Source organism: Globicephala melas, chromosome 20 (assembly GCF_963455315.2).
Source record: "Globicephala melas chromosome 20, mGloMel1.2, whole genome shotgun sequence".
Classification (NCBI taxonomy): Eukaryota; Metazoa; Chordata; class Mammalia; order Artiodactyla; family Delphinidae; genus Globicephala; species Globicephala melas.
The window spans coordinates 30134730-30417213 of NC_083333.1; the positions used below are offsets into that span (position 1 = coordinate 30134730).

The 282484-nt window shown below is 53.9% G+C and overlaps 3 protein-coding genes and 2 long non-coding RNA genes across 10 annotated transcripts; 3 read left to right on the forward strand and 2 right to left on the reverse strand.

Moving 5' to 3' along the window:
• Nucleotides 1-31791: 31791 nt before the first annotated feature.
• LOC115842688 (uncharacterized) lies at nucleotides 31792-58378 on the forward strand. Its single transcript, XR_009560415.2, has 5 exons — nucleotides 31792-31924; nucleotides 53346-53583; nucleotides 55412-55682; nucleotides 56640-56756; nucleotides 56935-58378. It is a non-coding gene; the product is annotated as an uncharacterized lncRNA (long non-coding RNA).
• Nucleotides 58379-62411: 4033 nt separating this feature from the next.
• SOCS3 (suppressor of cytokine signaling 3) lies at nucleotides 62412-64883 on the reverse strand. The gene is made up of 2 exons (XM_030837861.2): nucleotides 64746-64883; nucleotides 62412-64190 (listed from the first exon to the last, which is right to left on the reverse strand). The coding sequence occupies exon 2, from the start codon at nucleotides 64100-64102 to the stop codon at nucleotides 63389-63391; it is 714 nt and encodes a 237-aa protein (XP_030693721.1). The 5' UTR covers nucleotides 64103-64190; nucleotides 64746-64883; the 3' UTR covers nucleotides 62412-63388.
• A 6724-nt stretch (nucleotides 64884-71607) lies between these two features.
• Nucleotides 71608-73683, forward strand: LOC132594254 (uncharacterized). Its single transcript, XR_009560452.1, has 4 exons — nucleotides 71608-71756; nucleotides 72193-72378; nucleotides 72837-72954; nucleotides 73417-73683. It is a non-coding gene; the product is annotated as an uncharacterized lncRNA (long non-coding RNA).
• Nucleotides 73684-77252: 3569 nt separating this feature from the next.
• Nucleotides 77253-121779, forward strand: PGS1 (phosphatidylglycerophosphate synthase 1). 6 transcript variants are annotated; one of them, XR_004035431.2, is made up of 11 exons: nucleotides 77253-77407; nucleotides 86065-86254; nucleotides 89115-89192; nucleotides 91263-91362; nucleotides 92161-92350; nucleotides 93389-93567; nucleotides 95560-96081; nucleotides 106227-106375; nucleotides 110803-110931; nucleotides 121168-121307; nucleotides 121504-121779. XR_004035431.2 is itself a non-coding variant. In XM_030837863.2 (10 exons), exons 1-9 carry the CDS (start codon nucleotides 77259-77261, stop codon nucleotides 110920-110922), a joined length of 1677 nt encoding a protein of 558 aa, XP_030693723.1. In that variant the 5' UTR covers nucleotides 77253-77258; the 3' UTR covers nucleotides 110923-110931; nucleotides 121168-121779. The 6 variants fall into 6 exon arrangements, 5 of the variants coding, with proteins under 5 accessions (XP_030693723.1, XP_030693722.1, XP_030693726.1 ...); XM_030837863.2 differs by having other exon boundaries at nucleotides 121168-121779; XM_030837862.2 differs by lacking the exons at nucleotides 121168-121307; nucleotides 121504-121779 and adding an exon at nucleotides 115633-116273.
• DNAH17 (dynein axonemal heavy chain 17) lies at nucleotides 115229-231879 on the reverse strand. The gene is made up of 81 exons (XM_060291146.1): nucleotides 231827-231879; nucleotides 225284-225646; nucleotides 223915-224108; nucleotides 222971-223163; nucleotides 222691-222790; nucleotides 222330-222415; nucleotides 222001-222126; nucleotides 221094-221246; nucleotides 220881-220970; nucleotides 219069-219236; nucleotides 218553-218669; nucleotides 211916-212181; nucleotides 210976-211171; nucleotides 208555-208701; nucleotides 203647-203755; nucleotides 203225-203328; nucleotides 201228-201368; nucleotides 198550-198693; nucleotides 196517-196699; nucleotides 193678-193932; nucleotides 191977-192146; nucleotides 191226-191448; nucleotides 189484-189600; nucleotides 189302-189388; nucleotides 187767-187919; nucleotides 184423-184671; nucleotides 182630-182752; nucleotides 181377-181724; nucleotides 181185-181276; nucleotides 180662-180788; nucleotides 179766-179918; nucleotides 178298-178423; nucleotides 178047-178154; nucleotides 177205-177336; nucleotides 176706-176866; nucleotides 175949-176105; nucleotides 174758-174862; nucleotides 172786-172943; nucleotides 172183-172321; nucleotides 171798-172025; nucleotides 171272-171409; nucleotides 170280-170412; nucleotides 168624-168751; nucleotides 167762-167910; nucleotides 163543-163825; nucleotides 163269-163442; nucleotides 162833-163040; nucleotides 162232-162397; nucleotides 159707-159809; nucleotides 158858-159005; nucleotides 158394-158446; nucleotides 157139-157300; nucleotides 156523-156687; nucleotides 156231-156422; nucleotides 150770-151036; nucleotides 149901-150062; nucleotides 147547-147780; nucleotides 146210-146374; nucleotides 144512-144607; nucleotides 144151-144368; nucleotides 141572-141779; nucleotides 141236-141351; nucleotides 140266-140458; nucleotides 139742-139977; nucleotides 138998-139120; nucleotides 137311-137515; nucleotides 136555-136719; nucleotides 135789-135929; nucleotides 135444-135614; nucleotides 133747-133869; nucleotides 132979-133172; nucleotides 129882-130030; nucleotides 128976-129103; nucleotides 126918-127145; nucleotides 123745-123936; nucleotides 119891-120070; nucleotides 119341-119526; nucleotides 118062-118244; nucleotides 117526-117669; nucleotides 116809-117034; nucleotides 115229-115725 (listed from the first exon to the last, which is right to left on the reverse strand). The coding sequence occupies exons 2-81, from the start codon at nucleotides 225626-225628 to the stop codon at nucleotides 115478-115480; spliced, it is 13356 nt and encodes a 4451-aa protein (XP_060147129.1). The 5' UTR covers nucleotides 225629-225646; nucleotides 231827-231879; the 3' UTR covers nucleotides 115229-115477.
• Nucleotides 231880-282484: the final 50605 nt, after the last annotated feature.

The following is a 282484-nucleotide window of genomic DNA, read 5'->3' on the forward strand; positions in this document are numbered from 1 at the left end:
AGGATGGGACTTCAGCAACTCCAGGAAGTTGGAGTGGAGAAGGGAAGCTAGCTCCCCACCGTTGCCGCCTTGGAGGAGTCTTGCTGGGGCGCCAGGACTGCTCCCGGTGGAACCCCAAGGTCCCCGCTGGGCTGCAGCCGCCCAAGGGTGCCTTCCGCTGCAGTCGGTGGGGCAGCAGACCTACCTAGCCTGGCCTGCAGTTGCTGGCGGATTCGCTCTCCCCTCTCCCTCCTCTGCCCCTCCTCCCAGCACAGACCTCTCTCCTAGAGGCAGAGAGGGCTCAGCTCAAGTCCAGCAGCCCCACTGCCCACACCTGGCAGCCCCCCAAGGGAGGCTGCATGCCCGGAGCCTGGCTTTGTGTACGTAGGTCTGCTCTGATGGGCTGTTGGGCAAAAGAAGTCACTGACTGCTTGGGGTCTTGCCTTCCTCCCCTGAGAAGTGAGGGTAATGATCTGGGCTGCTTGCAAGTTTGAGGAAGAAGAGGGGTTCCATCCTGCTGAGCCCCAGGGATAAAGCCTGCCTTGTCTCTATGGGGGAGGGGCCCCTGGGGACCCCTGAGGCTGTGTGGGCCCAGGGGGCTCAGCTCTGTGGCCCAGCCTGCTTCTACTTTCAGAGCTGTGAGTGGGCGATGCTCTAATTATTCTGTCTGTAGCCCAGGATGAATAATTGAGAGGTCTTTGAAGAGAATTAATTAGCCCGTTTATTGACTGTAAATGCTTCGCTGCAGATGACGAAGGGAAGGCCCCCGACTGTGCCTGCGCCGGCCCACAGCTAGATGTGGAGTTTGCACTCTGGGTTCCCTCAGCACCACCAGGGTTCATACTTTGCCTTCGCCCAGAGAAGGGTACAGGCTGCGAGCCCCTACTCGCTGGCCCCTCGCTGCAAGGTTCTGCCCCTCCGCCCCAGCTCTGCTTCATTTATCTTCCAAGAGGCAAGCAGGGACCTCCCTTCCCCCAAGGAGTGGGGACAGGGCATGTTCCAACGTTGGGAGCACTTGCCCAGCACGCTGGACTCCTGTCCTGGGGCCAGGCTCTGCACACGGTCCCATGTCCCTCGGGGCAGAGGCACCCCACTGCAGGGGACCTGTGGGCTGGCTCTGGGCTCCATGGGTCTCTCTCCACTGAGTCCAGCACGCCCACTGTGCCCCCAGCCCCTGTGTGGGCCTAGGGGGTGACAGGAAAATAGGCAGCGATCCAGCCCTCCAGGCTGTGGTGGTGGGATCAGACATGTAAACATCCGGGCATCTGTGGGACCAAGGAGGGCGGGACGCTGTCAGCCTGGAGACGGCTGGCTCGCTAGGTGGGTGCTAGCAGTTCATAATAACAGCGACTATCTCTATAGCCTTTACTCCACGCCAGGCCCTGTCCTAAGCACATTACGAGGACTAACTCCCTTACCCTTCAGTGCAGACCCCATGAAGGTAGGGGCGTGGACTTGTTCCCTGATGGGTCTGCAGAGCTCAGGGCAGAACCTAGCACAGATGAGGGTTTGTTGAATGAATGAGTGAATGAATGAATGTGAGTAAACGGAGTGACAAAGCTGGGCTCACACCCCCTTTTGTCTGGCTCGAGGACCCGTGCTCTGCTGCACCTGTGATCCCCAGGGGAGGTGGGGGCCCTGAGCACTGCTCAGGGTAGGGGGGTGTCAGCCCCTGCCTCTGTGGCCGCTGGACCACAGTGAATGGGAGAGCAGGCACCTGCAGGCACGGGGAGACCTGCCTTAGAAACCCCAGCCATGCAGCCGTGGGGCACACGGGCTGGGGAGGGGAGATGCAGCTGGGGAGCTGTTTGGAGACCAGAGTGCTTGGTCCAGATGAGCATGGCGGGGGCTGGGCCGAGACCACCGCAATGGGGATGGAGAAGCCATGACAGCTCTGATCTGTGGGGAGGAGGAAAGGGGGGATGGAACTGACTGACTCATAGGCCTGGAGATGAGGGGACAGAGGGTTGGAGATGACCCCAGGGGACACCTCAAATGAGGATGTGTGTCTGCGAGTGGGGGGAGAGCTCAGGAAGCACAGTGAAGGGGCTCTCACTTGGGCAGCCCTCAGGGAACTGGATGTCCCCGGCCAGATATCCCCTGTCATCTTTCCATACCCCACCACCCCCCGCCTGCTCTGTGACCGGAAGGCTGCCCTATGGTCCACGCCAGTGGATTCCCTCTTCCTCTGCCTCCTGTTGTGTTTAACAAGCGGGAGATGTGGGCGGAGATGGGGTGCATTGAGCACAGCTCAGGGGGTGTGTGCGCCCTCCCAGCTCCTGTCGTCGGCAGCCCTCCCCATGCACTCAGCTCTCCTTCCAGAGCTGCTGTCAGCATTGCTGTTTGTGTGCTTTTCTTGAGCATCTGCTATGTGCCAGGGGTTTCCGTACATCCTAGCAGTTCTACGAGTGAGGTTGTCGAACAACTGACTTTCATATCACACCTGACTTAGACAATGACCCCAAGTCACAAGTGAGTGAATGTCGGAGCGGAGGCTTGAGCCCACGTCTGTGAGACCCCCCCCACCCCCCACCCCCCGCAGTGACATCTATTGCTTCCCCTGCCTTCTCTTCCTCACCGCCGGGAACCCCCCTCCCTGCCCTCAGCAGGGTTATGGTGGGAGCTCATGGGCACCTCACCTAAGGGGTTCTTCAGCTGAGGAAGAGAAGCAGGTCTCCCTCAAGGTGGCTGAAGCCTGGGAAGCTGGTGCATGTGGATGCACAGGGCCCAGGAGGTGAGGAGGAGCGGGTGTGATGAAGTCTGCGTCCCAGGAAGGAGCAGAGGCAGAGCTGAGAGCCCAAGCCTGCCTCCAGCCCCTCCTTGCACTCCCGCTGGTGGTGGACATTTGTCCTCTTGGTTGTTTGGTGTCCAGACAGCCTTCCCAGGGCCTATGGTAGGGTCAGACAGCATGCAGTGAGGGTCCAGCAGTGCTATTCTATGCAGGCTGTTCAGTGCTAACCAATACACCCATAAGCTACTTTTCTGATTGTCTTAACCAGAGAGCACCTGTCTGTCAGATGCAGTACAGACTAGTGACTTCTCTTGTGTTCCATGAGAAACTCCGTGTATCAGTCAGCTACTGCCATAATTAGGCCCTATAACAAACAGCCCCACATTCTCAGTGGCATTGCACAGTAAGCATTGATTTTTTGCTGTCATGTCTGTGAGCTTGCTGGGTTTCAGCAGATCCAGGCTTGGCTCCGGGCTGTGGGTTGGGTCCAGATTTGCTCCACATGTTTCTTGTCCTCCTTAGACCAGCAAGAGCCCCTAAGTGTGTTCTTTCTGGGACTGTCTCAGCCATGCAAGAGAGCAGGTTCCTTGTGCAAGCGCATTTCAAGTCTGCTCAGTGCATATCACTGCCATCCCATTGGTCAACGCAAGTCACGTGGCTCTCTGGTCTGAAGGTTTGTGTCCCCCGAAAATTCAGATGTTGAAATCCTAACCCTCAAATATGATGGTATTAGGAGGTGGAGCCTTTGGTAGGTGGTGAGGGCTCCAGTCTCATGAATGGGATCAGTGTTTTTATAAAAGAGACCCCACAGACCTCCCCAGCCCCTTGCCCCACGTGAGCACACAGTGAGAAGGTGCCGACTGTGAACCAGGAAGAGGGTTCTCACCAGAGCCTGACCATGCTGCCCCTTGATTTTGGATCTCCAGCCTCCCAAACTGAGAAATTTCTGTTGCTTATGAGCCACCCAGTTTATGGTACTTTATACAAGCTAAGACAGATGGCTATGCCCAACGTCAAGGACATGGATGCCTAACTCTGCTAGAAGGGAGTGAAGAGGCAGGATTGATAACTTAATTCCCTCGTTTTTATTTTTAATTTTATTATGAAAATAGTTTTGGGGACTTCCCTGGTGGCACAGTGGTTAAGAATCCGCCTGCCAATGCAGGGGACACGGGTTTGATCCCTGGTCCGGGAAGATCCCACATGCCACGGAGCAACTAAGCCTGTGCACCACAACTACTGAGCCTACATCTAGAGCTGGCGAGCCCCAACTGCTGAGCCCATGTGCCGCAACTACTGAGCCCAAGTGCTGCAACTACTGAAGCCCGCGTGCCTAGAGCCCGTGCTCTGCAACAAGAGAAGCCACCACAATAAGCATGCGCACTGCAACGAAGAGTAGCCCTCACTCTCCACAACTAGAGAAGGCCCGCGCGCACCAACGGAGACCCAATACAGCCAAAAATAAATAAAATAAATAAATTATAGAAAACAAAAGTAGGCAGAGGGGTATAGCACATCCCCGTAGAACATCACCCAGATTCCGTAACTGTAAATATCTTCTTATATTTGTCTGATCTGCTTATTTTTTCTTGGTAAGATGTTTTTAAACTTTTAAAAAATTGAGGTAAAGTATGCATAACCTGAAATTTACCATTTTAACCATTTTTAAGTGTGCAGTTGAGTGGCATTAGGGATATTCACATTGCTGTGCAGTCATCACCACCATCCATCTCCAGAACGCTTTCATCGTCCTAAACTGAAACTCCATCCCCATTAGACACTAACCCCCCATTCTCTCCTCCCCCAGGCCCATGCAACCACTATTCTGCTTTCTATCTCTATGTATTTGACTATTCTAGGTACCTCATCTAGGAGAAATTACATAATATTTGTCCTTTTGTGACTGGTTTATTTTACATAGCATAATGTTTTCAAGGTCCATGCATGTCGTAGTGTGTGTCAGAATTTCCTTCCTTTTTAAGGCTGAATAATATTCCATTGTCTGGATGGACCATATTTTGTTTATCCATTCTTCTATTGATGGACACTTGGGTTGCTTCTACCTTTTGACTATTTTGAATAATGCTGCTGTGAACATGGGTGTACAAGTATCTGTTTGAGATGCTGCTTTCAATTCTTTGGGGTGTATACACAGAAGTGGAATTGCGGGATCATATAATAATTCTATGTTTAACTTTTTGAGGAACTGCCATACCGTTTTCCACAGTGGCTGCACCATTTTACATTCCTTTTAGCAATGCACAAGGGTTCCAATTCTTTTTCCTTTCTTTTTTCCTTCCTTTTCTCTTTTCTTTCTTTCTTTCTGTCTTTCTTTCCTTCTTTCTCTCCCTCTCTTTCCTTCTTTCTTTCCTCCTTCCTTCCTTTCTTTCATTCTTTCTTCATCATAGCCATCTAACTGGGTATGAAGTAGTGTCTAATAGTGGTTTTGGTTTGTGTTTCAATCTCCTTTTGACTTGAGCTCTCTTTTGAGGTGGGTTTCTGTTTCTTGTAACTGATACTAGTTAGGGTGGGTTTAGCAGCAAGTGCTGTGTGGTTCTGCCTAACGTGTGCTAAGAGCTTACAGCAAGCCAGGCTCTTCACTCCCGAGCACCGTCCCATTTCAACCCCCCAACAACCCAGTGTGGGGGGATGCTTTGACGCACAGTGTAGGGTGAGGCTAGGGTGGGTAGATGACTTGCCCAGAGGCACATAGCTAGGGTTCAAAGGCAGGTCTACACCTGAGCCGTGACCTTAGGCCCTTGCCAGGGTAGGGTGGGTGTTGTCAGGTCACTGCCAGGGGAGGCCTGCCTGTTCCCTTGGCCCAAGACTCCCTTGGCCCTTGAGAACTGGTGTCAGGGTTCTGGGCAGCACCGGGGTGCAGGAGAGACTGGGAGGAGAGAAGGCACTGAGACTCCTTCCTTCTCTCCCAAGATGAGGCATTTGGAGGCTGATAGCATCTTGGGAAGAGGAGCTCATTGCCCAAAAGGGCTGCTGTGGCATCTAACAATATGGACTTCCTTCCTTCTGGGAAGCGGGGTTGAGAAGGAAGCTGCCCACCCCCTACTCACCAATAAGCTGACTGTGTTCAGTTAAAATGCTAGATTTCAGTTAAAACCCTGCTCCTTGGCCTGGTCCCCAGGGCCTTGGCCTGTTATCGAGCTCCTTGTGGAACGGGTTTGCTGGGTGGATCTCATGGGCAGAAGTGACGCGGAGAGCCTGCCTGCTGGGGGCTCAGAGGCAGGCAGGCCAGGCAGGGCCTCCCACCTGCTCAGTGCCCACGGCCCCACCCACCCTTCAGCAGGGGTTTTCTGCTCCCCGCGTGGCCCAGAAGCCTGGGCCTCAGTGCCTGGTGTCCTGTAAACCAAGTGGTGGTGGTGGAGGAGGCCTCCTTCGAGAGGGGCAGAGCCAGCTGGCGTGGATGCCCACCCCGAGCCTCAGGCCCGCAGGGGATCGCCTGCAGCGGAACCAGGAGAGGGGCCAGGCTGGGGCAGCGGGCACAGCCAGGCCTGTGGGAGGGGTGGAGGGGCCTCTGAGGAAGGGACTTCCCAGCAGGCAGCTCTGCTGAGACCCCAGGAGGCCCTCCTCGATTCCGGTAATGACAGAACGCGGGGTAGGGCGCCAGCTTCTGCCCGCCCAGGGCCGCCCCCTCCCCTCGCCCGTCGCCCCCCTGCTCCCCTCACAGCCAAGCTCCTCTCCTCCCCCTCCTGTTGCGCTTGAATCCCAGGCTAACCCCTCCCTGGAAGATGACAGGTACAGCAGGACCATTCTCGTGACAGCTGGGAAGAGAAGCAGGGGCCAGTGAGGGATCCTGCCCAGCTTGGTACAGCCTGCTGAGGGGGCGGGGGGGCCCCTGCCCCCCTTTCGCAACCTCACCACCAGCCCAGATGCCGTCCCAGCCAGGCCTGAAGTGAGCGCCTGCCAGCCCGCAGCCCCACGCGGCCCAGCTCCACGAATGCTGCTCCCTGCCTGCCCTGAGGGGGCAGGTGGCCCTAGGGAGGCCTCCGTCCAAGGGTCTGCCGGGCATGGAAGGGAGAGGTCATCTCCCAGGCTGGTGGACAGGGCCCTTCACCAGAGCTCCCTGTGACCCTCCCCTGGGAGACCTGGCCTCTCACCGCCACTCTGCGGGGGCGTGGCAGAGGGGACGTGGCAGAGGGGGCGTGGCAGGGGACGTGGCGGAGGTTGCAGTGCTGCCCACTGTGCTGACACTCCCTCCCGTCCCCCCTCCCTCATCTGTGCTCCCTGGGATCTGGGGCTCACCCTCAGAGGTGTGTGCTGCTTGCCCCTGCCCACTCCATGCCCCCTCCCCGCCACTCAGGTGCAGGGAGCCGGGAGTGGCCTTGGGGGAGACTTTTGGGCAGGTTCCCAGGGCCTACAGGGCAGGGCGGCCTCTCCTTTCCCAGAAAGAGGAAGGAAGGCGCAGCATCTGGGGACAAAGCCTCCATCCCCACCCTCTCTGTGGCCAGAAGCTTCACCCTGTGACCTGGCCTCTGGGAGAGGGGCCAGCTCTGGGGGTGGAGTCGGTCCCCTAGGAACCCCCAGGGAGGACATCTGCCCTCTGTGCTTCAGGGGCCAGCCCTGTGGGGTGCCGGGGCCAGTCTCCTTTGTGCCCACCTTCCCAGGCCCAGCGTGAGCAGGAGTGGGCGTCTGGACTCTCCCAGTTCTCCAGGGCCCTGCATTGGTCCTCTGCCCTCTGGCTGGCATGGCAAGCCTTGCCCAGCCCCAGGGAGCAGGTTGCCCTGAGGCCCCTCACCTTGGCCCCCTGCCCCTTCCCACCTAGGGACGCACAAAAGGCCCTTTCTCTGACTGCACCAGACTTCAGGCTTCAGCAGTGGTGGAGAGAGATCTTTAAACTCCCACCAAGGGTAGTGTTTATGCAAAGCATATGCAAAGCACATGAGGAGGGGGCCCTGCCTCCACCAGGGACCCCACTCCGGGTGAGAAGAGCCACTCAAGCCGGTGCCTGCAGCTGCTGGCCTGTCCCCACCAGCAGCTGTGGCAGCAGAGATGCGGGGGCACCTACGGTGTGCAGGGTCTCCGGGCGGGCGGGGCCGGGGCCATGAGGAGGGAGGTGCAGTGGCGGCTTTCAGAGGATTTAATCCCAGTGGGGAGACAAGGAGCAGACAGAGGGACACAGCACCAGCAGGTGATGGGCCGGCAAGTGGTGGTTCCGCCTCCGTGATGAAGAATGATGCCCAGAGATGGCCAGTGTGAAGCAGGCTGTTCCCTCTGTCCTTCCTTCCTTCATCTCTTCTGGAACCATCTGCTTGGTGCCTGTTATGTGCCAGGTGCTGTTCTAGGGGCTGGGACAGCACAGCAGACAGAAGCGCCCGCCTGGTGAGCTGGTGCTCTAGCTGGAGCCCTACTCACTGCCCGGAAGTAAGGATTCCAGTGTGTTTAAAGCCCACTGAGACCAAGAGCACCCGCTTGGCCACCTCTGAGCACTTGCAGCTGTGAATGTTCCCTGGCATCCCAGCATTTCTGCACATTAAGAATTCACTTATTGGGGAGCGGAGGTTCATCGTTGTTCTTTAGTCTCACCAAAAGTTGCCAAATTTAGTAAAATGAAACAACAGGAGACCAGGTGCCTAGTTAAATGTGAATTTCAGATAAACAACAGACATTTTGTAGGATAAGTGTATCCCACACAATATGTGGGATATACTAACAGTTATTCATTGTTTATCTGAAATTCACATTTAACTGAGCATCTTGTCTTTTTTTTTTTTTTTTTTTTTTTGCGGTACGCGGGCCTCTCACTGCTGTGGCCTCTCCCGTTGTGGAGCACAGGCTCCGGACGCGCAGGCTCAGCGTCCATGGCTCACAGGCCCAGCCGCTCCGCGGCATGTGGGATCTTCCCGGACCGGGGCATGAACCCGTGTCCCTTTCATCGGCAGGCGGACTCTCAACCACTGCGCCACCAGGGAAGCACCAAACATCTTGTCTTTTATCTGGCAACCATAGTCCCATCCACCCCATAAGATTTCTTGCATGGAAGCTGCATTTCTATCATTCCACCTTTCCTGGAGCTGAAATGACTTCTTTTTGCCTTTTATAGCTTCATGATAGCAGCAGTAAAAAAATTCTTGTCAGCAGGATGATTGAAAATTTGACTGCAAAGGGAATCATTTGTTGTATTTGTGTCAGAGGCATAAAATGGATTCCCAGTCACACCACTGCAGTTTTTCAATATTCCCTCAGTGTTGCTGCTTTATAGTTACCTGCCCAGAACACTTTATGCTCACCAGTATGAGGTTCCTTTGCAGCCAGAATGGAATTATTGGTTAGTGTTTGAGGCCCAACAATAACATTTATTCCCCCAAATTTTGCTGCAGTGGGTTCTTGGTATTTTACAATTATTATTGCAGTAAAGTTTATATTCTACAGAATTATGACAATATTCAGCTACTAATGGGGTTACTGTTCATTTGTGTTTTAAAGCCATGGAAATGAAATTTACTCCCAACAATACAGCTGCCATTTTATGTCCCCAAAACTGGCCGTAAATAATAAACATAATAAAAGGATGCCTGTAAAACGCATAAAACATCCTTCTCAGAAAAAGTGGTCTCTCTGTGTCTCCCCTGATTCAACGGAGCCCGGCCTAGCAGTCAGGGACCCCTGGGCAGACTTCAAAAGGATGAAGCAACTTCTTTGCCAGCCTCCTGGAGAGCCTCCATGGCCTGTGAAATGGGACCAAACACACTGACTTAGAAGGGCTGGTCACCGGGCATGCAGTGGCCTCCGTTTGGATGATCCCTGTGTTGGTTTCCTGGGGCTACCAAAACAAACTACCACAAGTCGGGTGGCTTTTATCAATGGAAATCGATTCTGCATGGTTTTGGAGGCCAGAAGCCTGAAATCGAGGTGTCAGGAGGGCCTTGCTCCCTCCCAAGGCTCAAGGGGAGCATTCCTCCTCATCTCTTCCAGCTTCTGGTGCCACCGGCGTTGCTTAGCTTGTGGCCACGTCCCTCTCATCTCTGCCTCTGTGGTCTCAGGTCTCTCTGTGTCTCTGCATCTGTCTCCTGTCTCTTATAAGGATACTTGTCATTGTGGTCTCTTCTTTATGGCTTTGGATGTAGAATATCTTCTTTGGTAGGTTCCAGTCTTTTTTACTGTTGGTTGTTCAGCAGTTATTTGTGATTTTGGTGTGCTCGGGAGAGGAGGTGGGCTCAAGGTCCTTCCACTCGGCCATCTCGTCCCTCCTCTCAGGACGCTTGTCCTTGGATTTAGGGTGGACCCTAATCCAGATGACCTCATTCAGATCCTTAACTTAATTGCATCCTCAAAGACCCTTTTTCCAAATGAGATCACATTCATAGCTTCTTGGTGGCCATATTTTTTGGGGGGGGGTCCATTTAAGTAACATTATTATTATTATTGCCAGTTGGGAGGTAAGATGGAAAAGTTGAGAAGCAGCAGCCCCATGGATGGAATCAAGTAGGAGGTGACCCTGGGGACCATGTGGTCCATCCACACAGTGGAGTATTATTTGGCTTTGAAAGGATGGAAATTCTGACACAGTCTGCAACGTGGATGCACCTTGAGGCCACTGTGCTCAGGGAAATCAACCAGTCACAGAAGGACAAGTGCTGTGTGACTCCACTTACATGAGGCATCTAAAGCAGTCACATTCATAGTGACAGAAAGTAAAATGGGTACCACGGGCTGAGGGAGGGGGGATGGAGAGTTAGCGTTAAATGGGGATAGAGATTTCATGTGGGAAATTGCAGAAGTTCTGGAAATGGATGGTGGTGATGGTTACACAACAATGCGAACGCACTTAATGCTACTGAGTTAAAACACTTAAAATGGTTAAAATGGCAACCTTTATGGTATGTGTGTTTTACCACAATTTTCTTTTTTTTTTTGTGGTACGCGGGCCTCTCACTGCTGTGGCCTCTCCCGTTGCGGAGCACAGGCTCCGGACGCGCAGGCTCAGCGGCCATGGCTCACGGGCCCAGCCGCTCCGCGGCATGTGGGATCCTCCCGGACCGGGGCACGAACCCGTGTCCCCTGCATCGGCAGGCGGACTCTCAACCACTGCGCCACCAGGGAAGCCCTTACCACAATTTCTTTAAAAGAAGAAAAAAGGAAGCTTCATGAGAGCACATGGGCTTTCACGGTCCCATCTGGCTGTGCAGAAGCCGGTCTCGGAGGCGAGGAAGGCTGTCTGGACACGTGGCTATTCCGTAGTAAAGGCAGGAGCTGCAGGTCCCCAGCCTGGTCTGTGTCCATCAGCACCTTTGGAGCAGGCTGGTGACAGGGTGCCTCCTCTCCCGAGTGGGACCAGAGGCCCAGAGAGTGTGGGAGTGGCTGAGGTCACCAGAGCCTGGGTTAGTTCCCTCCTAAACCATTAGCCCTGGGGTCCCTCCTGAGTCCTCAGAGTGCAGCCGCACCTCCTGCCCTAGAATCTGGGGTGTTTGTTACACAGGCAGCTTCCGGGGCTCACCCCAGAACCCCCAGCTCAGAATCACAGGCCTGGCAGGCAATTTGACGGTGCCACAGAGAACCCCGGTGATTTCCAGACTTGATCTCAGAATTACCTGCGCTGCTTGTCAACATATGGGTTCTCCGGCTTCTTTCCTGCTGAGTCCGAATCAGCAGGTTGGGGAAAGGTGCCTTGGAATCTTTTGTCAGGAATGGCCGAGGCACTCGTGTGATACAAGGATGGCAAAGGCCACCAGCCACTCGTTTTCTTTCATTGGTCCGTGTTATGCCCACTCTGCGTGGTGTCAACTCACCCCTCCCGCCCGCTCTCTTCCTGCACCCCCAGCCTCCTTACATTTCAGCAAAGCCCAACTGCCTAGAGTGCCAAACATTCCTCAGCTTCTTGCCTCCAGGGGCTGCAGTGCTTTTCCCGCCCTTCTTCTCTCCTTTTGTGGGATGTCAGGGGCTGTGGGGCGCCTTCCCCGCTGTGCCCATCCCTCTGATGCTCTGGATCTGGTGTGAGCCTGGCGTGGCACTCAGCACCTGCCAGTGACCTGTTCTGCTCCCCACGGCCTGGGACTTTCTGGAGGTCTCCGACCTTGTCGTTCTGCTCTGAGATTTGAGCCCCCGGCTGGGGCTGCTCCTGGCAAGTGCTGGGTTCCCACTGCGCAGATGAACGAGTGCACCGAAGGCAGGTGTCCCTGCCGGACTGGGCGGTGGGAGGGAGCTGGGGCCCCTCGGGATTCCGCTTCAGCCTGGGGTCAAAGCACATTTCCTGCTGCCTACTGCTGCGGGTCTGGCGTCAGGCCCAAGCGAGCAGCTGCTGTTTCTGGGGCCGCTAGAGGGAGACCTTCTCGGCCCAGCTTTGTGCTCCACCAAAGCCACTGGGTGCAGCCGCCCGGCACAGCCGCGGTGAGAGCGGCGGGCTAAAGGCGGTGAGTGTGTGCAGGAGAATGTGTGTGTGTGTGTGTGTGTGTGTGTGTGTGTGTGTGTGTGTGTGTGTGTGTGTGTGTGTGTGTGTGTGTGTGTGTGTGTGTGTGTGTGTGTGTGTGTGTGTGTGTGTGTGTTCCTACCTGGGCGATGGGCAGTGGTCTGGCTTCCTGCAGGTGGAAGTCTGTTTACTAGATGGTGGCTGAGACTTACTTAGAAGCTGGGGGGTATTGTGGGAGCTGGCACCGGGGAGGAAGTTCAGCAGATAAGAACCACAGTGGGTCCAGTGGAGGACACGTACTGGGAGCCTTTGCTGTGTCCACTGCTGTTGCTGCGCATTCTGTGTATATATGAGAAATAACCCTATGGAGGGTAGGGGCTATTGATACAAGATCCATTTTACAGATGAAGAAACTGAGGCCCAGAGAGCCTGAATAACTTGCCAGAGCTGTGGTAAGGCCAGCGCTGGGATTTGAACCCAGGGAGGGGGAGTCAGGGCTTGGGCCCCAAAATTCTGGGGAGGGGAGCACAGGCCTGAGACAACTCTTTGTTGCATGCCCCTGAGTCTCTTCCCCTCCAAGCCTCACTTCCTCCTCTGTAAGATGGAGCTAATGACAGCTACCTGGGGTGGGAGGGGCATTCTTTAGAGGCTTAACTGAGACGTGAGATGGGAAGGGAGGCAGACTCCAGGGCTCTTGTTAGGACCCTTGGCGTGTGGCCTCAGGGCCTTGGTATGTATGCAGTGTGCCCCTAAGGTGCCCGTTGTAATGTCCTAGCTCCCCCACCATGGACTTTTCTCCTCTTCTTCCCTCTGGGTGTGCCCGAAGGACCCTGTGCCGGGCTTAATGCTCTGCTTTCACCATCTTGAAATTCTCAATACTTTCTGACCCCAGGGCCCTGCATTTTTGCTCTACACTGGACCCTGCACATGTGGCAGCTGGGCCAGCTCTCCTGTCTCTGTCACTGCCCCATCCCTGCGTCATCGGGTACAGCAGGCAAGGAGCCACCTCCATATGAAAAGTGTGCAAAGAACGGCAGAGGTGGCCCTCCCCAGGCCGCAGGACCTCCCCTCCCCAGGGGGCAGCCCTTCTTTCTCGGCCTCACACTCACTCAGCCTCCGGGTCAGTTGCTCCCCCTAAACCGTGGCTGAAGGCGGAAGACCTCTGGGTCCCCCAGTTGCAGTGGTACCATCTCTTAGCCCACACCGGTTCACCCTGGGTTTTTAGCAGGGATCTCGGCCTCCACCATCTGTTAAGCTTTCTGGGCCTCCCCGGCAACCCCCTCTTCACTCTGGTGGGAGCCCCGAGGCCAACGTCTGGCGCCTTAGGCTAAGCACTGCACCATTTGGAAAGAGAAATTCTCATGCTTCCAAGCGGAAGCCTGTGTCCGGCTCCCCTCATACTGTCCACTCGCCTCCAGACCTGCATCTCTGAGCACCTACAGCATCCGCGTCCGGCAGCCCGAGTGGGCACGCGGGGCCTTGCAGCTGGCCGCTTTCATTCTTCACCCCTGGTTCTTGGGCTGGGCCCCTGCCCTTGGCCCAGCCTGACCAGCCAGGGTGAATGGCCTTTGGGGCAGGCAGTATTCTGGGAACAGGCGGTGTCCTGGCCAGGAGAGCAGCCAGAGCTGGAGGCTCTCCAAGGTCTACCCGGAGCCCCCGAGGCCTCCCCAGGTGCCGTGGGTACTCGCCTGTTACAGACCAGCCGAGGAGGGCTTGAGGTCACTGGGTAGGAGGGAATGGGGACCAGTCCCTTCCACCTGGCCTCCCACCCACAGCAGCCTGGTCCAGCTGTGTCCCTCACACCTGCCCCACCCTTCTCTGATTCGAGAATTCATCTCCGGGTTTGCCAAGTTGGCCGAGACGGACTTCAAAGGAATGTCGGGGCCACAGCTCCCAAGATCAGCCCTGGTCAGCCCACCTCATCTCAGGTGACTTCTGCCCTCTCCACTTAGGCCCCACACCATTGGTTGGTGGTCCGAGCAATCGCCTCCCGTGGGTCTCACCCTCCTGCTTCATTCTCCACCTTTGGCTTGGCTCCTCCCAGGGAAGAGCAGGCTTCAGCTGCTGTTCAGAAGGAACTCTCTCTTTGTCACTGGGACCCTCTACTCTTAATCTGCCTTCCTTCCTTCCTTCCCTTCCTCCCTCCTTTCCTCCCTTTGTTCCTTCCATCCTTCCTTTCTTTCATTTTATTCACTCAACAATCATCTATTAAACATCTATCATATGGACACCGTGTGCTGCTACATGTGTCCTCTGGGCGTTTATAATCATAGAAGTTTTAGGATCCACCCAACCCCCTCTTAGAGTGGACATTTGTTGCTTTCCTCCCCACCATCCACTTTCCCCACTGACCCAGCTCCACCCACAGGGGTGAGCCTTGATTGGTTTAAGCCAGTTTAATGATATCTCAGTCCCTTGGTCACGGTAATTCAGGACATAGGTCCCACCTCAGGGCAGATGTGGCCCCATAAGATGTGAATCCCTGCTTTAGCTGGCAGTAGCTAAGCGTGTTCATCTTCTGTTGGATTTGGACCCAGAGGCGCAGGCCCTGCGGCTGCTTAAAGGCATCTTTCCACCATGCAGGAGAGCCTGGGAGGACAGAGCGGCTTCCCAGGAAGCACGGACCCTTTCACAGCTGCCCCTCTGATGGAGGCCCCTTCCCGGGACCCCGGATGACTCAGGTACGTGAGCCAATCACTGCCCCTCGAGGTCTAGGCTGGGTGGAACTTGTTTTTTGTGTCCTTGCGATCCACGGCATCCTAGCAGGCAGTTCCCTGTATTCCCAGGAGGAGTCAGTCCCTCCTGGAGTGCCCCCCCGCCACGGGGAGCCTGCTGCTGGGCGAGGCAGCCAGCCCACTTGATTTCTGGAACATTCTGACTCAAGAGAATACTAATACTGACCCTAGATCTGCCATTTTGCTTTCCTGACCTTTCTACCCTTAGTCTTGGATCAGTTATTCCCCAACTCAATGTGCACCTAGTCCTGAGCCCTGGAATTCTCTGCCATCTCTGCCCAGGAGCACACACTGGAAACCCTTGCTTCAGCCCACGCCCTTCGGGGTCTCTCCAGAATCCCTCTGCCAGAGGGTCTTCAAGTCCACACCGGCTTTCCCTGCTTGACCTCAGGGCAATCTCATAGGGGCAAGACGGACACAGGTCATGATGTGTCGAGGGAGGGCACGAGAGGTCCTCCAAGGGAGGCTCCAAGGGCTGGAGGCTTTCAAGGGGCCAGTGAGGGACCATAATGAGTGCAGGAGGCAGATGGGGCATAAACTACAAAGAGGACTCCCCTCGAGGGCGAGGCACAGCTGGGGACATGGGAACGCTGGACACTGGACTCTGCGAAGCCCCCGGGACACGTAGACACCAGGTGGCGAAGTGTGTGCCAGTCTCGGCTATCAGCCTGTGCCCCAGCTGACGTCCCCTGCGTGTGACCACAGGACGAGGCCTCACTCCTTAAATCGGGAGAATATCTCAGAAATAAGGCCAGTCGTGGGTTTGGCCAGGTTGCCAGGCCAACGCCCCAAACACACAATCTTAGGGGTCAGCTGCCTGGATGGTGACGCTGGCCCTGGGCTGAGTTTGTGAGAACCCCCGGGGAGCACTGCAGTGGGGACACTACCCATACATTGTACTTTGTACCGTTTAAAAGAGAATGCTGCTTCCTGCGTCTGTCTTCCCTTTTGTGGTGTTTGAAGTGGTGAGGGGATGGGACTTCCTTGGTGGTCCAGTGGTTAAGACTAGTTGCTTTCACTGCCGGGGGCCTGGGTTCGATCCCTGGTTGGGGAACTAAGATTCTGCAAGCTGTGCGGCGTGGCCAAAAAAAAAAAAAAAGAAAAGGTGAGGGGATTCTGTGTGAGTAGAAATATATGTGTATTTATTATCGTGACTATATATTATATCATATATGTGGGTCTCCGACCCCAGCTCTTGGCGCAATGCACCTAAAGCCCTGGTAATTTCCTAAGTGCTAAGGGCACGCGGATTATCTTTCGTACTAATATTTGGTCCTCGACCCCGGTTCCTGACGCAGAGCTCCTAAATCTCTTGGAATTTCCGGGGCGATAGTCACCCAGGCGACTCTGGGTGGGGACTGGTCACCAGAAAGACCAGGCCACGTTAGAAGCTGGGAACGTGCAGCCCATCCCCCATCCTCCTGGAAGGGAAGAGGGCCTGGGAATGGGGTTATTGATCCATCACGGCTTCGTGAGGAAGCCTCCAGAAAAAGCCCCAAAGGGCAGGGCTTGGGGACCTTCTGGGTTGTGACCACCCCAATGGGGACGGAAGCGCCTGTGCTTGGGACCCTTGCAGACCTCACCCTGTGTATCTCTCTGTTGGCTGCTGATCTGTGTCCTTTCATGTCCTTTATTATATAATAGACTGGTAAGTGTTAGTGTTTCCCTGAGTTCTGTGAGCTGTTCTAATGAGTAATCGAGGAGGAGGTCGTGGGAAGTTACACAGAAGCTGTGGGTAACCCAGAGACCTACCACTTGTGATTGGTATCTAAAGTGGGGGGCAGTCTCGTGGGACTGAGCCCTCAACCTGTGGGATCTCCAGGTAAACAGTGTCAGAATTGAGTTAAATTCAGTAGGATGGCCAGCTGGTGTCACCGAGAATTGCTCGGCGCGGGAGGAAAAAACCCTGGGAGAGTGTGTGGGTCTGAGGGGAGGGTGGGACCAGCAGTGTCAGATGCTGCTGCAGACGCTAGGGGACCAGGATGGGGTGAGGGGTGGCTCTTTGGTGACCTTGACAAGTGCGGTGAGGACACAAGCAAGCCTGAGTGGGCTGAGGAGAGGCTGTGTGTGGATGGGGGAGGGACACAGATGCCAATTTCGGGGAGTTTTTTTTGTCGAGGGGGTAGGGAGAAGAGCGCTGCGTGGGGTCCTGGGAGGGATTATGAGACGGGAGATGGCCCAGTATGTCCGGTCTGGGGTGGGCGGTGGGAGGTAGAGGGAAGACTGCTGGGGAGGTGACAGTGAGAGGGGAGGAGGGATGGTCCCCGGCAGGAGAGAGAGGACCTGCACTGGGGGGGGTCCTGCTCACGTGCAAGGTGGCCCAGCTGGCGAGGCTGGGTGGCCTGGGGATGGATGCAGTTATGTTCATCTGTGAACGAAGAGGGCAGGGAGGTGTAAGAAGATGGGACAGGTCCCTGCCGGTGTGAAATAGGAACTGCCTTGGGAAAGGGCATGGGATTCCTGGGGGTCTACAGCCCCCAGATCTCTGCCCATATATGTACAGAAAGCCCCACTCAGGTGCTTGCAGCGGAGGAACTGGGGACATGCTCGGGTCTAAGCCTGGACCCCTACCTCTTCTCCTGGATACAGTCCAGGTGGACACACGCTTGCTTAGCTATGGACGATGACGGTCCCTGAGTTTCTATGAAGATTCTACAAAGGGGGTTAGAGGACTGCCCTCCAGGGAGAGCTGGGGCTCGGGGACCTTGGACCTGCTTGTCTGGCAAATGCACTGTTCCACTCAGATGGAATATTCTTTGGGGAGGCCTGGTGGACATTTGGGAGAGGTGCTGAAGTTCCCTGAGCCATCCCTAGCCTCCGCCTGGCTAGTAAGAGAGCAAAAGACCAGTCGCAATTGGAAGGAGACCACCGCACTGCATACAGTTGTCAAAGGACCCAGATTATATATATAAAGAATATATAGGGGCTTCCCTGGTGGCGCAGTGGTTGAGAGTCCACCTGCCGATGTAGGGGACACGGGTTCGAGCCCCGGTCCGGGAAGATCCCACGTGCCGCAGAGCGGCTGGGCCCGTGAGCCATGGCTGCTGAGCCTGCGCGAGCAAAAAAAAAAAAAAAGAATATATAAAGCACATCGGTTAGACAGAGGGTACAAGGGTACAAAAGGAAAATGGGCAAAAGATTCGAAGAGGCACTTGGCAAAGAGGATGCCCACGTGGCAAATGGCTAGTAAACCAAAAGAAGTCTCACAAATTAAATCCACAGTGGACTACCATTGCCCACCCTGCAGAATGGCTACAGCGAAAAGGACAGGAGGCCCCTCGCACTGGTGAAGACCTAGAGCACATGGAACTCTCATTCTTTCTGATGGGAGCTACACTGACGTAACCACTTTGGAAACTGCTCCTAGAGCTGAACCTATTCATAGCCCATGACCCAGCGATTCCATTCCCAGGTGTGCGCTCAGATATGGACCAGAATGTTCATTGCGACACTACCTGTAATACCTCAAAGTGGAAATGACCCAAACGTCCACAGGAGAAGGATGGATAAATAAATGTTGACTCAGCCACCCAGCAATGGGAACAAACAAGGGCCTGCGTTATCAGCATGGGTGGATCTCTCCAACATGATGGTAGCGCAGGAAGCCAGGAAGAAAAGAGCTCACACTGTATGATTCCATCAACATAAAAAGTCCAAAAAAAGGAGAAAAGGATGCAGCATTAGGAGTCCAGGGAGTGGTTGTGAATACCTTGGGAAGGTTACTAGGGGGCTTCTGGGGTGCTGGTGATACTCGGTTGACCCGGGTGCTGGTTATAGGCGTGTTAAGTTGAAAAACTGACCCACCTGCACCCTTGGGATTTCTGCATTTTCTGTATATATGTGGTATTTCAGTTAAAAAAAAAAAAAAAGATTAAAAACCAAAAAGCAGCCTGCTTCACTCTACTGGGTGTGGAGCTTGGGTTGCTGGTCCAGTGTTGACATAGAACTAGCCTAGCACAGTCCTGGCATCCGTCAGTATCCAGCCACTGGTGCCACTGCTCTAACCACATTCTCCTCACCCCCGTCCCATAGTCTTCCAGGCAACTCCACGCTGCCAGTTATCCGGCCCCGACAGTGCCTTTGTCGCTGACCCCTGTCTTCCTCTTACATCCCACATTCAATCCAGGAGTGAGGCCAGCTCTGCCTTCAGGGTAGATCCGGAAGCCAGACCCTCCTCACGCTCTCTGGTCCTGGTCCCTCTGCTTCTCAGCTGCAGAGACACCTGGTCCTCCTTCCTCACTCCCCTTGGGGTTTCCTCCGGACAGCAGGAGAGGTGATCTTTCTAAAACACAAATCTGGACTTCCCTGGAGGTCCACTGCAGGGGGCGCCGGTTGGATCCCTGGTCGGGGAACTAAGATCCCGCATGCTGCACAGTGCGGCCAAAGAAAAATTAAAAACTAAACCACAAATCTGATCGTACACTTGGTTCTTCTGTTATTTGTCTCCAAAGTTGGCAGGTTACATGGGGGAAATAACCCAAGCTCCTTCCCAGGGCTCCCCAGGCCCTGCGGGATTCGGCCTCTTCTCTCCCCTGCCTCCTTGGACTCCAGCCTCACGAGTGCGTTCCCAGCTCAAGATGCTCCATTTCTTCTGCTTGCGCGCTCCTCTTCCAGACCCCGCAAGGCTCCACTCCACCATCCAGCCCCTCTGTGAGTGTGAGCCCCACTCTCTCAGCCCCAGTGAAACCCTGCACCTTCCCTTGCCGCTGCTTTGCCTGGGGGTCCACCAGGGGCCCAGCCTGTGTCTCTCACACCCCCGCTCCCTTGCCCCTCCTCTGGGCACTTCTTGAGTCCACGGTCGCCAGAGCACTCCAACTTCTCCCTCCTCCAGCTCAGCCCAAGAAGGTGAATCCCTGGCCCCCTGGTTGGCCGGGTTGGGGGCCTCCATCAGGACTGGGGTGAGGCACAAGTCACTTCTTTCCCCAAATGGGCCTGCGTTTAAAAATGATTTACTTTTTCCAAAAATAAGAAGTCAGGGACTTCCCTGGTGGCTCAGTGGTTAAGAATCTGCCTGCCAATGCAGGGGACACGGGTTTGATCCCTGGTCCAGGAAGATCCCATATGCCGTGGAGCAACTAAGCCCTTGAGCCATAACTACTGAGCCCGTGTGCCACAACAACTGAAGCCCACACGCCTAGAGCCCGTGCTCCACAGCAAGAGAAGCCACCGCAGTGAGAAGCCTGCCCACTGCAACGAAGAGTAGCCCCCGCTCGCCGCAACTAGAGAAAGCCTGTGCGCAGCGACGAAGACCCAACGCAGCCAAAATATAAATAAATTAATTTTTTTTAAAAGTCAACCAGGTGGTTTTATTTATTTATTTTATTTATTTATTTTTGTCTGGGTTGGGTCTTCATTGCTGCACACGGGCTTTCTCTAGCTGCGGCGAGCGGGGGGTTCTCTTCGTTGTGGTGCACGGGCTTCTCATTGCGGTGGCTTCTCTTGCTGCAGAGCACGGGCTCTAGGCATGTGGGCTTCAGTAGTTGTGGCTCGCGGGCTCAGTAGTTGTGGCATGCAGGCTCTAGAGCACAGGCTCAGTAGTTGTGGTGCACGGGCTTAGTTGCTCTGCGGCATGTGGGATCTTCTCAGACCAGGGCTCGAACCTGTGTCCCCTGCATTGGCAGATGGATTCTGAACTACTGCACCACCAGGGAAGCCCAACCAGATGGTTTTAATATTAGTTTTTCTGCTTCTCTGTGTGTTCTAATTTTCTACAAGGATCATCAGTTACATACATAATTTAAAATAAAGCATCATTTCAAAGTCCATTCTCTTTGATTCAATATTTGCACTTCTGGGAAAACAGCTCAAAGAAATAATCGTACATAAACAAAAAGACTTGTACAGGAAGAACAAGATTCAGATTCAAGGCTCCCCTTGAAGACCCTTCCTCACACACCCTCCCACACACCCTCCTCCAGAGGGAAGACTGAGGCCCCAGAGCAGGGGGTCTGCGCTGCAGCATCCGCCGTCTTGGGAACTGAACTGAAAGCGGTGGGCATGGCTGGTTTACACTGACACCAGCTGCCGTCCTTTTATGTGTTTGCCAGACACTGCGCTCAACGCCCTTCATGGTTTAATGAGTGCTTCCCACGGTTCTGCAAGGACAGCCACTCTTAGTGTCCCCCTATTTCGGGTGAGGAGTGTGAAACGCAGCACACACAGGTAACCTGCCGTGAAGGGCCGGAGCTGGCACTCGGAGCAGGCTGAGTCCCCCAGTGTGGCTTGTCCAACCAGTCCTCACGCCGCTGGGTACCACCAAGCAGCCCTACCCCCTTCCTCCGCATTAACAGAGTCCTGGCGCCAGGGATGAACAGTGATGGGGCCTAGCCAGTCATACCAGCCCCCTCTTCTTTTGCCAGTGATGGGTCCAGGGTGACCCTGAGACCCAGGCCTGCCGAAGAAATGTAAGGGGAGTGTCTCTGTAGGCTTCTGAGAAGTTCAAGGAGAAATACGTTTTGCTTGCACCACATTTCCTCTTACTCAGTGCACTGTCATTGCATGAGGGTGTGATGCTCGGAGCTGTGGCAACCATGTTGTGCCCCTGAGAAGCAGCATCTTCAGCACTAGAGTAACTAAAAGTCTGGATTTGATTTCTCAGGTTGCAAGACTTTCAGCACTAAAACTGGCAAAGTCTTAGGCAACAGGATGATTGGTCACCCTAAACTGGTGACATGGAAGGACAGAAAGAACTTGGGCCCTTACCAATATCCTTGAGCTGTTAACCAACCCTGGAACTTTAACCTCTGGATTTTCTTGTTATATAAACAATGACTGTTGTAAAAGAGGCTACAAGGATGTATTGTATAACACGGGGAATATAGCCAATATTTTATAATAAATGTAAATGGAGTATAACCTTTAAAATTGTATTAAAAAAAGATAAAAATATTTTTAAAGAAAACAAACAAAACCCCCACAGTGATTGTCTTTATGACTTAAATCTGTTTTGTTACTTGTGGCTGAAATCACAGGCCTGAGCGTTGCACACCTTCCATCCTTTTATGCTGTCCCATGCACTGTGCCCCCTGACCCCATGTCTGCCATCCATCGCTCTGCATTCACCCTGTCAGGCCTCCTTCTAGTGCCACCTCCTTCCTGAAGGCTTCCTGAGCTTCTCCTCAACCAGCTGCAAACTCCCTCACCTTTGCTTGGAGGCATTTTGCTTTACTCCTTTTTTCTGACATTTCTTGCTCTCTGCCTGCATCGCAGCTAACTGGGCGCTCACTGTTTCTCTTTTTACTTTTGCTCCCTCTGCCTTCCCTTCCCACACAAACTACAAGCCCCTGGGAGAGGGACACAGACAGAATGACTTTCTCAATCTTCCCTCCATTGCAGTCTCAGCACACCACACGAGAGTGGACCAAACATGGTCTTGGTTTAACGATCCAGGGATCCAGGCTGGAGTGTCTTCTCTGGGCCTGCAAGTGAGGCCAGGCCTGACCTGCCTGGTTTCATTCCTGGGCCAGGGGGTCACTGCACCCTCAGCCCATTTCCAGGCCCCAGGGCCACCCTGCAGCTCGAGAATGGGCCAGTCCTCTCCGCCCTGTGGCTGACTCAGCTCCTTATCACCTGTCCAGCCCCGGGCCCTCTTCCTGCAGGGTACTGTTTCTTCCCTCTAGAGACTCCAGCGTTTCTCCTCTGGCTGCTCCCAGCAGCCCCGTGGCCCTGGCAAACGTGTCCCTCCCTGTCCTTTGTTTTCCAGACTCTGACTTTCTCAAAGCCGCACCCCGACTTTGCCCAGCCCTGCATCAGGAGGTGTGCAGGTAGGAGCCCCTCCCCAGGTCACTTCATGGACAGCTGTTCAGGTTGTGATTCAGACCCTGCTGCCAGGAAGACAGAGTGGCGCTGTTGGGAACAGCCCCGGGCCTTGTCCTGCCCGTTTGTAGTGACCGCAGGCCACTCCCATCCCCTCTCACCTGAATCCTATTTAAGGTCCTCTAATTAGATGGGGGTGGGGGTGCGTGTTTGGGCCAACGCCCCCCCGTGCAGTGCAGCAGCTTCACGATGGGCCGAGAGAAGGACTGGGGTCAGCAGACTCATGTCAGGCTGGGCACGGGGTCCTGAGCCGGGTGGGGGATGAGACAGCCAAGCAGACCTTTCTGGGGTACTTGCTCCTCCTCTAGGGAATTGGTGCTGGAAGGGGAGGTGGCCTGGGCTTGGAGGCGATGCTGCTGGGCCATGGTGGGACGGGAGCCAGTGGGCTTCCAGGAAGGAAAGCTAAAGATACCCCCTTCCCGGCATGGCTGGAACGCTGAGAGGACAGGGATCCAGTTCCTGTCCTGTTGTCACCGGGGGACAGGGGGTGGTGACCAGGAGGGCGCTGCAGCAGCTGTGCTGGGCCGGGCGCAGCTGGGAGCTGGCGCCCAGGACCGGGCATCCATTGGCTGAGCCTCTGGGCTGGTGGGCGAGGTCAGGGCAGGGCCAGCGTGTTACTGGAAGCCCGGCAGCTCTGTCTGTCTTTCTGCCAAGCTGCCCACTGCATTCTTTGGCCTCCTGTTTCTAGGCGGTCTCTGTACAGGTCTTGGCCCTGGCCTGCCTTGAGCCTGGTACCATGGTGCCCATGTTTGGGGTCACTCGATCTCTTATTTGGGGCAGTAGTTGAGATGGGCAGGATGGTATGGGGGAAGCTGGGCTCCTGTGGGGCAAGGATCCCCTTTCCCCTGTGCTGTTCTGAAAGCTCAAGGGACCTGGGGGAGGGGACCTCTGTGTGTGCGCTGCATTGAAACCAGGGATCAGAGGCCTACGTCTGTCTGAGTATCCCAGGGTGTGTAGGTGAGTGTGAAGGGCGTGGGCGTGGCCTGTCTCCTCTGTGGGGACGCCCCGGGGGGTGCAGTGTGCCCCGTCTTCCCAGAGGTCAGCCTTCGTATATTACACTCGGGATCTGCGTCCGTCGAGGGGAGGGGCGGTTGACGTCCGGCTGCCTAGTCCGCTACCGGTCGGCCCCGATGGACAGCTGCCCTCGGAGTTTGTTCCAGAACATCTTCAGGACTCCCGGATTGTGGGATCCTGTGTCCCAGGGTGTTGGCGTCCTCCTCCCGCTGCCCTGGGACCGTGAAGTCAGGGAGGAGCAAAGGTTTGGACACGGCAGCCAGTTTCGTGCGGTCTGGTTGTTGCGGCATGGACACCGAGATCGATGCCTGGGGTTTTTTTGTTTTCGTTTAATATTTTTTATTGTGGTAAAATATACATAACGTAAGATTTGCCATTTTAACCACTTTTACGTGTCCAGGAGCATAAAGCACATTCATGTTGTTGTGCCGCCATCACCACCATCCATCTCCAGAGCCCTTTCTTCTTGCGCAGCTGAAACTCTACCCATCGACACTACGTCCCCGTCCTCCCTCCCCACGGGCCCCCGGCAACCTCCAGTCTACCTTCTGTCTCTGTGGAGTTGATTATTCTAAATACCCCGTATTAAGTAGAATCCTACAGTAGTTGTCCTTTTGTTGGCTTACTTCACTGATCATAATGTCTTCAAGGTCATCCATGTCGTCGCATGAATCAGAATTTCCTTCCTCTTTTAAGATTCCACTGGACTAAGGGTGCCCCGTGTGGATGGGGTACGTTTTGTTTATCTATTCGTGCGTCTGTGGGTGCTCGGGTTGCTCCCACCTTTTGGCTCCTGTGGGACGCCTGGATGTTAATCCTGGCACCAAGTGGCGGTGGGGACCTGGGCACATGACAGGACGCCTCTGGACGTTCCATCCATGACATGGGATCTGTACCAGTTCCAGCCTCTTAGTTCTCATGGTGGATGAGGTCATACACGGGAAGCAGTGAGCAAAGTCCTCCAGAGGTCAGCCTTCATACTAGATTCGGAACCTGCAACTCTGTGGGGAGGGAGTGAAGTGGCAACTTTACCTCTCACGGCCGGTCCACAGGGAGTGGGAATAACCCTGCCCATGGGACTGTGGTGAGGATGCATGGGTGGCACTCGGTGGGGCTCGGTGGGACTCAGCCCGGGCAGTGAGCCCAGAGGGTGTGGCAGAAGTGGCCCTCCTGGGCTCTGTAGGGGACACCTCAGCTTTTCCTCACTTCTGCGCCCTCTCCTATATCATTCCTCAGGGCTCCCCAGCCAGCCTTCAGGAATCCTCTTGTGGGGCACCTTAGGTCTACCTGACCTACGTGACCAGGAGATTATCCTGTTCTCTGCCCTGGGATTCCAGGCCCACAAGCTTTCTTCCCTGCTCAAATCTGGCCTCAGTGCTCCTGCTGGGCCCTCTCCTTGAAGTAGGCAGATCTTTTCCAGGACCTTGAGCCCAGGGCCTTCTAGTGGGCAGAGGAGATCTGAACATCCAGCTGGCTGTAAGTGTGCTGGCCGCCCTCCTCCTTCCACCAGGGGCCTCCCTGCTGCAGCCAGGTTGGGCTGGCCCCAAAGAAGACAGCAGGATGGCTCCAGGAAGACTGTGCAGCCAGAGATGTGAGCCTGAACTCCCCAGATCAATGCGGGGAAGGCTGGCCAGCAGTGTCAGAGCCTGGGTCTCGGATTGCCTTGGGCAGGGCTTCCAACCCTCTCCCAGCCTCAGCCCCACACCCCCTTCCAGGCACTGACCTCCCCAGACCATTTCCTTCCCTCTTTCCTCCCTTGAGTCCCAGCTCCATCCAGGGAGGGGGCCCTGGGTGCAGGAGCCTTGATCCGACCACCTGAGGACATCAGGGCGGAGTCTTCCCCAGTCTCCACCCCACTCGCCTAGGGACCTCTGAGCCTCAGTTTCCTCACTGGATCATGCGGCTGGAGGGCACCCAGCATGGGAGTCATTCAGGGTTAAATGGGAGAGCGCTGTAGAGGGCCACCCACGGCAGCAGGCAATAGATGTTAACCCTCTCTCCCCTCCCCAGTTCCCCTGTCTCTACACGGAGGGAGAGATAAGCTGACCTGCACGGAGAGTGGTGAGACAGAAGCTCAGAGAAGGGAGTTACCAGCCAGGACCACGCAGCAAAGAGGGGTGGCCCGGATGGGGTACCCCCCCTTGCCCCTCCCCTGGCAGGGCTCCAGTTCCCTGGCGGGGTCCACGTCCCTATTCGGAGAAGCAAGACTGGGAGCTGTGATTTTCTTCCCTGAATCAGCTCATTCCCTGAACTGCTTCAGGAAGGAGCCGGGGGTGGCCTCACACTTTAGGGCATTGGGATGTGCTCTAGCTTTTCAAGTGCCTGGGTCTTCCTCCCATAGCCCTCTCCAAGCCCCCACCAGCCCCTGTCCCTACTGCCATCCCTCGTATGGTGGCCAGTCTCCAAGATGGCCCCAGTGATACCGTTTCCTGGTATTCACACCCCCAGTAGCCACTCCCACACTGAGTCAGGCCAATCTATGTGACCGATAGAATACAACAAAGTGGAAGCGTGTGATTTCCAGAGCAAGGTTGTAAAGCGTAGCCTCTTCTTTTGGCTCACTTGCTCTTGGGGAAGCCAGTCACCATTCCATGAGGATGCTCAAACTACCCCATGGAGAAGCTCCCGGGAAGAAGAACTGAGGCTCTAGCTCCAGGCTGTAAGATGGTGTCTTAAATAATATACGGTAATCGCAGGAGCGAGATCCTATCCCCTTTACCGTATTCTGTTGGTGGGAAGCTAGTCCTGGGTTTTGCGCACACTCACAAAGAGGAGACTATACACAAATGTGATGCTCTGGGGTCACCTTAGCGTGTGTCCACAGATGCTGTTGGGGGTTTTCTCCTGCCAGAGTCTTGCTGGCTCTGGAGAGGGAGAGGGTGTCTGCCTCCCAACACAGGTGTTCTGATTTCAGGCCAGTATGGCTGGTTTCTCAATAATGAGGCTTTTCTCCCTGGTGAGATGGCATGGTCTCATTTGTGTCATGCTTATTCTTTTGATTAACGCAGCTCTAACCCAACTCCTACAAAGTAATAACTCTCGTATCATATAACAACCGAGCTTACTATGTGCCTAATTAGGTAACTTAATTCATTATCTTATATAAGTATCACAACAACCATACGAGCATGTATTATTTTGTCATTGACTGTATGTCCTGAGGCACAGAATATACGCGAAATGCCCAGGGTCATTTAACTAACAGCTATTAGGACTGTGTGAAGCCAACTTACACTGGCTTAAGCAGTTAGAAGGGGGTTGTGTTATTGGTTCCCACGAGAAACATGCACAGGATGAGAGCTGGGCTTCAGGCACCACTGGATCCAGATTCGCCAGTGGTGTCACCTAAACCCTGTCTCTCTCCATCTCTCCATTCTGCTGGCTTCACTCACGGGCAGGCTCTCACTAGCGGTGACAAAAATGGCTGCAGCAGCTCTGGGTAAAGTCCAGACTGGCCGTGGGGCTGCTTGGGTCTTGTCCCCATGCTGGGACCAGCAAGGGTGTGCATGTTCTGACGGGGCCATCCTGGGTCACTCCCCACTCCAGGGGATGGGGGAGGTCAGCTCCATCAATGAGCCGCAAAGACCAAGAATGGTGGAGAAATGCCTACTGGGGGCCTTTTACCGAAAGAAGGGGAAGGGGCGCTGGGCAGACAAAGGCAGTGGATGGCCAGTCTGGGGACAGAACTGGGTTCCAAGCCAGTTCCGCCTGACTCCAGGGTCATATGCTGTCAGTTCCTGAGCCTCCCATGCCACCTCCATGACTGGGAGTAGGGATGAGGTGCCAGGTGTGGCTGGGATGCTGCCCCAGGGAGCCGGGTCTCAGTAGGGGGAGGGGACTGCCAGGTGCCACAGGGGGAGGGGCCATGAGGAGCCTTTGCAGAAGCGTGGGACATGGGCGGGGCACTGCTTTCTCTCTGCTGGGGGGAATACGGCAGGTCACTACGAACACAGAGCCGGCAGGTGGCTGTTACTAGCTTTCCCATGACCACCGGTTACCATTTTGGGTGCATTTGGGATGATTTGTACTCAGTGTTTTAATCCTCACAGCAGCCCTAGGAGGACAGGAAATGTCACCATCCCCACTGAACAGGAAGAAGGCTGAGGCTCTGGGAGGTGGAATCAGCCCTCACGGTCCCACTGGTCCCAGATTCATGCTGCCTCATCCCCTCACTCAGAGGAGAGACCGAGGCCCAGGAAGGGGTCGATCGCAGAGCTTTCTCCCTGCGTCCTGGGCACCTCGCCTCACCTTGGGTCTCCTTTGTTTGTTTAGTTGACATTGTATTTTGAATAGGTCATCTATTCGTATGGTTCACAATTCGGATGTGAAAAGGGTTGGCTGAATAATGTCCACACCGAATCCCAGACACCTGTGACTATGTCACCTTAGTGAGCAAAAGGGACTTTGCAGGTGTGATTAAGTTTAAGGACCTTGGGGGCTTCCCTGGTGGCGCAGTGGTTAAGAATCCGCCTGCCAACGCAGGGGACACGGGTTCGAGCCCTGGGCTGGGAAGATCCCACATGCCGCGGAGCACCTAAGCCCGTGCGCCACAACTACTGAGCCTGCACTCTAGAGCCCATGAGCCACAGCCACTGAAGCCCATGTGCCTACAGCCCGTGCTCCGCAACAAGAGAAGCCACCGCAACGAGAAGCCCGCGCACTGCAACAAAGAGTAGCCCCCGCTCACCGCAACTAGAGAGAGCCCGAGCGCAGCAACAAAGACCCAGCGCAGCCAAAAATAAATAAGTAGATTTTTTTTTCCTTTTTTTTTGCGGTACGCAGGCCTCTCACTGCTGTGGCCTCTCCCGTTGTGGAGCACAGGCTCCGGACGCGCAGGCTCAGCGGCCGTGGCTCATGGGCCCAGCCGCTCCGCGGCATGTGGGATCTTCCTGGACCGGGGCACGAACCCGTGTCCCCTGCATCGGCAGGCGGACTCTCAACCACTGTGCCACCAGGGAAGCCCAATAGATTTATTTTTTTAAAAAAAGTTTAAGGACCTTGGGATGGAAGGTGATCCTGGATCATCTGGGTGGATGTAAATGTAATCACAAGGGTCCTTATAAGTGAGAGGCACGAGGTCAGGGAGAGATGAGAAGACGCCGTCTAATGGCTTTGAAGATGGTGAAGGAGTGTCTTAGCTCGGGCTGCCATCATAAAGACTGCCCACCCTCATGACTTCATGTAACCCTGATCACTTCCCAAAGACCCCACCTCCAGATACCATCACATTGGAGGTTAGGGCTTCAACATATGAATTTTTGGGGGGACACAAACATTGAGTCTATAACAAAGGGGCCGTGAGCCAAGAAATATAGGCAGCCTCTAAAAGCCGGAAAATGCAAGGAAACAGGTTCTCCCCTAGGGCCTCTAGGAGGAGCACAGCCCTATGGACTCAGCTTAGACTTCTGGCCTCCAGAACTGTAAGATAACAAATTTACATTGTTTGAAGCCGCTAATTTGTTACAGCAGACATAAGAAACGAATGCATCCCGCCCCCATTCCCCCGCCACCTACTGCCCCTCCCAGAAGCAAACAGTTGGTTTTGAATGTTTCATGCACACACACACACACACACACACACACACACACACTTCCTTCCCCCACAAACCGTAGAATACTCTACACCCTCCTCAGGGCAAGCCTGTCCTCCGGGTCACTGATTTGGATACAGCCTCCTCCTCCCACAAATACTTAGTGCAGGCCAGGCACTGTGCCAGGCCAGGGTTGGGAGACACCCGACACACTGCCCTCGAGGGGAGGGTGAGGCACCAAACACAGCCGGCAAGGGCTGGGGGAGGGGAGGGTGAGAGTAACGCCTCCTACCTGCTGCTCAGAATCCACATCTGGCCAGGGACTTGGGGCTGGGGGATGCCGAGCCGTGCACAGGGTCATGCATGGGGTCCTTGCGGTGGTGACACGGTGGTGACACTACTCAGCATCTCGACTGGTGGCAGACACAGGTGATAGGATTATATCAACCAGACCCACACCCAAGGTGGACAAATTGCATGAAGGCCAGTGTGCTGGGTGTGATATTATACGGAGCTTTGAAAAGTGTTACCATTGGCGGAACTGAGCAAAGAGATCTTTCTGTTACTGCTTACAACTGCCTGCGAGTCTACATTGATCTCAATACAAATTTCCATTCAAAGAATTTATTTTTGGTGCCAAACTTGGGCTTAGGGGCTTCTCCCCTGTGCTCCTGGCCGCCCAGGCTCGAAAGGGGAGCTCCCCCCCCCAGTCGGAGCTCCTTCATGGAATCTCCAGGTTTAGCCTGTGTCTCACCCACCAGGGGCACTCAGCAAAGGTGGGGTGAGGGACTGAATGACTGCATGAATGGATGAATGAATGAATGCATGCGTGAATCTGAATGAATGCATGAATGGATGCACTCCAGGCAGGATGAAGAAGACAGGAAGGCTTAGGGCAGGAGGGTAACCCTGCTTGGACCTTGGAGCAGGACAGCGCCTCGAAAAGCCTGCCCACATGCCTGGCCTGAGACCAGGGTCCCCTTCAAAGGAACCCTGCCTGCAACTAACATCAAGGGACTCAAGTCCTCAGTCTGCCACTTCCAGACACCCTGAGGTGAATTCACAGCAACACTTCTTACTATGCCATCGCAAACACCCCCAAACCTCCCCAGCCCCAGGCTCCTGATCCTGCTGAGGATACCGGGGGTCTCCCCTCCACACTGCCATCCCTGTGAAGCAGGACCCTGAGCCTGGTGGGGGCTAAGGCGGTTGGGGGCTCAGATCCAGGTTTCCTCCCAGATCTAGGCCTCTTTCCCCATCCAGGTGAGCAGAGAGCCACCTGGGGGGGGGGGGGAAGGGGGAGGGGGGACCCTGTGCAGGGCTGAGCAGCCTTAGGGATCTTACTCTGACTTTGCTGCCTGGCCCCATGAGAACCCCACTTTCTGTCTTGTGGGAAACCAGGGGCTGACACAGGTGGCCTGGTAAGAGCAGGAGCCCCGCCCCCTGCCCCTTGCTCCTTCGTGCTTGAAGTCCCAAAGTTAGCCCGGGGGGGGGGGGGCGGGGGGAAAGGCCCTGCAGCCCCCTCCTCTGTTCCCCTGTCAGACCTCCCCAGCAGCGTGGGTGCCATCCCTGCGCCTTCCCAAAGGTCTTCCACCCCACCTTCCTCCTCTCCCTCCTTCTCTCCCGCTCCCCACCAGCCTCTCAAATCAGGAGTGGGGGCCGGTGAGCTGAGCTGAAGCCCGTCTCGGGCACTTCCCACAGCCCGAGCTGAGCTGATCCGAGGGCACCTGGGCCTCCTTGCCCCGCACCCCGTCATTCCTAGCCTTCCAGAACCGCGAGCCTCCGCGTTAGGAAGGCAACTCGGAGGCCCCCAACCCTTGACTAGAGCAATCCCTGCTCGCCTTCTTTTAAGGAGTTTTTTTCCAAGGGAATAATTTGCTGATCACTCGAACCCCTTAAAAAAAGCGAGGGGGGGGGAGAGAATAGTTCTAGTGCAGGGGGAGGAGCCGGCTGGTTCAACTGCAGGTCAGCGGACCTGGCCCGCGAGGCCTGCGCTCGGATTTGTTCTGTAGCAATAAAAGCGGCGATTTCTGAGGGCTCGGCCGGCACGGTCCTGGGCCCTTGCACCGCTGATGCTCACACGGCTCTGGGGTGGGGCTGACTGACACTCTCATTTTAAAGACAGGCAAGGAGGCGAGAAGACCTGCCCACCAAGAAAGGAGTATGGGAGGCACCCTTGCAGCTGCGCGCGGCGGGAGGCGAGCCGGGCGCGCATTGATCGCTGGTGTAGACGTAGTCTCTCTGCGCACCCGCGCCCGGCCGGCTGTCGGGAACTCGAGCCGGCTCCGCGCGTGCTTCCTGGAAACGTGCTCGCTGGCGAGGAGCTGCTCGGTGACTGCAGCCCTGGGCCGCCTCGCCCGAGGGCCGGGCTGGGCACCGCGGCGCCCGCGGGCTGCCACCCCCGCAGGGCCGCCCGGGGCGTGGGTCAGCCCCGGTGGATCCGGCGCGCCGCCGGGCGGGCGGGAGGGAGGCGGAGGGGGACCCGCCGGGGAAGCCGTGGGGCGGTATCTCAGCTGCTGAGAGGCGAGCCCGCCTCCTTTCCGGGTAAACTTGCGGCCGCGCCGAGGGGGGTGGTGCCGCGCCGGCAGGGGGCGGGGCCGGCCGTAGCCGCGTCCCGCGATGTTGCAGGTGGGCCCGGGCCCCGTGATGGGCCGGCTGGGCCGGTCTCCCGACGCAGTAAGAACCCCCTACCCGCTGCCTCCCAACCAGAACCGCTTGGCACACCTTCAGGCACAGAACGTTTATTGGCCACCTACTATGCGTGAGTCCCCGGGTGCAGCCGACGGGGGTGGGGGGCTGTTTCTCCCCTTCAGGAAAATGTTCCAGTTCGTGGATTTATCTGTAAAGCATAGGCACCCTATTACTGGGTTTATATATCATGTGCCCACAAAAGTTGAACGTTTCACAGGGTGAGATAAAGAGTAGAAATAGAGGTTGTTTCTTTCCATATGCCAATGGCTTGTCTTGCACATGCCCCGCCTTCCGAGACCTGGGCTTATTCTAGTGGCTGCATCTGCGCTGGACCTGGAGTTGGAGAAAACACCCCCACTCTCACCCTGATCCTCCCATTGGGATCTATAGCATCCTGCCCCACCAGGCCCAAGGCTGAGGTGTCTTTGGGGCTCTGGATCCCACTTCAGTGGAGGGTAGCAGATGACAGGCTGGTATACTGGGAGGTGCTCTGAGGTCTGGGTTCAAATCTTGCATCTGCTGCTTCCTGGCTTAGTGACCTCGGGCCTCCCTAAGCCTCAGTGCCCTCTTCTGTAAACCTGAGGGGGCAGCATCTCCCCCCTGCCTAGCAGAATGCCTGGGTTGCAGGCTGCCCCCTGACTTGGCTCTGCTGCCAGATGGACACCCCTGAGCCACCCTGAATGGCAAGGCAGCTAGAAGCACATCCCAAGGGGCCAGACAAGGATATGTAGATTCAGACTGAAGGAATTTATTGTGTGTCTAGCTTAGGGTATGGTTCTGGTGAAGGGTAACTCTTAGTAAAAACCTGTGTCACCAAACTGAAGGGCTTCAGGGGAGAGGAAGGATTCAAGGAGGAGTTGATGAGAGAGAAGAACGAGGAACCAAAGAGTCAGTCAGTCAGTCAACAAACATGAACTGAGCGTCGGCTCTGTGCTGGGCACTGTTCTGGGCAGTGGACAGTCAGGGTGCTCACTCAGCAGCCTGGGATCCCTAGAAACCCACGGTGTCCCCACCAGGGAGCATCGGAGCCACCTTCAGGCCAGGGCTGAGGGGCCCCCAGGAGCTGGGGGGAAGCCAGGCCCAGAGCTGAGGTGTGGTCCCCCTGGGCGGAGAGTGACTCAGGCCCCGCCCAGCCTCCCCACCGCCTGGGTTTGGTTTGTTTAAGAACAAATTAGTCACGGAGCAGGCAGCTTTCCCGAAAATAAAATGAGAATCCCCAGGAAACAGGGAAAATTGAAGGCAGGCGGGTGAGTCAGCACGTGCTGCCCCCAGGGCTCCACTTTCCAAAAGGCTGCGCCCTCTTCCTCTGCCCCCTCCGCCCCTCCCTGTCCCCCCTCCGGGGACACTGACTTTAACCTCCCGTCTCAGCACGTTCTCTGCCACCACGAGGCTCCCCCTTGTTTTTCTCCTTCTCCCTTACTTTCCTCTTGTCCTCTCCCGACTCTCCCCTCCTGTTCTGCTGCCTCGCCTCCCTCGCCGAGGCTGTGGCCCCACGCATGCGCACTCACGCATTGATCGCCTTCCATCCTTCGGCTCCCGTTTGCATCGTTCGTACGTTCATAAGTTCCATTCGTGTTTACAGAGCACCTGCCAGGTCCGGGTGTCGTGGGCGGGAGGGAAGACGAGCAGAGAAAGAGAGAAAGCCTCCCCCGCCCCCAAGCTTGTGGGGAAAGGAGACTCCTGCTCGCAGACCTGAGAGGATGTTACGGGACACTCCATCCTCCCCCCCCCACCCCCGCTCCTCCAGTCACTCGCTCCGCTGGGACTGACAGAGCTGGGCCCCCAACCAATTGCTTGAGGACTTCATTCCGAGCTCTCTGTCCCTGCCTCCCTCCCCATCAGAGTACAGGGCCACAGGCTGAGTGGGTGTCTGGGGAGGCCCAACCAAGCCGGGCAGGAGACCGTGGGGGGGGGGCCTTTCTCGCCCACTCTTCCTCCTTGTGCCCAGAGCCCGGATGATGACGAGCTGGGCTGTGTTTTGAATCTGAGGGATGGGATCTCATGGCCACCTGTTCCCTGTCCCCCCATCCTGAGCCTCCTGTGGGAGGAGGAGGCCAGGCCTCAGCTTTGGGCAGGACTCTGTGGCATGCCCCCTCCAACCCAAACCTCTGGGGGCAGCAGGGAAGGTTCCAGGCTGAGGAAGGGGGTGGCATAGGGGAGCCAGGCCCCTGTGCACTTGGCCTCTCAGGACAGTGCCAGCCTGCTGTGGCCTGGGGTCCGTCTGGTCAGAGCAGGTGAGACCCCTCCGTTAAGACAAGTCCCTGAGGGGCCAGGGGCCCTGTGGCTCCCCACATGGCCAGGGCCCTTCGATTCAGTCTCCTCCCACCCCCCTCCCCACCTCCCAGATGGAATTGGTGCGGGACCCCTGGGGCCACCGTCTTCCCAGACCCCTCTCACTAGCCCCTCAGGAGCAGGGAGTCGGCCGGGCACGGGCTTGGGTCACGGGGCTGGGCCGGGGTCTCCTGGCTCTCTGGTCACTGTCCAATCTCTGTCAGCCGCTCTCGATGAATAATTTAGTTGTTCGAATTACAGTAAAGAGCTATTCAGCTTCCCTTCCCAAATCGTTAAGAGCTGATACAAGATGCCTCTGCTCCTTCTAAGGAAAGTCCCTTTGCCAGTGAAGCTGAGCCTTGTGGGCAGGGATCTCCCCCTCCCCCCAGTCATTCACCAGTATTGGACAGGGACAGGGGATTGGCTTTTGTTTTTTGTCATCTCAGCTGCAAAAAATGGATTGTAGCCTAAGATGCCAGTTCCTGGGAGCAGGAGAGTGCCACTGTCCTGAGGGGTGAGGCGGGTGCTGTTTTGGAAAGAGCCTTGGGGAGCTAACGTTGACCCCAAGTCACAAGTGCAGGCCCCTGGAGGGGATTCGAGATGCAAGGAGCATTGCAGGAGCCTGGGAGGAAGGAGCATGGGGCGTGAAACCAACTGGATGGTGCAAGAGTGTGTGTGTGTGTGCACGTGCGCGCGTGCATGTGCAGGCACACGTGAACGTGTGCACGTGTCTATGTGTGTATGTTGCACCCATGACCGTGCATTGCATGTGCACAGGTGGGCGCGTGTGCACTCCTGTGCACACCGTGCGTGCGTTATGTACGCGTGTGTGCGTGCACCTGTGTGGGTGTATGCACGTTCTTGGAGGGCGAGCGTGCAGCTGGAACTGGATGGGGGCTGGCAGCACTGGGGCGGCTCTCGGGCGTTTCCAGAGCTGGGAGAGTTGGGTGGGGAATCTGGGTGGGGCTGGGCTCCAGCGACCCAGTCAGGTGACTTGCAGGCAGGCAGGGGAGGGGCTTTAGGAAGTTCGGCGAGAGGGAGGGAGGAGTGGGAAAGGGCCAGGGCGGGGACCTTGGCTGGGAGGTGCTGTTAAGAGTGAGGCAACATCTAGGGAGTTGAGTGTTCCGGTTCCCCGGCCAAGGATGGCGGGAGGTGGGGCTCCCCCGGGTGATGGAGCCCACTGGGTACGGCGCAGAGGAGAGGGCGGGAGACCTGGCCTGGAGCCTCGGCCCTGCCGATGGAGGCCTCCCAGCGCCTGGGGAGGGCTTGCTGCCCGGGACGGGTCTGTGGGGGGGGGGGGGCGAGGCCAGGAGGGCTGAGGTCGCAGGTTCCGCTCCTTGCAGCTGTGCTGCTGAGGAGGCCGGAGGAGAAGGGAGCCTCTGAAGTCAGGCCCGGAGGCAGGCTCAGCCCGAGCAGCAGGAATCCCTGCCTCCAGCCAGCTCTCCCCGTCTAACCAGAGGACTCTGCTCTCCTGCAGCCCTGTCGCAGGGATGGACCTGCATTTCCCACGACTCACCCCCACCCCAGTCCCTTTGCCTGCAGCAAAGACGACTGAGACTACTGAGGGTCAGGGCTTGATAGAGTCACTCTAACTGGTCCCAGATACTCAGGGGAGGAGGTGGCCTGGGGTCTAGTCCTCAGGCAGCTACCCAGGGGCCCCACCTCTGGAAGGGAGCTCAGAGACAAATGTACAAAGGTGGCTTCTTGAGGAGGCCTGACCCCTGCCACCCCTGGTTTGCAGGTCTGTGTGGGGTGAGGGGAGACCCCAGGAGGAATCCATCTCTCCCGCGCACTCCAATGAAAGGCCAGCTCCCAACGCCACGCAGAGGAGAAGCACCTCCACCCAACCTCGTGGGCTTGTACCACTCTTCCCGCCTAAGCCCAATCTTGCAGCCCCCAAGTGCATTGGGGTGGCAGAAGGCAGCACTCTCCCCCAGCTAGATGGTTTGCCCCATAGATACCCAGGGTACCCTGAGAGTCCCCCATGGTCCCAGCCTCCTAAGGGGATCCTTGAACATTCATGCCCTTCTGCCCTCATCCGAAGGCCATGTGACCTCGGCATCCCCTGGCCAGATGTGGGCCCACACCAGGCCCCTGGGACAGCCCTCCATCTGCTGTGTCAGCATCCCTCCAGCTCTGGCTGAGCAGGAGTGGAGAGAGGTAGAGGGAATACCCCCCGGGCCTTACTGGGCCCCCCTGGAATAAGAACAGCAGCTTCTGATACCCTCCCCATCCCTCCCTCCCTGAGCCCTGAGCCCTGAGCCCAGTCTTGGCCTCCTGAGAGAGGAAGGCATAGTCGAGCTCCACAGAAGGAGAGCGTTCTCCCAGTTTCCTTGGGAAGGATAGGGAATGTTCTGATTCCCAAGCCTTCCCATGGCCCCGTGGGCAGCGCCTTGCTTCCTGGCGATAGGACTAGGGAGCTCTCTCCCCCTCCCTCTTCCCCCCCCCACCCCTCCCCAGCAGGCTGGTGCAGGTTGGCACCTGGCTGGTGGCAGCTGAGCAGAGCCTACCCACCCTCAGCTCTTGTCCTCTCCTGGGTGGGATACGGTGGGTGGGTCATCTCTGTGGCCTCCCTCCTCCTACTGCCAACCTGCAATCGCTCCACTCCATCCCCAGTGGGCTTCTCCCGGGGCCCAGAAAGTTCTTCTCTCTCTCACCCCCTGGCCTTTGAACATGTTTTCCCCGAGGCCAGGGGTCAGCAAACTTTTTCTGAAAAGGGCCAGGTGGTCCTTATTTGCGTCTCTGCCATTGTAGCGTGAAAAGCAGACACAGAGAATTAACAAACCAATGCGTGTGGCTGTGTTCGAATGAAACTGTACTGGACATTGAAATTTGAATTTCATATAATTTTCACATGTCATGAAATAGTATTCTTTTGGTTTGTTTTTCAACTGTTTAAAAATGTAGAAACATTCTTTGTTCATGGGCTGAACCAAAACAGGTAGCAAGTTGGATTTGGCCTGTGGGCTAGAGTTTGCTGCCCCCCTGTTCTAGGCTGCCCCCTTGGCTAAATCCTCCTCAGGCCACAGCTCACACATCCCTTCCCTGACCAGGTGGGAACATCCGGTTGGACATACCCACAATGCCTTGCGCTACTTCTTTCCTAATAGACAGCCCAGCACTGAGCCTGGCACACAGTAGGTGCTCAACGAGTGTTTGACAATTAAGTGTGCTTCCTACATATTGTCTCTTTTGATCTTCACAACATCTGAGTGAGGCATAGCTATTATCTCCATTTTTTTTTTATTATCTCCATTTTATAGACAAGGTAACTGAAGCCCAGAGAGGTTAAGTAACCTGTCAAGGGTCACCCAGCTAGCTGGGACAGAGGAGGAATTGAGCCTGCAGACTGCTTCCTGGGTGGCCGGGCAGCAGGGGCCTGGTCCTGGGCCTCTTGTCCTGAAGCTAGGCTTCTAGAAGGTGTGGCCAGGCTTCTCGAGACATCAGGGAGCCCAGCCTGCCTTTCACCTTTGGCACCAGGCTTGCTCGGCAGCTGGGGGAGGCTCCGAACAGCCTCTGTCCTCCCAGAGGCCCCTGTCCTTCCGTATGGTGGCATTCTTTGTGACTTGATTCTGGGCTTCCTTCTCAGGGCTAGACCCAGGAACAACGGATCCCATTCCGTAGTCACCCGTCGCCCCTCCTCAGCCTCCCATCTGAGCCACCTGTGCGTAACACAGCCTGCAACAGCTGTCCTCCCCTCCCCACCAGCTGTGGACACGTCCCCACTGGCCAAGGCCTCTACTCGGCCTCCAGCCCAGTCCTTATTGCCAAGTGTTAATCTCCCCATGTATCAAAGGGGGATGATTACCATGACACCTTCCAGTCCCATCGTCAGCCTGGGAATTGGGGCGCATTCCTGGGCGGGCCAGGCTGGATAAACATGTGGTCCAGCTGTGGCCTGCCTTCCCATCATGGGACATCACGGGAGGTTTCTGAGGTTGAGGGCAGGAAGGTACGGGCCCCTCCTTTGGACTGGCAGGCCCTGACCCCAGGACCACTGCAGCTCAGCTCTCCCTTCTAGCTCTTTCCCACAGAACCTTCTGGCCTCAGGGATTCCCGTCACCTCGGCCAGAGTTCATCAGACATTCCCCCATCCGCCCCCTCCCCTCTCCCCTGGAGAGAGGCAAGGAGGAGAGGGGCTGGAGGAGGAGAAGGCTGGGATTCCGGTGATGGGGGTGTAGTGAGGCAGCCGGGTCTTGGGAGAGGTCAGCTTGCTGGTAGCCACAGTGTAGATCCCGCAGTGGACATCGCGGCTTTGGGGGCAGTGAGATGACAAGGGGAGTGAGTGCAGAAGAAGGGGCTGGGGAGCCAGGCAGAGGAATTCTGAGGAACCAGATCCCTTAGGAGAAGCCCGAAGCTCTCTTCCCATTCTCCCCCCTCCTTCCCCGTAACTACAGCCTGAAATGCCCAGGGTCTCCAGCCAGAGAGAGAGAGGACATGGCTATGCTGGGCCCCCCGGGGGCCTCACTCTACTGCCAAAGCAGTCCTCTGCTCTCAGCTGTGCTGGAAACCATCTGCCAACGGCCATCAGGAAGATGGGGATGTGGTTCCTAGGCCGGGGCAGGAGCAAGGTTGAAGACCTAGGGAGGAAGGAAGGTGGGGGAAGAGAGAGAGAGAGAGGGAAGGAGGGAGGGAGGGAGAGAAAGATGGCGAGAGAGGGGATGGAAGAAAATAAAGAGGGATGAAAGGAGCGAGGAAGGAAGGAGAGAAGGAGGGGGGCCGTGAGTAGCCTCCCCACTTTGTGGTGGTCCCTGGGAGGCCGCTGGGCTGAGAGGCCCCTGGGCGTGTACGTGCTCATTTAGTTGCTCTTCCGCGGTATTTATCCCACGTGTGCTTATTTATCTTCTGGCCGGGGCCCTAGGTCCAGCTGGGATTGGCAGCCCCCAGGCCGCAGGCCTGGTTGCCATGGCAACGCCTCTTTGTTAGGCACCAGCATCTGAAAATGTCAGACTGTTTCCAGCGGGTCAGATCTGGTTCCCTCCCTTCTTTCGCCTTCTCCTTTTTCAATTCCAGTTGCCTCTGCCCAAGTTGCAAACTTCCTCTGTCTCCATGGGGATGGAGGAGGGCTGTCTCTCTTTTTCCGTCCCAAACATCTGTCTCTATAAACAGTTGTGCAGGGCACCTCCTCCTTCTGGGCCCAGGCTTTGGGGAGGAAGTGTTTTGTTTATCTGGAGGGGGTCGGTTTCCTTGCTCCTTCAGGCTGGCCGCTGTGGGATGGCTGCAGCCCTGGACTCTGGGAGCCCCGGGCGGGCGGCCAGTGCCCGCTGCTCCTCTGGGCCAGCACTTGGTGGGAAGGGTGGCTACTCTGCACAGTTGTCTGGTAGACCTTGGTTCTGCTTTGCTAGCTGGGCTGCCTTAGACAGGTTACTTAACCTCTCTGAGCCTCTGTTTCCTCCTCTGTAAAGTGGGGAAGCTAATAGCGCCTCCCTAACAGATCTGTGCAGTGGGTAACGGTGTCACAAAGTGTCAGGTGCAATCACTGGAGCTCTCTCTAGAAGGCCCTTGTATTTCATGGTCCAGGGAATTCTTCCTGTAAGTTACTACTATTATCAGCCCCAGTCAGGAAAATGTTGAGAGGTTCATTGGTGCAGGGTTGGAATTCCACCCAGATGCAAGCGTCTGAAACCCAGGTCCTCCGTTTGCAGACTGAAGAGCTTGGATCAAGTGACCTCCTCCCCAGCTTGAAATTTTGATTTCTTTCAGGGAAGAGGGTGGGGAGAACTAAGAAATTAGTGGGGTTTTGCCGAGATCCAGGGACCGGAATGCACGATGTATGGGTGAGGAGTCAGGGACAGGGACTCCGATGACTCAGACCCGCTTTCTGCAGCTGGTAGAGATGCGAGCTGGGCCTCAGGAAAGAACGCAGCACTGGCCCAGGCCCAGCCCCGGCTCGGCCACCTCAGAGAGCCTGTCCTGGCCCCACGTGGCCTAAAGTGCCGGCATCGCTCCCGTGGGTCTCAGCAGCCTGACTCCCAGCTCCAAGCCCCGTGCTTTTTCTTGCATCTGCAGTCCCAGCGTGGTGCACAGAATGAGATCAATTACACTCCTTCTAGATGATCAGAGGAGAGACCTCATAAACAACCAGTCAATGGCTGAGTGACAGCCCGGGCTTCAAAGCAGGAAGAGCTGGGTTTGAATCCAGATTCCTTAATTGCTGGTGGACCTTGGGCAAGTTAACCTTGCTGAGACTCTGTCATCTCATGTGTAAAATGGGTAGCAGAACAGTACCCACTGAGGGGGATGCTGACGAAGGGCTCGGGCAGCAGTAAGGCTGGGATGCTGGTGGCAGGGGTCGCCGGTGGGGGGTGGGGTGGGAGAGCCGTGACCAAGAACCCATCCCTGGAAGGCGGGAGGCAGGAGCACTTGAGAGCCGAGCTGCAACCCCCCGTGCAAGCTCCACCGTCCCATCTGTAGAAAACACAGATTGAAAGATAAAATTATGAAGAATTTCAAGGTGACTGCAGAGCACTAAACCCCAAGCATGGGGCTCTCTTCCGAGTGCAAGGTCCTGTGTGACAGCCTGCCCCTGAGAACGTAATGTGACTGATTGCTGTCTCCTGGGATGTCTTCCAAGAGACTGAATAAAATGGACCGGAGCACAGACGCCGGGAGGAAGGGGGAATTTATACACGGCTTCACCCTCCAGCCAGTTGACGTCCCAGACTTCACGGATGCCGAGTGGTCCTTCAGCACTCCAGGCGGGGCAGGAGGGAAGAGCTCGGGGTGCTGGCCCCCCGCCAGGTGTGGCTAGGTGGAGACCCCCACCAGGGCTGACCCTGTAGGCCAGGAGCATCTGAGAAGGCACATAAAAAGCATCTGATGCAAAGTCCCTTTCCTGACATTGATGTTGATTCTGTAAGACATGCCCTTGTTTTTAGGACACACACGCCGAAGTGTTTCAGGGGAAAGAGGCATCATGTCTGCAGCTTACTCTCAAATGGCCTAGGGGAGAAATGGGGAGAGAGGGGGAAAGAAAATGGTAACACAAACGTGGTATAATGTTAACATTTGGGATATTTGGGTGAAGCGTATACGGTAATTTTTTGTAGTATTTTTGAAACTTTTCTGTAAGCCTGAAGTTATTTCAAAACAAAAAGTTGGGCTTTTCTGTTTTGTTTTGTTTTGAAGGGCATGATACAATTATTACTGCCGGGGGTTGGGGGGTGTGGAAATACCAGCAGGGAGCTAGTCCTGCCGGCTGCGGGTCGGTGCTACGCGGAGGACCCCAGGTTCTGCAGGAGGCACCTCGGCTGTGGGACAGGGCAGCAGTGTCACCACAGTGCCAGCCCCCCCTGCCCGCACCGCTCCTGCTACCATCGGGCTCCAGCTTTCCGGCCTTGTGGCCAGTCTTCCTCTTTGGGGGGCCAGTGACTCAGCCATGGCTTCCATGTGGCAGGAAGTGGGCACAGTGACTCATGGATGGCTCTGACCCCTCCCACCTGGAGGCTGGGATAGCAGCTGATGTCCCAGGTCAGACATGGCCCCCAATGAGGGGGGTCTGCACCCCACAGTGATGTGCCCAGGAAGTACCACTCTAGAGGCCGGGCCTGGAGCACCCCGCCAGCCAGGCCCCCTGGGGGCTGGCTGAACTTGCCCTCTGCCAGCTCTGCCCACAGCCTATGACGTTTCATGGCCATCTGTGGGCATATGGGCAATGCTGGACACTCCTTAAGGATTCCCCACTGTCTGCAAAGCTGGCAGCCGCTGCCGCAGTCAGTCCCCGACCCTGCCAGATGCCCCAGCCAGGTGCCTTCACCAGGGACCTTGTTAGCACCCAGAAGTCATACAGACACCCAGGTGCCCAGGTCTCCGGGGCCCAGGCCCTTCCAGCCTGTGAAGGCTCAAGCTCTATGGCATTTCCCGCTTGCCTTGGAGACCGGTGCTGGGAAACTGTGTACTCTCTGATCAGTGGGTTCAAAACCAGCACCTGGACTAGTTAGTGAACAAAGGTTGCTCAGGGCCCAGGCTGTGTCTTCCCTCCAAGACACCCTGACCATTCCAGCTTTTCTTCTCACTTAGGGCTGGGATTACTCACTTCAAAATTAAGGCGTGACCACGTTTATGAGGGTGGTCATAAAAGTGACCCAGTGCTTGCACATCTGCTGTCTCATGTATCCTCATAACACAGAGGGAGACTGAGGCTCAGAGACGTTAAGGAACTTCTGGAGGCCACACAGCAGCACCAAGTCTGGGTTTGAACTGGCGTCTTCCTGACTCCAGAGTCCACCCTGCCTTTATCACTCCTTGAGGTGGGCTGTGCATTCTCCTTGACTCTTCGTGGGCTTTCCTGTGTCCACACTTTGTCTGCCAGCTCCAGGGTGGATCAAGAAGGGTGGCTGGGAGGAGGGCTTCCTTATTTTCTGAAGCCTCCCAGCACTCCGCACTCCCTGACACATCGAGTGCTCGGGCATGGCTTCAGGCAGACTGAGTGTCTGATGGAGGGTGACAGGCCCAGCACCAGTCCTTGGCCCCAAACCCCACCCACAGCGACCCTGCACCTGTTCCTCTTACCCCGCTTGGTGGGTGAAAGATCCCTTCCGGGGCTGCCTGGTGCCGGTGCCCACCTCCAGGCCAGTCTCTCGCTGGCTTCTCTGCAGCCTCCTAGCCGCTCACTTCCCGGATCTGTTCCCCTGTTCCCGACTGTCCCTCTCCTGTGTGTTCACCTTTGCTTCTCTTTCTCTCCTTTGATTTCCCACTCTGTTCCGTCTTTCCTTCCTTCCCTTTTTTTTTCTGTTTTTTTTTTTGTTGTTGGTTTCTTCTTTTTTTTTTTTTTTTTTGCGGTACGCGGGCCTCTCACTGTTGTGGCCTGTCCCGCTGCGGAACACAGGCTCCGGACGCGCAGGCTGAGCGGCCATGGCTCACGGGCCCAGCCGCTCCGCGGCATGTGGGATCTTCCCAGACCGGGGCACGAACCCGCGTCCCCTGCATCGGCAGGCAGACTCTCAACCACTGGCCCACCAGGGAAGTCCTATGCTTTTTGTTTTGTTTTTAGTAATTCTGTCTACCTGCTACAACCTAACTATGCTATCTTCAAGGCTAACTTTTTCAATGTCTTCCATAAGGCGATCACAGAAAGCCGAATGTTCTAATGGAATCAAGGTATTCTATATCCATAGCAATTTTCTTTTTGGCCGAGCTGCACGGCTTGCGGAATCTTAGTTCCCCGACCAGGGATCGAACACGGGCCCCCTGCAGTGGAAGCGTGGAGTCCTAACCACTGAATTGCCAGGGAACAGGGAATTCCCTATCCATAGTATTTCTATGATCTGACAGTCCTGTCAAAGAAGAAAGGACTTATTTGGCCTGAGTTGCTAATAGTAAGTTACAATTTTTTTTTTATCCTTGAAAAAAGGGTAGTCAGTATTCATTTTATTATCATTTCCAGATAGATGAAAAAGAATTGTAAAGCATTCCAAATCTCTCAAACATTTCGGTATATATTTCTACAAGTTTCTAAAAACGTCTAGACGTATGTATGCCAAAAAATTCATAAAAATGCCATCATACCTAAATACTCTTTTATCTGCTTCTTTAACTTACTAATGTTTTGTGAATATCTTCACATATGAATAAGTGTACAGCTAAACTATTTTGATTGGCTGTGTAGTATTCCGTTATCAGGACACCTATTCAACAGACCCTACATTACTGGATTCCAATTTTTTTGCCTTTATAAACCTTGCTACATAAACCTGTTATGAACATGTCTTGTTCCTTCCCTGAAACAAGTTCAGGTCTTATACTCTGCCTTTTCTAAGTATCCTCTGAATCCCCACAGTGTTTATCTATACTTCTCATGTGAACCTATTTCCCTTACAAAAATTATACACCGTCTTCTCCCTGCTTGTAGCCGCTAAGATCCTTTAGGGAACAGTCCACCCCAATTTAATGCCTAACACAGTAGCTTGTACTTAGACACACTCCGTAAATATTTGTTGACTAAGGGCATGAATAAACGAATTTATTTAATGATTCATTCTAGAGTTTTGCTGGTGATTAACATCATACTCGCTGGTTTCTAGTTCCCGAAGTCTGGTTTCTGCCCCAGTGGGGCCTGGTTTGCCCATCTTCTGGTCCCTCGCCCAATCTCAGGGATGAGAGAAAGTGCAGCCAGGGTTGTGAGCTCCCCCCTCCCATCCCCACGGTCCCAGGATGGCGATGGCCTTGCCCTGGGCTGACACGAGTTGATTCAGAGCCTCCCTGCCCACTCTCACGGTCGGTCTCCTCTCCTCTCTCGGACTTCAGGTCCCTATTAGCCTCCCCCGGCCCTCCTTTCTTTCTGAATTTGATTGAGAAGCAGGTAAGCTTGGAGCAGGTCCGCATGGCCTTGGGAGGCCATCTGGGGAAGGGGTGAGGTTGTGGCTGCCTTGCGTGGCTCCCTCGTGAGAAAGATACCCAAGCCTCTGCTCTTTAGGGCTTGGGTGAGACTGACAGAGTTTGGGGGTGGGCCAGTACACGGTAGGTGCTCAATCAAGGCAGTTTTCTCTCTCCTCTTCCTTTAATGGACACAGTTCAGTCTTCTCCCCTAAGGACTGGGTCTGCCCCTGAGGGATCACTGTTGGTGAAGAGCCCTCCCTCCTTCCCTTCCTCCCTTCTCTCCTCATCTTTTTGAAATATGACCTCAATTCCCTAGAAGTGTGTTTTTTTTTGGCCTCGCCATGCGGCTAGTTCCCCGACCAGGGATTGAACCCCGGGCCCCAGCGGTGAAAAGCTCCAAGTCCCTAATCACTGGACCTCCAGGCAAGTCCCTAGAAGTGTTTTCTTTCGTACCCCAGCCACCAGCACTCTTTTCTCATAGAGCTCACTTGCGATTAGATCGTCTGATCTGTGGATTTTTTTTCCTACTTCATGATTTTCCTTGACCCATTTTCACTCCTAGGGCCTATAGCTTTTTTTGGGCCAGAGTTTCCCTGAACTTTTTGGAAAAACGTCCCCTAACGTCTAGGGAACCCATCTGACAAATCCCAGTGTCTCTCCCCTTAGCTGTCATTAACCCATAGGAAATCACCTGCAAGTGACCCCCCCACAATGAAATTCCTTTCCTGGGGACTTCCCTGGTGGTCCAGAGGTTGAGACTCCACTCTCCCAATGCAGGGGGCCCGAGTTTGATCCCTGGTCAGGGAACTAGATCCCGCCTGCATGGCGTAACTAAGGATCCTTCATGCTGCAATGAAGATCCTGCATGCCGCAGCTGAGACCCGGCGCAGCCAAATAAATATTAAAAAAAAAAAAAAAGAAAGAAAGAAGGAGAATTCCTTTCCTGGAGCTCAAACGTCAGCCTCTTGACTGGAATAAGGACCATCATCATCCCCACCGCCACTGTGATCCGTCAACTCAGCCCAAGATTAACTGTTGATGCTATGTCTGGCTCTATAAGGGGTTGCCTTTCTAAATAATGGCTAAGAAAGGCAACGTGATCCAATATAACAAAATCTACTGGGCACCGACTATGTGACTATGAACCGGGGATTGGGGAGAGAAAAGATAGATGAGAATTGGCCTTGCCCTCAAAGAGCTTAGAATCTAATGACTAAGAACTTAGGTTTGGAATTGGAGAGCTTACAACCTAAAATGAAGGAGCAAAAAGATGAATTGGGTAAAATCAGGATAGTTTTGTGTTTTTCTTAAAGAATTTTAAAGCGGTGTTGCTTTCCCGTTTCTTCATCAGGGGTAAGTAATTTCCAGTCATCCCATCCATTAAACAAATATGTATTAAGAAAGCAAAACACAGGCCAAGAGCCTGCTGTGTGCATGGCTGGATGCACAATGAGGCCGTCCTCAGGAGACTTGAGCTCTGCTCCGTGAGAAAAGCATAAAACGGAGGAGGGGACACCAAGGTCAGAGGGCAAGTGCCCAACCCTTGCCAGTGAGAGTCATCTTGAGTTCCACTTGAGGGGCTCAGAGTTGGGTCATCGAGGGTGGAAAGTTCTGGAAAAACCCTAATACCCCTGTTGCAACATTCTAGGAAAAATGGTCCGTCTACTGAATAAGGGTGAATCAGCCGGGGAAGGTTTGGGGCTATCAGCGCTGTCCCACGGCCACTTGTCCCCAGTCTTTGGTTCCCCAGTGAAGTTCCAGCTACCCTCTGGGGGCCGAGGGGAGGAGACGGTGAGCTCTGATCGGGAATTTCAATGAGACATATGCAAATGACCAGTGGGCTCTTCAGAGGAAGTTCTGAGAGGAGAGGGCTATGGGCAGCTCAGCGCCCATAACCCGCAAAGCAGAAGTGAGAGCCGTGCGATTTCCCAGTCCTCTCTCCCCGTCTCACCCAGCCCTGCCCCCGTGGTGTGGGCCTCCTTCCCTCTCAGAAATGAGACCTGTGACTTCTCCCCAGTTACCCAAGTCTGAGGAAATGTTTGTCTTGAAAGGAAACTAGACTTGTAAGCCTCTTCTCAGCCCCAGAATTGAGGAATAGATTTGGGGCACCCAGTGGGGCTGAGCAGGTGAAAGGAGGGGCAAAGGAGTAACCCCCCTCCCCCTCCCCCACCTTGAGCACCTACCAAGTATCAGGCCAGGGATCCAGGGCCCTCTGCAGGGTGTCCGCACCCTCACTGGCAGTGAGTGGCTGGTGGGACCAGGACCTGACCTTGCCAGCCAAGTTCCCACACACTCTGGCCCCAGGGCCACTGCCCCCCCGGACAGTAAGCCCCCTCAAGACTGGGCAAATGCTATTTTTCAGGAAACTAGGACACCACTGGGAGTATTTCCGCTGCAGCTCTGGCCTTTGACACAGATGCACATCTGGAAAACGCGGCCTTCCTTCCCCACGGAGTTTTGAACGAGCAGTTCTGGATTCCCAGTAACTTCCACTTGTAATTAATTGTCAATTGATTACCCGTTCACTTACACGTGTCAGTGTGAGGGCGCTAGCCTCTCTGTCAGGAAGTCAACTGTCTATTGACGAGTGAGTCAAAGCATCCGGTGGGTTACTTATTCATGAGCCAGGGTGCCCATGTAGCTGGGTTTCCCTCACCTGTTCCAGCTTGCCCTGAAAGATGGAAGTAAAGGGCCCTGGGGAGAAAGTGCTTTCCTGACTCTTCCTGGGCCCATATTTGAACCACACTTTCTTCTCTCTCTCTCTCTCTCTCTCTCTCTCTGTCTCACACACGATTTCCATCCTAGGTCTGGTGGCTTTTGGCCTGACCTTTTACCCATATCCCACAGTGTTAACCCCGGCCAACCCAAGGTGTAAACACGAGATGGCAGCATAAAGCACTGGCAGTAAACTGTAGACCATATTCCTTTTCTTTTTTTTCAAGATGACTTTTATTTTACTTTATTTTCTGGCCACGCCACGCAGCATGTGGGATCTTAGTTCCCCGACCAGAGACTGAACCCGTGCCCCCTGCGTTGCAAGCGTGGAGTCTTAACCACTGGACCTCCAGGGAAGTCCTGTAGACCGTATTTCTTCTTCTGGGGAGTGAGGTGAGAGGAATTGGGGCGTGGTGATGTTTTATTTTTTATTAACATACAATTGATTTTTTATTTATTTTCATTGAGTTTAAGTATACATTTGGTACACGTGTTTTACTCACAGGTATTAGTGTGATAATTTGAAGGAAAAGCTGCGGGGCATAAACTGCAGGGGGAAAAAGTCTGGGGCTAAAAGTGGGTCATCTGAGGACCCAGAAGCTAAGGCTCGAGGGGCAGAGGACATTCTGTGGGCCAGCTGGGCCTGGGCACTGGCCTCATTACTGAAGCAAGCCACTTAATCTCTTTAAACCTCCAATGCTTCATCTGAACACCAGGAGGACCGCTGTGTGGACCGCTGTGTGGATTCCCCCTCCCTTCTCCTAACGTGGTGCACACGGTGCTGGTGGGATGAAGACCACCTGGGGCTGGTTAGAAATGCAGCATCTCAGGGCCTCCGCATTTTGACAAGATCCAAGTGGCTTCTGCTGACAAAGTTTGATTAGTGCTTTGCTAAACATGACATATTTAAAACATCTAAAAAATTTAAAAAATAATAAAGCACCTAGCAGAGAATTTGGCAATGTTAGTTTCCCTCCTCTTCCCTTCCCTGAGTGTGCTCAGATGAGATTTAGGTTAGGTTAGATAATGAATGTGACTTGCAGTCTGATGGTGTCGCATATATTTTGTCTCCTTATAACCATGGTGTGGGATAGGCCACAAGTATTCTTATCTTGGTTCACAGATGGAAGAGCGTGGCCCTGATGAGTCCAGCAATGGGTCCTAAGGTTACAGAGTAGACCCAAGGGGACCAGGGCCACATGTGCAGATGCTCAAAGCTTCACCCACCAAGCCCAGGCTACCCATGGAAGTGGCCACTCCCTCTGGTGGGGGAAGGGATCCAGGGGCCAGCTGGAGCATATGCTCATCAGATGGGTTAGCTGGATAGGATGTAAAAAGATCCCAAGGGGCTGGAGTTTGGTGTCCTCAATGTGACAGTTTAACAACTTTCATTTAATGACCATTTGGGGGGCACCCATCCTTGTGCTGGGCACTGGGAATTCAACACTGAACCATATGGTCACGTGGGGTGATGGGCGGGAGTCAGGAAGGGAAGGCAAATGGGACACAGGGGGACACTGGCTGTGCCCAGGCAAGCACAGGGTGCTGGGAAGACCACCCCAGACCGAGAGATGGGAGCAGAGGGGCGGAGAGGCTCAGGCGCCAGCACCTGCGTGGTGGGCACTGGATGAGGGAGCACCGTGGCCACAAGGCTCTGGACATTCTCTCAGTGACCTGGCACCAGAGAATGTTCCCGGCCTAGGGAAGGACCTGGGTCTGGCCAAAATAGAGGAGGGAACTGGGCGCGGCCTGGGAGGAAGGTGGGGCGGTGGGGAGGGAGGGGAGCCCTGCCCCAGCGTGCCCTCTGTCCCGGGCGCGCACCCTGCCGGGAAGCCCTGGGGCCGCAGCTGCTCGGGCTGCCCGGCCCAGAATAGCCTCCCTTCCGGGCAGGGCTGCCCCGGCCCGCGGCGCCAGCGCCCGAAATAGGGCTCGGCCTGGAGGCCCGGGGGCGGCAGGCGGTGGGCGCGAGGGACCGCCCCAGCTCGGGGACGCGCCGGGGAACGGGCACCAGGGTGCGCGGCAGGGATCGGGGACCGGGGGCCGGGATGCCGGGCGCGGGCCAGCCGCTGGGTGGCGGGGCGGGGCGCTGACCTCACAGTCCGCGAGGAAGCCCGTCGTCGGGGGCCGGCCGCGCTGATGGAAGGGCTGAGGAATCCGCAGCTGGCGGCGCGATGGGGCATGTGCGTGTGTGTACACTTCCCCTTTAAACGTGGCCCGGAGAGTAGCGGTTGCCATGGGCACGCACCGGGAAGGGGGGTGGGGTGGGTGAAACCGAGGCGCGCCCGGACCGAGATCCCGGTCCGGTCTTGGTCCGGGTCCTGGCGCGGGGCCCTGCCCGGGCAGGGGAGTCGGGAGATCCCGCCGGCGGGGGAAGGGTGGCAAGGACCCGCCTCCAGGGACACCCCAATCCGAGCCCGCCCCCCGCCCCCGCGGTGTCCCAGTCAGATGCAGTCTTGGACCAGGGTGACCTGAGGAGGCTCTGTGCCTGCCCTGCCCACCAAGAGGTGCGCCTCGCGGGGCGAGGTGGGGGACTAGCACAGGCTGCCCGCTGTTACCCTCCTTGGGCCCTGAGGCTGAGAGTTTAAAACGTGCCTGACCTCACTCTTTGCCCATGCAGCCACCACCCCTCACCGACCTCCACCCGCCCGCTAACCTCCTCAACCTCTCCCAGCCTCAGTTTCCTTATCTATTAACCAGCGATTAGTCATATCTACCATACAGGGTGGTTGTGATTAAAATAGAATAATTATGTAATGTGCCCTGTGCACTGTAGATGGGGTCCTCTTTCCCTTCTCCCGCCCTCCCTCCTCAATCAGGCCTGGGATCAGTTAGGTCCTCCTTGTCAACATCCCGTCCCCCAGGCCTGGAGCTTCGCGGGGATCAACACCCTTGCCAGGGCTCTCCCCACCTCCTTTCCCCTCAGGGTTACCTTGGAACCCTCCTTATACAAAAGGATGGTTCGACTTGCTGTCGGAACCTGCAGGAATCCCAGGCTGAGGTCCAGGAATATTAACAGAGGGCCCAGCCTGGCTGAAGTGAGTCAGCCTCTCCCGAACATTACTTGCTGCTTCGGCTGCCCTTTGCAGATTGGACCGGTTGGTTGCCAGGACTAAGTGGCCCCTGGAAATCGCTGGAAAAACCAGCACGTCCTGGGGGGGGGGGGGCGTTAAGAGCCAACCCCGGCATACCAGGCCGGTAAGGGGCTCCTGATACCCCTTTGTCTCCTCTCTGGGAACCGAGGCTCGGGGCCGGGGAGCAGTGGTACCCCCTGTAAGGAAGGGCGGGCCTGGCTTACTGTAACTGCCTGGCTAAAAGCCTGATTGTCCTGTGGTTGGGCAGGCCAGCCAGAGAGGGGCCCTGGTGTAGGGAGAGCTCATGCAGTGTGTGAAGTGGAGATAGGCATGACTGCTTTCCCAAGGAGAGTTACTAAACCAGGTGGGGCTGCCAAGAGGGCGCCATTTCTCCCCCCAAGCAGGTCAGGCCACTAGTTAAATGCCAGATTATTTGCAATAAATAGTTGGTCCACGGCTCAGCCCCTTCCCAGGGGCATCAGAGCAGCCAGTGTTGACCCAGCACTCACTATGTCCTGGGCAACGTGGGTGTTCGCTCACTGATCTATGACAACAACCCTGGGAAGTGGGGACCGTTATTATCCCCATTGTAACAAATGGGGAGCAGATTCAGAGACCTGCCCTGGTCTCCTAACTTTGAGGAGGCGAACTGAACCGGGATGAAAACCCAGGCTCTTAATCCCCAGTCCGTCTGGCCTCCTGGGTGTGGGAACCAGTGTGGCCCGGAAGAGTAGTGGATGGCCCAGCGGACTGCCCAGGTGTCTGAACCCCTCCCCCCAGGCACGCTGTCTGCTGGGTACTCAGCTGACTTCCTGGCCCTGGAAGAGCAGCTGCGGGTATGCTGGGGTAGGGCGGTCCCCTTCCTGTAGTTCAGGTACAAGCATAACCCCATGCCTTCTTGGCATCCTCCCTCCCTCCTTTCCCAGGCTCTAGATGTCAGACAGAACTGGACGCCCCAGAAAGCCTCTCAGGGCCAGAGATTCGTCCGGAGTCTCCAGCTGTAGGTGAGGGGCCGAGGGGGCGGAGAGAAGGGGCTGCAGGCCCCGGTTGAGGGGAGGACCTGAGAACTCTCCTTTCAGCTCTAACAGACCGCCTGGAGCTTCCTTCATCATGCTTCCTCTCTGATGATGATGACGATGCAGGGATGAAAGATGCAGATGAAAGTCCCTTAACTTCATATCCCCAGCTCTCCGTAACCTGGTCGTCTGGAACATCTGAGGGGTGTAGGCTGCCGCGCTCCTGTGTCCACTTCACCATCAGATAACCCAGGGCTTTGCAAAGAGCTGGCCGTTGGACATCCCCTGGACTCTTCCCTAGGTGACATTGCCAAGGAACGGTGGCACTGGCAGATTTCCCACGCCCGGCCCCGAGGCTTCACCTTCCCCTGTCTTTTGCACATGGAAGCTCAGAATAAGCTTTCTAGAGGATGCTCTTTCTTGTGTATAGCGTCACCTGAGGTTGCTAATACTGAAGCTCTTCACCAGAGAAACGTAGGAAGCATCCCTGCAGCTAAAAGAGGCAATGTCTGTAGAGGACCAGGCCATGCCAAGCAGGCTACAGACGCATGCTCCCTCCTCCCCAGGAGGCACTGCCCTCGGCTGTGCAGACTGCCTCTCAGGCCTGCCCTCGGCCAGGCCATCTGCTGGGCCCATCCCTGGGCGCCTCTGAAGCCTGTCCTTTGCTCAGGGTGTCTTGGATGGAGTATAAAGTGGCCTTCCTCCTGTTCCTCTGCCCAAGAGCAAAGAAAGACACATTTGCTAGGCTCTTCCCGGAAAACGCAAGGAAAGAAAAAAAAATGTTCTTCATTTTAGATCCTGCAGGACCAACCAGCAGTACAGGGTTGAATAGTATACCCCAAATTCATGTCCATGTGGAGTCTGTGCATGTGCCCTTATTTGGAAATAGGGTCTTTGCAGATGTAGTTAAAGATGAAGTCATACTAGATTTGTTTGGGCCCTAATCCAATGACTGGATACAAGAAGAGGGAGAGTTAGACATAGGCACACGGGGAAGACAGCCATGTGAAGACGGAGGCGAAAACTGGAGTGATGTGTCTATAAGCCAAGGAACACTAAGGATTGCTGGTGATCACCAAATGCTGGGGAGAGGCAGGGAAGGATCCTCCCCTAGAGACTTCAGGGGGCACATGGCCCTTGCTCATATCTTGATTTGGGACTTCTGTCCTCCAGGACGGTGAGAAAATCTGTTTCTGTTGTTTTAAACCCCCTAGTTTGTGGACCTTTCTTATAGCAGCCCCAGGAAACTCATACGAGCACCAAATGTCAAACAGAGGGCAGTTGTGGAAAACAAGAAGGAAATGCAGCAGGCACAGAAAGGAAAGGCTTGGATGAAACCAAGGAGGAGACAGGAAGGAACACTTCCTAAGCATCCTCCTCCCACCCGGGACAGGAAATGGTGGCCAAGCCTTGCCGGGCTCCACTTTCCTCATAGCGGGGGTGTGGGGGGTTGGATGGGGGTGAATGTGGGAGGTCATTTTGAATCTTGCTGGTCCCAGGGAGACCCTGCTAATAATACTAAACCTGTGACATGGTCTTGTCCCTACCTCATGACAATCCATGAAGTGGGTTTTGTTGAGATCCCTGTGTATAGATTAAGAACCACGGCTAGACTGTTAAGTACCCGCCTAAGGTCATTTGCCAGGAAGCAGTGATCTGGGACACACACCCAGCTTTCCTGCCACACAGTGGCGCTCTGCCCTCTGCCGGTCCGGGGCTCCTGTGCCCATGTCCGGTGTCTCGGAAGGGTTGGCACCTGCTGGCCATGGGCAGGGATGCTGCAGCCCAACTGCCTGGGTTTGGACCCAGCTCTGCTCCTGGTTAGCTGTGTGACCTTAGGCACGTCACGTTACATCCCTGTTCTGTAGTTCCCTCCACTATAAAAACGGGGACAATAATAGGAACTAACTCATGGAGTTGCTGGAGAATTAAATGCGTTCCTACCGTCCACGTGCTTAGAATAGTGCTTGACGCGTCAGAAGCAGGCCACGAAAGTATGTGAAATAAATAAAATATGTGGGTGAAGGTTCTTTCCCTGCAGGGTCGGGGCCAACAAGAGGGCCTATGGGATGGTGAACCTTTCTTTATTCTTACTCCACAGGCCAGGGGGAGACCAAGGCCAACAGCATTCTCAGGCAGTCCTTGTCTGTTTCCCACTGAACCCTCCAGAGACCAGCAGGGAGGGCCGCTGAGACCAGACAGCAGAGTCCTGGGCAGGCTGACTCAGTTGCTCGAATCCTCCCTCCAAGGCCAAGAACACCTGTGATCCTGGATCAGGACAGCTTTCTCCTCCCAGAGGAAAGCTCGGACCCCTGCCACCACCTCGCCACTGAATCCTGGTCAGTGTTCTGCCAGTTAACTGTGTTGCTCACAGTGGGAAGCTAGACTGGGGTGATTCATCATCACGCATCACCCCATGGAAAGCTCATCTACAGCGCACGTCGGAGGGACGGTACTGGGCGTTGCGTTTACAGACGGAGCTCAAAATGTGCTGAGCGGCCTGTGCACGCAGCAACGTGCCCAACCCGGGCACATCCAGAAAGTCCTCCAGGCATCTCTGGCCATTTCTCCATCTTTTTCCCAGGGGCCTGCAGCCTCTACCGGTCTTCTGGCCCTTTTAATTGCTTCCTCTCCAGATGTCTCTCCTACCAGTGACAGAGTCCGGCCTGATGGTCCCAGGGCCTTATATATTCTGCCAGGGTTGAGGCCCCTCCCCTACCCCACTCAGGATGGACCAGCTCAGTCCTTACCCTGGTGTGGGCACAAGGTCTCTTGTTGCAGCTGGGCCCCTTGGCTGACCTTCTCAGCTCCTTCTCTAAGGCTGGAGAGGCCTGGCAGGATGCCTGCAGGCTCCTCCCCTCCACTCCAGGGCTCTGGCCAGAGCCTGGTCAGGGTCCTTGCTGAGTTTCCAGCCAACCCCTGGAGTGATGGCCTGAGGAGTCCAGTGGGGAAACCCCAGTGTGTAGGGCAGTATTCCATTGACTGTCCCCACCCCCTGATTGGGCGATGCCGGCTGGTCTCTGAATAGCTTCTGGGTGGCCTTCCCGCCAGACCCCCTTGCCTACTTTCACCAGGTGCCAAGGAACACTGAAAAGGGCAGCGAATGGCTAGGGGACCACGCTCAAAAGCCAGCCTGCCTCCCTCCCAAGCTGGCTCCTTTCCCTTCAGCCTCCTTTTCATAGAATTGTATTACAGAAGGGGATATAGAGGTCATCTCATCCCTCCCCTGGCTTCCAGAAGGAATAGTTTAGAGTGATATTGGGGTTCTCTGAGGCTTTACGCAAAACTCTGCACATTGGGTTGGCCAGAGGTCTCACTGGAGTTTCCTTGGCAATTCTGTGTCCATTGGGAACACGAGCCCTGAACGTCTGAGGCTCCCAGACGCTGGGAGATGGGATGACCCTGGCGTTCCCTGCAACCACTCAAAGTCTCTATGGATGGAATGGCAGCCCCAGGACTGTCCCCCAGGGCTGACTGGTCTCTGATGAGAGCCAGGTGTGGATCCAGCTGCCATTTGGGTCCCTTGGGGAGCTTTCACAGTAGCTGCTAAGTGGAGGTCCTGGATGGTGGGGACTCACACACACAGGTGCAGGTAGTGGTGGAAAGGGCAGGCGATCAGTGTTCTAAGTCTGCTCCTTCCACTAACCGTCTGTGTGACTTGAGGCACGCCTAAATCTCTTGACACCTTAGTTTGCTCATCTGGAAAACGCAACATATTTCATTTGAGCTGCCTCACTTACCTCTGAGTTATATAAGGAGGGAAGAGCGAGATAATATATTAGGATGTGTTCTGAAAAAAACAAAAGTGCTATTCATGCCAACACAATGTATTAAAAATAAAAGATGCCGGGGCTTCCCTGGTGGTGCAGTGGTTGAGAGTCCGCCTGCCGATGCAGGGGACACGGGTTCGTGCCCCGGTCTGGGAAGAGCCCACATGCCGCGGAGTGGCTGGGCCCGTGAGCCATGGCCGCTGGGCCTGCGCGTCCGGAGCCTGTGCTCCGCAACGGGAGAGGCCACAACAGTGAGAGGCCCGCGTACCGCCAAAAAAAAAAAAAAAAAGAAAAGATGCCTATTTGCTTCCCGAAGTAAAAGTTGTAAACCATTTAAATCATATTTTAACGACTCCAGAAACCCCTTTACTTAAAGACATTTCTTTCTTTTGTACAGTCAGGGGTCAAGCATTTGGTGGGCTTCCACTGGGCGCCACCGACTCTGCTGGATTTTGTGATGAATGTAAAAAGCTGGAAGATCCAGTGCCTGGTGCAGAGTAGGCATTCAATAAGTTATCATCGAAGGAATGAATAAGAGAGTTCTTCCTTCAGAGAGTTCATAGTCCAGCCTGGAGGAAACTGGCAACCACCAATGAGAGGCAGAATTGGAAGAGGGAGAAGGGCTGTCTGGGCTGGTGGGATAACCCCAATGTGAAATGGGCTCACAGGTGAGCACAGGTGTGAAGCCTATGGTGGGCAGGTAAGGAGACCACCTTTATGGGAGGAAGTAAGTCTCCCAGTGTGGTGTGGAGTGGGTGGGCGAGTTGAAGACAATGAGCTTTCCTCTAGGGTGAGAGTCTGAATGTATTGGAAGCGGCTTAGAGGAAAGTGCCGCGGGAACCAGTGTGCATCCTACGGGGAAGGGCTGTGTGCGTGACGTGAGGATGAAACCAGTATGTTTAGAAGATGAGCCTGGCATGGAAGTGCCTGATGGGGACACACGGGAACCAGTGTGCATCCTACGGGGAAGGGCTGTGTGCGTGACGTGAGGATGAAACCAGTATGTTTAGAAGATGAGCCTGGCATGGAAGTGCCTGATGGGGACGCACGGGAACCAGTGCGCATCCTACGGGGAAGGGCTGTGTGCGTGACGTGAGGATGAAACCAGTATGTTTAGAAGATGAGCCTGGCATGGAAGTGCCTGATGGGGACGCACGGGAACCAGTGTGCATCCTACGGGGAAGGGCTGTGTGCGTGACGTGAGGATGAAACCAGTATGTTTAGAAGATGAGCCTGGCATGGAAGTGCCTGATGGGGACGCACGGGAACCAGTGTGCATCCTACGGGGAAGGGCTGTGTGCGTGACGTGAGGATGAAACCAGTATGTTTAGAAGATGAGCCTGGCATGGGAGTGCCTGATGGGGACGCACCAAACTTCTTGAAGTTCCCCAAGCCTTCTCTTCCCTTTCTTGGCCATCTCCCTGTTTCTGACCCGTATGCCCCGCTGTCCCACGCCTGCCAAGGGAACACCTGCTGTTTCCCATCACCAGAGTCGCCTCTTCTGGGAAACCACCGTAGGTCATTTCCTCCTGGGGCCCTCCAGATGTACCCTGTATACCATTTTATTTTTATACTCATTCCTTTTTAGGATACTTATTGGTTTTCACGTCTGGTTCCCCTTTCAGACTGTAAGTCTCTTGAAGTCTGAATGTCTCCTGGTTGGCAATGATCTCTCCAGCATTGGTCACTGTGCCCAGAACAGGGCTCCCACCTGCATTGATGTCACCTGGGGCACTGGGCAGGTAAGCATCAGGTACTAATAATGCACCCTAAAGCTCAGAAACGCTGCAGCCCCCATCACACAGCTTCGTGGGATCCCCACCCACAAAGATCACACTGTGAATAGCGCCCCCTGTGGTTGTGTACACATCACATCAGCCTCCTGTTTTTTGTTTTTTGTTTTTTTTTGCGGTATGCAAGCCTCTCACTGTTGTGGGTAGGCTCTCCCATTGCGGAGCACAGGCTCTGGACGCGCAGGCTCAGCGGCCATGGCTCACGGGCCCAGCCGCTCCGAACCACGTGGGATCTTCCCGGACCGGGGCACGAACCCGTGTCCCCTGCATCCTCAGTCGGACTGTCAACCACTGCGCCACCAGGGAAGCCCCCCTCGTGGGTTTTACGTTTCATGTCTATACCTTCATCATCCTATACATTATGGATACCAAATAGCATTTTCTGTATGAAAAGAAGATTTGGGGGAGGTGAGGTGAAAGAGAGGAAACATTTTATTGTGTAATGTAAATAACGAACTTGCATCGTTTGTTTCTTCTTTTAAGTCTAGGTTTTCCACCTTTCTCTAAGGCTGGGCCTGATTATTACAACGAATAGCAGCTGTGATCGTATTTACGAGGAGAGCGCGCAGTTTTAGTATTCAGAGCCCTGGCTTCAGATGAGAGCCGGGGGCCTCTGATTCTCTCTGCAATGCAGCCTTCCAGGCCACTGCTGTTGCTTAAGGCTGTGCTGCAATCCGGAGCACTCAGGAGTGGGAAGTCCAGAGTTCTCCCCACTTCTGGGAACAGCCCTCCATCCCCCTCCCCGCGCCAGCTTCCACAGGCAGTCCTCATGACAGTGGGTCAGGCTAACCCAGGGTTTCACAAATGCCTGGCCTGTTCCCAGCACAGCACAGCTGGGAGGGCTCAGCACTGGGGGAAGGAGCACCGTCCTCCTCCCCCTGCCATCCTCAGGCTGGGGCCCAGGGGCTGGAGCCCAGCAGAGGGAAGGGCTGCACTTGTCTGCACTTGCCCCAGTGCGGGCAGTGATCCTGGGCCTTCCCTCCCTGCTAATTTCCCAGCTCTGGCTTAGTCAAGTTTCAAGGAGGATATTCCCTTTCCCGGGAAGTGAGGAGGATCCAGGCTTGTCTTCCCCAAAGGAAGCGAGTGGTCTCAGAGTCACCTGAGGAGGTGTTGCGTATTGAGATTCCCCACTCTCCTTGATTCAGCTTCTGATTCAGAAAAGCTGAGCTTGGAGTCCGGGAATCTGCAATTTCATCCACTCCCTGGGGACTAGCCGCAGGTGGTTCTTTGGCTTTCATGAGCCTTGGGAGGGAGGCAGCTCTGGGAGGTGAGAAGGGTTGAGCCAAAAAAAGCCCTGTTTTCTCAGGTAGGACCTCCGGCTCTCTCTAATGAGCTCCATGACCCTGGAATAACTGCCCTTGCAATCCAAGTCTCACTTTCACTATCACTGAAATGGATGTGTGACCCGAGGGAAGGGTGATCAAATGTCCTGGACATTCAGGGCTACTAACCCAGGACAAGCTGGTCACCGTACCTGAGGATGAGACAGGACTGTGGATGTTCGAGGTACTGGAAATGTGACTTAAAGATGAGTCTTTGCGGCACAAATATCAGACTGTTTATTTTATTTACATTTTAACTAGTGTCTGTCACTTCCACTAAATCTCTGGAGAGCAGGAGTAGCAGGGCCTTGTCTTGTTCACACTCAATCCCCTGACACACAGGATGTGTTAATGGGTACTCGCTGAGTGAATGAATGAATGAGTGAATGAGTGACTGACAGGCAGGGGCTGGGGGGCTCCAAGGACAGTGGTCTGGGGGGGAGGGGCTGCCGGCCTGGAGGGGGATCTCGGCTCCCCTGGGAAAACTTGATCCACTCATGGCCGACAAAGAGTCAGGGTTTTCTGAGCAGCCTCCCCTCGGAGGGGTCAGTGACCCCCAGGGACGAAGGACTGCCTCCCTCCCTCCCTCCCTCTCTCCTTCCAGGAGCCCCGGGCGCGCCGGTCCATCCTCTCTCCTCCCTCTCCCGCCCCCCACCCCAGGGAGGTGCGCCTGGCAGCCTCCCGGCCGAATTTCCTGGCACTGGTCTGAGAATAAACAGCACTCTGCGCCTGTAATTCCGTTGCCACGGCGACCGCTCCGCGGGCGGCGGGGGCGTGTCGGGGGCGTGTCGGGGGCGTGGGCTGTCCTCCGCGCTCACTCGGCTGGGCAGCTGCGGCGGCGGCGGCGGCGGCGGCGGCGGCGCGGGCCCGGGAGATGCCACCCGCCAGGCTCCGCGCGTACATTCTTCGCATAGCTCCGTCAGGGCTCCCGCGGTGTCCGGGAGGTGACTCTTCCTGGCAGAGGCAGGCCTCCAGAACGACGCGCCCGCCTGCCCGCTCGCCCGGTGGCCGCCGGATCCGGAGGGGGCGGGACGCGGCGCGGGAAGGTGCGCCCGGGACCGGGTTCTTCCCACCTCGGCCTCGGTCTTCCCGGTCCGCCCCTGTGCACATTGTCCCCCACCCCGCAGGCTTCTGTCTCTGCTTAGACTCCCTCTGTGGCTATCTGACTCTGCCCTCTCTCTCTCTCTCTGCCTGGTACTCCGGCGGTGCCCCCTCCCAAACATCCTTAGACTAGGACACACGTGCCCGCTTACTTTCCATCTCCAGCTCCCCTGTCTGTGGCCTCCTTCCTTCCCTCCCCCAGAGCAAGCCTCAGAGTTCCCGTTCCTGGCTCTAACTCATCAGGAGGCCTGCCCAAAGACAGCACCACCGGGGAGAGGATAAGGACCTCTTGGGGGTGGATTCCTACAGCGCTTGAAGCACGGTAATAGGGCCCACGGTCTGGGGAGCTCCATCTCCTCCCTTTCTGTTGGCCAGGGACCCCCAGCTGGGCTTAACCCCCTGTGCTTAACCCCCTTTGAGGCTCAAGCCGCAAAGAATTTTCCCTATGCCCTGCAGGATGCTTCTTAGCAAGTCTGGGAACCAGGTGCACCCCTCCTCTGGCGGCCAGGACAGAGGGTTGCCCACAAAGTCCTCTGGAGGAGCGGTGTCTGCCTCTGAAAGGACTGAGAAGTACAGAAAGACTTCTGCAACACGGGTTGCTATGAGGAGGGAAAACAGGGAGAAGTGCTGGTGAGCAGACCAGTCTGAGAGATTCTTGTCCTGATGTTGCCGTTAGCTGGCTGTGTGAAGTCCAGTAAGTTGCTTTCCTTCTCTGGGAGTCACTTTGACTTGTCTGCAAACCAGAAGGTTGGTCCGGTCTGTGGTCTGAAAATGGAGAGACCTATGGGAAGGAAGAAGGGTGGGGTGGGCAGCGAGGGAAAGGAGTCAGGGGTCTTCTGCCTCTGAGTTCCACCTCCAAGGGGTAGGGAGAGCCACTTCCCCCCTGCAGCCCCTTCCGTTAGCACCCTCTAAACTCTGGACATCCTGGCTAAACAGCTGCCTTCTGGGCCTCGGACGGGGCCTTCGTGTGCTCTGGGTTCCAAGGTTCCATCGAGGCTGTCAGGCCAGCAGATGGTGGGGTGGGGAAGAGCCTACCAAAAGTCTCCCGGGCTCTCGTCCTCCTGCGAGGCGCTGGGGAGCCAGGCCCTACTGGGTCCCCTCACCTGACCTTGTGCTCTGGGAAGGTGACCTTGCCTGGGTCTACATTCCCAGTTCCAGAGGTGGTAGTCTCTCTGGTGTGCTTCCTAACGTGCTCTGTCTACTCAGTGGTCCCATGCCTGGCCTCGCCCTTTCTCGTCACTTTAGGTTATTTTCCCCAAAAGTCCAGGAAATGGGAAAGAAAAACGACTTTGTTTATTTACTCTCAGTTGCCTTTTGGACACTGATTCCTGAGCAGCTTATCGGGGGCCAGGAAGAGGGCTGTGGCATTTGTTTCAGGCATCCGAGGCAGAGGAGGGGATGGGGCCCCTGACTTGGGGAGAACACTGATCCAGCTGTCAGGCTTGGGGCCTTGGGGGAGAAGAAGCATGGAAGGAAAATGTCACAGAGCAGCACTTTTAGTTTGCCTTTTTAGCAGAACCCTAGTGCTGAGTGTGGGGGTGGGGGTGGGGGGCGGTTACCAACCTCTTGACTTTGCAGGGGGGACCCACCTAGGGGCAACCCCGGGCATATTCTTTGTGCTTACTTAAGGGAGGCAGAGAGAGTTCCTGGGCTTTGGAAAAATCAAAGGCTCCCGGATTCCTAACCTGTGTCTTTCCCACATTCCCAAGAGGTGTGTCCTCGGGCAGGTTGCCTAACCTCCGTGAACCTGAGATGCTGGCCCCAGTCAGCCAACAAATATTTACCGAGCACCGTTCTAGGCATCAGAAGTGACCCGTCCAAGTCCCCGCTCCCATGGAGCACACAGCTGGGCCTGAGAATATGCGGTGATAACACCAGCCTCCTGGGGGTGGCTGGGAAGGTGACCACCGACCCAGGTGGTCTCTGAGTGCCCAGAGGGTGCGAGTGGCTGAAAATAGGTGAATAGATGGCTGCTCTTATTGGGAGGTATGTGGCCCCATCCACTTCTCAGGCTGGGGCTCCTACCCCTGGGGAGGGCCCCACTTAGTGCAGGGTTTGCATCGGGACTCCCCCTCCCCCCACCTCCCATGGACCCGGCTGTGCTGAGGTCACGGGTCGCCTCCAGGACCCCATAGTCTGGGCTCTCTCGGAACACCTCCCTGACGAGGAGCCCAGCGCCTCTAATAGCTTGAAGCCTCTAAAAGCTTTGACCACAGCTCAGTTCATACTCCCTGCAAGCCCTTTGAAGCGCTTCCTTCGAACTTGCTTTGCATATTCTGGTCAGATCTGAATCAGACTAGCAGGAATTACCCCTCTCGGTACAGTCTAGGTGGCTGCCTTAGCTTGTGAGTGACGTGAAGCCGAGTTTGATTCCATCACAGGGAGCGCCAGGGCAGCAAGGCGGTAGAGCCGCCGCCCTCTGATGTAGGGCGTAGGTGTGGGTGAAAGAGCAAGTAAGGCAGAAGGGGCGGGGGAGAAAGGCTCAAGTCAGGTTGTTCATTAAAAAATAGTGCTCTTTATTATAAATTACTGAAATGTCTCTGTTTTGAATATAAATATAAATGTGCAAAGTCTGACTTGGGTTGTTGGTATTTGGTAAGTTCTTCAAGCATCTCCTGTCAGCCTCGAAGGCCTGGGTGGGGGAGGGGAGGGCTGGAGGTGGAGTCTCTAAAAGACAGAGTGATCGAGGCAGATTGTAAACATTATTAAAAAACAAAAACGAAACCCAAACAAAATAACAGGAAAAAAAAACAAAAAAACACCCCAACACACAGCTGCCCCACCCAGCCCAATACCTGACACAGAAAACTTTGTGTTTAGTTTTCCCCAAAAAAGAACAGTTCCAGGTAATTCCATCCCCGCTACATTACTGTAAGTTTTCACTGATCAGTGCTATTGCAGAGCGGGAGCAGCTGGGTGGCAGGGCCTCTCGATGACTTCCTGCCTGTGCCAGTCCCCCAGGGTGAGGAGGGAGGGCTGTGCAGGGTCTGGGGAGCTGGGGAGCTTGGTGGCTCTGCTCTGGCCAGAGCCCAGGCACCACTGGCCAGCCAGTACCCACTGGGCTGGCATTCTTCCTGCGCTCAGGTGGAAGGCATGGATCTCTGCCCCCCCCCCCCATGCATCTCTGACCTCCCCCGCCGAATGGTGTGTGGCCGGTGTACGCCCCTCTGAGAATCTCTTGGCCTCTGCCTGGATTGGCTGAGTGTGTGGCTTCTTGTGTGCCAGTCCCTATCCATGGGACAGGGAGCATTTAAGGCAAATCTCCTAGCCAGATATAGTCAGGAGGCACAAAGTAGAATCCCCCATCTTCTCTGTCCAGGATCTGGGCTCAAAGGTGGCTCATCTCCTCCATCTCCTCCAGCCCCATCCCCCAGGTGCCGAAAGGTATAGCATGGGTGGGGAAAGAAGAATTGACCAGCCGTCCATCCTCTTCCAAATGCCACTCCCCCCTTAAAACAGGGGAAGGGCCCTGGGCTCTCTGGCATTAGATGCACTCTAGGACCTGTGTTTCTGGTGGCTGTCCGAAAGGGGAGGAAGAGGGGGAGCGGAAAGGTCCCCTTCAGGCCACCCCTTGCCCTTCTCCCCTGTGTCAGAGGTGGAGCAGGCAGCCACCCTCCTCACCTGGGCTGGGCGATGGGGGTGACCATTTCCTTGGCCAGCCGGTAGCCCTGGGCCCCTGAGGCGCCCTCTCTCTCATCCACCCTTTTCCAGGCCCGCGACCTGCTCAGATTTAAAGCTCTGTTTAAAACCAAATCAAAGAGCAAACAAGTTCCGTTGGAAAGTTCGAAGATTCCCCGGCAGTTCTCACCAGTTCAGCACGCCCGCAGTGTCCCCCGTTTGGAAGCGCAGGGGGGTCGAGAAAGCGGGACAGGAGAGAGAATCCACTGAGGTCGTTGCTGTGGTCCCCCTGGGCCCGCCGGCTCCTCCGGAGAAACTGGCGTGGGGGAGGGGCGCTCAGGTGGCTCTCCCCCTCTCCTCAAACACATTCCAGGTACCGCCCGCCCAGTTCTGCAGGGGGAGGACCGGAGGGAGGGGCCTGTCCGCCCCCTAGCTCACCCAGAGCTGCAGGACTCTCACGGCTGGATTCTTGTGCTTATGCCATGTGCCATGGAGGAGAGGGGACCCGGGCCCCTAGCCCCTACCCCTGCCCTTTGCTCTCTAAAGGGGGGCATCGTACTGGTCCAGGAACTCCCGAATGGGCCCAGGCAGCTGGGTGACTTTCTCATAGGAGTCCAGGTGGCCGTTAACGGTCTTCCGACAGAGATGTTGGAGAGTGGCCACGTTGGAGGAGAGGGGCCGGCTCAACACCAGAGGGATCTTCTCGCCCCCCGAGTAGATGTAATAGGCTCTCCTGGGGGGGCTCCCCGGGAGCGGCTGGGCCGACGGCTGCTCGGGCACCTCGGAGGAGGGCGAGGAGGAGGGTTCGGTTGGGGGCGAGGAGGAGGGTTCAGCTGGGGGCGAGGAGAAGGAGGGGGCGCCGGAGGGCGGCATGTAGTGATGCACCAGCTTGAGCACGCAGTCAAAGCGGGGCACTGGCTGCGTGCTCCGAGGATCGCTCTGCAGCGAGAAGCTGCCCCCCTCGCACTGGATGCGCAGGTTCTTGGTCCCCGACTGCGTCTTGACGCTGAGCGTGAAGAAGTGGCGCTGATCCGAGCTGTCGCGTATGAGGAAGGTGCCGGCGGGCTCGGCGCTGAGCAGTAGGTTCGCCTCGCCGCCCGTCACGGCGCTCCAGTAGAAGCCGCTCTCCTGCAGCTTGCGCACTGCGTTCACCACCAGCTGGTACTCGCTCTTGGAGCTGAAGGTCTTGAGGCGCAGGCTGGTGTCCAGGGGGCGGCTCATCCCGGCGGCGGGAAACTTGCTGTGGGTGACCATGGCGCACGGAGCCAGCGTGGATCTGCGCGGCGGCGGCTGCAGCTGCTCGGCGGCCTCCGCACAGCGGCCGCTACCGCATCCCGGGGAGCTGCGGGGAGGAAGGCGCGCGCCGCGTTAGTACCCGGAACCCTCCAGCGCGCCCGGCCCACCCCGGCTCCCCTCCCTCCGCCGAGCGGCCGGGACACCAGCTGCCCCGGAGGCGCTCGCCTGGGCCCTCGTTCCGACCCAGACACCCCCACGGAGCCCGCCCAGCCCCCGCCTCCAGGCAGCCCTTTCCCCAGCGCGCACTGGGAAGGCGCCGAGTGGGAAACTCGGGCGCGGAAGTTGGGTCTCCAGGAGCGTGGCCGGGGTGGGGAGCGGGAGAAGGGCCCCCGGGACGCTCTGGACGCCGCTCAGTCCGGTGGCCCCGGGCGGCAGGGACGGAGAAAGAAATCCGAGGCATGGGGGTAGGGAGGGGACACGAGAAGCCCGAGGGCCCCAGCCTGGGTATTCCGGGAACCTGGGATCTCCGGCTTCCATCCGCTCTGCCCCCTATCTCGTCCCCTCCCTGCCGGGAATGACCCGGGAAGGGGAGGGGAAACCGGGAAAAGCTCCCGGGACTAGTGAACCGACCCCCCCTCCACGCCGCGCCCCTCCTTCCTACCTGGTCCCAAACCGAAGTCTCTGGCCTTGGGGCTGCCCCTCCTACGGTCCCCAAGGCGCGGCGGCGGCGCGGTGGCCAGCGGTGGCCCGCGCTGCGCCCAGATGTTGGCGGTCGTGAAGTCCACAAAGGGCCCTCGCGCGCGCGTCCCTCGGGCTTCGCCGGGACGCCCGCCCTGCCCCCTGCGCGCCCCCGGGCTGGTCGGGCGGGGGCTAGGCGAGGGATCGCGGCGGGAGCTGGGCCGGGCGGGCGGCGTGCGGGGCCGGAGTCGCGGCGGCGGCGGCGGCGGCGACGGCGGCGCGGGGAGTCCGAGTCGGAGCCGGCGCTGAGGCCGCGCTCGCGGGTATATACGCGGCCGCGGCGCCCCGCCCCCCGATTCCTGGAACTGCGCGGCCGGCCTTCTTGTAATGTTTAGTCACTACTCGCAGCAATGAAAGGCTGTGCGCGGATGGGAGGGAGGGGCCGCGGGCGACCGAGGGCGGGCCGCGAGCAGGGCCAGAGACCCGCAGAGACGCGCGCAGAGACAAAGCGCAACGCGAGGCAGCCGGGGCGGCCGGCGGGCTAGGCGCCAGCCCCGGCGGCGCGTTCCTGGCAGCGGCCCCTCCCCCGCGCGCGCTCCGCCCCCAACTTCTCATTCACACTTTCCCCCTCCCTTCTAAGAAGGCCAGTTTCTGGCAGAGGCGGGGGCGCCGCTCCCAGAGCGCGGGCAGTTCCAGGAGACCGAGCGGGAGAGGCTCCCGGCTCCCCTTCCCTTTTCTCGGACCTCGTGGGGAGACCCCCTCGCCCTCCCGCGCCCGCCCGAGATCCCGATCGCGGCCCCAGGAGGCCCATGCCTGCCTCAGGGGAACGGGGGACACCCCAAGGCCGGGCCGCGAAACTGGGACCGGACCTGGGAGCCCTGGGGGGTGGGGACGCCCGACAGTCACCTGTGGGCATGTCCCCGAGGTGAAGCCGGAGTCCTAAGGGTGGAGGGGACGCAGCCTGAGTGGCTGCTGTCCGGCCTCAGCCCATCGGCCCACCGATAGGTTCTTTGCCGATGCAACACGGGTGCCGCCTCCCACCACCAAAAAAACACAAACGCAAACAACAACCGCTTTCGCACTTCTGGGTCTCCAAACCTGCGAGGTGAGGTGTGGGTCCGGCCAGGTGCTCTTAACGCGGCGGGACTGGCCCGAGGGCGAGCGATGGCCCCACCCCGCGCCCCGCGTCCGCTAGAGGGCGCCCTGGGGTCTGCTAGTTGGAGCGGAGTTTGGTGCTGCTCTCCCCCCCACCCCCAAGCCCTGGAACGGGAACCCGAAGGGGCGGTGGGGAGGCTGGCTCAGGAGCTGGGGCGGGAGGGACCTTCTCGGGGGACCGAGGAGAATTCACATCACAGTCTGGAGTTAGACCTGGGAATAAAAGTCTAGCAGTGGAGGATTTCCGGAAAGCAGTTTTCACTTCAGCCCGCTTCCAGATAGCCCGGGACAGCCTAGAATGTGCGCCCCCTCTGAGTGTCGGGGCCCGATCTCTCCCCGGGGGTGAGGAGAGGAGGTGATTGAGGTGAACAGCGGATCTGTTCTTGGTCACGTCGGCGTGGATGTGGGTGGTCTGAGCTAACCAGGGCCAGCTTTACAAAGGATGGAAAATTTTGCCATCTGTCCCCAAACAGGCAGTGGGGTGCTGGAGACACCTGAGAACTAGCTTAAGTGGCACTTAGATTGTCATCTCTCAGGACGCAGGGGCTGAGAGCTTTGGACGCTGCCCTTTTCCCAGATGCCATGCCACAGAATATAAGGACTCAGAAAGGAAGGGAGAGACCCTCGGGAGTTTAGAACTCGGAGACACGGCTCCTTTGCTTCTCTAGGAGCTGATAGGCACCTCACTGCGCCTCCAACTTGCCGCTGTGTCTTCGCTCTGTGCCATCACTTCTCTCCCCCACAGATGTCAGGGGACTAAGTGAGATGTGGTCAGGACACCCAGTCTCTCTGGAATTCAGCTTTGCCATCCATAAAGTAGGAATAATAATCTTTTCCCATCAGAGATCTGAGATTAAAAAGACAAGGAAAGATTCTGCACATCAAAATATGCTAGACATGGAAGTAATTCAGTGCAGTTCCCCCTTTGGATTCTGTTAGGAGAGCAGTAGTCAGGAGGAAGTCTTGTTACTCCTGCAGAGGGGGAAATTGATTTATTCAACACACTTCACAAATATTGGACTCTATGTACCAGACATTGTGCTGGGCATTGACATATAATGACGAATAAGACCTAGTCTTTGCCCTCCAGATACTTGCGGGCTAATGAAATGGATTCTCCTTCTTTGTAGAATCAGGAGTTCATTCTTTTTCTCATCCATTGCTTAGGAGGCTGCCACCATGACCATCCACTGCTGTGCTGAGCCCCGTGGAGGACAAGGAAGGCTCACAAGGAATAGCCCTTGAGTTAATGGATGAGAAACTGCTTTGTAAATTACAAGGCTCTGGGGCTTCCCTGGTGGCGCAGCGGTTGAGAGTCCGCCTGCCGATGCAGGGGACGCGGGTTCGTGCCCCGGTGCGGGAAGATCCCACGTGCCGCGGAGCTGCTGGGCCTGTGAGCCGTGGCCGCTGAGCCTGTGCGTCCGGAGCCTGTGCTCCGCAACGGGAGAGGCCACAGCAGTGAGAGGCCCGCGTACCGAAAAAAAAAAAAATTATAAGGCTCTGACACAAGTTAGATTCATTCAACCATTCCAAAAACCCTCACTGAGTGCCTACCTTTGCGAGGCATGGGGCAAAGCGCTGGGAACACAGAAGTGCTGGGTGAATCCTGCAGGGATACAGGGGAGGTGAGGGGACATGGGACCCCCAAGTGTTGAGCGTCATGAGAAAGAAGTGGTTGTAATTATGATCCTATGAGACTGTGATCATTCATTCTTGGGGGGAGAGGGGGTCAGAAGTGAGGGCGGGAGAGATAAGGAGGAAGAAACAGCCCCTGAGCTTGGGATTCCCCGGTCTGGTTGGAGGGACTCATACCTCTGAAATCGGTAAGTCCTAATATCAACAGCACAGTACCCAAGTGAGCCTGGGCTCTGCCAAGGGCCAGCAGCAAAGGCTGCATGACTGGCGGGGAGCATAGCGTGGGCCCAAGAGTGCCTGGATGATTTAAGGAGCAGAGAGGAGGGGCAGGGTCATCACGCATGCCCAGCGGCCTGAAAGAAGCTGTCCTGCTGGAGAGGGGCAGGGCTCCCTGCATACTGACTCAGGAGACTGAACTGCTGTCCAGGCTCCACAACCCAGTAGCTGTATGACTTTGGGCCGCTGACTTTCCCAGCTGTGCCTCAGTTTCCTTATTTGTAAAACAGGCTGATAATAGTACCTACTTCATCAGGTGGTTGTGAGGACTGAGCCAATGCATGCAAAATGCTTAGGATGGTGCCTTGCACATATTAAATGCTCAGTTTATGTTAGCTATAATGATTTTGAAAGGTCTTCGGGGAGAGGGAGGAGAGGAGGGCTGAGCTGCTGCAGCTTGGGCCACTAGGCGATACATATGGCTATAAATGGCTTTATGTTTTGGAGAGCTATATATCTCCTATATAAGAGATATTCCAAAAAGCTGCTTGTCTTCAAACGATTCAGCCAGTCACCAAGTTTCCCTTTGGCTTTCTAATATCTCCAGGGGGTTCCCATTGCCTTTGTGGTGAGTATTCGTCTGAGGCTCTCTGCTCCCTCTCAGCTTCATCAGCTGCCTCTGCCCCACTGACACCTCCAGCTCCAGCTACATGGAGCTCCAGGCTGTGTCCAGAACGTTCCCCAGGCCTGGGTCTCTGCATGGCTGCTTCCCTCTGGGTGGAACTACCTTCCACACCTTGGCTGATTTCTACTTTTCCTCCAAGATTTGGCGGAGATCAGTGTAAACTTCCAGGGTAGCTCCTTCTATGCTGAAACACGTGCCCTACTCATCCCCTGTTAACCTAGAGGAAAAGGACTATAGTTGATTATTTTTTTCCTATGGAAGCCTAGAAACTGGTACGTAGAAAGTGCCCAATGGCTCTTTAAATAAGGGATTGTGTCGCCTTCTGTTTTCCATCATTTTTAGATACTACTGACTGCTTTCTTCTAGAGTAGCTTTTGGTCTTTTCCTGAAGGGCTCAGGAGCGGCTGTTCAGCTGGGAAGGAGGGTATAGAAGCCCCTGTGTGGTTGGTGGAGACTATTAGGCCTGCTCATCAGAAGACAAAGGGAGTGAAGACTCAAACTTTGCTGGAAAAGTCAGGGAGGAGAGATCGAGACAATACAGGGCACACTCGCAGACTCCTTCTTCCAGGCAAGAGAGATGCCCAGACCAGGGCAGACTTGACCGAAGGCACTTTCCCTGTCTGCTGGGGATGGGTAGTGGTGAGAAACCATTATCCAGGTCTGGCCTCTCTGCCCCTCCATGCTGTTTCCCTGGTTAAGGGATTTCGGAGCCTCCTGCCTTTTCAGAATCTCTCCCTTTGCAGCATTTCTTATGAAGTCAGAATCCCATTTCCAGGCAAAGGTGCTTGGTCATAAAGATAATAAAGATATTCATTCATGATGGAGGGGAAGTACACAGCGGTTTCAGCTGCCCATGGGGCTTCACTTACTCATGGTGTGTGACAGAGGATGAACTCTTGCCCAAGCCTCTTAGATGGGAATGCTGGTGCCTGTGGGGTGGTCACAGGAAGCTCTGGCACGTCTCGGTGAACACGAGGTCCCATCCTTGCACACATGATCTCCGTATCCTCCGGGGGCCAGCCTGGGCGTGGGCACTAACGTTGCCATTGTTCTGTTTGGTGGCTGCCTTTGCAGCCAGATGGGTTAGGAGACTGGCCTCAGACCACAGGAGTTGCTCAATACCAAGCCCCAGGCCTCCCTGTGTCTCAAGACTAGTGGGCTTTCTACAGCGCAAGGAGGCACCCTGGGTTCAACTGCCCGGTGGCCTGATATTCCTTATCCCACGTTGATTCTGCTTCTACTACATGCCAGTTAGTTGGGGAAGCCTGGGGATACAATGGTGGGGAAAAGACTGGTTCCTTCCCTCTGGAGCTTCTAGGCTAATGTTGATGGTTACAGGAAATAGGCAGGAGGCAATGAGGTCTCTCCTCTCCTGCCCCCCTTTCTCTTGGACAATTTGGAGAAGATGGGGGGAGTGTCTCACCTGACCTCTTGGAGGCCCTGCCCCTCGCCCCCCAGTGAGTCTCTCCCAGGGCTGGGCTTCCTTGGGCAACTTAGCCCCTCTTAGTTGAAGCCCCTGCCCACCGGGACTGATGGCGGGAGCCGGCCCTGCTGGCCGCAGGGCAATGGCAGGGATGACCTTTCCTGTGCAGGAGGAAAGGTCCGAGGGTCGCATACCAGGCTGACCCCGACCTCTCTCTTTCCTGCTTTAGACAATCCTGAGGGGCGGGCGGGGGAGACCTGGACAATGGCCCGCAGCCGGAAGCGCCATTCCAGTTTGCAGGCCTTTGTTTCTGCCGGGAGGGGCGGCAGAGCTAATGAAAAGGTTTATGGCTCAGATGTCTGTGAGCAGTGGAGTTCCTTCTGACATTCCAGGCCCAGCTGGCCTCTGGCATTTCCCAGAAAAAGTGCCGAGGGAGGGAAAGAAAACACTTTACCAACCCACCCACTTACCCACCCTGCCTTCTCAGATTCCTCTCCCTTCTGGCACTCGGGCTGGGTCTCAGCTCAGACCCCTGCCCGGGGGGCCCCAGTCCTGCACCCACAGAGGGGGTAGGGGGTGGGAGGGTGACTCTAGGAGGGCCTGGAGAGTACCAAGTGTGTGGGGGGTATCTGGGAGGGGAGAGAAGTTTCTTCCACCGGCTCGGAGAAGAATCCACATCTGTTCCAAGTTCGGAGTCGGGGGTAGAAAAGGAGGGGCGCTAGCATCTCGCCAGTTATCTCCCCAGACCCCAAACCAACCAGCCCTGCTCTGTCCCGAGCTGGGATGGGAATAGTCTCTGTTTGCTCTGAAGCGGCTACTGTGCACGCACCCGTGCGTGCCCTTTCCTGCGCCCGGGAACAGACACCGGGGTAGCGGGCAGTTCTGGGAAGCGAGGCTGTGGTGAACCATCTGGGCTGTAATGCAAATGAAGCCTGGACCGGCGCCTGGAGCTGAAGTGGCAGTGCCCCGAGAGGGAGAGCCGGCAGGGGGGTGAGGATGGAGGCAGGCTCCTGGGCTCCAGATGCCCTTGGAGAGCCAGGATGCGTGGGAGACCAGGTGGATGCAGGGGTCCGGCTTGCCCTACAGTAGCCAGCTGGGCTGGCTGCTGGAGCACAGCGGTGGGCAGCCCTCGACCTACCAGGCTTTTGGGTCAGGTGCTGCTTACCCTCTCTCCCCGGGCGTGCACGCAGCATCTGAACTGACCTCCTGGGCCTGCACTCAGGCTCCCTGCAGTGGCAGGGTTGCCACGAAAACCTCCTGAGTCCCCCATCGAGGGGTGTGACACCCCTAGGAAGGTCCCTGGCTCCTCTGAATTTGAAGCACACATTGGCACGCACTGATTCTTGGACAAGTTCAAAGGGATGTGATGTATCCTCTCTCAGGCTCCCAAGGTCCGGAACCAGCCGGGATGGCAGAGAAGTGGCTCAGAAGGAGTGGGAGGTGGGAGTCTCCAGCAGGGACAGAGGTGAGATTCTAAGGTATGACATTGGGGGCTGGCTCTCCGAGTCCCTTGCTTTCCACCTTGCTGCACTCACCTGGCCTCACATGAGTGGAGTTCAGAGTGTCTTCACCTGGGTACGTGAACTGCCCCCCGTCCAGGATTTCATAAGACCCCGATAATTATAAACAAAATGCTGCTGGAAGTCCAGATTTCGGGGGTAAGTGGACCTACTCAGAGTCGCTTCTTGCTCCTGCAAGACTTACTTTACAAAACCATTCATTTGCTCATTCCTTTTTTTTTTTTTTTTTTGACAGTGCCCCACGACATGGGGGATCTTAGTTGCCTGACCAGGGATCGAACCCGTGTCCCAGCATTGAAAACGTGGAGTCTTAAATACTGGACTGCCAGGAAAGTCCCCATTCATTCATTTCTTTAAGAGGTAACTTTTGAGCACCTGCTATGTGTCAGAGATTGGTCTGCGTGCTTGGAATTTATCGCTCTGGGCCCTCATGGAGCTCAGGCTCTCTCCAGAAGTACAAGGTTCTCCCACAATTGATGTCATGATTAATCAATTTCGACTGTGCTAAGTACTGTGCAGGAGAAGTCACAGGGGCTGTGAGCATATTATGGGGACACCCAGTCTATAGGGGGGCACATCTGAAGGGAACCCCTGAGGAAGGGACACGTGCAGAGTGATGGGAAGCCGAGGTCTGGAGAGGTCACCGCCCCACGTCTCCCAGCTTGTAGGCGCTAGGAGCAAGCAGAGTCCGCGACAGGTGCGCCGCCAGCATCAGGGCGCCTGGGCTCTGCCACCAAGCATCTTTCCCACTGTCCACTTCTGTCTCATTTGTCACTCTCCCTCCCACCCACTAAAGGCCTTAGTCCCCAGCTTCCGAGCTCAACCTGAGGCAGCTACGCGCAGAGAAGATGGAATATTCGACTCCATTCTACTGTGGGAGGTGGGTCAGGCACAACCTCTAACTTCCGGAACTTTGGAAAGCGAAAAGATGTTTCACGAACAGGCAGGACAGCCTCATGGTTCAACATTCAAAAGGCAAAAGGTACAGATGAACTGTGACCTTCTACAGTTACCCTTCCTCCTGTGGTATCTGGGGCATTTTTTTTTTTTTTTTTTTTTACAGATCAAAAGATGCCTGTGAAGTAGTGAGCTACAGGCTGAAGGAAACCCACAGATGCAGTGGTTGACCTGTACAGAATTTAACATTTTTGAGACAACATTTAAAAATCTGGCAATTTCACATCCATATTTGAATTGGGGGCTTTTGGGGAACAATCTGGCAGGTCTGGTGGGCCCTCTAGATGGGACCTGGGCTCTCCAGCTCAGCATAGCCCACCACCCAGGATGACTGCCCTCCCCCCACTCCCCTTCCTGCCAGGAGCTGCAGGCATAGATGTGGCAACTCTACCTGGCTTCTGTCTTCCCACCTCTCTAGGCTAAGGCGTAAGGAGGATGATTGACTTTGGGGGATTTCCTTTGAGTCTCTTTCCTAACTTCCAGGAGACTGGAAATAAATCAAGCCTGAGCCTGGGAGTCCGGAGCCTCTTCTCCCACCTGCTGGGGCCTGGTCTGATTTGGCCTCATCTCAACAAGGAGACTTGTCCTGCTGGAGACTCTGGTACCAGTCCTGGGGCACACCTAGCCTCTTGCTTCAAAGCACCATGAGGGCTGGGCAGGGAGAAGCAGAGGAAGGTGGGGCAGGGTGGGGTTTTGCCAGGAAGCCCCCCCAGCAGCTCACCTCCACCACCCATGTGGCTCCTGGGGAGCCTGGGATTCCCTGGGACATAACTGGCCACGGGCCGCAGTGTCTCCCCAAGGGCTGGGCTGCTGGATCACGAGGAGGCCTGCAGCTCCTGGTTGGGGTGGTGCTGGCTGCCTGCCACACCACAAGAGGCTGAGATTCCCCTGAAGCTGAGAGCTGCATTTATTTCTCACCGGGACAGAGAAGCGAACTGGCTTGCTCTGCCCAGGAGGCATTTCCAGAAATCTGGGCTCTGACTTCTTGCTGATGAAATGCCAGATTATCCTGGGCCTCTTTGTGGCAAGAGAGCCATTGAGCAATAGGTATTTTGTTTTGCAGATGACAAGATTTTTGACACTGAAAAGTTTAAATGACAAATGCAAGAACCTTGACCGCTTCTCCACCCCTACCAGCAAGGTTGCTGGTTTGAACTCAGTGTTTGGACAAGTTGTTCTTCACAACCCGCAACTCCAACTTCCTCAGGTCCCTGGTGCCAGAAGACCTCATCTCTCCCTGTTTTAGGGCCATACAAGCCCGGTGGGGCCCATGCCAGGTCCACTGCTGCAGCCCAGGGAAAAGCCATTTTCTGAAACAGACGTTGGCAAACTATGGTGCAGGGCTGGCAGGATGCTTTTGTAAATAAAGTTTTATTGAAAATACAACCACACTCATTTCTACTGCTTGTGGCTTTTGCACCAGACTTGAGACTGAGACTGGCCCCCAACGTGTGAAATATTTACCACTGATCCCTTTAAGAAAATATTTGACAATCTCTGCTCTGGGGGAACAGACGCCTGTCTCATGCCAGGGAGGACTGGGGTCAGGTCTTAGTTTTGGGGGGGAAGAGTATCAAGGGCTGGAAAAGATCAGGGTAACAGCTCAGTGGGGAGAGCATATCCCAGGGAGAATGAAGGCAGGAAAAGGGCTGGTGGCCTGAGGGGAGACCGAGGGCTCTGTGAGCTGCCACATTTGCAAAGTGATCTGTGGCAGCAGGTCAGTAAAATCCCAGGAGGCCAAGCCACCATCGCCCCACCCTTGGCGGAAAAGCACAAGCTGGCTGGTTCCCTCCTGCAGCCGGGAGGCTTCAGAGCTCACACCTCCCGCCATGCATGCATTTATCAAACCAGCATGAATGAGTCGGCTTCTGGTGCCAGGTCCTCTTCTGGGTGCTCGTGCCTCAGTGCTCTAAGGCCTCAGATTTGGGGGCGGGGGGGGGTGGCGCAGGAAGACAAAAGACACGGCAATCAACCAATGAATAAGATTAGATCACAGTTCTTAATAGAGAGAAAATACAATCCTGTTATGGGGCCAGGCGGGCCTTTCTAGGCGAGGGAGAGCTTTAGACAGAGCTCCGAAGGATGGGGGTGGGGGGCAGTGGTGGAGGACATTGTAAGCAGACAGAACAGCTAACACAGAGATCCTAGGACAGCAATGTGTGTGGGGAGTTTGAAGGGTGGTGAAAAGGCCAGGCTGGTGAGGCGGGGCGGTGACGGAGTAGGAGAACGGAGCGGGAGGCAGGCTGTGGCCCCAAGGCTGGTTTCATGCCATCCTTAGTACCTAGGCTGCATTCCCTACAAAACAAGAGTGCGCTCCTCAGAGGCAGCCCATCAGCCCCCAGGTCAAACTAACCTAGGAGAGTTTCTCATCACCGAGGCAGGAGGTGGGCTGGCCAGCCCCTTCCTCCCTCCTTCCTGGATTTGCAATAGCCCTGTGTTTGGGAGAGACCCTCGCTCACAAAGCAAGTTCTGGAAGGAAGGGCTTTCCTCTTACACTGGCATGATTTTCGGTCCAGGGAGTGAATCACAGACAGTGAGGCACGGGCCCTTAGCTCAGGACTTCCTGGTGTTTCCTGCCTGGGAGAGCAGCCCTGCTATCAGGGGCAGCAGCCCACCACTCCCTGACGTCAACTCTCCTTTTCCTGAATGGGTTTCCTTTTCCGTTTGGGAAGACATGATCTCCGTCATCAGTCCATCGACCCTGTCATTCTCACCCTAGCACCTCCTGTTTGGGAAGAAGCAAGCAGGCTAACGAGAAGGCAGTGGGTGCAAACAGGAGGATGAGGGAGACTCAGCGGATGGGCTTCCGAGCCACCGAGGGGTTTCAGAGGACAGATGCTTTCTCGTCTGGGGTCATCAAGGTGTGACTTGAGAACTCCCAGCAGCTGTCGTCGTGTCTGCCCAGACTGCCTGTCCTCCAAGCAGCTTGGGGGTGCTCCCAGGCAGACTTTCTGGGCCACCTGTGTTAGCATGACTTACCTCCTCTGCTTATTCTCCCTAACTAGTCCAGATGAGACTTCTTGGAGGAAACAGTGCTTGTGTGCTGTCATCATGTAAAAATGTAACCGTCTAAAATATTGCTCAATCCCTGAAGACCATTATTTAAAATTTTTGCAACTCTAAATGAGTGTGTTGTAGGGCAAAGTCACAGTTGCCTCACTCTGCTTGCAGCTCGGACTGTCTCAAAGTAGCCAGGAAGGCCAGAGGCCCTCGGTGTGTGGCCTCAGAAAGGACTGGGGTCATTGTCTGCTGTTTATACTTAACGTAAATACTCCTTAGTTTAACTTACGGTCCTGTCAATATCTCTGTGTGCTACTATAGTTTACTTTAGATCAGAAATTCCCAGTGGGATGGTACTATGGCTGTTTGTCTCAATACCTCTCCCAGCAAAGCATCACATTGCGCAAAGAAGCTGCCAGCTCTTTTCAGGACGGTTAGGATGCTCCTGTGGTCCACGTGGTACTCGTTGCCCAGCATCATGGTGCAGCCATTCAGCACCTTGACCCTGCAACTACCCTGTGCCAGGCATGGTGCAAAAGTGGAACCAAGCAAGGGATAGTTTCATTCTAGTTCCTGGAAATTAGGCAATTTGATGATTCACCACTTCTCACTTGGAAGAGTTGAATCAAATTTCGCCCTGTATTTGTAAAGCTATCTGAACTTAAAGGGAAAATTAAAATCTGAAGTACTCTCTGATTGTAAACAATTTGGAAACTCTTAAATAGCACCAAATAAGCAATGTTAACATTTTGGTGTATTTAGTTTCAGTCTGTCTGTACCCACACTCTCAAATTTTTAACAAAATGGGATAAGCTCTATAGTGCTCTTTGAAATCTAGATTTTACTCTTAATTTCATTAACCATTCTTTTTTTGTGTGTGTGTTATGCGGGCCTCTCACTGTTGTGGCCTCTCCCGTTGCGGAGCACAGGCTCCGGATGCACAGGCTCGGCGGCCATGGCTCACGGGCCCAGCCGCTCCGCGGCATGTGGGATCTTCCCGGACCGGGGCACGAACCCGCGTCCCCTGCATCGGCAGGAGGACTCTCAACGACTGCTCCCCCAGGGAAGCCCGAGATGAACATTCTTGTAGGGAACGTATAATTCATTTCCTCGGGTAATTTGTTGAAAGCAGAATTCGGAATGTTTTGTATCCTGTGTGTCCATATCCTTTTAACCACACAACACCTCCCCTCACCACCATAAGTAGGATATGATTATCTCCTACAGCTTTTCCAGTTTCCAAGTCCCAGCGTCTGTGGATCCTGCCAAGGAACCACATGATACAGATGAGAGTCATCCGTTACCTTTTTAAAATCAGCTACAAAAAAGTGCTCTTGGCTGTAGGGATGAGCTCCTTCAGCCTCTTTGGCCATGGAGCCGTAGTTCCCAGGGGCGGGTTACAGCGTGTGTATGCATTTGGGCGCATGGGGAGGTTGGAGGGGTCTTTACAGCATCTAGACTGGGTGAGCTGCTCTGTGCCCTGGAGCTGCAGGCCCAGGGCTGACAAGGTGAAAGATGGTCCCGCCTGGGTCTGGTGGGGATTTTCCGTTCTCAGTGCGCCCGGGTGAGTCAACGGTCACCCACTTCTGTACATCTTAGCTAACACCTTGGAGCAGGGGCTCGGCCTGTCAGGTCCAGGCTGAACTTGGTCGTGGGGTCTGACAGGTGATGCCCCTCACTCTCCACCCCCATCCGGTATCAAGACCGAGTCAGGGGATGCTGGTGCCCGCGCCCTACTCCTCCACGGCCTGGTCCCTGCGTGCAGCACACCTGCGTCCCCCTGGCGGGAAACTGAGGCTGCTGGGTGGGTCCGCCTCCCCTCCAGGCTCCCGCGCGCCGCCCGTGTCCGCGCGCGCGGTTGTCAATAAAGTTCTCGCGCGCCGGAAGCGGAAGCGGCGAGTCTCCATGGCGGCGGCGGCTACGGCGGCGGTGGCGGCGGGGCCGGTGTTCTGGAGGCGGCTGCTGGGCCTCCTGCCTGGCCGCCCTGGGCTGGCCGCTCTCCTGGGGCGCCTGTCCGACCGACTCGGCAGGAACCGGGACCGCCGGCGCAGGAGGTGAGAGAGCGGTGGGGCTGAGGGCGTGCCCGGCCCCGACCCTCATTCCGCGCTCCCGGCGTCGCGGTGAGCTCTCCGTATCCCCGCGCGCGGGCCCGCCCGGCCCCCGCAGTCCCGCCTCGCCGCCGGCCTTCCCGGGGTGGGGGACCCCTCCCGAAGTCGGTCGGGCCGGCCCGGGGCTGAGGGGGGCGAGCCCGGCCTCCGACCTCCGGCCTCGTACGGTGAAGCGAAGGGGCTGTGTGTGCACACCCGGGGCGGGGGGATGAGTTCGTGCGTTGCTTTGGGCCCCGGGGTGTGTGTGTTGGAGAGTCTTCGCGAGAGACACTGTTTGGGTCCGGAGGGGTCTTTTCCTTAAGTAATCCTAGCTGCGAGGTGACTTGACGGGAGTGAATCAGCCCTGCTGGGATTCTGTGCCTGCAGCATTTCTCACATCCTGCCAGAGAGGGCTGTGAAGCAATCCTGAGTCAGGAACACTCAGGCCAGGGAAGAGGAACCACTTGAAACCCCTTTTACACTTTGCAAAGGGCCTGTGTTCTGGAAAAGTACTGAAGTGAGTTATGGAAATAGTGAAGTAGGCTTTGAAGCAGTTCGCTCAGGCAGTGGTCTATCGAAGTAAACATTTGCCAGGTACATGCTGACCTAAGAGGCCTGCTGCTGTTGCTAATATTAAAAAAAAAAAAAAAAAGACTTATGTGCAAGTAGTTTTCTTGTTGGAGAGACTCGAGCCTTACGCTTGTTTCTTAAGAAAAAAAATCTTGGAACTGCGTCTTTTTGCAGAGTTTGCTCCTTAGATTTTTATCTGCTACTAGGGTGAGATGTGACCTTCTGGCCTTTGGTAGAGAGATCTGTGGCCCAGTCATGTGTGCTGATTCTAGGTATGGAAAGGAACTTGCTTCTTATTGGGTTACTTTGGAAGATTTTCAGCAAAAATTCAGGTTTCACTTAGGGGAACTTTTTGTGATAGAATCAGCCCAGGACGGAACTCTTGGAAGCTTACTGATCAGAACGGCTTTAAGTTTCACATCAGTGAACCCGGTGGGAGTGGGGTGTAGAAGAGGTGGCCTCTGTTCTCTGTAATTGGTGCTTAGCAAAGACCTGTTTATTCCAGTGGGTAGTGAAGTCAGATGACTTTTACGTCCTGGTATCAAACCACTGAGAAATTTGGTTTAAAGTTTCAAAAAATGTTCTCAAGGACGAGATGTTTAGGCCATTTTGTCATTTCCCTTGTATGTATTTAAACTATACAGAAAAGTACTTCATGATTAATCACTGTTTAACATTGGAGTTGATTACTAAAGGCTGTTGGGGCAATCGCCACAAATTCTTTTAAGAAAGACATTTCTCTTGAGTGTTTTTCTGCAGGGGGGAGGGCAGTGTGGCCGTGGGGATAGTCTACATTGACTTCTTAAAAGTCTTTTTTGTAAATAGCATTAGTGGATGCAGGACTTGTGGCTCCATATTTCTTCTTGATTAAGTTGGTTAAGGCTGTGGGTCAAAAATTAAACCAGGAACTCAGTTAAATCACAGACATAGAAACACAAATGTCAGATATTTGCGTCTTTTACTCCTTGGAGGTGATGCCTATGCTAGGACGGAGGATAAATGTTTTGAGCAGTATTACTACAGTACTGTGGGGTTCTGACCCTTTCTTTGCCTTATTTGGTTTGCAGATGTTTTCTGCTTCTCTGTGGCCTGGCTGTTTGGGGTTACTCATGTCTGTATGGCCGCTCACCTCCAGTGGCTGCTGACTTTCGTTTCTTCTCTATTGTTCAGTTGCACCAACCAATTCCTCATTCCCCGAATGATGTGGTTTCTTGTAACTCTGATCATTGATTCATTGATAATAGTTCTGTGTAGCCATGAACTTATTTTAGATTTTAGCTTGCCAGTCTGACTCAACTGTTGGAGTGCCTGGTGAATCCTCGTGACTAGCAAGGGGAGTGGTGAGAGGGAACAGTTCTTTACTGCAGTGGTTTCCTTTCAGTTATAGAGACAGCCATAGTGACAGAGAACTCTATTTAAAATTACTTCTAGGGGCTTCCCTGGTGGAGCAGTAGTTAAGTATCTGCCTGCCAATTCAGGGGACACGGGTTCGAGCCCTGGTCTGGGAAGATCCCACATGCCGCGGGGCACCTAAACCCGTGTGCCACAGCTACTGAGCCTGCGCTCTAGAGCCCGTGAGCCACAACTGCTGAGCCCGTGCACCACGACTACTGAAGCCCGCGCACCTAGAGCCCATGCTGCAACAAGAGAAGCCACGGCAATGAGACTCCCGTGCACCGCAACAAAGAGTAGTCCCCCGCTCACTGCAACTAGAGAGAGCCCGCGTGCAGCAACAAAGGCCCAAAGCAGCCATAAATTAATCAATTAAAAAAAATTACTTCTAATTAGTGATTTGGAAATACTGCTGTTTTTTCTTAAGCAGGCATCTGACTCATTACCGTGGACAGCTGGATTCATTCACTCATTCAGCATGCGTGTATAGAGCACAGCTGTGCTGTGCTAGGTACCAAGGGAACATACATAGTCCCACCTTCATGGTGCTCAGACCCATAAACAGACAATAGTAAAGTAAGGTAGGAAAGGTCATGGCAGCACTAAGGCACACCTGGAAGTCACAGAAGGCTCCCGGGCGGTGATGATCTTGGAGCTGTGTTTTGGAGGCGTGTAGGAGTAGGCTAGGTGAGGAAGTGGGGAGCCAGTGTTCAAGGAAGGATAGTGAGTGATGTAGGCTGATGGTGGCAGCGGCGGTCTAGGCCTGAGGGGGTGGGGCTTGTATGAAGTCATGGACAGTGGGAAGAGAAGAGAGGGCTGGACTGGAATCAGCTCTGGTGGGGGTGTGTAGGGGGGTGCTGAGGAGGTAGCTCATGTTTCTGACTTGGGTGACTACATGGATGGTGGCATGCTTCACTAAAACAGGGAGCGAGAAGGAGGACCAAGTTTGGGGGATGACGATAAGGTGAGTTCAGGGCATGTCCATTCGTATCCAGGTGGGTCCAAGTGGAGGCGCTCACTGTTCAGGTGAAGGGCGGGTCCGGCGCTCAGGCGAGGAAGACAGAAACTTCAGGTAGTTTCTTGGAGTCATCAGACTACACAGAATTGACTTGTTATTTGGGGTATGAGACCTGGTGGAAAATGTGTCAAGAGGGCGTTAGTCCCTAACTGAGGTTGCTGCCATACAAGGAAATATTTTCTCTGTGGTCTCCTTTTTCTTTTTTTAAAAACTATTTTCAATTTGAGCTATGTGTGCAGAAAAGTCTTTATTTTTGAAACCCAAGTTCTATTTTCTTTATTTTAGGTGTGTGTATGTGTGTGTGTGTGTGTGTGTGTGTGTGTATTTGTGTGTATGTGTGTGTATGTGTGTGTGTGGGGTGGTGGTGGGGTGTCCTAACTTTCCCGAGTGTAAGAGGGAAACATAACCAGCAAACTGTTCTTTTTAGTAGGTTTCCTTACCTTGTAATGCCAGCTCAACATACTCTTATTCTACTTCTTAGTGGTTTCTACTCTGAGGGACCACCAGGTTTCCAGAAATTACTTTTTCTCTGAGTTTTCTGATGCTGGGACCCAGTCCTCCTTATTCATTAGAGTTCAGTAGCGCCAGCTCTTGTATTATAGCAGTAGAATGGGTGGGAGGGGGGATATTTAGCATCAAAGCATGATTTCCCCAAATAATTCCAATTTGATCTTGCAGAGAATTAAAATGAGATTTGCAGCTGACTGACTTGTAAATTGTAGCTTTATTAGGTTCACACTGACCTGAGTACCCTCTGAGCACCTTGCTGCTGCTGACGAAGTAGGCTGGTCGGTCAGCTGTGTGCTCATAGATAGAAACTAGCCTGGGATTGAAGCGCTCTGATAGAGAATGCCCTTGTAAACACGTGATCCGAGTAATGTAAATGAGTCGTTTTCACTGCCGGGAAGTCAGGCTGGTTGCAGCAGTTTGGATTAGTAGAACGTGTGAGTGGTTCTCGGCAGGCACTTGGCTATGCCTGATGCCTTTGGCTACGGAGGTGTGTTGTGGGTTATAAGTGTATGTTAGGTTTCTAGCCCCTCGATGTAATCGACTTTCTTTTGGACAAGCCAAGAGGAGAGTCAGCGTGTTGCCACATGCTGGCAGCCCCGGCCTCGTGCCGGCCTTGAGGGAGCAGCCATTGGTCTTCTGTGACCTACGGGAATTCACACTCATTTCCCTTACTTGGGTTTAGGTCTTGCGTTAGTCAGGAAGGGCTGCCTGCTGCTGGGGCTGCAGGAAGTTTCGTCCTTTCGTGTAGTTTTTCGAGCCTTTTTCAGGAAGTGTTATGACTTGGTCTTTTCTCATCACTTCACCTCTTTACGTTTAAATGTGTGTGACGGGGGGAGGGTGGGTTTTTCTTAAAAAGTAGTTTCTGAAAATATTGCAATCCGGAGAGCTCAGTTTCTTTTAAAACATTCTTTCTTTTTTCGTCGTTTTGTACAGATTTGGGTGGGATACAAACCACAGAGTGTGTACCACGAACCTTATAGTCCCTGGAGAGCTCGTGGACCTTTAGACCATGACCCTGAGTGCAGGACACTTAATTAGTGCCCTGGCGTGGTACAGGGGACAGAACTCTTGTGCTGTCCACGGTGGATTTGTGGTTAGTGTCGGAGATAGTCCTCCGGCATCACCGTTTTCTTCCTTCAAAGCCCTGCAGACCTTGTTTTGAAAAGACGCTAGGAGGTGGGCCTGCTTCCTTGTGTCCCAAAGGGTGGGTGACACCACTGTGGCCCCAGGGGAAGCACCTGTGTCCTCTGAAGCCGTGAGAGCTGTGCGGGGCCTGGTGGAGGTGAAGTGCAGACCCAGGTGGAACTCTCTGGCGTTGCCTTTCCTTAGTAGCGCCTCCACTGCCCCCGTGAGAGCTCGGTTGGACCTCCAGGCGCACTGTTGTGCATCCTGACGAACGGAGAACGCAAGGTGTGGCAGTATTTTTCCATGGAGCACTTGCAGCTTCAGAATGTTTGGTGGAATGGAAGACTCCTGTCTCTGCACACAAAGGAGAAATGCCTTCTCCCGTTTTCTGAAGCTTCCCTTGCACATAGCTGTGTTCGCGGCCTCTCAGCAGCCGTTCTGCTCTCGCTCTTTCGGTTTGACTGGCTACTCTGAACTCAAGTCCCGCTGCGGTCCTGTGCCTCTCATGAGTCGGGTGGGTGCATCGTCCTGTCTAGGGCAGGCTTCTGCTGTCCCTGCTTTAATGGTGGCCCCCGGACCATGGACAAGAGTGTTACTGCATGCTGTTCTTGGTCAAGGCAGTCCAGATATGGATTCCTTTTAGAGATGCTGAGAAGAAACTTCCCTCTCTTCCCCACTGCCCTCCCACTCCATACTCACTGTGTTCTCCTAGCGTCACCCCCCCCATCCTCTCACCCCATTCCCCCAGGCCCCTCTCCAGGTGGAGGGAGTGGCCCCAGGTCAGGGGTCCTCAGCACTTAGGCCCAGCCCACTCTCCAGCTCAGGGAATTTGTTTGCAAATTTCATAGGAAGCCCTAAATCACCTGGCTGAACCTTTCCCCAGAGTCAGGTGTCTGTGTGGGTGGTGGCTGGAGCCCACCCTTTGGAGAGGATGCTGTCAGTTTCACCTTCAGAATTGTGGGCCGAGGATTGTTTTGCACTGTTGTTGCCGCCTCTGCCACCCGCTGAGGGCTGTAGCAAAGTAGTTAGGCTTGCCTGAGTTCAAGTACCAGGGCGCGCCCCTGATCTGGCCTTAGCTCTGTCCTCCAAACTTCCCTGATGATCCAGAGTAAAGGAGTGAGAGGGCGGCAGAACCTTATTATCTGGCCTCCCAGCCCCTGCCACTTTCTCCTCCCTATAACTAGAAATGGGAGCTCCATGTTATCTAGAAAGAGATGATTCAGGGGAGTGCAGGCCTAGATGTGGAAAATGTGTGTGTGTTTGTTTAGTTCTCTAAATGGTGAGTGTGACAGCCCTGCTTTTTTTGTAGAGTAACCACAGCTCCCTGCCTCCTCCTGTCTCTTGGGGGTTAGGGTTTTGACCCGGGACAGCTGCCTGGAGGGGGAAGTTGCTTGTGCAGGTGGTCGGCCCCTGGAGGCTGGGATTACTGTGCAGCAGGGGCTGTGGCTGGCACGGGGAGAAGTGTTTTCTGAGAAGATTCCCAGGCGTCCATCATGGAAAGCGGGAACTCACCCCCGTGGGGATCTGGCTGAGATGCACGGAGAACGTGAGCCCCTGCGCTGTCTCCCACGGAGACTGGCTGCTTCTGCCCCGGCCCAGGTGCTGCAGTTAGATTTTGAGTGTCTGGGCTCTGGATGTGGTCTCCCCACCTTTGCCGACCTTGTGGGGCCTTTATAAAACTCTGTGCTCTTTTTCCAAGCACCTTCCTCTTTGGAATGTGAAGTTAACCACCTGAGGGTTGGGTCTCCTCTACGATGAATCCCTGAAACCTAATAGGTTTTCAGTTCTTCTCCTGTCTAACAAAAATAAACCTGTCAGTACACAGGTTAAACAGGAAGTAACATAAAAAAGCCCTCAGCAGATCTTGGACTGAGGCCCTGATCTGGACTTGGACTGAAGCTTCCCAGGAGAGCTGCCCGACAGGCCCGCAGCCTGCCCGCGGTGGCCCAAGGCCAAGCCTGTCCTGCCGAGCCCCTCTCCTGGGTGGCGGGGCCTGACCCCCGTACAGTCACTGTGTGTCTTCTCTGGACTGCCTGTTGAGCCCCTCCTGGGTTTTTCTGGCGCTGGTGGGTTTTGGCAGTTCCTGCCTCTTCCCTTTGCTCGCACCTCTCCTCGCCTGGAGCCCCCGCACTTACTGTCTGAATCCCACCGGGCGATCAAAGCCCATTTGGAGGGACGGTGTTGTGAGGCGTCCCCAGCAGCTCAGGCATCAGCAGCTCCCCTTTTTGGTCATTTGAAGCACATCTACCATATGTATATTTTGACCTTTCCTTCATTAGCCTTAGCATTTTCTTTTGTGTTCTTAGATGATTTCAGGTGTGTACGCTTGTGAGGCCACCAGGTTTGTGGGCAGTGGTGCCCAGGCCGGCCGTGCCTCCCCCGTACACCATCAGTGCTCACATGACCACTTGGATTGAGGCCCAGGTTGGCACTTGCCCTCTCCTGGGTTGCTGTGTGCCAAAGAGGTGTTTCCTCATCTTCCTTTTTGGGAGCGGCTCTGAGTCTGTTGGCTCATCTGAAGAACGCGTGGGGACTGACTGCATGGCCTGGGTTGCCGGCGACACCCTGGATACTTTTTATATGGTCTGAGCGATAAGTGCTGTGAGATTGGGAGATCAGTTGATCTTACAGCGCTGTGGGGTTTTCCTCCTCAAACAGACTGTGTTTAATTAATGAACATTAGACTTTAGCCCCACTTTGCGGCTTCTCGTTGATAGATTGTTGTGCACCTTTCCCGTTCTCATGCTTTTCCGTTGGACTGAAGGCGCTCCCTCTCCCCTCTGGAAGGTAGCCTTGAGCACAGCAGGAGCATGGCCTCCACTTTGGGGAAATCGAGGTCGCAATCCCTTGTTTACACGTCTAGGCCTTTCATTTGCTGCTTGTTACCCGGGAGCCAGAGGAGACGTGTAGCAAGCTGATGCCCGCGAGTGTGGTCCCCACCTCTGCTCGGAGGCCCATGGTGAACCCTGGCTTCCCAGGGTCCAGACCCGGTGTCTTCCACCCGCTGACTAAACTTTTCTTGGCAATGAGTTGCCGTGACAGCCCGGTGGGCTTTCTGGGAAGCACAGCTGCAGGCCATCTGGCGTGTGTGTAGGGACATTCAGGAACCCTGGGAAGATTCAGCGTTTTATCAGGAGGCAAGTGAATGAAATCATCTTCCTGGAATTTGTGGCCCTTCAGGCCTTGGGGTGTTTAAGCGTCCTTTCCCTAGAGCCCCTCTTGAGGCCGTGGTGAAGGTCACGCGCTGAAAAGGATTTTCCTGCCGCTCTTTGCTGGAAGTCAGATGAGGGGCTGGTTGGTGTGGGGCTCTGGGTGTGCACTGCCCTCCCCCGGCCCCTGCAGGTGTCTCGTCATCCGGACAAAGATGAGGCTCAGTGGGCAGGGGACTGTTTACTGCGGTCTTGGCCTCAGTGGACGGGAACCAGCCAGAGACTGGGTGTGACCTCTGAGGAGAATGTGTCCAGGGGTGAAGGGGCAGTTGTCGTCACTGCCGGCCCCTCTTGAGGTGACCTCTTCCAGTGCCAGCTTTTCTCTCTGTATCCTAGTAGTAAAGAGAAAACTTAATTTTTTCTGGGTCCTTCCTTGAACAAAAGCCCATTTATCTCATCAGTGAGACAACCGGGGGTCTGGGTTGTACTCACCAGCCTGAGACCAGACCTGCCCTTGCAAGCAGCCTTTGGCGGCTTTCTGCGGGTGGGTTCGTTGGGGCCATTAACCAGGCGATGGCTTTTCTGAGTTTACTTGTGGCTGCTCTAAATTTTGAGTTGTTTGGAATCAGCGTAAAGTTTGGGGTTTATCCATAGGCTTTGGCAATTCTTAAGTTGCTCAACTTGTAGGGGCTGAAAAATTCTTTTACAGAGTTTGACTGGGGCTTTCTTAAGATGGTCTAGGAAATCTGAGGTTCGCCCACCCCCCCACCCCGAAAAATTCTTATTTGCCCACAGGAGCTGAGAGAGACTTGTGAGGAAGTATTTGAGAAGTGTGACCCTTTGTATGTCTCTTTTTCCAGGCCACCATGGCTGTTGTTGGCGCCTCTGCTGTCTCCAGCTGTCCCCCATGTCACCTCGCCTCCTTGCTGCCTGTGTCCGGAGGGTGTGCATCGCTTCCAGTGGATCAGAAACCTGGTTCCAGAGTTCGGAGTCTCCAGCTCTCACGTCAGGGTGCTTTCTTCACCTGCAGAGTTTTTTGAGCTCATGAAGGTAAGTTGTGTCTAAGAGAGAGGGTCAGACATGGAATTAGAGGTTTGGGGGCATAAGGTTGGCCGAGTCCTGGGCTGAAGCACCTTGTGTTCTAGACACTTTTGATGGCTGCTCAGCTTATTCCTGCGGGTTCCACCTGTTAGGTTTCCGCTTCACAGATGGCTGAGTTGAGCCGTGATCAGAAGCTCTCCTGGGTGGCTGATGTCTCAGGTGGAGCAGCTCAGAGCTTGCGGGCACTGAGGGTCAGGTCCTAGGTTTTGTTTCTTGTGACAGATTGATTCCCTTCGTTCCGTGTTGGAGGTGTAGGCTAGGCGGGAGGTTAGTGAGAGCTTGGGGACCTCAGCAGGCACGTCCCCGCTGAGGACGTCTGGGAGGGAACGAACCTCATTCTGGTTAGGGCATGGCAGACTCCTGCCCCGGCAACGGCTCCAACACACAGTAGCTCCATAGAGTAGATGACAGGAAATGGAGACATAATGACCTGTGGATGGGATTTGATATGTAGGAAGTGGCCGGGAGCCTCTCAATTCAGTGGAGAGTACTTACAGGTAACTGGAAAGTCTGGATGTCTGGTTTTAGGTCTCGTGATCCTGGTTCTTTTCCGTAATTCTGTCTAAAGTTTGTACCTTCTCTCTCTTGGTAGAGATGCTAAACTTCGCATTTGGCGGGGTTCGGCTTTCAATACATTAGTCAGGTGTTCATGCCACGTCTAGTTATTTGTGGTTAAACTGCTCATTGGAATGAAGTAATTAAACGCTAATTAATTTTTAGTTACATGAATTCTGAGTTTGTATTAATTCAGTGATGTTAGAATTAAGGTATGATGCGGTCAGAAGTGTGGGACATAACAGGAAATATATGTAGATGTTCCTTTTTCTGCACAACAAACTCTAGTTCATTTGAATGCTTGCACATTTTCTCTCCTTTGCCCTGTTGTTCTGTAGATCCACTCTTAGCTTAATTTCCGGCTGGCTCATTCTGGTATGCTGTGTGTGTGTGTGTGTGTGTGTGTGCGCGTGCGTGCGCGCACGCACATACATGCATGCATGCTCTCCCCCACTTCCCTACACTGCTTGACTCTCCTGTGTGTCCTTGTTTGTGTAGAACTGATGCTGAGGCTGTTTGCTCTTTACTCCTACTTGGTTCTCTGCTTGGCTTGAAGAAACAGGTTTTTCAAAGGAGGTGGTTCTTAGTGTCCCAATCAACTCCGGGTGAAGGATGGACTGAGTCTCCACATGGGGGTCCCCTGGCCTGGAGGTGAGGCCACGCGGCGCCTGGAGGGACGCGTGAGGGGCTCAGCCCAGCAGGCCAGGAAGAAGCCGAGGCCACCGTTCCCTGCCTTCTGCACTGAGTCATGGGTGGGTTCTCCGGCAAGTTCTATGTGGAGCGGGATGTGTTTCTTCCTGGGACAGAGTGGCCCGTGTTCCCTGAGAAGAGAGTGCAGCGTGGTTTCTGCCTGGGCCCAGGCCTTCGTGACAGCTGAGCTTGTACCAGAGGACCTGGTGCCACGGCAAACAATTGCATAGACTTTTGCTGCCCGAACTTGATTGCCTCACACTTTACTTGTTTTCCTCTCTTTCCTGTCTTCATACTCACTTTCCCCACAAGCAACCATCTGAATAAATAACAAAACGAAGGAAACAGCAAACATAGGAAATTCTTTTGTTTGTTCCTTGCATATAAGCCTTTCCCAGTGGTGTGTTGGTGTGTTTATCTAGTCAAGATGCCCCTCTTCCTCTGTCGACAGTGCAGGCTGTGGGGGCCATGTGGGAAAGCCAGCATGTGTGTGTGTCCTGCCTCCCCGGTGCCCTCGCCAGCTTGCCCTGAGGGTGGTGCTGCCCTTCTTCCTGCTCTTGACCTCCTCTGGGGCCTGGCCGCGCTGGTGAGGGGTCTGGTGTACTCCCATGGCTGGATCAGGTCTCGGGAGAGGATGCTGGCTATTGGAACTGATGCATCATCTTTGAATGTTGGTGTGTTCTGTTTGTGTGTCTAGCTAGGTACCTGTCTGTCTGCATCTCAAAACTGTTGCATGCTTGGGACTTCCCTGGTGGCGCAGTGGTTAAGAATCCGCCTGCCAATGCAGGTGACACGGGTTCGAGCTCTGGTCCGGGAAGATCCCACATGCCGTGGAGCAGCTAAGCCTGTGCTCCACAACTACTGAGCCTGTGCTCTAGAGCTACTGAGCCCACGTGCCACAACTACTGAAGCCTGCATGCCTAGAGCCCGTGGTCTGTAACAAGAGAAGCCACCGCAATGAGAAGCTCGTGCACCGCAATGAAGAGTAGCCCCCGCTCACCACAACTAGAGAAAGCCCGCGTGCAGCGACGAAGACCCGACACAGCCAAAAATAAACATAAATAAATTTATTTAAAAAAAAATTACATGCTCATTATAAAACCCCAGCTGTGCAGACGGGGCTGGAGTGCAAGTTTGCCCCCGCACTCCCTCGTCTGGCTCTGCTCCTCGGACACACACACACACCCATACAGGTGTGCATGGGGTGGTGACGGGGGAGCATGGTTTACGTTCTGTTCAGTGATTTGCTTCTGTTCCTGCAGTGCACTGTGGCCATCCCCTCAGGTCAGTGTGCAAAGACCTTCATTCTTTTCGTGGCTGTGCTGTATCTTATAGCATGGCTAGATCATGCCTTACTTTCAGGCTGAGTATTTTAAATTAGGGTTGTGGGTCCTTACCTGGTAGGTTACCACACACATTTGGGGCTTGCTTTAAATATTAATTGGTGAAGTTACAGGATAGTGCAGCTTGCAGTGTTATTTGCCTCCAATATCAAAGGACTGTATCTTTCTCACTGAACTGTGAAAATGGTGATTATGAATTTTGAATTGTTTCTTCTCTTCAGGGGCAGATAAAAGTAGCCAAGAGGCGGGTCGTGATGGCGTCCCTCTACCTGGGGACAGGTCCTTTGGAACAGGAACTGGTAAGGTTTAAGCAGGGGTGGTCCTACTGGCAGTAGTGAGTCACCCTAAAACCTCGGGCTGTGTAGAGCCGTGGAGTTGGGGTAGAGCCGCCCTCCTTGGCCTGCGTCTCAGGCCAGCTTTTGTTCTTGTTGCCCCAGATTCTGGGGCACGTCAGGAGGATCAGGTAGGGGTGCAGGGAGGTGTGATCCTGGGCCTCCTGACCTCGCTGGCCCGTGTCCTCCTCACCCTGCGCAGGGGCCGTAGGCCATCTGTCTGCCAAGCCGGGGCTCCGAGAATTGTGACCCGCAGGCCAAACCTGGCCACTGCCTATTTATGTGTGGAATATGGGCTAAGGATGGTGTTCACATTTTCTTTTTTTTAAATTTATTTATTTATTTATTTATTTTTGGCTGCGTTGAGTTTTTGTTGCTGCGTGCGGGCTTTCTCTAGTTGCAGTGAGTGGGGGCTACTCTTCCTTGCGGTGCGTGGGCTTCTCATTGCGGTGGCTTCTCTCTTTTTTTAAAAATAAATTTATTTGTTTATTTTATTTTTGGCTGCGTTGGGTCTTTGTTGCTGTGCTCAGGCTTTCTCTAGTTGTGGCGAGCAGGGACTACTCTTCGTTGCGGTGCGCGGGCTTCTCATTGCAGTGGCTTCTCGTTGCGGAGCACTGGCTCTAGGCACGCGGGCTTCAGTAGTCGTGGCGTGCGGGCTCTAGAGCGCAGGCTCAGTAGTTGTGGCGCATGGGCTTAGTTGCTCTGCCCATGCGCCACAACTACTGAGCCTGTGCTCTAGAGCCCGTGAGCCATGACTACTGAAGCCCGTGCACCTAGATCTTCTGCCATGTGGGATCTTCCTGGACCAGGGCTCAAACCCGTGTCCTCTGCTTTACATTTTCAATGTTTGGCAAAAGATCAAAAGAGGAGTAGTAATTGTGTCACATGAAAAGCATGTGAAATTCAGATCTCTGTGTCCATAAATGAAGCTTTATTGGAGCATAGTGACTCTCATTAATTTTTGTTCTGTCTATGGCTGCTTTCTTGCTACAGTGGCTGAACTGAGTAACTGTGACAGGGATCATCTGACCTGCAAAGCCCAAGATATTTACTGTCTGGTCCTTTATAGAGAAGGCTTTCTGAGTCTGTGTGAGACAGAGGAGCCAGCATGGCAGGTCGAGCTGGCCGTTGCTTTCGCCCAGGGCTGGTGTCGGGTGCGGGTCTGCGGCCAGCCTGGCTCCACCTAGACTTGCTGTCATGCCGTGCTTGTCCCTTCCAACGAGACACGCGGGGCTGGGAAGGAGCAGACGTCAGCTGTTGTGCAGCGGGTGCTTCCTGTAGGACGAGCCCAGCGCAGAATCTGTAGGTTGAGCTGAAGTGGGTGTGAATGAGGTCGTTGTGTCGTCGGAGTCCCTGGATGGCTTTCTACTCTGAGGGAGTGAGATGGACCCTTGCCCACAGCAAGTGTTTCTTGGTTTGCCTTGTTCAGCAACCCCCAGGGCATAGCTGGAAGAGAACAGGGGCTGTGGTAGGGGGCAGGAGAGAGCCCACCCCTTCCCTTCCTGTGTGAGGAAAGGCTGCCCCGCTTTCAGCTGCCACCTTGGGAAGCGTGTTTGTTCTACTGGGAGAAGAATGCCACGTCCAGCCTGTGGAGAGTGGCAGTGGGCAGGTTGTGTCTTGGATTTATTTGTTCAGCAAATATTTACCGAGTGATGTCTGTGTGTGGGGCGCTGTTTGTTGTGTGCCTGTAAGGATGATCCATTGGAACGTGTGTGGGAGCTGGTGTCTTAGTGTTTTCAAGAGCAGCGAGGTCCAGACCCTTGGGCACCGCGTCCCTGACTCCCAGAGCCTTCATCCTGCCAGGCCCGGGCCGCAGACGCCATGTCTTCGGATTACGGTTACCGCAGTGGCCTCAGGTGAAGAGATTCTGCAGCGTTGGCTTCTGGGCAAGCGTGGCTGGTGTGTGCGTGTACATGCTTGTGTGTGTGTTCAAAGAGGACCGTGGGGGCATTAGCTGACAGGTTGGTTCATTTCTTTAATACATAACCATCTTTTCAGATCTTTCATTTCTGTTCTTTTGGGGTCTTTTCTTGGCAGGTGGATTGCCTGGAAAGCACTCTAGAAAAGTCACTCCAGACGAAGTTTCCTTCCGACCTCAGGGTGTCCATTCTCTTAGACTTCACGCGGGGCTCAAGAGGTAGGTCTGACGCCCTCCCTGGCCCCCTGATTCTTCCCTGTTCAGGAAGAACGAGGAATTACACCCTCACCGCCCTGTCCTTAGCCAGCAGCAAGGCTGTTTGAAGCCCTTCTGGGATGGCCCAGGACGGCCTGTCCGTCAGGATTCTGTCTGTGGCAAGTGACCGACAGTCCAAGTAAAAATGACTTTGGGAAAAAGAGAATTGTTTTGACTTCCACGTCTGACCTGATTCGGGTGGGTCGTGATTTGGGGCTTGGACCTTTAGGCTGGCTTCATTCTCTGGCTCCTTGCGGCAGCCTCTGGCAGTCCCAGGCCCATCTTGCCACATCTTGTCCACTGGAAGAGCATCTGCTTCCCTCGTGGTCAGCCTGGAGCTCCTGCATGGCCTGTCTCGGGCTCTGTGCCGGGCCTCCTGAGCGTGCTGACCGGCCCAGCCTGGGCCTGCGTGCCTTCCCAGAGCTGGGGTGGACAGAGTCATCTTCACCCAGAGCAGAAATATGAGAGCGGGGCTGGGTGGTGCCCCCGGGAGGAGATTGGGTGCAGTTACCATGAGGCGGGTAGAGGGTGCCGTGGGGCTGGAAGAGCGGATGTCCGCTACACGGGCCGCTCAGTCCTGCCCCGAGATGTGGTGGGTGTCCAGGTAGAAGCTGTCCCGGAGCCCCTCTGGCTGAAAACAGCCCCCGGCGGTCTGACTTGGACGGCTGCGCAGGCCCTTGGTAGGTGGCGCTGCACTGGCGGGCTGCATGTTTTTCCTGGTGTGACTGCCGTCCTTGCTCTCCTGCTTGCCCACGTCTTCAGGAAGGAAAAACTCTCGCACGATGCTGCTCCCACTCCTGCAGAGGTTTCCAGAACAGGTCCGAGTATCTCTCTTCCACACGCCTAACCTCCGTGGGCTCCTCCGGCTCCTCATCCCCGAGCGCTTCAACGAGACCATCGGCCTGCAGCACATCAAGGTGTACCTCTTCGACAACAGCGTCGTCCTGAGCGGGTGAGTTGGCTTCCTTCTGTCGGGGTCTCCAGGGCAGAGACCAGCAGCACGCAGAGAAGGGAAGGTCCGTCCCCGCGAGCCTTCGAGGGCCTGCTGCTACGTGTTTAGTCTGGTTGCCTGGCCCTCCCGGCGTCTTCCCGGTGTCCTGTCTGCCACGGAGGCTGGAAGCCACGAAGGGTGACTGAAAGCTGGCCGTGGTTTACTGAGCCCTTACTCTGTGTTTGCTCCTGGGTGAGCCCCTCGTGTACTGTCTCAGCTAATGCTCACTGTCACCCCACGTGGTCTTTCCCTCACTTTGTACACAAGAAGCCTGAGAGGACAAATAACTTTGTCAGGCAGGGCTGGGTGGGAATCCAGGCCCTTTGGGGGACACTGGGGCCAAGCCCGAGTGGTCCTTGGCTCTGTAAGTGTCTGCATCTCCTCTCGGTGGTCAGCTCGGTGAGGGGACAGCCTTGCGGTCACTCCTCTGTGTCACCTTAGTGTCACTCTCGCCCACCTCTCGTGAGCGGCCAGGCTCAGTAGCTGTTTGTTTTATTTTATTTTATCTATTTATTTATTTATTTTTGGCTGTGTAGGGTCTTCGTTGCTGTGCGCGGGCTTTCTCTAGTTGCGGCGAGCAGGGGCTACTCTTTGTCGCGGTGCGCGGGCTTCTCATTACAGTGGCTTCTCTCATTGCGGAGCACGGGCTCTAGGTGCACGGGCTTCAGTAGTTGTGGCACGCGGGCTCAGTAGTTGTGGCTCGTGGGCTCTAGAGCGCAGGCTCAGTAGTTGTGGTGCGCGGGCTTAGCTGCTCTGCGGCATATGGGATCCTCCCGGGCCAGGGCTGGAACCTGTGTCCCCTGCATTGGTGGCCGGATGCCTAACCACTGCGCCCCCAGGGAAGCCCCGTTCAGTAGCTGTTTGTTAATTGGCTGCTGGTGCACCTGATCCAAGTTGGTTGCTCCCCTGCTCCTGCTGGTGACCCTGAGACCGGGGTCACCAGCACTTGCTGTCGCACCCTATCGCCTGAGTCCTCACCTGCTGCTTTCCTCCCTGTAGCGCAAACCTGAGTGACTCCTACTTCACCAACCGGCAGGACCGCTACGTGTTCTTGCAGGACTGTCCTGAGATTGCGGATTTCTTCACGGAGCTGGTGGACGCGGTGGGGGACGTGTCCCTGCAGTTGCAGGGGGACGACACAGTGCAGGTGGTGGAGGGGATGGTGCATCCTTACAAAGGTAGGGTCCCGGGCTCCTCGCCCTCCTGAGCCTGGGGGTGGTGAGGGTGAGGAGGGCGCGCCTCTGGGGGCCTTGCCACGGGTTTAGGAGCCTTGGGTGGCAGAGCCTTGTTCTGCTTTTGTCTTTGGAGCCAGACAGACGTGACTCACTGGCTATCGGTCATGCTCTGCGGGTGAGGGAGCCGCCGGGGAAGGTGGGATTGTGGGCCTCGGGTCTGGGTGCCCGCGGGAGTGAGCCGGGAGCCTGCCCTGCACTTACAGGAAGCGGCCTGGTGGATGGCCACCCCCCTCAGGGCCACCTCCCGTGACTCTGGAGCACAGAGGGTCTGTGGCTCTCAGCTCCATTGAGGTCTGCGGCCTCCTGCCTGGAACGTGAAATGGGAGAGTCCTCGGTCCTGCTCACTGGAAACAGGCAAACCCTGGCATCTAGCATTCCCGGGCTATTTGCATTCCTGTGATTCTTGTGGCCGTGGCTTCCTGGTGGCCTTTAAGGAGGCCTGCTGCTGAATTTGCAACCGTGTCAGCAATGTGGGGAACGGGTTAAACCTAGCCCATGTGAGGAGAAGAGCCAGAAAGGAAGCATCTGAGTGGGGATGTCTGGTGGGAACCCTGTCCCGGGGGCCTGGGGATCTGTGCACTGTGGAGCCAGCCCGTGATCTGAGTGCCTGCCTTGCCTGCTGCCACTACGCCTGTGTGCTGTAGAGTAGTATGATAATTACTGTTATGATTTAAATTTCCACAATACAAATTCATGGAAGTCTGTGTTCTCTTGCATTATATGAGCACCTACACAGTGTTCTCAATTTTGCCCTCTGGCTCACAGAGCCTGAAATATTTACTGTCTGGCCCGTACAGGAAACACTGGCTGACCCCTGATCTAACTTAACAGGCCTGGCGTGAATATGCAGAAAAAAGGGCCCCCATTCGGGGCAGAATTGAGAGTCAGCACGCTCAGAGGGCGTGGGGGGCTGGGCACAGCCGTGTTCGGGACCAGGGCAGCTCAAGAGAAGCAGTGAGTGAGCGGCCCCCGTGGTGGCCGCCGTCAGTAAGGAGGGATCCCCGCAAGCAACATTCCTTCTCTGGGCTGTTGCCCAGCCCTGGAAGGCCTGTTCCCAGCCCAGAGCGCGAGAGCGGTGACCAGGACAGTCGTGCTGCCCGTCTCTCTCTTGTTGATCAGCCCTGCCCAAGGCTTGCTATTCTGTCAGTTTTTTCAGAGAATCAACTTTTGACAATGTTGAAGTTACCTATTTTTATATTGTTGTTTTCTTTCTGTTAATTTCTGCTTTATATAATGTGCTTCCTTGTACTGTATTTTTTGGCTTTTCCTGTTGTTTTTCCTCCTAACTTCTTGAGTTGGACGCTTTAGCTCATTAACTCTCTTATCATCTAGTGATAGAGTTTAGACTCACTTCTTTTCCCTTCATTGTGTCCATGCAGCCACTCGTCTCTGGTGTCCGTGTGAAAACAAGGCCCAGAGCCTGCCTGTTCACCTCTGACCCTTTGTGGCTCGCTCTCCTGCTCTCTGGTCATACTTAAACGTGTCTCTGTCAGACACATGTTCTTTCTGACGTGTAACATGCACACTAGTCACGTGTGTGCAGCTTATGTACGTGTTCATAGTGGGTTGGCTCCCAGAAGCCCCCTCGGGTCCCTAGCCAGGCGCGACCCCTGTGTGCCCACTATCCTGACCACTGCCGCCCTCAACTAGTCTTGCCTGTTTTTGAACTTTTCGTAAGTGGATTGGTAGAGGCCTTTTCATTTCCCCCTGAGTGCAGGCTTCTTGTGGCAAGATCCTTTTCCGGGCATTTCTGTCCACAGAGGAGCCTCACATGGGCCCAGTGTCTTGTGCTCAATCGAGACGTGTTTGGTGAAGGATCAGTTGTGGCATCTGTGCTTGCCTGTCACATGCCATGTGGTGTGTCTCCTGTGCTGAATGGGAGTCCAGAGCCTCCCTTCTCTGCTCCTGACTCCCCTTTGCCATGTCTCCCTCTAGGTGACCGGGCTGCGTATTGCAAGGCAGCCAATAAGAGGGTTATGGATGTGATCAACTCAGCCAGGACCCGCCAGCAGATGCTGCATGCCCAGACCTTCCACAGCAACTCCCTCTTAACCCAGGAAGATGCAGCCGCCGCTGGAGACCAGAGGCCAGCCCCAGACACCTGGATTTACCCATTGATCCAGATGAAGCCCTTTGAGATTCAGATAGATGAGATTGTCACTGAGACCCTGCTGACGGAGGCCGAGCGAGGCGCTAAGGTCTACCTTACCACTGGCTACTTCAACCTGACCCAGGCCTACATGGACCTGGTCTTGGGCACGCGAGCCGAGTACCAGATCCTGCTGGCCTCGCCGGAGGTGAACGGCTTCTTCGGGGCCAAGGGGGTGGCAGGTGCCATCCCGGCCGCCTACGTGCATATTGAGCGGCAGTTCTACAGTGAGGTGTGCAGCCTGGGGCAGCAGGAGCGGGTCCAGCTGCAGGAGTACTGGCGGAGGGGCTGGACGTTTCATGCCAAAGGTACGTGGCAGCCGGCTGGCCAGAGGACGGCCCCCATGCCGGACAGCCGGGGGGTGGACGAGTTGGCCCACTTGTTAGCGCCCGTGGTGCCGGTGCCTGCCTGGTAGAGCCCTGCCCCTTCCCCCGTCAGTCTCCATGACAGCCCTGCGGGCACATCACAGTCATCGCATTTATGTGCATTTCAGTTATGCAAGATCTCTCCCAAAACTTATAAACTCAGATCATTTGGGGGGCTGTTTTAAAAAATATACACATAACCTCTCCCCTCAAATAGATGAAAAGGCACGTGCTTTAGTCTTTCTGTGATCATCCGAGTTCTCCCGCATTGGCCCTGCCCTTCTTGGGGACAGAGAGGGTTCCTTAGGGATCATTTGTTTGGCGTCAAACAGCCCACTTTTTCAGTCCCTTCCTCAGCAGTCCTGTTTTTTCCCCTATGTGCCAAACCTTCGTGTTTTTTTTTTTTTTTATAGCTGAGAAAACTGAGGCTATCTACTTAGAATGTTTACATGTACCGGACTGCCTCAGGGTGGGTCAGAGTGTGAATTGCATATTGTAATGGTCTCTCTTGCACAGTTATGTGCATCTGTGGGGCAGCCCACATGTGGCACAATCCCAGGGGATAGCCACGATGTGAACAAACGGGTTTAGAACCCTGTGCCTTCTCCATGCCGAGGGCATCTGCATCTCGAGTGTGACTGCTCCTTTCTGTCCTCCGGGAGACCCCATGGCCAGCTCGGTTAGTCCTGTGTGTAAAGGAATAGTGGACAGCATGGGGACCCCAAGCCCCGACTGAAGTGCCTGGCTTTCCTGAATTCTTGCTGGTGTTTCAGAGACCCATTTTGCTCCTGCGCTAGTCCTGGGGGCTTCCGGAGAGCCTGAGCGAGGCGGGAGGGGGATGGTGTTGTCACAGCCACTCATCTATGTTGTTTAGACTTGAGGTCACTTTGAACCCTCAGGTTGGACTCTTGTTTCCTTAAACCATTGGTTTCCATCTGGAGGTATACTAGGAAATCCCCCCAGGCCACCCTAGGCCTCCTGGGTCCAGCCCTCTGGGATTGGGTGGTTTCCACTTGCTACTGTGAGGCCTGCGTGCCTGCTCAGGCAGGTGGCACTGTCTGGTGTGGGAAGTGAGCTCTGCCATTGTACCGATCCTGGATGTGTCATGGGCTAAGCCCGGCCGGTGATTAGGTGTCTCCGGGCAGGCAGGCCAGCCCACGGGGGTGTGGAAGGTATTTTAGGATTGGCTCTGTTACTTCTGAGAATAACAGTGGTGCCTGGGGTGGGGTAGTGGAGACAGAGAGCTGGATAGTGGGAGGAGCTTTGAGCTCTGAGGGGACCTGTGTGCCTGGCGAGCCGTGCAGAGGCACGTTGAGAGCGCTCGCTCCTCGTCTGCCCTGTGGCTGGGTCGGTGCGGGGGGTCCCTTGTCACTTTGGGGCCCCCAGCGTAGCCTGGCCCATCAGTTCTGAGTGTGCTATGGGTTATTTCCGTGAAGCTGCGCTGATAAACGTGCAGTGACTCCCCAGTTACCGTTGAAACAGAAACACCCAACCGGCTTTTCCAGTGTGTCTCGCCTTTTCCCGGACTGGCGTGCTCCAGCCGCTCCCTCCTGCCGCACGCCCTGTTGCGGGTGGAGCCCTGCCACCTGGCAGCTGGCTTAGTGGGGAAGGCCAGGAATCCCAGGGTGTGTGCAGTAGAGGGGGAGAGGGAGAGCACGACGGGGCACGTGGAGAGGGGCTTCCGCGCAGAAGACACCTCACCCTAACAGCAGGAGCCAAAGGTCAGATCACTTAGCGCTGAAATGAGAGGCCAGGCCCTTCCCTGCCTAGTGGCTGTGCTCGATAGTGGGGGCTCTTACGTCAGCCCCCCTTTCTGAGTCATCTCTTGATGGTCATTTCCCCCAAAGCAACCTAGGACAAGGAGCTGGCAGCGCAGGTGGCGCTGGATTTGGACTGTGGAGTGGTGGACCATCTACTGATTGCCTGCCCTGTGCAGAGGCCATGCTGGGTGCAAGCGGTGTGTCTGCGTTTGGGCCCCGGAAAATTCTTCCCCATGGCTGAGTGGCCTATACTACAGTTCCCTTCCCCGGGCTCCTGCTCCCAGAAGCCCTTGGGCGATGAGGGGGAACGGGGACACCGTGTTCCCGCTTCCAGACCCTTGCCCTCCGAGAGCGCTGTCAGCGCTGCCTGCCTCTGGGAGTCAGGCACCCCGAGGCTCTGGGCCCTGACTGTGTTGAACCTGCTGGTGGCCACGTGCGAGGCGATGCAGGAAAGCTCCGCTCGGTCCAGGCCTGTGGACGCTGGCAGGCGAGGTGGGGAGAAACAGCCTTCTCGTGGGCAACGGCCACGCCAGTCCACGGGTGCTAGTGGATAGCAGTGCAGTCTGGTGACGGGAGGCCCCGAGGGCTGGGGTGTACTCTGTTGTTTTCTGCTCACCGAATGTCGCCAGGAACGTGGAGCAGGGGTGCGTGCTCGGCTGGAGCAGCGCTGGCTCTGCCCAGTGGCCTGAGCGGAGGCCGCCTCACTGGCTACTCTGTCGATTTCCTAGCAGACTTGAATATATATCCCATTTTAGTAAGTTGAGCTGCTTCAAAGAACCAGAGGGACCTTCCACTCTTTAAAGGCATGTACTAGAGACCCCTTTGGCAATGTGGTCCCATCTGGTTAGTTTTTATTGGGAGTTTTTATCTGGTTAGTTTTATTACCCTGGGTAAGCATGATGTGGTGGACAGGTTACCAGGATGGGAGTCTCGAAGCCTGGTTCTTGGCCCAAATTTGCCTTTGGCACAAGTGGAGGGACCAGGTTCAACCTCCGTGTCAGCTGGGGCGATGGCTTTGGGTTGTACTCAGAGGGAATGGTGACATGCATGCGTTAGAGTTTCTGTGAAGTGACCGTGCGGTTCATGGGCGAGGAATAGAGTCCCAGGGGTCGTGGCAGGGACGCCATGTGTGGCGTCAGAGGGCTGGGACCCCTGGCGAGGAGAAGCATCCTCCTCACCTATAGTTTTTTTTTTTTTTTTTTGCGGTACGCGGGCCTCTCACTGTTGTGGCCTCTCCTGTTGCGGAGCACAGGCTCCGGACGCGCAGGCCCAGCGGCCATGGCTCATGGGCCCAGCCGCTCCGCGGCATGTGGAATCTTCCCGGACTGGGGCACGAACCCATGTCCCCTGCGTCGGCAGGCGGACTCTCAACCACTGCGCCACCAGGGAAGCCCTCCTCACCTATAGTTTTGTTGCTGATCTCCCCATGGCTCAGTGAAGGGCGACACTGAACCCGGAAGTCTTATTACCAGCATCTGCTTGGCCTCAGGAGGGTTTTGGGGGTGTGGGAGGGTAGGGGTCCACCTTCGACATCCGTCAGTTGGCAGCGCTTCTGATTGGTGGTTTGTCAGCTTCCTGTTGCCCGGCCTTCGTTCCTCACCTGGTGGGTGAGGTGGAACAGGGTTCTGGGAGCGGGGGAGCATTCCGACCTAATGGGGAGCACCACCAGCTCAGCTGGAGTTTAAAGACTTAGTTTTTTTAGATCAGTGTTAGGTGCACAGCAAAACTGAGAGGAAGGTACAGAGAGTTCCCGTGTTCTCCCTGCCCCCCAACACATGCACAGCCCCCCCACTACATTTATTATAATTGATGAACCCACAGAGACGCGTGATTGTCACCCTGAGTCCACGGTTTGCATCAGCGTTCGTCTTGGTGGTGTACGTTCTGTGGGTTTGGACAAATGTATAGAGCAGTTGCGCTACCCTAAAATCCCTCTGTGCTCTTTTTTTTTTTTAAAATAAATTTATTTTACTTGTTTATTTTTGGCTGTGTTGTGTCTTTGTTGCTGCGCACGAGCTTTGTCTAGTTGCGGCAAGTGGGGGCTACTCTTCGTTGCTGCGTGCGGGCTTCTCGTTGCAGTGGCTTCTCTCATTGTGGAGCACGGGCTCTAGGCGCGCGGGCTTCAGTAGTTGTGGCCCGTGGGCTCAGTAGTTGTGGCACGCAGGCTCTAGAGTGCAGGCTCAGTAGTTGTGGCGCACGGGCTTAGTTGCTCTGCGGCATGTGGGATCTTCCCGGACCAGGGCTCGAACCTGTGTCCCCTGCATTGACGGGCGGGTTCTTAACCCCTGCACCACCAGGGGACCCCCCCGCTCTGTGTTCTTGTGCTCTGCCTATCTCCCCCCAACACCCCTGGCCTCCGCCCTGGGCAATCGTAGATTTTTTTTATTGTCTCCATAGTTTTGCCGTTTCCAGAATATTATATAGTTGGAATCATACAGCCTGAAGCCTTTTCAAACAGGCCTCTTTCACTTACCATGCATTGAAGTTTCCTCCACGTCTATTCATGGCTTGATAGGTCATTTCTTTTTAGGGCTGAATGTATATCATTTTTTGGATGGACCACGGTTTATCCTCTCGCCTACTGAACAACATCTCAGTTGCTTCCAGGGGTTCCCCTTTTAAACTTGGTCCTGGTTGAGAGTAGGGTACAGGGTACCAGGAGCAGGATGGCATTGTCAGCGGTTGTGCGTGCTCTGTCTACCTTGTGCCAATGAACTAACCTCTTTAGGTCTTGGAGAGGCAGCAACTTCAGGGGAGTCTGAGTGAGTATGAAGTGTGTCAAACCTAGTTCTCGCATCTTCTTAGCTTTCTGCTCCATGGAGAGGAGGGGGCTGAGAGGTGGTGTATGCACCATCATGGGATTTCTTGCTGTGAGAGCAAGGGACACATCCATGCTGGGGGACGTGGGCTCTGCCTGCTGTTAAGATGTTGACTTTGATTTCGTGTGGATGCAATATTCCAGCATTAACAGCACGCTGTGTGTGGCGAGGGCGGGGCAGGGCCACTGGATTAAGAGATTTCTGGCTTCTGCTGACAGAGGAATCTGTTAATGATTGTGAGAATTGTCACTATTTTTACTGCCTTCCCGATAGGCCACTTGGCATGGCGCCCAAAGGTGAACTTGTAGTGAGAACCAGGGCAGCTCCACCCTGTTTGTGGGGCACACGTGAGGCAGTTCTCACCTGGGGATGGGGTTGTGCCTGGGGCGGTGCCGCTCACCTTGGACCGAGCAGGCACCAGCCTCCGGGCCTCTTGGAGTGTTTTGGTTCTGTTCTGGCTTCAGAATAGGTGATGCTTCTTCATTCATCTGAGGTTAGGACTGTGATGTCTTCTGTCCCCTCTTGTTTTTACAGGGATCTGAGAACCCTCTGAAATTTATTGCAGAATATTGTGTGGGGAGGAGAGGGAGGGGTGCATAATTTCGAATTTTTCCTGGAGAGATCCTCAAAGAAGGTCTCTAACCTGAAATGTTCATGTGCTCCTGCTGTAGAACCTCAAGGCCTTTTTATATACTTAAACATTTGTTGGAAGAGGTGGTTTTTTATGTTTTTTTTTTTTTTTTGCGGTACGCGGGCCTCTCACTGCTGTGGCCTCTCCCGTTGCAGAGCACAGGCTCCGGACGCGCAGGCTCAGCAGCCATGGCTCACGGGCCCAGCCGCTCCGCGGCATGTGGGATCTTCCCAGACCAGGGCACGAACCCATGTCCCCTGCATCGGCAGGCGGACTCCCAACCACTGCACCACCAGGGAAGCCCTGGAAGAGGTGTTTTTATCCGCATTTTACTTATTTTGTTCAAACAAGTATTTATTGAGGGCCTACTGTGTGCCAGGCAGCATTCAGGGCATTGGGGATACATCACTGGGGACTAGACCAACTCCCTGCCCTCGTGAGGTGTGGGTTACTGGGAAGCAGATAAGAAGTGGATGAATCTATCCAAATACAATGTCAGGTCGTGGAAAGGGCTTTGAAGAAGATCAGAGCAGGAGGGGGCTCCAGGTTGATGGCGGTCTGTTAGATGGGGGTCAGGGAGGGCCTCTCTGAGGAGGTGACACTGAGCAGAGACCCCCCCGGGCAGGAGAGGTCCGGGCAGAGGGAACAGAAGCGTGGAGCCCCGAGACTACACTAGGCTTGAAGGACACCCCCTGGGCCAGGGTGGTCAGAGCGGAGGATGGGCACTGAAGTTGGAAGCGGCTTGGAGGCCAGGGTGAGCCAGGGCTGCGGGCAGCCTGGGGCTCTCTGGTTTACCCTTCAGCATGATGCTGGGACTGTGAAGGACCGTCGGCGCGAGCAGAGCGGAAGCAGGTGTCTCTCTCCCTACAGAGGAGGCCAGGGCGTGGGGCAGGATGTCTCATTGCAGAGCTGGGAGGCAGTGGAAGTTGTTGGCCTCCAAGTCCAGTCATCTCTGTACCCATGGCACGCTCCCTCTGTGGTGAGACCTGCTGTCCCCGGTGCTGAAGTTCAGTGTTTCCCCCCCCACCCCCAAAGGCACTTTCTCCCCTCCTGTGCCGTCCTTGCTGCCGCAGAGTCTCTCCCTGATCCACTGGTTACGGGAATGCTGGAGGTGTTGGGCCCAAAGGTGGGGCCCTGGGATGAGGACTTGGGGCTTGATAACAGATTTATGGCTGGGCTGGGAAGTGCTGTGTTTCCCGACAGTGAGTCCCTGCCCGGCAGTCTCACCCTTTGTGTGTATTCACCCTGACATCCTGAGTGGCATTGTGTGTCTGGCGGGAGGGGAGCTCCAAAGGGCCTCTTGGGAGGCCGAGTGAGAATTTCCCAGTTGTCTTCAGGGCACAGACCAATACCTAAAAACTCCTGACTTGGTGGTCTTCAATCTAGAAGGACTGTTGTTCGTAGTGGGCCCCTGTCCTGGGCTCTCTGAGGCTGTGGGCATCATGTGGAGCTGCTGGTGGCAGCGTGTGGCATCCCCCTCTGGCTTCCCGCGCTGCGCTAACCCCCGCCCCATCACGGCACGCCAAAGGGTGGCCGTCTCGCCATTTATGGTCTTTATTTTCTTTTCGATGGAGAAAGACCGTGCAAATGAGTCTACAGGGAAAGTTGGTTGAGTGATTGCAGGCCTCACCAAAGTGGTCAGTAGGTAAAAAAGCGCTGCCTCTTTAATCCAAGCCCTCGCCTGAAGTCCACCCTGGGCCAGAGAGGAAAGAAGCTGAGGGAGGCCGAGGTGGCAGGGAAGAGAGAAAAGAAAAGAAATAGGTGTATGTCATACACAACCAACAGGGTCGATGCTGCCTCACGGAGCAGAGACGGGTTCTTGGGGAGGGTGCTGGAAAAGCCTTCAGCAGGGCTAAAAAGCTCCTTCAGGGGTCAGGAATGAAAACAGGTTGAGAAGCAGTGGTCCATACTGGGGAGCTGCGGGCCGGGCTGAGATGGGCTGCCTGCCTCTGATGGCTGACCCATAGGCTGCCTTGAGAGGGAGCGGTCTGCGGTTAGGCAGATTTTTTTTTTTTTTTTTTTTTTTTACTGTACGCGGGCTTCTCACTGCTGTGGCCTCTCCCAGCACAGGCTCCGGACGCGCAGGCTCAGTGGCCATGGCTCACGGGCCCAGCCGCTCCGTGGTATGTGGGATCTTCCCGGACCGGGGCACGAACCCGCGTCCCCTGCATCGGCAGGCGGACTCTCAACCACTGCACCACCAGGGAAGCCCTTAGGCAGATTTTACAAATAAGTACGTGTAAGACCAGGCCCTTCCCACCTTCTCTGCCAGACGCTGTGGTCTGGGAGCCTTGGAGGGACACAGGGTCATGGTGGCAAGTGATTTACACCAGCCTAATCCCACATCACCCATGTGGGTGTTGGGCCTCCTTAGTCCTGGCTCTCACCTGTCCCCTCTCTAAGTAGGCTTGGGCAAGCCAGCTGGACAGGTAGCACCAAGCAGACCCAATGTCTTTACGGGGCCAATCTTGGCATCAGAAGAGTTGGAACAGGGAATTCCCCGGTAGTCCAGTGGTTAGGACTCTGAGCTTCCACTGCAGGGGGCACGGGTTTGATCCCTGGTTGGGGAGCTAAGATCCTGCAAGCCATGTGGTGCAGCCAAAAAAAAAAATATATGAAATAATAAAATACATTGAATAAAAGAAGAGTTGGAACAGTGACAACAGGTGGAGATCTCACCCAGCCCTGGGCTTATGGAGGGCTGGGGCGGGGCGGCTGAGCCTAGTGCAGATGGAGGGCCTTTACTGCAGAGGAGGACACTCGGACCTCCCTGGGCATCTGGAGCAGAGTGCCAGGGCCAGCCTGCCCACCCGTGTGGTCTGGCCGCGTGCTAAGATGAGCCACACGGTTGCTTACATGCAGCGGCCCAGCGGAGCGGGCTACAGTCGATCGAGCGATACACACGGACAAGCCAGTGGCTTTGATGTGGCCCCTGCGTGTGTGTGTGTTGGGGGGGTGGCAGGCATATTACAGGAACAGGCAGCAGAGAGTCGTCATCTCTTACCCAAGACGTTCTTGGAAATGCTCCTGTTCTGAGTGAGAATTAGGAAATGGCCTTCTATTTTAGGAGCGTGGTGTGTGTTACATGTTGTTGATTTGCTTGTGTTGCTCCTGCGTGCCTGTGTGCCCTTTGAAAGTCTCACGTTGGCAGGGGAGAGACCCGTGGTGGTGGAAGGGTGCGAGGAGGCCAGCTCTGTGCAGGGTGGCCTGCAGAGGAGCCTGGGACTGACGTTCCCACACTGGGTGTCCTGGCCTGGGCGCTCTTGGTACAGCGTGGAGGGAAAGATAGAAGAGGCCAGATGCAAGCCTGGGCTCGCCGTAGGAGGAAGGAAGTCTGGGCAGCAGATGTCCTTGAGAGGTTAGGTTTGGGGAATAGTCTTTTTAGGAGAAGTAGTCCTGATGGGGCCTGGAACTCAGAGGGGATGGAATGGGGTGCAAAGCAGAGGACCTGCCTGCCGTGTTTCAGGTGACATGTAGGATTCTGAGAGAATCCACCACCTTCATTACAGAGATGTCGCTGTGGTGCTGTCAGAGATGGCGAGTTCCCAGGGCTGGGGGAGGGTGGCGGGCAAGGCAGGAGCCACTACCACATGGCTGCTCACACCGAGCCCTGCTTTTTCCTCTGTCTGTGGTATTAACTGGCTCATTTTCTAGCAAAAAAGGGGGAAGCAGTGTTGTCTGGGTTGGGACTGAAACGGACCGGGCCTCCCAGGTTCTCTCGTGCGCTGGCCTCTCGTGACCTCTCGTCTGTCTGGCCTAAAGCCCCGAGCCCCCAGCAGGCTCATTTCTGGTGCCCCGATGGGCTTCACAGTCAGCAGTCTGAGCGAGGGAGAGTCGAGTGGCCCTGGGGAGGCAGGGCCCAGCTCGTCTTCAGGTAGATGCAGCAGGTGGATGCAGCGTGGAGTAACCTGAGCTCTGTTTTCAGGCTGGGGCTCTATCGGCTGTCCCCCGCCCCAAAACCCTCTTAAAGGGCCCGTGCTGGGCTGCTCCTCCCCTTGCAGGGACCCTTAATAGCTCGGTCAGACCCAGGCTCCACCTTAAGAGATTTGGGACAAAATCCCATAGGAGCCCAGACATATAGAGCTCTGACTTGGGCCCACGGAGCGCTCCTCTGGGAGGAGTTGGGGGCTGGACCAGTCCCCTCGCTTCTCTGCCCTCTGCTCTTGCAAGGGTTTTGGTGGGGCCGTCCTCACGCCAGTTCTAGGAGGAAGGACAGATGCCCTCCACCCCACAGGCTGCTTACGGCCTGCTATGCCAAGTAACCCGCTCTTAAACCCAGTCCTTCGTCATGCCCGTAACCGCCCCACGTCTGCTGGCTTGGGTGAAAGCATCTCTGTTCCTGAGCCCACGGGTCAGCTGGCTTCTTTCCTGAGAAGCAGGTGTGACCTGAGCTCTGGGGGCCGCTTTCCCTCCGGGCCTGCGGAAGGACAGGGGAGGCTGGATGGTGGCCAGGACGCGGCTGAGGCAGTTCGAAGAGTGGGGATTAGAGGTCTTGCGCTCTCTGGGATGGGCTTTGGTAGCATCGCGGGGTGGGTGGGGGTGAGAACAGAGCCTGAGCACTGGCATCACCATGGTCCTTTTAAGAACCCACTTCTCGCCTTGTCGGGAAAAGAGGCCACAGCGTGCCATGTGGCAGAAAGGGGAGCTGTCCCAGTGAGTGTCCCTAGTGCCGGGCTGCCCTGCAGACGCTGCGGTCCCTGCGCCTCCTGGCAGCACCCTGGGCTGGGCAGACGTGGCCCCTGCTTAGCCCGTCCCCTCGGTGTCTTGTTCACACAAACCCCGTGGGGGGCTGCTCTCCTCTTAGGTTGGAGCGCGACTGGAGAGGCTGTGGCAGCTGCTGTGCTCACTTCCTGTCTGCACGTTTCCTTTTCCCTGCAGGCCTCTGGCTGTACCTGGCAGGGAGCAGCCTGCCCTGCCTCACGTTGATTGGCTCTCCTAATTTTGGGTACAGGTCAGTTCACCGGGACCTGGAGGCCCAGATCGCCATCGTGACGGAGAGCCGGGCCCTGCAGCAGCAGCTTCACCAGGTCGGTTGGGGTGGGTGGGACCTCCCCGGGGGTGGGGGGGGCATAGCTGGGAGCCAGGTCCCCGAGGGCTGCCTCTGCCGTCGTCTCCTGCCGGGGGCTGAGCAGAGTAGGAAAGAACCGGCGTCCTCTCGCGTGTCCTGGTGGCCGGTCCTGAGGGACACCTGCCGCGGGGCTGTCCTGCGAAGCCTGGGCCCTTCTGCCTCCAGCCCGGGGCCCGCTTTTGCCCTGCAGGGGCTCCCCCACAACTCCTTACATCCTGGAGGACATTTTCTTTGCCTGCATGGGAAGAGAACACTGTTCTCACTGGCATGTGAATATAGCGCTGGTTCCCAGCCTCTTCTGAGACTGCGGATCAACTATGAGAGGGGGTTAGGAGCCAGGGTTACACGGGACCTGGGTCCATTAGGGAAGAGCTTCAGGCGGCCTCGGTCATTTCTGATGAAGACCCTCCCCAGGAGGTGCTTCAGAGTCGGGGGAGGGAGAGGCAGGAGGCAGGGTTGCCACCCAGGCAGAAGGGGCACGCAGGGAGCCAGAGTCTCTGCACGTGGAGACAGAGAACCCGGAAAAAAGAGCCAAACCATAGAATGAACTTAGACGCCCGTGCAGACAGAGCTGGTTCGTGGGGAGCTAAGCCGCTGCGAGCGCTCTGACAGTCCCGGTCACAGATTTCTGTCTGTGCCCTTGAGTCAGCATGCACGATCCTACTGCGCTGAGAACTTGAATTCTGTTTATTTTAGTTCAGATTGTTTCACTTGGTAATGATCTGGTTGGGGATTGACCTACAGAGGAGATGGTGGAGGGACTGCTCAGAGGTGTGCCTGGCCAGGCGCAGGGGCCCCTTGTAGCATGTTTGTGGGGGCCGGTGGTGGGCGGGACGCAGTGGAAGGTCGTGGCTGCCTCGCCTCCTGCCCGTGTCAGGGGATGGCGGTTGGGCAAGGCAGGCCCCTGTTTCCAAGGTGTCTTGGAATTTCTGTGTTGTTTTTGTCACGTTCCTAGTTGTAATAGGATTTCTTTCCTTACAGTTGTGAGAGGGGAAGGCAGGCATTTTTCTCGAGAGAGCGGACCTAGAGCCTGAGAGAGAACCGAACTTGCTTTGTCTGGCTCGGTGGGCGTGTTATGTGGCCCACCGAGGACCTCCCGCTCCCCTGGGAAGAGACTTCCCGGCACGGCTCACGGGAGAGCAGCCCTTTCTTCTGAGGTGGGGCTGGAGAGTCACGGGGGACGGCACCTTGAACCCCTGCTGCTGGCTGCTGGAGACCCACGGTCAGGTTGGAGAGCCGGGGCAGGGGAGAATGCCCTTTGCTCCCTGGGATAGGAACGTGGCAGTGACTCCCAAAGGGGCAGCGGTCTCGGCCTCCTTTCGTGATGGTCTTTCTGTTTGAAGTCGAGAATAACTGAAAGTTAGTGCTTCTGTGTGAATCTTCGCGTTTGAGCACCTGCAGCAGTGCTGATGAACTTCGGAGAATGCGAGCACAGCACCTGTGTGTGTGAAACCTAGATGATCCTTTGGGGTCACAAATTTGTGACCTTGACAACAAAGCCTTTCCAGGGAAGGTGCCAGCTTCCCTCCTGAGTCATGGGAATGTAGATAACACTGCTGTAGGCCAGCCCTCAGAAGCGTGTAGACTGAGTTAAGCTTTTATTCTTGTGTTTGGGAACTACTGTTGCGAAATTGTTGGAGCCTTTGTTGATGGACGAGGAAATGGTAACTGCCTTGTTCCCCGGGATTTGCCTCCTGCAATCTGGGAATCTTGTCAGTGACTGAGTGGGGCCTTGGTGCTGGGAAGGGCTTCACGACCAGGGCTGAGAGGAAGTGGCAGCGGTCGGGCTCTGGGTGGCCAGCGGGAGAATCTGATCTGCTCAGCAGATCACAGATGCTATGGTGAGACTTCCAGCAAATGACCGAGGAGGTTCCAGTAGGGGCCGGCCGGCCTCAGAGCGGGCTGGGTTGAGAGGAACAGTGGGGTCTCCTGGACTTTTGCCTCGGTTGCTGAGAGCTGGGTTTCCTCAGACGGTAGCGAGTGGTCAGTGTGAACGTGGCCTCTGGCGAGGACCAGGTCTCTGTGGGTCTGGGCTGATTTGGGGGAGCAAGTCTCTGCCCAGGGTCCCGGTGCTGGCCGCTCTCCCCCACTTCCTGAGTAAGGGGCCTGAACCCACATCCTGGATCTGAGAAAAGCTGGGCCGCTTGTGGTCAGGAGCTGCGTTCCCAAATGACATATTTGGGATATTTTGTTTTTCTTCCCAAACCTGAATCCCAGCGGCTTTTGATGGTGGGAGGGTGACAGTTCATGCCACTGCAGTCCTTCCGTTCTTTAGAGGCACGTTGATTTCTGTGCCTTTGAAATGCAAAAATGCATTTCTGGATAACTCCACCTATTATATACTGGGACTGCAGCCACCCTCTGGAGAGGCCCACACGATGCCCGATGCTGGGACTGCCCAGCCACACAACCTTCCCCGAGCCCAGAAAGTCCCTGAAACCCCGGCTGCCTGGGTCCCTGCTCTCAGAAGCTGCCTCTGGAGTCCTCCTGGGGACCCAGGGAAGGGCCCTGTTCATGTCACACTGGGCACCAGAGTGGGGAGATATTTTTATCTGAATCCGAAGTCCCTCCCTTCACTTAGTACGTACAATAAAAACTGAAAGCTTCCTGGTTTTGTTCAGAGGACACGGTTTACCACTTGTGACCTGAGAAAGACTCCCTTGAACAGCATTGTAACCTCGACCAGCTGACTTCCTTCTCCATCCCCGTGTGGAGTCTGTGAGGAGACTTAAGTGTTTCTGGTAATTTAATTGAAATCTTGGCTGTGTATTCATTGGAAAACATAAAGCTGGAGCCGGGTCTGTGGAAACTTCTGCAAAGCAGCCCCCCGAGACCGGCTGGCTCCTCCATGAGGCCCATCCAGCCATGGTCAGCGGGCGGCCGGCAAAGTCTGCTCGGACCTGAAGCGCCAGGGACCCCGGCCCTGGGAGCACCCACTCACAAGGGAGTGAGCGCAAAAAAATGTGCCGGAAGATGTGAGGCCGGGCACGAGACGCCCCAGCCCGCGCCGCGGAGAGCTGGGGCAACTTCTGTAGTGTCCTGGAGGGCGTGGCGTCCTTCATCCCCTGTCCTCACTGGGCCAGAGGAGTTTGCCAGGGACGTGGCTTCCGTTCCTGCCCCCAGAGAAGAGAGCGTCCAGCTCCCAGCGGGATGGTGCGGCGGCATCCACTGTCCCCTTGGGGCTCCTGGTCCCGCAGTGGACAGGGTGTTTGCAAAGCCAGCGTGGGTGGATCCTCACCGTAGTGTGGGTTAAGTCAGTATTTTATAGATTAAAGGGACAGAAGGTTCGGAGAGGGATGTCACCACTCCTGGTGGTGGAAACAGAACCACATCCCCTGACTGCTGCCTTTTGCCCTTTGAAAGCTTCGATACCTTATTAAGGAAGCACAGCACTTGTAGGGTGTAATGTTTTAAAAAGAGGCAGTTTTTCCTCTCAAAGATTCTAAACACAATTTAAGATGAGGCTTCTGTCAGTGTTTTTTAACTTGTTTTTTAAATATGTAAGAATCGTTCATTGTAAGAATCGAGAAAAGTTACAAGACGCTAAACCTTTCATCCAGTGAGAGTCACTGAAATCGTTTTGATTGCTCCTTGTCTGTCTTGTTCTGTGTGCGTATGGAGACGTGTAACTTGTTTTTTTCTTCTTCACGAAAGTAGGATTATATTGTGTATGTTAACTCATGTCCAGTGTCTTTCACTTAATATATTTGTGCACATTCCCGTATTGTTAAGTAAATGTTTTTCTAGAGTATGATTATCTTATGGTGAATGCTGATTTGTCATATGGGTTTATTATATTTAATTAGCTGGTTGGTGGACATTTAGGGGGTTTCCAGGTTTTCTCTGTCATAAATGTTGCTGTGATAAATGTCAGTACACAGGGATCTTAGTGCACAGTTGTTTTCTCGGGATAAACTCTTGCAAGTGGAGCTTTATAAGGCTTTTGGTACTTGTTGCCAAATTGCTCTACAGACAGATGATCCGAGCCCCCTTTCCATTCATTCCACCAGCGCGTCCGGGAGTGCCTGTTCCCTCGGCCTTCGTCAGCAGAGGGCGATGATGCAAAACAACTTTTTGCTAGTTTGAGAGAAGAAAAAACTGTGTCTCATTTAAAGAAAATCTCATTATTTTAATTGGCACTACCTCATTTAGTGAGGGCGAACTTTTAAATATTTTTTCCACCAGCTGTATTTCTTCAACTCTAAATTGCCTGTCCCACACACGTCTTGCTTGGTCTTAAAAATTGAAGCACACTGGCTTCTTGGCTTTTCTAAGGAATGTGTACCGGGGCGACCTGCGCTGGGGCCCCCACGGAGCCCCTGGGCCGGCGGGCCGCGTCACCGGTGCTGGAGCTGACCCCAACCCCTGTCCGCCCCTCTTCCCCAGGAGCAGGCGCAGCTCTACCTGAGGTCTGGTGCGGTGTCCTCTGCCACCTTTGAGCAGCCGAGCCGGCAGGTGAAGCTGTGGGTGAAGATGGTGACTCCGCTGATTAAGAACTTCTTCTGAGGACAGCAGGTACTGACTACCAGGCCGGCCCAGTGCGGTTTCCCAGGGGGTCACTAGAGGGACAGGGGGCTCCCCCCAGCGGGGGTCCCCAGGGCCTCTCGCAGGGACTCCAGGGCCCTTCCGTCCTTTCTTGGTTACATGTCCAGGGGTGTGTGTCTGGGCTCGTGGGTGGTTGTGGAGGTTTTGGAAGCCTGGTGCTAAGTGAGGCAGCCCTCTTACCTTCTGCCACGTCCTGGGGCTGTGGTGCGGTCAGCATTGTGGGGCCCACCAATGCTCTCCCTTCCCCGGGGGCCGGAGGCGGCCCTGGGGTGAGGGCCTGGTGGCCACCGGGTACAGAGGTAGATTCTGCGCCCCCTCCTCACCGCTGAGCACGCCGTTCCGAAGGCAGTGGGAGCGGAGGGGCAGCGCTCTTGGTCGGGAGCGTCCTGGCTTGCTGCCCTGGGCCGCTGCAGCTGCCAGCATGAGAGGCCCCGGGGCTGCTGCCTCATCTCCCTGACGTTTCTGTGACGTGCGCTTGCGGAGATGAGATGCTGCCGTGGTGGCAGCTGGTAGCAGGACGTGCCCCGCCCGCCCAGGAGCCTTCCCCTGGCGGCCGGGCCTCTGGCCGTGTCCCACGGGAGGACGAGACGAGGCCTCACCTGAGCTGCCCCTTGGCTGTTCGGACGCCAGGAGGCCGGCCAGGGTGCAGCTGCCGTCGGAGGTGGGGTCTCTCCTGAGTCCCCCGTGTGTTTCAGGTCCCTTTAGACCCTGACCTCCCCGCCGTGTGGCCCCAGATGGGATCAGTCTCCTGGGTGGGATGGTCTGGGCCGGACTTTGCTGGTCCAGCCCACGCTAGGGGTTTGGGGGGATGGGAATGGTTGGGCCTTTGGCCTGTGGGGAAGGGAGAGAGGAGGCGGGAGGACAAGGATGAAGGGTTGAGCGGCCGAGCGTCGTCCGCGTTGGCACTGTGTGCGGCCCGCGTCCCCTGCGGCCTGGTACCATGGTTCTCTTTTCAGCCTCACTTTAAAAAATTTTATTTGTTTCATTTTTTTCTCAGCATTTGAATTACTTTAAATTTCATTCAAATAACATGCGAATTTAGAGAGTAAAATAATACCGAAAGGCCAACAAGATGCAGCTGCCCTTCCTTCCCCCTAGCAGCCACTTTTGACTCTTTTACCTGTGTTTCTTCTGATATCTACCCGTGTGCTCCTGCGCCGCCCCCAGTGTCTCCAGGAGGAGATTTCAGAACCTCCCTGCCCAGTCCCCAGACCTTCAGGTGCTTGAACCTTGCCCAGAGAGAAGGCCTCGCAGCCCCAGGGCATGGCAGCTCATCCTTGGGGCTGGGGGCAGCAGACGGGATTCCATCCCTGCCCACCTGCCCTGGAGGCAGCTTCACGTGTCTCCCTCCAAAGGGCTGGCGGCTCCGATGGTCGCGTTCGTCCGTGGGTCTTGGGAGGCCGTGGTTGGCCTAGCTCGCGCCACCTTGCTGTGTGCGTGGGGCGCCGGTGCGGGGATCACCTCGTCAGCCCCTCCCCTGGGCCTGGGCAGATCTGCAGGCTTTTGTGGTGGGGAGTTGGGTGGAGCAGTGGCCACACCACGCTGCCTGGGGGCAGTGGCACATCAGTTAACACTGTTTGCCTCCAAACCAGTTATTAAATTGTCCTGTGGGACAGTGAGAGGAGGGAAGCCAAAAGAATGTGCCTGTGCCGGGGCGCTGGGTTTCTGTTTGGAGAGAGGCTTTCGGTAAACAGCGTTTGCATTCCTGCAGATGCTGTGGGGCCAGAGCGAGCATTGTGCCACTGCGGGGCTTGAGCAATCTGTGGCTGCCCGCTTTGCGAGCTGCTCGCTTTGTCTCTGCTGGTTGCCTTTGGGACGGTCCTGGGCGGCCCCCCCACCCCACCCGCCGGGCGCTCGCTCCAGCCAGGGCCCCTACCCTTCCACCCACCAGGACTGCTGCGGGCGTCACGGCACCTTCAGACGCAGCATAGCTTTTGTCCCAGGCTCTGTCTCCCCAAGGCTGGATTGCAACTCCAAGCAAGGTGAATCATCTCTCGCAAAGTTCGAAGAGAATTTTGTCATCTACCCACAATGTGTAGAGTGTGGAATAAATGTTTTATTTCAGGCTCTAAAGGCAAAACTGGAAAATCTCCCCATTTTTTGGTTATTACCAGGGATTAAAATGAGTTGCCTGGTGGCCACTGGCAGTTTTATGTCCTCCAGTCAGGGTGGTGGCTCTCCTGGCCCTCCAGCCTGGACACGAAGGGCTGTAGTGACCCCTCCTGGCCGGCAGAGGTGGTTGCCCGGTGGCCAGGTTCTGGGGGCAGGACTCCTGCCTTCCAAAGGGGTGGATTCTCTAGGCCCCAGGGAGGGAGGATTTGAGGGGCATTTTTCCTTCTCCCTCTTAGCCCCACCAGGCCCCAGGATTGTTGTAAATTATTGGCCTCGGAGTTAGGGCTTCTAGGACCTCTTCTTCACCCAAGGATTGGGTGAATACTTGGAAAAAAGTTTTCACAGAACTACTTCAGCATCAAGTTGAACTTAGGAGGAGGCCAGGTGTGTGCGTGGGACGGTGGCGTGGTGCTTGCTTTACTCTGCTTTGAAGCTAGAAAACACCGAGGTGCCAGCCTGTGGGCCCCCGCTGGAGGCTGTGGGCCCTGCTAGCTGCCTTCCTGTACCCCTGGTTTCCCAGTTCATCGTCGTCTCATTTTGTCTGCACCCATTACCTGGGCCCGTCAGATGGGGGCCTGGCCCAGGGCAGCCCTGGGACCAGCACCGCGGTAGCCACCTGCTCCCCTTGGAGCAGGAGCTCACAGAATGAGGCCGGATGAGGCGGGCCACCTCTGGTCCCTTCCCTGCTGGTGCGCGCGCGCGTGTGTGCGCGCGTGCGCCTGTCGCCTGTGCCCGCTGCGGTGCTGCAGCGTGCGGCCCTGGGGCGCAGTGCCTGCGGACATGCTCACCTTTTTGGAAGTCGGGGTGTCTTGGCTGCTGAGCAGTTGTCCCTCTTCTGCTGACTTGGGCTTTGTTTGTTCTTCATTTTCTAATTCTAATTAATTCCTAGATGGTGGGTTAGGTTGTTTTGAGATTTTTCTTGTTTTGAGGTAGGCCTGTATTGCTATGAACTTCCCTCTTAGAACTGGTTTTGCTGCATCCCATAGATGTTGGAAAGTTGTATTTTTATTTTTGTTTGTCTCGAAGTATTTTCTGATTTGGGTAGCATGTTGTTTAGTCTCCGTGTGTTTGTATTTTTCCCATTTTTCTTCCTAGAATTGCTTTCTAGTTTTATACTGTTGTGGTTGGGAAAAATGCTTGATATAATTTCTGTACTCTTAAATCTGTCAAGTCTTGTTTTGTGGCCTAGCACATGATCCATCCCGAACGTTGAAAAGAATGTGTATTCTTCTGCTTTTGGATGGAATGTGCTCTAGTTATCTATTAAGTCCAACTGACCTCACGTGTCACTTGAGACTGCTGTTTCCTCACTGATTTTCTGGATGATCTGTCCATTGATCTAAAGGGGTGTTAAAGTCCCCTGCCATTAGTTGTGTTATTGTCAGTTTCTCCCTTTACATCTGTTAATATTTGCCTTATACGTTTAGGTGCTTCTATATTAGGTGCATATACGTTTAATGAGCGTTATATTGTCTTCTTGTATTGATCCTTTTATCATTATATAATGCCCTTCTTTGTCTACTATTGTAGACATTGTTTTAAAGTCTACTTTGTCTGGTGGCAGGAAGTGAGAACTGACGGTGGGGAGAGGGGAGGGAGACAAAAGACAACGAAGATGCTGCCCAGAACTAAGAGGGGACGACCATTTATTGTGACCTCCCAGGACACAGACATGTGTTTAAAGTGGTCCCTCCCGTTCCCAGCAATTTCAGAAAGTGGGAAGTTGACAGGGAAGCACTTGAGCTGTATGGAAATGGCCCCTCCGTGGAATAGTTTGCTTTTCGGAATTCTGGGGCAGGGAGGCGGCATTACCCATAATCGAGGGAGGTTTTCTTGCTTGAGAGAAGGAATAGTGCTTTAGGGGACAGTGCCTGTGGCAGTGGCCGCTCCTGTCTGTACGGGAATGGAACACCCTGGCCCTTAGTGGTGGGTGTTTGCAGGTAGCATCAGGCAAGGGTGTGGCTGCCTCCAGCTCTAACCCTACATGCCACCGGTGGGAAAAGAAAGATAAACCCAGCTGACCCTGTGGGAAGTCAGGATTTGGGGGTTTGGTTCCTGGGATGCTCCCCTGGCTGCCGGGAATTGGGGCCTCACCCCTAAGCCTGTGCCAGGCCCCTGGTGGCTGGCTCAAGTGAATCAATCAGACAAACCTGGCTAAGTGGCTTCATTGTTTTAATCCCATCCACACCCCCTCTCCCAGGCTGCCCTCCACCCTCTGGCTAGTCTCGATGTGCATGGTTATAAAGTGCCTCGATTATTTAGGAGAACAAAAAAGCAATCATCAGTTCCTGTGAAAATAAGTGATTGATCGTTGCAAGGCTGAGTTCCTAACTGTAAATGTGAAGTTGCGGTCAGGACCTGGCGCCGGGCAGCATGGGCCTCACGGCGGGACCCGGGGCTCCAGCTAGGCCTGTAGGAGCAGCGCCACGGCTGCCAGGATCCACTTTGCTGCCTTCTCTTTGGTCTTCAGGTTAAAGGTCCAGACGTAGGTGGGGCCGCGGATGCGTGTTTTGTACACGGGACACTCATAGATGTTCTTGGTCTCCATGCGGTCCACAGGGATGGCCTTGATGAAGATGACGGGCATGGCCGGCGTCAGCTCTTTCAGCCGCGCGTCGGCGATGACTCCCATCTGGGTGTCCCAGCGAGCTCCTGCAGGGACAGCACAGCCAAGGGTCAGGGTGGCCCAGGGTGAGGTGACTGGTTCCCGGTTCCCGTCTGTCGTGCTGGCAGTGGGGGAGGGGAGGGGCCTGGCTTGCACCCGCACCCCTGTAGAGATAGGCCAGGTGCCAGGGCCTGGACTGCACAGGAATTGCTGCAGGGGGGGCTGTAGGCAGAGGACGGGGTGGGGGTCGTGTGCACGGCGTGACTGCCTGTATGTCTCGCTGTGCACCTCTGAGGGACAGATCGGCCCTAAAGCGCGGGCTCCATTGTCTACGTGCGTGGTGGTTTCAGAGCCTCATGTGCCAGCCTTCTTCGTTTCAATGGCAGGAAATCATAACTCCAGCTGAAAGTGACAGACTAAACTCCCTGCTTCCCTCCCTCTGTAGCGACTGTCCTGCGTGCACCTGCACAGTACAAATATGTATATGCACACACAACTGTCCTGCCTTGAACCAGACTTACTTCTACTCACCCTATTTATTTAACGATGCTTACATTTCCTGTCTGTAATTCCAAAATAAACACGGGGAATGGTTGCTGCTCTGCTTGTCTTTGGTGATGTGGGCACGGGGGGTAAAGGGGTGACATCAGTCGCTAAGGAGGGTGGGGGAGTCGCTGGCACTCAACTCAGAGTGGGTCTGCCGGCTGGTCCTGTCTGACCTTGCCTGGTGCGGGACAGGGGTGACGTGGGCGGAACTGAATGAGTGCCAGCCTTGCCCCCCCCCCCCCCCCCCCCGCCGCTGCTGGGACCTGGCCATGTGATGGCCTCGCACTGGGCTCGGCTCAGGGGAGGGGGCCGGCCGGGCCTCCCTGCCCTTGAACCTGTGCCTTGTGGGGGTGCGGTGGTTGGACAGTAGCCCTGACAGAGGTGGGCTCCTGGACCCTCACCCCCAGAACGTATGCCTGTCCTGGGCTCCAGGGCTGAGCTCCTCATGGCCTCAAAATGGGGGCTCAGGTCTGCGGACGAGCCTGCACCGCAGCAGAGCCAAGCGGATGCCGGTGTGTGGTTGGGCTCCTCAGGCCACTGTGAGCCCACGTGCCCCTGGTGCTTCCCCTGCCAGTGCCTGTTACCTTCCATGAAGAGCCCGTACACGTAGGAGCCCTCCCGGGGGGGCGCGGTCATGTCCTCCCGGTTCTTCTTGGTCACCTCCACAGACAGACACATCTTGTCCAGTGGCCACTCGTTCTTCCTGGCCATGGACTGCATGATGGCCGTGAGGAAGGACTGCGGGTTGAAGAAGCCGGCCAGCCACACGGTGGTAGGCAGTGTGAAGTCCATCGTCCAGGCCTCGAGCTCCTGGAGGAGATGGGCGTGGGGCCGTGCTAGAGCCTCCCCGCCTCTGCGCAGAGGACGGCCGCCTGCCCGAGACGCCCGTTCACGGTCTGGACGGGGAGAGCAGGGTCCAGGAGGGGGGCTCACGATTGAGAGGATTTGGGTCTGAAAGAGGCTGCTGCTCTCTTTCTCCCCCAGGAGGTGGCTCCCGTGACAGGTGTCCCTGGAGCCTCCTGGGCTCTGCTGGGAGGCCCTCTGCATCTGTGGCCGCAGAAGCTGCTCTTGCTTCGCGCTGGCCCTTTGCTTCCTTCGGGGAGGAAGTTCCTGCGTTGTCGGGCCTGCGTGCTCGTGGTGTGGCCCAGGCCCTTCCGGCTGTGCTCTGACCAAGGCCAGGCCAGCAGGGGCCTCCAGGCCTCTGACGGGGATGCATGTCCCCCCCCCCGCCTCACTCCTCAGGCCCTGGGGGCAGGTTTGCTGAGAGTCAGGCCAGCGGCTCCCCAGAAGCCTGTCCTTACCCTGATGCGGAGCAGCAGGTCGGCGTACCAGGCCGCCAGGCCCAACCTCGAGGGGTAGGCCCGGGCCACCCACGTGTCGGGCACAGTGTCATAGAACAGAGCCGTGGACAGGTCTTCCATGTCGGTCGTGATGGTCAGTTCTCCCTGAGGGACACGCAGACAGGGGTGCTGGGGCGCTCGGCACAGATGCAGACCCGGTCAGTCCTATGCCTTGTTTCACCTGCTCTCAGGTGGGCGAGCCCCCCCCCCGCCCCCACCCTGTGTCGTGAGTTGACGTGGGTCTGTGCAGTGCCCCTGCAGATGCCCCGTGGTGGCCACACCAGGGTTTCCTGCCAGGGAACAGTCCAGATGGCGTCCATGGCCACCTGGATGCATCTGCAGATGCCCTGAGGTGCCCACTCCTCCAGACCGGGGAACTCGAGGTGCCGAGGCCCAGCGGCCTGGGGCTTGTTGGTCTTGTGGCCAAGGGAAGTCAGCCTGCGGTGGCCAGCCCGCGTCCCTAGTCACACCCCAGGTCCTGCCACCCACGTTTTTACCTTCAGCCCCAGGTTCAGCTCCTTCAGCGAGCGGCGCATTTCGTTGGTCAGGATGTTCATTCTCTCACATTCTTGGAAGGCGACAACCACGTAGGGGGTCTTCTCGGCGGCCTTGGCCATGATCTCGGCCATGTTGAAGGTCTCCGGGATCTTCTCCAGGATCTCATCCAGCACGGCCTTCACCTGGAAGCCAGCCCCCAGCCAGCCCGTGTCACTGCGCCTGCACCCCCAGCCCTCCCCCAGCGCCAGGGCCCGGGTGCTGCCCTGACGTTCAACTCTGAGCCCAGGAGCAAGGCAGGTGGAGTTGCCAGAAAAACGGGATCACGGAGGTGCAGCCCCGCGTCTGATCAGGGGAAGGTAATCTTGGCCATCCGGCTTTAGTGTTCTGGCTTCGTTGTCACGGCCGTATGGCTCTGGCCACGGGAGCATTAGGCTGCCCTAGCCTGGTGCCTTCAGACATCCCTGGATGCACTGCCTCCCTCCCCCATCAGATCACCTTGCCCTTGGTGTGGGCTGTCTGCAGGGACCGTGCGGGGCACACCCTCTCAAGGGGTGGCCCGCATGGTGGTCACAAGCACCACGGCCACCAGAGCATCTACTGATCTCTGGTTTCAGTCATTACACAAAGAAAATGTCAAGGGGCCTCAGAGCACTGAGAGTCTTCCAATCAAGAATCTGGTCTACTTACCTGGGAAGCCCAGTACTTAGCTAATTTTTAGCAGAGCTTGTCGGGAATATTTTAAGAAGTGCCAAGGTGCCGACGCCTCTTAGACGCAGAGGTAACCCTGGCAGCTGGGGGTTTATTACATGCTCTTACGTTGTCTGCGCCGTGCTGTTGCGGTGAGTGTTCATAGGATCTGTCCCCCGTGCTTACCTAAGCACATCTGGAGGGACTGGTTTAAGCGTCTAGACTGCCCTGCCTGAGCCACATGCACTGCCCTCCCAGGACTTCAGCTGCTGCCCTTGTGTTCGCGGGGCAGGGTTGAAGGGCAGGCCCTCTCGGGAGCCCAGCCAGGGAAGTGAGGAGCCGCAGGGAGGGAGGCTGCTCGGGCGAGTACGCGGAGACGCCCCGCCTCTCTCTAGCTCAGCACTTGGTGCTCCGTCTGGGCTGCAGCAGCCCGCTTGCAGGCTCCCCTACCCCTGAGTTCCTGATCCCGGGGTCTGGAGTGGGGTCCGATGAAGTTGCTAACAAGTTCCCAGGGGCTGCTGCCGGTCGTTGTGCCCCCATGTCCCAGGCCCTGCCCTTCCTCTGTTGCTGGATGGGTAGTCAGGCTCCTACCTTCTCCTCGCGAGATACCCCGGCGCCACCGGCTCCCGACCCGGTTTCTTTGGGCTGCATTTCCAGGACAGTGCGGAACAGCATCTCCGAGGTGGCCGTCAGGAAGCCAGTCTCTGCATTGGGGTGCAGGCCATACAGGCAGGGGCTTTCGGGGGGCAGGTTCTTGTCGATGTATTCGTGGTAACCCTGCAAAAGGGGGGGGGGCGGGTAAGCAGGGAGAGCTGTGTGAGCTGGAACCCGTGTCCTCCGTTTATTAAGCATCGCTTCCCAGAACGTTCTGTCCACGTCTTGCCCTCTGTACCAAACCTCATTTCCCTGACCCCCTTTTGGGGCTGCTCCCCAGGCACACAGAGGAAGTTTCCACTCTCCTCCATGGAGGCTGCCTTTGAAGCCCTCTTGCTTGGGTTGCCTGTCCGCTTGCTTATTGGTGGTCCATCTGCGACAGAGGCTCTCGCCAGGGAGCCTGCGGGACGGCACTGACCTCTGTTGCTTTGCGTCACAGAGGGAGCTCATGTTTAACGTGTTACCCGTCCCTGGAAGGAGCCCTCACCTTGTAGTCCAGGTTCGGGGGGATCTGAAAGCCCGGGGCCAGCAGGATCTCTCCCTCCAGCATCTCCGCCTGGATGTACTCCTCCAGGTACGTCCTGCAGAGCCGGCGGTCCCAGTCGTCGGTGATGTGGCCGCCGTACATGATTTCCCCAAAGAGGTAGCGGAGATCGTCCCAGGGCACCTTCGGAAGGGCGGCGGCCGTCAGGGGACCCTGTGCCCCACCCCTTCCTGGGTCTGCCAGCCCCTCCTGTCACCCCTGCCTCCACCAGGTCTGCAGGGTCACCTGCTACCCTCGGTCACCAGGCCCAAGCCTGGCCCTTCCTACCCCCTGACTCGGCCACCAGCTCCTCCTTGACCCTCTTCCTGCCGGGCTCCTCGCACGAGGGGCTTGCCGGCTTCCCCTGCCTCCACCCCACCCCCAGCCAGGACGGCCCGGCCCTGTGCCCGCCCCTCTTCTCTGCGCTCTCCCTTGACGTGACCTCCCCGACCCCAGCACCGGCACTGCCCACCCCACAGGCCCTCCCCCCAGCTCCCACACGCTCCCTCTGCCCGTGCCCCCTTTGTTCCCCACGCTTGGAAATGGAAGTGTGGAGCCACCTGTGACCTTTCCCTTCACCGCCGTCTCCAGCAAGAGCGGTAACTCTTTGTGGATGGGCTCTTGGGCACCGTAGATCTTTCTGGCCATGAGTCACGTCCAGTTCGTTGTGCCTTCAGGATCTATCGAGTGGGTCTACTTTCTGATCCCCCAAAGGGCCCTGGTTCCGATTATACTCCAGTAGCCTTGCCCACGCGTGCCCCTGAGGTCTCGGTGGCACAGCCAGCTCCAGCAAGTAGCCTCCCCGCCAGAACCTTGGCTCACGGGCCCGAGGGAACCGGACCAAACCGGGCAGTGCACACAAGTGCGCCCCCTGGCGGCCGGGTCTCTCCGTGCATCCCACCCTTGGCCACTCTCACTGCTCTCTGTTCTGCCTCTGCTTCCACGCTGTGCCCTCAGCCTGGGATGCCGCTCCTTTGGCCACCACATGGCCATGACCGTGCTCCTCCTCCAGAGCGGCTCGAGTGCGGCCCCTCCACAGAGCCAGGAACCCATTCTCCCGCCCCGGTCCCAGCACGTAGCTGCACCTCCTGCACGGCGCTGTCCAGCAGCGGGAGCTGCACGGGGCAGCCACGCACGTAACTTCAGATTTGCCAGCAGCCACTTAAGTAGAAAGATTGTTCCAACAGGCACTCAGCATAAAAACTATGAATAAGGTATTTTACGTTCTTTTTTTGTTTTAGACCAAGCTTCTGAAATCCAGAGTGTCTTTCGCTCCCCTCCGCTGGGACTTGCTGCATGTCACGTGTGGTGGCAGCTGACGCGCTGGGCAGCATAGCACACACACAAGTTTCTCCGAGGATTGTGGCTGTTTAAGGGCAAGGTGGGCATTTATGTAACTCCCACAGTGCCCTGCCTGGATGGCCGCTGTTTACCAAATGTGGGCAAGTTGAAGTTAATTGGATAAGAACTTGCTGATTTATCAAGTGTCCGATGTGCTCTCATGAACTTTGACTTAAAACATTAATATCGGGGCTTCCCAGGGGGGCGCAGTGGCTAAGAATCGCCTGCCAATGCAGGGGACACGGCTTCCAGCCCTGGTCCGGGAAGATCCCACATGCCGCGGAGCAGCTAAGCCCGCGAGCCACAACTACTGAGCCCACGTGCTGCAACTACTGAAGTCCGCACGCCTAGAGCCTGTGCTCTGCAACAAGAGGAGCCACTGCAATGAGAAGCCCGTGCACCGCAACAAAGAGTAGTCCCCGCTCACCGCATCTAGAGAAAGCCCGAGCGCAGCAACGAAGACACAACGCGGCCAAAAATAATAAATAAATAAAAAAACAAAACAAAACAAACCATTAATATCCTCTCGATCGTCATCTTGTGTCTTGCATTTTTTCTCTCTGTTTAGTTATCTTGGGTATGTGCCGAGCTGCCTTTTCTGCATTTTGCGTATTTGCTTCGGGGACAGCTTCTGTTTCTCCTGCAAAGTAGGGCTGGGTACACCCCAGTTTGCCTCTCCGGCCCCATGACCTGCCTCCTGGGATGCGGGCCAGTGGGACTAACCCCTGGGGGGTGGGTGCCGTCTGTGTGCCCACACTTGCTGGATGGAGTTCCCAGAGCGCTTGTAAGAGACACGTTGCCAGGCCTCGCCCTCAGAGTCTGAGTCGACTTCCTCAGAGTCGGGAGGATGGACTGGCTCATTGCGGGCCGAGGGCGACATCCTCACAGGAGGTTATTCAACGTTGCCTCCCCGCCGCGAGCTGGGACAAAGGGAAGGTCAGGCTGTGGAGGCCTGGGGCCCCGGCCTGATCACACACTGCTGAGCGGGACACGGGGTGTCACTCACACCTCAGCCCGCTGGTCACTGGAGCACACGGTGTGCGTTCTCGAGCAGTTTCTTACCCAGCTAGGGTTCTGTGGGTGTGTAACGAGGGAAGCGTCTGCGTAAATGTCGTTAGAAACTTCTAGCAAGACTGCTCCTCCCACTGGAATCTCCCCGGAGAGAACTGCTCTGACGAAGCTGCTGTGATGAGGAAAATCTTTCTTCACATCTTCTTGCGTTTATTTACTTGTGCGCGTGTTGTAAGATGTGCCACTGGCATTCAGCTCAGACCCTGTCATAGGCGAAGTGACCCCCGGCACCTGCCCACGGAGACCACTGTCCCCCTCCCCTGAGGAGGGCCGACTTTCTGTGTTTGGCCAGGAACTAAGCCAACAACATTCCAGGCTCAGGCTGGGGTGGTGGCCGTCCTGGGGGGTCGTCTTCCTCTGGGGTCTGGGGGCAGCTGGCCCAGGTCTCTCCTCCCAGTGCATCTGAGCTCTGTTACGATGGGTGGGACACCCTCCGCCCCTGGTCGCTCAGTCCCCAAAGCTTGGAGGGTGTGTGTGAGCCTCAGGCCTCTAGCCAGGCCCCTGGGGCGCCCACCGAGCCCCAAAGCGGCGAGTGCCTTGACCCTGGGGCGCTGGGACAGGGAGCGGGTGACACAGGGGTGTGTCCGGTCACCCTGGGCAGGTTCTCGGGAGCCTCCTGGGTAAGCGGAACGTCGAGCTCTGTCGGTGTAGGAAGGTGCCGGCCGCAGGAGCACGGAGGAGCCCTGGGCTTATGGGGTTCCCTTCTGCCTCCCCCGGGGGTCACGGAGATGGGTCCTGTGCCAGCGCCACGCTCCACGTAAGATCCCAAGAGGAGCCATGTCAGGTGGGGAGAACGGCCGGCTCTAAGTTCCCGCGGGGGTGGCCACATCTGGAGGGGGGCTTGCAGCGGGCTTCACCCCACCTGGGGCGCGAGTCTCCCCTCTGGGCCCGCAGACAGGCCCTCCCGGCCACGGGGCCGCCTCGCAGCAGCCCTCGCAACAGCCTGCACGGCACCGGACACACTGGTTTTAATTTTCAACACAAATGAAAGGGAGCGTTCCGTGTCTCCAGGGAGATTTTTTTTTGGCCTTCCCTCTGAACCTGCGTTCTGTCGGCAAGGCCTGCAGCCCAGGCAGCCCTTTGGTATCTTCTCTCGGCTCACGCTGTCTGGGGGGCTGGCCTTTCTTGGGGAGTCGCTGTTCGGGTGCAGGACTGGCAGGTCCCCAAAGATATTGACTCCCGTGGAGTTAGAAAAATTGCCAGACGGCTGAGAACTGCTGGAGGTGGTGGCCAGGGCCTGGGTGGTAACCATTATATCAGATGGCTGGGGTCACAGAGGAGTCGCACGTTTTCAGATTTTCTTTGGCCTATGAAACCTATTCAGTGTCTCTTAAACGTGAGACAGAATAATTGAAAGGAAGGCAGGGCGGGAGGACCACCCAGCTGGGCTCCAGGTGGGCCCTTACCTTGGGGTTGGCCTCCAGGTAGTTGTAGAGCACGTTGATGGAGATGGTGAGGTCCCCGTTGTTGAAGGGGTACGACCTGTTCCAGCCCTGGGCCCCAAACTTGCGCCTCTCGGCCACCACGGCGTGGAAGTAGCACAGGGCGAAGAGGATGCACTTGAACTCCATCTCCTTGGTGCACATCTCCAGTGTGTCCTGCGGGAGGGCAGGCACGCGGGTCAGGCAGGGTCCACACAGACGGCCGGGGCAGGACCAGGGCCGTCTTTGCCAGCTGCTTCGCTGGGGGTGCAGGTGGGGATGAGGGGTGGGGCCTAAGGCCATCGACTGCTCTGAGCCGGTTTCCCGAGTCTCTCCCGACCTGTAGGGTCGGGTAGAGGACGCTTTCTTGTCCTTGCTTCCTCCAGAAATGCAGCTGTATCACTCTAAGTATTGGTTACAAGTCAAATTATTGATACATCTTCCTAATAAAATATTCCCCAATATAATTCCCCCGCAATTGTCAACGTTCCTCATCATCTACACGCAAGCAGTACCCCAAACTCGCCAAAAACGATCTGTAAAGGAGGAGGGGATGCTGAGGAAAGCCTTTCTGAAAGCAGGTGGCCCCAGGGAAAGGCCAACCCAGCCCAAATTCTGAAGCCCAGTTCTCTCTGGGTTTGTGCGACTTTAACGGATTAGTCTTTGCTAAGTGGGTGCCTCTGAACACAGAGGCTTCTGGAAGTTAAGCTGGGCTCCTCTTCACCCGCTCAGCCCTATGAGTGCCTCCCAGTGGCCGGGGGCCACAGGCACAGCAGCCAGAAAGCTGGACCAGGGGACAGACGCCTATCAAATGGTCATCGTCGGGAAAAGATACACGAGGCGTAACAAGGGAGGGGCCCTGTCCTGATTCCACGGAAGCCCTGACACGGATGCCCGGCTGGGGTCCCCTCCAGCAAGCATGGGAAGGGAGGGGCACAGATGGGGGCTCCATCACCCCAACGTTCCCCCCAGATCCTTCCTCAATGCCTGTCCTAGAGACGGCGCCATCACCTGTCAGCTGTGGGCCCAGGAGACAGGCCTGGCTGGACCCTTCCAGACATCGGCCGTGAAAGGGTGCAGACTGAGACCGCCAACCAGAGGGAGGAACCCGCCAGGCCCGAGGATGAGGGAAGGCCTGGCGGGTTCCGTCTGCCTCCGGAGACTTCCCTCTGGTTGGACCGCTCATCACTGGCCTCCCGGGCCTCTGGGCTCTGTGATGTGCCCGGGGATGGTCTGGGCGCATCCCAGCCACTACTGCCTCTTCCTGTGAAACTCTGTGAAGGCAGTGGGCCCCCGAACTTGGGATGGTCCCCTCAGGAAGCAACAGCTTTCCGCATGGCTTCCCTTCCGATCTTTGCAGATGCCTTAGGTGATGCACAAAGTTAGGGAGCCCTCGAGCACCTCAGCAAGCCCCGGCCACGTGCCCGCTCGCCTGTCCTCAGCCGGGCAGCCCCACCTCGCTTCTGCCCGACAGCGACCGCGCTTCCCGCTGACTCCAAGCAGCCAGAGCATCTCCCCAAAGCCCAGCAGCCCGTCCACGTCCTCCCGGCCCCCATGTCCCCCGCCAGAGGCCCCAGCGGGCTCCATGCGCCGTGGGGAGCTGCTCCCGGGGCTCAGAGGCTCTTGCATTTTCTGTTGTCAGCTGTCTCTACCTCGACACCCACCCCCTGGCCAAGCCTGGCTCGGGAGCCACTCTGCGGCCTGGAGCAGGCCCCAGACTCCTGCAAGTGGGGGACCAGCTTCCTGCCGACCTCGCCACCCTCCGCCACTCCATCACTGACTGATATTCTAGCAAAATATGATAGAAATGAAAAACGGATCACGTGCTCGGATTGACGGTGATGTTGAAATGCTACAGAATTCACCGCATGCCTCCTCTCCACCTCCGTACTGACTCAGCACAGACAGAAGCAAACAGCTCTGGGACCCCGCACTGGCCCGCAGCCCCCAGTGTGAGCTGCATCGCCCTGGGGTTTCCGTGCATGTCCCCACATGTTCATCACACCCTGTTCTCACTCCTGTGAACGCGTCCACGCCCCTCACCAGACTAGGCCAGTCACCCGCGTAACGGGTCTTGTTCACTGTTCCCTGAGCCTACCACGTCCTGGGCACACGGACGTACTGTTTGGAGGAAGGACCCGGTCTGCACATCTGTTTTCATGCTTTCCATTCTCTGTGACTTTACACTCTGACCTTGGTGGGTCCTTTAAGCCCATAGGGAGAGGTTGGTGGATGACTCAGATATTGTCACATAAATTAAAGAAATCAGATACAGACGTTACGCAACATGGGCACAATGTGCTCCATACATAATCTTCGTTGGGTATTATCAGAGAATATCGGCTCTCTTCTTCAAAACGGTTTTAGGCTCACTTGGGAGACCAAACGCGTGCACCCAGAAGGTTCTCGTATAGGACAGGTGAAGGTCAGGCACCAGAAGAACGGACGCAGATGCTGGGGATTTGCGGAGTGGAGCAGGGGTGCCAGGGAAGGCTACACACGTGGCAGGTTGGGGACTGGGAGGTTTGGATGGGGGAGGAGTCACGTGAACAAAGGTCCAGGCGGACACAGCGTGGACAGGCAAGCCGAGGCCCCCCTACCCACCCTGCAGGGCCAGGGCACCCGGCGTCCCTCCACAAGGCAGTGGGGCCTGCTTGTCGAGGGAGGAAGACTGGGCCCGGGACCAGAGCACGGAGACCTGTGCGGCGGGCACTACCGCCCTCCCGTCTGTCACCACCGCCCTCCAGCCGGGCGCTGCGGCCCCATCCCCTTCGCACCCGGCCTTCCCACAGCATCGCGTCTCACGGGGAGTGAGAGCAGGGGTCTGGGCAGCACTGTGGCCCCAGCAAGGCTGAATGACCCTCGGGGAACCACCTCGGGAGCCTGGCCCCTTCCTAAGGTGCTCGGACAAGCAGAGGACCCGGCCCACACTTACCGGGCCTGACGTGCAGGTCGTGAAACTCACGGATGACGCGCATCTCTGCTCTTTGAAGCTGTGCGCCAGCACTTTAGGTCATTTGCATTCTGCACAGTCCTTCGGGGATCTGTTCATTTTGTGGCTCAGGGAGTGTGTGCGCGTTGGGGATGGTGTGGGTGGGAGAGAACCGGCAGGCGCTGACGCTGAGCCAGGCACGGGACACGGGGGGAGGCCACGCTACCTGGGTGAAGAGGTCCAGGGCCTTGTGCAGGTTGGCGTACATGCCCGTGGGCGGCTCGTTGGTGATTTTGATGGCGTTCTCCAGGATGCCCTGGGGGATGATGTGGGACTCGGGGCTGGGGGCCGGCTCGGCGCTGATGAACACGCGGTAGTCATCGTGGCTGCCGACGCTGTACCGCTCCAGCTTCTTGTCCAGGGTGCTCAGCCACTGGGCCACCAGGTGGATGTTCTGCAGCCAAGACCAGGGCTTAGTGCCCGCACACTCCTCTCCACCCCGGGCCCATAGGGCAGGCCCCTCCCCAACGGCACCCGCACTCCCCACCCCGCTGTCCGCCCTTCCCGGGGCGCTGGCCACACTGGATAATTTCACTGAGCAACTGAGTCCCCAGAGTTGAAGCTTGTTCTCAGTTCGTTCAGGACCTCCAGCCTTGCGGCGAGTCCTTCCTGCCCTCCACCAGCATAAGGGCTGAGAATTATATGGTCCCCACCCCTCCTCTGAGAGGCTTGAGTAAAAAGAAATGACTTGGAGGGACTTCCCTGGTGGCGCAGTGGTTAAGAATCCGCCTGCCAATGCAGGGGACACGGGTTCAAGCCCTGGTCCGGGAAGATCCCACATGCTGTGGAGCAACTAAGCCCGTGCGCCTCAACTACTGAGCCTGCGCTCTAGAGCCCGCGAGCCACAACTACTGAGCCTGCGCTCTAGAGCCCGTGAGCCACAACTACTGAGCCTGCGCTCTAGAGCCCGCGCGCCACAACTGCTGAAGCCCGCGCACCCTAGAGCCCCTGCTCCACAACAAGAGAAGCCACTGCAATGAGAAGCCCGCACACCACAACGAAGAGTAGCCCCCGCTCGCCACAACTAGAGAAAGCCCGCACGCAGCAACGAAGACCCAATGCAGCCCAAAATAATAAATTTATAAAGAAAAAAAAAAGAAATGACTTGGAGAAAAGAGAACCCTCACGCACTGTTGGTGGGACTGTAAATTGAAACAGCCACTATGGAAAACAGTTTGGAGGCTCCTCACGAAATGAAAAATAGAACTACCCTGTCATCCAGTAATTCCAATCCTGGGTATTTATCCAAAGAAAATGAAAACACTGATTCCAAAAGATACGTGCACCCCTACGTTCACAGCAGCATTATTCACAATTGCCAAGATGTGGAAGCAACTTAAGTGCCCATCAACAGGTGAGTGGGTAAAGAAGATGCGGTGTATATACACGATGGAATACTAGCCATAAAAAAGAATGAAATTTTGCCACCTGCGGCAACATGGCCCGACCTAGAGAATATGATGCTGAGTGAAATAAGTCAGACAGAGAAAGACAAATACTGTATGATTTCACTTATACGTGGAATCTAAAAAGCAAAACACATGAACAAACACAGCAAAACAGAAAGAGAGTCACAGATACAGAGCACAAACAGGTGGTTGCCAGAGGGGTGGGGGGAGGAGAGAAGTAGGTGAGGGCGATGAAGAGGCACAAACTCCCAGGTACAAAGTAGGAGAGTCACAGGTATGAATGCACAGTGTGGGGAGCATGAGGTGACAGGTGACAGATGGTAACTGGACTCGTCATGGCGATCATTTTGTAAAAGAAAATGAACAGAAAGAAATGCCTCGAACCTGAGGTCCCCGCATGGGACCAGGCTAGGCCCTGTGGACTGAGGTCAGCCACGCCGGAAGCTGAGGCGGGCCTGCAGTGGGACCAGCCGGGGCCTGGCGGTGGTCGGGGGGCGGGGTGCTTGGAGGGGCTGCAGGACCGAGGAGGGGCAGTCGAGCCAACAAGGGGGAGGGGGGGAGGCGGGGATGTCTTTCTCACTGCTGAAGAATCCACACTTTCAGTGGTGATGCCTCACACCACCTGCCAACCCAGGCAGAGCTGTGCTTGGTGTGGGCGCCTCCTGCCCCCTCCTTCAGGGGCTGTAGGATGCCCAGCCACGCTTGTGCATGTGAATCCCATAACCTGCTTTCTTTCAGGCCTTCAGGCCAAGCCCCACGGGCGCTGAGGCTGGGATCCCTCACCCAAGAGGCACAGGTGCCGCCCACCCCCATACCTGCAGAATGACCCAGTGTCCCTTCTCCACAGCCACGTCCAGGGCATTCTCCGCCACCACCTCTTGTCCCTGCCCCAGGGACACGTTATGGAGTTTCCCGTTGTCTATGGTAAATCCCAATTTTTTCCCTAAAGGAAAGGAAAACAGGAAAAGCATGGGGATGGCTGAATGACAGAAATGGAGCTTCTGTGATCCACAGCTGGGAATTCCACACCCTACCCCTTTTAAAATTGTGGTAAAATACACATAACATCAAATGTACCCCTTTAAAAGCCATCTTAAAGTGTACGATTTAGGGACATTTAATAATTCAGTGTCGTGCGACTGTTTATCTGGTTCCAGGACATTTTTATCGCCCCAGAAGGAAACCCTGTACCCATTAAACAGTCATTCTGCATCCTGTTCCCGCCCCAGCCCCTGGCAACCACTAATCTGCCTTCTGCCTCTACAGATTCCCCAGTTCTGGACGTTTCAGATGCAAGGAATCGTATACCGTGGAGCCTTCGGCACAGTGTTTTCTCGTTCCGTCTACGGCGTAGCCTGTGTCAGTGCTTCGTTCCCTTTCATGATTTACCACTTTGCCATCAGCCGTTCATCAGCTGATGGACGTGTGGGTTGGATCTACCTTTTGGCCGTCGTGAGGGGACCTGTTTGTTTGGACACCTGTTCCCAGCTCCGTTGGGAACGTCCCCAGGAGTGGAATTGCCGGGACATGTGGTGACTCGATGTGTGACCTAGGGAGGGACCACCTGCTCACACTGCCACCAGCAATGCAAAGGGCCCCGTCTCTCGTCCCCTCCCGACACCTGTCACCTCCGTGTGTCTGATACCTGCCCTGCTGGTGGGTGTGAAGGGCCGTCTCACTGTGGTTTGGAGGCGCTTCTCCCCGGACCCGGCCGCACTTACCCAGGGCCTCCACGTCCTTCAGGGGGTCAGCGCCCGGGGAGAGGATGAAGAAGATGGGGCTTGAGGGGCTGCTCTCCTTGTAGGACTTGGAGAACTCGACGCTCCGGCCCTCGGTGAACTTGCTACCCATCTTCTCCTCCACAAAGTTCCTGAGGGGGACACGCCTGGTCAGACCCGAGGCGAGGGACCGCTTTTCTGGGGGACTTTCTCAGGCAGAGAAGGGCCTCTAGCTGGAGAGTCGGTCTCTACAGGGCCCTCCTGCAGGCAGGGGGGGTGTGGAGGGGAGCGTGCGCGGTATTTGGCGGTGTTCGCGCTGGGCACCCTTTGCGCCCGTCCACCTGTGCACAGACAGGTGAGAGGCTCTCAGCCAGCTGATGCCACCCCCACTTTCAAAGGCGTGCAAGGTCAGCCGGGAGGGAACCCGGGCCGCAAGCGTTCCAGGTGACCACACCTCAGCGCTCCCAAGGAAGGGATCAGTTTCTAGTGGCTTTCTGTTTCCCCCCCACACTTCCTATCTGCTCTCCAGACCAGGGCAGCAGCAACACAGAACAGAACCTAGATCGGCCTCTGCGTCCTGAGAATCTCCCCCGACGGGGGCTCTGAGGAGGAAGGACGCGTGCATTAGAGTTGCTTTGGTGAGCTCCATGGACCGCAAAACACGGATCATCAGGAAAGTCACAGAAAAAACCCAAACGTCTCTTTACATAAGCACCCCTCTGTTCCAAGCCCCAAACTCTATCTTGACCCTGATAAGGCTGGGGTCAGTCGAGGCCCCTCTTAGGGTGACCTTGGGATCTCAGCTCTCTGCCCCTCTCCCTTGACCACAGGTGGCTGAGCTCACTGTATCTGAATGAAACACAGGAGCTAAACTTATGTCCAGTGCGGTCTTTGAAAGAAGGACGACGGCAGTCTCCCCGGGAGAGAACACACTTATTCCCGAGGAGTCGGCGATCTGAGCGCTCTGAGCGTCGTGAAGCCCCGTGGGTGGACCTGTTCACATAGAGGCGTCCCTCTGCCAGGCGTCCCTCTGCCAGGTGGGCCTTCCCACTCCCGTGGGAGTGATAGCTGTCATTCGCTCCCCGGTCTGGCCTTTGCTGGCCTCTATACAGACCCTGAGCAGCGCTGACCACAGGCCGGTGGGAGGGCTCCTGCTCCAGGCCCCTGGTTGTGCTTGATTCTGGCCTTTGGAATTGACCCGGAATGTCAGTGCTAGAGTCCTTGCCCGGGAAGGAATTCTAGAAGGTACAGGTCCTGCCTGGGGCAGGAATGTCACAAGCTCCCTGCTGCTCCTGACGTGGCCGGGCCACGTGGTCGTTCTCTGCGGCTGCAGTGATGACGCAGAATGGAGGGCTCCGCTGCGCCTAGCGCTGTGTCCTGGGCACGGGGGTGCTGGAGCCGCCCCCAGCGGCTTGCATGCTGGCAGGTGCTACAGACCCGGGCTGCTGTTCTGGGGAGCCCGTTACCAGCACCCCGCCCCGCCATGGGCGAGTTCCCTTCCCTGGGCCTGTGGACCCGGAGGAGGGGAGGTGCCCGGCTCGAGGGGTTGGCGGAGGGCGGAGTGAACCCACGCTCTTGACGACTGTGTGTTGTTGCTATTTGCCGTGGACTTGGACTTGAACTTCCTGCTCTTGAGCTCCACCGCCCTGTTTGATTCGGGAGGTGAATCTGCTTTCCTTGCGACCGCCGCAGAGCATGACTTGGGTTCGCCTGGCGTTTGCGGTCGCCCACGCGGTTCCGATGCGTTTTCTGCCGTGGTGACTCGGGTGGCTCTCAAGGGTGCTCTGGGGGCCGTGGGGCTGGACACCCACCCGTGCTCAGCTCGCCCGCAGGCGGTGTCCCCCTGGATGCTCAGTGCCCTTCACCTGGGCCTTCCCCACGCTGTGTCCGTGTCCGACCTTCCCGGGATGCCTGCCTGCTTTCTCCCTGGACCAGCTCGACTCTCCCTCGTGACGTGATTTCTTGCTTCACTCCGCCCGCTCCCCTCCCGCACCCAGAACCCTTCGCGGTCCCTTTCCTCTTCAGTCCCGAGAAAACAAAACAAAACAGAAACGCGTGTCTGTGAACAACCAGTGGGTGTGAGTCAGGCCTCTGCTTTGTCAGACGTGGGCGCCTTTTGGGAAATCTGGTGGCTTTCAGGCCACTAGGGCAAACGGAAAACCAAGACGCCCCTCTGAGAACGGGGCCTGTTTCATTCCCTCCCTCCCCCACGACGCCATGGCCTGCCCGGGCCGGCCGTGCAGATGTTACAGCTGTTGATATTCCTGAAGTCTTTCTGTGCTTTGGGGAGTGAAAGGAACGGGCGCTGAAACCCGATGGTTAAGTTTCCAGTCCTGGAGGCGTTTCAGGTCCAGAGAGATTGTTCACGAAAGCAGAATGGTTCTCTTTGCAAACGAGCCGTAAAAATAAAAGATTTCCTCTAAATCCAGCCACTGAGGCCATGAAAGTCCTCGGGTGCTGATGGCTCTGCCACTGCTTTCTCCCCACAGCATCCTTAAAGGACCCCGCGTGGTCGTGGCCTTGGAGGTCATTAGCACCCAGGCTTTTTTAAAAAAATTAATTAATTAATTTTTGGCTGCGTTGGGTCTTTGTTGCCGCGCGCGGGCTTTCTCTAGTTGCGGCGAGCAGGGGCTACTCTTTGTTGCGGTGCGCGGGCTTCTCATTGCGGTGGCTTCTCTTGTTGCGGAGCACGGGCTCTAGGCACGCGGGCTTCAGTAGTTGCAGCACGCGGGCTCAGTAGTTGTGGCTCGCGGGCTCTAGAGCGCAGGCTCAGGGGCTGTGGCGCGTGGGCTTAGTCGCTCTGCGGCATGTGGGATCTTCCTGGACCAGGGCTCGAACCCGTGTCCCCTGCACTGGCAGCGCGCCCAGGCTTTTTTAAAATCTTGGTGGCCAACCCGGGGAGTTTTATCTTCCCGTCGCTTATCTCGGGGCGCCTCTCCTCGCCCAGGGTCAGGGGAGCCGGCGGTTCCTGTTGGCCACCTTCAGAGACCCCAGAGCTACGAGAACTCAGAACGGGAATTGGTGGCTGGGATGGGAGGCGCCCACTCCCCAGCCCTAAGGCCAGGCTGGGGCGGGGTGGGGCGGGGCTGGGGGCACTCACTTGATGGCGTAGGTCATGCGGTCGGGCCGCACGCACCTCAGCATGCACAGCTTCTGCAGCGCCGTCTTGTTCTTCCACTCCTTGGGGAAGACCTCCTTTTCGGGGGCTTCCGACTCCACGAGCTTCTTCCACCGCTTGGCGGATCCCTCGATGTCGCTGTCCAGGTTCTTGAACTCATCCATCTCCGAGAGGGCCTGGGGGCAGACGGCCTTTCAGCTCTCCCCCATCCCAGTGGGCGCCTTCCCCGCGGGCTCCGGGAAAAGCATGACCATGGGGCCTGTCGCTCAAACGATGAACTGCTGGGGATGAATGGCTGGGACGAGGGAGGAATCCGATCGGGGATGTGACTCCTGGCTGCTTCTCCGGGGGCTCTGGAACAGGGGCCCTGCTCATCCCAGGGGGTCGCCTTCCTCTGGTCTTTCTGAACTGACACAGTGAGGGCCCCAGGATTCTGAGGAATAGCCTTGACACTTTGCATTTTCCTGGAAGTGAGGGGAAGCGGCGGAGGGGCGACCCCTGGGCACACCCTGGGGCCCATCGCGGCTCAGCTTGCCGCCTGCAGGGACGTGATGATGAAGTTGCTGCGCTCCAGTAGGACAGCACAGTCCCCGTGAGCTGGCAGGCAGCCCATCAGTGCCTGGTCCCACCTCTGAGGCCTCCTCGTTCTACTGAATGTTACGGCCGGGAGCACCTTGTAAACATGTCTGGGGCGAGCAGGAAAGGCCGCGAGGTGGGGAGAGAACACAGTGTTCAAGTCTGAAGGCCAACCTTGATGCCGCCCCATCCCTGATGCTGCAGGAAGTCCACGGGTGACACGACCCCGGCTTTGAACGGGAACCGCAGAAGGAAATCCAGCTCCACCGGGTTCAGCTCCTTCTTCATGGACAAGACCTGAGGGGCCGTGGGGCTCGCTTAGATGTTGCCCTACGACAGGGGCTCATACCCCTTGCCTGCAGGGGAAGCACTGTCCTGCCCCTTTGGGGTCAGCCCAAAGCTTGGTCAGCACCTTGTTTGTTTTTCAATTGCGGTACAATACACACAGCATAAATGCACCACTTTAACCCTATTATGGTCTAACATCCAGCGGCATGTAGTGCATTCACACTGTTGTGCGACCAGCACCACTGTCCAGGTGCACAGCCTTTCCGTCACCCCAGAGGCAAAGCCCCTACCCTTCAGCAGTCCCGCCCTCAGGCGACCATCAGTCTACTCTCCGTCTCTACAGATTTGCCTTTTCTGGACATTTCCAGTAAATGGAATCATACAACACGAGGCCTTTTGCATCTGAGCGTGTTTTCAAGGTTCATCCGTGTTGTAGCGCGTGTCACTGCTTCATTTTTTTATGGACGAATAATGGGCCAGTGTATGGCGAGACCACATCTCGTTTACCCAACAGTCCGTCGTTGGACGTTTGGGTTGTTTCTGCCGTTTGGCTGTCGAGAAAATGCTGCCGTGAATGTTTACATGCACGTATTTGTTTGAATACGTGTTTGCAATTCTTTGGGGTATATACGTTTTCTGGTCACATTCGAAGTCACCTTGCCACTGGTGCGCACAAGCTCTCTGGGCTTCTAGCAGGCCCTGTCTTGGTCACTGAAGTGGCTCGTTGGGCAACTGGCCCAGCCCCTCCATCTCAGATGGACGGCAGGGGAGCCGGGGCCGCGGTCACTGTAACCTCCCCAGTCAGGAGCTCACACAGCTGCTTTCTCAGATTCCACAGAGAGTTTCCCCTGAGTCAGGGTCTCTCTTTTTTTTTTTTTTTTAATCTTAGTAAAATAAAAAGTTCTTTGGGCCTGAAAAGAATACATTCTACTCTGGAAAATTAGGGGGAGCATCAAGGAAACTTATCTTGATGTGCTCTTAGCAGGGGAGAAACAGGGAACCCGTTACTCAGAGATTCACATGGAAAAGAAACCTCCTTAACCTGGACCCCTAATTCCAAGTTGGAGTTTGGATGGAAAGCTGGGTTGACATTGATGCCCAAGCTAGCTATGAAATCCGTGTTCCCAATAACACTTATAACACGGTGCAAACAAAGTGGCGGAGAGGTTGTTTAATCAATTTAGTGGAACCAAAATCTTTAAATATTTCAGCAGGTCTGTAAAAACAGGGGGCATGTTTACTCATTAGTACCTTTCTTTCCCATCCACAGCGGACTAACCGCTAAGGCGGGACTGTCGGCTCAGCATGACTTGAAGGGACTAGCACGACGTCTCCCTTTAACTGACCTTCCCTCCCCTTCAATGGTTCCCATTGGGACACCTTTCCTGGTACCAACTCAAGAGCCCAGGTGTGTTCCGTATATTGTTAAAAATGCAGGTTTGGATCCACTGGGTCTGAGCCGGAGCCTGAGAATCTGCATTTCCAACCCCCCCCCACTCTCCCCCAGCACCCCACCTCACCCCACGGGGCTCCGGTGCTGCCCGTCCAAGGACCACACATGGGGCATCGAGGCCAGATGTTACCTGAAATGTCACCTGTGCGAGGAAGATGAGTTTGTCTCGCTCGAAGAGCCCGCGGGCCGTGTACATGTACACGGAGTAGGTGATCTCGTCCGTCAGGTTGATCACACGCTGTTTGACCTCGTCGGCGGGGGCGGTCTTCTGGATGGCCTTCTCGAACACCACGTTGAAGGCCTGGTCGGGGAGGGGGGGTCACCGAATGCAGGGGGCTCCACGCTGCCCACGCGGGCTCTGGGGCACTGCTCGGACCCGGTGCTGGTGCTGGTCAGACCTGGTGTCCTGGGTCCCACCCCCCAAGCCCACCTGCAGCCTGGGCCCCAGTGGCCCCGGACCCGGATGCAGCCGCACCTTGAGCGAGAACTGGTAGATGGGGTTGATCTTGCTGAGGTCGTTCAGGATGAAGTACAGCAGGGACGCCCTCCCCGCGGCTGGCACGTAGTTCTCTCTCGCCTCGTTGATTTTAACTTCTGTGATTTTTGCCTCTTGCACCTCAAAACAAACAATCAAAAAATGGGCAGAAGACCCATTCTGCCCATTTGGAGAAGACACACAGATGGCCAACAGGCACATGAAAAGCCGCTCAACATCACTAATAATTAGAGAAATGCAAATCAAAACCACAGGGAGATATCACCTCACACCAGTCACAACGGCCATCATTAAGAAGTCTACAAATAACAAATGCTGGAGAGGGCGTGGAGAGAAGGGAACCCTCCTACACTGTTGGTGGGAACGCAAATTGGTGCAGCCACTATGGAAAACAGTATGGAGGTTCCTCAAAAAACTAAAAATAGAACTACCGTCTAATTCAGCAATCCCACTCCTGGGCATATATCCGGACAAAACTATAATTCAAAAAGCTACACGCACCCCTATGTGCGTGGCAGCACTCTTCACAATAGCCAAGACAGGGAAACAACCTAAATGTCCATCTACAGATGAACGGATGAAGATGTGCCTGGCCGGCATCCACGTGCCTTGACCCTGCCCCGGGCCCCCAGGGGCCCCCATGTGGCTACGGCTTCTCTTCTCAGTGACCATCCGCCCAGCTCCCATGCCCCCTGTGTGCTCTGGCTGGGGGTGCAAGGGGGTAGCCCCCAAGATGGTCTTTTACCTTTTCCTCAATCTCGCTGGCCATGTGTTTGGTGGTCTCCAGGTTCTCAACCAAGGCTGTGTCTCCCAGAAAGTTCCCCGACGCGGCCGACAGACGGGCCAGCAGAGAATCTTCCAGCTCTTTCAGGACAATCTTAAATTCATTCTGAGACTTGGTGAGGTTCGCCTGCAGGAGGGGCAGAGACCGGGAAGGGAAATCAGTCGCTGGCACGGCCTGGTCCCCCAGCTGGGGGGCTCGGGGGGGCTCAGGGCCAAGGCCCTGGGACTCGGAACGGGAGGAACACGGCAAGCCTGGAAGAAAGGGGCCGGAGTGGAGGCCCCCAAGCAGTGCGGGGTAGGGGGCCCTGCATCTGGGTCTTGCAGCTGCTTGTCATGGGCAGCTGTGCAGCAAGAACGTGGGGACCATGGGACATGAGTGGGGCCTGGGACCCCTGTGAGCCCACGTGTATGGCTCAGCCAGTCAAGGAAGGGCCTGGTACACAGGGGCCGGCAGCAAAGACATTCTCGTGGGGCAGGAGTGCGGTGCTCTAGGGCAGCCCGGGCACTGCTGTGACTCCTGTTCTTTCAGCGAAGCCATCACTTGATTTAGAATTAGATTCGGGAGGCGGCCGGGGAGGAGGAGTGACTCATGCTGTCGTACCAGCTACACTCAGTGTGACAAGCAGGGCACCTTCACAGCCGCCGGACGCCTGGGTCACAGTGACCTGCCCCCTGCTGTCTCTGAGCTGCCTGCCCCGCTCCTCCTGTCTCCACGTACCTTCAGCTGCTCCAGATCTGGGCGCTCTTTGGCCACCACGGTGGCCAAGAGCTGGTCCTCGAGCCCGTCCCTGGTGACGAGGAAGTTGATCAGGGTGCACTGGGCCTGCATCTCGGGCTTGTAGTGGGGGTTGAAGTGCTTCGTGTGCAGCAGCAGGCGGAAGTTGGGGTGGTATTCCACCTCTTTGTCGCCGATCTTAATGAACCTGGCGGTCGGCGGACGGAGGGGTTAGGAGGGTCCCCGGCGACCAAGGGATGGCAGCACAGACAGACCGCCTTTCCCGCCAGCCTGGGAGGAAGGTCCAGACTTCTCAACGACATGTTTCACTATAAAGCTGCTTAGAATAAAGGTCTTCCAGAAGCCGTCGGCACAATTTTCCACTTAACCGGGAAGTAGTTCCCCTCTAAATGCACGAAATCATGTTGGCATATTGTGCGGGGGTTTACCCTGATTAATAAATAATCTGAAACTTGGAAAGAAACAAAAAACTCACAACCATCCCTCTCTGGTCTGTGACCGGCCCTTCTAGAAAATGCACCTGCTTGCTCTCCGGCCGGCTTGTTCTGATTTTTTAGGAGCATTTACTTGACTCTGCCTGCACATCTTACTCATCTGGAAGCCTCTGCAGAAACACTCTGGCCTGGGCTCCACCCCAGAGCCATTAACATCGAAAGATGTTGACACCCCAATTCAGAACACCGGGACATCCCTGGAGCTCCCCAGGTGAATCTGATGAGAGGCCAGGGTGGGAACCCGGGTCGGCTCACCCACTGCGGGGGGGGTCGCTTCTCTCCGGCTCCCCACTCTGCTCTCCTCTTTCTGGCCGAGTTCACATTCTGGGGGGCCTCTCACTTCAGCCCTGGGTATCACTACTCACACCAGGCCCTTCTCAGAGTCTAGGACATCAGCACATTTATGTCACCTCTGTTCTGGGCTTCTGCCTGCACCCCTGAGTTTATAGGTGGTTCAGATCAACTCCGACCTTTACATTTTTAAAGTTGATTTAATTTTTTATATTAGAAAAGCAATACAGGGAGTTCCCTGGTGGTCCAGTGGTTAGGACTCTGTACTGTCACTGCCAAGGGCCCGGGTTGTTCGTTCCCTGGTCGGGGAACTAAAATCCCATGAGCCACATGGGGCAACCAAAGAAAAAACAGTCATACAAGCTCAACGCATCAACAAATGAGCGGGTAAACCAAACGTGGCAGGTCCGCACGATGCAGTATTACTCAGCCATAAGAAAGAATGAAAGATACTCGCTACAGCTCAGATGAACCTGGAAAAGATACTCAGTGAAAGGAGCCAGGCACCAGTGTCCTACAGGCCACGGAACTGGTCACTTTTGGTTAATTTTATGTTATGTGAATCTCACCTGAATAGAAAGAAAGAGACTCAGGATTTGCAAAATGCATATGGAAATAGAAAAAAAAGATGACCATCAAGGATCGTGATCTGCAGGCAGTCGCTAATAAACTGTTGGTGTAGGTCTTCCTTCCTAATTGGAACGTGGTCCCACAGTTGTCAGTCTCTCCCCTGGGAGCTGGGTGTCCCTTCACGCATTTTGCTGAAGCCCCTGCTGCCTCCCAGGAAAGGAAATGCCCCGCCCTTTCTCTCAGTCCAGAGGCCAGACCTCACCACTGAGGACGATCTCGTGGGTGAACCCGCGGAGGTGGACGCTGCCACTCACTTTCCCTTTTTGATTGTGTTCCTGCCCAGCAGAGGGTCCAGAACCGGGTCCACGGTCTCGCCAATGTTCTCGATGAGCAAGGTGTCCCCTTCTGAGATGGCCTGCTCGATGATATCCAGGTAGCTGTGGGCACAGCACAGGGGCCGTGAACGCCCTGGGGCCCGGTGACGGCGCAACTGCCTGCCCCAGAGGGACCGAGGGGCCAAGAGCTCATTCCTCTCCCAAACACCTCCTTCCCAAGAGGAGCTCAGGGCTTCTGCGTAAATCGCCCCCAGGCTGACAGGAGGGCTGGTGCACGTGGAGCGCTTCCGGGCTATTGAGCCAGACGTTCCACAGCTGCGAGTCTCCTCTCACTGCCCAGCACACTGGGAAGGCTCCCAGTGCAGCCGTGTCACGGCCACTGCTTCTCATCTATGACGATGAGAGACGGGAAGATGACCGCCCGCAGCCCCCCGGCTGGCAAGTGACCAGGCAGGACCAACGCAGGCAGGAGCCGAGGCCAGTGCCGTCCCCCAGCAGGAGCGGCAGGTAACGGGGGAGAGAGGAGCCCCGAGTTTAATTCTTTCCTGCCAGTGCCCAGGGCCAAGTACTAAAGAAATCCACATGTGGGTCAGTGTTTGTTTTCAAAGACCCATCCATCCATTTAGCGAGTATGAAGGGCCCCAGGTGGACTTCCCAGCACCGTGGCCCGGCCGGCCGGCCGCCACCTCTGGAGCCCCTATCCCACCCGCCACGGCCGAGCACCTCTTCTGTCCCAGGCGGATGGCCTTCAGCTTGCTGCCGTATTTGTTTTTGATCCACTTGATGCCCTGCAGCTGGGCGTCCACGAAGAGGGGCCAGCGCTCCGTGTTGCACAGGATGGTGGCATTCTCTGTGGACATGCGGTCGCTGGGGAGCCCCTGGTTGTTCCAAGTGGCCACGTCTGCATCGTCGGTCAGCAGGCTCAAGGGATCCAGACCTTCTGTGAGCGGGATGGGGACCTGCCGAGGGGGCGATGTGGCCTTACTCACCTCTCAGCGGAAAGCGGCTCTCCGAGCAACACGTGGGCCGCCGGGCTGCGTGGGGGAGGACAGCCTCGCATTCGCATCACGCTGAGGAGCAGCTTGGAGCCCGGCCAGAAGGGATGTCGGCGTCGGCCTCACAGGGCCACCGTCTACATCCTGAGTGGCTGGAGTCTCCATTGCAGGAGCAAAGGTGCCTTCTGGCTGGGGCTGCCCTGCCGGGGGCCCCCAAAGGTGCTGAGTGATGGATGCGACAGGACCGCCTACCTTTAGCTCATTTATGTAAGGGATCCAAAACCCCTCCATTAGCTCATTGCGATATTTCTTGGTGAAGTAGCCCACGTAGGAGACGAAGGCGGAAATCAGCAGGACGTCCCCACACAGTGTGGCCCCCTGGCTTCTGAAGTTCTCCACCGATTCGGCCCAGCGGACGTTTTCTGATGCTAATCCTCCTACCAGCCTGAGATGGGGACAGGGGTCAGTGGGCAGAAGAGAAGCACGTGTGTCGGGGGGGAGAGAGGATGGACTGGAGGACCAGGAAAGGCGTGCCTCCACCTTTAACACGCCAGGGACCTTCCAGTTTCAAATCCTGACTCTGCTCAGCGGTTCAGGACAAAACATGCTTTGGGGGAAGTTTTGGGCAATAAACGCTTGAGGGAAGCAAAACTAATGCTTTCTGGAGGCGGTTGGGAACGCCGAGTTTCCCTTCCCCAAGGGGCCGACGTCACGTGGATGCTGACGCTACCTGACCACGTCACCCACGTGCCGAGGCTGCTGCCCGGACACCACTGAGCACGCGCTTTGGGCAGCAGGAAGTCCAGAGGCGGCCCCCTGGCCCTGTGTGGAGTGGGGACTCCAGGGTGTGCCTCGTGCTTCTCAGGCCCCCGGCTCGAGGGCTGGTCCCCAACCCTAAATGACACCAGGAGTCTGAGAGTGTGGACAGGTTTGTGCTTGACTAGCCTGCGGTCTGGCTTTAGCATCCTCCGAGCAGCCCTCCTTGCCAGGGACCGAAAGGCCACTTGACCTGGTGGAGGTGAGTCCACATCCCACGGGAGGCCAGGCACACAGCCTGGGGGTCTCCCGGGGTTTATCACTTTGTGCTCAGAAAGCGGGGGCTGGGGGCCTTGCTGCCTCCACCTGGGGCGTAGCCCCCCCCCGAAAGGCCATTCTGTGGGCTCATCCCTTTCGGGGGGTGGTGTCTGAGGACAGGAGGGGCCCCTCGGAGGGAGTAAGGCACCTGTTAGCCAGCGAGATCACACTACTGGTGGCGTCAGCCTCCTGCTGACACTTGATTTTCTCGGCTGTCGCTTTTTCAAATGCCGACGTCAGGTTGCTCAGGTTGGCGTTGAGTTCCTGAAGGAACAAGACAGGCCCTGAAATCGGGCAACGCTGGGGGTCCCCAGCTCTCCTCCCGGGAGGGCCGGGAACACGGCCGACGCCGGCAGCCTCCGGGGTGCTCAGGTCCCCACAGCGGCCTGCGGGCTCTTGCTCTGCTCCGTAATTCATGGCAGCGGCTGTGCCGACCCCTCTCAAACGGAGACACGGACCAGCTGCGCCTGCCGACGGCACTCACAGCGATCTTGCTTTTGATGCGGGAGAGCTTCTCCTGCGCCTCGGCCAGCTCCGCATTGGCCTCCTCCAGGGCCCGCCTCTTGGGGGCCACGTCGCAGTAGACCTCGTAGAAGCGGACGATGTTGATACACCAGGAGCACAGGCCCGCGGCGGCCGTGGACTTGGAGCGGATGAACTCGGGGTCGAACGTCGGGTTGCCTTGGTAGGGCCTGGAGCAGGACAGCGGGCGCTGAGGACGCAGACCTCCCGCCACCCCCGTCCCGCCTCCAGCTCCGCATCCGTCCGCCGCTCCGGTCCCCGTTACCAGCAACAGGACGGGGAGCACATTTAACTTTGTTTTTTTTTGTATCTTAGTGATTAGTGATTAGAAAGAAGATTAGAAAGAAGAAGAAAGAAAAGAATGAAACTCAGAATTCTGGCCTCTGGAGTAGAATTTGGAGGGTGAAGGGCAACGGAAGTAGTGATTTCAAGTCCTATATTCTAGATGATGGAAGAAAACCTGTGTTTTTTTTTTTTTTTAATCCTCTCTGCTCCTGCTGCTTTATATGGCTGGTCTCATTTTCATTCTGCAACGACTCCAGTCCTAGGCAAGAAGACTGGGGTTCAGGGGGGGTCAGCAACTTGCCCAGAGCAACGCCGACAGGAAGTGTTGGAACCAGGGTTTCTTCACCAAGTTCTCACATCAGGGGCTGCGTGTCAGGTGCTGCCCTGAGTGCTGCCCATATGTCAGGTCCTGGAGCCACCCCTGCCCTGGCACGTGTCCTCACGCCATCTGACTCTGGGCAACAGGCCCAGAGAGGCTGAGTGTGTCTCCCAAGGTGACACAGCTTGGACTGGGCAGTGCAGGAATTCACACGGAGCCAGGCTGCCCCAGAGGCCACCCCCGCTCCCCCGCACCCCACACACACAACGGGCCACTTCTGCGTCCCCTCAGCTCAGTGCCCAGTTTTCAGGGATCCCCAGTGAGGCTAAGGCTCTAAGGATGAGACTTACAAGAGGTGACGTTAAAGAAAAAAAGGGGTGATGTGGTAGGTGTTATTGTACAAGAGGGATGAGGAAAAATGCCCATAGATGCAGTTAAGATGCTCTAGAAACTAGAGCACCTTAACTAGTGTTTTTAAAATAACGGCAACGTCATTGAGCACAACAGACTGACCTGTCTGCAGGAAGAATTCTAAAGGGACAATTTAAAATAATAAGTGTGATTTGAATGTAGGTGGGGAACACGGCCCATCACCTCCTCACTCTGGCATATTTTACGCTTCGTTTGGGCAAATAGTACAAAGCGTCTGCGTCTTTTAAGCACACTCCAGACAGCATGGGGAGGTGGCAGTTGAGAAGTTTGCTGGGTGACAAGGAGGAGACATTTATCATGGCGTTATTTATGACGGCAGACACGGAGACAGCCTAAACCCTCAGCAACGCAGGTGTAGTAAGTAAATTACGGTTCATCTGCGGCAAAAAAGTCAAGCTGATGGAGTGTTTTGACAACACAGGGAAAAGCCTTTTCCCCCCACGATGTTAAGTAAAAGATAGAAAGCAGAGCAGGTAATTGCATATACACAGCATTCTTTCAACTACAGGGAGAAGCACGAGAAAAAAGACTGAAAGGAAACAGGCCACATGTTGACACAGGCTGCTCCCTGGAGGTGGGTCTGCGTTTTTCTTGTCTTTTCTCTTAAACTTTAAACTACTCCTTAGTCGTCAAATGGTTTTCGATCGTCCAGCCCTCTTCCTCAACAGATGGAGCTGAGAGAGGTTGGAGTCTCACCTGGGGTCATGCGAGGGGCTCCCTTTCTCAGTTGGGGTCAGGTCAGGTCGGCCCTGAAATCGGGTTGCCAGGGGACGGCCAGGCAAAGAGTGTTCACAAGTGCAGTGCTCACCAATGCTAGCGCCTCGGATTTATGGGGCAAGACGTGGACGTCCCCCCTGCACACCCTTCCCAAGTCCCACTAGGACCCTCTGCTGGAGTGCTTGTACCTGGACAAATACCTCCTCAAGCAGCAAAATGCAAAGAAACTATAAGGGACTAAAAGTACTACGTGCATGCACATCGGGGCAAATTATGAACAGAAAGATACAGAAAGGCTGAAACCCAACTGCCTCCTCTGAGGTGTCGGAGCAAAAGCAGGGTCCTGCGCATGACCCCTGCACACAGCACCACCAAGGGGGTGGGCAGGCCACCTAAGCCCCCCCTCCGACCCCACCCACCAATACACCCCTGCCCTCCCCCCATTTAAGGGAGCAGCTCGCCCCCCACCCGCCGAGCAAGGCTGGGGAGACAGAGGGTGATGAGGCTCCCCGCAAGCTCGGCATCGTGCTTCACCTCGACGCCTGGGCAGCTCAGGGGCAGGCGGATTCGCCCAGACTGCTGCCTGCTGTCTCTGGGGGTCCCACCTCGCTCTGTGCCGCCCAAGACCCTGCCCACTCCAGCAAGCATAGACTTCCCTTGGGACCATGCGGTATGGGGCCAGGGGCAGGTGGGAGAAGACTCGGGACCACACGGTGCCTGGACGTGACGTGCTCCCAACAGGATGAGGACTGAGCTGACCCCATGGCGGCAGCCGAGCCCCAACTCACTTAAATGCTTTCAGGCAGGCCTCGGGGATGTGCTCCTTGTCAAACTTCTTCAAGGAGTCCAGGAAGGTGTCCACTTTGCCCATCATGATTTTCGCAGCTTTCCAGCTCTGGTCCTTGGGGATCTTGCCCCCGGGAGCCGTCAGAATCATCACGGCGGCCGTGACGTTGACCACGGCGTCTGGGGGGGACCCGAAGGACTTCAGCTCTGTCAGGTTGTTCTGCAAAGACAGACGGACAGACTAGAATGGGGATTTAGCCCCGAGCAGGACCAGGAGGCCCCCGGTGATGACCCCACGGCGTCTCCTCTCTTCCTCTCTTCTCAGGCGTCGTGATCCCCGTTTCTTCCCCCTCCTGCCCTCACCTTATTCAGAGTGTCGAGGGCCTCCTGCGCGGCCAGTAGGGCCGGCTCTGCCTTGGCCAGGTCTGTTTCACAAGCTTTTTGTTTCTCAGTAACATTCTGGAAGGAAGGCAGATGGGAAAGATGGATGCAGGGGTCCGTCTGGGTGGCGTGTGTGAAGGGGGGACCCTGGGCGGTGTGAGGGCAAGGAGGGGTGAGGGGGGGTGACGAGGGGAGTTGCCCTTCGCTCTCGCTTGCTGGGTCACCGTGTGAAGCCCGCCTTTCCCCGCCCTGCCTCCTTTGCCCCGAAACACTCAGGTTAGAAGGAGCTGGGTGTCAGCTGACCTGGGATTCAGGGAGGGGAACTGGTCCTTCTCTTGGCTCCAGCTTCCAGGACCAGAGGGGAAACCTGGGGCCACACAGGCCACTCCCTGGCTTTGAGGCCTTATTTCTTGGTGCCACTGTCATCCCTCCAGGATGGACCATTTCAGAGGTACAGCCCATCCTCCCCTTAAAGTGAGAACATCTTCATTCACGCATGCACGCCTTCATTCATTCATGCACGCATTCACTCTTTGGCTCGGGAAGAACCCCTCTGAGCCTTCAGGCACCAGGCAGAGACCAGGAGAAGCTTGGTACCCATCAGTCAGGAGTAGCACCTGCGTGACAACAGAGATGAAGAAGCCAGTCGGGGCTGGGAGCTTTTGCTGGGCAAGGAGGAAGGACGACAGAAAGAAGAGGGTCTCTTTGCAGAACACCTCCTGGAGAATCCCATTCCATACCTTACTTTAGGGACATGCGGGACACAACTCAGGGAACAGGGCATGGAAGGCACTGACTTGGCCGGTGGTGCTGGGAAGCTCCAGGCTTCCCTGGAGCATGTTGGGCCATTTCTGGATCAGGGGTTGGAGAGGGGTGGGCACCCAGATGTTAACAGCTGCATGTCTCAGACGGCAGGTCCCTGAGTTCAGGGTGCAGGTGTGGGTCCTGGCTTGGATCCTGACTATGTCACTTGCTAATTTTGAGACCTCAGGCACATTGCCAACCATCCTAACAGGGCTGTGGTCATGCAGGTTACAATGAGGGATGGAGCAGAGCTCCTGGCTACCCCACCCGGCCCGGGACCCTCCGCGCTCCAGCACTGGTGGGAAGGGCAGGGCTCAGGTCCCCCTCCTGTTGGCCTTGGAAGGAGGCTGTCTCAGGCAAAGAAATGACTTGCTGCTGTCCTCCCTCTCAAGAGACAGCAGACAATTACTGGGACTCTTAATTTAGACACTCACGCAGGTGCATGACTAATGACAAAAAAGGCATGCAGGAGAAGGCGATGAGAAATCAACCCAAGCCATGAACCTTCGGCGTGGAGCCCACCAGGGCCAGTGGCACTGGAACATCTCGGGGCTCCAGGTGCAGCAAGTCTGAGGACCAGGGCTCCGAGGAAGGCTTCTCAAGCCTTAACGTGCTCACAGGCCACTGGCATCTCACTGAGATGCAGACCTGATTCAGCAGAGCTGGGGCCTGGGAACCCGCATGTCTTACCAGCTCAGGAGATGCCACCGCTGGGGCTTGGGAGGGCAGCCCTCTGCTGAGCTGGGGGCCCTGCGCTTGGGAGAGAAGCCCTCCCTGCGGGGTTCCTGCTGGTTTGCCCGGGCCCGTAGGAGATACTGGCTACCAGGGGAAGGGGCCCAGCAGGGCAGAGCCGTGTGCCGCTGACCGTCTGCCCACCTTGTTGATGACTTCCACCTTGACTTCTTCCTCATCAGCAATGGCTTTCTCTTTGCTGACCTTCTCTGTTTCCACACCCACCACGTGGATCAGCTTGTCCGCTTTCTCGTTTTTCTGCTTGAGCTCAGCCTCCTGAACCGCCAGCTTGGCTTTTAAATCGTCCACCTAGAGGAGGAGGGAAGGGAGGCGGGCAGGCTGGGGCCCCGGCCACCGCACGCTGCCCCCTACTCGGCCGGGCTGTCCCGGCCCGGGACGGTACGGGCTGGTGGCCATGTGAGCCGCGGGGCCCGAGCAGAACAGCATGCCTGCCGGTTGCTTACCACTCCCTGTGACGCATTTCTAAGTGCTTTTTCAGCTTCTCCAAGGTAAGTATTTACTGAGCACCGACTGTGTACACAGGGTCGCAAGTATAAGACCCATTCCTGTCGTTCAAGGAGGTGGCAGTCAAGGTGGCCGGATAAAAACAATGTCGGCAGAGGCAGGGTGCTGAGGGGTTCTGGGGAGGCTGGTGGGGCTGTGAGAGCCTGGAGCCGGGGATGAAAAGCTCCCTCGGGCACTCGGGTGAGGCCCTAGGCAGCCAGGCGGAGGGAGTTCTGGGAAGTGGTAAGTGACGGGCTGAGACACCCTTCCCCATCTGGATGACTTCTAGCACGAGGAGGCCACCACTCCATCGCTGTAACCGCCCTCTCCTGGGTGCATTTCCTGTGTCCCAGGACCACTCCCAGAAGGTACATTTGGGGAAAAACGCCTGCTGAGCCGGGCTTCTCCCTTGTTCCTATCCAGGGAGGGAGTAGGCTGCTTCGTGGCTCCGGCAAGCTCTGTCCAAGGAATGGACAGCCGCAGCACCGGGTTCCCCTCTCCACCCCCACGGGGTGGCCTTGGCTCTGTGCAGCAGCCTGTGTCAGGGGCCACCCTCCACCTGTGCTTCTGCAGCTCCAAGGCCTGCGGCAGCTGTTTACCAGGCTCCTGCGGAGACGCCAACGGTGGGCAGTAAAGAGGGAGCCGGGGCTACACCACGGAGGATATTTAAAACCAGGCAGAAAACTTAAAAATTAACACGGTGTGAAAGTACGGCAGATGCGCTTCCATCTGGGCACCACAGTGTGAACGGGGCTCCGGGATGGACCCGCCTCCACGGGCTGCACTTGCCTGCATGAGCAAACCCCCCCAGACGCGGGACCCCCGGGAAGCACCCGACGTAACATCAGCACCCGGAAGGCGTTTGGGATCCACCGTCTAGGTTAAAACCCGTATACTTGCTGTGGTTTGCCCTTACTTTGTGTCACATGCCTGGGGGAAGGTTCTGGAAGCACATCCCGAGGCCCCAGCTCTCCTACCTGAGAGGCTGTGCTCTGCAGCTTCATCAGCCCGTTCTCCAGCCTCTCGATTTTGGCGACCAGCTCCATCCTCTTCTTGGCCAGTAGGTTCTGGTACAGTTTGATCTGCTCCAGGAAGGTTTTGGGCGTGGTATAGTTGTAGCGCCTCTCGGTGGCGAGGTACACCTTGGACATCTCTTTGACGGTCGTGTGCACGTAGGACATGAAGAGGCTGATGGAGGCCTTAACTTCCGGCTACAAAGACAAGACAGAACCATTCATTCCCCGGTGCCCTGATGGAAGAGGAGGCTGCTGGCCACCGTGGACCACAAGGTGGGTTCCCTTCCTCGCCGAGGACCCTGGATGAGTGGTACCCCCTCTGTCAACCTTGGTGGTTCAGCTGTCAAATGAGGCTCAAGACAGCAAGGTCTGCAGGGCTCTCACGGGCGACGGTGGCATTGCACCGCCAAGGGGCCCGGTCAGAGCCAAGGTTATCACTATTCTCTCTCTGACTCACACACTTGCATATACAACATGCTTGATTAACCAGGTAATTTCTGCAAGCATTTATCGGACATTTCCTGTTCCAGGCCCTGGGGTTTTAGTAACTCCTTTCCCAGCCCTTTCTGGCCCGCGTCCACGCCAGGGTCACGGCCCCACCACCTGGGCCTGCCCCACCTGCCCGAAGACAGGCACTAGGAGCTTTGCCCCAGGAATTAATTGTTCAAGGGACATTAACTGTAATTCAGGTTAATTTGGGAATGTGTTCATCCAACACACGCTTCTTCGGCATCTACTCTGCAGCCCTCGCTGGTGCCAGCAGTGGGGCCATTCGCCGGTCCCAGGAGGCCCCCGCCCCTACAGGCACTCGGGGTGTGGAGGACACATGACGGCGGCATTTCTGGGAAAGGCTCAGCCTGCAACTGAACGCTCTGACAGTGATAAGCGGGGGGCTTTATCCATCTTTAAAAACTAGGGAAGAGGTTAATTTCAGGCTTATTTTATTCCACTTAATAACTGAATATGCAATCAAAATAAATCAGACACGATAACCACGTGGGATTTATTCTGGGCCTGCGCATCACTTGCATCAGCTGGGTCACAGGCTAATGCCCATTTCTAGGCCGGCAATGAGCACAAACGGTGAATGCGGGCACCGTCTTTCAATAAAAGAAAGACACTGTAGGGACTTCCTTGGTGGACCAGTGGTAAAGAATCCGCCTTCCAATGCAGGGGACGTGGGTTCGATCCCCGGTCAGGAAACTAGGATCCCACATGCCACGGGGCAACTAAGCCCACAGGCAACGACTGAGCTCGTGTGCCTCAACTAGCGAACCTGCATGCCGCAAACTACAGAGCCCATGCGCTCTGGAACCCGTGGGCCACAACTAGAGAGAGAAAACCCGCATGCCACAACTAGAGAGAAGCCCGTGCACCACACTGAAGAGAAGCCTGTGGGCCACAAAGATCCTGCGTGCTGCAACTAACACACGGCCCAGACAAAAAATAAATAAATAAATAAATAAATAAAATGTTAAAAAAAAGAGCCTTTAAAAAGAAATGAAAGATGCTGTAAAGAAAAAGAAAAAAAAAAAAGAGGAAAAAAAAAAAGAAGGCTTACATCACCCTGTCTTACTTGTCATGCCCTATAAAAGGCAGGTCAGGGCTTCCCTGGTGGCGCAGTGGTTGAGAGTCCTCCTGCCGATGCAGGGGACACAGGTTCGTGCCCCGGTGCGGGAAGATCCCACATGCCGCGGAGCGGCTGGGCCCGTGAGCCCAGGCCGCTGAGCCTGTGCGTCTGGAGCCTATGTTCCGCAACGGGAGAGGCTACAACAGTGAGAGGCCCGCATACCGCCCCCCCTCCAAAAAAAGGTAGGTCAAAGGTGAGGCAGCAGCCCTGGGCAGAGCCCTGGGGGCAGAGCCATGTTGGAGCCCAAGGCAAGAGGAAAAAGTGTGCGCCCGCATACACTTATCAAAGTAAATACGGGCTCTGCAGTCGGCTCCAATCAGGGACTATGTTCAAAGCCCGAGCTGCTCAATCTGTTCGCACGTAGGATCCCCCGGAACCAGCCCTGTGGGCCCGTGGCCGCGTGAGGCCCGGAACCCCCAGCTGATTGAAACGACCATTTCCCTGGCACAGTAAGTCGGGGCCAGAAAACCAACAAATGGCAGCCTGTCTTTGTTTACGGTTTTGACACTTTTGAGCATTTCAGCATTAATGTTGATTTTTAAAATACTGCATTAAAACATCACTGATCTTGATTAAGTTTTTGGTGCCCCCTTAAGTTTTGCACCCAAGGCGAGTGCCTCAGCTGCCTCACCCTATCCCGGTCCGACGGGAACCCTCCCTCCCGGCTCTGTGCCCCGTGACTCACCTGAATCCCCTCGGTGTCCTCAAGGAAGTGAGTGCTGACGGACACCAGGGCGTCCTCTGGCCACTCATGGAACCAGTCGATGGCTGTGCAGTTGACCACGGCAGGGAATTTTCTTGCTCGTACACGCAGGACGGAGCCCACGGGGGAGAAACACAGGATTACCTAGAAGTGGACACAGTTGCTGCTGGTTGGGGGACGGCGGTGCTGGGGCCAAATCGCGCTGCTTTTGCCCCTTTAGAAGGAAAAGCTCTCTGCGTGGTGTCCGTCTCCAAGTGCGGGGGTGGGGAGAACACGCCCAGGTCTGGGCTGGCAGTGTGGCCATCGCATCACGATGTGAGGGTGAAGGGGAGCCCCGAGCCCTCCTGGGGTGGCCCCACAAAGGGGAAAGGAGGGCTGGGTGCAGGAGGGAGTAGGGTGTGGGCAACCACACTGGGTAGGTGAGGTCCCAGAACAGGGAGGGCTATGGTCCTTTAGCAGGTCTGGTCCTTGGGGGCCGGGAGGAACGAAAGCAGGGCCACCTGGCCAGGGGCAGCTGTCCTACTGGTCACGGACGAGGAGGGAGAGAAGGACCCAAAGTGCTCTCGGTCTAACTTGGGTAGCTCAGCCAGCTTCCCCAAGGGGGAATGTTGAAGGTCAAGGTGAACTAATCTATTTAAACGTGCTCTATTGCGGGGCGGGGGCGCATATAGAAATCACTTCTTTCGGCCACAAGGCACTTCTAACAGCCCACCTCCATCAGGCAGCCCACCATACTCTCCTAACAGTTTTCCATTTCCTGTGCGGGAACAGCCCCTAACTCCTCCCCGAGTGAAGAACCAGCCCTTAGAAGGTCCCCGGGACCCCCCGCCCCCAAGCCCGGGACCCCCTACCTTCAGGTGCCTGCGCACTTTCTCAATGAAGAATTTCCAGCACGCCTCCCGGGTGTCCGTCAGGCCCAGGGACTTCACTTGCGGCCGCATGGAGGAGATGATGTTCTCCACCTCGTCGTCCATAAACAGCCCCGGGATCTCCCCCGAGGCCAGCAGGTCATTGATCAGCACCAGAAACTGCTCCTCGGCCACCTGGGAGTCCGTCATCAGGAACACCGAGGGAACGTTCTTCACGGCCGACTTGATGTACTGGGCGCTGAGGTCGAGCTGGACCCGAGGAGGACACCCTCAGAGGTCTTGCCAAGAAGATGCTCGTGTAGAAGCATCTTCCACCACCACCCAGACGGGGGCACCCGGAGATCAGCTCCGTAAGAAATGGGCAGGGTCTGTAGATGGAGACCCAGGGCCTTCCGTGGAGGACACCCAGGCTTGTGGCGGCTCTACTCGCCACAGCTCCAAAGTGGAAACAACCCAGGCGTCCCTCGACGGATGGATGGATAAACACGATGGGGTCCATTCACACAGTGGGATATTATTCTGCCTTAAGAAGGAAGGAAATTCTGACCATGCTACAACACAGAGGAACCTAGAAGACATTATGCTGAGTGACGTCGGCCAGTCACAAAAGGACCAATAGGATTTGTCCTCACATGAGTAGGATTCCACTCATACGAGGTCCCCGGCAGAGTCGGATTCATGGAGACAGAAAGTAGGACGCTGGGTGCCAGGGGCTGTGGGGAGCGGGCAGGGGGAGTTAGTGTTTCATGGGGACAGAGTTTCTGTTGGGGAAGATGAGAAAGTTCTGGAGATGGACGGTGGGGTGGTGGCACCACTATGTGAACGTATTAATGCCATTGAATGGTGTGGTTAAAATGGTAAATTCTGCGTTGTGTATGCTTTACCGTATAAAAAGGAATAAAAAGCTTAAATGAAGACCCTGGAAGAGGCCCCGAATGAGTACACCACGGGCTGGGAGGGGGAGGCTGGAAAGTATTGCCTCTGCTCATCGTAACTCCTATCACATTACTGGTAGGTTTTAAAGAAATAATTGACAAAACAATTGCATGGTAATTCTGGATGAATAAATGAAGGAGAATAGTAAAAAAAAAAAAAAAAAAAAGCATGTTACAGAGCAGTATGAATAGCTTGCTATGTTTGAAAAGTGCCAACTTACACGTATAACTTGTAAATATATATTAAAACGTCAGTGTCATCCAAGTATGAATGTGAATTTTCAGGGGTTTGGTGATTTGCTTTTCTTTACCGTCTAATTTTTAAATAAGACCTGAGAGCTTCTGTAATTATTTTAAAGGCTTTAAAATGTCCATTGTAGGCATCCCGAGTAGCTCTCTTCTGCCCTTTGGAAGCAGCACACCTCCCTGACATCTGTTCAGAGAGAAACATCACCAGGGTCCCTCAGCTGGAGCTGACAGGGGTATAACTGGGGTCACAAGGCAAGCTCCAAATTCCAGGGTTTTTGGACAAGCTTAAAAAACAAATCAAAGGGAAGCCCTGAGCCTGGGAGAGCAGAGGCCTCAGGTGGGATATGAGCCCCGGTCACGCCCTCGGGTGTGGCCTCCAAGGCAGGTCCTACTTGGAGAGGCGGCGGGGGGCCTTGGTGTTGAGACACATCACTCTTCCCATTTCACAGTCCATCATGGATGTGGGCTGGGAGCCGACAACGCCGGAATCAGCCGTAGGTACCTAAACGCGGGAGCTTCATTGCGCGTGAGCCCGGTGGTCGTCCTGGGGGAGGCGAGTGTGGCGACTGCACAACAGAGGGCAACTCCTGGCTGGTGCGGGCTCAACCTGCACCGCTGTCATGCTGACCCCTGAGTGTTCCTCCCTCCTGTGGTTTGGGAATGAACGAATTTGGGAGGGGCCTCGAAGTTCCACCAAGTTCAGCTTTTGAATCCGGTTCGACTGGCTGAGGCAAGGGATCTGCTTGGAGCGAGGGAAGCTAGTTGCTGCAGGGACCCAGGTCAGAGCGGAATGTTCTGGAAAGACCGATGGTCCCTAAAGGCCGAGGGCCGGCGTGGTGGCCCCAGGCCTACAGCACCTCTCTTCCCCCATCCCGCTTGCTCGTCTCCGGGAGAATCGGGGTTTGCCGCGCCCTCTGGCCGCTGCCCTTTCTCTGGCTCCCGCTTCCAGGCTCTCTCCTGGGGCCCCCAGGGGAACCTGCTCCGGCCGAGACCTCAGGGCCTCTCCTCGGCCCCAGCCCACTGTCCTGCCTGGAGCCTCTGAGGCCTCGACTGTCGTGAAGCTCGGCCCTCTCTGGCCTTCCTGCCGTGGCGCTTGCTCTGTCCCTGCTGACCGCTGCTCTGGCCCGTGGTCCTCGTCCTGCCTGCCCCGGGATCCCGTCCCCCTCAGCCTCTGCACCTCTCTGGCATGGACTCCGCCACCCCCACGCGCTCAGGCTGAGGGGCCGAGATCTCCACCTGCCGCCCTCTCCTGCACGTCCCAGCCCCACAGGTCCCAGCGCGCCTTGGCCATCTCCTGCCGAGTGTCCCCTCAGTTCCCCCGACGCCCACGCACACGAGGCTGCACACTATCTTGGTTTCTTCTGGCACTGGAGTCTTGGCCGTCCTCGCCACCCCTCCCAGTCCCCCTCTGTCCTCAGTTCCTGTCTGCTTGAGGGAGACTTCGTGTCAGTAATTGCTCCAGCTGCCAACGTCATGGTCAGCCCCACAAGCTCAGCTCCGAGGGTCCCCTCCTCACTCACCATCGAGGAGGAGGGAGCGGGTCCGGACAGCGGCATCTGAGGATGTTAAAGACCACCTGCGTCTGGGTGCATCTCGGGACTGGCGGTAACAGAGCAGGGCGCACACTCCCCTCTCTGGCCGGGGCACACTTCCGGGGCCCCTCGCGGCCGTCGTCATTGCCGGCAGAGACGAAGGAACAAGGAGCCCAGGTTGGGGGTGAGTCTCAGGGAAGAGGGTCGAAGAGGTGTGGCCAGGGGCGCTCTCCTCCTTCTGCCTTGCCGGCTGCAGGAAGGCAAGCACTCGCCCCGCCTGCCCCTCTCCGGTCAACATTTGCTGAAGGTCGAGGGGGCCGCCCGAGCTGCTGGGACGTGGGCCTGGCCCCTCACTCAGCTTAAAGCGTTTCTCCAGAGGGTCTGGTCCAGCTCTCTGGGCTACCACTCGGGCCTCGGGGAGAGGGCTCACAGAAGTCAAAAGCACGCCGCTGCCTGGCCTGGGGACTGCACGGGGGGTGGGGCCTGGGGACCCAGCAGGTGGGAGTCCAGCTAAGGTCCCACTCCTCCCGTCAGTGCAGGGCACTCGCCCACGACGAGGGTCTCGCTCCATCTTTCCCTCCTCCCTTCCTGTTGCATTGTCTGGTTCCAGCCTTTGTGGGGTCACCGGGGCTCCTGTGGTACCCCTCTACCCGTCACCCCTGAGCGATCTCTGCTGTCTTCAAGCCATCCTCCACTCTGTCCCAGAACACCTCAGATCTTGCCCCTCCTCTGCACACATGACCTTGACAGTATCTTGTTTTCTTGGGACCAAGTCCAGGGTTTTCCATGAGGCACTCGATGGCCCTTGGGTTTGGATCCTGACCCTTTTCCCGCCGCGTCTCCAAACTCCAGTGGGTGCCCGTGGCTTATGGTACGACTTTATAATAATGTTACATCATCATGAACGCATCTGTTACGCTAATAACATACACATTGTTAAATTCTTACTGTGACGCTCTCATTAGAACAATAATAATGCATCTTATAACTGTTCAGGAGTCTGCTTCCCCTAATATGACGCAAGGTCCAATGCAAGGTCCTATAGCCCTGTTTACGGCTGCCCTTACTTCCGAATCCACAGAAGCTACTTAATAAATAATATAATAATATATATTATAATATATATAATATATATATTATATAATATATATTTTATATAAAATATATATTTAATATTATATAAATATATATATTTATAATATATATATTTATATAATATTATATTATATAAATATAATATATATTATATATATAATATATATATTTATATAAATATATATATTTTATATAATATAAAAATATAATAATAAGCACTTAACAAATGATAACCAATGAGGAGTACAGACCCAGTTCGTCGCGGGCGCAGGAGCAATGAATTGTGACGAAACAGGTCACAGAGCTGCTGTAGCCAATGCCAGGGGATAAAACAACATCTGCCACAGGTGGCCCCAAGGTGAGGCCAACAAAATCCTCACAAGCACAGGGCAAAGAGTATGATGCAATCAGGAAAATAAAGCAGTACAATTAAGCTAACAGACTAGAGACTTTTCCAGTGGAGACAACTCAGTACAACCGCGCAGCTCCAGAGGCGAGGATTCTAACCACCCCGAGCGCACGCGGGGAGTCGGTGCAAACCCACTCGCGCGGCTTAGCTGAGCACCGCTAAGACCCACGACACGCCGGCTCAGTTCAGGAGGTGGTGTCTGGCAGAACCTACATTAGGGAGACCTCTCCCTTAAGGCTGGGATTTTAAAAACACAGCCAGCTGGCCGGTCCTTTGATAGGAAGCGTAGAACGCACCGGGGGCAATGACACCAGCGGGCTAGTCCTCTGATAGGAAGTGTAGAACGCACCGGGGGCAATGCCAAGCTGGAGGCCGCTGGCCCTGGCACAGCCTGCTCAGCATCGTCGCGAGAGCAGGGCTGAGAACTAGCTCACCGTCCCCATCGTCCTTCCTGGGGCCTCTGCCCGCAGACCACCCCCGTCCTGCTGAGGTCCCAGGGTGCCAGGCTCCGGCAGGGGTCCAGGCCACCCCCCTAAGGCCACCTGGCCAGCAGCTGCCTCGGAGCCGTGAGCGGAGGGGAGGGTCCCCTGGGTCTGGCACTGTCCTGGCCCACAGAGGCAGCCTCGACACCAAGGCAAAGAGGGACGAGCCGTGTGACGCGGTCCAGTCAATTTCAGCTCTAATCCGAGACACAACGATGGTAAGCTCTAGACTGATCGTGTTTGACTAGCACACAGGTCCCCGAGAGAGCAAATTTTCGGGAAAAAGGAATCAATAAAAAGCCTCGGCGGCACGTCTTGGGGATGGGAGACCTGAATCAAGCTTATATTTATTTGATTAATTCAAAAAAGCAGGCCCCCAGAACCCTGAGGATGTAGTGAGACAGCTAGTGAGCACCGGTTCTCGATTATTTAATCTGGAAAACTGGGAAAGATGCAGCACGGTTGGATGACCAGAGACGAGAACCAAATCTCTTTGCCGCTATTATCTGGGGTGACTCTCTACTGGCTCTAATCTACCGGAAACCCACACTTCCTTTTACCTTCGTCACATGGCCGTGGGCACCGGCCGAATGTGTCCCTGGCCTTTACCGTCTAAGATAATCACCCTGCTGGTGACCTTCCCACTCTCTGCGCTGGATGCTTCGTCTGGGGAACGGGAGTGGGGAGACTCTTCTCCGCTCCCCCTCCCGAAGGGCGGCTTACTGAGAGGCGACATCTCACCTTGAGGTCTGGGATCCCGTAGCCCTTCTTGAGGGTGATCTGGAACACGTCCAGCGCGCTGATGTACGCGGCCAGGCGGGAGAGGCTCTGCTTGCCGCTGCCGCCCACCCCGACCAGCAGGGCGTTGCCCCGTGGGGACTCCAGGATACGGCTGATCCTGCAGATGTGGGCCACCGCGTCCTCAAACAGCACCTGAAGAGACCGGGCCAGAGAGACCCCGGGCGTCTCACCGCGCAGACACGCCTCCCTCGTCCCTCCCCAGCCCGCTGCTGCCTGCTCGAGCCCCGCTCACCAGGTTCATGACCGCGTTGATCTCGTTGTAACTGTCCAGAGCTTCCACCAGGAGCTTGCTCAGGGGAGCCACGTCAGTCACCGGCAGGTACTTGGGATCGCCGATCCCGTGAGCAAAGTGGCAGTAGATATTGGGTTTGGCGAATAAGAGCTCGTCAGCAAGATCCTAGACGTCAGAGACAAGATGCTTCTGTTGTCGCTGCCTCGGGCACACAGATCACGAACAGCAGCCCGAGCACCTTGCCCGGCGGCCTCAGAATATCAGGCCACGTCTGCAGGGGCCCCCGCAAACCACTGGGCAAAATCCCCTGGCCCCTGCCACATCGGGAATGAACGGAGAGTCCAGAAAAATGACTCTACCACGAAAACCCCGGACACATCAGCGGAGCACATCGACCCCAGCAGAGCTGTCTGTGCCCAGCGGCTAGAGGGAGGTCTTCACTCCTCCTCGCTCGGGCCACACCCACGTGGCAGAGTCACCTCGTGGGACCCAACGTGGTCCTTCCCATCCCCAGCCCAGGGCCCTTGCAGGGGGGCGGGGATTGTCACGGGGTCCCGACACCCTGCCCCTCGGAGCCTCCCTGGGCTTGGCAGGGGGACGTGGTGGCCTGACGTACGTCGAAGAACTTCTTGGTGGAAGCGATGGTGACTCTGCGCAGCGCCTCCTGGTCCTTCTCATCCACCATCTTGTCGCCGTACACACGTTCGGCTTCGTGCAGCCAGAGGCGGACGAGGTCCAGTGGGATTTTCAGGGTCTCTGCGGTGGAGAACAGGAGCCCCTGCCCCAGACGCGGGGCGGTCGGCCTCCTTAGCCGTGTCCGGGAGGCAAGCCGAGCGCCGCGTGTGGATCAAACGAGAAAGTGGCCGCTTCCCCAGGGGATGACCCTTTAGGCTGTGGTACAGCGGCCACCAGAGGTCCAGGAAGCCACGGACTGCCAAGGCCGCGCAAGTCCTGGAGGCTGGAGGGTGTGTCTGTGGCCTGAGAGACGTGGGGGGATTCTCCTCACGAGACAGGGTTAAGGGCTGCCCCCTCTAAGGGGGTGGACAGTGGAGAAAGGGACAAGGGGGCTGATCAGGCCATGGAGTGGCCGGCGAGCTTGGGCCGTGCAGCGAGCCTGGCAGGCCCAGGCCTGGCTTGGCCGTTCACTAACCAAGGGACCTGGCAAGTTCAACAGGTGCTTTTCTTCCAGGCCCTTGTTCTGGGCTCTGGGAACACAGTGATGATGGGACTGACCCTGCCTTCATGGAGTTTGCCTTCTAGTGGGGAGATGTAACCAGACAAAATCACAAGGTAATTACACATTGTGACGTGTGCTATGAATGACATAAACAGGGACAGTGAGACAGTGTGTGGGGATGAGGAGGGGCCTCTTGAGGGCACGACATTTGAGCTGACACTCGAAGTGGAGGGAGCCTTAGACTTCCCACCTGTAAAATGGGGATATACGAGCATTACATGTTGTTTGGAGGAGAAAATGGGGATATAAGTGGCCAAACCCATTGGCTAGCTCAGTCAATACGTAAGAGGAAACATCATCACCACCATCAAGACTACAACCATCACCACCACCATCACCATCGTCATCACCATCATCACCATCACTACCATTATCGTCATCACCATCATTATTGCCATCATCACTATCACCATTATTATCACCATGGTCACCATCATCACCATCATTATTATCACCATGGTCACCATCATCACATCATTATCACTATCACCACGGTCACCATCATCATCAACATCATCACTGTAATCAGTCCATAGATCACTTTGCTTTCTCTCCTGAGAGCAGCAGAGGAGGAGAGCATCTGTGGGTCAGGCCTTGGCCATAACGTGACATGACACAGCGCTAAAAGCAGTACCTGGAAAATATTGGAGAGGTCCCTGAGGTTGAAGACATAATGAAACTTAACGGCTGTGGGAAGAAACGTTGATGTCACTTTCTGGTGCAGGGCTGTTACAGGAAAAAGACACATCGATTCTTGCACACTCTTAATGGCCTCGGGAAGTGCAAAGCTTAAGCTACCGTTTCTGAAGCAAATGGACTATGCGATGGTGACAATTTAAGTAAGAACTCTACAGAGCTGAGGAGGGAGGAAGTTCGCTACGCTACTGACGTGTAAATTGTTTCTGTGTACTGAATTTCCTATCCTCTGCCTCCCCCTCAAGAAACTGGATTTCACAATACCTCAACAGCATCGTTAAAAAAAATATTAACTTGGAAGTCTAAACAAAATATTTACCAGGGGCAAGTATGAAGCCTCCGTCAGCCCCAGAAAGCAGCGAGTCTCGCCGACGGGAGAGGGGGCGAGGCAGGTCAGCTTACCCAGGGCGGAGGCCACCAGGTGGTTGCTCATCTTCTGGACTACCATGGGGACCGACTGATAGGCCAGGTGCTGGGCCAGGATGGTGCTGTAGATGCTCATGAGGGCCTCCTGGCCCGGGAAGCTCACGGCAAACACACAGAAGTGGCGCTGCCCGGAACAACCAGAGACCCTCGTCAGGCTGCGCGTAGGGACCAGCTTGGGGCGGGGCCCCCTTCCTGGGGAGCAGACTCTGTCCTCATCGCCTAATGTCTCGTGGGCATGGTCAGAATGGACAGGTTCTCTCCTCATGCCATGTGTGTGGTAAAGCCCCCTTAAATACTGATTACATCTCAAACAGCCAAATTCGTGTCATGCTCTCCAGAAAAAACTTGGAGGAGGCCAAAGAGTGCCTCAGAGCGCAGCCTGGATTTAAATTCCAGGTCTCCATCTGCTTCGGTCATTCAGAGGTGAGGTCCTGCCTGGGTGGCATTGCAGATAGAGTACAGGATTTCCTGTTAAATCTGAATTTCACATAGGAAATTTTTTTTTTTTAGTACAAATATGTCTCAAACATCATATGGGGCGTGCTTTTCTGTTTATCTGAAACTCAGATTTGAGCAGGCATCTGTATTTTTATTTGCTAAGTCTGGCAGCCCTATGGGCTCACAGGGAGAGCTGACTAGCCTCTCAACACCCCCCTCCTTCCCCCACCCACTGGGAATGTCCTGACATCTTCTGAAAGGCTGGGGCGTTCTCCAGGGAATGCCAGCCCACAGCCCCACGATCCCAAATCAATGCTTTCCTTCTCATTTGCCAAAGCGAGCCTTGGGCTCCTGCAGCTGACCGAGATGAGTCCAGGCTCTGCCTACCTGAAGCCTGGGGTCGATGGTGAAGGATCCAGCAGTGGGGTTCATGCACGCCACGTACTGGCAGTTATGGACGTCCTTCAGTGTCAGCTTCTGTCGGTCATACCTGCGCGGGCAAGGCCAGCATAACGTCCTGCTGCCGGAGCCACCCCCCGGCTCCCCACCCACCCCAGTACTGCCCTGCATATGGTTAAAAAAAAAAAACACCTCAAAATAACAATTACATGTGAAATGGCCAATTGTACTTCATGCTCTTAAGAGAAATTTTGAAACAGGAGGCAACAGAGTGGCTCCGTGTTCAGGTCTGGGTTTATGTTCCAGCTCCTCCATTCAGTGGCCTCGTGACTCTGGGGAGGCTGGCTAACCCCGCCGTGCCTCAGTGTTCTTGTCTGTGCAGTGGGTCATGATGAGGACGAATGGAGCTAATGCATGAAAATAAACTCAGAAGGGCCCCTGAAATAGAGCGAGGGTTCCACAGATGTTTACCACCCCCCCCATTATCACTCTAATTATCCAGGATGATGATGGTGACGACGATCAAGTAAGCTGAGGAGCTTCCTCGGTGCCAGGGCACTGCTAACACTTCCAGGGGCTCACACGAGGTCAAAGGCTATAAAGAGCTTGTGTGTCTTTCACGTGCCTTTTACCTTTTGGCTTTTCCCCCCATTGTTTTTTGTTTTCTGTTGGGAGTTGGCGCCGGCCCTTGTCCATCTGTGGGGATTCCTTGTATGCCCCATGTGTTAATCCACTGCCAGTGTCAGGCACTGCAAGTAATTTCTCCCGTTAATCCCATACTGTGCTGGGCCATGGTGTCTCTGGGTGAACAGCGTTACTCAGTTTTCAGGGAGGTCAAAGTCACCATTCTTCGGCCTCCTGGCCTATGCTTTTGAAACCTAGGTCTGAGAAGTCCTTCGCACTCCCCACCTTTCCCCGGGTCACACTTTCTTCCACCAACGTGGCAGTTTCTCCTTTGGCTTGTGGGTCTGCCCTCCACGCGGGGCCCGCCTGATCCGTGTGGGAGGGGGTGGTCTGTGTTGCCGTCTCTTCTGCCCTTGCTGACAGAGCCTCTGAACGGTCCAGCCTTCCCTGTTGCTTGTGGGGCCCCTTTATCTGAAATTCTAGAGGGATCTTCCAAATCTGACTATGCCTCCCCCTCCTAGAGAGATGCTTCAGGACAAACTCAAGGGCAGCTGTGGACCCAGGGCTGAAGTTTCACAGCCCTTAGGGCCCTCTTAAAGAAGAGCGCAACACATCTTAGTTCTGTCAATTTTGCAAGGATGCACGACCTGGTGAGCCCATTTCGAGAGCATGCAACCAGGGCTCGGGAGAGTGAGGGGCCACCCCTGGGTCCCCCAGCAGATCCTCCCGAGGGGGTGCGGGCAGCCCTCACGTATCCCTCCTGCTTTGTCCTCGGCGTCCTGCCCTGTCCCTCCCCAGACCTGTCCTGGGCCCTGGCCGTCCCACACCACTTTCACGTCCTCACAGATGTCGAGCTCTCGCAGGGCTGCACTTCAAGTGTGCCCCGCCCCGGCCCAGCTCTGTCACCTCCCCAGGGAGCCATCCCTAACACCCTGTTCCCACATCACAGCCCACAGCCCCCATGGCTTCACTGCTGTCCTTGCTGGGTTCCTACAGCCCGTGAGCCCTGGAGTCGGTGTCATGTCACGGGGAAAGGCCAGCCATGGAGTCAGACACGTGGGCTTGACCTCCAGCTGTGCCTTTCATCAGGGCTGTGACCGCCAGCAGGCCACTTATCCGCTCTATGCCCTATTTCTCGGCAGTAAGGGGCAGACTCCACGCATCCCCTCACTGACCCCTGATGAGATTTCTCGGGTTCCTCTGGTCTCAAAACCCCGAGGTTTGGCTTGGGCCACTTGCCAGGTCATCGTGGCACACTTCTTTCAGTGATACTTGTTTTAACCACACTGAATGTTCTGACCTTTCCAGACTGCAAATGTAAACATGCCACCCTCGGCTTTCCGTTGCCCTTGGGAGAAAGTGTTCTCTGTCCAGTGGTCCATGAGTCCTGGGGTCTGGCCGCCCCTGCCCCGGGCAACCTCTCCCTCTGGCTCTCATGCTCCAGCCACGCTGGGCTCCTATGGCCCCCTCCAGGGGCCACACTCCCTCTGCCCATGGCATCTACTGTGCCCGAGATGCTCTCCCTCCAAAGTACTGACACTAAGGCCAGTAATGGAGCTCCCAGCTGCCTCCTCCCGCCCTGGGTCTCTGACCCAGCCGCTGGGGCCCTCTGTGACTGCTCCCTTCACCCTGGAACTGCACCCCTCTGTCTTCTCTGCCATATGGACACTTCAATTAGAGGGGCTCCTGTCTGTCCCTGCTCCATGGAACTGCAGGCCCCAGCCGCCAGCCCGGGGCCTGGCAGATGCCCAGGACGTATTTGCGGAATGTATGAGAGGAGGAGACCTTGATCCCCCACCTCTCCCCAGAACTGTGACCCCATCAGCGTGGTCCTGTGTCCCAGCCCTGCATCCTCCCTGTGGCAACCCCCCCGCCCCGCCCCCACTCACCAGTGCCTGTGGTCCATGTGCTGCCGGAGGAGGGTGTGCGGGGCCACCGTCCCGTACTTGTCCACCTCGGGCATGTTCATGTCGTCGATGAAGTAGATCAGCTTCTTGGTGCCTGGTGGCCCGTAATTCCGCCCTGATTTCTTCTCCAGCGGCTTTTCGAGAACACCTAGAGAAGGGAATGGGGTGACTACCACGGTGCCTGGTAGATCTCAGAGGCGGTGGCCCGAGGGGTAGCCCCGGAGCACCAGAGACAGGATGGGTTGGACTCCAGCCACCTCAGGAGTAAAGGAGAGGGTGGTGGGCACCACTGGCTCCAGGCAGGGGGACAGGAACCTTGTGCTCATCGACCTGGGGGCCACCTGAGACTGGTTACGAGGGGAGCTCCCTGTGGGATCTGCCACCCTCGTCCCCCTGCTCTGGGCATAGAGGGCAGTGGGTGGGGGCATGGGAAGTGGAGAGGCAGCTGGCAAGCTCCCGGGTCTGCAGTAAGAAGGCACTGTGAGGAACGTCAGGGTGGGACTGGGGGGCAGTCGCGTCGGATGAGAGTGATGGGGTGTGTCGAGGCCAGGCTGTGAGGATGCGCACTTGTCCTCAGCCTCACCCTGCAGCATAGCCGAGGTCGTGTAGAAGTTGAAGGGCACGGCCTGCACCAACCAGTCGTCTGTACTCAGGCTGCCCAGCTTGTCCCCCATCAGCACCGACTTGCCCGTCCCTGCATTCCCCACCAGCATCACCGGCCACGACTTCTCCACGAGCAGGTCCAAGAAGTAGCGGATGCGGATGGTTTCCGTGGTGTGCACCAGTGAGGCCTGCGGGAGAGAGGGAGGAGCTGTAACCCCAGACACACCTGAGCCTCCAATTCCCACCCTCCGTACAAACCTGCAGACCTGGACAGTTTGTCAAATCCCCAGTCTTACTTGGAAGGTCCTACTGTTGAAAACCGTTTGCGACCGGACATCCCATTGAGAAGCGAGTGGGATGGGGCTCTGAGTCCTGCCCCTAAATCGTCATAAATCGTCACCGCTCTGGGCAGTTACCTGCAGGGGGACATCAGGGTCCAGCTCGAAGCGGGGCACCTTGTCCGTCCACGGCAGGAACTTTTTGGTGTCGGGATCTATGTAGTAGTCAAAGATCGTTCCCTGCGAGGGGAACTTGATTGTCTTGAATTCGTTGATCCACCATCGGCTGAACTCGACCCGATAATCTACAAGCTGTTGGGAAACAAAATAGAGCGCAGAAACGGCCCAGCTGAGGGGGATGCCGGGAGACCGGGTCTGGGTGGCCAGGCACCCGCCGCGGCCGGCTGCTCACCTGGTCCTGGAACATGGCCCCTCCGAAGGCCCAGAAGCAGGCGAACACAAAGTAGAGCTCGTACAGCTCCTTGGCAGAGTCGGGGGGTGCGTTCTGCTCGGTGAGGAGGCACTCGAGCAGGTACAGGATCATCTGGATGACCGTGATCTCGGGCACCGGGGTGATCGTCTTAAACCCGACGCGAAGCTTGTCCAGGCAGGTGGGCAGGTACTTGTCAAAGAGGACCAGCAGGGTGGCCTTTTCCGACTGCACCTTGCGCCTCTCGATCCAGCTGCTCACCACCCTGGGGAAGACGGGAGGTGCTGGAGGACTGGGCCACCACGCTGGGTCCCCCGGCAACCCTCCGCTTGGGGAACGCTTCCATGGGATTCTGGCACTCCTGCCTGGTGATGGGGCCAGTCCCAGACCTTAAGAGGATCTGATGAGGGTGTGCTCTTTCCCTGGGATTCTAGCTGTGGGGTGCTGTCCTCCTAGAACAACTGGGAGCCATCCTTTCCACCCCCAAATGCAGATAATACTGAGGACAGTAGAGCTGGACGTAGGAGAAGAAGAGAGGAGAGAGAAGTTTCATAACATCACCTGGGGGAGAGAGAGGGAGGGGATGGGAAGGGAAGAAAAGGGAAAGGAAAGGAGAGGAGCAGGGACACATCACTGCATTATCTGGACTCCTGGATCCAGCCATGCCTGAAGCATACATGGTGAATTGAGCCAATTGACGCATTTAATGGAAGAGTCCAAACCAATACAACAGGCATTCCTGAGGAGCCATGTTGGGTTGTCCGGCACACATACATCTCGGGAGTGGGTTGCATGGAGGTGGCCCACAACGGCTGTGAGGGGTGTGGATCCTGGAGCCCGACTGCCTGGCTTGAATGGGCTCTAGCGTGGCCAGCCGTGGCCTCGGGCAAGTTACTCAACATGTCTGGGTCTCAGGTTCCTCATCCGTAAATGGGAGTGATGATAATTGCTCCCATATTCGAAGGACTACCTGGACTGATACTTTTAAAGCTCATAGAGGGGAGCCTGGCCCACGGTAAGTGCTGAACAAGTGCCTGCTGAAAGCGGAAAGAGCGTCGGCTCCCTTGCGGGCTGATGAGCTCAGTGAGCTGTCCTTTCTAGGATGCCCAAAACGTAAGCAGGAAGCTCGCGTTACCCGAGGCAGCTCGCCTGCCCTCCGCAGCCCCAGCAGACATGCCTTTCTGCAAGTGAGCGCACGTTCTGGAAGCTCTGCCTCTTACTGCACCCCTAGCAGAACAGAGAACCAAGAGCTCAAAAACTCTGCCCCGTTGCCCCTGGGCTCACTAGGTAACAGAGGAAACCATTAAACACTCTACGTCCACAAGCGAACACAGTGCAGCTGAGAACTGGATTCCAAATGCAGTGGGTCTTCAGAACGGAGACCGATTTGCAAATCTATACATAGACTGCTGCATTTGCCTTCTCTCTTGAAGGCGGATATATCAAATTTGAAATTTTGCCTTGTTAGAGACATTGAGTGCGTGCAGATGTGCGCGCTGGCTTTGATCTGAAAAGCCGACCCAGACCCAGACCCCGGGAGGACGAGTGGCTTCCCTGCAGGCTCCTGCCCTGTCCCCAGAGGCCACGGGGCCCCTCCGGCCCTGGAGCTTTGCTTCTCCTCCCGCTCCTGGATACGCTCAGCCACCCCTGCCTCGAGTCGTGGCTGCCCCTGCTGGAGGGCTGCTCTTTCTCTGGGTTGGGGGGGCCTGAGCAGGCCCTCAGCCTCTCCACTTCTCTCCAGCAAAACCCGGGTCTCCTCCTGGTCCCCAGGATGCCACTCACTCTCTCGGTTACCCCTCTGGAGCCCTAAGAACCACTCCGGCTGAAGGGTGAGCCTTCGGGTCCCGCCCCCGCCCACCCCTGCTGACCTTCCGCTCTCCTTCCCGCCCCCGCTGAGCGTCCACCGGGGGCCCCTCGGCCCCACCGTCTCCTTCCCGTACTCTTGCGTCTTAGCGGCTCCCGCTCAGACTTTGTTCCAGTTCTCTTGCCTTGTCTGCTGCCCACCCTGGAAACGCCCAGACATGTGTAGTGGGCGGAATGGGGGCCCCTCAAAAGACATGTCCACCCACAGTCTATGAATGTGGCCGTATTTGGAAAAAGGGTGTTTGCAGATGCAATCAAATTAAGGATCTCGGGCTTCCCTGGTGGCGCAGTGGTTGCGAGTCCTCCTGCCGATGCAGGGGACACGGGTTCGTGCCCCGGTCCGGGAAGATCCCACACGCCGCGGAGCGGATGGGCCTGTGAGCCATGGCCTCTGAGCCTGCGCGTCCGGAGCCTGTGCTCCGCAACGGGAGAGGCCGCAACAGTGAGAGGCCCGCGGACCACAAAAAAAAAAAAATAATAAGGATCTTGAGAGGGTGCATCCTGGATGAGGGTGGGCCCTGATCCAACGACTGGTCCTTATGAGAAGAGGGAAGTTAGGACACAGAGGCATGTGCAGAGGGGAGACCACGTGAGGCTCAGAAAGGTGGCTGTGTGATGGGTGATGTGTCTACAAGCCAAGGATTGCCAGCAACAGCAGAAGCTGGGGGAGAAGCCCTAGGAGAGATCCCCCCTCAGAGTTTCCAGAAGGAACCAACCCTTCCAACACCTGATTTCATACTTCTGGCCTCCAGAACCGGAAGAGAAAAAACTTCCACTGTTTGAAGCTGCCCGGTTTGTGGCCCTTTGTCATGGCGGCCACAGGACACTAAGAAAGCAGAATGACAGGTGTGGCTGGAGAAGGCGGCATAGTGGTGCTGGGTCTCAGCGGCCCCCAGGCCCCTGTGGGTCAGGCCAGCTCTGGTTCTGTCCCTGCAGGGTCACTGCGCTCGTGTAGCCCCCTAGCCCCGGCCTCGCTGCATCGGGAGACAGCGGTCTCACTTCCCACTCGATGCACAGACACATCGAGCATGAACTCTCCCCCTCCCCCCTCCCCACCGGCACACTTGCCTGTGCCTGGAAACACCCATGCCTGCTCATCTCGCCCCGGCCGCCGTGAGACATTTCCAGAAGGACCCACATTACCAGGGCCTCCTCTCAATTCCTCCTCCGTGAATTGCCATCTGGCTTCTGCCCCTGTCGTGCCAGGAAGCTGTTCTTCCTGAGTTAATGGTGAGCTCCCAGCTGCCAAAGCCAGTGGCAACTTCCTGTCCTCGGCTCCTTGACCCTCCGGACGTGACCCTGCTTCCCTCCTGAAGCTCCTTCCTCCCTGGCTATGTGGGGCGTCACCTCCCCAGTTTCCCTTCTACCTGTTCCTTCTCGAATGCTTCAAGGATTCTTCTTCCTCCCAACCTCTCCTACCACTCTCCACATCTCTCCGGGAGACCCAGTCTCCCCAGCACGGAGCAGCCGTGGGTCAGACACACAGCAGGTGCAGAAAGCACTGGTCGAGTGAATGAATGAATGAAGTGGACGACTGAACGAATGCAGCCGGGGTGTTTCTCCTGAGGCTGTCCGTCCCAGAATGTTGCACTGGGGTTTCTACTCAAGACCACGCAGGACGTCCTGGCGTATAAATTACTAGTCTTGTGTCCAAGTACAAAAACATGCCTCCAGGGTCAATGGCAAGCCTTCCATTTCTTAAGGTTTCAAACATTTCTCACATCCATCCCTCCTCCCCTGTCCCCAGTGGCCACTCGTCATCTGCTGCCATGAACTCTCCTCGTCACGTCAGAAACAGCCCCTGTGCCGGCCCTGGAGGCTGGTCCAGGGTCAGTCCCTTCCTGCCAAGAGCATCCTCGCTTCACGCTCCATCCACGAACACCTGACCACCGCCCGTTCCTGGGAAGCTCACACTCTCGCCCTGATGCCCCTTAAATGTTGGTTCTCACTTGGAATGCTTTCCCTACCTGTCTACCCGGAAAGCTCCTTTTCCTGTCGGGGCTCAGCCCAACCTCCAGCTCCTCCAGGAAGACTTCCTGTCTCCACAACAGGCCCAGACCCTCCCTCCTCCTCAGAGTTCCCTGCATGTGGTACAAACTTCTGTTTCGTTAGCTGCCGTGATGCAGTCTCCACGCATTACATCGCTTATTCACACATCTGTCCCGCATCCTTTCATCGCCCCCACGCTGCTGCCTGGGGAGGGCCCAGCACAAGGTATTTATCGTATGAATGAACGAGTGAGTGAACGAATGAACGCATTCACAGGAACATACATCAACGTCAACGCCCTCCTCTTTCTCTGCATAGTTTGGAGCCGGAGAACAAAAGCCCAACTCACGGGTTCCACCCGAGGTCGGCCGGGTTGATGTACAGGATGCCGGCTCTGGACACGGTGGCCGGCGTGGCCGTCCTCAGGTGGCTGATCTCGAACACCAGCCGCATGGTGCGGTTCAGGGGGATCCGCTCATTGCTGGCCAGCGTGAGGACCTAGTGAGGGACACGGGCCTGTGGGTTTCAGCCCCAAAGCACCCTCGTCCTGAGGGTTTCACAGGTCACATCTCAGAAGAGGAGGAGGTCGGGGACACTCCCCGTACCCCCGCCAGCCACCAACCAGCCTCCCTAGCCCAGCGTCTCCCTGCCGTCCTCGATGCCAGCCCCCCCGGCCCTTCCCAGCCTGGGGCCATGGAGAGCGTCCAGATGTGCGTGGATGACGTAGGACTTCACTCTGAGGCTAAAGTTGCCTTTCAAACCATGACCCCGCCCCTGCCCCCCAGGAACTCTGGGGGTCCCTCCTCCACCCAATTGAGAATCACTTTCTTAAGCTGCTTCTAGATAATTCTCAACACTGTCCGCGCCTTCCAAGATATTAGCTACCCCTCCGACATCGTGCCACGCGTCAGTCAGACAGGAACGCTCTCTACACCTGCATCCTTCGCCCACACTGCGGCCAAAAAGCAGGTGAGCCGGGTGCACGGGCCTGCATCCTGTGAGGAACGCGTCTTGTGATGGGGGGGGGCTTTCCCTCGTCCATAACGCTTTGTGCAGAACGCCAGGCAGGCCCCCTCCTGAGTCTCCATGCACAGCGGGTCCTGTCTGCTGAGTGCGGCAGGTGAGACATGTGGCATGTCCCATATGCTCCCCTCCCCCACGTTACTGCCATTCTGGGGGGGTCAGCTCTGGGGTCCAGGGGTCCCTTGTACCTTGTTGTCATCCATGACGGTGTTGAGGGACTCGATCCACATGGGGTCTATGTCCCCGTCCAGGATGATCCACTTGGGGCCGTCGTGAGGGATGTTGGCCAGGTCCCGCATGACGGTGGAGAAGAGGCCTGTGGGCGGTGGGGCTCTGTCAGGTCCAGCTCTGGGCGGCTCTCCCTGGGGCCACAGGGGCTGAGACCAAGCTCGCCCCCTCCGGGCCAACACTGGCCTCTCTCTCAGAGGCGGCCAGTGCCCTACTTCAGAGGGACAGCAGAGGCCCTCAGACAGGAGGGGACCTGGCTCATTTCCTGCCCTTCTCCTGACCCCGAGGACCCACCTTTGTGACTCCACCCCTGACCCTGCCCCCCGACATCCCCCCCAAGTCTGGTCCAGTTCTCAGATTCAACAGCCCTACATGGAAGGCCACTGCCCCGCCCTGCACCCCTTCACTCATCCCTTCCCTCTTTCATTCATTCACTCAATAAAGGTTTGCTGAGTGGTCTTAAAGAGTCAGGCTCAGGGACTTCCCTGGTGGCGCAGTGGATAAGAATCTGCCTGCCAATTCAGGGGACAGGGGTTCGATCCTTGGCCCGAGAGGATCCCACATGCCACGGAGCAGCTAAGCCCGTGCACCACAAATACTGAGCCTGCGCTCTAGAGCCCGTGCTCCACAACAGAAGCCACCGCAATGAGAAGCCCGCACACCGCAACGGAGAGTAGCCCCCGCTCGCCGCAACTAGAGAAAGCCCGCACGCAGCAATGAAGACTCAACGCAGCCAAAAATAAAATAAATAAAATTAATTAAAAAAAAACAAGAAAAAAAAAAAGTCAGGCTCAGAGCAGGGGGCGTGGGGACAACTGAAGCCCCTGCCCACCCCATAGAGCTTGCATCCCAGTGGAGGGGGTGACGACGCAAGATACACGTGCAGAGATAGATGCCAAGCCACAAAAAGAAAGCGGGGCGGGGGGCAGAGGGTGATGCGGCGGCAGGGGCCTCTCACAGGGGAGACTGGAGCAGAGCCTCCCTGGCTTCCTGGCCCGGGAGGGGGACGCATGGAAGCTTGGGTGGGGCAGGGGTGGGGATGGTCCCCTGGCAAGCAGTACACACCCGCCTCTTCCAACCCCTCCAGTTGCCCCTTCCTCCGCCTGGACCACCCTTGGGGCCCCCCATCTCCCCTAGCCCCTCACCTGTCCTTTCTCCAATGTCCCGAGTTTTTTTTTTTTTTATATAAAGCACAGATCTCACCAAGGCCCTTCCCCGGAGAAACACCATTCCCAGCACCCGAGGCTCCAGCCTGCACTTCAGGGCTCTCCTCCTGTAGCCCATGGGGTGGGGGCCCTGTCTCCCCTCAGCCCTGCTTGAGCCCTGATGCTCCGGTGTCCATGGCCTCCCTGGTTCCTCCCGCCTGGGAGCATGAACCAGCCCCCCTCTGTGACCTTCCTGCTCTCCGCAAGCACCATCATTACGCACGCGTACGTGTGGGCCCCCTCACCGCCGCTGGGCCCGCTGCGGGCCTCCCTCGGGGGCTCGGCCACGTGCTCACCGCACAGAGGCCGGCCGAGCGGCCACGACAAAGCGGGCCCGCCGTGGACCCAGGCCTGGGACGCCTGCTCCGAGCCCTCGCCCTCTCGGCCCTGCCGGGGATGCTGCCCCATTACCATCTTTCCACTCCCTGGTCACCGGGTTGATGATGCCGAAGAGCTCGTCGCAGGTGACGGCCTTGGGGTCCAGGTCCACGGCGACCGGCTTCCTCTGCAGGTTCTGATAGGTCTTGTTCAGAGACTTGAGGACCTGCACCGAGGCGGGGGCTGCTCACTCAGGGCCACATCGCGCACCCAGACCCTGCGCTAGGGCCCTTGCGTGAGCTCCAAGGGCCCTTGAAGACCCACGGGCAGAATCCCTGCTCTGGGCCTGGTTTGCTTTGGCGACACGCGGGTGAGTCTGCGACCCGCAAACAACGTCCAGGAAGACGCGCTGCGATGGTTCCTGCCTGTGCACAGAGGAGGGCTACCTGTGCCCAGACTGGGTAACATTCATACTAGTTCCCTGATAATAAAAGTAAGGTGCTCGCTGAAAGAAAAATTAAGGGAAGGAAACTACCTGTCATTCTTCCCCCGCAGAGAAAAGGGTTTCTGAGGACATCTGAGGATGTTTCCCATGGGTATATGTGTAGACAGAAATACACACATTCCTTTTTAGAGAACTGGTTCCTACAGTTTCTGCCTTCTAAAAATAACTTGCAGTGAGCGTCCCTCATGTTACATAGTCTTTGGAAATGATCTTTAATAATAGCATAATAGTCCATCCTGTGGGTGGCTAGCTGAATACTCGGCTGGTTTAGAATTTTCCGATGTTATAGGTATCAGTCATGTTGGCCGCCGCCCTCTGCTTTCCACTGTGCCCAGGCAGTGGTAGGGGGCAGGGGACAGGAGGGTGGGGGGTCGGCTGCAGAGAGGCGGGGTGACTGATATCAAGGGGGGAGGAGGGAGAGAGGAGGACCTGGGAGAAGGGCCTCATCGGTGGGACCAGGGTCCGCTGGCCACTCCTCGCCTCCCCTGCCGTCCCCGGCCCCCCGTCACAGCTTCCTTCCCGGTCCGTGACACCCTTCCGCCCGGGACGCACTGGGCTGGGTCCCCGGGTGGGCATGTACCTGGGACTTGCCACTGCCCGCGTTCCCGATGACGAACACCGAGTGCCTGACTTGCAGCAGCTCCTCCAGCTGCACCACCTTCAGCACGAAGCTGTCCTCCGCCTGCAGCTTGAGCTCAACGATGCTCTGCTTGATGACCTGGGGAAGGCGTGTGGGAACGGGGCGCTGAGCCCCCTGCCCAGCGGAGAGCTCAGAATGGAACAGCGGCCCTGCCCGTGGGGATGTTTACGTGCTCTGCCGTGGGTGCTACTGAGAACCCTGTGCGGGGAATGGGTTTGCCCAAAGCATCCTCCCCTTCCTCTCCCGACCCCCCAGCGTTGCAAGAGGGGCTGGAGAGGCAACCCGTAGCCTCAGGACGTTCCTCGGGGCAGAGGGAGCCGTGCATGTGTGGCCATTGCCCGCTGGCAGACGTGACCACCACCCCAGTGTGGGTACCTGCCACAGTGTGTGGCGGAAAGAGGCATCCTCGGCGGGAAGGAGGCTGGGGTGTGGCTTCCCGGACCACCGTGACCCTGGCTGTACCCACCTTCTCAAAATTCAGGTCCCGTTTCCGAGGCACGTCCAGCGCAGGGAAGAGGTCCCCGATGAGCCCCATGAACACGGGCAGGTCGTCGGCGACGATCTTGGGGATGTTGAAGTCCCTGAGCGCCCTCATCAGCACCTGGTCCTCTGCTCGGCCGGGGTCGGCCCTCTTCAGGGAGCCGGCCACCACCAGCACAGACTTGATGGCCCGCAAGCCCCAGTCATAATGATCCTGCGAGTGGAGGGCAGGGCCGGGCGGGTGTGAGCGCGCCGGCGGGGTGCTGGGACGGAGGCCAGCCTGCCGCCGGGACGCGTGGAGGCATGCGGGCCACCTGCGTTTGTAACCCCTCCCGACCCCAGCTCTGTGGGCCCAGGACGCTGTCACACACCTGCTTCGACAGCAGCTCTTTGCACAAGGTGTAGAGCGTGATGAACTTCCTGGCCAGAAGGCGGGCCTCCAGAAAGCCCTCAGACACCAGCATGATCTCGCATATCAGTTCAAAGTCGGGAACCACCATGGCGCAGGGCCTGAGGGGGTCAGCGGGGTCTGCCTTGGCTTCTCCCCCTCTTCCAACCATGCCCCCACCTGCCCCTTGTCACCTAGGGGCACACCTCACCTGCCAGGAGGAGCACAGCACCACTGGCTGAGAGTCTAGGTGCGGAGCCGGGTTCCCAGGCCCCCACCCGCCGCTTGGCTGTGCTCCCGCTTCACTTGTTCCTCCTACACCCTGTGCAGGGGCGTCTCCAGGCCCTGCATCCCTTGACTCAACTCCTCTGAGAGTCACCTGAGCCCTGCCCTCCCTCACTGGCCGGATGTACCGGAAACGGGACCTCCATCCCAGGTGTCAGAGGCCCCGGCGGGCTGGTCCTTCTTACTCAGGCCTTGTCTCCAGACTCCTCCTCTCCCACAGCCCCCTCTGGTCGGCCTCGCCCTCTGCCCTCCACAGCGCCCTCCTGGGCACTTCCTCATGCCATCCGCGCCCACCACACACCTGAACAAGGCCTTTAAGTTCTCGGGCAGCTCCGTGCGTCCGGCGTACCCGGGGTTCATGGTGATGAAGAGGCCAACACTGGGGATAAGCCTTATCATCTCTCCCAGGAAATTAAACGTTTCTTTCTTGGCCCGAATTGCATCTTGGATACATTTTACCTAAACAGTGGGTATACAGACGCGTTCACGTGGGAATGACCACCTTCGACGGGCGGGACGGATCGCCGTTTGTGCTAAAGCGTGTGGCTGTGAATTTGCAGAGGACCTTCCTGATTTTTCTTTTTTTAAATTAAACTTTAAACTTTGATACAACCGTAGATTCACATGCGGTTGTAAGAACGAACGAGGAGGGGATCCCATGGGCCCCTCCCAGGCGCCCCCCAAGGGTGACCGTAATGCAGCATCACCACCAGGACAGCCACGTGATGATGGGACGTTTCTGTGACCTCAGGTGTTGTCACCCTCTATAGCCACCCCCACCGTTCTCCCACTCTGCCCTCCCCGACCCCCTGCAACCACTCATCTGCTCCCGTTTCTGTGATTCTGTCTTTCGTGAACGTTAGTAAGCGGGATGGTACAGTGTGTCACCTGAGACGGGCTTTGGTCACTCAGTGAGACGCCCTGGGGGTTCCTCCAGGTTGGGGTTGTTCCTTGATATTACTGAGTGGCGTCCCACCCCCTGGCCGTTCTGTGTGTCCCGTTCCTGCTCGGGCAGTGTGACCCGTGGGAGGGCTGACTGGTAGCCATCCCCACATCAGAAAGTCAGCCCCGGGCTTCCCTGGTGGCTCAGTGGTTAAGAGTCCGTCTGCAAATGCAGCGTACATGGGTTCGTGCCCCCATCCGGGAAGATCCCGCATGCTATGGAGCGGCTAGGCCCGTGAGCCATGGCCGCTGAGCCTGTGCGTCCGGAGCCTGTGCTCCGCAACAGGAGAGGCCACAACAGTGAGAGGCCCACTTACCGCAAAAAGAAAAAAAAAAAAGAAACTCAGCCCCGGGTGAAATCTGAATTCAGGGACCATTAGCTGCCTTTGACCCCCGGTGGTGCTGAGCAGCTGCAAATCTCCAAGCCACCACTGGAGGGCGCCCTGCAGCCACAGTTTAAGCCCTGACCTATGAGCCTGGGGCTTTGGAGCAAAGCGCATGCCTAGTTGTCCAGGACTTTCCTCCCAGACTGGTCTGCAGCGTGCGGCTCACAACCCAGCAGGGCAGGGGCTGGCGGTGGGACCTCTCCCCTCCACGTGGAGCCTCTCCTAATGTTCCATCCCAGTTCCTGCTCCTCCATCCGAGTCAACAGAGCTCTACGTGATTATCCTGGGGTCTGTGCACTGACTTTGGGGGCAGGGGTCCCCAAGGCAGCCGTCAGCATTGCCCATGGGTCCAGGGGGCGCTGGCTGCCCTCGTCCTCTCTTTGCAGTACTGGCCTCCAGCCCCAGGGCTTGGGGATAGTTCCATGTCTATGCCAAGGTGGGGAAACAACAGTGGAGGAGGCCAGCTACCTGCACTCACCCCTAATCCTGCCAGCAAACCCATTCTACAGATTAGAAGATGAAGGCACAGACAGTTCAAATAAAGCCCAGAACTAGGCAGTCCTGCACTCTGTCATGGGTGTTCCCAAAATACTCGGGCTCATTTCCTCCTTCTCTCCCTCCCAGCACCCTTGTCTAACTGATAAACTCCTAGACATCCTTCAATGCCCAGCTCCATTGGTAATTGAGACCAAGCCCTCTGTCCTGGTCCCCTAGGCAAAACTGATTATCCCCTCGTCTGTATTCGGTTACATATGTGCCACTGGGTCTGATCCTTACTGTTTTCCTTCTGTGGGCCCCTGAAGGACAGGGCTGGGGTCCCGCTCACCTTTGTGCCACACCCCCCAACTCAGTGAGGCTGACCTGACCCTACAGGAAAGCTGACGAGCGCCAAGCCGGCAGGGCAGTGAGTTCCCGTACGTGACCCAGAGACCACGCGGGCCCTACCTGTACGGCGATCACAGACAAGACCTCCACGGAGATTCGATTGAACTCATCGAAGCAGCCCCAGGCTCCAGTCTGGGCCAGGCCCTTGTAGATATTGCCACAGGACTAGAAAGGGTGAGATGGGAGAAGCACGCGTGGAGAGCCCTGCCGGGAGCCCCTACCTGCCCCATCAGCCCCCTGGCTGAGGGTCAGGCTTGGGAACTTTGGGGCCCTCAGAAGGCTAGAGGCAGGACGTTCACTCCCTGGGAGGGATAATCCTGCCCGGGGCCGGGTGCCAGGAAGAGTCCAGACCCTCCCTGGCATGGGGGCTTTGCCCGGGCTCAGATTAGCGAGTTTGTGTAAAGTTCAGCCCTTGCATTTTCCGCTAGCACACAGGAGAGGGGGCTTCCCTCTAAGGTATGGGGACGGACGGCAGGCCCCAGCTGGATAATCAGGATGGTTCTTCAACATTTACATACAGGATTCCTTCTGGGAGGATCCAGCTTCAGATTTCACTTTTCTAAAACCCAGAAAGCCGGTGCAGGCTGCGGCCTTGAGAGTCAGAAGGGGCAGCTGTCCTCACCCTCAGCCTCAAGATGGGGTCCCCTGGACTGTGGGGTTCCAATGGGGGTGGGGCAGGGAGGCCCCCTGCAGGCCCGAGCTCCTGATCTCAGTGTCCCCCCCGGCCCCCAGGGGCTGCTTTGACCTGACCTCCATGGTCACCCGTCTTCCGGGCCCTTTGAGAGCTGTGGCTGTCCTGCAAAGTCTCCAGTGACTGCTAGGACCCAGCCCCTACCCTATACCCACCCCTCATGCTACCCTGCCCCCCAAGCTCTCAAAGGTGCTCACTCTGTCTGGTGCCCCCAGTTGCCGGGGACAAGCTTGGAATGTAGGTTGGGAGGGGTTACCTCCCCAGGGGAGGCAGGACTGGTTGTGCCCACCCTGAGAGCCTCTACCAGACACGCTGGTCATGCTGCAGAGGCCCAGCCTCCCAGGAGGGCCAAGGCCGCCAGTCGGGGCACCACTACTCAGCCTCTCTGTCTGGTGGACGCCGTCAGCAAGCTGGGGAGCTGGTGCCTCCTGCCTGGGTCCGGCCTGCAGTGTCCACACATCTAGAGCTCACTTGGGGCGTGGAGGCTGTGCCTTCTGAGGGAGGGGCCGTGGGTGGTCCTCCCTGGGGACTTCAGGCCCCCCTGGGCCTGGGATGCGTACCTTGTAGTCCATCTGCTCGGAGCAGTTGAAGACGTAGACCATGGTGCCCAGGGCTCTGCCCAGGTCCTTGGTCGTCTCTGTCTTGCCAGTCCCGGCGGGGCCAGCGGGGGCTCCGCCCATGATCAGGTGGAGGGACTGGGTCAAGGTTATATAGCATCTGCAAAGGACCTCCGATCACCTCGCGGGCGGCAACCCCACAGCCGCCCACGTTCTTTCACTGTGGTTCAGTGACACCCCCCCCAAGCCCCAAGGAGGCACCAAAGGGAGCCGGTGGGAAGCACTTGTGATGTCGCCAAAGAGCAGACACCGTCTTGCCGGGGCGGATGCCACATGGGGGCTGTGCCCACCAGGGCGTTAGAGGAGGCCACTGCCTAACGTCACAGTCACTGGCGGTTCGCTCTGAGCAGCTGCTGGTCTGAGTGCTTTTTGCTGTTAAATGACTCGCTTGACCCTCAACGAGCTGCTGAGCATTTATAAAATAACGTCCCCACTTCGCAGGTCCTCAGAGAGGCTGAGGAACACCCCCAAGGCCATACAGCCAGGGTCGGAGGGAGGGAATAGGATCGTGGCCCCCGAGTCTGGGTGCCTGGCTGGTAGCAGGACTGAATCTGACCCAAATGCCCGGACCCGTCAGCCTCAGCAGGGCACGTTCGGGTCTGACAGTGCAAGGACTCACGGGGAAGGGCCCAGAGAACAGTGAGAGTCCCCCCGCTGCATTGCTCAGGGCCAGGCAGGAAGGCGGCTGGTGCGTCCTCACCTGTCGGTGAGCGGGGTGATGACCAGTCGTGGAGTGTTGCCCAGGTACTCGTACGAGTACTGGATCTGGGCGTCGCAGATGTTGGCAAAGCAGTGCTTCTTCTCCTCATCCCAGCGGTGCCGCAGCTGGGACTGCCAGGTGAAGGCCTGGGCGCTCTCCACCTGCAGGAGGGGCAGGCCGGTTTGCCTCCCGCTGGCCCCTGCCCCGGGGTGGGGGTGGGGGCTCCCCGGCCTCTGGCTCCTCCCACGGTGCCCACGTCAAGCCTAACTCCGTGCACCACTGAGTCTCGCTGAACCGTGGGCACCCCTGATCAGGCCGCTTGTCCAGTCGCTTACCAGGGCCGAGACAAGGGATGAAGGAGGCGGTAGCCACTGCCCGGAGTAGTGTCGCCCGCCTCCCTCAACCCAGGAGGAAGCAGCAATAACTGGGATGGGGGCGTGCATGGGAGTCCCAGGCACCAGCCCCCCGCGGGGTTCCTGGCCCTTCCCGGCACCCGTGCCTTGGCGGTGATCATCTTGGCGACCACATCCCGGGCGTGGACGTCGATGGTACAGATGGTCATGATCTTCGTCCTGTCCCCGGCGTTGAGGTTTCCGATGAGCAGGGTGATGAGCGCGTTCAGCTGACTGATCTGCAGGAGCGAAGGCGCCTCGGCTGGGACACCCATCGCGGGGCGGACTCCGGGCTGGGGGGGGGGGTCCCCCACGGTTGGGTAGGGAAGACCCCCATGCTCTTGTTCACAACAACGAGACACAGAAAGAAGCTCTCGCTATCCCCCAACTGGGGGTGGGGAACGCTGGGGAACAGGCCCCCCCGTGGAATATCAAGGAGCCACTAAAAATGGTGTAGAAGAAGATCGGATGCCGTGAAAGACGGCGGACGTTGCGTAAAACCAGGATTTTAAAGCTGTGTGGACAGTTTATATATTTTTGCCTAGGAATCGATTACATGCACACAAAAAGATTAGAATGTTAGATAAGAATTTGTTGACGGGGTTATATATGGGTGGTGGGGTTTTTATTTTAAAAATTATCTTTAGTTTCTAAATTTCTAACCAAGAATCTTTTAAAAAGTTAAATCAAAAGTGGCCCCCACTTGCCACAACTAGAGAAAGCCCTCGCACAGAAACGAAGACCCAACACAGCCAAAAATAAATAAATAAATATTTTTTTTTAAAAAGAGAGAGAATTAAAATCATGTACTTCTAAAGCGGTTACTCTTGGGCAGAAGGATGTTGGGGGTGCCAGTATTTGGTTGCTTTTGACCCACAGAAATGGCAGTGGCACAAGTGGGCACCTCAGAGCAAGAAGCTTTGGATGGACAGGGGATGGGAGCACACACCTGCTTCTTGTTGTAATCTCTGATGGCGTTTTCATAGCCTTCCTCCAGCCTGGCAAATGCCAGGCCCACCTCGGTTGTCCACCAGATCTGGGTGCACGCGAGCGCAATCTGAAAACAGAGCGGCCCCCGGCCCCCCGCCAACGTGAGCGTCGTTCTCAGCGTGACAGAAGAGTTCACATCAGTAAGGTGGCTGTTCTCCGCCCACTGTGGCTAACCCAGGACAGGTGAGCTCCGTCCACCCAGCCTCAGACCTGGGCGGGGTAGTCGAAGATCCACTGCTCCCTTGGCTTCTCCTCGTAAGTCACCACGGCTTCCGGGATCTCGTGGCGGAGCGTGGCGCACATCCTGTCCAACACCCGGTTCAGCCAGACCTCCACCTGGGGACGGAGCCACAGGGACCAGAGAGGGGTGAGCACAGCTCATTCCGATGGCTTGCTTTGTCATTTACAAATTAAATGACCATTTGTCATCCTCCTCCTTATCATCCCAGGGGTAGAAATACCCAGGTTTTCAGAGCAGTAAGAATGACCAGCTTGAAAAATGTGGTCAGCAAGCCCAGCTGTACCCGCACAACTAGCTGCATTGGGCATTCGTGTGCATTAACTGTTTCTACGCAGAGAAGGGAGGGGAAACCAGAGAAAAATCAAGAGGAGAAGATAGTCTATGTCTGACCCTATGAAGTGGTGCTGATGTGCAGAGACGCGGGGCCTGTCCCCCCAGCCCCGCTGCCCCGTGTCCCTTACTAGTGGAGCCCCCACTAGCTCTCCAGGTGCATCATCTCAGGGTCTTAGACTGTCATGTGGACAAACTTGCTGACGAGCCTTGTGTGTATCTTAAAATACAAAACTTCAACTGACTGCAACTGGGGGGAACATACCGAAATGAGATAATTGGGTTGGTTTTTCTTTTAAACTACAACGACAGTGCAGGCAGAGCTCACTGTAGTTCGTGGTTATGTCTGTAAGCAGTTACGTGTGGGAAGCATCTGAACGAACTGAGGACTGGATCCTGCCACCGGCCTGCCAACCCCATCTGGCCAGGTTCTCCGAATTCAAGTTGTGGGAGCTTGGGTTTTCTTGTGTGAGATTTTTACCCCCCAAGCTGACTTACCTCTGAATTACATTTCGCTTAGGCTAATGTCAAGATCGATTCGAAGGCTTGATCAATACTTGGGCAAAGAGATTGGGGGAGGGGGGGCGTGGAGGGCAGCCGGGAAGCTTGCTGTCAGCAGAAGGGAGCAGCCTCCTGGGGTGGGGGGAAGCTGGAAAGGGGGCCGGGCTGCCCAAGGTAAAGGGACCCCCCTCTGCTAAATCAAAGCAGTAAAGCCCCTTACGCTGGGCAGGAATGAGAACTGGCTGCTTCAGGTGTGTGTGGCCCCCTTCAAAGAGGGGGGCGGGTGCCGCTAACACTAACCCCTTGGCATTAATAATAATAAATAAAATAATAAAGACTCAATGGCATTAATAAACCTTTTCTCCCCCTCCGTCCCCTCCTTTCTCTTCTTTTTTTTTCTCACAATGCACCTCATACTGTGTAGGTAAGGCTGTGCTGGAAATTCTATAGAGAAGCCCCTTAAGCATTTGTTCTGAGAGGCAGAGGGAAGGAGAGAGGGGTGGTCCCAGGCTGGGGGTGACAGCCTGTCTGAGGCCGTGTGGCCCTGTACACGCTGCACTGTCGTCCCGGGTTGGGGCGGGGGCGTCCCTCCGCACACGCACGCACCTGCCCCGAGAGGTCACATTCCCGGTCAAAGTCCACGTACTCGTCCTCCTTGCTGTACATGCCCAGGCCACACTTGAGCGGCTTCCCGTCGGCGTCGAGGCGGAACTTCAGTTTACACAGGCTGTCGAAGAGCTTGGACAGGTGGCGGCTCACCTGGATTGGGCGGGGGGATCACTGGATTTTGCAGCCAAGGGGTTCAAAGGCAGGAGACATGCAGCCTGGGTCTTCCTCGGGAGGTTTTAAGCATCTTTTTTTTTTTGGCTTATACCCGCCCCCCCCCCCCCCCACCGCCTCTGGGATGTTGACTGAACGCACTTAGCCAACAAATGGCAAAAACTGCTCTCAGGTGGAACCTTCCGAATGTCTGTTCCTGAAGATTTCTTTTCCTTGAGAAGGTTCTGTCCCCGGCATGGGACCCGCGTCCCTAGGTCAGACGCTCAGAACCTAAATTGTGGGCCACCCTGTGGCTGCCTTCTTGTGCGTCTGGAACTTCATGATTAAAATAAGACAGTCGCTTCCCTTCGCCAGGGTAGCTAACCCTCCTCTCTTTTAGAAGAGGAACCTCAAGGGACCTTTTCTTCCTGGCGCCTGGGATTTATTAGGAGGAGCAGGCGTGTCTCTCAGAAACGGGCATCTCACCCATTTTCCAGAGGACGTGGATGAGGCTTGGGGAGCGAAGGGCAGGGTCTGAGACCAGTCCCAGGTCTTTCTGTCACGGCCCAGCCCCTGGGTGGTTTCAGGTGTGGATGACCTCGTGGAGATGCCACAGGGACACCTGTGGACACTCCTCCAACATCCCAGGGCCACCTGGACATGGAGCCAAGCCGGGACCCGCCTGGAGCCTGGAGGCCGCACCTGAGGTCGGCCTCTCTTCACAATGCCAGGGGCCCACCTACCTCCACGGGGTCGTTTCCGTTGGAGAGAATGTCCAGGAGGTCGGCTGAGGAGACGAAGTAGAACCTTGGGAAAGCAAGTCTTTTTGTCTCTAAATATTCGGCCAGGGCCTTTTCACACATGGCCAACCTTGGGGGAGGAAACAAGGCTGCTGAGTCCTGCTCGACAGAGGGTCTTTTCCAGCCCATCCTTCCACGCGCTAGACGGACAGCCCCGGAGACGCCCAGGCTGTTCACAGCCCCAGTTTGATTCAAATCTTCCACACTTGTTCTCTGCCAGCCCCTGACCTGGTGGGTGTCCCCAGGTATGATAGGGTATAGTTTAAGCTCTGCAGTCAGTGCTTCTTCTGAGGCTGAAGGCCCGCTCTGTGGCCGGCGTGGCAGGATGTGGCCCGAGAGCTCGCACTCTGAGGAAGGGGATGTGTTAACCCACAACCTGGGGCTTTCCCCGTCCTGGCCAGCAAGGGGCGCATGACTCGGGTTTCTGCCACAGTGAAGCCCCTCCCCTGGACAGTGTGGGACCCACCTCTTCTTCAGGTTCTCAAGTTTGTTATAGAGACCAGGTTTGTTGGTGGCTTCGACCACGTTGGGTGTTTTCACCGCCTCCTCCATCAAGGCCTGGGAAGAGAAAGGGGCCGCCACGGCATCAGGAGCCCTGTTTTCTCCAACGGAGCCATTTCCGAAAGTGCCCAGGCAGGGGCGAGAGAGCTGTGCTCACCTTGAACTCCTGGTCGATGTCATCAAAGCGTTGGGAGTCCTCCGGCAGCTGGGCGCGGATGTCTTTGGAACCAATGAAGATGCTCTCCAGGTGGCTCCAGGTTCTCTGGACCTCGAACCAGATGGAGATGACCGAGTCCGCAGCGGACAGTTTCTGCTGCCAGCTCGTCACCTCCTTCAGGAAGTGGGACAGGTACTTGGACATCATCAGGTTCTGCAGCTGCACCTGGCTGTCCTCCAGCGTCTCCACCAGCACCTCATCGGTCTTGAGCAACATGGTGCCTGTCCGCGGGTGCCGCCTGTGCTCAAACTCCATGGTGGACCAGGTACTATCCAGGGTTTTCAGCACCTTTTGGGGGAACAGAAATCGGCTCAGCAAGTGTCTGGCATGAGGGGCTGAAAAGGACCCAGAGTTTCCTAGAACATGGAAGGAACCCCTTCAGAAAGGAGGCGCTTTTCAGAAAGCCAAAATGTTCATGCCAATGTTATTTACAATGGCCAACAGATGGAAACAGCCCAGATGTCCCTCAGTGGATGAAGAGATCAACAAAATGTGGTGTATTCATATAATGAAACATTATTTGGCCATAAGAAAGAATGAAGCCCAGGCACATGCTACAACATGAAGGAAACCTGAAAACATGCTCAGTGACAGGAGCCAGACACTGAAGCCCACATATTATTTGCTTCCCTTTATATGAAATGTCCAGAAAAGGCAAACCTGTAGAAACAGAAAGTGGGTTCATGGTTGCTTAGAGCTGGGGTGGGGGTATGAGAAGATGGGGGGTCACAGGTAAGGGTCTGGGTTTCATTGCTTTTTGAGGAGATGAAAATGTTCTAAAATTGACTAATTCTAGTATGTGATGGTTGCACGTCTCTGTAAATACGCTACAAGCCATTGAATTGTGCGCTTTAAATGGGTGAACGGCATGGTATGTGATTTAGAGCTCAATAAGTTTGTTAAAAAAAAGAAAGCCAAAATGTGACAATTCAAACTCAAAAAACAGGTGAGGAGAGACGTTTGGATCGCAAAGGAGTCAGCCAGACTTTCCGTGTGTCCTGGAACTGCCCCGGGTACTGGCTGATGGCCGGCCCTCCTGCCCCCGTCCCCCCTTCAGCTTCTCAGAAGGCCGAGGCAGGATGGACTGCAAGTGAGGGTGCTTCGTAGGGGAGGAGAGTTCAGTAGGGTTAGGCAGGTGGGTCGGGTTCAGCATCACCCCCTACAAAACGCACTTTGCTGTCAACAAAGGCTACCTTTTCCATGCCAGACTCTTTCACAGCCTTGTCTACGATGTTCTGGACCTCGTCTTCGTATTTATGTAGGTTCAGCTGGAGTAAATCCGCCAGGGTGGTCTCATCTGACATTTCAAACTTCACCTACGGGAAAAAAAAGAGGCACATTCCACGTAAGGTCACGTGTTCTCCCGTTGAGGGACAGCTTTGTCCTTCATGGAGAGGCAGGCGGGGGAGGAACCCAGGCCATGGCGGGGGCAGTTGGAAGCTCCGTGACTTGGGCAGTCACTTCTCCAGGCCTCGCCTCTCCTCCCTGTCAAACTGGTAACAGCAGAGTCCACTGATAGGGGATTGAATAGTGTCCCTCCCAAATTCATGTCCACCTGGACCTCAGAATGTGACCTTATTTGGAAATAGAGTCTTTGCAGCTGTTAAGGATCTTGAGATGAAATCGTCCTGGATCAACTGCACGGAACCTAAATCCGATGACAGGTGTTGTCAACAGAGAAAGGGGAGGGAGTGAAATGCAGGAGAGCCCACGTGACCACTGAGGCAGGGATTGGAGGGATGCGGCCACAAGCCAAGGATCGCCTGGGGCCACCGGAAGCTGGAAGAGGCAGGGAAGGGCCCTCGCCTAGACTGCCAGAGGGATCACGGTCCTGCCGACACCTTGATTTCAGGTTTTTGGCCTCCAGAGCCAGGGAAGACTACACTTCTGTGGTTTTAAGCCCCCCATGGTGTGGGGCTCTGTTACAGCAGTCGCAGGACCTGATCCACCACCTCAGGAAGCTGCCGTGTTAGTAACAGTTGTGGCCAAGTCACAGGTACTATTACTCCAGTAACAATACCAGGTGTTTTCATGGTGTCACCCAGTCCTCAAATCCTTCTCGCTGTCACGTAGACAGACGTTTCCAGGCCCCGATTCCAAGCCTGCCATGGAAACTGGCTTAACCAAGTGATGGAATCGAGTGTCTCTCAATCATGGCTGGAAAAATACCTGCCCGGGTATCAACAGTCCTCGGTGATGCCCAGTTCCTGGGACGTTTTAGTTGCTTGTTGATCACCGCCCGGGGGTCTCTCCCAGGCCCTGGATGGGGTACACGAGCCTGCTGGCCAGTGGTCTCAGCACTCAGGATAACCCTTCTGCTCGTCTGTTTCTCCCCACCAGGGCCCAGGCCACATCCCGTGTGCTCCTGAAGCCGTTCCTGCCCTTCCCTCGCCATGGAGGTGACTGCCTACTCTATGCTCCTAGAACCACCCCTGAGCATCCCACTCGGCGTCCCAAACACCGTGACCCACGCTGTTCTTTCTTCCTTTGCTTCCCTGAGAGCAGGGCCCGTGTTCTGTCTCTCTGCCTCCTTGGCACCTACGTGGGGCCTCTGCAGAGTAGCCGTTCCACAGAGTTTTGTTCAATGTTTGCTGACGATGGAGATGTTCCTATTTGCCTTCTGTGAGTGTCAAGGCCAGTGACCCCCCACTGGGGGATATCCCTGGGAAAATCTGGGTGCCAGGACTCTGTGTTCCGGTGGTGCGTGGGGGACCCAGGGAGCTATTCCTCCGCCCCAAACTTCCTGAGCCCCGGGGACATTCACCTTACAACAGAACTGGCTGCATAATTTGAGGGGCCTGGTGCAAATGAAAATGATGGGGTCCCTTGTTAAAAAATCATTAAGGACTTCAACATGGTGACAGCAGAGCATCCAACCCAGAGCGCAGAGCCCAAGCACCTCAAAGCCGGCTTTATCAGTGCCAGCCCCGCCCATCCTGTAGCGAGTCCCCAAGGAGCAGCGCCCTCCTCCCCCGAGGCGCGGTACCTGGGTGGCCTGCATGAGCTGCTGCCAGTGGCGGTTCCGGATGGCGGGGTTCTGCAGCTCACTCACGGCGCGCAGGGACGCGATCGTGTTCTTCACGGTGTTGTCCAGCCCCACGAAGGCATCCCAGCCCTTCACCTCCTTGTCCAGGGACCTCACAGCCTTGGCGAACTTCTGGCAGTCTATGTCCATCTGCTCGACGTTGATGTGCTTCCACTTGGTGGTCTTCCAGTCACCGATGCTGGTGTTGACCTGAGATGGAAACTCTCACTGTCTCCTCTACTGGGGACACTTCAGGAAGGCACCTGTGCCACCTTCCTGCCACTGCTCTCAGGAAGCAAAATCCAATGAGTCTTGAGAACTAATGACAGAGCTTGGTAAAGTGGGTGGATACAAGGGGGGAAGAAAACCAACAACCCAGTTCTATCATGAAAGATTCAACTTAAAAGTCAGCAGTTAAGAGGTATTTTGGCAAAACGTGGGACCCGTCACTGCTCACCAGGATCTATTCTGTCCCACTTCCTGGTGCAGCCACGTCAGTTGCCTAGACCAATGGAATGTGGGTGATGCCCGACACCTGGGGGCAGAAGCACTGGATTGCCAACGCCTGGCCCCCAGTTCCCTCCGTCTGCCTTGGCAATGGTGGATGCGTGCACTGAGCTGCCCAAGGGTTGCTTGGAACTGGAGTGTGGACTTTGCGTGAATGAGAAATACATGTCTGTGGTTAACTGCACACAGTTTGTTTTGTTTTGTTTTGTTTTGTTTTGGGGCTGTCTGTCACTGCAGAGTAACCTAGCTTATACTGACTGATTAAAAACACCAGAAGATATTTCACTCACGAAAGGATGAAACAAGACACAGGCACTACTGGGAGACAACGCCACCAAGAGTGGAGACAGAACCCTGTGAGGCCAGTCTTTAATTCAGGGTAGGCTGAGAACAGCCGTGAAGCTGGACGGGCCGGTCCTGGAGCGGGTCAGAGGTTGCTGAGACAGGCTTGGGGTGGAAAGACACGGTCTTGACAGACATCCGTGTCAGATAAAGATAAACGATTGGGGTGTTTACAAGAGATTTACCTTGCAGATCCCAAGACTCGAAACCCTAATCCCCACAGGAATTGATGGCCCTTTCTGGTGCGTTTAAGCTGCTCTGTATCCGTGATCATAAAATTGTCCTGGCTAGTTTGTTTTGGAGAATTTTTCTTGCAACACCCTGACCAGAAACGCTTATCGTCATCTCCTGGGAAAAGTAACCGTATTCTTGGGTCTGCGCTAAGGGTTGTTTATTGAGGGAAAGTGCAGCATCCTCATCTGACTTCACCGACTGTTCAGTAATGTCGTTCATGCACAAGAGACTTGAATTCAGTGAACTGCGAAAACAACAAAGCATCGAGAGGCATCGATGGGTTCGCTCTCTTTGGGGGTGGTTGTGAGGTAGCCTGGGGCTCCAGAGATGTTTTTCCCCCTCTCTGTGAGGAATAGGTAGATTCAGCATGGTCAAGATGAAGACGTTTAGAGCATTTCACTATGATGTAATTAAAAAAAAATTAAGATAACTGACAAGACAGAGCCTGCTCCTGGGTGGGGACAGTGAATACGGCTGTCAAGAGGGGAATTCTCCCCAGATTTGCTCATGGAGTAGATTTAACTCTAGCTACAGTCGTAAGAGTTTTCTTTTGGAGGGAGGAGGATTTTTCAGAGACTCTGAAGTTCGTTCAAGAGCACAAGAGAGAAGAGCTAACACAGGCTTAGAGAACGAACTCATGGTCACCAGGGGGAAAGAGCAGGGAGGGATAGATTGGGAGTTTGGGATTGACAGGTACACACTGCTGTATTTAAAATGGATACGTGTAGGGACTTCCCTGGTGGTGCAGTGGTTAAGAATCTGCCTGCCAATGCAGGGAACACGGGTTTCAGCCCTGGTCGGAGAAGATCCCAAATGCTGCGGAGCAACTAAGCCCGTGAGCCACAACTACTGAACCTGCGTTCTAGAGCCCGAGAGGCACAACTACTGAGCCCAAGTGCCGCGAATACTGAAGCCTGCGCACCTAGAGCCCGTGCTCCGCAACAAGAGAAGCCACCGCAATGAGAAGCCCGCGCACCATAACGAAGAGTAGCCCCCGCTCGCCGCAACTAGAGAAAGCCCGCGCACAGCAACGAAGATCCAACGCAGCCAAAAATAAATATATTAACAAAACAAATAAAATGGATACTTGTATATGTATGGCTGAGTCGCTTTGCTGTGTATCTGAAACTATCACAACATTGTTAATCGGCTATACTCCAATATAAAATAAAAAGTTTAAAAAAACCCTAAATTGTATATGGAATAAATACTTTAATTTCTCTAAAAAAAGAAGATAACCAGGGACTTCCCTAGCGGTCCAGTGGTTGGGACTCTGTGCTTCCACTACAGGGGGCACGAGTTCGATCCCTGGTTGGGGAACTAAGATCCTGCATGCCTTGCGGCATGGCCAAAAAAAAATTTTTTTAATAAAATTAAGCCATTATCTATTAAAAAAAAAAAAGATAACCAACAAGGAGCTACTGTCTAGCACAGGGAACTCCTCTCCATACTCTGTGATAAATGGGAAAAGAATATGAAAAAGAATAGATACATGGTCCTACTGGCTCTGCACCTTTGTAAAAGAATGTCACCTATAGCTTGAAATATTCCCGGGCTTGACCTTTAAAGGTATAACACTTTTCCATTCATATAGAGATTAAAAAGTTGCAGAACAGAAAATAACACTTGTCTTGTTGAAGGTCAACATTGTGACCAGAACTATGTGGACAGCTGCAAGAACAAAGGATTCAGCACCAAGAAGTTTGCAACAACCAGCCACACTCCCTCCCCTTTTAGTATACAAGAAGCCTGAATTCTACTCAGGTAAGAAGGTTCTTTGGGACACTAGTGGGCCATCTTCTCGGTCTGCTGGCTTTCCAAATAAAGTCGCTATTCCTTGCCCCCCCCCAAAAAAAGAATAGGTACATGTATGTGTATAACTGAACCACTTTGCTGTACACCTGAAACTAACACAACACTTGATTGACTATACTCCAACATAAAATAAAATGAAATAAAAAAATAAAAAGAGAGAAGAGCTAAAATATCTCTGGAAATACAGGAGCCAAGAGGTGAGACTGGGGAGCGAACACGCGCACATCCGCTGTGGACACACAGCTTTGATACCAGGAGCAGTGAGGCTTCCTACTCGTCTTTTTGCCTCCATCAACCATCAGAGGCGGCTGTTACGGAAGGATAACGGGAGCGCCCCCTCTTGGTGCTGGGATGCTGCCCGTGGAGCCCCCCCAATCCCGCCCCCTGAGGCTTGGCGCCCCCCTCACCATGATGATCATGTCCCAGAGCTCCTTCAGCTGGCGGACCTCTTTGTGACAAGCCTTGAGCTGCTTGTAATCCGGCACTGTGACCTCGAACAGGCTCCCGGATTTGCACAGAGCCTCCATGACGCCCTCCATGGACGCGATGCTCTTTTGTTGCTGGGGGCGTGCAGAAGCCGGTGAACAGGGTGCCGGCACTCGGCGGAGCCTTCCCCGTCTCCCCCGCCACATCCCCCCCCCCCCCCCCCCCGTGAAGCCCAGAGCCAACACCACGCACACAGGGTGGCGGCAAACTTTCCAGCTGGGAGGGCAGCGGCCTCCCCGCCCGCCCCCAGCTTCTCCTCTGATGGGAGGGTGGGTCATCTCGGCGAGCTCAGGTGTGAGGACTGACTCTTAATGGACGTTGCACGAACGCCAGACTTCCTCCTAACATTTTCTGACTTCCCAGAACCTCCCCCATTCTCTCACTGTATATATTTGTATTGTATTAAAATGTATATAAGTAATGCTTGATTGCTTTGAAAACTAGAAAAATCTAGATAAGCAATGAGGAGGAAAAAAAGATTCGTCCTGAGCCACACGACTAAGTGCGGGCAGCTGCGAAAGCTTTGGTGTGGAGTGTGTACCACTCTCGACTGGGTACACAGGGGGTCCCGAGTGTTTGCACCCTGCCTTGCGGGCCTCTCTCACCATGGACATGATTCCTAAACAGACTTGACAGGGGAGTTCTTCAAAGAGCCTAGCCTGCGTCCACGGCTAAGTGCTCGGGGGGCTCGAAGGAGAGAATAGTGGCATCTATGCTGTGGGCTGGGGGCGTGACTGAGAAAATGCCCATGGAGAGAAGGCAGGATCTTGGCCTCTGGGAAGGGTGGGCTTCGAGGCTGAGCAGGGGAAAGAGCAGAGGCTCGGGGGAGGGAAACTGTGGGGTGGCCCTAAAGGACATCTTGGGGTGCCCTTGCGCTCACTCACGCCTGTGGTACTGCAGAGTGTGGTCGAGGTGTGGGCTGGGGCCCGGGCACAGTGGGGGCTGAGCACTGTGCCGGGAGCATTGCGGTGCCCCCCTATGCTCCTGGGGGCCCCCCAGGCCCCATGTACCCCAAACGTCCCTGCCAGGTGGAAGTCCATGGGGCCTGAGCCTGAATGGGCTGCCCGGTCTGGGGCCATGGAGCTGGCACGTTGGACACTGACCATGAACTTGGGCAGTGGGAACCAGGGGACACAGGTGAGGCTTGGCCACCAGCTGCACGTGGCGAGTCAGGGAGAAGAAGGCGCCAGGGAGCAGGGTGAGTGCAAAGCCCGAGGGGACAGCAAACTGCTGAACGTGGGGACCTAGGAGAGGGAGGGGCTGAGCCGCAGGGTGGGTTTGTGAGGCTCGTAGGATATTCAGATGTGCACACACACGCACACACACGTGCACGGCCCCGAGCCCAGTCCCATCAAGGCCACGTTTCTGGGCTCATGAGAATGACAGCTTGAGGAAGGATGAGAAAGCATCAGGGTCCCCAGAGTTACCACCCCATCTCCTCCTTGAGCAGATGTACCTTATTGAGGGACTTGTAGGGGTTGGGGTCGCTGAAGCTGAACGGGGCTTCTTGCCTGAACTTCTCTCTGAACTCGTGCTGCTTGAGCTGCAGGAGGACCACGTGGAAGCCATCAGGCTCCCGCCCCAGGGCCCAGCTGCGGTGCACGCTGCACCCCGCCCCACCCCCTGAGGCCGTGGTACCTCGAACTGCTGGCATTTCCGTCGCAGGATGCTGACCTCGTTGGCCTGCAAGGGTGCCACGTTCTGCTTCACCTGGATGGCCAGCTTCTTGGTGTTGGTCCACTGCTCCGGCAGTTCCTACACAGGCAAAGGCCAAGGACCACTCCTTTTCCTGCTCTTTTTAAAATTTTCTACTGTGAAATAATTACAGACTCGGGGGGAGTTGCAAAAATAGCACAGAGAGTCCTGTGTGCCCGCCCCCAGCCTCCCCTGGTGGTGGCATCTCACGAAGCAGAGGCTCGACACCCAAACCGGCATCCGACACTGGGGCGTTTCTGTTAGCAGGTGATGGAACTTGGCGGTTTTCACCCTGTGTTTTAAGCTGAATCCTGTGTGCGTGTGTCATGTGCATGCATGCACGTGTGTGTGTGTGTGTGAGTGCATGCGTCGTGGGCGTGTGCAGTCCTAGGCAATTCTACCTCATGTATAGATTCCCATAACCCCCGCCGTGATCCACATACCTTGCTGTCCATCACGGTGAGGGAACTGTCTTGTGTTACCTCCTTGTACCTGCACCCAGCACCGCCCCCCGCCCCAACCTGGGCAGCCACTAACCTGTCCTCCGTTTCTACGATTTTGTCATGGCAAGAATGGCTTTAGCAATCAGACGAATTTTTGTATTTTCCAAGTTCTCCACACTTGGGCAAATATTGTACTTATTATAAAATATTTTAAAGAAAAAAATCCCAGCCCCCAAATTCTTTACCCACAAATAGACATTGTTTCACATTCTTCTACGATTAACTAACAGTCTGTTGGCAGCGACACACCTCAAATGTTTGTCAGAATTTTTATCTCACCGCTCGCCCTGTTCATAGCCCTGGAGCCCCTGGGCCCTGGCCACAAACGGTTCGAATCCTGGTCCTTAGCTGAGCCCCGGGTGGGGCAGCTGGGGCAAAACACAACGTGCTCTAAAGCAGGGCCTGGGCAGCATGAGATCACCGCGGAGATCACGGCGGCCACCGACCCACAATCGACACACAATCCTGTCACCCCTGTGCTGTGGGGTCTCGGGCACTGGTTGGAGTTAGTGCCTCCCGGCAGGGGGAGTCACACCTGTTTGACCAGTCCCAGAGCCAGGGCAGAGAAGTGGGGGGCAGGCAGCCAGGTCTGGGAGGAGACAAACTCCAGGGGGGTGGCTGGGCTGTGGCTTCAGCACCCAGCTTCTGCACTACTGTATGTGCAGCTGGGCTGGACTACTGTATGTCCAGCCCAGCTGCACATACAGCTGCTCTGATGCCGACAGCTGACGCTCTGCGAATTAGCTGTAAAGCACTGGGCTTTTGGAAGTCCCCTTCAGCCTCCCCGCTGTGGCCCACCTGTCCCACGTGGGGCCAGGGCCGGCTGCGGGCCTTCTGGGCGCCCTCACCCAATCAGGTCTCTGCTGACCCCATTCTTGGTCCCCCAGCCCTCGTGCCCAGGCTCCTGCTGCGCTCAGGAGCAGGTGTGGGACTTGAAGGTACTTTTTATCCACTGAAACGCCAATCAAATGGAAGAGCTACTGCCGCCCCCTTCTGGAGGCCGCCTCACTGTCCCCTTGTCTCCAGAGAGCCCTGTCCTCCCACCCTGCCATTCCACGGGGACCCCATGTCTAGCAGAGGAGGTCTAGCCTGCAGGCTCCGGCACAAGAGCCCGCCCTCCTCTGGCTCTGGCCCTGCCCGCAGCTCCAGCTCCCCCAGCGGGGGCCCCCCAGGCCTGTTTACCTGAAGCTTCACGTGCGTCTCCTCGGGCATCTCCTCCCCATAGGACTTGAGCAGCTCGATGGTCTGCTTCAGGGGCTCAAACATGTTGTCGGTGGCCGTCTGCCTCTCCTTGACCTTCATCAGATGCCCCATCACCTCCACGAGGCCGTCATAATCCCCCTCCTTGAGAGGCTTCATCAAGCCCGCCCTGGAGACTTTCATGAAGGCTTCTAGGTCTGCGAGGCTGGTGGGCGAGAGGCCGCCTGTGATGAGTGCCTGCCCAGCACCCCTGTGCCTCACCGGCTCCCCTGGTCGGCGAGTCCCGCATGGAGCCACGTCTCAGGGCAGCCTTTGCTGGGCCTCCCGGACAGAGGAGCTGGATTACACGCTCTCCGGGCTCCACGCCCCTCCCGGCCCCGACCCCACCTGTAACTGCACGGGTACCACCGGCACGTTTCACGCCAGGCTTCCCTGCCCGACTCAGGGCTCCTGAACGGTTCCTTGGCATCTGTAGCCCAGACATGGTAAGTGCTCAGTAAAGAAGCAATGACCGAGGGACCAGGGCCTCCACGCCCTGCCCGGTGACACCTTGCTGCTGGGACCCACCCTCCGTGGGGCTGCCGGCCTCTGAGCCTGACCTTCACCCCAACAGCCACCCGGTTTGGGGGAGGAGGTGTCCAACCGACACTTCATGGAAGGCTGCCTGCAGGTGCCCCTCGCACATGGCCCTCTGGGGCATAATCAATGGCAGGCCAGCGGCCCTGGGGCCCACCTGCTGACCACGTTGTTGCTCAGGTGCCGCTTGAACATGAGGCTCCAGCGCTTGATGGTGTTGAGGAGGGCCTGCTTGAAGGGCCGGCAGTCACACTGCAGCCAGCCGTTGAACACCTTGGTGTTCTCGCACTTGGACACCTCCTCATACAGCTTCTCATAGGAGTCGATCTGGAAGACACAACCCCGTTCACCTGTCAGGCTGCCGGGGCCAGGGGTTGGGGCCAGCACAGCACATGTGTGTGGGGGAGGCCCTTACGAGGCACTAGTTTCCTTCTCCCAGCACCCCCGGGGTGCCCTGAGGCCCAGCAGTCTATCCCTGACACGGGACAGCCTGTCAAAAAGGGACGTCATCAAGCAAGGCCAGCAGGGGCCAAAAGTTTCAAGGGGTGAATGGGGTCCCGGGCATCCATGGGGCATCCCTTAACTCTATGCTGCTGCACGTCCTTGGGCTCTCAAGCTCCACCAGCCAGCTGTCCCCCCACCCCATGTGCATCTCCCTGTGGCTGGGTCACCCTCACTGAGCTTCAGGAAAAGAGGTGAAGTTTTGTAAGTTCATTATGTTTTCTCATGTCCTATATCCTGGTTTTTTTGCCGCACTGCACGTCTTGCGGGATTGTAGTTCCCTGACCAGAGATCGAACCCAGGCTATGGCAGTGAAAGCTCTGAGTCCTAACCACCAGACTGCCAGGGAATTCCCATCATGCTCTATATTACTGACGCTCTGGTACTGGGAGCCTCGCTGACCCTGGAGGGACTGCCCCTGCCCCCTGGCTGGCCAAGTCCTAGAGATGGCAGACAACCCCCCAGGACCACACCTTTCACATGCAAACAACCAACCAGAGCTCACAACCCAACCGCCGCCTCTATGGGGCTCTCACACTCCAGGCCACTGTCCCCCTGCCCTAATCACCCCGGGGCCAGGCCCCTGACAACCCGGGACAGCCAGTGCACCCCTGAATCACTGATCCAAACTAGCCCATCCTAAGCCTGCTCGCCCCGCCTTGCCCATTCTTCCCCATGAAGACCACAGTTCAGGCTCTCAGCCACGCTTTCCCCTCATTCCCTCGGCCTCCTGCCCGACGCTGGTGCCTCCCCGCGTGGCCCTACGTGGCCCTGCATGGCATGGAGTGTCCCCCTCCTCTTGGGAGCCGTGAGTCGCAACCTCTCTTTTCACAGCAGGCGTCTGCTGATCTGTTGGTCTCTCCATACTTGAATTATAATAAAACTTACATTTAAAAAATGTTCACCCTGGACTTCCATGGTGGCGCAGTGGTTAAGAATCCGCGTGCCAATTCAGAGGACATAGGTTCGATCTCTGGTCCGGGAAGATCCCACATGCTGCGGAGCAACTAAGCCCGTGCGCCACAGCTACTGAGCCTGCGCTCTAGAGCCCACGAGCCACAACTACTGAGCCTGTGTGCTGCAACTACTGAAGCCCACGAGCCTAGAGCCCGTGCTCCACAACAAAGAGAAGCCACGCAATAAGCCCACACACCACAACGAAGAGCAGCCCCCGCTCGCCGCAATCAGAGAAAGCCCACGTGCAGCAACGAAGACCCAACGCAGCCAAAAATAAATAAATAAATAAAAAAATAAAAATGTAAAAACAATGTTCACCCAAGTTTTAAATCAAGTCCAGTGCCCCTCCACGGCAGGGATTCTGGAGTTGAGGAAGCCGGTGGGTGAGGTTCACACACACCTGCTGCTGGAACTGGGCGAGGGTAGGTGGCATCTTGGGGAGGGTCTCCTCGGCCTGGGGGTCCCAGTCCTCTGGGCTGATCGCGTGCCCATAGATGAGGAAGCTCTTCATGACCTCCTGGGGGTCGTCCATCCACAGGTAGGCGTAGCGCTCGAAGGAGTCCTGGTACTCCTCAGCCTCCTTTATGGCGCTGATGACCAGGTTGGACAGCTCCTCCCCCATCTCTATGAGGTCGGTCATGTCTTCCAGGTCGGTCTGCGAGGGGCAGGAGGGGCGCAGATGGGTGAGCGCTTCGCCCGTGGTCTCCCCGCCCTGGAGAGTGGCTCCCTGTTGGTGCAAGTTGGCTAACCTCTCTAGATGGGACGCAGGGACATCTGCAAACAATGTTTGCAATGTTCTCCCGTGAGAAGATACACTGGACGTGACTTTTGCCAGGCAAACCCCAGGACGACTCACGTGGCTTCATTCATTAAGTAGTTACTCAGAATCTGCTGTGTGCACGCAGGGGGAGGGGGCCCTAGGGGTGTCGACAGGGCTCATGTGATGTGGACAGCCCAGGAGTGGGGTCAGATTTTCACCAAAAAAATCACAGAAACGAGACATCATGACTCTGACCCTTGCATTCAGGTGTAACAGGGAGGAGGTTGGGGAACGCTCCCTGGGGAAGTGACCATTGGTCTGAGAGCTGATGGACTGTAGGTAAAGAGCAAGAGTAGCAACACAGCACGTGCAAAGGCCCTGTGCTGTGAGGGAAGCAGATGTGTGAGGACCTGCGTGGAGACCACATGATGGCCGGAGTAGGAGCACGGGAGGCCCGGGCTGGACAGGATGCTCTGAGTTTCAAGTGACAGAAAACCCAACCCAAATTGGTGTTAGCGAAAAGGCAGTGATTGCCTTATGTAACTGGAGAATCTCAAGGTGGAGGGTGTGTATTAACCATGTTTTTAAAATTTCCTGTATCTTAAGAAGCTTTGGCATCTTAAAAAATCTTGCTGGCTGGGGAGAGACTGCCCCTCGCAGGGCCAGCCAATTCTAAGAGAGCAAAGGGCTGGGGTGGGAGCACACCCTTCACGTGAAAACCAGCCAATCCCCCAACCGCCTACTTTATCTAACTAACCCTCACACTCCAAGCCCATGTTCCCCCTGCCCCATCACCCAGGGCCAGGTACCAGATAACTGGAGACGACCCCCATAGCCCTGAGCCGCCGATGTGCAGACTGGCTGGCCCCGAGTGTTTTCCCTGGTCCTGTCTCACCTTCCCGCAGAAACCCCAGCAAAGCCTCTGGCCTGGGCTCCGCCCTCCGTCCTGCTTCTGCTTTCTGACCAACCTGCTGCCTCCCCCGAGACCCTGAGTAGCCAGCCGTGCTTCTCCTTTCCAGGGGAACTGTGAGTGACATTAACGTTTTCTGTCAATGGCACTGACCTCTCCATGTAGTCACTCGGTCACTTCTGTGAGTTAAAATCTCATGGATACAAATGAGACCAGAGCGGGGCGTGCACAGCCTGGGGTACGGCCTGATCACCGGGACCCTTATTCTGCTTTGTTCTGTCCTGTTCATCATGCCAAGCCCCTCGGGACCCCGGGGTGGGTGCAGGAGCCCCGGATGCGCATCCTGTCAGATTCTGGAGCACACGTGGGAGTCCAGCTCTGTGTTGGGTGTACTCTTGAGCTGACCACTGGTGGCATAGTTCACTTTATTCTGAGCTGTGCAACAGCCTGCTGTGTGCACTTGGGCCAGAAATACCACCTTTTTGCGGCTCAGGAATCCTCAAGCCATTCTCTCTGCCTGGAAATCCCCTTCCACCCTTCAAGACTCAGAACGCGCGTCAGCTCCTCTGGGAAGCTGTCCTTGACCTTGCCAGGTATGTCCTCATGTCCTCACATCACTACATTCACTCACACATGCACACGTATGCACACATACCTCTGTCCCTAATAGCACAGAGCATCTCGCTGTAAATATTTATTACAAATAATACGCGCCCGCTATCAAAAAGTTCAAATGAGGCAGAAGCACGTAAAATAAAAAGCTCCCTTGGCGTCCCCTGTCCTCCTACCATCCTCACCCCGATCCTGTTTCCCAGAAGCAAGCACTCTTAACAGTTTGGAGTGTATCCATAGGAGGGCAGGCTTTTGTTTTGTTTAAATGAATGAAATCACATTCTAAACATTGTTCCACAACTTAAACACTTAATAACAAACGTGTCGCGAGCAGCTTTCCATCCCGGGCTCCCTTTTGGGATTCATCCGGATGCCTTTGTCTGGATGGGCCGGAATCTACTGAAGGACACCTGTGTTTGATGGTCATTTAGGTCTTTTCCAATTTTTGTTTAACTGCCCCACAAACCATGCTCCGACAAACACACCTTCTCAGACCTCCCTTTGGCGGGGGGTGGGGCTGAATTTCCCACACCTTTGCATCCCCGGGATCTGATCTGACTGCATTTTACGTGTCAGATGCACATTAGGTGTTTAATGCATTCGGAGCAAATGGGTGCGGGAGCCCACGCAAGGCGCATCTGTCAAAGAGCCTGCATGCTCAGAGGATCACGGGGTTTAAATTACGGGAGGGAGTGAAGTACCAGTGAGGGTGGAGATGCACACTTGGCGTCTTATTGGGGGTGGGGAGCCGTCAGGGGAATGAAAACCAGGTCGACCGAGGAGAAGCCGCTCTGGGGAGAAAGATGGGATCTCAGGAGTGGAGAGAGAAATCTGGGCCACCGTCCTGGGGAACCCGATGGAATGGAAGCCTCTGGGCTCCTCTTCACCTTCAGGACCCATTAGGGGTAGCAGTTGGTGGCAGGGAAAGGGGTGGGGCCGTACCAAGCCCAGACTGACCTTGTAGTTCATCCTGCCCTTGGCCAGCCTGGGGATGAGCTTGGCTGCATTGTAGATGTCAGTGACCAGGCTCCCGATCAGCGCCAGGAAGCCCTGCTCCCCGCCCACCTCCAGGGACGGATTGAAGACCAGCCCATCCTCGTCCAGCTCCATGCGGACCTCAAACAGCGGTGCGATGCTCTCCTGAAACAGGCCGTCATGGGGTCAAAGACTTGCCCTGGGCTGAACCATTTTCAGTGCCTGGATGTTCACCCCAGCCCCAGACAAGGTATACGGCTGACTCCTGCTGGCTGGGGCCGCTGCAGAGAACACACTTCCTGAGGGCCCTTGAGCGAGAGCTACACAACCAAATGCAACGCCATCGGGCCAAATGCAGGCTGGGTGTCCAGGGCGGGATACAGCAGTGATCGTGAGTGCCGAGGAGACCCGTTACCTCCGTTCAAAGCCCATATCTGCTACTGTCTAGCTGCGTGGCCTTGGGCGATACCTCGGCTTCCCAGTTTCCCCAAATATACAAAATGAGTACAGCTGCTCTATAGAACAGAGGCAATCACTGTCCCCGTCTCTTTGGGTTACCGTGAGGACTAGAGGGACGACTAACACATAGAGCGCGTGGGGTGGTGGCTGTCTCAGGTGTGTCAGCAGCTGTGGCCACAGTGCTCAGTGGGGCAGGGGCAGGGAGTGTCACAGACAGGCAGGATGGTCTCCGCTGAGCTCCAGAAAGGACAAGCCCTCACGCCCCTTGGAGATTCTGTTTCTAAAGCACACACGCCATGACCCTGTCTATTCCCTCTTGGGAGGGTCCCTCTTGGGAGGCTGCGAGGCTGAGCTGCAGCCTCATGTGTAAGGGGACAGGGTAGAGGCTCGCCCAACGTACCGGCGAGCCTCAAAGTGCGGGCCAAAGCCCATGGGTGGCCTCGGGACCTGCTCTGTGGCCACTGATCTTCCTCCAAACGTAGTCCCATGCTGGCCCTGTGGGTGGCTGGCTTGAGAGACCCCTGTTCTATGACTGAGTAGGGCGGGGTCTGCACTAGTGCCTGAGTGAGCTGCTAAGTGGGAGAGGTCTGTTGTCACAAACTCAGGGGACCAGACTTTTCTAAAGCCTCTGGCTCAGGGGTCCGCTCCCGCTGTTTGGCCACTCACAAACACGGGGGCTCCCTGGGATTTTCTGAGGATGCTTTTTTATCAGGGTCTCATCATGCTTTTGATCGTGACTCTCCTCTCTTTGTAGTGATAATTTAGTTTGTAAGTTCACTATAAATTAGCTACCTTCATTGCTGATACCGTGTCACTGTGCCTTGCTTGGTGAGACTTAACAGTTGGTGATGCCGGCTACTTTCATCAACAGAATCTGGGGTCTGTGATTTTCTGGGGACAAGCGCCCTCTGCAGCTTGTGTAAGGGCATCTCACTGCAGTGCCCACCATCCTTTCCTGCGGGTAGGCTTTGCGGGGGAGAGTGTCTCTCATCTTGCCCTCCTGGCAGTATTCAAAATCACTTGGGAACCACTGTAGTGAAAAGGACATGGGCAGGGAATAGCTCTTGGAGAACAGGCTGGGATGCAATTAACCAGCAAAGCCACAGTGCTGACCTGGTTTAAGCTTATACTCAATTCAGCAGAGGGTTGAGCGGGCTGGGGGCTGATGTTGCCGATAGGAGGGCACCTCCCACCCCCAATCAGCATAAGGAGGGGGCAGTGGTACCCGCTTTTCCTCACCTGGCAGCAGCATAGGACAACTCAGATCCCTGTAGGTGTTCTATAGCCCACTTACGCTGCAGCATATTTAAGGACCAGATGTCCTGAGCACCTGGGACTGAGCAGGGTCCCGGGACGCAGGACTTTCAGGTTTAAAATCGGGACGAATTGGTCACCCTGGGAAGACTTTAACAAGTCTGTTCATTTGTAACATGACAGTCTGTTCTTTCATCAGGAAACCACAGATTATAGATTCCAGCGTCAACCTTTCTCATATTTATAATATCATAATACACATATATGTATATGCATATATGTATCTCACATTTGTAACTTACATCTACAACCATGTTGTCCATTAGGTGATTTAGAGACTTGCGAATGAAATGCTCAAATTCATCCAAGACCATGCTGTCAACGTAGTTGACATAATCCTTCCAGGGCTGGCTCGTCGTATTCGCTCTGAAGAGTTCCGCATTTTCCTGCAAACAGAACCACGTGGCTGGCTGTCGTCTCACTGGTCTACCTGTTCCCTCTTTAGGCAATTTATTCAACAATTCCCTGGGCTACCCTCATCCTCGTTCACACCCTCCACACACAGTGGTCTGCTTTCGGCTTCTTGAACCCTCCAGGCTCTTCCTGCAGGCTGCTCCCTCCCATTCATGCCAGGTGTGGCTTCTTCTCATCTTTTAGGTTTCAGGTCAAATGTCAGCTCCTCACAAAGGCCCTTCTTGACCACCCCCCATTCATCTCAGGTTTGGTTCCTGTCCCTGCCCGCTGACCTGTGTTCCCTCTAGCAATTTGTTATTTGTGCCTGTGATGGCACAGATGACAATTCTGAATTATTTTGTCTTTGGTCTGTACCTCCCCTTGATGCCAGGCATCACGAGGACAGGGATTGACTGTCTTTTCCACCATTATACCTCCAGCACTAAGTAGTATGCCTGGAACAGAGCAGGAGCTGGTGGGTGGATGGATGGATGGATGGATGGATGGATGGATGGATGGATGGATGGATGGATGGGTGGATGGGTGGGTGGATGGATGGATGGGTGGATGGATGGATGGATGGGTGGGTGGATGGATGGATGGATGGATGGATGGATGGATGGATGGATGGATGGATGGGTGGATGGATGGGTGGATGGGTGGGTGGGTGGATGGATGGATGGGTGGGTGGGTGGGTGGGTGGGTGGATGGGTGGGTGGGTGGATGGATGGATGGGTGGGTGGATGGGTGGGTGGATGGGTGGGTAGATGGGTGGATGGGTGGGTGGATGGGTGGATGGGTGGGTGGATGGGTGGGTGGGTGGGTGGGTGGGGGGTGGGTGGGTGGATGGATGGGTGGATGGATGGATGGATGGGTGGATGGGTGGGTGGGTGGATGGGTGGGTGGGTGGGTGGGTGGGTGGGTGGGTGGATGGATGGGTGGATGGATGGGTGGGTGGATGGATGGGTGGATGGATGGATGTTTGGGTGGGTGGATGGATGTTTGGGTGGGTGGATGGGTGGGTGGGTGGGTGGATGGGTGGGTGGGTGGGTGGATGGATGGGTGGGTGGATGTGTGGGTGGATGTGTGGGTGGATGGGTGGGTGGGTGGGTGGGTGGATGGATGGGTGGGTGGGTGGGTGGATGGGTTGGTGGATAGATGAAACTGTAAGACACTGAGTGCTACAGGAAAACACAAAGATGAATGTGACCCAGTCTGTACCCTCAGGCAGTTATATTCTAATAGGGGAGAGAAGACACAGGCTTAAATAACTTCAGTGTAACAATGGTTCAAATGACCATTATGGGAGTAGAGGACTCTGACAAATGCTGTGATAACAAAGCCTTGTCAATTGCTCGCTGGCCTCTGCCTCACTGGGGTTCCTGTTCCCTCCTGGCTCCCCCTCCAGCTGGGCTAGTGTGCTGTGAACCTCTTCCCAATGCTAAGCTAGATTTATCTCTCCCATGTTGTTTCCAACACATCTGGTAATGTTAATAGGTTAATCGGTTAACTCTTCCAAATAACCTTTTTGCAGTCTAACATGTTAATTTCGTTGGCCCTTCTGGCACCAGGGCAAAGGGGAAAGGAAGAGGATCTGGAAACAAGACAAAATATTTCTTGGTCCAGTCAAGTCACTCCACAGGGGCAATGACCTTCCAATCAATGACTTGACCATGAGAACAGCCCAGCACAGACCCTCCTCCTGGGGGGCCTGCTGGTCTGTCTGGATGTGGCGACCCATCATTTAAGGCCATGGCAATGATTTGCACCATGCACTGGGAAACCCCGAAAAACTGTCCTGAAAATATCTTGAGCTCGGTGGGGTGGGGGGGCGGGCAGTTTTCTCCTTTCCAGGCCAACGCAGAACCGCACCTTTCACATTTGCCTCAGAAATAGGCGAAAATGCAAGCTGGCTAAAGTGGCCACGGACGGAGGAAGACAGAGGAAGGCGCGAGAACCCCATGCTGCCGGGAATCAGGCAGAGCTACCAGGGGCATGAGGCTCCCATTCTGCATCCCCCTCCGACCGTGCCCGTGCCTGTGGGGCCCCGGGCCCAAGGACCCTTGAGACGGCTGGCAGAAAGGAATAACCCTCAGGCCGGGCAGCCCAGCAAGCACGTGCCCGCACATTATCCCAGTTTCAACGTGTTGGCACCCAAACACCACAGGGCACCCACATCCCGTGCTCCTCTCTCTTTCCGTGCTGCTGGGCCTTCCTCACACTCAGGGGTGGGAAGCCGTGATACAGCTTCTCCCAGGGACTTGGTACAAAGGTGTCACTTGTCCACACCGATTCATGTGGGGTGGGGGGAGGGGGCTCTGACACCCTTAGGGGAGGAGGGCAGACACGTGACAAGAGGAATCAGACTTCCGGGGAGCAGTTAGCAGGGTCTGCTACTGTAAGATCGGACTCCTGGATTAAAGGTCTTAGACGCCTGACGTTTTCTGAAGCCTCGAGCTCTCCCTCCTCCCTCCCCGGCTGCGGAGAGCCCATGGCCTCTCCAAGGCCCTCCCGGGCAGCTCCTTACCATGACCATGGACTGGATCTTCAGGCCGGCGTCCCTGACCGCGGTGTAGCGCTTGTTGAGGTTGGCCACCCTCCCGTCCAAGTCTAACAGGGCCTCTTTCTTGTTGTCCTTCCTTTCAAACATTGGGTTGGCCGACCAGTCCTGGAGGGAAAAGGTGAGCGGGAGAGAAGTGTCTGAAGAAAAAGCTTCTGGCCCTACTCCCTCCTACCCAGCCTTTAGAGTGAGTGTCCCCATCCTAGGCTGGCCTCGCGGAGGCCAAGGGGCCGCTGAGGACTGTTGGCCAGAGAGCCTCCAATGATGTGACTCAAAACCAACCAGGGCCTTGGAGGACCACGGAGAGACCTCTGTGCATGTTCCCCAGTCAGGCCCCAAAGGAGCCCCTCTAGGGGAAGGAGTGTCTGACCCTCTTGTCGGGGAACCTCAGGAGCTGGGGGTGACGGGACATGGCAGCCAGATCTGGAGACACGTGTGGAGATGCTCAGAGTACAGGACAGAAAGGGACACACAGGAGAGAATGAGTGACTGGAGAAGGTGCCTGGGGGCTGAGGCAAGGTTGCCATTTTCGGATTGAAAGTACTTTGTGGATCCAGGGAACATTAACAAAAGGAGACACACGTCTGGATACACTCTGGTGACACGTCTGAACACTGAAGATGACCAAGGACTCTACCTACCTCTGGACGGAGAGAACAGGAAAGTCAAAAAATATCTTTCAGAGGAAATATCAAATATATCAGCAAAGGGAAGTCATACCTTTGTCAGCTTTTTCAACATTGAGGCTATAAGCAGGGGCGGCTGTGGCCTGAACTGTGCCTCCTCCCACAAATTTATATGTTGAAGCTCTAACCTCTAACATCTCAGATGTTACTGCATTTGGAGAGAAGGTCTTTAAAGAGATGATTAAAGTGAGGTCATTAGGGTGGGCCTAAATCTGATATGGCTGGTGTTCTTATAAGAAGAGGAGATTAGGACATAGACACAGAGGGACGACTGTGCGAGGACACAGGGAGAAGACGGCCGTCTACACACCCAGGAGAGAGGCCTCAGAAGAAACCAACCCTGCTGGCACCTTGATCTCAAACTTCTAGCCTCCAGGACTATGAGACAATACATTTCTGCTGTTTAAGCTGCCCAGTCTCTGGTCCTTTGTTATGGTAGCCAGAGCAGACGAGTACAGGGATGCTTCTAGGCTACTGAAAGAAAAGGACCATATCAGAAAATCCTTTACTTGGACAAGACAGCTATAGGTAACATCCAAAGAAAGATAGTTTTGGAAAGCAAGGATTCAGAAAGTAGGTCATCAACGCACCCTTTCTGCGGCAATTACTTGGGGAAATAATCTGATTGAAAGAAAACTGAATCAGAAAACAAATCAGAAAAAAATGGGGTGAGCAATGGCTTTTGCTTACAATGTATTGAGTTAAATCTAAGTGGATGGTGATGAAATGAACGTCAATTGTAACGAAGGAAAGAGTTTCACACCGTGATAAGCCAAAGGGGTCTCAAAACAGAAGAGGTGTTTTCTAATGAACAAACTAGCGCTGGCCCGGGGCAGGTGTCTGCAGATGCAGGCACTGATGACAAAGCATGGTGGGGGAGGGAAGTGCTAGCGAAGGCTTTCCCCCAGTTTTCTGGATGAGGCTTGAAAGCAAGGACCTGTGCTGCTCTGCATCGAGGGATGAGTGTGTTCCCGGTGGGGCCGAGTCTGAGCGCATCTCCACCCCCACCCTCGTTCCTGGCACCCACCTGGCGGAGGGACCTGCCCACACACTTGCTGAGCTCAACAGACCCAGATGGAATGGAGCTCTGCAGAGTGACCAGGGGCCCTTCTGCCTTGGGGCCACCCTGACGTCACCATGGTACAGCCCAGAGCCTCACACAGCAGGCCCCCACTGCCTTGGGCACTTTCCGTGATCGTCTCCGAGGGGGCCCGTTTCCCCAGGACCCTCTCCGGGGTCCCCATTTAAGCCCCGCTCTGTGCTTTGCAGGTTACTCACCTTCATGGCCTGGGAAATCCCCTCTATGTTTTGCTTTGCTTTTTGTATCCTGTTCTGCAAGTTGTATAGCATTTCTCGCATCTCTTGAATATATTCAAACACACCTAAAACAGAAGGATAAAGGGATCTTACAAAATGAACGATTTAGCAAGGGCTGGCTTAACACTCGTTATTACAACACAATGCTCGGCGAGTCTGTCCGCTTCTCCGGAGCCTGAAGCAGAGGAAATTGCGGAGAGCTTCCCAAAAGGCAACGCTGAGGAATAAAGCACATCGTGTCTCTTGGGAAACAAGGTCTCCCTATCCCCACGTAGGCAGATCACTAATTCCACAGGAACTCCAGGTGGCCGACAGGTTGGACCCGGCCCTCCATCCCCCTCACCCAAGTTCAACCTAAGGGGGAATGAATGTCGCCTTTGTACCTTGGCCGTTCCAGAATAAGGTCGTCTCAGCGTCCAACAATTTGACATCGATTGTTTCCAATTCTGACTTTATCAGTGGAAATTCTACGTCCTTCACAGTGGTCATTATCTGCAAAACAAGGGCTACAGTTTCAGGGCCTTTGTTCCAAATCCAAGCAGATTTAAAATCGTCTCCTGGTAAGGGTGTTTATTACTCAATCCCAACCAAACCAATTACAGTTAGTGTTATTTAATTGGGAATTATGTGTACATCAAAGTTCAGGAGATTCCAACTTTTTAAATTATTTTTTATCACCAAGGATTTACGTATATACTTAACTCCTAATCACCCATGTTATGGGGTAGAAAGAGAAGGGAATTCACTAATGCAAAAACAGTGCGTACGTAATCCAAAGCTTAAAATATCCGGCTTAGAATCATAAAAAGAAAATCAGAGGAATACACGCTGGTAACTGGGACACTTCTGGGGCGTTTCTCAGAACATCGCCTTGCCTATGATCTAAGGCTCGGAATGTGATCATACAAAGGAGGTCCAGGATCTGTGGAGAAGCTGTTTCACTTGTTAAAGCATCAGAGTGAACGGTAGGGTAGGTTCCATACAGGCTCGATACGGGTCTACCCTGAGCTAAGAAATTCATGTAACACTCGAAAACCTCGATTCACAGAACAGAAAAAAAAAAAAGACAGAGTGTGTATACAGTTTTTATTAATTATTCCTTTAAATAACAAGCACCAGTTGTGCTTTGGAATACTGTCCTATCCGGCAACATTTTGATTTACATGTAAGTTTTCAAGGACAGGTCTACTCTCTAAAGTGAGGGATGTACATAGAATTCAAACTGTACATTAGATGCTATTTGCCTTTCACAATAATTCTTTTTTTTTTTAACATCTTTATTGGAGTATAACTGTTTTACAATGGTGTGTTAGTTTCTGCTGTATAACAAAGTGAATCAGCTATACATATACATATATCCCCACATCTCTTCCCTCTTGCGTCTCCCACCCACCCTCCCTATCCCACCCCTCTAGGTGGTCACAAAGCACAGAGCTGATCTCCCTGTGCTATATGGCTGCTTCCCACTAGCTATCTATTTTATGTTTGGTAGTGTGTATATGTCCATGCCACTCTCTCACTTTGTCCCAGCTTACCCTTCCCCCTCCCCGTGTCCTCAAGTCCATTCTCTACATCTGCGTCTTTATTCCTGTCCTGCCCCTAGGTTCTTCAGAACCATTTATTTTTTTAGATTCTACATATTAGCATATGGTATTTGTTTTGCTCTTTCTGACTTACTTCACTCTGTATGACAGTCTCTAGGTCCATCCACCTCACTACAAATAACTCAGTTTCATTCCTTTTTATGGCTGAGTAATATTCCATTGTATATATGTGCCACATCTTCTTTATCCATTCATCTGTCGATGGACACTTAGGTTGCTTCCATGTCCTGGCTATTGTAAACAGAGCTTCAATGAACATTCTGGTACATGACTCTTTTTGAATTATGGTTTTCTCAGGGTATATGCCCAGCAGTGGGACTGCTGGGTTGTATGGTAGTTCTATTTTCAGTTTTTTAAGGTACCTCCATACTGTTCTCCATAGTGGCTGTATCAATTTACATTCCCACCAACAGTGCAAGAGTGTTTCCTTTTCTCCACCCTCTCCAGCATTTATTGTTTGTAGATCTCTTGATGATGGCCATTCTGACCGGTGTGAGGTGATACCTCACTGTAGTTTTGATTTGCATTTCTCTAATGATTAGTGATGTTGAGCATCCTTTCATGTGTTTGTTGGCAATCTGTATGTCTTCTTTGGAGAAATGTCTGTTTAGGTCTTCTGCCCATTTTTGGATTGGGTCGTTTGCTTTTTTAATATTGAGCTGCATGAGCTGTTTATATATTTTGGAGATTAATCCTTTGTCAGTTGCTTTGTTTGCAAATATTTTCTCCCATTCTGAGGGTTGTCTTTTCATCTTGTTTATGGTTTCCTTTGCTGTGCAAAAGCTTTTAACTTTCATTAGGTCCCATTTGTTTATTTTTGTTTTTATTTCCATTTCTCTAGGAGTGGGTCAAAAAGGATCTTGCTGTGATTTAAGTCATGGAGTGTTCTGCCTATGTTTTCCTCTAAGAGTTTTATAGTGTCTGGCCTTACATTTAGGTCTCTTAATCCATTTTGAGTTTATTTCTGTGTATGGTATTAGGGAGTGTTCTAATTTCATTCTTTTACACGTAGCCGTCCAGTTTTCCCAGCTCCACTCACAATAATCCTTGACATATATTTGGTACTTTAAATGGTGCCCCCTCCCCACCCATGTTCCCCTTTTCAGACAATTAACTCTTAGAAAAGGTACGGTATGGCAGAGAAATAAAGGTTAACAGCTATTACCAGTGGAAACCAGACAGGAGCAGAAGAAAGCACTGACGGAATGAAAAGTGAGTCAATGTGAAATCTTGATTCCATTTATCAGAGTTTGGATATTAAACAATTACACGAATAGCCCAGACAAGAGCTAAATGTTATTATGCCTTTGTGATTGCCCAGAGTAAACACAGCTCACAGCGCTGAGATCCATTTAATATGCCCGGTTTATTATTTTCCAGCAGCCTATATAATAAATCCACACCTTTAGGGCATTTTTCCCAGACCCCCCAGCAGATCCCTTAAAGTCCCACTCCAACACTCACCTAGCTCAAACATTAATAGATATTAGCAGTCTGAGGGCCTGGGGTCTCTCTCGGCAACAGAAAGTACGTTAAGAATAAGAAGCGCGGGGCTTCCCTGGTGGCACAGTGGTTGAGTGTCCACCTATCGATGCAGGGGACACAGGTTCGTGCCCAGGTCCGGGAAGATCCCACATGCCGCGGAGCGGCTGGGCCTGTGAGGCATGGCCGCTGAGCCTGTGCGTCTGGAGCCTGTGCACCGCAACGGGAGAGGCCACAACGGTGAGAGGCCCACGTACCGCAAAAAAAAAAAAAAAAAAAAAGAAGCGCATCTAAGGGGCCAGGAGCACCCCAGAGAGGGGAGCCGGCATCAGTAATGATGGTCACCACAGGCGCTGAGCTCTGGGTCTCACTGCCTGGCTCCCCATCCTTGTCCGATGTTTCTATTAGCAGAACAATGTCGTTCACAGCGGAAGCTAACATGCTTCCCCGCATGGGACTGGCTGGGTTTTGTTTGGAAATTCAGAAGTGGAAGATCAATTTTTTTGTTTCATTCTAAATAACGTTTGTTGGATTTTTTTTGTCTGTTTCTGATTGCGTCGTTGTAAAAAAAAAAAAAAAAAAAAAAAAAAGCTCTTGCACTGAAAGTAACCCACAAACATTTTTCCACATGACTGTATCTCTAAGGCTTCCATTCTTCCTAAACACCGCGTCCGGGACGCGTTCCAGGGAATGGATGAACACGGCGTTCTTTGAACCTGAAGAGAGCTGCTTCTGGAGAAAGCTAATTCAAGGAAACGCACTTCAGGCGGGCCCTGGGCTGTCACAGTTCGCAGCACCAATAAGTGAGTCAATTAAGATTTTATCTTCAAAAATGAAATTAGTGAAAAGCAGCTTACTCCAGTTTATCCTGAACACATTTCAGGTGACGTCACCCCCATGCTCTAATTTGTGGAATAGAGTAAGGAACGGGTCTATGGTTGGTTCTGTGGTGGGCGTGTCGGGGTGAGCAGTGGGGGAGTGATACTTTTTGGCAAATCCACGTGATGGCATGACCTGGCGTGCTTCAGTTCACATTCAGGTAGGAGGTGGTCACTTCTAGCAAGGTCGGGAGGCTTCCTCAGTGTCCCAAAGGCCTTGCTCTGAATCTTTTGATGTTCCAACATTCTCTTTTTTGGCAGGGAATTCCTGGGCTTGGTCAAATCTGGCCACCGTAGGGAGGAGGTGCACGGCAGAGCTGTGCTGCAGTTACTACCGACTCAGAGGGCACTTAACAAGCCGGCAGGGGAGGGGCAGAACAGGAACCTCCCTCTCCACATTCTGGTTGGAACCGAGCATTAAGTTCAAGGCCCCTACAAGACAGGCCAGGGAAGGCGACCGAGGCACGCTCTTCGGGGCTCTAGGAAAGGGGCTGTCACATCAGGGATTTGGGAGCGTGTAAGCATCTCTCCAACAGATCGAGATGCAAAACCCAGAAACAGAAATATTCCAGGTTCCACCCAGTGGCTCCAGTCGGGGGCAAGCTGGCTGCAAGAAATATAAGCCCACTAAAGCTGGCTCAGGTCACGTGGAGGTGCGCTGGTGGAGCCCCGGGGACTGGGCCCACAAAGCCCACGCCCGGGGTCCCCTCTGTCTCGTGGGGCCTCTCCGCCTGTCTGCTCCACCCGCCTGCTCCCTTCCCTCTGCGGCCCGTGTTTCGCTCATTCTGGTTTCTCTGCTCCCCCTGAGACTCCGGTGTGAATGATGCTGGGACCCAATTCCAAGTTCCCAGGGTTCAAGGAGAGGGAATTTCATTGGCCCCTTTTGGATGAGGTGTCTGCGGTAGGCTGAATAATGGCCCCCAAAGACGTCACGTCGTAATCTACAGGACCTGTGACTATGTCACCTTGCACTTGGCAAAAGAGAATTTGCAGACGCGATTCAGTTAAGGACCTCGACATCGGGCGGGCCCAATGCGATCGCGAGGTCCTTATAAGAGGGAGTCAAGAAGAACTAAGGAAGGGAACGTGACAACAAAAGCAAAGGTGCTGTGATCCGAAGATGGCGTGACGTGGCCTCAAGCCAAGGAACGCGGGCAACTCTGTAAGGTGGAAAAGGTGAGAACGTGGATTCTCCCCAGAGGGTGGCTCCAACCACCTTCAAATAGGAAAACATTCTCAGTTCTACTCTGGGTGGGGATCGTACACCTGTGTTTGTTCTAAACAAAACCCCCATCGTGGCAAACAAAACAAAGCAACACCAGCTCACCTCATTGTACCAGCGGGCAATGAGTTCCAAGTTGCCCACAAACTTCCAGAAGGTTTCGTACTGTGAGAACAGGTTCTCGGCGCTGCTGGGAATCTCTTTTTGTTGCTGGAAGTTCAGGTACTTGACCTCTCTCAGCACTGCCACCAACTAAGGTGAATGAAGAGAACACAAGAGGTGAGGGGGTGGCCTCAGTGGCATGGTACGTAGCAGCACAAGTGAGGGTCTGTCCCTGGGATGCTTCGACAGCCCCCAAAGCTGGGGGGAGGTCTGATTGGATGGGCTCCACTGGTAGGATCACGGTGCCTTCACCCTATTGACTGTTCCTGATGTCTAGAAGTGCTGGCATCACCAGCATGGTGGACACCATCATTGTAACTAACCTGCCAGGTGTCTAAAGAAAGGCTCCTCCCTAGGGTCTGACCTTCCCTTGTCCCTCTCCACCCCCTGGTTACAGCCCAGGAGACCAACAGCAGGGCATCCCTTCCGACAGAGCTTCTGCCCTCACTGCTCGGCCAACACCGTTCTTGGAGAGGCCCCAGTAACCTTCACATTGCTGAATCCATGGGTCATTTCACAGGCCCCGTCTCACGTGGCCTCTCAGCAGCTGGTCCCTCCCCCTCCTGGGCACATGGTCCCCTTTGCGTCCAGGACACCAGGCTCTCCTGGTCCCCATTACCAGTCTCTCTGATGCTTCTGAGATTTAAGTGTTGGAGAACCGCGGATGGGGTCCCTTCTCGATCTGCTCTCACGTTGGTGACCTCACCCAGTGTCACAGCATTAAGAACCATCTACGTGTGAGTGATTCCTGTGCTCACGTCCCCAGCTCGGGACTCTCTCCTGACTTGAGACTCCTGCATCTACCTGCCTATTCAGCGTCTCCACGTGGATGTCCAGTTGACATGTCAAACTCAACGTGACTGAAACAGAGCAGTCTTGCCCACCGGCCGCCTCCACCCGCTGTCTCATCTGATGGCCATTCCCCCTTCCAGTTGCCCAGCCCCAGAAGGCTGGGGCTGACCCCTCTCTTCCCGCACACGTGATTTCCAACCTGTCTAGGATCTCATCGGCCCTGTGATCAAAATCTAATCTAACCTCTGCGCACCTTCACTGCTGCTGCTCTGGTCCAGGCCACCACCCTCTCATCATCCCTCACCTGGATTCCAGCAAAACACTCCTAAGTGGTCTCTGTGCTTCTGGCCTTGCCCTCCCCCCAAGCCCACTCACACACAGCATCTCAGATCGGGGCCCTCCTCTGCTCGAAACCCTGCAACGGCTGCCATCTTGCCCGGAACAAAGACCCAAGTCCCTTTCAGGGCCCGAGAGGCTCTCTGTGCCCCATCGTCTCCTCACCCCCTTTCCCTGCACCTCCCCTGATCACTCCACCCCGGCCCCCCCGTCTCCTCGCTGCTCCCACAACACACCAGGTACACGCATACCTCCTGGCCTTTGCTTTAGCTGTTTGCTCTCCTCGAAGGCTTTCCTCCCATCTTTGCTGGCCAACGCCCTCACCTCCTGCAAGTCTCTGCTCAAGTCCAAAGCCGCAACCTGCCCCCTTCCTCCGGCTCTGTCCATTCCCCGCTTACCTGCCTTTCCCATTCTTTGAGGTACCGACCAATCACGTTCTCATGTGTTATACGTTATGCTGGTTCATTGTCCCCACCCCCTCTTCTCCTGGCCCTTCCACCGGGGCCCCACCACTCTCTCCCCTCTCTCTGTCTCTCTCTCTCCCCCTCTCCCTGTAGGAGGCAGCTCCAGGACGACAGAGATCTTTGTTGGTTCACTAATTCATCCCAAACACATACACAAAGTAGGTGTTCAGTAACTATTTGTTGAATGAAAGAATGAATTTGGGTGAAAGAAGGTTTCAGAGGAAAAGTCCCATCTGGGTTCCCTGCCTTCCTGGTATCACCGCTGACCTCAGAGCAGGGCAGATGCGTTCTTGAAAGGCAGGTGCTTGTAGAGATTCAGGCTGCCCCAGCTTCTGCCCGCGTACCTAGTTCACTACCTGGGGTTTAGCCCTGGACGGTGTGGATTCCCTCCAGCCTTCCCGACTTGACCAGGGGGTCCACTTATTCAGATCCTGAAAAGACCTTTTTTTTCTTTTCTTTTAAATTCTCAAATTGATAGTTCCCCTTGGGATCCCATGAAAGGCGGCCCAGCTTTAAAATAGCGTACTCATTCCAGCTATTTTCAAGGAGGCTACGACTGTCTCATATCTTAAATATATCCTGGGCATACTTTAAGCAACACTTGAATAATAAAGCTTTAGCTGGATATGACATAAACATCAACCCCACAAGTCCATGCTGTTGGTAGGAGGGGGGTCAGCCTCACGTGGGCTTGCCCCGTGGGGAACCCTAGGTCCCTGGGACAGCCTCTGGCCCAGCTGCCCTCCCGATGCTGCGGCCAGACGACACCCACCGCTTTGCTGAAGTTGACGCGGATGAGTCTGGTGACGGGGTCCCGCTGGATCAGGGGCTGCCCCAGGTTGAAGTGGCAGTCCTGGTCTACCCCCGCCGCCCACTGCTGGTAGATCCTCTCACGGTAGCGTCTCAGCAGTTCCACCATCTCATCGTATTTCTGGTAGATCAGCTTGGCCTCCACACTGGACATGACCCTGGAATCAGAGTTAGAAGGAGGGTCAGGTGCCGTCTCCCTCAGGGCCTCGCTAACACCCCAACCGTGCCTGCCAGACCTTGGGGTGATGCAGCAGGCAGCCAGCTCTCTGTTTCTTCCAGGCTGAGACACTGAACATACACGTGGATGACGCCCTTCACAGGCGGCAACCAGCCCAGAAAGTCAAATGATAATCCTTGTAATATTGGCCCTGAATGGCCAGGACTTGATTCATAACTGCCACCTTCCTTAATTTCTGTCCTCCCTTCCAACTTAGGACCAACCAGAGAGCCAGACATGCCTCCTGACCAAACACACAGGACGCCCTCCTCCAGTCCCCATGCTGATGGCCTCCAGTCCGGGAGACCTGGGGCCTTCTCTGTTCTGCTGTGGGTTCTTCCACTCCTCCCCCTGCTTTCCAGGCTCTGCCAAAAACAAGTGACAGTGGCCGGCTCCCTGCTCTGGCCAGCACCGAGGAAGCAGCCTTTGCTTGTTCTCATTTGGGTGTCTTTGTTCATTTCCACGAGGGTGACCACCAAGGTCACCTTCCCGACATGCTCGCTGGGAAGGCACCCAGAGGAGGGGGAGGCGCAGTCAGGGTCTCTCCTGGGACCGTGCCCTGGGAAGGAAAGCCTTGGGCGACGGTAAGCATGGGCCTGCCTCAGAGCTGGGACAGACGTCCCCACAACCCACCGCAAACTCCACAGCTGTGGAGGAGCGCTGGCCGCCCGGGGCCATCACTCACGGGTGCTCGATGTGCTTGAGGTCCCTCATGGGTGCCTCCAGCCTCTCCTGCAGCTCCAGGCTCCACTTGAGCTGCCCGGCCACCGGGGGCATGTTTTTATGGATAGGGGGGATGTTCCCGTCTGCCGAGGCCGCAATCTGGGCGTCATACAGGGTCTTGGTGTTGTCCAGCTCAGCGTCAAACAGCTCCAGCATGACCGAGTACCTAGGCACCACCTCGGGGAGAATCAGAGGCCGTTCCAAGAGGCTGCCACACATGTGTAGGAGCTGGGGAGAAATGAGAGATGCGCCTTCGCCGGGGCCCGCCACCTGCCCCATCCCTGCGTCACCCCCAGCTGCGTGTCTGGGACGCCGTGTGCAGCCACGCTTCAGGATCAGGAAGATACACGCCTTCCAGACAAAGAAGCTTTTCTCTGTGTGGCAACTGGCTAACCAGGCGCCTCAATGATTTCCATGTTGATGTACGCTGGGTCCCTAGATACTTAGCTTATAAACCAACAGTACAAACTAGGTCCAAGGTCTGGAAAAATTTATTCTGGGCCCAGGAGAAATCAGGGTTTGGGCAAAGAAGATTTAAACATGTAAGAAATACCATTTCAAAAATTGAAAAAAAAAAGAAAAAGTAACCACAATACTGCACTTATATAACCAGGGCTTACGCTATAACTGGATGGAGAAATGTCTTTTTTTTTTCCTGTATTTTTTTAACATCCTTATTGGAGTAGAATTGCTTTACAATGTGTTAGTTTCTGCTTTATAACAAAGTGCATCAGCTATACATATACATATATCCCCGTATCTCCTCCCTCTTGAGCTTCCCTCCCACCCTCCCTATCCCACACCTCCAGGCGGTCACAAAGCACTGAGCTGATCTCCCTGTGCTATGCGTCTGCTTCCCACTAGCTATCTATTTTACACTTGGTAGCGTATATATGTCAATGCTACTCTCTCACTTCGGAGAAATGTCTTAGTCATGAGAATTATTCCTTTTAGGAAGAGCTCTGATTCTCAAGGACCCACCCAGGAAAGAAAAGCCACCATGGGGAAGTTTGTTTTGCTCTGAAAAATGCTCCGGGGAAAACAGGAACAAACTAGGTGAGAGGGAGGCCAATCTTAACCACGTGGGGTCCCCAAACCACGAAAGTCGCCAAGTGCTGGGTGTGGGGAAGGGTCTGCAGGAGCGTCCTGGGGCTGCCACGACAGCACCGTGAACTGGGCAGCCTTCAACAACAGAATTTATTCTCTCACAGCCTGGAGGCAACAAGTCCACAATCAAGGTGGACAGGGCTGCGCTACCCTGAAGGCTCCAGAGGAGAGTCTGTCTCAGCCCCTGGGTCCCTGGGGGTGGGCGGCAACCCTCGGCTTGTAGACCCGTCACTCCATCCTCTACCTCCTTGGTCATGGGGCTATCTTCCCTGTGTGTGTCTCTTCCCTTCTTCTGGCACAGACCCCAGACACACTGGATTAAGGTGCACACCGCTGTGGTAGGACCTCAATTTACGTCTCAGTTACATCTGCACAGACCCTATTTCCAATAATGCACAGGTCCCGGGGGTCCAGGCTTTATCCTCTCTGGAGGACATAGTTCCACCCACCAACAAAGGGGCCTGTGTTTAGCCTTGGGCTGACCAGGTGGAGATGGCAGTGGGGACAGGGCCCAGACATCGTGCATAGGTGTTGAGAGCAGGAAGCACTGACCGGGAGAGCTCAGCTCCTGGGGGTTTGAGGAAATTACAGGGAGAGCTTGGCACCTTCCCAGGCCGTGACACCAGGGGTTCAAGCGTGGGCTGCCTGATTCCCCCAGGAGCTGGGACAGTCCGGGTCCCCTTCAATGTGTCATTTCCATGGCCTGTCAGCCCGAGAGCCCTGACCTGATTACTCCAGTGGGGGACATCACCTCACATATCTGAGGGTGGTAACCATAAACATGCCCTAGCACCTTGCAAGTAACGAGCTCATCACCCTATGGTCTGCGGATGCTACACACTGGCAATTGTAAAAAAAAAAACTAAAACTAAAGAAAGGCTTAGTAGAAGAGAATAAGGTAGAATTACCTGGGTGTTTCAGTTAGAGTCTTGCCTGGAATAGGAGGATGGCTCAAATTGGGCCACAGAGGAGAGTTTCTTAAAAGATCCTCTCACAGCGGTGGGTGTCCAGGGAGGCCTCAGGCCGGGGCTGAGCCTGAGTGGTGAGGGAGGGGCCCTTACTGCAGCCTGGAGAGAGAGGCCGTGGGGTCGGACAGTGACACGTGACATGTTAGGGCAGCTCCGAGCCAGCCTGAGGTCACCAGGGGAGGGGTGCCTGAGCCTGGGGGTGCCCGCGGCAGAGCACTCCTGGAGACAGACGGGGATTCATCAGGGCTCAGACCACACGGCCCCGTTTTCTCTGGGATATGGGCTGCAGCCCTTGGTGCCTGGAAGGGCTGGACCCAAGTCTCAGATTTGTCCTACTTTTTGGTATGAAAACTAAGACCACTGTCCCTAAAAATGGCCTTTTGGGGAAACAGTGGAATAATAGCTGCAGAGAAAGGAGGAAAGATTTTCAGGTACCCGAAAGCCAGACGGGACAGCCAGGGACTCCCGGGAAGACCCCGCAACTCCGAGTTGCTAAGCACCGATACCTGCGGAGAGGCTCCGGACATATTAGGTCACCAGCGTCATTTCTCTGGAAACTGACATGTAACAGTTGGGAAGAACCTGTTCCTCTTGTTGGTTGCTGACCCTCTTGACTTTTTTCCTCCCACTCCTATTCCTTTTATTTCATGCTTACATGTTTTTTGGCCTCTGGCTTCTAGGAAGGAGGTTAATTTCATTTTCTGCCAGGAGGAGTTCATGTGGAAAATTGCTCTAGAACTTTCCCGGCTGCGTGTGAATTACTGACAGTGTGCAAGAGCATCCAGACAGCTTGGGAACACGCAGGGGATCAAAGGGACGGCAGGGAGGGGACCCCAAGGGCCTGTCCTGATTAGAGCACAGGGTTGTCAAGGGGGGAGGAAATGTTCTTCGGTGCAGAGAGAAAGGTGAGCAGACAGAGACGGGGATGGTTCACAAGAGTTTTCTGCCTTATTTTCTTTCTAGTTCAGCACAGACATAAAGTTACACGTTAGAAGCGGACTTCACCTTGTGGAGTGCAGAAGCCGATTTAGGCCACAACAGGAGTGGGGAACGCCCGGGGGTAGAACAAGGGCGTTTGCCAGTTTGAGCACCTGGGGATGGACTTCAGTCCCTCAGGTGCCAAACGGAGTTCCTCCTGGACCAGCTCCTCCCCTCCGAGGGGGGTCCTACGGTCTCTCGATCGCGAAGGAAATAGGCGTCTCGGTTTGGATACATCAACCCACCTCCTTCCCCATCACTGGAAGACAGTGCAATGTGGCACCCAGCCAGCAGAAGGTCTGGGGGTGCTTCTTCTCCTGGTTCCATCCGCACAGGAGGCGAGAGGGACTAACCGCCTGGCACCCCGGTCCGTCAGCTCCAGCATCGTCTTAATTCTCGGAGACCCCACCACAGGGGAGGACCTGGTGTTTCCACATTAAAGCACTGGCTGCAAACCCTACCTGGGACTCTTTGCACTTGGGTAGCCCTGGGGGTAAGAGCCTCTCGGTTCCGCCTAAGGTCTTCCCCAGGAGTGAGCAGTGGTAACAGCTCCAATCCCTCGGCTGGGGCCAGTTCCCTCCACCGGGAAAGCTCCAAAGCACCTGCTGTGTGCTAGGCTCGGTTCTGAGTCAACCCAAACCGAGCGCCTGCCCTCAGGGAGTTTATATTCTAGTTCGGAAGACGACAAACTCATAGAGATCCACACACCACAGATGCCGGGGCGGCGCGGGGCGGGTCGGGGCGGGCAAGCACGAAGAAGAAAAACCGAGCAGGTCAGTGCTGGCGATGGCAGCGAGGGGAGCACGGAGGGGAGGGCTCCTGCCTGGAGGACGAAGTGAGGGAGGCCTCTCCAAGGAGGCGCCTGAGGCAGCTCCAGGGGAAGGGTGCTCCACGGAAGGGAACAGCATGGGGGCACTGTCCTAATTTGCATTCACTGATAGTTTGCCTGGAGCACCAACTCCATCCAAGACTTAATTGATCATTACATTTGCAGAGCTTCAAATCCCCAAGCATTTGCATTTTTTGAAAGAACCTAAAAGGCAAAGGACAGCCTGGCATTGGCATGAGAGAGATCTTTGTGCTCAGGGGTGGCGGGCTTCCTGGGTCCCCAACTCAACCCCAGCCCCGGCATCCTCCGGAAGGTCGGCCACTGCCCTATGCCACCCAGGTCAACCCGACTGCCATCCCGGCCACGGGAGCCCATCCAGATGAGCGGTCTAGAACAGGAATCCTGCCAGCAGTGGCCCTTGGAGCTGGCTTGGAGCCCTGGTTTCCCTACTTGCTGGCTAGCCCTGTGACCTTGAGCAGCTTTCTTGACCTGTCGGAGCTGGTAAAATGGGATAGACAATGTGGGCAACGAATTTAGCAAAGAGCTGGGGTTTTGTGAGAACTAAACGAGGTAATGTGCTAATTATCGGTCATCTCCCCCAGGCATTGCATTACTGGCAGCAACCCAGAGGCTTGCAAAGTGAGGGGAAGAGAGTTCTGACCTGTAGAGAGTCACGGATGATAAACATGCATAACACTAGACAGAGAAATAAAAAGGTGCCCAAGCATATACCTATATTGCCCCCTTAAATACTCAACACCTGTTGTCCAGATGAGTTGTAGCTACACACACTACATCCTGCAGAGATCCCCCCTCTCTGTCATAGGGGCAAGGCAGGTCACATAAAGGCGTGACGCATGCTGGGCTAGGACAGTAAGGAGTGGTGAGGAGTGGGGCAAACTCCAGGCAAACTGCTGTCTATCGCGAGGAACAGCTCCTCCCCTGCAGCCGCTTGTTACCATGAGGGACTGTGTATCCCGTGTGGCCAGATCTGTTTTTCCAAGAGAGAGTGAAAACCTGGATTTTTACGTGCACTCTCTCAATTTTTAAATATCGTGACTAATTCAAGGTTTTAGAGAAGTGTCACGTGGGAATAGGCAAGTCTAGAGAGACAGAGTAGATTAGTGATTGTCTAAGATCGGGGAGGTCGGGGAGAAATGGGGAATGACTGGGGGTGATGAAAATGTTCTAAAAGTGATTGTGGATGGCCGTACAACTCTAAATGCACTAAAAGCCATTTAACTGTACACCTTAAACAGGTGGACGGTACGCTACGTGAACTACATCTCAAAAGTCCCACGTGAGCCGGGAGAAACCCACCAGTGGTCCCTGCAGCCCAAGGCATCTGTTCGTGACTCTGACGAATGGGTGTAAATGCCCGAGTTCGGAATTATTTGATGAGACGGTGATGTACGCAAAACACTGGAAAGTCCGATAATCACCATGTCCGCTTAACTTCTGAGTAAGGGGTCTGCAAATTTACTCTGTTCATTCTGTCCTTCTGAGTTTACTATTTAAGTTAGCTGGCTTCCCTTGCGGTAATCTGTTATGGCAGCAGTGGAAAGGTAACACAGGCTGATGCTGCGAAACATTTGATTACCACACAGACTCTGTTCTCATCCACGCTTACTGAGCCCCTCCTGACTGCTTGGTGAGGGTACTGGTTTGCCTGGGACAGAAGTGGGGGGTCTCTGAAATGCTGGACTTTGTTTCAAAACCATCCTGGGAATAGCAGGGTGAGCGTGCCCTAGGGAAAGAGGTCTGTGGGCAGAGACAGGATGTGCTTCGTGTTGAGTGTTCTGCCTGCAAGTTGGTGAACTGGCACTGGTGTGTTGGTACTGAATGTTGGCTGCCTCGTGAGCTTGGACCGAGCAGGTCCAGGGGCCCATCTCCACGCCCCCTAACGTGCCTGCTGTTGAGGGATCCTTGGGGAGGGGCGCGCCAACCAGCAGTGGGGACGAGTGTCTAGCTCCTCACAACTCCCTGCCTCATCAGTTCATCTTCCTAACTACGCCAGCTTGACCCATAACAAAGGCACCTTGCTGTTTTAACTTGCACTTTCCTGATTATTTGAGAGGCTAAACAACCTATGTCTGTATTGGACATTTGCGTTTCTCTTTCAAGTTGACATTCTCTAGGGGTTTTAGTGCTTTTCTGCAATCTATTTTTAAAATGTTTTTATAACATCATTGCTTTTTTCTAACTGTAAAAGTACGACACACTTCATGCACACAACTCGGAAACTGTAGAAAAGTACACAGAAGACAGCCATCACCCCACCACCTAGAGACGGCCCCCCGTAAGGACACTGTGCTTATTTCTGGAGTCTCAAATGTTGAAGAAAGTGGCAGTGTGGCTCAGTGGCTCAAAATGTGGATGTGTTTTATTTTTATAGCAACTTTGCCTCTCTCTAACTTCTGTTCCTTATAAGTAGTGGGGGAACTGAATCATATAAGGATCAATGGAGCACAACAGGACTCAGTAAATAACCACCTCGTGTTCACTTTCCTCTCTTACTCTAAGATGCGGCAGTGCTACTCAAGGTGATGACTGCTGACTTGCTCTAAGGCCCCGAGGAAGGTCCCTGGCCTTTTCTGGGCCTAGCTCTTCACCTGTGAATGAGGCTGCATGATTAGACCATCTCTACCACCGTTCTCGGCATCGCGGTGCTGCTGTGACGAACTCTCAGTCAATGCAGAGTCCCCGCCCACCCGTACCTTTGCACAGGACTCAATAGAACAGCAGTCGTCAAACCCCTGGCAAAAGATCGTGGCCAGCCTCCTATCCAGATCCTGAATTTTGGTCTCAAAATCAGCGTAATCGTCATCAAAGCTCTGAAAGCGAATTAAAACACCAACCTTGTAACCGTAACCAGCATGCAAAGCAGGGGGGTGGGCTCACTCTAATGCCCACGGACACCCCCCACCCCCGGCAGGATTCAGGTTACATCTGGGCTGAGCAAGCTCGCCGTCTTGGAGGCTGCTCCACAGGCAGAGTTTTTTTGGTGTTTATCTTTCGGCCTTGCCGTGTGGCATGTGGGATCTTAGTTCTCCGACCAGGGATCGAACCCTCGCCCCCTGTGTTGGCAGCACAGAGTCCTAGCCACTGGACCACCAGGGAAGTCCCGGGGCAGATCTTCTGCACCATTTTTTTCTCTGCCACACGTGCTCCCTCCGTGTGCCTTCCCACTCTCGGGGCATTTGCCATCGATCCTGCCAAGGCCCCCGACTTACCGAATCTCCGGGATCCAAGGGGTCGTATTTGCAGTCGGCAAAAACCTTCACCAGCTCAAAGACCTCATCAGAGATCTGAGTCACCTGGCTTCCGCGTATGCTGCCCCTCACGCCCCCGAGCTCCATCTTCTCCAGCTTCAGAAACTCGATGGCTGTTTTATAAAGATCCTGGTGGAGAAAACCCCAGCACCCTCGTCAGTTCATCTTCCTAACTACGCCAACGGTTCAGTCACTCATCCAGCTCTGACCCCGGCAGGGAGGAGCCCCGGGGCCACACAGCAGTCTGGAGGGGCCCTCTGTGTGTTGGTGTTAATGTTCTGTAAAGCCGTTGCTGTAGCAGAGAGGAGATGGAAGGAAGGGTTGCTGTAGCAGAGAGGAGATGGAAGGGAGGGTCCCATGAGCCGTCTCCAAGCTGTGATTATGGAGGAGGAAGAGGTGAAGGTCGGGCTCTTGTCCTGACCCAACACTGGGCGAAACGTGCCTCTAAATAAACCACACTTCACCGGGGCCCCACCCCCTCAGCTGTGGGGTGAAGCAGCTGGAAGGGCACGCGGTGGTTCCTGATGGCCTCACGCACAGGGTGCCTGATGGATGTTTGCGTGTAAATCCCACTCCCTCACTCCCTCCGAGGTGTGGGTCTCACCTCGCCTTCTCCTGGAAGCCGTCCCACCTATTTTAGCCCATGGTGGTGCCTTCTTTTCCAGAATCCCCAATTGCTATCTGTGCTCTTCCTTTTGGCATTTAACTCCATTCAGTCCTATCACGTTATCTAACGCTTCTGTGTGTAGCTCTTATTCCCTGATCGAGACCCCAAAGGCTTCTTGAGGATGACAAGCAGTCCCCAGGTGCCTGACCCAGTGCCTGTTGCTGCTTAGACGGAAGATGCTTGTAGGGTACTCGTGTCCCTCCCCTAAGCCAGTGCCAAGGTTCATGCCACTTCCCCCCCGCAGATGTCCAAGATGTATCGAGCTATAATCCAAGCAAACCTAACGCAAAGTAACAGCATCCTCATGCCCTGAGCTCTGGGGCCCTTACACCCAAGGAGGGCGGCATGGGTGGCACAGAACTCAGGCAGGGGGTGGCTGGCATGGCCATTTCCCCCACCCCCAGAAGCCCCCCTTTTCCTAGAAGCATCACCCTGACTCACAATCTATAATGTAGGAACCAGTGGCTACTTGGCCAGAAACTTGGCTGGGAACTTCCCTTGGGCTCGAGCCTTCAGGCATGAAGAAACACTCCAGGATGGGAATCTGGGAGTCTTAAGGGGGGCTTCCTGCTCTGCCTCCCAGAGGGTGTGGATGAGAACTAGACACGCCTTCCTGGAGCCACTGTTGACGGCATCCATCATAAAATCACTGCCCAATGAATGAATGGTTCCCCGCTTTTTTTTTTTTTAAAGGATGTAATGTGCACAAAGTTAAAAAAAAAAAAAAAGACCGTAAAGATTACAAAACAAAAAGGAAAACTTTCTCGCCCTACCCATGCCTGCATCCCTCACCTCTTCTCCCCAGAGGAAACCATTTTGAAACTTTTAAAAAATTTTAATTTGCCATGTGTCATCCCAAGCATCCAAATAGGGTCCTTCTTAAGTCTTCCCTTGGGCTAACTTAGTCCCACTAACTCTCTCCCTTGGCCTGCAGGCTTCCTGACCAGGGTCACTGACCTTGTCATTAACCTGCTCATAGACAGAAAGCAAGAGAAAGGGGAAAAGCAAGCACAATGGGTCGCTTTGCTCTGGGCTAATAGCTCCGGGCCTGGCCGAGGTGGCCCAGGGACTCCGTTTCCCCATGACGCGGAAAATTCCACCTTTACCTCGATGGTCTGGACGCGCTGGAAAAAGGAATTTATCCTGGAAAAGGCAAGAGAAGAAGGGAATTCCCACGGCGCTGGCTTCTTGTCTTTCTAGGGGAGAGAGAGAGAGAAAAAAGGCTGCGTTTGCCTCCGACATGTCCATGGGGTCCGACGCCGGGGCCAACATCACCCCGACCCTTTTCCCCCGGTTCGCTCTCTACAACCAGGCCGTACCTTGAAGAAAAGCTTCATGTTCGTGCAGCAGAACTCGTAGGCTCGGTACAGCTCCTTCAGGACGCTCAGGGACAGAGAGACGCTGCTCAGCACGTCCTCAGTTTCACCCTGCAGGCTTTTCAGCACGTCGTCGGGACGCAGGTAGGTCCGAGTCTGGGCAGAAGGGAAGGTGTCCCCAAGCTCGGACCAGCCGGAGGGGTGACACAGCTGTTCCACTGGTTAGAATGACCCACCCCGGGCCCCTGGGCCACTTCTTCTGGCACATCCGCTGTCCCAGCCCGTCTGCTGACTGCAGGGCACTTACAGGCGCGGCGCCCGAACCGTTTCTCTCACCGGGACCCTCACCCCGGGCTAAGGCCACAGCACAACCAGATTTTGATGGTAGATGACTAGGGACCCCCTAGGGGTCCAGAAACGCAGTCCTGCTACGGCTGCGGGATCCTGGGCCACTAGGTCCCTCTGGGCCTGCAGACAGGGCTGCGAGCATGATTCTAACACACGCAGGCAGCCCAGGGGCGCAAGGCTGCAACTCACACCTTGGAGGTTGTGTAATCTGTGCTCGTGAAATGGAAGAAGGAAAGGGAATCGGTGTTGAGGGAGACAGGAGGAGGCTTGGTGTCAGAGCACATAAACCCCACAAGGCCCCCGGCCGAGTCTTGGGGTGCCGGGACTCAGTGGGCCGCCCCACTTTCTTTCCTCCCCACTCCCGGCGTGGGGCAGATTGGGCCGGCACTGCCCAGGCCTTGGGAGAACACTGGGTGGCCACCCAGAGGGCCCAGCCTTAGCCCAGAGCCTGTAAATCCCTGCACCAGCATCTCTGCCTGTTTTTAAACTGCTGAGGAACACGGGGAGGGATGGGGGGGCGCCAATCAGGAGGCAGGGAAGGTGGCCAGGGCCGGGGGGCTACCATCTCGATGAGCTGGTTGCAGAACTCCTGCAGGATGACGATGACCCTGGAGGGCGTGTTGTAGTGCTCGGACGTGGCCCAGATGAAGCAGATGGTATACAGCACCTTGGTGATGAAGGTTGGGAGCTGGGGAGAGACGGGCCGGGTGGGCGCTTTGTCGCAGCACCTCAGCACGCCCCTCCCCACGGCTCCAGGAGGGGACCCCCAAGGGGAAGGAAGAGGCACTCGCCAGGTCCTCGAGCCCGAACACAGCCAGGAAGCCCGCAGCCCCTGCTCCCCCAAGACACAAGCCCAGCCCCTGCCAGATGACCTTTGTCTTGCTAACATACCATCGTGAAGTCAGCCTGTTCCATCTCCTCCAACAAGATCCGCAGAGGCTTCAGATACAGAACTATATCGTTGGCTTCCTTCAGGCCTGCCCAAAACAGGAACAGGGGCTCATCCACTGGGGAGCGGAAGCCGGACCCCACTCCCGACGGTCAGAAATGGTGACGGGCAGCTCTGTGTGTTTATGGACACCCACTGCCTCAAGAACGGGTCTTCCTCAAAAGGCGGGGCCCAAGGAAGCTGATGGGGGAGGCGGAAGGCGCCTCCACCCCAGGGTCAGCAAGGGGCCTGCCCAGCCCCTCCCAGGAGGGGCTGACACCTTCTTCTTGGAGGGGGAAGGGTCCTCATAGGGCCACCGCTCACCCTCAGTGACATTCGTATACACATTTTGCAGGGCTGGCCAGTAGCAGCTTTTGGCTTTTTCCAGGATCTCGACGATTTTGTTCACTTTGGGCCTGTTGAGCTGAGAAGGAAAGAAGAAAATTAGCCTTTCAACAGATTCTAGACGAAGGCTGCCTGACCCCATTGCCGGTGCTGAGGGATCTACGCGGGTTACCCGGGTCCCCTCAGGGGTCCCCCTGGGGAGGCTGGGTGCTCAGGACTCCAGTGGGTGCCTGGTCGCCAGGGGCAGAACAGGCGTTACCTGCTCGTGGATGCACTTGAGGTTCATCAGCCGGGTGTCCCAGAACTCAAACTCGACTCGGGGCAGGGGGTGCAGCCCGTCCAGCAGGGCCTGGGCCGAGTCTTTGCTTAGCACATCCCGGATCTGGCGGGACCAGTCGATGATGATGGTCTCGATGGCGTGCAGCAGCGAGTTGTCCAGGGAGGAGGGGATCCTGCCGGGCAGAGTCGGGGGGAGAGGCTGTCAGCCAGGAGAGACCCTGCACCAACACTGGGTGTTGCCAGGGATGCCAGTGCCCCCAAGAAAGAGGGTGAGGAGGGCCAGCTCTGGAGTAAAATGCACGTTCACGAGGGCTCCTCCAGCAATTCTGACTGGGGTCACCATGGGGCGTGTGCTGGGGGCCTAGAGGACCTGCCATGTGATAAGCCTGCAGGAGCGGTCGCCCTCTGATGGGAGTAAGGGAACACACTGTCACTGCAACTTGCTTCAAGCGTCGCACACACCAGGCGGTTGCAAATGGCGCTCAGGCGGGTGCAAGGCGACACCTCGGAGTCCTCGTGCGTCTGTGGGCCACTGGGATGCCACAGCCTCGAGTTAGAAGCCCAGCCTCCACCTGCTGAAAATCCCTTCCATGCCCCTCACTGTCCCTCAGTACCCACGTCCTAAAGCTGGGTATCCCCTTTCCCATGTGACAATGTGACATCCTTGGCCTAGTCCTTGTGTCTGACGGAGGAGGGGCTGAAGCACAGGTGTCCAGCAGTTGCCAGAGCTGGAGTCTCAGGGGCTCCAGTGTCTTGTCCTGTTCTGTCCTTGTGCCTTCGATCTCAGACTCAGCACCTAAAGGCACCATCCTGCCCTCCTCGGTTTCATCAGCTCCGAAACCAGTTTTCGGTGAGACAGTTTATCCTTAGTGGCCGGGGACCAGATGCCCCTCCTTCCAGACAGCTCCCCGGCCGGGTCCCTACCTCTCCATGGACTCAAGGGTACCATCCAGACTGCCCAGGTGCTCCGGGATGGGCAGCAGCGGCTTCCCCTTGATCTTGCCGCCCATCACACACATCTCGTTCTTCAGCTTGTGGACTTGCTTCACAACGTCCTCTGAGACCACGCGGGGCCATCCGCTCACGTTTTCGCTTTGGTTTAACAGGGAATAGAGGACCTGAAAGGAGAAGCAGGGTCCTCAGTGCCCGGGTCCCGGGGGGATCTGAGCCCTTCTCCCGTTGCAGAAGGAGGTGGGGCCAGTCGAGGTGCTGAAGCCAGTGACGACAGCCCAGCCCCTGTGCCATCTCCATGAAGGGAGACCCCAAGAGCACACACTCCTGGCCGAAAGCAAACATTTCACGCTGCCTCAGAGTGCTGCTATAGGCTGAATTGTGCCCCCGCCCCCAGTTCACACACGGGAGCCCCAGCACCTCCAGATGTGACTGTATTTGGAGAGAGGGCCTTTCAAGGGGTAATTAAGGGGGGCCCTAACCCAATAAGACCATTGTCCTCAGCAGAGATGAGGACACAGACACGCACAGAGGGAAGGCCACGTGAAGACCCAAGGCCGTGTCAAGTCGGCCATCCACACGCCAAGGAGAGAGGCCTCAGAAGGAACCGGCCCAGCTCCCCTCTTGATCTGGGACTTGCAGCCTCCAGATTGTGGCGCTTTGTCAGGGCAGCCCGAGCAGAGAACGACAAACACCCGTGTGCTCCAGCTTTGGGCCAGGCCAGCTGCCTCGGTGGATGTGAGAGGAGGCTGGCCTGGGTCCCGGCTGAGCGGCCCCTGTGGCCTGAGCCTGCGCAAGGCAGGGACGCACGGCCGCATCTCACAGATGAGGAGAACGATGACTAGGAAAGCTAAGTCACTGGAAGTCTGGCTGGTCTGACTCTCCAGAGGGAGCTGCACCTGCCATGCCTGCCAACAGTGGAGAGATACGTAGGGCAGCACCTGCTTGGTCCCTTCCTTTGCTTGAAGTCTCAGAACTAGGAAACCCATCTACTGGATCTCAAATGGCCCATGCCTTCTGAGGCTACAGGCAGGGATGTCCCCGGTGCAGTATGGAGGTTCTAATGATTTCGAGAGAGGACAGGCCGTGGCCAGGGCCACTCAGCCCTCACATGCACAGCATCGGCTGGAGGCCACGTTAGAGAGCCGGTCTGTCTCAGCGGTCAGGGCAGCCGGGCCTGAGCTCTCGAATACCTGACCGGCTTCTAGGCGATGCAGATGCTGCTGGCCCCTGGGCCTGCTCCCTGAGCGGCGGCTCAAGGCCACTCACTCACAGTATGAGAAACACGTGTCGCTTCTCCTGAGCCCTGTGCCCCGCCCCAGCAAGGCCTAGATGCACCCACCTCCTCCACGATGGCGATCAGCTGGTCCACGGGAGTGGGGCTTATGTCCCCATAGACCAGGCGGTCCTTGTAGTTGTCATTGCTGATGTTCCCAGGTTTCTTCTTGATGAAGTACATCCCTTTGGACTTGAGGGAGGCCGGGAAGCCCAGGCAGGGTATGATCATGCCGGCGGGGCTGAGTGTCAGCACCAGAACTAGGACGTCCGGTTTCTCAAAGAACTCGGTGAACAAACCCATGTTCTCTTCTGCTCCGACCATTTTAGTCCACTTGTCCGGCTTGAACTTTAGGAAGATGGAAGCGACACTCTCCAAATACTCTAACCTGACGTCTGGTGTAATCGTCATCTTGACGTTCACTTACACCTGTTAAATGAACAGAGACACGGATACAGCACAGTCTCCTGGGGAATCTCCATTTCCCGCCTGTCACTGGAACCATCTGAAATCCCTGTTCTAACCAATCGAGAAAGGAAAGGGTCATCATTGTTTTCAGCTGTGGGTGGGCTGCGGGTGAGGGAGGACCAGGGGGCTGTGTCTGTCTGCTCTGGCTGGACGGCTGCCCTCTGCCTCGCTGTGGGTATCACCGTGGAGCAGGGCCGCACGGCAGTGGTGTGTGCTTGTGTTAACTGTGACCAGGAAGTTAATAGGCTGGGAAAGGTTGAGATGGGCTCTGGGGAAAAGGAGAAAAGGAAAGGATCATAGCAAGACAGTCTGAAGGTGAGGGGGTGGGGAAAGGTGAAATGAGGCAACAAAAGGGTCAGGTTGAAAGATCCCAGGAAGGTGACATCACACCCCCAGGATATAGGCTAAACTCAGACAGGAGGGGGTGGACCCAATGTGCAGGTGTGGGGTTCATCACACTCCCCCTGTCCTAACCCCAGCCACAGTATACCCCAACTTTTGTCCAGCCCTTCAGCCTCTCCCACCCCCCAGTCCCCATCATGTGCCCATGGACCCCACAGAAGCTGCTCACATCCCTCTGGGACAATCCCTTGTGGCTCTCCCATAGGGGCAGGGTTAACTGGAGAGTTGCGGGGACACCCTTGAAGCTCCAAAGGGCCAGGACAAATGAGGCATTCCCTGTGGGCATAATATTTAAAGGGGTGCCCAAAATCCTGACCGGCCCCGAGCAGAGAACAGAGCACCTTCCGGGGTGGGTAGTGGGTCTACTCTGTCCACCAGGGCCTGGGTTCTCCCTCTGTCCTCTGGAGCCTCCTCAGCTTTGCCTCCAAGCACCCCTCACACAATTCATGGCCACTCACAGCTGACAGCAAATGGCTTCTCAGGTAGCGAGCAGAGCCAAACAATGGGCAGCTCTTTCCCAGACCAGTAAAGGAAATGGCTCCCTTCCCTTGACGGGCACCAACTGCCATGGAACTTCTGCAAGTCTCCTGGGAACTGGGACTTCTAGAACCTTCTCAGGACCTGAGTGACGGGTGGTGGTGCAGCAAATGAACAACCGTCAATTACCCACCACAGTGGAAAGGCTCTTGGATTAAACAAACTTTGCCTTTGAACATTTAGGTCATTTTCATTTCACGAAATTACTAACATATTGGGGTTTAAAACTATTGTCTTATTAAGTGCTTATTATCTGTGTTGCCTTTTCTAGATTCCCTTTCTTTTCCTTTCTTGCCTTCTTCTAGATTTGTTTCATCCCCTCCCCATTATCTTGGTTACTATACATCTTTTGTTTTTTAGAGGTACATGGACATTATAACATGCATCATGCATAGCATGACTTACCTTAGTATAATACTCATTGCAACCTGATAATGAAATTCAGAAAACAATTTCCATTTACAGTAACATCAAAAAGAATAAAATATTTAGGAATAAAATTTTAAAAGAAGGGCAAGATTTATACACTGAAAACTACAAAACATCATTAAAAGAAATTAAAGACAAATAAATGGAAAGACATCCCATGTTCATGGAATGGAAGACTTAATATTGTTAAGATGGCAATTCTCCTCAAATTGATCTACAGATTCAACACAATACTTGTCAAAATTCCAGCTGTGTTTCTGCAGAAATGGAAAAGCTGATCCTCAATTTCTTAGGGAAATCTGAGGGACCAAAAAAAGCCAAGACAATCTTGAAAAAACAGCAAACTTTCCCAATTTCAAAACTTCTCAATTTCAAAACTTACTACAGTTCATAGCAGCACTACTTACAACAGCCAAGACATGGAAGCAACCTAAATGTCCATTGACAGGTGAATATGGTATATATACAAGGAAATATTACTCAGCCATAAAAAAAGAATGAAGTAATGCCATTTACAGCAACATGGATGGACCTAGAGATGATCATACTAAAAGAAGTAACTCAGACAAAGACAAATATCATTATGATATCACGTATATGTAGAATCTAAAAAAATGATGCAAATGAACTTATTTACAAAAAGAAATAGACTCACAGACATAGAAAACAAACTTATGGTTACCAAAGGGGGGAGGGATAAGTTTGGAATTTGGGATTAACAGATACAGATTACTATATATAAAACAGATAACAAGGACCTACTTATAGCACAGGGAACTATAATATATTGTAATAACCTATAATGGAAAAGAATTTGAAAAAGAATAGATATAGTAATAGTAATATCTATAATATATAATAGTAATATATAATAGTAATATCTATAACTGAATCACTTTGCTGTACACCTGAAACATTTTAAATAAACTATACTTCAGTAAAAAATTATTTTAAAAACTTACTAGAAAGCTATGGTAATTAAGACTGAGTGTGGCTGCTATAAGGATAGATCAATGGAATAGAACTGATGAGTCCAAAAATAAACACATACATTTATGGGCAACTGATTTTAGACAAGGGTACAAAGACAATTCGATTGGGAAAAGAAGAGTCTTTTCAATAAATAGTATTGGAACACATGCAAAGGAATGAAGTTGGACCCTCATCTCACACCACCTAAAAAATTAACTAAAAAATGGATCAAAGACCTAAATGTAAGAGCTAAAATTATAAAACTCTTAGCATAAAGCATAGGAGTAGATCTTTATAACCTTGAATGAAGCAATGGTTTCTTATATATGACACCAAAAGCATAAGTGACCAAAGAAAAAGATAAATTAGGCCTCATCAAAATTAAAAACTTTTAACAAAACTTAAAGTCAGCAGAAGGAAGGAAATAATAAATATCAGAGAGGAAACAAAATAGAGATTAAAAAATAGAAAAAAAAAGCAATAAAACCAAGAGCTGGTTCTTTGAAAGGATACACAAAATTGACAAACCTGTGGCTAGGCTTACCAAGAAGAAAAGAGAGAGAACCCAAATAAACAAAATAAGAAATGCAAGAGGAGAAACATCAACTGATATTGGGGGGAAAAAAACATAAGAGAATATTATGAACAATTATTGGCCAACAAATTGGACAACCTAGAAGAAATGGACAACTTTCTGGAAACATATAGCCCACCAAAACTGAATCAAGAAAAATAGATAATTTGAACAGACAAATCACTAGAAATGAAATAGAATATGTAACCAAAAATACTCCCTACAAACAAAAGTCCAGGACCAGATGGCTTCATATGGGAATTCTACCAAACATTTAAAGAGGAACTTTTACTAATCCTTCTCAAACTCTTCCAAAAGACTGAAGAGGAGGGAACACTCCCAAAGGCATTCTATGAAGCCACCATCACCCTGATACCAGACAAAGATACCACCAAAAAAGAAAATTATAGGCCAATATCTTTGATGAGTATAGATGCAAAAAATCTCAGCAAAATATTACCAAACCGAATACAACAATACATAAAAAAGATCATACACCATGACCAAGTACGATTCATCCCAAGTTCACAAAGATGGCTCAACATACGCAAAAATCAATGTAATACACCACATCAACAAAAGAAAAGACAAAAACCACACGATCATCTCAATAGATGCAGAAGAAGCATTTGACAAAATTCAACATCCATTCATGATAAAAACTTTTACCAAAATGGGTACAGAGGGACCATATCTCAACATAATAAAAGCTTTTTATGACAAACCCACAACCAATATAATACTCGATGGTGAAAACCTGAAAGCCTTCCTGCTAAAATCTGGAACAAGGATGCCCATTCTCACCACTTCTCTTTGAAACAGTATTAGAAGTTTGAGACATAGCAATCAGATAAGAAAAAGAAATAAAAGGTATTCAAATTGGAAGGGAAGAGGTAAAGCTGTCCTTATATGCAGATGGCATGATACTATACATAGAAAACCCTAAAGACTCCACACAAAAACTACTAGAACTGACAACTGAATTCAGCAAGGTAGCAGGACACAAGATTAACATACAGAAATTGGTTGCATTTCTTTAACAATGAAATATCAGAAAGGGAATGTTAAAAAAAAAAAAAAACTTTTAAAATCACACCCCTCAAAATAAAATACTTAGGGCTAAACCTGACCAAGGGAGTTAAAGACTTATATGCTGAGAACTGTGAAACATTAATAAAAGAAATTAAAGATGATTCAGAGAAATGGAAAGATATCCCATGGATTGGAAGAATTAATATTGTTAAAATGGCCATACTACCCAAAGCAATATACAGATTTAACACAATCCCTATCAAATTACCCATGACATTTTTCACAGAACTAGAACAAATAATCCTAAAATTTATACGGAACCATAAGAGACCCAGAATTGCCAAAGCAATCCTGAGGAAAAAGAACAAAGCAAGAAGCATAACCCTCCCAGACTTCAGACAATACTACAAAGCTACAGTAATGAAAACAGTGTGGTATTAGCACAAAAACAGACATACAGATCAATGGAACAGAATAGAGAGCCCAGAAATAAACCCACACACCTATGGTCAATTAATCTTTGACAAAGGAGGCAAGGATATAAAATGGGAAAAGACAGTCTCTTCAGCAAATGCTGCTGGGAAAGTTGGACAGCTGCATGTAAATCAATGAAGTTAGAACACACCCTCACACCATACACAAAAATAAACTCAAAATGGCTTAAAGACTTAAATATAAGTCATGACACCATAAAACTCCTAGAAGAGATCATAGGCAAAATATTCTCCGGCATAAATCATACCAATGTTTTCTTAGGTCAGTCTCCCAAGGCGATAGAAATAAAAGCAAAAATAAACAAATGGGACCTAATCAAACTTATAAGTGTTTGCACAGCAAAGGAAAACATAAACAAAACAAAAAGACAACCTACAGAATGGGAGAAAACATTTGCGAACGAGGCAACCAACAAGAGCTTAATTTCCAAAATATACAAACAGCTCATACGGCTCAACAACAACAAAAAAACCAACAACTCAATCGAAAAATGGGCAGAAGACCTAAATAGACATTTCTCCAAAGAAGACAGAAAGATAGCCAATAGGCACATGAAAACATGCTTAATATCACTAATTATTCAAGAAATGCAAATCAAAACTATAATGAGGTATCACCTCACACTAGTCAGAATGTCCATCATTAAAAAGTCTACAAATAAAAAATGCTGGAAGGGGTGTGGAGCAAAGGGAACCCTCCTACACTGTTGGTGGGAATGTAAGTTGGTGCAGTCACTATGGAAAACAATATGGAGGTTCCTCAGAAAACTAAAAATAGTATTACCATATATGATCCAGCAATCCCACTCCTGGGTATATATCCAGACAAAACTATAATTCAAAAAGACACACGCACCCCTATGTTCATAGCAGCACTATTCACAATAGCCAAGACATGGAAACAACTTAAATGTCCACTGACAGATGAATGGATAAAGATGTGGTACATACATACAATGGAATACTACTCAGCCATAAAAAAGAACAAAATAATGCCATTTGCAGCAACATGGATGCAACTAGAGATTATCGTACTAAGTGAAGTAAGTCAGAAAGAAAAAGACAAATACCATACGATATCACTTATATGTGGACTCTAAAATATGGCACAAATGAACCTATCTACAAAGCAGAAAGAAACTCACAGACATAGAGAACAGACTTGTGGTTGCCAACGGGGAGGGGTTTGGGGAGGGTTGGACTGGGAGTTTGGGGTTAGTAGATGCAAACTGTTACATATGGAATGGATGGACAACAAGGTCCTACTGCATAGCACAGGGAACTATATTCAATGTCCTGGGATAAACCATAATGGAAAAGAATTTTAAAAAGAATGTGTATATATGTATAACTGAGTAACTTTGCTATACAGCAGAAGTTAACACAACTTTGTAAATCAAGTGTATCAATAAAAGAAGAATTAAAAACTTTTGTGCTTCAAAGGACACTATGAAGAAAGTGAAAAAACAGCCCTCCGCATGAGAGAAAATATTCGCAAATCATATAGCCGATAAGGGACTTGTATTCAAAAAATATATAGAACTCATAACACAATAATAAAAACACAAACATAATTAAAAACGGGTAAAGGATATAGACATTTCTCCACGTAAGGTATGCAAATGACTGATAAGTACATGAAAAGATGCTCAACATCATTAGTCTTCAGGGAAATGCAACTCATCAGGGAAATGAACTTACGTGAGGTCCCTGGAGTAGTCAAATTCATAGAGACAGGAAGTAGAATAGAGGTTGCCAGAGGCTAGAAGATGGAAGAACGGGGAGTTAGTGTTTAATGGGGACAGAATTTCGGTTTGGGAAGATGAAAAATTTCCGGAGATGGACGGTGGTGATTGGTTGCGCCACAGTGTGAATGTACTTAATGCCACTTAAGAATGGTCAGAATGGTAACTTTTCTTTTGGGTATATGTAGTGTAAGCTCTGACAGTTTTTTTTTTCTTTTTTGTGGTGCTAGCGCCTGAATTAAGCTTTCATTGCCGAGGCATCCCCTTCAACACGTTGCCAGCCACGCGACCAGATAAAGAGCCAGGCCACCCCCCAAACTGAGGCTCCTTTGTTTTAGAGATCTTGGTTGATTTTAATAACTGACAATTTGGGCTACTTGTTTTTGGTTTTGTTTATTTTTTCTCTTCCTGTGCTTTAAATTCCCACTCTTATGTTTTAAGTTCACCAATAAAGAGTGAGCCCTCAGAACCCTAGGCCCCCAACCTCTACCCCAATAAAAGCACAAGCTCAGGCACACCCCCCCCCACACACACATGACCTCACTGTGTGCCCCCAGATGTGCTGTGTATGTAAGTAGTAAACTTACATACACAGGTCTTGGAAGGAGTAAACTTCTAATTCTTTCCAAGTTTCTGGATGGTTATTGCTGAAGGGCATCTTGCAATCACAGTAAGAACCACAGGGCTTTTCCAACCACAACACTGGTGGTTGATAGGCTAAGACCAGCACAACAGAGTCTATTTTACCACACACAGAAATCCCCTCTTCACTCTGAGACCCGGGGTCTCCTGCCACTTTTGTGCCTCCTCCTCCACATCCCAGACATCTGCACTCATGCAGGACTCTGGACTCTAGATCACTGTCAGGAGGCAGTCCCCTGCACCCTCATTTCCCACCTCCCCTAGGGGACTTCAGGGACCACAGAGACAACCTCATCACTCCCTGGCCTCCTGGCTCCTCGGCCTCCTCAGTTGCTTCCAGCATGTCCATGCCCTGCTTTAATTTGTCCCTCCAGTTCCTGTGGGCACCTCTGCTTGCCCTCCTCCATCATCCCCTGCTGTCTTCTCCTCCATCCCTCCCTCTCTGATTCCCAGGGCCATTGTGTATCACACTTGCACTGACCTCGCCACTGGTCCTTTCCTTACCCCCCATGGTAATACTGACCATCTCCCTTTGTTGGACTGGTACCCAGGCTCAGTGCTGCTGGGGGGGAAAAATCACACACCTGTACACTCACCTGGTCTACACACTGCCAGGTTGCTGCTGGGTTGTTTTTGTTTTCGATTAACTTTTGTCAGCTCACTCTACTGTGCTCTAGGACAATTCCTCTGAGTCTTAATTCTTCTCAAGTCCCTGACCTTTCCCTCCCCCTCAGCAGACAGTCTCACCTTTCACCTCAGGTAGAAAACTGGAACCATTGGAACCAACTTTCTAAAATGTCCACAATCAAACCTGATAAAACTGAGTTGTAGCCCTCTCTCATGTAGGTGAACCCTTCTACCATGCCCTGGGTCCCCTTTCCTCCTGCCCGTCCTCGTCTCTGCCTTTGAACCTCTTTCTGCCATCATCTTTGAGAAATGAACAAGCCGTTACCATCTTAGAGGAAAACCCTCCTCAAACTCACCCTGCCTTCTACTTCCACTCCCTTCACAGCCACCCTTCTCTAAAGAATTGCCTGAAATGTCCGTATCCATCTCTCTTTCTTTCCGTGAAGACACTCACTTGGCTTTCTCTCTGTCCACTGTACTTGGGATACGGGAGGAGTGGAACTGGAGGGAGGGACGTGTCTTCACTGATTAGTCCAGATGGTGCCCAGGCCACTCTGCTCACACCCTATTGGCCCATGCCTGGTCACACGGACACCTAGCTGCAAGGGAGGCTGGAATTGTAGTCTCTACCTGGCATCCACGTGTCCCCCAGACTTGGTGGGCTGGGTTTGTAAAGAAAAGGAAAATTTGCCCAGAATTCCAGGTCTACAAGGGTCAAGCCCTTAGCCACTGTAGCTGCCCACTGACTGCATGCCTGAGGGGCACTGAGGATGGAGAAAAACAGGAAGCATTCTGAGCTTTGGATACCTGCCCCTAGATAGTTAAGACGCATATCTAAAGAAAAATTTCAATCACCCCAGATTCTTGAATCTTCCCATATATAGAAAAGTTCTAGAAAAACATTTTTTGTTGATATACGGCTTGATTCCTATAATACAATGCTATAAGGTGTGCCCTGAAAGCAAATAAAGTGGTTGAAATCCAAAAAAGAAAAAAAAAAGAAAGAAAAGCACTAGAATTATTAACCTGAGATGACTGTTCTTTGTGATTAGGAGTCATCTTTTGATGTGACATGTTTATTCCAGCAAAAAAATTCATATACATCCTGGCTCCTCTCTTACCTCTTCAGAGCAGTTTCTCAGAGCCATCTGAGAGGCTGTCTCCCAGGTTATACTCAGCTGAATAAGACATTGAATAAACTTAACTCACAGTTCTTAAATTGTGTGGTTTTTTTAAGTTGACAGGTTACTAAGTGGATAAAGGGGATCTGTGGACAGTAACCAGTCTCCATCACACTGGCCTAGAACCATTCTTAGAGCTCAAGGTTACTATTTGGAAGTACCACCTCAAAGTCAGAGTGCACAAAACTGACCTCTCCCCCTCTCCCCACCTCCTCCCATACACCCCCACACCTGGTGTTCCTTAAGGCTTTGCTGACCCAGTGGATGACCAGCCAGCTGCTCAGGCACCAGAGGGGTCCTGGCTTCCACTGTCGACACCAGTCAATTCTGCCTCCTCAACGTCTCTGGACAGGTCCACCTTCCTCCATGGCTACTGCCCTCTGGTCCAAGCTGCATTACCCCTCCCCCACCCTGGGGTCTACAAACACCCTCTCTCCTTCTCCACACCCACTCTTGTCCCAGCAGCACATCCCCCAGAGCATCTTTCAAAAGACAACTGTCGAGAGGGCAGACAGCAGAAGCAAGAAGAACTATAATCCTGCAGCCTGTGGAACAAAAACTACATTCACCGAAAGATAGACAAGATGAAAAGACAGAGGGCTATGTACCAGATGAAGGAACAAGATAAAACCCCAGAAAAACAACTAAATGAAGTGGAGATAGGCAACCTTCCAGAAAAAGAATTCAGAATGATGATGGTGAAGATGATCCAGGACCTCGGAAAAAGAATGGAGGCAAAGATCGAGAAGATGCAAGAAATGTTTAACAAAGACCTAGAAGAATTAAAGAACAAACAGAGATGAACAATACAATAACTGAAATGAAAAATACACTAGAAGGAATCAATAGCAGAATAACTGAGGCAGAAGAACAGATAAGTGACCTGGAAGATAGAATGGTGGAATTCACTGCTGCAGAACAGAATAAAGAAAAAAGAATGAAAAGAAATGAAGACAGCCTAAGAGACCTCTGGGACAACATTAAATGCAACAACATTCGCATTATAGGGGTCCCAGAAGGAGAAGAGAGAGAGGAAGGACCCGAGAAAATATCTGAAGAGCTTAGAGTCGAAAACTTCCCTAACGTGGGAAAGGAAATAGCCACCCAAGTCCAGGAAGTGCAGAGAGTCCCATACAGGATAAACCCAAGGAGAAACACACAAAGACACATAGTAATCAAATTGGCAAAAATTAAAGACAAAGAAAAATTATTGAAAGCAGCAAGGGAAAAACAAAAAATGACATACAAGGGAACCCCCACAAAGTTAACAGCTGATTTCTCAGCAGAAACTCTACAAACCAGAAGGGAGTGGCAGGACGTATTTAAAGTGATGAAAGGGAAGAACCTACAACCAAGATTACTCTACCTGGCAAGGATCTCATTCAGATTCGATGGAGAAATCAAAAGCTTTACAGACAAGCAAAAGCTAAGAGAATTCAGCGCCACCAAACCAGCTCTACAACAAATGCTAAAGGAACTTCTCTAAGTGGGAAACACAAGAGAAGAAAAGGACCTACAAAAACAAACCCCAAACAATTAAGAAAATGGTAATAGGAACATACATATCGATAATTACCTTAAACGTGAATGGATTAAATGCTCCAACCAAAAGACACAGGCTCTCTGAATAGATACAAAAACAAGACCCATATATATGCTGTCTACAAGAGACCCACTTCAGACCTAGGGACACATACAGACTGAAAGTGAGGGGATGGAAAAAGATATTCCAAGCAAATGGAAATCAAAAGAAAGCTGGAGTAGCAATACTCATATCAGATAAAATAGACTTTAAAATAAAGAATGTTACAAGAGATAAAGAAGGACACTACATAATGATCAAGGGATCAATCCAAGAAGAAAATATAACAATTATAAATATATATGCACCCAACATAGGAGCACCTCAATACATAAGGCAACTTCTAAAAGCTGTAAAAGAGGAAATCAACAGTAACACAGTAATAGTGGGGGACTTTAACACCTCACTTACACCAATGTACAGATCATCCAGACAGAAAATTAATAAGGAAACACAAGCTTTAAATGACACAATAGACCAGATAGATTTAATTGATATTTATAGGACATTCCATCCAAAAACGGCAGATTACACTTTCTTCTCAAGTGCGCATGGAACATTCTCCAGGATAGATCACATCTTGGGTCACAAATCAAGCCTCAGTAAACTTAAGAAAACTGAAATCATATCAAGAATCTTTTCTGACCACAATGCTGTGAGATTAGAAATCAATTACAGGGAAAAAATGTAAAAAACACAAACACATGGAGGCTAAATAATACGTGACTAAATAACCAAGAGCTCACTGAAGAAATCAAAGAGGAAATGAGGGCTTCCCTGGTGGCGCAGTGGTTGAGAGCCCGCCTGCCGATGCAGGGGACACGGGTTCATGCCCCGGTCCGGGAAGATCCCACATGCCGTGGAGTGGCTGGGCCCGTGAGGCATGGCCGCTGAGCCTGTGCGTCTGGAGCCTGTGCTCCGCAATGGGAGAGGCCACAACAGTGAGAGGCCCACGTACAGCAAAACAAACAAACAAACAAACAAAGAGGAAATGAAAAAGTACCTAGAGACAAATGACAATGAAAACACGATGATCCAAAACCTATGCGATGCAGCAAAAGCAGTTCTAAGAAGGAAGTTTATAGCAATACAAGCCTACCTCAAGAAACAAGAATAATCTCAAATAAACAATCTAACCTTACACCTAAAGGAACTAGAGAAAGAAGAACAAACAAAACCCAAAGTTGGCAGAAGGAAAGAAATCATAAAGATCAGAGCAGAAATAAATGAAATAGAAACAAAGAAAACAGTAGCAAAGATCAATAAAACTAAAAGCTGGTTCTTTAAGAAGATAAACAAAATTGATAAACAAAATTAATAAACCATTAGCCAGCCTCATCAAGAAAAAAAGGGAGAATCAAATCAATAGCATTAGAAATGAAAAAGGAGAAGTAACAACTGACACCGCAGAAATACAAAGGATCATGAGATTACTACAAGCAATTATATGCCAATAAAATGGACAACCTGGAAGAAATGGACAAATTCTTAGAAAAGCACAACCTTCTGAGACTGAACCAGGAAGAAATAGAAAATATAAACAGACCAATCACAAACACTGAAATTGAGACTGCGATTAAAAATCTTCCATCAAACAAAAGCCCTGGGCCAGATGACCTCACAGGTGAATTCTATCAAACATTTAGAGAAGAGCTAACACCCATCCTTCTCAAACTCTTCCGAAATATAGCAGAGGGAGGAACACTCCCAAACTCATTCTACGAGGCCACCATCACCCTGATACCAAAACCAGACAAAGATGTCACAAAAAAGGAAACTACAGGCCAATATCACTGAGCAACATAGACGCAAATATGCTCAACAAAATACTAGCAAACAGAATCCAGCAACACATTAAAAGGATCATACACCATGATCAAGTGGGATTTATCCCAGGGATGCAAGGATTCTTCAGTATATGCAAATCAATCAATGTGATAAACCATATTAACAAATTGAAGAATAAAAAGCATATGATCATCTCAATAGATGCAGAAAAAGCTTTTGCCAAAATTCAACACCCATTTATGATAAAAACTCTCCAGAAAATGGGCATAGAGGGAACCTAATTCAACATAACAAAGGCCATATATGACAAACCCACAGCAAACATCATTCTTAATGGTGAAAAACTGAAAGCATTTCCTCTAAGATCAGGAAAAAGACAAGGATGTCCACTCTCACCACTATTATTCAACATAGTTTTAGAAGTCCTAGCCATGGCAACCAGAGAAGAAAAAGAAATACAAATTGGAAAAGAAGAAGTAAAACTGTCATTGTCTGCAGATGACATGATACTATACATAGAGAATCCTAAAGATGCCACCAGAAAACTACTAGAGCTAATCAACGAATTTGGTAAAGTTGCAGGATACAACATTAATGCACAGAAATCTCTTGCATCTTATACACTAATGATGAAAAATCTGAAAGAGAAATTAAGGAAACACTCCCATTTACCATTGCAACAAAAAGAATAAAATACCTAGGAATAAACCTACCTAGGGAGACAAAAGACCTGTATGCAGAAAACTAGAAGACACTGATGAAAGAAATTCAAGATGATACAAACAGATGGAGAGATATACCATGTTCTTGGATTGGAAGAATCAATATTGTGAAAATGACTATACTACCCAAAGCAATATACAGATTCGATGCAATCCCTATCAAATTACCAACAGAACCAGAACAAAAAATCTTAAGATTTGTATGGAGACACCAAAGACCCCAAATAGCCAAAGCTGTCTTGAGGTAAAAAAACGGAGCTGGAGGAATCAAACTCCCTGACTTCAGACTATACTACAAAGCTACAGTAATCAAGACAATATGATACTGGCACAAAGAAAGAAATACAGATCAATGGAACAGGATAGAAAGCCCAGAGATAAACCCACACACCTATGGTCAGCTAATCTATGACAAAGGAGGCAAGGATATACAATGGAGAAAAGACAGTCTCTTCAATAAGAGAAAACTGGACGGCTACATGTCAAAGAATGAAATTAGAACATTCCCTAACACCATACACAAAAATAAACTCAAAATGGATTAAAGACCTAAATGTAAGGCTGGACACTATAAAACTCTTAGAGGAAAAACACTCTTTGACGTAAATCACAGCAAGATCTTTTTTGATCCACCTCCTAGAGTAATGGAAATAAAAACAAAAATAAACAAATGGGACCTAATGAAACTTCAAAGCTTCTGCACATCAAAGGAAACTACACACAAGACGAAAAGACAACCCTCAGAATGGGAGAAAATATTTGCAAACAAATCAACGGACAAAGGAGTAATGTCCAAAATATGTAAACAGCTCATGCAGCTCAATATTAAAAGAAGAAACAACCCAATCCAAAAATGGGCAGAAGACCTAAATAGACGTTCTCCAAAGAAGACATACAGATGGCCAAGAAGCCCATGAAAAGCCACTCAACATCACTAATTATTAGAGAAATGCAAATCAAAACTACAATGAGGTATCACCTCACACCAGTTAGAATGGGCATCATCATAAAATCTACAAACAACAAATACTCGAGAGGGTGTGGAGGAAAGGGAACCCTCTTGCACTGTTGGTGGGAATGTAAATTGATACAGCCACTATGGAGAACAGTATGGAGGTTCCTTAAAAAACTAAAAATAGAATTACCATATGACCCAGCAATCCCAATACTGGGCATATACCCAGAGAAAAACATAATTCAAAAAGACACATGCACCCCAATGTTTATTGCAACACTATTTACAATAGCCAGGTCATGGAAGCAACCTAAATGCCCATCGACAGACGAATGGATAAAGACGATGTGGTACATATATACAATGGAATATTACTCAGCCATAAAAAGGAACGAAATTGGGTTATTTGTAGAGATGTGGATGAATCTAGAGACTATCATACAGAGTGAAGTAAGTCAGAAAGAGAAAAACAAATATCGTATATTATCGCATATATGTGGAACCTAGAGAAATTGTACAGATGAACCGGTTTGCAGGGCAGAAATAGACACACAGATGTAGAGAACAAACGTATGGACACCAAGGGGGACAGCGGCGGGGGGGGGGTGGTGGTGGTGTGATGAATTGGCAGATTGGGATTGACATGTATACACCGATGTGTATAAAATGGATGACTAATAAGAACCTGCCGTATAAAAAAATAAATTCAAAAAAACCCCACCAAAAGCAAACAAGCAAAAAAAGACAACTGTCATGTCAACACAACACTTAAAACCCATCAACAGCTTCCTAGTGCTCCTAGGAGAAAATCCAAATAAACCTCGAGGGCCTTGTAGGACTTGGCCCTTGCTCACCCACACCATTCCCCCAGTCTCGACCCGAATGCCCCGTGCCCCAGCTGCGCTGGCTTCTTCCAGCTCCTCCAAGACACCCACTCACCAGAGAGGCTTCCTGCCCAGCATAGAATCCTGCATGCCTGCACACACACACCTACACGTGCACACAAACACCTAATTCCTCCTCACCCTCAGCTGTGGCATCTTTCCCAGAAAGGGCCCCCCATGGACCGTTCACTCCCTCGGTCTCTGTTTGCTGAGCACCCAGCACTGCTCGCTGCATCACCATGACAGCTGCAATTAGGCACTAATCAGGCATCAATTATCCACTTCCCCTCTTTCTAAGGCCCATCCCTTTTGATGAGCCCTGCCACCCCAGGACCTGGTCCTGTACCAGGCCTGTGGCAGTCCTTCAATAAACATCACTGAGGAACAAAGGCTCTGACAAGTCCTGCTGCAAAGACTGTTTAACCTCATCTAACCCAGCATTTCCCCTAACATAGTTGAGCATGAAACCATTCTTTCCTTTAAGCCCCATCACTCTTCCGAGGAACAGTTTGAAACTGTAGATCAAGGCTCTAGCTGCTCCAACTTCCACCAAAATTGTGCTCTCCGGGGTCTACGTGTGCCAAGACACAAAGGACCAAACGTCAGATGGTGAAATGGTGGACATGGCAGGGAGTCGGGCAGACGTCCCCTTGGCCATGAAACCACAGGCTTGGGCTCAGGGTGGATGCCCTGCCTGGAGGAGAGAGACTCAGGAGTGACGTGGAGGAAGGTGCTTCCCAGTGGGTCCCACCTGAAGTCCCACCTGAGCAGAGAAGCCAGGGGAGGACCCCCAGGTTCTAGGTGGCACAATTAGCTTTCGCTATGTCCACACTGTGGGGGAAACAGCGGGCCCTTCGGAAATGCCAGGCGGTGTGAAACACTTCCTAACTGGGAAATGCATTTGGGGCCGAGCAGTGGCTGGCTGGCCACAGTCCCCTCTGCCAGCTGAGACACCTGGTTCCCTCATTTCCTTTGCTCTGACAGTCACAGCCATGGGGGATGCGCCGAAAGGCTCTCCCTCTACTTACAGTTCCCTGGGAGCTCTTCCTCCTGCCGAATTAACTTGGAAGCCAAGTTTCCACAGACGTGACCCCTCATTAAATACAACTGCAGGACGATTTTCCTCAGCTGGGGATGCTTGCGGTGGGCGGGAGACTGGGCCATCTGGGTCTCGTCACTGTCCCCACCACACGCAGCCTCCCTGTGTCTACTTTGGCGCTGCTACATGTCCTCAGGCTGAGTTCCCGGCAGAAGGGACAGGAGGACAGGCGGCTTTGTCCTCTGCCCAGCCGTGTCCTTGCCCCTGGCCTTGGGCACAAAGGGAGAGCAGAACCCCACCGGCCAGGCTGGCTCAGCAGGGGCCTCGGGCTTCACAAAGAAGGCAGGGTGGCCAGAGAGACGTCTCCGGTCCGCAAAGTTTCCGGAGGTCACTGCCAGGCTAGGCACCCTGGAGGCCTGGGGTCTCTGTCTAGCAAGCCCCGGGGTGAGGCCCCACAAGGCACAGACGCGCCTGGAGTCCAAGCCAGCCAGGCTGGGAGGCTGGGTGGGTGAGCGGGAGGCCCTTGCAGCCAAATGCCTCTGCCTGCACAGGGCAGGGGATGCTGGGTAATGCTCCCATGAAAACAGGTGTTTGACAGACAGGCCTCGTGCTCAAAGGAGCCGCACGCTGGTTTGAGCGAGAGAGCCGGGTTTTATTCGGTCCTGTTGTGATAGAGGAAAAAGCTGTGCTCGTCTCCGAGGGCAGCAGAGACAGCTGGGGTAAACAGGCAAGGAGCAGTGAGGGCGTCCGTAGGTGGAAAATTACTACAAGGAGACAACGGGAGGGGGATTCTTGCTAAAGGCAGGTCAAGGAGTAGACATCAAAGTGAGGATGAGGGGCTTGGTCTGATGGCAAGGGTGGGGTGACATAGCAGGATTCTCTACCGAGACTGGCTTAGGCAGGCCCTGGACCGGCCCTGCCGAAAAGAGGGCTCAGGGGAACCTGTCTAAAGGATTGGTCAAGAAGAGCCCTTGCCCCGCTTCAGCCTGAGGAGGGGCTGAGTTTGGGGGGCAGGCAGGGTTGAGCCTCAGGCTCCAGACAGAGGGTTCCCTCACCACGGCTCCATCTGGTGGGAGGGGGAAACAAGATTTATCCCTCACAGGTCCTGGAGGGTACAGGGCATGCCCAGGGCCACACAGCGAGGTGGTGGGGAGAGAGGTGACCCCAGGCTCTGCCTTTATTAGGGTCCGAGGGAGGCGTGTCTGGGGTTTCGAGGGGTCACTCACGGGCTAACTGAAGCATAAGAGTGAGAATTAGGGCTCAGGAAACCGGAGGCCGGGTCACTCAGCACCTGGTTATCTAGGTCCTCCAGGGCCTCTGAAAGGGCAGCTTCATGGTCGCGGGGGCCTGGATCCCTACCTGGCTGTTTTGCAGGTGGCTGTACCACGCAGCTCGCAATAGTTCGTTCAAGACGGACGTCTTGAAACGGATGCCTCGGGAACCAAAACCTAACGTCAGGCGTTTACATTTCCGATTCATCTGGGACCCGCGCCCTGTCCCTCCTGCCAGCTCCCTGAGTCCTTCAAAACTGCTGTGGATGGTGCCAGTACATCTCTGATGCGCGCTGTGGCCGCCGGGAGCATCCCCGGCTGCCCCTCCCCCCATTCCCCTCCCCACCCTGCCACGCCTCTCATCACGCACACACTTAATTCTAAGAATTGACGGCACCTGCAACCTGTGTTTTTATTAAATGTCAGATAAAATAAACTCTCTGTAATTTTCATTTTTAAAAATCGCTTCAATCAAGCCTTTTACTTTTTTCCCACTCTTTTGAATGTGGTTCTCACAGTAGCGCCCTCGGCCCACAGCATCAGCATATCTCATCTGGGAGTGTGTTAGTGATGAATATGCTGGGGCCCGCCCTGACCTGCTGAAGCAGGAAATATGGGCGTGGGGGGAGCCACCCGAATTTTAACAAGCCCCCAGGAGATTCTAATGCACGCTAGAGGTTGAGAACCACTGGTTTAGAGTAAAATTTTAGTCTCTGTTTCGAGTAAATTCACTTGAAGTAGCCAGCTATCCTTAGCTATCAAGCCCTCCTGTATTTCCTTTCTTTATGGTCATACACGTTTGAGGAGAACTCACCCTCAGGGCCTGGGTTCCCTTCAACGAGCCCACTGGTTACATGAAGAGCAGGTGCTTCAAAGGCTACGGTTCTCCCCATGGCTGCAGAGTGGAATCACCTGGGAAGCTGCCCCAACTAAGGGTTCTGGCCCCACCCCCAGGCAGGCAGGGCCAAACGCCTGGATGTTCACATCTTCCCTTGGGTCTAAGTGTGGACAGGTGTGGAAACCTGGCCCGGGAGGGGTCAGTGCCCCTCAGAGGAGAGTCTTGCCGCCCTTGGCCCATTGTAGCGGAACAGTCGCTGACAAACAAACTAGAAATTTGGGCAGATTCGACTCAGGGATAAACGCTGTCCATGCACAGCAGGGCGCGCGGCAGAACTACACCCGAGAGACCCGGAACTCAGAGCAGCTCTCACCCCAAAAACCTCACAGTGGAGCTCGTTCACGTTGACTGTCTCCCTCAGGGGACAGACCTTGGACGTCCCTTGCTGTCCTTCCAGGAGAGGTCCTGCAAGGCCCTAGGCCTCTGCCTCCCTGCCCCGCCCCTAACATCCTTTTCTCCACTAACTGCTCATCAATCATGCCGTCCACCTGGGCACACTTTGTATTTGGGGGGAGGGGGCGTTCAAGGACAGGCTGCCTTTAAGAGACCCAGAGTCCCTCCAATGGCTTCCAAAACGTTACAGCTCAACTTCCACCCAAGAAGTGGAAATCTTTTGTATTCTGGAAATAGAAAAGATTTCTTTCTTAAAAGTGCAAAGATCCCTTTTCTTTGGGATATTAAAAAAAAATTAAACTGTGTTATAGAGTGGTCTCCTGTTCAATGACTTAGTTTATATTATCTCATACTGGAAAAAAATATCTCCAAGGTGAAAGTCAGGGGCCCTAAGTAATAAATGGGAATCAAAACAGTAGCAAAAAGCTGCAAGACAACGGCTTTACCACTGAAACAGCACCATTCCTCCCACACGCTCTGTGTCTCTACGGACCATCGGACCGTCGTCCTGTTTGCCTGAGATTCAAGTTTAACTCCAGATTTCAGGGGCGGGAGAGAGACACCTGGGCCCTGGGGGATGGTCCTCTGCTGGAAGGCCTTCTCGGCTTTGTTTGTAAAACAAAACGTCCTTTGACTATAGTGAGTCAGGAAAGAAGAATTTGAAGGAGGTCTGGAAATGAAATTTCCTGCCTGCGGTTGGACTCAGCCCATCTGTCTCTAAATCTACCCCAAGGATATTCGTTGCACTGTGACCAGGCTGTCCCTGCACCCCCCAGACTCCTATGGTGTGGGCAGGTAATCTGGGAAGCAGGGCGGCTACCAGCACAGGCAGGGCTGCGGAGACGAGCCTTCGATTCTGTGGATGCCATCCCCAGTTCCCCTCTGGTCTCTGCTGAGACTGGGGGATTTGTCATCTCCAGCCTGGCCTCCGTCCCTGAAGGCTTCCTAAGCAATGAGGCACTATAAATCTCAGTCCTTTGGATAGGGACAGAGTAAAGAGACAGAGTAGGTGATTAAACAGTTAATCCCACTAAAGGATCATAAGTAAAGGAAAAAGTATGGGAGACTCCTGTAAGTTAATGATCGTTCAAGAAAGTAGGTTTGCTTAACCACAAAACCAAGCTGGCTTGCTTAGCAACAAAACCACGCAACAGAAGCATGAGACATGCCCCCAAACAATAACACAATGGTGGCATGAGACCCACATCTTGCCCAGTGAGGTCAGTAAGTTAATGACTTTTAGGACATGGTCCTCTGCTCACACTAAAAGCAAAAATATAAGGAAAAGGTGACACTATACTGAAACCTGAGATGACATCATATTTTAGTATACGTTATCACTCATTTCCATTGCACCATGACAGTTTCAGCTTGACCATGTAGGGACAAGAAAACTCCCCCACCCGACCTGGAGGAGGAACTGATGACGGAAGCGTGATGTCTGCTCAAGAATGAGGAAGAAGGCGGTCTTTTTCCTCTCACCACTTTTCCTTTGATTATAAAAATGTAGCCACAAAGTTCTCGGTGCCGCACTCCCTTGCCTGACCGCTTATATCTCTCACAAGCGTCCTATACTAATAAGCTCTTTCCTAACCTGTCACCCTGCCTCTCGCTGAATTCCTTCTGCTCCGAGACAGAAGAACCTATGCTCTACTGAGTACCGACCGAGACGCGTTCTGCTGGTTTCACTTTTATCTTTTGTGTCTTTCTTTGCTGGTGGGAAAGCACTAATAAGAATCCCGGGTTGTCAGCTGCCCCTGTGTGCCAGAACTTGAGACTTTCTGAAGGAAACCCAGGAAAGTCCCGGGAACACCCAGACCACTTGGTAACCTGGTTGTTGCCAGCAGAAGTGACACGGCTGCCTGGTTCCCGGGGACCTGTCAGGAATCCAAAAAAATTCCTTTATGGTTCTCAGAGGGGTCTGGAACTTTCTCAGGACCCCACCCATTTTGTAATTAGTGGAGCCAAGTTTGGAATCTGATATTCCAATTCACCAAATGCTGCTGGCTTGGCCCCTCAAGGGACTACTTTAATCGCGAAGATTTATTTTAAGATCTTCAAACTCCAGAGCCTCCTACCTGAAGGGTGATCCCCTGACCAGACCACCTGGGAAACCGCTGGAAACAAAGACTCTCCAATCCCACCCTGTGACTCCGTCAGAACCTAAGTTTACCTCATCCTCAGGTGATTCAGGACAAAGCCCTGTTCCAGAGATGGGGAGATAGAAATGGGGTATGTGAGGGGGGGTGGGGCTGGAGCCATCTCCCCCACAGAAAAATGGTCTTAATGAAAGACACAAAAAAATGGTATATTTAACCTGGTGCAGCCATTATGTAAAACAGTATGGAGGATCCTTAAAAAACTTAAAATAGTGTTACCATATGATCCAGCAATCCCACTCCTAGCCATATGTCCAGAGAAAACTCGAATTCAAAAAGATACATGCACCCCAATGTTCACGGCAGCACTATTTACAATAGCCAAGACATGGAAGCAACTTAACTACCCATCAACAGATGAATAGATAAAGAAGATGTGGTATATATATACAATGGAATATTACTCAGCCATAAAAAAGAATGAAATCATGCCATCTGCAGCAACATGGATGGACCTAGAGATTATTCTAAGTGAAGTAAGTCAGACAGAGCAAGGCAAATATCATATGATGTCACTTACATGTGGAATCTAAAATATGATACAGGGAATTTCCTAGCAGTCCAGTGGTTAAGACTCCGTACTTCCACTGCAGGGGGCGCAGGTTCCATCCCTGGTTAGGGAACTAAGATTCTGCCAGCCACGTGGCACAGCCAAAAAAAAAAAAGAGTAAAATATGATACAAATGAACTTATTTACAAAACAGAAACAGACTCACAGACATACAAAACAAACTTAAGGTTACCAGAGGGGAAAGCGCGGTGCGGGGAAGGGATAAATTAAGAGTTTGGGATTAGCAGATACAAACTACTATATATATAATAGATAAACAACAAGGTCCTGCTGTATAGCACAGGGAACTATATTCAGCATCTTGTAATAAACTATAATGGAAAAGAATATGCAAAAAAAAAAATAGTACATTTACCAGTGAGAACCTGCCCAAGCTAACCAAAACAGCAGGATCCTATGCTCTGGATAGAGTTTGTTTTTTCAGGTTTTGAAGGGCAGTTACATGTGTCTTTGAATAAAACCAGGAAAACAAATCAATTATTTAATTGATGATCTCTGACATGACAGAGAGAGATTTTTAAAAATTAACAGACTTTTTTGGGAGGAATTTTAGGTTTACAGAAAAATTGACCTGAAAGTACAGAGTTCCTATACGCCTCTTACCCTCTCACTGCCCCCTCAACCCCCTTTATTTCCTATGCTTAACATCTTGTATTCACGTGGGACATTTGTTACCATTGATGAGTCAACACTGACATAGTATTCTTAACTCTGAAGTCCGTAGTTTACATTAGGGTTCATCTTGGTGTTGTACATTCTATGGGTTTGGACAAATGTATGATGCTATGCAACCAGCACTATAGTATCATACAGAGTAGTTTCACTGCCTTAAATATCCTCTGTGCCCCACCTACTCATCCCTCCCTCCTCTGTAACCCTGGTAACCAGTGATCTATTTATTGTCTCCATAGTTTTGCCTTTTCCAGAATGTCCTGTAGTTGGAATCAAACAGTAGGCTTCTCAGATTGGTTTCTTTCACTTGGCAAAATGCATCAAAGGTTCCCTCCTCCATGTCTTTTTATGACTTAATGTAGCTCATTTCTTCTCACCACTGAATAATATTCCATTGTCTGAATGGACCACAGTTTATTTATCCATCACCTACTAAAGGACATCTTGGTTGCTTCCAAATTTTTGTGACTGTGAATAAAGCTGTGATAAACATTTGTGTATTGGTTTTTGGGTGACCGTGTCTTCAACTCCTTTGGGTAAATACCAAGGAGTGTGATTGCTGGATTGTAAGAAACCGCCAAACTCTCTTCCAAAGTGGCTGCACCGTGTTGTATCCCCACCAGCAATGAATGAGGGTTCCTGCTCTTCCACATCCTCGCCAGCATTTGGTATTGTCAGTGGTCTGGATTTGAGCCATTCTAATGTGCGTGTAGTCGTGTCTCATTGTTGCTTTAAGTGCCTCTTCCCTGATGACATATGACATGGAGCATCTTTTCATGTGCTTATTGGTATCTGTGCATCTTCTTTGACGAGGTGTCTGTTTAGAACTTTGGCCCAGTTTTTAGTGGGGGGAGGAGAAGTCGTTTAAAACATGATATTAAAAAAATCCACAGCCACACAGTATGTGATTCCATGTGTATGAAATGCCCAGAACAGGCAGATCCACAGAGACAGAGAGTAATTAATTAGTAGTTGCCAGGGAAGGCGCGGGTGACTGCTCCTTGGTACAGGGTTTCCTTTTTTTTTTTTTTTTTTTTTGCGGTATGCGGGCCTCTCACTGTTGTGGCCTCTTCCGTTGCGGAGCACAGGCTCCGGACGCGCAGGCTCAGTGGCCATGGCTCACGGGCCCAGCCGCACCGCGGCATGTGGGATCTTCCCGGATCAGGGCACGAACCCACGTCCCCTGCATTGGCAGGCAGACTCTCAACCACTGCGCCACCAGGGAAGCCCCAGGGTTTCCTTTTGAGAAGATGAAGGAGTTCTGGAACTGGATAGAGGAGATGGTTGCACAACATTTTGAATGTACTAAATGCCACTGAATGGTTAACTTTAAAACAGTTAAGATGGTAAATTTCATGATATGTATTCACCACGATTTTAAAAAAGAGAGAGAGAGAGAAAGCGGCCTCCATGATGAGGGTGTGAAAACACTGCAGTAAATCCAGGGCACTTGCCCAGACGGTGAGGGTCAACGGGATCTGCGTGCTGGCAGCTCCCCTTCGGACCCTCCCTTGGTACTGGAGCACCGGCTCCCAGAGACGCCCCCTCCATCTCCCCCTTCAAGATCCAGGCTGCCCCCTCGCCCCACTCAGGTCACAGTCACTGCAGTACATCCCTCCCTTTGTACGAGCCTGTGCCAGCAATCCAGGCATGACTCTGTCCCTCACAGAGTCACCCAAAATGCCCCAGGGCCGAAGCACCCAGTCCTCGGCAGGGCAAGGCCGTCATTCACTCCTGGCCGTGGCCTTCACCAGGCACCATCCCCACTCACCTCCCACCTCTCTGCCTGGCGTTTGGGGATGTTGAAGGTCAGCTCTCCCTCCCTGGCTCCATTCAGGACCTTCAGTCATGAGGGGATGGAAAAGGGAGCTACAGCTTCTGCTTATTTGATATCCCTTTGCCACGATTAAAAACAACCCCGTGTTTAAAGAGCTCACTGTAAAACCAAAGAGGTCTGAATTGAAAATGACATGTTCCTGGAGCAAAAGGCAAGACGCAGGCCCAGCTCCCACACCACTCCTCAACACGGCTCAGTCCATCTCCAGCCGGAGTGGAATGTCACTTCCTCAGCTCCTCCCTGGGGCTTGGCCCCCTCCTCACTGAGTACAGGGCTTCCTGGCTCACCCGGGGAGGGTCCGGCTCTGAGGACACTCACCAGCTGCTGCCCATGGTGAGCCCCTCTCTGCAGCCAGCTTGGCTTCTCCGGGAAGGAGCGTTTGCAGAGGACCAGCACGGACCCCACCGCTGGGCACTTATCCACTGGCCGATGCTCTGCCTTTGCTTCCCTGAATCCTGCAAGGCCTGTGCTTCTGATCCCACAGTAGAGATGGCAGGGGGCCGGGAAGGGCGTGCCGGACCCCCAAGGCACTAGGTGGTGTGCCCTTGTCACTGTTAACCGGTGAAGACTGAGGTACATCCCAACACCCCTCGGACTGTGAGGGTCCCAGGGTGATGCACCTGACACTCTGGGAGACACTCTGGGCTTCACTCAGTGCAGCCGCCCCCAGATGTTGAAGCTAGAACAGCTTCCTTCTCCTGGCCCCTAACCTAGACCACCCAGCCCCCGAATCCTTTCTTCAGCCCCCAATCCCCACCCCAAGCCTTTGCTTTGGCCGCCAGTGGCCTCGGGCCCTGCACGGCCATGCCCGGCCAGGCCCAGTTGGTCTCTTTCCCGATCTTCTGCCCAGACACTGAAGGAGATGACTTTCCTATTTTCCAAGGGCGTGGCCCTGTGGAGACGGAGCTGGTCTCATCACCTGCAACTCACAGGCCTCCTGGTTAAATGGTTTTCTGAGAGGCGGGAAAACACAATTACGTGCTGTGCTGGGAACACTGCGGTTGCATCTGTGGAGACTGGGTTTCCTGAAATACAAAAACCCTGAGCTCTCGGCCTCTCCCAGCCTTACCAGGACTTCACAGAGGCAGGCCTGCTGCAAGAGTCCCTTTTAAGTTCACAGCCCACCTTAGGGGTGTTGGGGGCCAGCACACTTTTTCTGTAAAGGACCAGAGAGTAACTAGTGTAGGTTTTGGAATCTAGATGGTCTCTGTGTCAACCGCTCAACTCCGCCATCGCACTTCTGAAGCCACCACAGACAACATGTGGATGATGGGCGTGGCCGTGTTCCCATAAAATGCTACTTCCAAAATCAGGCAGAGGGGCCTGATTTGGCCTGCAGACCTTAGGGCTGACCCCTCCCTAGAGAAAGGAGAAGGGAAAATATTGACCAGCTTCGTTTTCCTTTATTCATGAGTTCAAGATCCCTCAGGAAGGGGCAGCCCACGAAGGCCCTGCTCCCCTCACTTTGCTGGGGGACATCCTTGACTGTGTGTCCCCCAGTACATATGTTTGTTTCTGAATTATAGCCATGTGCTATAGTACTGATAGACACTTTACAAAACCTACAAAAAGAGAACATTTAAAAGGATGACAAGGATGAAATGAGCTATTTAAATTTTTTAAAAATCTAATTTGTTAGAAGTATAAGAAACTTTGTAATTAAAAATACTTTAAAAAAATTTATTGGGCTTCCCTGGTGGCGCAGTGGTTGAGAGTCCGCCTGCCGATGCAGGGGACATGGGTTCGTGCCCCAGCCCGGGAAGATCCCACATGCAGCGGAGTGGCTGGGCCCGTGAGCCACGGCCGCTGAGCTTGCGCGTCCGGAGCCTGTGCTCCGCAACGGAAGAGGCCACAACGGTGAGAGGCCCGTGTACCACAAAAAAAAAAAAAATTTATTAAACTATTGCTGATTTGGTGGTATGAGTTGTTTTTAAGGCATTTTTTTAAATTTAGGAGTTTTTAGTATATGTGCTGCTGAAGTGAGCACAAAATTTAGGGGTTAACATACAACATTGTATTAGTTTAATGTGTACAATGTGATGATATATCTATATCTATATCTATATCTATCTATCTATCTATCTATCTATATATATATACCTCTATCACATCACATAATTACCATTTTTTGTTGTGGTGGTAGTGAAAATACTTAAGATCTACTGTCTTAGCAACTTTGAAGTAAAGGATACAGAATTGTTAACTGTAGTCACCGCGCTGTACATGAGCTCCCCAGAACTCACTCATCTTCTAACTGGAAATTTGTACCCTGTGACCAACCTCTCCCCTTTTCCCACCCACAGTCCCTGGGAACCACCATTCTACTCTCTGTCTCTACAAGTTTCGCTTTTTTAGATTCTACATATAAATGAGATCATACAGTATTTGTCTTTCTCTGTCTGACTTCTCTCAGCATAATGCCCTCAAGGTCCATCCATGTGGTCGCAAATAGCAGGATGTCCTTCCTTCTCGTGGCTGAATAATATTCCAGCATGCATGTATGCACACCACATCTTCTTTATCCAGTCATCGGCTGACAGACACTTAGGTTGTTTCCATGTCTTGACTACTGTGAATAATGCTGCAGTGAACACAGGAGTTCAAATATCTCTTAGAGACTGATTTCATTTCCTTCCAATATATACTCAGAATTGGTATTGCTGGATCATGCGGTGGTTTTCTTTTTAATTTTTTGAGGAAGCTTCATACTGCTTTCCATAGTGGCCGCACCAATTTACATTCTCACCAACAGTGTGTAAGTGTTCCCTTTTCTCCACAGCCTCACCAACGCTTATCTCTTATCTTTTTGATAATAGCCATCCTAAAAGGCAGGTATGAGGTGATATCGCACTGTGGTTTTGGTTTGCATTTCCCTGATGATTAGTGATGTTGAGCACCTTTTCATGTACCTGTTGGCCATGTGTACGTCTTCTTTAGAAAAATATCTATTCAGGTTCTTTGCCCATTTTTTAATTGGATTATTTGCTTTTCTGCTATTAATTTGTATGAGTTCCTTATATATTTTGGATATTAATCCAGGGACTCTTCTAGTGTTATTTTAACCATTTTGTTGAATATTTAAAAATGTAACATCTTCCCATTAGTTTACAAGAAAACCTGACCAACACGAGGGGAGATAGAAATTTACTAGCCAAATTTTTTTCTTTTTTTTCTTTTTTGGCTGCATTGGGTCTTCATTGCTGTGCGCGGGCTTTCTCTAGTTGCGGTGAGCGGGGGCTACTCTTTGTTGCGGTGCATGGGCTTCTCACTGCGGTGGCTTCTTTTGTTGCAGAGCATGGGCTCTAGGTGCATGGGCTCAGTAGTTGTGGCTCGTGGGCTCTAGAGCACAGGCTCAGTAGTTGTGGCGCACGGGCTTAGTTGCTCCGCGGCATGTGGGATCTTCCCAGACCAGGGCTCGAACCCATGTCCCCTGCATTGGCAGGATTCTTAACCACTGCGCCACCAGGAAAGCCCACCAAAATTTTTTAAATTGCATAACTGGGTGGCTTAAAACAACAGAAATTTATTTCTCACAGTTCTGGGGACGGAGGTGCCAGCAGCTTTGGTTCTTGGTGAGGGTCCACTTCCTAGTTTGCAGACAGCTGACTTCCTGATAAGTCCTCACATGGTAGAGAGACTACGAGCAAGCTCTTAGGTGTCTCCTCTTATTAGGGCACTAATCCCATTGTGGGAACCCCAACCTCATGACCTCACCTAACCCTCATCACCTCCCAAAGGCTCCACCTCCTAACACCATCACATTGGGGGTGAGGGCTTCAACATATGAATTTTAAGGGGACCCAATTCAGTACATAACAGCCAGTAAGACAATCGTGGACATAAAATGGGATCATAAAAAATCATCTAAAAGAAAGCAGGAATAGGGAAGAAGAGAACAGATGGGACATGTTGAAAACAAATAGAAAGATAGTGGGTTTCAATCCATCCTATCAATGATTACATTAACCATCCCCCTCCCAGCACGAGCCAGGCCTCAGCTGAGAGTGAAAAGGTGGGGTGGGAGCCTGAGAGACCAGGAAGGAAACTAGGACCAAGGAGAAGGTTTTTAGTGGATGAGAGAGACAAGTTATGATTTAGAACTTTGGGCTTTAATGTCCAAAAATGAGACACTTCTGACGTTGAAAAGCAACCCACAGAGCTATGGAACCCGGCCAGGGAAATGTAGAGCTTTAGTACAACGGGGCATTACAGTGGAAAAGGGGCAAAGGTATAGGTCAGCTGGAGAGGCAGTGTCATTACAGACCTCAGGCTGGAAGACACCCACCTGTTCCTGGTCCTAGAAGATCTGAGGGTTCCCGAGCTCAGACCCGCAGACAATGACCATCCCCCCTACAAGGTTAATGGAAAGGCTTGCCAGTAAGGAGCAAAGCTGATCTGATGTTGTTTCTATCTTTGGATTTGCAAAGCAGGTGACACCGAAGGTTTTACAAGATGGGCTCTTTCCTTGCCGCTCTGTTCACCATTGTTTAACACCCATGGGTGGCCACTCTTGTGAGGTCCCGGGCTGGGGGTGGTTGGAACTGGTTTCCAAAACTCTAAGTGTGTTTATGAAAAAGCAGGGATGGGCTGGCCGGATCGAGAAAGAGGGCAGGGCCTCTCAGATCCGAAGAGCCGACCCCTCAACCCCTTGGTGCAAGCATCTTCCAGGCTTCTTCGGACAGTCATTTCCACTGGGGCGGGGGAGCTCCCTGCCACCTTGGCGGAGCCAAAACTGATCCCAGAGGAGTCAGGAGGCATGGGGCTCAGCTCACTCCCCCAACACGTGTGCTGCCCCCACCAGGGGTTACGAAGGGGCCTCTCCAGGAGCCTTCCCTCCACCGGGACAAAGGTAGGGAGGGTGAGGGCCACGGAGTCTGGGACTCCAGCCCCAGAACTGTGAGCTCCGGGGCTAAAGCCCACCCACCAGTGTTTCGCTCATTCCTGAATCCCCGGCACCTGGCACGGTTCCTGGAGTAGAGTTGGCTCAAGAAATATTTGAGATGAATTAATTGTTAATTAATAAAAAGTGAAGCAGAAACCATGACTTAAACCTAACAGTCCATTAAAAATGTGCAGCATTTGCTCGCCAGCCCTGGAACACTAGATACTGAGGAGGAACCACTTGGGGCTTGAAAGCAGGGAGGGGGCGGGGTGAGGAGCACGAGGCACCTGCTTCAGGTGCAAAATTTAAGGGAGTCCCCAACACTCAGGGATCCAGATAAACGATATGCAATGCAATACTTGAAGAATATCAAAGTGAATGCAAATAAAGCATGCTAACAAAATATCCAAATTCCAAATAAAGACAGGATAAGCAGCAGTGCTGCATTACAACGTACCGCAGGAGAGACTGACTTGAAGACGCCTGGGCAGAGGATTGCAGGAATGACGCAACCTAACTGGGTTTCCTTCCCCTCCGCTCCCAGCCCCAAGCTCCCAGGCTTTTCTGAGCTAATTGGCTAGAGAACAGTGGGTGTCTGACAGGGGGAAAGGGGTTCCTGGGGCTCAGTTTAGTCCCCACAGAGAGGACTGGGGCAGGTCTCATCTGTGGCTACTGGGGAAATGACCACGATGTAGCCCTCTGTCCCCACTCCAGGGCATAGAGCCACCCTGCACCTGGGCCTGTGAGTCTGTTTCCAGGCGTTCGGTGGAATCAGCTCCCCGGGGCACTATGCCCATGACAGCGCCGTGTGTTTGGAGAACATGCCTGGGAGTCGGCGTTTGGAGAACATTCTCATTACAAGAGATCAAACATACAAACAGCGACAGCCAGACCAAATATGACGAGAGAACTCTGACTCCAACCCCTGCAGCGATCAGGCCAAAATGGCCAGGACTTGGCCAGGGACTGCCAGCTTCCCTCGTTTTTGCCCCTGCTTTCAACTCAGGACCAACCTGGCAAAAACAAATATGCCCCGTAACCAATCACAAAGGATGTCCTGCTTGTAATTAGCATGCCAGCTCACCCAAAGCCTTGCCTTTGCTCTGCCAGCAGCTTTCTACTGCTCTGGCTGCCACCCATCTCTCTCCCTCCCTCCGTCCATCTCTCTCCCTCCCTCCATCCATCTCTCTCCAAACGCAGGTGATTGGACTGACTCCCTGCCCTGGCCAGCTCCGAGGAAGCAGCCTGTGCTCTTCGCGTTGGGATCCGCTTAGCTTACAGGAGCGTGGCCTGGGGCACAGGTGCTGTCTTGGGTGCTGGTCTCTGAGTGGCTGAGCTGGTGAAGTAAGTGCTCTGAGGGTCCTGGGCTGCTCCCTCCACCCAGAACAGTCCCCCGCAACTTACTGGAAGGGATGCGGGGCGCTGCTGAGAGGCAGGATGGCGTCACGGGTAGGAGCCCAGACATGTAGCCAAGTGGCCAGGGTTTGCAGCACCAGCCTGCCTGCAGCCTTGGTCAGCCAGCCTCTCACGCCTCATTTGAAAATGGGGGACAATGAAAGAGCCCCCTCAAAGCGCAGCACGTGGATTAACAATGGCTGCTAAGTCTCACCTATTATTATCACTTGTCTCCATCTTACACGTTGTCAAGTGGAACAATAAACTCACATGTTCTCATGGAGTGTTTTTTTCACCCTGAAAGCTAAACAGTACAAGGTCCCTGCTTTCACGGCAGCCTTTGGGCATCCCTGACACTCTATTTCCAGCCCTTTGTGCACATTCTTAGATTTTGTTCTTTTCCTTCACAGTCGAACACCCGGTCCACTGGGGTGATGCCAATGAGCACAGTATTGTTGCTAAAAAAATTGCTAGTTGCAGCAAGACTAATGGTTTCCTGGGTTGTCTGCATTGTACTAAGTCTACAGGACCCCAGCGCCCTCCCTTGAAGCTGCCGCCCGCCGAGTTAAAATGAGCCCAGCGAGAACATTCCTTCCTCCTCCCGTTTAAGCATGAGGGGTGGTGGGTACCCGGCTTCTTAACCTTAGTCTTTTCTGTTACCTTTTGTTCTTCCTCGGGTTCTCTCTGCTCCCATCTCCATTCAGAAATTTCCCGGGGCCCGTCCACGCGTTTCTGCTTCCGGTTCAGGGATCCCAGGCCCTCAGTGTTGACCTGACCCACAGGTGTCAATGCATGGGTCTCAGTTCTCATCCTGCGTAATAAGAAGCTTCCTGTTAAAATACAAATGTATTAACGGATAAGGACAACCATGCACACTTTTCCATAGATGGGTTTACATCACCATTTAGAACCCCAAAACACCCAGCCAGGGGGTGGGGAACCCAACCAACTCAGCAATCTCACCCCCTGCCCTGCTTTAGTTTTTCCCATAGAACGTATCACCTTCTAACACAGTGTTTCATTTACTTATTTATTATGTCTCTTCGTTGTCTCCCTCCATTAAAAGTATAGTTTCATGAGCTAAAGCGGTGCCTGGCGCATAGTAAGTGCTCAAGAAATATTCACAGAAGGAATCCATGAGTCACCCATGGCGTGCATGGTCCATGCTCAGTGACAGCCTGAGACCGCTCGTCCTGGGCCTGTGGTGAGCACGGAAATTGCAAGCCAACGTCCAGACACTCTGAAAGCTCCATGGCATCTAACTGCACGGTCATTTCTTTCTGGTGGTTCATCTTCATCGTGTTTTATGAAAGCCTTAGTCGCATAATGGATTGGAAATTAATAACAAAGCAAAACAACTGGTCCTTTGCCACAGGTAATTTGAGAAGCACCAGACTAGCAGACGAGAGGTCTGAGGGCCTGGGACACAGGAAACGTGCATTTCTAAGGTACACGTTTAAGTCAGGAGAGTCCAGAGCCGGGATGCTGTGTGCAGAGTGGCCACAAAGGCCCGGGGCAAGCAAGCTGGGGATTAAAATCCCTGTTGGTCAACAAGTCAGTAGCAAATGGTGAAGTCTCTTGTCTTTGTGGCATCAGGGAGTTTAGCAAATGCAAATTTCAAGGACGGGTCAATATCAAAGGGCTCATTCTGCAGGGACAGAGTGTGTCTGCTTGGCAAGGTGACAGTCCCCAGTTAAACACTAACCTAGATGCTTCTGGGAAGGTATTTTGTAGATGTGATAAAAGCCCATAATCGATTGGCTTTACATAAGGGAAATGGCCTGGATAACCTGGGTAGGCCTCGCCCAATCAGCTGAAAGACCTGAAAAGCAGAGCTGCGGTTTCCCTGTAGAAGAAAGAATTCCATGTGTGGCCAACAGCTTCGGCCAGTGCCCCAAATTTCCAGTCTGCCTATTTCCCGGCCCTATGAATTCAGACTTGCCTAGCCAGCCCTCACAATCACATAAGTCAATCCCTTGCAATAAGTCTACACACACACACACACACACACACACACACACACACACACACACCCTGCTGGCCCTGTTTCTCGGGTTGAACCCTGATTGACACAGAGTGTATTAGCAACTAGGGCGAAGTTTTGGTGTGGTCAGAATACCAGAAAATCACTAAAACCTCTGACTTCCATTGATCCAAATATAACTGTCACTAGAACTCCTGCATTGTGGAGTAAGAAGCTGAACTTTCCATTTTCTCTATCCTTGGCAGCAAAGCACGGTCGTATTTTGTACCGAGGACACATCTTCTGCAAGTGCATAGCAGGCAGGATCAAAGACCACAGCCCAGCAAAGCTAATCCCGGTAGCTGTCTCTGGACCTAGTGTGGGCCACAGACCCAGCGTAGGATGCAAGGCCATTTCTCAACATCTTAGTGAAACGAGATTCTGAGGAGGAAACTGAGGCACAGAGCGATGGGGTACCCTTCCCTAGGGCACTGAGCTAACAGGGAGGTGGGGCTGGTCTGCGGGCTGAGTTCTCATTTATCAATAGACTGGATGATCCCTAAGAGCCTCCTACCTCTGCATCCTGGGGTTCGGTCCACGAGACACCAAACTCAGCATCAAAGAGCAGCTGTCTGGTCTGGACAGCGAGCTTGTATTCTGTGAGCTTCATTTCTGTTGTGATGCGTCCTACCCGGGAATCGCTGAACAGGCTTTGAGAACCTCTGAATTTATTTATTTATTTATTTGCATTACGCGGGCCTCTCACTGTTGTGGCGTCTCCCGTTGCGGAGCACAGGCTCCGGACGCGCAGGCTCAGCGGCCACGGCTCATGGGCCCAGCCGCTCCGCGGCATGTGGGATCTTCCCGGACCAGGGCACGAACCCGTGTCCCCTGCATCGGCAGGCGGACTCTCAACCACTACGCCACCAGGGAAGCCCCCAACCTCTGAATTTTAAATCGACTTGATGAAGCTTCAAGACTGACTTGGGAGCACAGCTCTTGTTAGCATGTGCCTTAAAATCGCGGAGCGTTTTTTGGCATTTAAAGGTTCTGGGAGTGACCCAATCTTTCAAGGGCCAGTATTGGGTATATTTTCCCAGTGCTGGGTTTTAGCCTTTTACACACTTATCCTGGGTTTGTCTAATGCACAAACGCACCAACAGTCGACTCTGACCTCAGCGCCTGGCACTCCACTCTGCCTTTGCCCCGGAAACATGGGGAAATGCCTGCCCCATGGGAAAGCTTGGGGAAAGCTGCCGATCGCCAGTGGGGCTTCTGTCACGTGGGAACCTACCGCACACGGGCATGGAAAACGGCTTCAGAAAAGCCAACCTGGGGCCCTCCCAGGACCCAAGACACACTGTGGTCTGTGGTCTGCCTGCTCATGGTGGGAGGGGTCTGAGGCTCTCCCCTCCCCCCAACCCTTTCCATTAGCTAGAGAACCTGCTTCTGCCCCTCTTCAGTGATTTGCAAAAACAGCCACAACTCTCAAGAGTCAGATAAGTCAAGTTACGCAAAGGAATGCTGAAATACACAAAGCAGTCCGTTTGCTTTGAATATGCAGATATTTGACATAAACCATGAAACCGAGAGGAAATCTCCAACTTTCCAAACGCGAGGAAGGAGGTGCAGGGAAGGAACCCCAGCCTGACCACACGCTCTCCTTGGAGGGAGCTGGCTGGCTGGGTCGTTCCATCTGGAGGAAGCAGGAAGTTATGGAAACCAGATGCCCTGGGGACCCCTCGGAAATCAAAACAACGATAAAATGGGGGAGCAGAACTTTCCTTTGCAGACGGCCCTGGATTTTGTCATACAGGCTGGAGAGAGTTCCTGATTGATGTTTACGTCTGTAAGTCATTTTCAGGGTGTTTATAAAACCGAAGGGGAGAGAACAGCAGAAGCACAACACATGCTGGGTCTTTAGAATAAAAGTGGATCATCTTCTACCCGGAATGTGGTTAACGCTTTAAGTTGAGCAATCAGGGGAAAACCTAGAGTCGAGACCTGGAAATTTCATTTCGTCCCAGTCTGGTCTTTTTGTAAGGATCTTGTGCTTTGAGGGTGGTTCCTCTGAGTCTCCCAATCTCTCTCCACTTCCTTGTGGAGCAAAGTGATAACGGGGAAAACCAAAGTAGAAAACACCTATCAGTGTTCTTCCCCAACCAGGGCAGAAGGGGGAACCTCTGGGCTTCAGACTGTGAGTTTACCTGTGGTGATGGTTAATTTTATGTGTCAACTTGGTTGGGCTAAGGGATGCCCAGATAGCTGGTCAAACATTATCTCTGGGTGTGTCTTTCTGGAAGAGACGAGCATTTGAACTGGTGGACGGAGGAAAGAAGACGGCCCTCCCCGTTGTGGGTGGGCAGCATCCACTCTGTGGAGGGTCTGAGTAGAACAAAAAGGCAGAGGAAAGGTGAATTTGCTCCCTGCTTGAGTGCAGACGTCCACCTCCTCCTCCCCTCAGACATCTGATTCTCAGGCCTTCAAACTCAGTCTGGGACTTACCCCATCGGCCCCCCGGTTCTCAGATCTTCAGACTCGGACTGAACATCTCCAGCTTAGTTCAGAGGCTGGAGAAGGCCTGGAGCCCGCCTTACTGCCCTGCCGGGATGGGGCCATGAAGCTTGTGCATCATGATGACCTGCAGTAAATTAGGCAGAGAGGCTGGAACTGCCTTGGCAGAGCACTGAGGTAAGGGACAGAGGGCTCAGGGAAGGCGCAATGTTAGGATGACTCTGCTGTGTGAGATGAAAGAACTTACCACCTGACTGTGTTCCCCAGCAAAGCTCAAAGGACATCCCCTTCACAAAAGCAACAGGAAATGCATTGGTGAGAGGGGCATTGACATGTTTGAGAGGCTCCAGGCTGGCTGTCCTCTGTGGGCCTGCAGTTTACAGTAGGGGTCCAGCCATGGGACTGGGCTCCCCAGTGTCAGTGAAGATGATGATGTGATTACAGAGTGGAGAAGGCAGGTGGTAGTCCTCACTGGACAGTGGTCAGGTAGACATAACAACTATAATGGACAGCAAAGCTAAAAGGCCATTGGGATGGGCAGGGAATTAGTGGAACTAAGACAAAAATCTAGAGCTGGTGAACAGAAGGTTGGACGCTGGTCCTCCTGAGAAAGAGCCCCTGCACTGGCACCACAGCTGTTGATGATAAAGGCCCCTTAACTCTTCCTTAAATGGACTTACAGCCGTTTATCAGAGTATTCACTGGGAAAAGGGGGACACCCCGAATTTTGAGGGCTGGTGGATATCGAGTCTGATGGTGACACCAAGATACCTGAAATGCTATTGATTCTTGCCACCACCTGGAGGGCTCTGAGATGGATTGGACGTGACGTGAGGAACGAGTGGATCTGAGCAGTGCGACGGGTGGACTGTATCACACCCTCTGGCGTCTTCTTCACATCCTGGTGGTCCACCTTCCAGCCACAAGCTTCATGGCCTTGTAGCCTGACAGTACTTTGCCTCTCCTGCACTGTGTGTCTCTGAGACAGTGTCAGAGACACTGTCAGAGACACTGTCTTCAGAGACATTGAGACGTCTCTGAAGACACAGCAAAGGACGCCTGTGGGAAACCACACAGCACTCAGGCAGGTGCAAATCTAGGGGTTCAGGGGCATGAACCAATCCCCCATGGGGCCAAGACTGGCCAGTGGGAAGACAGCCACTGATGGAATAGCATGAAGTTGCTGTCATGGGGGAATGACCAGGAATGGGATTAACAGACAGTCAGTTAAAGGGATGGAGCTGACTTTGGAAACTGGAGGAAAGGTGATCCATGTTATAAAGTGGCAGAGAACCTGGCTGAATGTGTTCAGTGTTTTATGGAAGGTGGAACTTATGAGCAATTAAATGGGATGTTTAGCGGATGAGATGGCTTCTCACGGGGCTCAGCAACCGGGTATAGAAACGCAGATGGACAGCTTGTGGCACTGACCTACTGCTGAAGGTTTTCTGATAAAGTATAGAAGAACCACGGCATAAAGGATTTGAGAATGTTGAATGGCCAGAGAGAGGCTTTGCTTCGAGGAAGACTTTCTGACCCCCTCCCTCCTTCCAAGTAAGTGACCACTGGCCCCTCTGGTCTAAACACAATGTACACATGCTCCCATCATGTCCTGATTCCCCTGTCCTGGAATACTGTCCATGTGCCTTTGGGAGCAGGGACACTGTTTTCCCCATTGAACTGTAACTGCTCAGCACACTGCCTTGGATGCAGAAAAAACTTAAATGGTTGTTGAATTAACAAATAGAATATTAAGTAGTAATTAGGTGTTATTACATGTATGTACGTGGCAAGAATAGTTTTCACAACAGGTCAAATCCCAAAACTTATAAAAACTGACTGTGCACAGGCCAGACAATATGTAGACCTGGAAACGTGCTATAAAAGACAAAGAAAACCTAGCTTCTGCCATGTAGAAATCAAGTCTGTAGCTATAAGTCTGGGTTTTGCTTGTTTATATATTTTTTGCTATTGTTAAACATTTCTGGGGAAGACTTAAAGCACAAGAGCTACTAACTTGCAATGCTAGGGAGAAACTGCAGAAGCCAAGGATGGTTCGTGGCTTAGGAAAAAAAAACGTTCTATCCATCGTGCTGCTTCCCTTCACTGTCTGCATAATAGGACATCTCCAGAATGACAAAAATCTCAGAGGGAAAGGTTGCTCCCTAATTACTAGGTCCAGGGAATGTTGCCTAGAAATAAGCTCAAATTAGGGATGCTCTTTTAGGTGGATTCCAAACAAATGCTGAATTTGCTAATTATCTAACCTGACTTGCTTGCTGTATTGGATAGCCCCTGCTTCCCGCAGATTCTGGAACATTCTGGCTTTCCTCCAACCCTTCTGGTTCCCCTTTCTCATGGCCTTATGGACTCTTCTCCTTCCCTTCCCATAGCTGTTGGCGCCTCTTGACAGTTAATGCCCATCAAGGGAGAAAGTACCGGAAGCCTCCCCTGAGGGAGGAGCAGCAGGGCTAGCAGGGGTCCGGCAAGGAGTCAGAAGACGGGTCTTCCTCGGCCCTTCCCTTCCCGTTGGTGGCTCCCTGCTACGCCCTCGAAGGAGGGGTCTGGACCCAGTGACTGCCAGGGTCTATTCTGTTCCCAAAGCGCCCCCCCTCCACATCCCTCGGTGCTGAATGCAGACACTGAGAGAGCGCTCCTGATGCTGGGTCTCCCGTTGCCATGGGTACAGCCAGAGGGTGACAGCTCTTCTGAAATCCCAGGCGTGAGATAATATGGCCTCAGAGCAAATGCGGGAGCGTGTCCTCCTGGCTAAAGTGCCCCAGAAAATCAGCTACGTGGGACTGGCTAAATGACATGGAACATTCTGCTTTTTTCCTGCCATTTTCACAGGTGATGGAGGGCTGAGCTGTCAGCTGTTTCCTCAGCCTCCTAGCGCCACTTCTGTGACCCGTGGCCCCACCCCATCTGCACTTCCCCAGCGATGCAGCAGCTGCTCCTCAGCTGCCTCATCCGACCCCTTGCAGAGGCAGCCAGGTTTCAAAGGAAGGAAAATGCCCACCTGCCCGAAATCTCGGCAAAAGCCTCTGTGTCACAGTCTCTTATCATTTAAATAACGTCCTGGGGTATTAAAAAGAAACCCCATAAACATATACATAAGTCATCCGGAGAGCAACACTTACAGAAAGGGTCAGAGTGTAATATCAGTGATCATCCAGCCCAAACCTATCCGGGCAGAACAGGCCAGGCCAGGTGCGTCTCCAGGAAGAGAGAAGGGAACCAGGAAGGACGCAGCACAGGGGACCACAATGCAGAGGCCGGACCAGGGAGCCCCTGATGGACCCCGGACAGCAAGGGTGAGAGATGGGCAGAGCCAAAACATCCCGCTGAGGAATCACCCCCTTCCCCATTCAGGTGTCACAAGTATGCCCAGGACCCGCGGGGGTGAGGGGGACTTCAGGCCTCTGATCACTTGGTCAGCCCTGGGCTTTGCCCTATGGCTGTCACACAATGCCCACAAAGGCAGCCCAAGGGCCACACAGGCTGACCCAAGGGAATAACTGAAAATGAAGGGAAATGGCCCCCCTCCCCACCCCATGCCCATGAGTCAAGCCCATGGCCAGTGCAGCAGGTGAGAGATGAGGTGACCCCAGATATGGGTATATTTTTTACCGCAATTTTAAAAAATTAATGTGATACATGAACAACCATTGAATTGTACACTAAATGGGTGAATTATATGGCATGTGAATTACATCTCAAAGAAGTTGTTCAAAAAAAGATATGTCCAAGTCCTGTCTGCCTAGAACCTTACATGACCTCATTTGTAAAAAGGGTTTTTGCAGATGTAACTAAGTAAAGGATTCTGAGATGAAACCCAACTCCATTTAGGGTGGGGCCCAAATCCAAAGACTGGTGTCCTTATAAGATAAAAGCAGAGGGAGATTTGAGACACAGACCCAGATGAGGCCATGTGAGGATGGAGACAGAATTGGGGTGATGTGGCCACAAGCCAAGGAATGCTTGGGGCCACCAGAGGCTGGAAGAGGCCTGGCAGGACCCTCCCCTACACCTCCAAGGACAGCACAGCCCTGCTAATGCCTTGATTTTGGACTTCTGGCCTCCAGACTGTGAGATGTTTTAAGCCCCCCGGTTTGTGGGGCTTTGTTGGCAGCCCCAAGAAGGGAGAGCCATCAGGAGTGACCAGAACTGGCCAGGTGTAGTGGAGGGAACCATCAGCCTGCCCCAGGACCAGGCATGCGGGGCAGAAAGCAGCCCTGGGCAAGTGTCTGGGGCCGCCGACCTGGAAGAGGGTATTAGAGATGAAAAATCTGGGCTCCAGTGACGTGGAAATCTATCTAGTCATGAGCCCAGAAGGGAAACTGAAGATTCTGATTTTAAAAAGACAGTATTCCCAGGGGCAAAGATTCAAAATATTTTGAAGAAAAACACTCCACAATTTGAGGTCTTTAGAAGAATTATAAGAACAGCATTTTTAGACTTTAAGTGGGGATTTCTGTGTTTACACTTCAGTTTTGGGAATCACGAAGACAGCGATCTGAATGGAGATCTGGAAATAGTTTCCAATCTGGTTTTGCTTGGCCTGATGGTTCCCAAACAAGCCTCAGGACTTACCATTTTGGCCAGATTCTTCGCTGGTCTCCCAATTGTCAGATGGATGAACGTGATCGTGGGGGAGCGCCGTCCCCTCACCAGCCCCAGCAGCAGAGTTGCCTGAGTTACACCACCCCACAGAGATGCAAACCCAGGAGCTTCATCAGTCTGGTGTCTGTGCATGTGGTTCTCAGAAGAAAAGCAGGATGACCCATTGATCCAAACACACACCTGGGACAGGAGGCAGCTTCCACTCACGAGTGGACGCAGGAGGGCAGCGAGCCCAGTGGCCTCGGGCTCCCACCCTCCAGCCACATCGCCGGGAGACTCTCTGCCGCTTACCTGCCGGGTGAACTGCTCACATCACTACACCTGTCTGGGCCTGCACTGCAGCTGTGGGGCCGAGGCACCGGGCAGGGCTGGCTCTGGGCTGTTGAGAGGTTAAATGTGTTGGAGCCTGGCCTGGCTTGGGATGAGCTCCATCCGTGTCTGTCCTTGCTCTCGTGATGTCACTAAGGTCCCTCTGTGCTGAGCGGAAGGCTGGAGGCCCCGCATTCCTGAGTCCCCCTCATGGCACCTGCACAGCAGATTCTGCCTCTTTTGCTCCACAAGTGAGCAAATGGAGGCCTGGCCGGCTCACACCTGTCGCAGGTGTGACACTTGCAGGGTCCTGCTTTTCTCTTCCCTGGGGCCCGCCTGCCCACGAGGCCTCTTGGGGCACATGAGCCAGGATTTGGGAACGTGTCCGGAGCTTGCAAACAACCAGAGACTCTTTAAGGCAAACCAAGGGGTCTCGGTTTCCTCATTCTGTCCACCCCACAGGGCTGACCGGGGCCTGCTGTGCTGAGCGGAGGGAGTGGGCCAGGAGGGGCCCAGGCATCCCTAGCCCATCCGACACATCCTGCCTGACCAAACAATGACCCAGCAAGTGGACACCCTCTTCCTTTGGAAAAGAGGAGACAAGAACCTCAGAAAGCTGATTTCAGATACCTGAAGAGTCGTTCAAAGGAAGCAGGGTCAGGCTGCCTCGGTGGCTGAAACAGGGAGATTGCGGCCCATAGGAAAAGTGGCAGGAAGGCCAGCTCGCCCCCAGTGAGGGGGATTCTTCTCAGACTCAGGCTGTCAGAGGATGCAGGGAGACAGACAGGCTCAGGGAGAGGGCTTTACTCATCCAGGACCATGGCTTTCAGATTAGCAACACCTTTGGGGAAAAAAAAAGGAAAAAATTCACTGGACTTCATCAAAATTTTAAATGTTTGCTCTTTCAAAGACCCTGTTAAGAAGATGAAAAGGCAAGCTAAGACTGGCAGAAAATATCTGCAAACCACGTATCCAGTATCTAGAATATATAAAGAACTCTCAACACTCAACAGTAAAAAAAAAAAAATCCAATTAGAAAATAGGTCAGAAAATGAAGAGATATTTCACTGAAGAGGCAAACAGATGGCAAATAAGGACATGAAAGTACATTCAACATAACTAAACCATTAGGGAAGTGAAATATTAAAACCAAAAAGAGCTATCACTGCATACTTATTAGAACACCTAAAATAAAAAATAATGCTAATGCCCAATGCTGAAAATGCAGAAAAACTGGATACCTTCTGCATGGCTGGTGGGAACATAAAATGGCATAGTCTCTTTGAAAAAGTTTGGTAGTTTCTTTAAAATCTAAACAAACAGTTATCCTATGACCCAACAGTTGTAGTCTTGGGCATTTATCCTAGAGAAAGAAAACTTATGTCCACATAAAAACCTTATATGATTATTTATAGCAATTTTTATTCAGAGTAGCCAAAAAGTAGAAACAAGCAAAATGTCCTACAGTAGAAGTAGGACGGTTAAACAAACTCGTGCATCCATACTGTTGAATAGCGCTTAACGAAAAGAGGGAAGGAATTACTGATGTACACAACGACTTGGATGGATCTCAGAAGCATTATGCCGCGTAGAAAGGCCCATCTCCGAGGGTCACGTAGAGGATGATTTTATATAATTTTGTCAAAATGACAATATCATAGAAATGGAAAACAGATCAGTGCTTGCCAGGGGTTACAGGTCGTAGGGGACAAGGTCATGGGTGCGACTATTGAAAGGATGTCTGTGAGGAGATCTTTGTGGTGAGGGAACACTCCTGTATCTTGATTGTGGTGGTTACATAAATTTATACATCTGATAAAATGAGAGGACTATACATACATTTTATGAGTGTTAATTTCCTGGTTTTGATATTATACTACAATTACGTAAGATGTAACCACTGGGGAAAACTGGGTGAAGTGTACACAGGACCTCTCTGTACTATCTTTACAATTTCCTGTCAGTTTATGAATGTTTCAAAGAAAGTTTTTTTTTTTTTAAATATACAATGGGAGAGATGATAGAAGGTGAAATATTCTATGGTTCCTCTATTTTCCGAGAGTAGATGAGAAATATTCATTCCTTTTAGACAAAGTATTCACAATGTAAGGCTAACTAAAAAAAGAATACACATCTATGTAGCTTCCAAACTAGTGGCGGTAGGGATGAACTAAAGAAAGCTCAATTAAAAAGACAAGAAAAGGGACTTCCTTGGTGGTTCAGTGGCTAAGACTCCACGCTTGCAGTGCAGGGGCCCAGCTTTGATCCCTGGTCAGGGAACTAGATCCCACATGCCGCAACTAAGAGTCTGCATGTCGCAACTAAAAGATCCTGTGTGCCTCAACTAAGACCTGGTGCAGCCAAATAAATAAATAAATATTAAAAAAAGAAAAAGACAAGAAAAGAGGAAAACATATGAAATGTGGAACAAGAAATTTCATAATATGGTAGATACAAATCCAGAATAGTAATTATGATTGTGAATGGACTAAATTTGCCAGTAAAATGACAGAGGTTATCAGATTGGACCAAAAAAATGATATCAAGCTACATTTTAATAACAAGAGATTCTGTTTCATTACAGAAAGATCGAGAGTAAATATGAGAAGCAAATACTACCAAGAGGAAGCTGGTTTTTCCTATATTAGTGGGAGGTGATAACCAACTTCTTCTTTTGAGACATTCATAAATTGACAGGAAACTGTAAAATTTAAGGCAACGAATGTGTCTGCAGAAAAACTTGTACGTAGCAGCGTTATTCATAATAGCCAAGATGTGGAAAGAACCCAAACGTCCTTCACTGATGAATGGATACATAAAACATGGCACGTCCATACAGCAGAACAGTATTCAGCAATAAAAAGGAACGTTACAACGTGGATGAGCCCTGAAAACATTATGTTTAGGAAATAAGCCGGTTACAGATGACCTCATACGTATGATTCCTTTTACATGCAAGACCAGAATAGACAAATCTCGAGAAAGTGGATTGCCTGGGGCTAAGAGAATAGTGGGGGTGGTAATGGGGTGTGCCTGCTAATGAGTCTGGGATGACTTCTAGGGGCAAAAAAAAAGTTCTCAGATAAGACTGTGATGACGGATATACAGCCCTGTGACTCTACCGAAAACCACTGAATTGCGCACTTGAAACTGGGTGAATCGTGTGTTAATTATATCTAAATAAAGCTGTTTTTAAAAATAGACTTAAAAAAACCCCAAAGCCCAGGCCACACCCCATTTCCAGGATTCACATTAGAATCTATTTCTAATAGAGTCACATACTTAATTCACATTAGAATTGGGACTCAGCCATCAGTCCTTTTAAAAATTCCCGAGTCATTGCAACGTGCAGCCACCTGGAGCATCAATAGACCAGGTGACAGCTACGTTTCCCCCGAACCCGAAAACCCTCAGCTAGACTAGGTCCCCAAGCCCGACGCTCACTCTCACATGGTGGCAGACACTCTATGCGGTGCACGACCTGGCTAGGCAGAAGCACAATGGCACCAGACACCATAAACGCAGCCCAGGCCACTCAGCGCTGTCAGTTGACATTGGACCTCCCACCTCTCTTGCTTTGGGGCTCAAAGGAACAGCCACTCACAACAATGGTCGAAGTGTTCCATCGTCTCCTGGGAGTGAGGATGTGGGTGTTCCCAGTGACGCTCAGATTATTCAGGGTCCGTAAGACCGCATTCCAGCCTCCAAAACACCTGTAGCTGTGGCGGCGCTTCCGCGGCAGGTGGAGAGTCCAGGGAAAGGAACGTGAGCCGCAGACGTTCCACTACCCCCCGGGCCTGGCGTGCTCATTGGCGGAGGAACCAAGAGATCCTGGGAAGGTGACAGCTTCGGCAGAGATCCAAGTCCCACGCCATACTGGGCTGGATAGTGCCCCCCAAAGATGCACATCCACCTGGAATTGTGTGTGAGACTTTATTTAGAAAAAGAGTCTTCGTAGATGTAATTAGTTACATGGGATCCTCCTGGGTAAGGGTGGGCCCTAATCCAATGAGAGTGTCCTTATGAGAAAGCAGAGGCACACAGGGCGGAGGCCACGTGACACAGAGGCAGAGATCACAGAGATGCAGCCACACGCCGAGGATCGCCGAGGTTTGCCGGCAGCCGCCAGAAGCTGGGAGAGGCAGGCGGGATCCTCCCCTTCATTCCTTTAACTCCCGTTTCACACACCAGGGCCGGTCCTGGACAACAAGAGGGCCGGATGATTTCTCACTGTGGACCAGGAAGGAAAGAGGAAAGGGAAAGGCTTCGAGACTGGAGGCTGCCCGACGACACCCCCGCCTTTCTCTCCCTTTCAGAACTCTGCTTCCGGAGGGAAGACATCACGAGGAAGAAGAGCACGTTCGTATGTTCTGCAAGGAAGGTGGTTCTCAGCAGTAACTGAAGACACTGCACCACTTTGCTGTCCCTCCCGTGCCCCCACCCCGACCCCAGCAGATTGTCCCACGTGACAAAGGACAGCAAACTGTGTGCTGGGGGCCGGGGTGAAGTTCCCCCCTACCCCCGTAGGGACAAGATCGTCTTCCCTCAAGCCTGAAGGGCTTGGGGTTCGGCAGAAGCACCTCCCTCCCGTGAAGGTAGCCGAGAGACAGAACCTGCAGGTACGTCAGTGCCGGGGTGAGCAGGGCCAGGCAGAGGCAGGTCCCACCACCCGCCCCCTCATCACGTCAAGGTGGGCAGGACAGGATTCCTCAGGTTCCTGTGGACCCAGGGAGGCCACAGATGTGGCTAGAGGACCAGACCCGCCCCGCCAAAGTGTCACCCACTGGATGGTGAGCTGGGAGTTCTCCTTCTCGTAGGAATGAGAGGGGTGGCTGAGCAGAGCCTCTGTAGGATCCCAACACTGGGAGGCTAGGGCAGGAGAGGACGATGCCCAAAGACCGCCTAAGGACGAGGCCTAAAGGAGAGGACGATGCCTAAGACAGGAGAGGACGATGTCACCATGTGACGCCAGAGAAGTCACCAAGAATCGGATGGGAACCTGCAACCCCACAGCCTGCAGCCAGCCTTGGGCACGCACTTCTCTGGGTGACAGCCTGCGGCCCGGCACCCTCGGCACTCTGCAGGCACGGGTTCCTGGGACGGGAAGGGGCCGGAGGGCTGCTGCATTTTTCTCCCCGGAAGCTGCGCCTGGGCTTGGGAAGAGCCTGGACCAGATGGAGGCTGTGGGCTCACAACTGAATGGGCTCAGATGTTTAACTAACATCTGAGAGAGAAGAAGCTTTAAACCAGATGCTGTTAGAGGGAAACGCCTGACGGAATTGTTTACTGGGTTAAAGGGAGTGAAATTTAGTTTTCTTGTTGCCAAGCAGGAATGAGGGCCTGTCAGAGAAATGTCTGGGCAGAGATGAGAACAGAATCACATGTCTGCACACAGCGGATTGAGAGCTGGCATCCCACACCTGCTCTAAGACAGACAGATGGACATCTACGCGCTGAGCATGGAACTCAAACAAAAGGACAGCAACCGTCACAGGATAAAGAAAGAAGGAGTTAATAAAGAAACAAACACGAAGGACCAGACCTCCCCAAGCCCCAGGAAAACTCATCCTAGATCTGAAAATGAGACCAAGAACTAGCAGTTTGAAAACAACAGCAAGACGAGCAAACGTCTGGCGAGATTAATCAAGAAAAAGAGAAACCACAAATACACATTAGGAATGAGAACATAAGTTCTCACTGCAAATAGGAAGACAGAAAGTTAGATATTAGAGGGCTGTAGGTATCATTTCATGCTGATAACTTGAAATTCTAGAACAATGTTTTGAGAAACATGGTCTCCTGATGCTAGGTTCATCCAGTAAGTGTTTCAAGTGGACAAACACACATATACATACATATACACATATATATATGTACACACATACACACATACAGCCTTAGAGATTTATCACCACGATCTGCATCGCAACCTGTTTCAAAGAGAGTCTTGCTGAGATTAAATACGTGTTTATAACCCCCTGCTTCCTAAATGTATGCGGGAAAAGGAAGGGAACGTGTGGGACGTGTGGGCCAGGCCACGGGAGAGTTTTTGTGGCCTTGATCCTGGCTCTCACCTGGATGTTATTTATTTACTTATATTTACTTTTTAACGTTTTTTTGATGTGGACTATTTTAAAAGTCTTTATTGAATTTGTTACAATATTGCTTCTGTTTTATGTTTTGGTCTTTTGGCCGCGAGGCATGTGGGATCTTAGCTCCCCGACCAGGGACTGAACCCGCACCCCCTGCATTGGAAGACAAAGTCTTAACCACTGGACCGCCAGGGAAGCCCCGTATAATTTAATCAGACAAAAGCAAGTTTAATTTGCTTTGATTTTGGAGCAAAGGCAACAACTTGGTCACCCACGGCAGCCAGGAGCCAAGTGGTCCACCCCCAGCCCTGCTGCAAAGGAGGAGCACAGAAAACCAAACGTAAGGCATGGCCTCAATGAGGACAATGGGAAAGAAAAACATCTCTTTTCGATAAAACCAGTTTTTACATCCCTCTATCCAAACAAGCTGCCCTTTCACAGGTGGGCCCTTCTCTTCTGCCAAGGTCCAAAGCCATTTCCCACTCTCCTTCACTGACCCAAGTTGAAATTCTACCTTGTCTTCCAAGATTTAATTGGAGTGAAAATCAGTTCATAAAGCTTCCCAGATCCACCATCTCCCCAGATCTGAACTCCCTCCCCCGGGTGCCCCAGCATCTCCAGGATGTCTCCTGAAGAATCCTTTCCAGGGGTTCTGGGAAGGATGGCCTGGCCCTTCCTTAGGGCAGAGGTTCTGTCTCGCTATTTCTGAATCTTTTGTCCTGCCTTCCTACTTAGGTGTGCTGAGTCCAGTTACATGCTATCCACCTCAAGCCATTTTCTATGTGTTCTAGAGAACATGTGTTTGCCTACGTAACTAACAAGAAGGACAGGCCACATTGGAGGCCCAATTCTTTGGGGCTCCCTAAAGATGTCAATATCTGTACTGACAAGAAGAATGGGCCACATTGGAGGCCCAATCCTGTGGGGCTCCCTAAAGATGCCAATATCTTTACAGAGTAAAGAAAAGCTCCCTTGTCAGTGCAGACTCTGGACAGAGCAGTCTACGTGGTGTGGTACAAGGCCTTGAGACACCTGACCCAGACTCAGATTTGCTGCTAACTTGTGGACATGACCACATTGCAAATCATTTACTCGTGGGCTGTCTCACCTTTCTGTACTGATATATGAGGAACTTTGGGGTACACTAAATGCTAAGGTTCCTTCAACCCCCCCAAATTCTATGTGGACTCTATTGATGTATCTATTGATCTGTTTCTCTATCTGTAGATCATACATGCTTTGTGTTAGTTTCAACTGCGTGTTTCCCCCTCCACACATCTGTAACCAGCTGATAACCTTTCCGGGGCTCCCAGAACATTCCGAGATGAGTGCCCACAGCCGATGAGCCTGTGGACACTCTGGGATGTTCCCAACCAAGCAGGCCTTGCCCATTTCTGAAAGTGTGGTTGACAAGGATGGACCAGGAGAACAAGTTAGGGTCAGAGTTGGTCTGAATAACTTTGGATCACGTAGAGACGAACCCCAGCAAAAAAGGCCATTAAAAATGTAAACGAAGTACCAGAACATTCCAAAGGCTTGATGAATCCACCTGTGCATGTGCTTTTCTCTAATTTGAGGTGGAGTGAGGGAAGGCCAAAGCTACCATAGCAGAAAACCATAGAGAGTCACTATTTCAGAATAGCTTATATTAAAGTGAGGCATTTGACCACAGAATGATCTCACTTATATCTGCTTCAATTCACCTAATAAAATACTGAAATCACTCTGTAATTTCCCACTCAGGTGCCTAACTAAACAGAAACTTTTCAGGGCAGACCCTTGCTTTCATGTGGGGGGGGGGTCTATCCATTCCAAGGGACTGGCAGGGCAGACCTGTTCGTCCATCAAATGAGGAGGGAGAACCAGGTTGTCTTAAAAAATCTTTTTCTGGTCCTAATATTCTTTAGGTTTTATAAACCTACATTAGCTTCTCTCAAACAATTCTAGTAGCATAAGAAAGCTTATCCGAACAGGTCTGGTTTTGAATCCCAACCCTCCCATTTACCAGCGGCGCAAGTGGAGGTAAGTGAGCTATGCTTCCTTGTCCTCAGCCTTCTCTTCTATGAAACGGGTACAAACAAACCCAGTGCTTAAGGTCGAGCACTGCAGACGGGCTTCCAGTAGCAGAGAGCTCCTCCAACCTCGATCACCCTCCAAAGGCCACACCGGTGGTTTCCATTTCCCCTTGACAGTCTGGAAACCAGGAATTTTGTGATGTTCTGTGTTCCATTGGACAGTTTCAGCACAGAATCTATGATCGTGCCAAGACTTTGCACTTCCAGCCTAAAGGTACGTTCCATTCTCCCCCAGTCTTTGGAGGCTGGGGCTGAGCTACAACATTGCATTTTACTACAAGTTTCCTGGAAGGCAGGACAACATGGGAATGCAGCAGGATAATACTGGCTATGTGGAAAAGGAAGGCACGTCAGTTCTTCAAGACGAAAAACATTTTGGTATCTTTGCTTGGCAGGGTCCTCATAGTGGGGCCCACAGACCAGCTTTAAGGAAGGGACATCAGTGAAATTGCAAGAAAGTTTAGTGGATCCATGATGTATGCAAAGTCTGGGAAAGCCACCCATAGCTTTTAGCAAACACACAAAGAGCCTCGATCGCCAAGGACCACAGCCACGCTCAGATGATCCAAGCAAGTCAGCCTGTGGCAGAGCTTGGTCTTTTCTGCAGTGCGTTATATCAGGGTGTGTACCAACGTCGGGAAAACTTCCTGACGAAGTTAACCCTCAAAAGGACAAACCAGGTGATGACTGCATCCTCCTGAGTTCAGTGACACAGCCCTTGTGTGATTCCTGGGGAAGAATAGAAAGTAAAAGTGCTTGACAGGTGAAGACTGGAGCAGGCGAGTCACCAATGGAGCTAAGTCTAGAAGGAGGTTTCATGAGAATAGAATATTCTGTTCTATTTCTTACATCATCTCCAAGTGTCTCCTCCCTGACTGCCTATTAGCTGCAGGGAGAATAAAGAAACAGCGATTATGCAGTGGACCAGGCAGGTCAACACCCACATCACCAGTGAGGGGCGCTGGACCTCGTGCCTCCCGATGGGGTGCCCTGTGCTGGATGCAGCACTCTCTATACAGGGCCCTTCCCAAAATGCATAACCCCCGTCTACTCACGAGGAAACGTGAGGCATACCCCAAGTGAGAAGCAACCTATTATTTTTTAAAAGGCCGGGGTGAGGGGTTACTCTTAAAAAATGTCCATGCCATAGAAAAAGAAAAGCCATAGGAATTCCAGATTAAAGGAGGCTAAGGAAACAGGACAACTAAATGCAATGCCTGATTCTGGACTGGATCCTGGATGGAGGGAAAATGCTATAAAGGATAGTACTGGGTCAACTGACAAATGTGAATTCAAACAGTTGATCAGACAAAAGTGTTGCATCCGTGTTAAATCTACTGATGTTGGTAACTATACCGTGGTTTTACGGTTATGTAAGTGGATATTCCTATTCTTAGGAATCATGCACAGAAAGGTTTAGAGCTAAAGGACTGAGTGTATGCAAGTAAGCTTTCAAATGATAAAGAGAGAGAGCGCGCGCGCACAATAACACAGCAAAGGAGTGAAATATTAGCAGGTAAATCTGGCCGTACAGGTGTTCTTTATACAATAATTTTTGGTAACGTTTCTGTACTTTGGAAATTCTTTCAAAAAAGAAAACAGGGCTTCCCTGGTGGCGCAGTGGTTGAGAGTCCACCTGCCGATGCAGGGGACGCGGGTTCGTGCCCCGGTCTGGGAAGATCTCATATGCCGCGGAGTGGCTAGGCCCGTGAGCCATGGCCGCTGAGCCTGCGCGTCCAGAGCCTGTGCTCCGCAACGGGAGAGGCCACAGCAGTGAGAGGCCTGCGTACTGCAAAAACAAAAAAAAAAGAAGAAAATCGTGTCAATGGGTTTTCCCCTAAACTCCCACTTAGATTAGACTTTTTAACTATATCTGTGTAGGAAGAGACAGGATCAATATAACATTACCTTTTTGCATTATTGCAAAACATCCCACTTTCCAAACACATGATAAGAAAATGAGTGTCTTAGTCACACAACCTGGAGAGCACTAGACCGAGGTGCTTACCTGAGTCCAAGACTGGCTTGAGGGTGTCCCAATCATCAGAATGGCACGCAGATCCTGTCTGCACCGTGTGCTGTCTGGGGGACCTTGGGCACTGCCTCACTGTAGTGTCCTGACTGTGCAAATGTCTGCCTCCCAGGAGCGTCCTGAGTTTACTTAACCAAAGAAATAATGTTTATTATGATAGTAGGAAGTCAGTAGATAATCATCGTGATTTCTTACATGAAATGCCAGACAAATGAAGGGCACTATGCACGGCACAGTGATATCCACATGGTATTTACGCAGTAAAGATTCAGTGATAATGATGGAAGTGAAAGCGTGAGAGCTGACTGCAACTGGGGGATAAGCTGCCCTGCCCTCAGTCTGTTTAGACTGTGCACAAAGGTGATGCAACGGCACCGGGACCCACCAGGTGCTTAAGGAAAAGGGCTGTAGCTGCCTAATCCAGGGATAGGGAGGGGAGCTTAGTGAACAGGTAGCACCCATCAGGTGGAGAGAAATGGGTCAAGGATCAGAAGACAGGGGTGAAACCCCAGAAATGGCCTCCTTCTTTCTCCTTCCTACGCTGCTTCTCCTCTTACATCTTCAGGTCATCTCCATCCTTACAAACCTGGACCACTTTAAGAGTCAGAACAACCAGATAAGCTACTAACTCACCTGAATCACATTCCCTTGGGTTACAGAAAACAAGTTCTGATAAACTAGTCACACAATCCTGTCCGGCATAAAGCAACCTGTGACTTATGGTCATGCATTCATTAATTGTCCTTTATTCAACAGATAGGTCCCAAGGGTCCTCTATGTGCCAAGCATTGTCTAGGAGCTGGGAACCCAGAGATGACCCGAAGAGGCAGACTCTCTGCTCTCATGGAGCTGACAATTTAGTTTAATGGATTAAATGACCATATCACCTTATCCCTCATGAATGCAGATACAAGAACTCCTTAACAAAATATTTCACAAATTGGATCCAGTAATACGTTTTTAAAAACCGTGGCCAAGTGTGTTTTACCCCAGGGGCACAAAGCTGATTTACCACTAAAAATATTATTCAGTGTAACTCACCATATTAATACACTGAAAGAGAAAAATCATATGAGATTCTGCACCTATGGCGAATCTCCATTTAACAAATTGATTTGTTAAACCATTTAACAAACTGAGCGCTCATTCATGAGTAAAACTCTCCACAAAGTGGGAAGAAATGAGAACACCTTTAACCTTTTTAAGATAAAAAGCACCTCTGAAAAACCTAAGACTATCACCCCACCTAATGATAAAAAACAGAATGCTTTCTCCTACGATCAGGAACGAGGCCAAGGGGCTCATTTTGACCATTAGTTCACACCGTACACAAACACTAACTCAAGATGGATCAGACCTAAACCTAAGAGGTAAACCTGTAAAACTTCTAGGAGAAAATGTTTGTGATCTTGGGTTAGGCAAAGGTTTCTTAGAATACAAAAGCACAAATCATAAATGAAAAATAATTGATAAAATCATTTCATCAAAATTAAAAACATTTGCCCCTCAAAAGACACTATTAAAAAGTTTAAGGGACTTCCCTGGCGGTCAAGTCGTTAAGATTCCGTACTTCCATTGCAGGGGGAATGGGTTCGATCCCTGGTCGGGAAACTAAGATCCTGCATGCCGCACGGTGTGGCCAAAAAAAAAAAAAAAAAAAAAAAAAGTTTAAAAGCAAGGCCTGGACTGGGAGAAAATATTTGCAACACATATATCCAACCAAGGACTTGTATCCAGATTATATAAAGAATGCTTACAACCCTTTAACAAGAAGGCAACCTGAACTTTTAAAAAAATGGGCAAGTGACTTGAGCAGACATTTCGGCAAAGAAGAAATACAGGGAACAAGCCAACGAACAGATGCTCAGTATCATTAGTCACTAGGAAAATGCAAATTAAAACCACTGTGAGATACCGTCACATACCCATTTAAGTGGTTAAAATCAGAGAGACCAACAATACCAAATATTGACAGGGATGCAAAGTAACTGGGACTCGGGTCGTTGCCGCTGGGAATGTGAGGGACAGCTTTATTTGGAAAACAGTTCGGTGGTCTCCTTAAAGATGCCCATGCTCTAAGACTCAGCAACCCTGCTCCTGGGTATTTACAAGAGAAATGGAAACACGTGTCCACACCGAGATTTGTCTGTGCAAGTTCATGTCAGCTTATTCAGAACAGACAAAAACCTGAGGATGGATCGACAACAAAACACCTCGCAGCATCGAATGATTCATGCAGCAGTGTGGCCACGGGCAAGAAGGAAGCCCAGCTGGTGGACCTCGGGGAGGGTAATTCAGTCGTGAGCGTTGGGGGCCAAAGAACTTTTCTCAGCGTTCTTGTTCTTGGGATTTCTTGATGAGCCTGCCCCTCAGAGCGGGGCTCCCTCCCCCTGCCGCAGCAGTGCACCGCTGTTACTGGACACTTTCCAGCCTGCGCTGGGCTGGGCTGGGGCACCAGGCTATGGGGAGAGGGGTTCCCTGTTGCTGGGTTTGGGCTTCAGTCCCCATGTCCCTGCATCTCAGGGTGGGGTTTTCTCATGGCCCTGCCCTTCCCAGTGGTAGCAGATCTCTGACGGCCTCTACCTCCCCACGAGGGGCAGAGGGTATCTGCTCCTCCAGCCACAATGAGTCTCCACCTGTGCCCCGGGGTTGACAGGCTTTGTAGTTCTTTCCACAGTGGCCGCAGGCTTTTGTTCTGTCAGGAGAGGTTTGTGGGTTTCAAGGAAGCTTTCTCTGCCCTTCCTGCCTGCCTCCACTCTTCCTGTGAGCGCACGCGGAGGTCCCTGGGGAGGACCCGTCGAGTCTCAGCACCAGCGGTTCTCTCCCCTCCCCCTGCCTGCGCTGCGCCTGCAGCACGTGGCTAGAGGTTCCAGCTGCGTCTCCTGACCCACCGGGACCACGGCCCATCTCCTCTCCAGCTCTGCCCTGTGACCCCGTCTCTTGCTCTCCCTGGAGACCTGTCTTTCTTAGATTTCAGGCGAGGCTGTCACCCTATAAGCTCCGTTCCTTGATGGGCTTGGAATCATTTTGTAGACTTTCTAGATTTCTCTTGTTAGGATGGCAGTGTGCCTCTTTCCAGCCTTCTGTGTCCTAAGGGGAAGCCAGAATACCTAACTTATTTATTCTAAGAAACTGGAAGGGGATCGGGAAGTGACAAAATGTGAACAGTCGGAAGTACTGGGTAGTAGGAATATGAGCTTTTGTATTGTTCCTTGTGCTTTTCTGTAGTTTTAAAATTTCAACGATAAATATAAATAATATTTGTAAATAAATATAGAGAAGAAATATTTATAAATAAGTACATATGACACCAGTTTACACGCAAAATGGACAGAGTGGTGGGTAATGTGGGGACCCACCTCCTTCGATTTTGGGCATCTGAAGTTGAGGGGGGCAGCCTCGTGGGACTGAGCCCTTCACCTGTGGGATCTGACGCCATCTCCGGGTAGGCAGTGTCAGAATTGAGTTCCATTGTAGGACATCCAGCTGGTGTCACGGAGAATGCTCGGTTGGGGGCAACTCCCACACATCTGGTGGCAGAAGCATCAGAGTGAAGAGTTGTGTGTGAACATAAGGGAGAAGTAGGAAATGGGAGTTTTTCCAACACACCACCCACATCACATTTTCTGTCTGTAGCCATGTCCAGACCCAGCCTTTGAAAGCTAAAGGTAAAGCTACAGGTAGAGTTATAAGCAATAATTGCTTGGAAAGTTTAACAGGGCCAATTACATAAGACACCCACCAGCCAGTGTCAGTATTTGCATGCAGCCTCATCCTCTTCACCCAGAACCTGTACTTATCTAAGGAACAGGCAGGGGCTATTTATTTGAGGTTTGGGTTCCACTCCCTGGGAACTGACTGGCTGCTTCCAAGAAATATTTGGTGACTTGGACTAGCTCCTTGCTTCCTTATATTTCAATCCAGAGTCAAAGTCACCTCGTCCCCACGACACACCCCCTGAACTTCTGTTTCGGTAGGCTCCCCAGACCCGGGGTCCATCCACTGCACATCTGAACTTCAGCAAGGTGTTTCCCTGGCTGTGACATCTGGCATCTGCCATCCCCGTGGGGGCCCGCAGCCTCTGAGGGAGTCCCCTGGCACCGCCGAGCAGACCCACAACTGTCCCCCTCGAGTGCGCGGGGAAGGTGGCACCCGACGCCTGAGGGAGGGGTACCACGCTAAGATGTTAGCGGCCGTCAACGGGCAGATACTTTACAGGTGTGGGTGGATTTGGTGCCAACCTGAGTCAACTGCGTATACGTGCCCGGGAAGAGCTGACGCCATCTGGGCAGGCCGAGGAGTTCATAAAGTTAGTAAAGCAGATGAAAGGACGTGAGGTCCAGCTCTGCCCCCGCACATTTGCCCAGACTCACTTCAGTGAATTCCTTCCCAAGGGGGCTGCTTCCCATGTTTCTCTTTGCTGTCTATGTAAGTCAGGGTTCTCCACAGAAACAGAAGCAACAGACCGCAGAGCCTGCTTCCTCTCTCTCTCTCTCTTTCTCTCTCTCTCTCTCTCTCTCTCTCCAGCCTGCTCTCTCTCCATCATGCGAAGACACAGCGAGTAGGCAAGACAGCCTCACCAGGAACTCAACCGGTTGCCACCTTGACTTTGGACTTCCCGCCTTCAGAACTGTGAGGAATAAATTTCTGTCATTTAAACCGCCCAGTCTGTGGTATTTTTTGTTACAGTAGCCTGAGCAGACTAAGACAAATAGATCTATTTAAAGAATACCTATTCTTTAAATAGGTATTGAGCATATAGGGAGCAGACACAGAGTGAAAAAGCAAACTTCGAAATGCAAGCCTTCCTCCTTTCGCAATCCATTCGGGCGCCCCTGAGTTTGGCGAACGCAGGCTCAGATGGGGGCTGTTTAACCTGGGGCCGTGGAAGGGACTCCACCGACTTTGCACTTGGGGCTCCCTCTGTACTCTTCTGGGAAGAACATCTGTAGCTTATATTAGCTTCACAGAGGGGCCAAGGCCCACAGGTAATAAGAACCACTTCCCTCGAGCTTCTGGGCGATACAGATACAGAAGCTTTTGCTAGACATGCACCTTTCCCTGCAAAGAAATGACAGTTTTTCACATGGAGAGGGCTGATTCATCAAGTCCAGCATTCTCGACAGGGGGTGTATCTTCACTCCTGATTCAGAAAACAGACTGAGACACAGCTTTGATTCCTAGAAGATGATCCGTGAGCCTTCAGATGGGGGACACACGATGCCTCTGGTAGAGACTGGCTTAAAGAGTGAAGGGAACAGGAAAGGTACGATCTGGCTCTGACAGATGCTGTTGGAACCCTCGCTGGCAGCACAACCTACCCAAACACGCCCTGTGGTGGTGTCAGGTCCATTTGGCTGCTGAAAGGAGGGCTCCACCCCGATGCTCCTTCGATACAGGGTGACCTTATTAGAGGGACCACGTTCTGCTGATGTCTGGGGAGATGGCGCTGAAGCAGACCAAACCACTCACCCTGCGTCCAAAGGCTGAGGTCAGCCTGTGGAGCACGTGGCCCTTGCAAAGGCGGGGCAGCAAGGGAAGCAGGGGCCACTTCCCTGTCTCTGGATGGTTCTCAAAACAAGCTCTCTGCTGAGAGTTCTCAGAATCATATCACCATTTTAATGACAGTGACAAAAACTGTGGTCTTATTTCCACATCATCTGTAACGTCTATTCCTTCAAGAAATGCCATTCTCCGGCCAGTGCCCACAGGTTTTCAGAGGGTGTCCCCCCTCCGCCCTCAAACCACAGGGCTTCCAGCAAAATCTAATAAGGCAGAGAGGGGACAGAATTTGAAATTGTGACGACTGCTCCCAGGGCACTTTGAGAAAGGACTTCTCTGTCCTGTCAACCCATCTCAGGAAGCTTAACCCACAGCAGAAGGAGCTGCAAGGTCGTTTCCACAGTGTCATGGCCGTCCCAGGCCCTCCTGTCCTAACAAGAGGCTGGGGTCAGAAGTGACGTTATCACAGATTGCTAAATCTCAGAGCTCCCCCCGGGAAGCCACCCTGCATCTCTTCAGTGCTGTGTACTCTGCAGTAGACGGTTCCACTTCCCTTTTCAAATAGTCACAAAGAAAGCATTACACAACTCCTAAGAGACACAAAAGCAAGTGTCTGATAGGCCCAACAATGGACCAAGTATTCAGGCAATTTTTAAAGTTTTGTCCCTATTTTATTCACAAACTTCCTCTTTAAAAAGAAAAAGTGAATGAGCTTATAAATTCTAATATATACTATGGTAATGATAAAACAGGATAAAGGGTCAAAAAACACGATTAAGGGACTACCCCGGTGGCACAGTGCTTAAGAATCTGCCTGCCAGTGCAGGGGACATGGGTTCGAGCCCTGGTCTGGGAAGATCCCACATGCCACGGAGCAACTAAGCCTGTGCGCCACAACTACTGAGCCTGCACTCTAGAGCCCAAGAGCCACAACTACTGAAGCCCGCGTGCCTAGAGCCCATGCGCCGAAACAAAGAGAAGCCACCGCAATGAGAAGCCCGCGCACCGCAACAAAGAGTAGCCCCTGCTCGCCACAACTAGAGAAAGCCCATGTGCAGCAACAAAGTCAACGCAGCCAAAGATAAATAAATTTATTTTTAAAAAAAACAAAACACGATTAAAAGTGGAAAGTACAGGCTATACATTGTATGATTCCAACTCTGTGACATTTTGGAACAGGCAGAGCTATGGAGACAGTAGGCAGTGGCAGAAAGATCAGGGGTGGCCAGGGGTTGGGGGGAAGTGGTGGTGAATAGACAGAAAACAGAGGATTTTTAGGGAAGTGAAACCTCTCTGCATGATACTATAATGGCGGATACATGACATTACACATTTGTCCAAAGCCATAGAACGTAAAACACCAAGAGTGAACCCTAATGTACACTGCGGACTCTGGGTGATGATGTGTCGATGTAGGTTCGTCGGTTACCCCCCGAGCTCTGGTGGCCGATGTTGATAACGGGGGAGGCTATGCAGGTGTAGGCGCAGGGGTTATGGGAAATCCTTGGGCCAACCCCTCAATTTATTGTAAACCTAAAACTGTTCTAAGAAAATAAGTCTATTAACAAAAATAAAAGTGCAAAGCAGGATTAACAAGTCACATGAGGAAGTGTGCCCCTTTCTCTGGGCTTCCTGGCAGCCAAGATGAAGGGCAAATCACACAGCGGTTCCCGAAGACCCCGACTTCACTTTGCTCAGAGTCACGAACAAGCGGTTCTGTGGGGCTCGTCCCTAAACCCCACAGGACAGAACCAGGCTCGGCGAAGCTACCTGTGTTCACGGGGCCCCAGCGGCTTTGTGGAGAGGCCACTCAGAACACTCCTGCCCCGTGGGCCTCACCCTAACGAGGCAGGGCTATGGTCACGGGGGGCCAGACTGGGTATCAGAATTGGGCCCTGAATCCAGACGTTTTCATTAAACTGGGAGAGCGTTTGGGTCAATACCCGTCCTCTCTGGCCCTCAGTCCCCAGTAAAAGGGCCCTTTGAGATCAAGGCCTAAGAGGCGG

Coding starts and splice junctions, on each gene's coding strand:
- PGS1 (XM_030837863.2), top strand. CDS start 77,259: ATGGCGGCGGCGGCTACGGCGGCGGTGGCGGCGGGGCCGGTGTTCTGG. Junction 92,351..93,388: donor AACAGCGTCGTCCTGAGCGG/GTGAGTTGGCTT, acceptor TCCTCCCTGTAG/CGCAAACCTGAGTGACTCCT. Junction 106,376..110,802: donor TGCAGCAGCAGCTTCACCAG/GTCGGTTGGGGT, acceptor CCTCTTCCCCAG/GAGCAGGCGCAGCTCTACCT.
- SOCS3 (XM_030837861.2), bottom strand. CDS start 64,102: ATGGTCACCCACAGCAAGTTTCCCGCCGCCGGGATGAGCCGCCCCCTG.
- DNAH17 (XM_060291146.1), bottom strand. CDS start 225,628: ATGACGATTACACCAGACGTCAGGTTAGAGTATTTGGAGAGTGTCGCT. Junction 140,459..141,235: donor GTGATCTCGCTGGCTAACAG/GTGCCTTACTCC, acceptor TCCCCATCTCAG/GCTGGTAGGAGGATTAGCAT. Junction 127,146..128,975: donor GACACTGGGTCATTCTGCAG/GTATGGGGGTGG, acceptor TCTTGGCTGCAG/AACATCCACCTGGTGGCCCA.